Source organism: Pseudoliparis swirei, chromosome 21, assembly GCF_029220125.1.
Source record: "Pseudoliparis swirei isolate HS2019 ecotype Mariana Trench chromosome 21, NWPU_hadal_v1, whole genome shotgun sequence".
NCBI lineage: Eukaryota > Metazoa > Chordata > Actinopteri > Perciformes > Liparidae > Pseudoliparis > Pseudoliparis swirei.
In genome coordinates this window covers 10791365-11079722 of record NC_079408.1, presented here as the reverse complement: position 1 = coordinate 11079722, position 288358 = coordinate 10791365, and the positions used below count along the sequence as shown (strand labels likewise).

General features: G+C 42.2%; 4 protein-coding genes across 16 annotated transcripts; 2 read left to right on the top strand and 2 right to left on the bottom strand.

Annotated features, from left to right (window-relative positions):
• Positions 1-17840: 17840 nt before the first annotated feature.
• LOC130211792 (doublesex- and mab-3-related transcription factor A1-like) lies at positions 17841-20657 on the top strand. 2 transcript variants are annotated; one of them, XM_056442791.1, is made up of 3 exons: positions 17841-17884; positions 18910-19470; positions 19688-20657. In XM_056442791.1, the coding sequence occupies exons 2-3, from the start codon at positions 19005-19007 to the stop codon at positions 20470-20472; spliced, it is 1251 nt and encodes a 416-aa protein (XP_056298766.1). In that variant the 5' UTR covers positions 17841-17884; positions 18910-19004; the 3' UTR covers positions 20473-20657. The 2 variants fall into 2 exon arrangements, with proteins under 2 accessions (XP_056298766.1, XP_056298765.1); XM_056442790.1 differs by lacking the exon at positions 17841-17884 and having other exon boundaries at positions 18660-19470.
• A 1470-nt stretch (positions 20658-22127) lies between these two features.
• LOC130211694 (glucosidase 2 subunit beta-like) lies at positions 22128-119831 on the top strand. Of its 3 annotated transcripts, none has more exons than XR_008835145.1 (15): positions 22128-22298; positions 22696-22812; positions 23588-23683; positions 24957-25014; positions 25865-25982; positions 30010-30139; positions 37422-37491; positions 41371-41449; positions 55349-55435; positions 65701-65764; positions 90495-90564; positions 92176-92265; positions 103690-103761; positions 115696-115868; positions 116906-116974. XR_008835145.1 is itself a non-coding variant. In XM_056442637.1 (15 exons), the coding sequence occupies exons 1-15, from the start codon at positions 22217-22219 to the stop codon at positions 118972-118974; spliced, it is 1371 nt and encodes a 456-aa protein (XP_056298612.1). In that variant the 5' UTR covers positions 22128-22216; the 3' UTR covers positions 118975-119831. The 3 variants fall into 3 exon arrangements, 2 of the variants coding, with proteins under 2 accessions (XP_056298612.1, XP_056298614.1); XM_056442637.1 differs by lacking the exon at positions 115696-115868 and adding an exon at positions 118837-119831 and having other exon boundaries at positions 116906-117005; XM_056442639.1 differs by lacking the exons at positions 90495-90564; positions 92176-92265; positions 103690-103761; positions 115696-115868; positions 116906-116974 and adding an exon at positions 73014-73413.
• A 14898-nt stretch (positions 119832-134729) lies between these two features.
• Positions 134730-271404, bottom strand: elavl2 (ELAV like neuron-specific RNA binding protein 2). 8 transcript variants are annotated; one of them, XM_056442854.1, is made up of 13 exons: positions 214954-214974; positions 194829-194918; positions 179563-179670; positions 167254-167295; positions 166774-166858; positions 164089-165274; positions 151534-151624; positions 150454-150697; positions 145278-145381; positions 143428-143581; positions 140495-140720; positions 138860-138898; positions 134730-137296 (listed from the first exon to the last, which is right to left on the bottom strand). In XM_056442854.1, exons 7-13 carry the CDS (start codon positions 151603-151605, stop codon positions 136966-136968), a joined length of 1170 nt encoding a protein of 389 aa, XP_056298829.1. In that variant the 5' UTR covers positions 151606-151624; positions 164089-165274; positions 166774-166858; positions 167254-167295; positions 179563-179670; positions 194829-194918; positions 214954-214974; the 3' UTR covers positions 134730-136965. The 8 variants fall into 8 exon arrangements, with proteins under 8 accessions (XP_056298829.1, XP_056298828.1, XP_056298832.1 ...); XM_056442853.1 differs by lacking the exon at positions 214954-214974 and adding an exon at positions 206866-206939; XM_056442857.1 differs by lacking the exons at positions 194829-194918; positions 214954-214974 and adding an exon at positions 271376-271404.
• A 4657-nt stretch (positions 271405-276061) lies between these two features.
• Positions 276062-280232, bottom strand: LOC130211683 (caspase activity and apoptosis inhibitor 1). Of its 3 annotated transcripts, XR_008835142.1 has the most exons (7): positions 280042-280232; positions 278949-279143; positions 278032-278116; positions 277855-277912; positions 277675-277742; positions 276739-277547; positions 276062-276257 (listed from the first exon to the last, which is right to left on the bottom strand). XR_008835142.1 is itself a non-coding variant. In XM_056442610.1 (6 exons), exons 1-6 carry the CDS (start codon positions 280144-280146, stop codon positions 277048-277050), a joined length of 1011 nt encoding a protein of 336 aa, XP_056298585.1. In that variant the 5' UTR covers positions 280147-280232; the 3' UTR covers positions 276062-277047. The 3 variants fall into 3 exon arrangements, 2 of the variants coding, with proteins under 2 accessions (XP_056298585.1, XP_056298586.1); XM_056442610.1 differs by having other exon boundaries at positions 276062-277547; XM_056442611.1 differs by having other exon boundaries at positions 276062-277547; positions 278949-279140; positions 280042-280231.
• Between the last annotated feature and the right edge of the window lie 8126 nt (positions 280233-288358).

The window sequence follows — 288358 nt, the reverse complement described above, 5'->3', positions numbered from 1 at the left end:
AATGTAAATCCTCGGGCTATGCGTGACTTGTTGACAATAGCAGCGGGGTAAATATGATTTATTTGATGCGCCGAATGGATGTAGCACGTTGCTGTTTTGCACTACAGGTACCCTTTAATTACTGCGTCTTCGGGGCCGATGTTACACATGGATGTCATACACTGATGTGGCTCCATATAATCTCACTAATGACTCATTAATATAATTAGCTTAATAATCATTTTACACAATGGTGTGCCCAAGTTGTCTAAATTACTCCTATTAACACATCTGGCGCTGTACCAGTTGACAATATAATTACATGTCTACAGTCATACAAGTAAAGCGACCCCATGGAAAACATCAAATACCAGAAGTCTAATCATTCATTGATAATCATCTGAATATTTTGTATTTATCCCTCGCAGATTCTTTATTCTTCTTCTTATAAATGTGATGCATGGATCACTGAATATTGGACAAACCAGTCAACAGCATCACATGGTAAAAGTATTAAAAGTAACTCATATTTCACAACATTGAAAGCTGCAAAGGAGATCCTCCTTCACAGAAGCAACGCCACCGAGAAGGAATCCTCTTTCAATAGAAAGTCCTGGATTCCAAATTAAGTATATTTAATATCTTATTCGTGGATGATAATATTGAATAAACTTTATTTCTGCACAAAGGTCCCCAATTCATTCTCACTCTTTTTATATTGTCCATACATGTTGCTATTCTGTTGTCTTCAATGTCTTTTTTATATTTATCCTGTTATCTGTTATGTGCACACATACACAGCCAATAAAACTGATTCTGATTCTGATTCTGATGACTTTATAATAACCCTTGAACTTAAGTACAATATGATGCAGGGTCATTTTTACAAGTATAGTACTTTATTAAATGCACAGACACTAAAAATAACACCGGTTACAGACACTGGTGTTACTAAACACCACTGTCTGTGGCGAGAAGCCGCATATGCATACTGGCTCACTGATTGATGATTTAGTTCATTTAAGTGTATAAATTGGTAAAATATATTTTTTGTTGGTCAAGAGAAAAATAATTTGAAAATAAATGAACACTAGTGACAACTTCTTTCAGAGTTGAACATTTGGATTCTGTGTTGGTGTGCTGTGTTTAGATTATGACCATCACCAGGGAGAAACATACGGGGATACCCACACACACAGACATCATCTAGGACTCGCTCATTGTAAGGAGATTATCAAGAAACCAATTTAAGTTATTCTTCATGCAAAAACACAACACTTTTGATGGTTTGAGCTTCTTACAATCTTTTAGGTCTTGGACTGTTAAACACGTCATTTATAGAAATCCCCTCAGGCTCTGGAAATTAAGGCATTCCTCTCATTACGCAGACCAAACAATTAAACTTGCTATCGTGTAAATTCAACATATTAACCATATTTCCCCACGATGTTCAGAGTTAACCTGATTTCTGTGAATACAAATTTGCCAAACAGAAATATTAGTCGAATCTCTCTTGATTTCTTTTCTTTTATTCTTTATCTTTATGAATGTTTGACAGTGTTCACACAGAATGGCGTAAGAACAGGCCGCGTGAGAAGAAAAGAATACAGGAATAAAAATACAATGCATCCATACACGCTCTACTTAACAGATCTTCTCTAAATATTGTCCAATTATTACTGTCTGTTTCCGGTCACAGCAGAAACGCTAACTCTCTGAGATGACATTGATCAGAAACATATCTCAGGGATGTAGGACTCCATCTAGTGGAGCCATGACGCAGCTGCCGAGTCCACTTCACTTTCTTCTTGATGACACTAATATTCATAAACTACCAAGTAATATTGAAATCTTAGTTCAATCTTTCCGGGGTCACAGTTTAGGGATTGAAGTTATGTTGCGGAAAGTGTAACACTGACATATTCAGGACATATTTTCTAAGTATAAAGTATGTGCCGATCAGCAAAAAATATTATTTTCTAATAGTTAAGAAATCATCCATTTCATTTTAAATGTTGCTTATGTTCTGGCTGTTATTTGAAGGTGATTTATAAAACTCAGCATTGCCTGCAGCATCTAAATTGAGTCCAGAAAAGCCCCAGATGCATAAATATAAGAAAAACCCCAATCCGGTACCAAATATATCCCTGCTGCCTCTGGAGAGTAAGTGAAAGTCAATATTATTGAGGCTCGGCAATGAGGCAATATTTGAATTTCAAATGAGTCTCAGACAGTAGAGAAAGCGTGCATTCAGCCAGCCTGACACCAGGGTACACCGGCAGCGAAGAGTGGGAGCACATTACACGGCGCTGACAAATAGCCGGAGCATTATGCTGAATGAGGAACACTGTGTCAGAGAGAGGAAATGGGATAATTGATCCAAATTAGGAAAGAGTGACCTGAAGCACTTTTGTGAGCACCAGCGTGAGGCCGAATGTGAGTGGTGGTAATACGTCTCCTCAGACACAGAAGGGACTCTCAATCCTGCGTGTGTAAACGCAATCATTTACACTGTGGAGCGAAGGTGTGTGTGTGTGTGTGTGTAGGCCCATTTCGTGGAAAGCCTCAGCTTTTGGAAGAATACCACGATGGGAGAAGTGAAATTAATTTCATCAGGATAAACTTTATTTAAAGGGTTAACAGTGAGTCCGTTCTGCATCGTCTCATTGAAAGATTCATTTAAAAGACAAGCCTGCGTCTTAATTGTTGGTTCTCTTCTTGGTAATGGCTTCTTCATTCACCCCTTCCATATTTATTTTCCTGCAGCAACGATGCGTTCCAGGGGATTACACGTCTTTCTTCGGTCTACATCCGAGAGGCTGTGCTGGGCCTGGTGCCGCCACCCACCACAGGACCTCCGCTGCTCCGGGGCTACCAGCATGGCTGGCATGTGGGTTTATAAATGATCCGGGACCGGCAGCCATGCAGCGCCATCCCTCAAACAACTCTGGCAGGCCTGTGCACATGAACTCAGCGAATGAAATGATAGTGTCACACCACTGCTGGTCCCTGACTGAGCATCCAGTGAGGCCCCTGAGGACCAGAGCTTCACAGCAACAACATGAGAGATGAAAAAGGGCTATTTTCAGACATGAGCGTTGTAGATTAATACAGCAAATAGCAGCGGTTATTACGTCTTTCACTTGGAGGAGACCAACTGGCCTTATCATATAAGATGCAGGGACGGGTTTTGTAATGATGTCCAGTGATGGAGCCGAGTATGTCGGCACAAGCGTGTCTGTAAATGGCTTCCTCATGATCCAGAACTGCATCTGTTTCTGGACACAATGTCTTTGTTGCAGGTTAGTAACAAGGGCTGTCTACGAGACATTAAAATGAAGGAAGGAATTAATAAGGAAATAAAATAGATAAATAATTGAAATGTATTTCTCACTGGGCCACTACATCTAACTACGTAGATGAAAAAAGTCTCCCAAAGCCTCAGAGTCCTCTAAGTTATTTCATCATTAGAAAATACATATACATCTTTATTTTAAAATACAATTAAAACATTGCAATCATAGTATACTATTGTTGTTGTTTGTATGTTTCTTCTTCATGCAGGGTGGGGAAGTTGTTTCTAAAAAGAAAAAAGAAGAATATTGAAAAAAAGATATGCATGTTTTTTCAACTCCCGAATCTGCAGCTGACTTTAGATCTTTACGCACATTAATAATGTGTTCCTCAGTCTACAAACATAATTTAAATCTCCAAACAAGTTTTTCAGATGTCCTCTTTGTGATGTACATCCACCAAACTTCGTTTATTGCACAACACACCAATTATTGCAACTCTTCTTTAAAAAAGGATTATCATATATTTTCCATGTACAGTATTAATCATTTCAGGACAATTGACGAAATGCGGACATTATTTTTCAAGATACTTGTGAATATTGTATGTAGAATCCGCCCTTATGTTCACATATATTTTCATATTGCATCGTGTGTTTCAGTCTACACAGAAATCCTTTTTGGTAAGAAATAACACCGATGAAAAGATAATCCTGTGTGCCCTCCTTTTGTGATCTGATTAAAAAGTTTACGCAACCGTCATCAAAACTTTGTCCGAAAGGTCCACGCGTGCGTTTGTATTTCTGCGGATAAACGGTCCTGATGGAAGAACTCATATTGTACCACCAAAGAAGGTCCCTGGAGTTCAGCAATGAATGTAAAACATGAATCTATAATCCCAACACTCCAGCTTGATTGAAGAACCGTTAATTACAATAATTTCATCTCCTTCGGCTGATTTAAATTTGCACTCAGTGCATTTGACCCAATTTTGCTTTGATGAAGTTGACATTTTCAGTAAAGTTCAGGGGAGTGAAATGTTTCGGCGGAGAGAACTTTCTGCTCGACGTCACAGGGCCGACTCCTGCAGACGCCGCCTATCAAACGGATTGTTTCCCTGCAGCTGACGGCCATCAGTGTGTGTGTGTGTGTGTGTGTGCTTCTCCTCACAGCTTAACACCTTCTTTTCCTCAGCAGATGTCTAATCGCGGTGACTCAATCCGACATATGGGCAAACAAACAGGGGCTTGTTCTTCATCTGTGTGACCGTGGAGCAAACCTCCAACCCAGGTTGTTAAAGTGCTTAAACGTCATCAATAGCCATTAGTTATCAAATCCTCCACAATTACTCTTCCGCGAGGTGTAAGGTGACTGTCCTCCAGCATCCTGTAAGTAATATTCTGTGACAAACGTCTTCTTTCTCACAAGTTTTTATAATACCCTCGTAGCACTTCCCACCTAATCTTGACGTTTCCTCTCCTCCGCTCGGGTCGCGGAGGGTTTTGTGCCGAGAGGACGAACTCTAAGCTCTTAATTGCAGGTGGTGTGCGTGTACGCTTTTCCCAATCCCGACCCCTTTTGTTCGCGGCGTTGTGGGAGAAACAAAGGTTCCTTTTTTTTGGTACTCCCTGCCTTGACTCTCAGAAGCAGTGTGGGGACGGAGAAAGGATTAAGACCACGTTTCTCATGACCTCTGAGGCCTGCCGTCGAAGGGAAGCCCGCATGGTGCTTTCAATAGGCAACCTGGCAGAGGTGTGTGTGTGTGTGTGTGTGATCACATGCCCAAAGGGGTTGACAATTCAATAATACCTTTGACTACGACACAATACACATTTGGAAATGTCGATGTCTTTTCAAAGACCCGTCGATGTGCCGAATATTCAGACATTCCCTCAAAACAGTAAGCAAGTGCTAATATAATTCTGAACGATACTGCAAAAAAAAAAACCCTCTCCCGCTGAGACTGAATGAGTCATAAAGCGTGGAGCAGGCTGCTACAGTTAACTGTTGTTGTTCATTTGTTTCCCATTACAGAAGCTCCATTTTGGCTAATTAGTCTTGACAGTAACTTTTCCCTGCGGTGTTGATTAGATCTAATTAATGACTGCAGGCAAGACGGAGGACTGGTGCCCTGAAGGAGCAATGTCCATGCCTCCCTGGGTAATTGAGGCTCTCCTTTTTCTTAGCCACAAAGATAAAACTATTCTCCAATATTTGTGGGTTTTTATTCTGGTTATTTTTGTATTTTTCTTTCATGATAGCGATATTCTCTCAGTATAATTTGTTGGCACTTCGAGCATTTTATGATGTCTGCAGCGGTCGATATATGTTTTCATCGGGATACGACAAACGTGATGTTTCTTTGGAATTTTTTCCGACATGCTCCCCTGACCTTTGTTCAACATTGCATCACACAATCATAATCTTTCCGTTATAACTCATCCAAACTGCCCGCCACCTCCCATTAGTCCCATGGAGTGGAGAGCTTAAGGGGATTAGATCTGAGGTGAATGTCTCACAGGAAAACGCCGTGCCCAACTATGCATGATGCAGGGGAGCAGAGCGTCAGGACAATCTGATTAACGGTGTGAAAACGGAGTCAGAGAGAGAGAGAGAGTGAGAGAGAGAGAGAAAGAGAGAGAGAGAGAGAGAGATGATATGATTACGGTGCAAACCAATGTACAACATCTACAAACATGTCCCTGCAACCCATTTGTTTTTGATTGAAAGTTGATGGATTCATTTTGGGAAATACTTCACAGTTTGATGATAGATAGATACCACTGTCATTTCTGTCCGTTAAATATGAAACTACAGTGAACGGATAGCTTAGCTTAGCGTAACGACTGGTGACAGCTATCGCCCTCCATCCGAAGGGAACAATCCATGCAGGATCTCTGAAGCTCCCTAACAAATGCCCATCATCATCGTTGTCATACAAACACTAAAACATGTGGTGTCACTCTCTAACTTCAACATATCTGTGCTCTCAGTCGTGAACCCTGTTAAACATGCTCCGTCTGTCCACTGCAGTTTAAACTTCCCCCCTTTCCTTCCATCAACTCTTGGCGCCATCTGACAGAAACCACCTTATTTAATGTCGGTACACGCTTTAACCCAGAGCAGGGTGCAATATCTCCCCCAGCCCATTAGCCTTTATAGCTATCCACAACATGCAGAGGGTAATGACATGGTTGGGGGGCGATATGGGGGCTCCCGGTGAGCGTTGCAGGGCCTTGTGTCCGTGTGATGTTTATCCGGAGGTATACTGGAGTCTGATCACGGACTCTCCCGCTTCCATCAGCACCTGCTCGTAGAAATCCAAATAATTACCTCGGTGCTAATGTGGGTGGTGGTCCTTATCTGCAGCCAATCGCAATGAAGCACGATGGAATCGCTGCCATCGCTCACGGCATTGCTCATTTCCTCCAAGATGAAGAGGGGAAGGGAGCTCGTTGAGGAGATGCATTCATCTGGATGGTTTGCTCAAACTATCAGACACTGTTTTACATATTATTTATTTGCTGTGTAGATTACATGTTTGGGCCGCCTGTCAGAGCAGCGCGATTCCTTGTTACTTTCCTCCTGGTTCTTATTCCTTGTTTTGGGGATACTTCACTATTAGTTTAAATAAAACACTGGTCATGAGCACCGTATGTTTACTACTTGCCTTGCAAAAGGCATATCCTATCTTAAAGACGACGAGGAACTTACATTTTGAATAGATTTAGCCAGTAACTTGAATTTCATGAGAAATAATACATTTATATATGAGCATTTATTATTTGTGTCATTGTTGTTGCCAACAAGAAAAAGACGGAATAGTGGCTTGACAAGTTGACCAGTAACTCAAAGATGAACTACAATAAAGATTAACTGAGACAAATTGTCTTGTTTTGTTGGAAAAAAGTGATTTATCGTCACTATAAAATAATAAATAGAAGTATAAAGTGGCGGGGAGGAACGCTCTGTACATTTCTCCATCTTTTGCCAACACTCTTTCATGGCGTCGCTGTAGAATCATCTTGTTCCTCCTTCATTCAATGTAAACAACCTTAAGCATAGCACTAAATATCTTATAATTCATCCCTATTTAGATGTGTGTGAATCCTACGTATCCTCGGTAGTGAGACTGACCGCATGACTCAGCTGAGGCAGATCGGGTCCACTCTGCTCCTGAGGTAGCCCTCCTCCACCTGTTGAATTCCTGCTCCTCCCACCACTCTTAATGCCCAGCATGACAGACATACAACCGGGCAGGACTCCCGAGGCTTTCAACAAAGCAGACCCTCCCTCAAACACAGAGGAAACATTTGGGGATTACGACGTAAGTTTTTTCAGAGTCAATCACCTAGAAAATGGAGCCCGGGCCAATATACGCTCACACAGGCACAGAGGGCAGACGAAAGAGCACAGTCAGGTGGAAGGAATACAGGCATGCTGGGAGTTGAGAGTGTGAATTAAAACTTGCCCACAGATAATACAAAATGTGGGACAAACTTACTCACGTTTCCGGATCTGCTCACAATGGCTGTCGTGCTGGCATGAGTCGATTGTTGCCTGGATATGCCCAAAAACAAACGAAAGAAATAAAACAAAGTGGTAGTGAGTGATTTGCCTGTTATTATTCTCATTGTCCAGGGGCATCATTTTGATCCAGAAAACGAACAAGATTTACTCAGCACGCACTCCTAATGCTGATGAGTCTACTCACAATTATTCACACAAAGTTTGATCTGCCATCATTATCCTCGTGGCTGTGAATTATTCATGAGATCGGGATCTCTTGAGAGAAATGGCATTTTCTTACTGTCAAGTCACGACATCGCACATATTGAGATGGATGGCAATTAATGTTCATCGGTGTTCAGCAGAATTTATTCAGAAGATGATTGAGGGCGCCGAGGACGCGAACGCTTAAAGCGCAATGCTTCCAAATTGAATTGAACTATACAGAATATCTAATATGCGGCTGCAGAGCACTCACAGTAACCTCTAATCAGTGCATGTGAAGTAAGGCTCAAGTAGATGTGGATTCTATTCTTGTTGTATTAGATTAAAGATAAGCATTGTTTTATTGTTATCTCCCCACTGACACTCCTTACACTACTTGAACTGGGGAATGTGCTGCATCCTGATTCACACTCCACTGCAGCCCATTTCATAAACATGCATGTGCATGGCAACATCTGATTATGAGGCTGTTTACTCCTGAAGCTTTGGCATTTCACAAGGAGATCGTGAAGATGGCATCTTCACTTTTATATCCAACACATATCTGTGTTTCTGAGCTCAGAATTTAGATCCCAAATTAAAAAGTTGCACCAAAAAACAGTTCACAACACTGTCTCTGTATCGAAAACAGAGATTTATAAACGTGTTGACTTGGCATTAAAAGGGTCATGGATTACTTTATTGTATGCTCTCTACATTTTGTCATCGCAATCTTTTCCCAACCATTCAGAAAAGATGATTTACTTTATTTTTCTGTGCCCCTGTGTGTTGACATCCAGCTAAAATCATGTGGTCAATTTAATCACAACTTTCTTTAATTTAATAAAGTTTAATCCATACTCGCACTCAGGTATTCATAGAAAAAAAGCTCCCTAAAAGGTGACGTAGCGAGGTCCGGCATTAAAAGAAAACACTTGTTAAGAGCACGCTACACACACAAAATAATTTTTAATAGGATGTAATATATTTTTATTCATGCACATATTGCTATTAGTTGGACTATCCTGACATTCAATGACACAATGAGTTGTTTTTAAATTATTTTGGGAGCGCTGTTCACTCAAAGCCCCACATAAAGGTCCTTGTTTCAAGAGCGTCACACCTTATTAACCTGAGCCTGTTTCCCTTGGATCAAAGAGTGATCATATTGCACACAGTCAGGAGAACCCACCTGTGGACGGAGAACAACAACCTGACTGTTCTCCCCTCATTCCTAGCCACAGGCAGGGTCACATTAGCCTGTATTGCAGGTGTCAAAAACAAGCAGAACCTCATCAGATGAATTAAAGACTGAATGTAAATGTGCAGTTCTTCATGCTATTTTGAATACTTCATATTGTAAACACACACACATATATTTTAATTCCGGGCAAACTGAAAGCTGCATTTAAAGTCGCTGTCATTGTATGAGGGGAGAGTTTGTCTATCACTCTAATGAAAGGTGTCACTGGATGGAAAAAGAAACAACAACAACAACAACAAGTGTAACGTTTAACAGCAATGTGCTATTACCTAGAAATTCACCTGCGTTTTGCTCAGTAGGAACCCTCTTAAACTAGTTTTTGACAAAATCACGCTTTGATGTCTTTCCCTGTTGTGTTCGTCTTTTGTGGCGGCTGGACAGCCCATCTTTATTCCATGCTAGCAGGGTAGCGGGACTTCAGAAGCTTTTCAAACCACTATTTTCATGGTTTAAAGCTTTCATCTCATTTGCTGGTCGAGGAAGTATCATGCTGTTGTGGAGTGGTGTGTTGTTTTGTTGTGAGGGGCAGCCTCAGCGTGCCTCCCTCATCGGGGGGTTGAAGCACCCTGCTTGGTATAGGAAACCAGACCGGCCTTAATAAGGCAAAGTCCAGCCATTGATTTGACAAAATAGTATTCGGAATTAGATGTTGCAGCACAAGCAAATCACAGCTGGGGTAAAAACAATTCTCCCATCGGGGGGCGGCCGTCCCCCAGGGGACCATTGTACCCCCCTGCCTATCTGAGAGGATCAAAGCCATGCTGAAAGGAAAGGGACACACATTTGTCAATTTCAGGATGAAAACGTCCTATTCAGAGGGAAAAGAGGAAACATGCATCAGTTTATTAGCTTAACGGGCTAAAGGCTAATTACAATAATTCTACCCGTGGTATTAGCTAAGCTGGTATTTCCAAATTCAAACTACACACATGATGACAAAAGTGTGAGAATATGTAGTAAAACCAAAAAGAAAGAAAATTCCTCCTTACAGTTTTTCTTCAGAGCTTTCAACCATCTTCCTCAGCCAGATTTTTTGTTTTTCTTTCATCTTTCAACTAAAATCAAATCAGAGTAAACTCCATCCACTGATAAAGCTCTGGATTAAGTGAGGCTTGAGTTTAGATTTAATTTTTTTCTTTGTCAAACCATCTTAACGACCTTAAAGGATGGATGTTGACATCCAGCTAGAATCATGTGCTCAATTTAAACACAACTTTCCTCAATTTAATTAAGTTTAATCTACGCTCGCACTCAGGTATTCATAGAAAAAAAGCTCCCTAAAAGGTGACGTAGCGAGGCCCGGCATTAAAAGAAAACACTTGTTAAGAAACAAAAACAAAAAAAGCCACTATGAAGTTAATCAGTTGTCAAAGGGCTCATTATTATAGGAGAGGAACAGGCCCGACAAGAACGAAACAAAAGCAACACAGCAGAGGCACTTTAGTTTCAATGAGCCCCTCTGCTGGTGCTGGGCTGACATCAGAGGTCTTCTAAGCTCTCCTTTGTATCCTCGTCCGCCTCGTCTCTGGGGCCGTCCCCCTTGTTCTCACCAGCAGGTTGTTTTCTCGTCCTCATTAAGCCCTGATCCCAAAATTAGAAGCCCTCCAAACATCACGTCTGACCGTGCTGTGACCCTGTGTCGGTCACGTTGAGGTAGAGGGACGGGCATGTTTTGTGATATGCAACTGGTTCGAAAGCCTACCAGTAAATGTCTCTTCAAATACAGGATATGGAGGAAACATAATTGGTACATAGATTCTAGATTACGTTCTTAAACTGCCGAGTCATGGGTAGGAGGTCGGGGTCAATTGTGGACATGTGACATTGGTTCTGTGGCCTGACTGTTCTTAGATTTAGATTCATCACTTATAACGGGATAAGTTGCACTTTTAGTTAAATATTGAAAAAGTAAACTACATTTTTATATATAAAACCCAGATTACGCTTTTTGCCTAAATTATACTAAGTGCTTTAAATTGCAAACATTAAACCATTAAAACATTAATCATATCAAAAGTGGACCTTTTAGTGAAAACATTTTAAATATATTGTCAGTCAATGTTTTGCAGAAGCGCTCTGTATCAATGTCCTCACCGTGCATGCTGATTGGCAGCGTTACATTTCTCTAAAACCAAATGTGTATTATTTAAAGTGATGGGGGTTGAATAAGTAAAAATAAATACACTAAATTATTATAATAATAACAAGACTCTAAAATGCAGAAGATTTGTGAGCAAACTATTGGCGGAACGGAGCTGATTGTTAACTTGCTACTCGGGAAACAATCAGACTGTAAACAATGAATGGCACAATGGAGGAGGAAGTCGGACCAGAAAACCCCGAAATATTGTCCATTGTCCACAGAGACTAAGCATGACTTAGAAATAAGAGTGTCAATATGGGGAATCGTGTGCCAGCATAAATATAGATATAATGATTATTCTTCATGTTATCATCAAACTAAGCCCTGATACGTAGACTTGTTTGGGTGGAACCACGGGGAAGGATAAATGCCTCGTGTTTCAATCCTCTCTGTTGGACATTGAAGCTTCCCATCACCCTCGTGCCATCAGTGATTTCTCATTTGTGTCCCCGCCGCTCATGATTTCATTTTGTCACGACGAAAACCTTGCAATATTTACACCGATTCTCACGGTTAGTTTAAATGTATTGAGTTTTACGAGGCAATCGAGGATCGACTTTGTACACTTCCCGACAGAAGTTCAAATTATCAAAGCTTTCTAAAGTTTGTAAACAGTTTGCATAGCTTCAAACAAGGCGGACTACTTTCTCACACTCTTTAGAGCTTCACGAAGACGATAAGCGGTGTTTGCGATTCGAGGCGTCGTGATCAGATAACTCCCCTGAAGTCTGTGAACTTAAGGTTGCAGTTCTTAGAATCTAAAGCCCGCATTGATGTTTGGGACTCCACTTGTACAATTATCCAACATCCAAACTGATAAAAGATACCATTTATCTTGGGTTTTGTAGATGTGTGAGCACGATCTTTAAAAAAGTCCCCCAAAGATCCAATGCATCCCCCATTTGTAAATGTTTTTGAAAATGGGGCTTTGTTCACACCTGTGGTCAGCACATTATTTTCTATTTGTCCTTTATCCGAGTAGAATCTGCATGCAGCCAGCATTCTGCAGTCCATAGTTGTGAATAGACTGTAGTGTGTATTGTTATCTGTTCCTCTGTCTCTGTGGTTCCGCAGTGGCTTTGAACCTGAACCAGGTGTCAGTCCATGTAGATGCACGTCGCTGTGCTGTGTTGCCAACACTACTAAATGTGAACGTTAGTAATCTGACTCCAAATCCAGATTTCCAGCTTTACGTGATTCCATGAACAATAATGCAAAATTAAATTCTGTTCTAAAAGAACACAAATAACAATTTATAGTTTCAAGTGTTTTGTTGGATGTAAGTTCGGCCATAATTATCAACATATATCATTAATGAACTTGTTTCATTTCCCCACTGATCGTCTGATTGGTCCCCAACTATCAACTTCAGCAACATCAATTAAAATATCTGCCACTTTCTTTTCTTCCTTTGGACAAAGTCCAGAGATGTGAATATAAAGGAGCACGACTGTCTAAATGCTGCTTCAGAGCCTTCCACACGGACAGGAATACAACTTGGAGAAGCAAATAGTGAATCACTTTTTTAGTTTTGTGTCTTGACTTGTACCTGTTTGATATCTGAGGAGTGAAATGCTATAAATAAAGTGAGTGGCAGGCTGCTTTTAATGCTCTGAATGTTGCTCTTTTAAGATTCTTTCATTTAATTCTCCTTTTTTGACTCATCTTGATTAAATTGGTCACCTCAGAACAATATTCTACATTTTGTCGCTCGCTATTGTGAATAACCCGACCCTGAGTGGCTCCATTGACGGTGTTGTGCGGAATTGGTGATGATACATTTTTAATGACTTTTTTATCCAATGTCATATTTTCCATCTCTTGCTGAAATCATTGGGCTCTCATTTTGCTTTACAGAAATGTTCGACAAACAGCATTTTTAAAGTAGTTTTTTTCTTTACATTTTGGTCTTTGTTGGCATATTATAAATGTAATATCATATTTGTTGAATCAGCCTTTTGGATGCCAGCATATGTGCTTTTCTACGCCTCCATTTGACTGACTGCAGAGTCATCTGTGCTCTGGTAAAAATGGTACGTTAATACACGACAAATAAATAACCTGAAATCTAAATATTAAGGTTATTGTGATCCTTCAATTCAACTGTAACAGATTTATCTCGACTAAGCCGTTTACAATTCTGGGGGGGGGGGGGGGGACGGCCGGGCGGAAAACGTTATTCCACAAATGATTAATGTTGTGTACATGAATATCCCAATCACACATGCACATTATATGTTTGGATTCAAATGAGTACACTTGATTTTTAACAAAACATCATGCACACAAACTTCTGTTAAGCTTCCTCTGACGGTTTCGTGTTCCCTCTCATCTCTGCAGCTACTCGCATCGGATCTGTTTGCCGATGCCAGTTGCTATCGGAGACAATGTTTAACAATTTCTTTCTGTTATTGTCTGTAACTGAAAGACGAGAATATTTTCCCATAACACCCTGGCAGAGATGCACAGCCCTGATGGCTCTTGCTGTGCTCGTGGTTCATCTGATAGCGCTGCTCACCTCCTTCTTAATGCTTCAGCTGCGCTCGTCGCCATCTGGACACGTTAAACATTGTTTTACTGTGACCTGGTTTTGCAAAAGTGAATCACTGTAATAACAACACATTTGTACTTCAAGTTTGCAGTTAACGTTTTTTTTCTTCTAAAAGCTGATATAATCATTATTACATTAACAATGAATCAAAATACTTTAAAAGTGAAAGGGATTGTTCACAGTGAACAATCATCCAATCATGCAGTTCTCGTCAGCGTCGTGGTTTCACGTTTTAGAGTCTTCTCGCTCATTGCTTTTGTTTTGAGGGCCCACATCTTTACCACCTCACTTTCCTGCAGCAGTCGGCCGCTGTTTAGTTGTGTATTTAACTCCCACCGTACCACCGCTCCGCTAGATGGTGGAGCATTTAACGGCTAAAGAACAAAACCGGGGTTCCAGAGTGAATCATGATCTCAGGATACATTCTAACGTCACTCTAACATCAGATTTAGTGAGCACGGGGGATTATTTTTTACAGCCTCTTCATCTGCTCCCTAGGACATTTGAGGAACCTCACCGCTGGAGTAAATCTTTTCGGCAAACAGAAATTGACCAGAATCCTTTGCCAATAAGATGTCGACAGATCCTTTCACTCGAGACCCTTTAAACGACGATTTGGAGGTCCAATTGTTTGCTTATTTGTCTATGAGGAGAGCTTGATGCTCCCCTATTCATTGGGGGTTTCTTGTTTTTCTTGCCCAGTGACAAGCCAAAACCTATTTGTAAACCTACGTCAATATGCAAAATAATCATACACTTAATCATACACGTAGTAAAGTTCATATTCATATTTGGAAAGTACCAACAGAGACTTTTTCCCCACGTTCATCCATTTCCTTGTCAACGTCTGTCAAGTGGCACATTTTCCTGACAAAAAAAGCACACCCTACCCCTTAGAAACCTGATTCTTTAAATCCTTCACACGGGGTTGAGCTCATCTGCCACTCAGTTATGCATTATTAAGCTGCAAAGATCTCCTTGTAAGTGTATCGTTAAATAAAGAAACGTCTTTGACAGGAAACAAATAGAGAGAATTGCCGGAGCAAGCGCAGAACGACAAACTCTCGGGGGTTAAATCTCAACCTGTTTAGACAGTGAAGGTTGCATTCATTGGCACCTGACCAGAACCTTTCAAGGAACTAATGTGCCCTACCGACAAGCACTTAAATGCAGACGCACACACACACACACACACACACACACACACACACACACACACACACACACACACACACACACACACACACACACACACACACACACACACATAAGCACACAGAGTGTGCCAGTATATAAAAGTGAACCTGCATCTCCTTATAGATGCACCGTGTTGATGCAGATGTCATATGCATGATTAGCACAGGTACACATGGGTGCACTCACATCCCACCCACACACACACACACACACACACACACACACACACACACACACACACACACACACACACATCCATGCTCATGAGCGAACTTGGCTGTCTTTGGGCCACCATTGTTCCCGGGCACTGAGGCGTTGCCGGGCTAAGTGAGGGGCCCTGATGGATACCTACCAGACTCGGACCACCAATAAAGGTGGGAGGGGAGGAAAAGAGAGTAAATGCAGGAATACTGAATAGGAGAGAAGGAGATAGATAGGCAAGGAATAGGAGGCACAATCTATTGTACCGTGCATTCAAATACACAGGTGTGTGTATGCAGTATGGATGCGTCCGTTCTTCTCTGCGTCGGTTGTAATAACAATACAATCTTATCCTTACTGATTTTTCTTAGAGAGGAACAGAAAAAGGACAAGACAGTTTAAAAGTAAAGTAAAGTAAGCGAGACCACAATGAGAAGATGGTGCATTCAAAGTTGAATTAAAGCTTCTCTTAGCTCTATTGTTGTATTAACCTCATGTGACCAAGCGAGGATTTGCGACACTAAGGTCACGGACGCACTAAATAATCTCACATGCTGCTTTAGGACTTTAAGACTTGCACTGATATAAAGTTAAATTCAAGTGATTTAATCTTTTGAACACCGCCGAAATCTGACCAACCCGACAGCCATGACTGGTGGCCATTCACCCATCAGCCGTGAAGTGGAGGCTACTGTGTGGCACTTAAATGACAAGGGTGTGAAGTGACAGATGAGAAAGTAAACACACGGGGTCAAGACCTTTTAAATGCCGAAAGAGAGGAGGATTTGTTTGTAACTCGAGTGCTGTGCTTTCAGAAACAATGCCGCCGTCTTGAAACCTAAGGCGCTGAACTGTTTCCATGTCGAAGTCGGTTCACATGAGGATTCTTCTTTTGGTGACTCAGAGTTGGCAACAGTAACATGATCTGATCTTTGACCTGAAGATGCAGGGCAATGATTTCGTTTAGATTCACAATATGACAATATGTGTCTTTAAAGGACACGATAAAAGATAGAAGTCCAGATGTAATAATGTACTGTTTAATGCTGGGCTTCTGCTCCTCTGCCCTCCCTCTCTACCTCTCCACCTCCCTCCCTCCGCCTCTCCATCTCTCTGACAGTGGGAGACATAATCAGGTTTTGTGAGATGTGTGAGTAGATTAGCAGCCACCTTGCGTCAGATAAGAAGCTGTACTGATAAAGCCCTGTCCTCGGAGGCACATTGCTGTGATGAAACACAATATCTGACATGAGCAGATCTGTTAAGAACACAATTAAGACACTGTCTGGACATTTCTAGCCTAACTGCACCAGCCCTGCTAATCCCTCGTTCTGTGTAGGTGAGGTTGGAAGAATTCAGACCAGAATGAAGGACGAACCCTGGAACTGGACGTATAGTGTTTTCTATATCGTAGAGGTAACTGCAGTGTATCGTTGTTTTTTGCAGTAGATTATGATAAACGGTTAGAATGTCAAACTAATTGACTAATTGAGTCTGGAGGTGAGACTGATCTGGTTTGAAGACCCTTCAAACAACCATCCTGGCATCCTGGCTCGGCCTTGTCGTAATCCTATGATCCACATGCCGACGAACAGAAGAGGCAGTGAATGAGTAAATATAACACTACAGCTTTTATCCATAATCCAATTTATAAATGCCTTTCCGAAACAGCTGTGTTTGTCCCCTTTCCCTCCTCAGGGTAATTATAAATAAGACTGAAACAGAGCCGTTTCCAAAGCTCACGATATAGTGACGCACACGTTCACGCTGGCTTGTTAACGGCACGCTGCTTCCAGCCAGCCATCCTGCGAGAAACAGCTGTCACAGGTCCGTATGAACCATGAAGTGTTGTGCATGAAGCCAGGTGAGAGCATCTTAATGTTCCTGGATTAACTCGCAAGCGACAAATCCAAACCTCAAGTTCAACTTCACAGTGGATGAATTGATAAAAAGCTGCATGTGCGTCCACACAGCATCTGCATCACTGGCATTTATTTATGTTTTTAGTCATTCTGTGTTGATGGATGCATTTAAAATCCTCTTCATGTCCTGCACGGCTGTAGTGAGTCGGTATACCAACCCCTATCCACCCTTTAACTGGCAGAACATCTTTCTGCAAATAGCAGAGTCGCTTCTCCAAAACCCTCGTTATTACCGGGACGCTTTTGTGACGACAAATTCCCGGACACACGTACAGATCTTGTGTTTTTGCACAATATTATGTGGTTGCTCTTCGCGTATGCACACAGGCATGAGTGTGAGCAGGTATGCTGCTGATAAGACCCGTCACCTGAAGACAGATGGATCCATGTGAGGTAGAGGAAGAACAAAAAAGTACTATGTGTCACTCTCAAAAGCAGTAAATGTCTTTTTATCAAGTTAAAAAACTCTCACCAGTCTGTATGTGTGGTAAGTAGTTATATCAATGACTAATACTAGCTATGACTGCATTAAATCATGGTGTATTAGACTGTAAGCAATTGTCCTGGCCTCTGCAGGAGCAGACCTTCCTCCGAGATGCCCTTCAGGGAATCATTATCGAGGTAAAACGCCACAAGGGGGTTGAATGCTTCCATCCGCCGCCTCTTTAACCCGCATCCATTATTCAAAGGGAGTTTAGTGGAGTCAGAGCTACAGGGAGACGAAGAGAAGCCCCTGATGTCTCACTCCTACATCTGCAGATGATTAGTAGGTATCTAATAGCGAAGGGATACAACCATTATTAACATTTTAGTGACCATTTTAGTGTGCCATCTCAGTCAAGCTGCTCACATTTGCGGTGAATAAGGAAGACATAATTAAAAAAAGTTGAGGAAGTGCATGTGTGCAAATGCAGGAGTGAGCAGTGTTTGAGGTTTGCGTTTCCCTTGGTGACTGCCACTGTGTTTGTGACAATTATGCTCAAGTTGTTTACCACGTAATAACGGTAAGGCAATCTGCTGCATGTAACTGGATCCTGTCTGAACGGAGAGATATGAATGAAACATGTGACAAGGTGTGATTAGTGATCCACCAATCGTGTTTGTTGACAGATGGGTCTTTTGTCAAGGTAATTTGTTGAAGAGAATAACCAGGTAGATAATTACTTGTTGCCTTTGTGTCCATTAGGGCCATTGTTGTGTTAAAATCATCCTAGTGAATATTCAATGCTCAGCAGCGTGACCAAAGGGGCTCATTGTATCTCGCTGGCCTGAGGCAACATATTTATGTTATTTATTTTATACTGTCTGTTTACACACCGGCATCACGAAATAATCCCATTTTGACTGTCAATTCGTAATAAAACATAATTAACTATTAAAGCAATGACAACTTCAATGTAAATATCAGTATCATTCCTGCAGATCACATTCTCAGAGAGTGCAACCTCAGATGTACAAAGTCTGGTCATGGTTGGCCTGCATATAGGCTCAGCTCCATCAGATTAGTCCACTACATGCAAATACATATACTATTGGGTAGGCTGTTAAGAGGCTTGAGCGGAAAGGGGTGTGACATGAGGGTGTTGTGTTACACCTCAAACCACCTGGGGAGAGGGCACTTAAGGCGTGTTGTTTCTGGGTGCCAGTGGCAGTGGAGAGAGTCACTCAGAGAAGGCCACATCACGAGACTGAGTCCACTTGTAGTGGACTTTAAGACTCCGTGTTTGCAACCTCTCCGGCGATGGACAGCAGGATGACACCGATGGCCGCGCACAATCCTCTCGGCGTCTTGCACGTGCCTCCTTCCCTCCTGCGTCCTCCGTCTCTCTTCCTCCGTGCTTGTAATCCCGCTCTGGAGAGGGGATACCCGCGCACTCCAAAGTGCGCCAGATGCAGAAACCACGGCGTGGTGTCCGCGCTGAAGGGACACAAGCGCTTCTGTCGCTGGAGAGACTGCGTGTGCGCAAAGTGCACCCTGATAGCGGAGAGGCAGCGCGTGATGGCCGCGCAGGTGGCACTGAGGAGGCAGCAGGCGCAGGAGGAGAGCGAGGCCCGCGAGCTTCGGCTCATGTACCCCGGCTCGGTGATGGTTGGGGAAACAGGGATCCCTCAGGCGTCACCCCTGGGCCCCGGGGTGCCAGCGGCTACCGGCAACACACCGACAGCTCTCAGTTTTGATGTTTTTGGAGCAGAGAGCCAACAAGATGGTAAATATTGAATACAAATGTTTAGCTCAAAGAGTAATAATGCTATTAAATTCAGAGTTATATGTTTGTTTGCAGTTTGTGTTTCATTCAATAACCTCAAAGTATGAAAGCCTATATAGGCCTACGGGCACATGTACTTTTAAACACTGTATTGTTTACTCACACAATCGTGCACATCTCGTTTGAAACCATGTGTTTTCTTTTGTCCACATTTCAGATGACAAACTGAGCAAGTACAACTTTTATAACGGATTTATGGGCCGACCCCTCTTTGCACCCCACACCTCACGGCTGCCCTCTCCAATAGACAAGAACGACCTGTCTCCAAACAAGGACAACACCACTTCATTCACTGAGGGCAGCGCAAGTTCATCCCCAGTGTTTGACCAGCGCTCAGACCACATCGAGAGCCCAGAAAGGTCTCTTTCCTCCTCGGATCCGGAGTCCGGCAGCGAGTCGGAGAAACCCAAGGACTACCGGAGCCCGAACCGGGACCCCACTGATATAATGGCCAAGATCTTCCCTCATCAGAAACGGGACACCCTGGAGTCTATGGTCAGAACGTGCAATGGGGACATTGTCAGAACCATTGAACTGGTGCTTAGCTCCAAAGAGAACAACATTTACTCTGATAGCTTGTCTCTGTCTAACCAACCCAACGCGCTCAGGCATTCTGTTGGATTGCCCGGAGCACTTGGTGGTCTGGGCAACAAGTCTGCCTTCTCCCCGCTCCACATGCCACCTCCGGCAAGCAGTCTGTACGGGCTTAACCCCCGTCTCGGTGTCGGCCCCTTACGGCTGGCCTACTCCTCTGCTAACGGTGGTATGGCAGGTTTTATGTCACCATACATGACATCTGGACTGATGCCGGTGTTTCCACTACGTCCACCCTTGGACTCCTATTCCTTCCCGGGCATGATCAGAGACCTCTCTTACCTTCAGAGCAAGGAGTCACTATGCAGTACTGTTGGTCTTTACACAAGACTTAACAGTGAAAAATGACTAATGAGGATTGAGGAAAACAAGTTATTCTTTAGGTAATCTTATTTTTAATTGGTTTTCAGATTTACCTCCAGATTCCCTTTCAAGTGCTTCAAACCTAGTTAACGTGCTGATTGAAATCACACGTTTGTTCTGGTGTCAATGTTGTAAAGATTGTTTATCATTAATAAAACTACCAAACGGTGTTCTTGTTTTATCCCGGATTTTGTGTCTATCTATCTATCTATCTATCTATCTATGTATATATCTATGTATCTATGTATCTATCTATCTATATTATGAGATACAAACATATTAAACTATATTCTGAGATCAATTATTAGATAAAATATATATCAAAGTGATGCTACACATTATAATCACAATTCAAACGACAATGAGTTACACTGTTACCTTGTAGTGAATTAGTTGAGTATTGCATTTAATTTATGAGTTCACCATCAGAATGATAAAGCTTTTAAAAACAAAATTGCATCAGTAACAGTATATGATCTAATGAAGTTAATCAGCCTATACCAGAGGTGAGTTTAATCCTTTTAGCTGCTTTGACTCCAGCTCTATAGAAGAGAACCACCGTTAATGAATGAATACATTACTGTAATAAGACATGATTTTCCTTCTATGACTAGTCAACATGTTTACGATGAGATTGATCACGCGACATGCACTTCTGACAAACTAGAACACGTAAAAGGTGATCATTGCAAATAAATTACAAAGCTCGTAAAGGTCTCTTCTTTCCATTTAATAAAACACGTCAATAGTATAAAACGAATAGAATAAAAACGTGAACTAATGCATTTGTGAGATGGAAAGCCATTCTCACTCATGATTGGTCAACAGAATCCCACGTGGCTACGATAGAAAACCAATAGAAAAGCTCAAAACAGTCACGAGCCCGCCTTTTTCCGGAAGTAGAGACAAGACCAGTTTAAATGGTGAATGTTTATCATGAGTTTGAAACCCATTTGAGCGGGATGCTGTAAGGAAAGAGGGAGACGGTTCATAACTGTGCCTTCTGACATGCGTTTCCACGTTATTATCGCCGCTATTTTTTGTTGTGATTTCGCAGACTCGCGGAAAATAAGAGGAATCTCTCCGCCCTGTGAATTCACTGTCCCCCCCTCGATGCAGGCTTACGCGGCTAAGTAGAGGTGCTTTGTTGACAGCTCTCTGGCTTCAACACACACATGTTGCACGTTTCTATGAGGTTGTCATCGCTGTAGATCACCGGTACACCTAATTAAATTAGTCACGTTGTTTATAACTCTTTCCTGCTTGTCCTTTAATGGCCAGTCCAAATGTTTGCTTTGAGTAAAGGTTGCCTAATCTCCCAACTCTATCCTGTGCTTGTACTGTTTAGGAAAGCATCTTTGGTCACTGTTTATTACGTTAACCGTCAAGCACTTCCTAAAAACTAAAACACGTGAATGGTATTCATAACGACGACATGTAACAAGCCACATGGCTCGTCTTTCCGTTTCAAAAACGGTCTAACAGGCTAAAATATTAACCTGAACTCATATATTATTCAGTGAGAACGCCGTTCTCATCCGTGATTGGTTGACGGAATCACATGGGTCGGGAACATAAACCAATCGGAAGGCTCAGAACCTACACGAGACTGCATGTTTCAGGAAGTAAGGACATGGCCAGTTTAAATGCTGTATGGATGAGTTTGAAACACAGTTAAGCGCGTTATTGTAAGGCGGGAGGGAGCCGGTTCATAACTGTGTCTTCTGACATGCGTTTCCACGTTATTGTCGCCGCTGTCTTTTGGTTTGGTTTCGTAGACTCACGGAAAATAAGAGGAATATCTTCGTCCTGTAAGTCCTCTGCCCCCTTCCAGCGAGCTAAAGGCGAATTAGCCATCGCATTAATTGTACATTACACTGCAGAGGGCAACTTAACAACGACGTCGCTTCAACACATGCAACATGTTGCAAGTTGCAATGGCGTTGTCATCGCTGCAGACAGCTTGTAACGACTGTCGTTCGCGTTTAAAGTTGGTCCTGTGTGGCATCCATAAAACCAGACCTATCGCCTTACTGAATAGTTTCAGTCGCATTTATTTACAGACTCAAGCATCGAGCTTTTGTCTTGAAATAAATGATGTTGATGTTAGGTGCTGTTCGAAGAGTTCTCCTTTGTTTTGTCACGTTTCCTGCTGCAGTACATGGCCATCAACATGTACCTCTCAGTAATGTTTTCATCCCCTAACAGACAAGCGGTTCTACAGGGAGAGGAAGTCCTTTCTGTGCGTTGATGGGTCCAAGATCATTCCCTTTGAGCAGGTGAATGATGACTACTGTGACTGTGAAGATGGCTCTGATGAACCAGGTAACAAGTGAACATTTGGGCCAGTGGGTGTCTGTTTACCAAGTGTTGCATCACTGTGAACCATGCACTGTTAATATTTACTGAAGTGGAAACGGGATTTCTGTTTGTGAATAAATACTATTTTATTTGACTTTTCAGATGTGTAAATATCAATATTTTTGAGAATGCAAGTGTTTCAGTTAAATATTTATCACAGCAGAAATCCAAGTTTGCTTTTGTGTGATTTTTCTCTGTTTGCGACGGCAATATGAACTTTAACTCCCGTATGAGAGCATTGCAGAGCGGCGGCTGTGAGCTAACCAGTGGTGCACACACAGTGACTTAATTCAAGTTTTTTTGCTAAAAAAACCCAAGTCCATCATACACATTCTGCTGTTACGCTGTCCCATACCGCTGGGGTTGTATGAAACATAAATATGAGCCTCCTAATAAACTCATTGCAGACATGGGAAGGAAAAAGCAAGAATTAGGTATATAGGTATTCACTTCAGACTGTATATTAGGCATGGTTCATTCCTAAGGTCAGCTCACTGTCACAACAAGCTGGTACAAATACTTTGAAACTGCACACTGCTGCCACTCAACATGTTCTACTCTTAAGCGAGTGGAAACCAGGCTGTTAATAATCATTAAACAACAAAAACGATGCAAATCATCTGTTGAAAAGAGACCTATGTTTCTCTTCTCAACATGTTTTATGAATAGCTTGAAATAGACATATTTGTTTCTGATTGCTTTTTACAAAGTGCTGACCTGTGCTCCTGTCTCCATGTAGGCACCTCAGCCTGTCCTCATGGCCGATTCTACTGCACCAATCTGGGTTTTCGACCACACTACATCCCGTCATCGCGGGTCAATGATGGCATCTGTGGTATGGCTTTTTATATTGCATTATACTGGATGAAATAATATTCTCCTTAGTGGTGACTCTAATTCACTTTCCAGAACCCGAAGTGAAGCATGGATTAACGCTTTCCGCTTTAGCCTTTTTCAAGGACAACAAGGGCAGTGCTGCTGGTGATAAACCGACAAACAGATTCATGACTCACTAAGTTCGTGTCCCTTTAAAAAAAATATATATATATTTAATGAAAATGTTGATCCGTTGCGTTTTTATACATTTTACGTAATTCACATTTTACATGATGTCAAGAAGTTAACCCCCCCTTGTGCCATCCATTTGTGTTCTTCTGTAGCTCTCCATTTTGGATACAATCAATACGTTGATGACGTCTCCTACGTGTGAACTGTGCTTTCAGCAGCACTAATCGACATGTAACCATCGCTGGTTAAAAATTTAATGACGGCATGAAAGAACCCCCTCCTCCCTTTCCTCCCTTCTTTATTCTCCTCCCACCGGTTTTCTCATAACTTCCCTCGAGTGGAGCCACTTAATAGCTAACGCAACATCGCTTTTCCTCTTCTGCTGGTCGTTGAGAGAGATTTTCATTGGCTTCCCTTTCTGAGCTGTAAAGCCCTTGTTCCGCCAGTCACCAATGGATTTCAGGGTAATTGAGAAATATCACACTCTGCCCACTCTCTGGGGTGAAACATCTGAGCAAAAGACAGATCTGAGCAAAACACCATGCAGCTGATCTTGATAAGTGGTTGATCTCAAGAGACCCTCTTTGAACGAGAGTGATGTATCATCCAGCCACAAAGATCTAATTTTCATTGCGGCTGGAAAATGACTAAAGTCTTAAAGAACAGAGTGCTGCGACTCATGTCTGCTGGTGGCTATGAGGCTGCAGCAATCAGCCCGTTAATTTTTAATTTTTTCTATGAATTGTTAGACAATACTGAAAATGATATATCACTGAAGGGACAATATCGATCTATCAAGACGGTTATTAATCTGTTTTTCGACGATTTTTTTTTCATCAACTAATTGCTTTAGCTCTCTGTTTACACCATATCTTGTCTTTAATAATTTTTCTTCAGTCACTTAATGTTAATTAATATATTTTGTGCTGTGTGTTGTAAAGCAATTGCGTATACTCAAGTTTTCACTTTTCTAGGGTCACAGGTTTGATACTAAGCTCAAAAAGGAGCTGAAAATGTTCCTCTCATCGTTGCTGATTGTTTTTTCTTCCCTTCTCCTTGCTGATATATTGAATGCTCTTCTCTTCTCTTGCATGTGCCAGATTGCTGCGATGCCTCAGATGAATACAACAGCCACGCTCACTGCCAGAACACTTGCTGGTCAGTTGAATCAAAACTGAGATTCAATATTTATGAAATAACACATGCAGAGTTTGACTTAACATATGGCATTTGAGGCCCACGCATTGCTAAAGATGAAAATATTCTATTAGCCTTTGGGCAAACGTATAAAGGTTTCTATCAAAGTGTTATTGATATAGAGAGCGATGCACTGTGCCACCAGGGGGAATGGTGTCACTGGTTTACAATCTTGATGTGGTTCAGACCTACTCTTGTAATGTATATGCATCACAATATTGCTTTGAACAGCTGATCCTTGATACGCTGGTTTCTGACTCCCTACCCTTTTTCACACTGTAAATTGAACTCTCAATAACTCGACCCTGATATGTTTTTCGTGCAGATAATTAATTCTATGTGATATAAATTGCACACTGCATAGATGGTAGGTCTGCAAATAAATAAATGCAGGCCCCTGCCGGGTCATGTTTATCAGCTTATCTGAGATGCACAGATTGACTATACTTTGACGCTCCCCCGCTGTGTGAATGTAACTTGTAATAAGGTAACCCACTTCTTTTGTTGACAGTCCTCTGTGTTTTCAGTGACTGCCTCTCGCCTCTAAACCACATACAAGCAGAGTATATCTCATTATGTTTTCACAAGGTCCGCACTTCTATCGTGTTTGCCAGACTTCAAAAACAATTTAGTTCAGCCACAGAGCATCAGCTCCCGTCTTATTTACTCTTCTATTTTCCCCATTCGGCTTCCCGTTGCATTGTGGGCCCTTAAAAACTCAATTGCGCCATCTCAATGACCATAGAATGGGTGGGTGGCCGCTGTTTTCTCTGTAATGATGAGACATCCTCCCTCTCTCTCTCTCCTCCAGGAATTTGGGACAGAGAGAGAGAGCATACGTGGAGGGTCAGATGAGGACCTTAGACGAGGGTTTGCAACTCAAGCAGCAACTGATTGAGGAGGGAGTGCTGCTCTGGAGAGAAAAACAGGTACACTGAAAGTAACTGCTGAAGTAACTGCTACGCTGTGGCTTGTAGTACTACGAGAGGATACTCATCACGGTTTTCCCGAAAAACCTTTATCCTGTTTCTGTTGTGAGAAAACAAATGACTTTCACTTGACCTGCCCAGAATGTACACACGGTTCATTTAGTGGTCTATATATATATATATATATATAGTGTATGGCGGCCTATATATTTTCACTTAATCCCTAAATCATTAAACAGATGACCCTTTATTGTTGAGAAACATTAGAAAAACTAAGTTTATTACGCAATACTAAAGCAAAAATGTTGTGTGCATGATCAATAATACATAAAAACTAGGGCTGTGAAACGATTAAAAATTTTAATCAGGTTAATCACAGGTTTCTGTGGATTAATCATGATTAATCACATATTACCGATATTCTCGGTATATTTTTGTGAGAACATAAAGGGTACAGGGTACAACAGTTCTTTACCTGTAGCCTATTGCCCCTCCCACTAGGGTGCAAAGTGTGTCGCCTGTAGCCTGCATATTCATCACTGGCCTGTTGCAGTTCGTTTCTGCCATGTCAGCGTGATGAGTTCACTGTTTCTAAAATTCCAACTGCAAGCTAATTCCCTGCATAGTTGATGAATTGAGGCCATTTCTTAACCAGCGTCCTCTCATTTTAGTATCACAAACATATCAGTGTATGATTATATTCTAAATGTCTCACGTCTCCTATCCAAACAATTCTATTTTTTAGTCATTTATAACCCAAACAAATCATGTTCTCCACCCGCCAAACACCTGCTGAAACTATGCTTCATTTGCATCACTCTAAAACAGTAAGGAGTAAATGGTTGGGGGTAAATTGGCACAAGTACCTTGGTGATCAAGCCCTTCTTGAATCAACATGCTCCTTTTTATCGAGCGTCCAGAAACTACTTCACAGTTTCCGTTTGCTCGTTCAACGAGCACTCGGACAAATTAGAAACTGGAGCCCAAATTAAATTGGTACATTTTGCAGCGGAGGATCTCTTTAGATGTTCGTTGGATCTATTTATTGGTGCAGTTCATTACTTAATGCATTCTCTTAATTCGAGAATTACAAATGGTCGTCTCCACGCTGTTTGACGGTCAGCCTCACTCACCTACTGTCTGTTGCACATGTAAAGATATCGTCGTGGCCATTTGTCCAATAATTCCCAAACAAACATAAATCAAGTTGAAACTGACGCACCGTGTGGGGTTTGTGGTTCACGCAGCCAAAAGAAAGCGCTGTCTATTCAGGATTATGTTTTTCTGATAATTTATTGAACTAGAAAAAAACAACAACAAAAAACAAAGGAACTCCTAACGCTGCCGCTCCTGCACTGGTAAAAAAAACATCGGCCTACCCAGGTGCATGCTGGTCCTGTACCTGCCTACTCCTACATATAACCACAGGTGCCCACAGTGTTACCCAATTAGCCAACAAATGAAAAATCAAAAGACTAAATATATCCAAACAACAACAACGAATTAAACTAAACTAAAAACTATCACAAGAAAAAGCTATTCTAACATATCAAAACATCTAACCTAAATAAGCAAACAACCTGAATGATTAAACAATACTACTTTTCGATAAAATAAATACGAACACCAAATTAATAGCTCCACCAGATATCATTCCTTGTTTGTTTTAGTAATGGAAACAGTAAAGTATAAGATCGGCGTACCGACATGTAGTCCATGTCATTTCGACAGTTCTTTGAGGTCTCATGCTGCCCTCAAACCTGCGTTGACCATTGATGTGAGACCTCAGTTCATCTCAAGGTATTCCGAAGCACTTCACAGTCCTGTTGGGGGAAAGAACATTTCAAGACTGTCAGACTTGTTTAAACGTATATTGCTTGTGATGTAAGACACCAGAACAAAGAAAGCACTTGTTCGACTCGGGAGAATTTGACTGAAGGACACTTGTTATCGCACGCACACAATGCCGTCTCACGCATGTCTGATTTGCCAGCTGAAGGTCTCCGAGTGTGTACCCGGCGCTCTCCCCTCGCTTCTTCTTTTTTCTTGTTTTGTTCCACGTCCTCTTCAGCGGCGGCTGATTGGCAGATCGAGGCTGCGGTGTCACCCGGCCCTCGTGGCCCCGCTGCACAATGTGATCCTCTCCTCTCGCCGTGTCTTTGTCGATATGGCAGGGTTACCTCGGGGGCCTTGTCTCGGAAGCCTTACACAATGACTCGAAAGTGAACTCCTCCTGCGGTTCCAGGGTTAAATAAGAATCCGCTGTTGAAGAAACAGGATGCCGGAAAACTTTAAAATAACATTCGAAGCCTTTTTTTTTTTTTTTACAATGGGAGCTGAATGTAGCGTGTCAGCAGCGTACGCTCGAGGACCAACTGCTGCTGCTAATTGAATACTAAACGCTATTCAATAAAATGTGCTTTTAGGAGGTTCGGCATTATCTTTCTGCCCACTCGTTAATTGTACATTTTACATCAGGGAATGATGTGCAGGGTTTGCTGTTCTTGAATCCTTTTTTATAATGTTTTGTCCGAGTGTTGTTGCTTCTTCTGTTCACACTGTAATACAGCAGAGTTGATCTTTTGGAACAAACATGTTTTACACACGCCAATAGAAATATTCAGATGAATATGTCATACATATTCATCTCAATAGAGTTTTAGATTAATTATAAAACCCGAGTTTGTAGAAAGACGAATACTTTGTGCATTAGTTTTTGCTGTTCTATTACCAAAATAGTATTTCAACACTGTAGAGGAGACATTTACATATTTTGGGTGTTTTTCACAAGTGAATATGTTTTCGTTAGCTGAAAATGGAGCCCATAAATCACTGCAGCCGACTGAAGGTGGCTAAGCAAGCAGTGTGGCCTAGAAAGGGAGTCATCCCTATCCCAACCCAGCAGAATCCATCACTGTATTATGAGAGTCTCTGAGGAAAGATCGTAAGGTGGTACACACACACACACACACACACACATGCAAACAAGGAGCTGCTGCTCTTTCATATTAATTGGTCCATTACAGAGAGTAATGATGGGTGATGCTTGTTTGTCAAAAGCTGTCATATTTGCTGTGACGGCAACACCTCCTGACGCAAGTGATTTAAATAGTCCGTTGTGCAGGCCTGACCGCTGTCGTACAGGTTTGAGTGAATACATGGGCTCGTTGTCTGCAGGTACACTACCGTTCAAAAGTTTGGGGTCATCCAGACAATTTTGTGTCTTCCATGAAAACTCACTTTTATTCATCGAATGAATAGAAAATATAGTCAAGACATTGACAAGGTTAGAAATAATGATTAATATTTGAAGTATTAATTTTGTTCTTCAAACTTCAAGCTCAAAGGAAGGCCAGTTGTATAGCTTATATCACCAGCATAACTGTTTTCAGCTGTGCTAACATAATTGCACAAGGGTTTTCGAATCGGATATTAGTCTTCTAAGGTGATTATCAAACACAATGTACCATTAGAACACTGGAGTGATCGTTGCTGTAAATGGGCCTCTATCCACCTACGGAGATATTTCATTTGAAACCAGACACTTCCACCTAGAATAGTCATTTACCACATTAACAATGTATAGTGTGTATTTTTGATTAATGTTATCTTTATTGAAAAAACAGTGCTTTCCTTTGAAAAATAAAGACATTTCTAAGTGACCCCAAACTTTTGAACGGTAGTGTAGATATACTGATACTGAAAGAAAGATGAGCTACGAAAAGAGACTGCTCTTAAAAACGTGTTAAATCGCTTGTATGGTTATATGCGGTGGGTGTGGGAAAGGACACAGGTGGTTTGATTAAAACAGAATGACCGGAATCTTGAGACAATAAAGGCCTTTTAATTATTTTTGGTGGCTTTTGGTCAACTTAATCTTAATCAGAACGTCAACTTGCTTGCGTGTAGTTTATTGCACAATGACTGACTGTAATCTAGAAAACTGACCTTCTGCGCTCGAACTGTAATTGAATAGGATGAAGGTGATGATGATGATGTTGTTTTTGTCTCTATTGTCTCTCTTCAGGCTCAGCTCAGAGAGCTTCAGCAGGTCGCCGAGGACCTCCAGATCAAATTAGAAGAACACCGAAGGAAGAAACATGAGGCCGACCGACTCAAAGAGCAAACATTAAAGGCGCTGGAAGCAGGGGACAGCAGTAAGTGTCTTGCCACCTATAACCCGCCAGGATTTGGTTTGAGTCCATTCAAAGCAATTTGCTCAATCCACAGAATTGCTTCAGTTTGTAGATCATAGGTCATTGTGCGGCTGCCACAGGGCAGCGTCCTTTTTATTTCAACTCGGCCTGACAATGAACAAAAGTAAATTGCCCTTAGCTCCTCTGGCCGGATCGTCAGGATGACGAATGGTAGAACATCAGAAACCGCTGGAAGGGTTAAATACAGATGCCTGTGCCATTGAAATAAATGCACTAGGAAAGTGCTGAACAACAGCATATTGCAGTCCCACAGCTCTCCTTTTCCCTTCCTCAAACCATCAGAGAGTCGTTGCTTATGACTCACAGGAACATTCCCTTATCGCTCCAAGCACTAGTATAGTATAGCTGCCTCAGCATTTTACTGCCGCTCAGACTTGCGTATGTGAATGTACAGAAAGTTGGATAGGAAATTGGCTCAATCATTTTTTTTTTTCACTAAAGTCCATAATGATTTAGTCATCACCTGTGTGTGTGTGTCCAGAAAATTATTAGAATTAATATTGTTTTCCAGTTTTAAGTGTATGTACTTTGTTTGTTTGTGTTGAAGAAAAAAGAACACCGACATTAAACATTGAATCGGTCAAATTGACCCAACGACAGGAGGTTAATGATGAATCGGGTCAAAATGACCCGAAGGCAACACAAGGGTTAAGCAAGAGCTGGAGATCTAATATGTCTTTTCATTTGTATCGAACACACATCCAGTTTTTGAATTTCAATCTACCAAACAAAATGCACCAAACAAGGGTCTTTTGACTGCTTTTTAATGCTTTGTTGTCATGCTTTTCATGCTCTTCTCTGATGCCATGAAATGCTGCCAATTGATTGTCGAGTATCAAACTGGCCCTCAAGTTGAAGTTTGGATCGCAATAAAGGTCATGTGACTTTGCCGGTTCCTCCGAGCAAACGTCCATCATGCTTCCCACTGTGCCAGCTGACCTTTGCCAGACGTCACCGACCCCCCTCATGTTCACGTCTCTCATTCTTTGCTTCCATTACTGCTCATCTTCAGGGCGGAACAACCATCAATCCATTTTCATGTCCGTGTTTGCGAGTCTTGTCCAAGTTGGCTTTCCATCGAGGCTTTTATTGTGCGTGGGTGCGCTGGCTTCTGTGTGCTGAATAGGATATCATGCTTTTTGAGTTTTCCTCAAACAGGCTTTTGGCACGCTTCCGTCCAAGAATGCCCTGTATTGCAGGATATTGCTCCAAATCTCTCCACCATGAGATAAAGAGAATTCCGCGTTTTGACATCAAGGAGACCACAAGATGGTCAGGCAGGCCTGAGAGAATTCTAACATCCAGCTTTTTTTTTGTAGCAGCTGACAGCCCACATCCATTTTTTGCGTTTGTCGACAGTTACGGCGACGACTCTCTGGGAATTGGTAATTAGGGTTAGGGCTGTGGGTCATCTCCTACTCTTTGCACTCTGTTTATATGCTACCTGCCATACAATTTAAGTAACATAGAGTGCAAGAAGAATCACAACGTCGTAGTCTGCTTATATTCAACACAGAAAAAACGTTGGGCAAGTCAAAACTAGGGCTAAACCTTCGTGTCGGGTCAGTCGGAGGCAAGTCTCCAACTCGCACCAGGGAGGAAGCGTTGTTGTTGTGCTAATGCTAGCACTATTAAAGTGATCGCGCTTGTAATCTTTCATCCGCTGTTGTTCCCCCCCTACAAGCAACACTGAGGAGTAAGATTGCACTTTTCTGCACCGCCGCTCAATTTTTTGAAAGTGCACCCAGACCTTTGATCGCTTCCTCTGTCCGCCATGACCCGCGGAGTGATAAGCGCCGCCGCGCCAATCATCAGGGGGTCAAACCGGATGGGGTCACGTATTATACCACCGATAGCACCATATGTCCCCAGAGCTTACGGTAAACCGATACCGTCAAATCTGCTGAATAAAGGAAAGTTCTAGCCACTGAAGGGCTTATTTAGCATTTATCCTGCCTGCAACCTATGGATTTACATGTTGATTGATACTTTAATTTGAGTGAATCAGCACTATTAATCTGCCAACAGGAAAAGCTTTATGGCACCCCGGCTCGCCTAATTGTTATAATTTTAGGGTTGCAAGTTGATACTGCTTTAATGCACATTTTGTTTGAGTCAAGAAAAAAAAAAAGCAGAGTGTGCAAGTGAAGTATTTTCTCAATGTGTAACGTCTTTAGATCTGTATTCTTTGTTTTAATGCGATCTGGCTAATGCATGGCCCAAGCTGTTGTTGATGTGGTTATGTTGTTGAATACCACTGGGAACTCTCACGGCGTTTTTTTTTTTTTAGATGGTTTGTAACATGGTGAAGAAAAAAAAGCGTTATTGGTTGACTCGTCATAAGTCGACACCAGCTCAATTCGTGGCGCCGTCACTCAATGAGAGGTGTCGCACGTCGGTTCATAGCTCCATTGAAATGGATTTGTCGACTGTCGCTTGGAGATCACTCGCGTTAGTTAGAAATGTCGTTTCTTGCCAGTAGCGTTTTTACACGTCTATACAGTAACACCACAGCTTTATTCAAGTCAACTTTGAATCGGCTGGGCTTTCCAAATCTCGAGTTTCTTGGATTACAAAGGTCTTCAAAAAGTCTCAAAATATCACAAAGTAAACGGCCACCGTTTTCTCCGTAATATTTTTATTGCTCTTTAAAATATTTGAATTTTGCCATTACGTCAAATTATTATTAAGCTAGAGGACCAACAATTAATAATCTTTACATCCGATTCCGACTTATTTTCACCACCATTCACTCATAAAATATATCGTCAAAACACGTCGTGCACATTTGAAGTGCTTCCCCACTATTAATTATACCTTTTAAAAAAATTCTTAAATGACAGAAGAACCATGGGGACAAATCTTGAGTTATGTCAAATAAATATCACATGAAAGAGAACGATTGTCTTTTCTTTTCACGAGGGTCTTGTCTTTGTTTTCATGACCTGTCAGAATAGGAAGGAAACGCCAGAAGAACGAGCAGCTGAGGCGGCAAAGTAGAACTTAACGGTCTTTCCTCTTTACGGCTGCCGTCGCTCAAACACGTCTCCTGGGCTTCATGCGCCGTGATTGAGAAGTTTGAGAGGGCCAGGTTATTTGTACCCTCAAAGGAAATGGCGGTGCTTTTTGGTAGATTGAAACAATACATGGACGACTTGGAGATATTGAATGTTACAGTTTGAGTTTCCCCATTTCATGAGAAAATTATATTCCAGAGTTCATTGATTTAGTGTACTGTAACAGGACAATGAGCAGGTGCTATATTAGGATGCAGTGTGATACTGTTACACAGTCCAATTAATAATGCACATACTATTAAAATATTAAAAATAAATACATGTAGCCTCAATAAGCTTTGGGTTCACATGGAGGTCTCTTCCTTCTCTGATGTTTATTTGATATGATCCTCTCATAATAACACATTGGATGCATGTCTGTGACTCTCTTTAATGGTACGTCCCAGGATGCAACGCTCCACCGTCTCAGGGTTCACCCACAGTTTGAGGAGATTTCATCACTAATCCAGCGGTTGACCTGATTTTCTCTGGCATTTCTCTTGCATTCCACCTCCCTGTTCATGTTTCCAAAGGTACACGAGTTAGACGTCAGATGTCCTCATCTTATAACATCAATGAGATGGCAGGATGCCGCAGCAGCCAAACCAGCCAATCACTAAAAATGCTTTAAAAAAAATTAAGATTCATGTTTCTTAATTTCTTAGATAAACTGAACATTATGTATGAACAAAATAGAAAATAATAATGTAACTGCTGTGTCAAATATGGGCACAACTCATTGTTCATCCATTTAGAATCGAGCAATTTCCATTAGCAATTGCATCTACACTGGTTTTCTAAGAACCGTAGCCAAGCATAAAGATTCGATGATGTCATATCCAGTGATGTGAGTTCATTCATTTCCCCAGCAGAGCAGAGAAGTCAGGACATCGTCAGATATCCCACTTTGAGTTATGAAAGTGTGCCATCCCCTTTTGAATTGTTTGATCATTAGCGACTCATAACTCCAGCGCAGCAACTTGTTCTGGTCAGATGGTGTTAAGCAACCGACGGTAACATGTTGATGTATAAGTAAACCACATTGGCATTCATTTGGTATAAGAAGGTTTGGGAGAGAATAACACAAGCTTATCTATTCCCCTACCATATCTTCGCCTAAGGGAGATAATTACTGGTGTTGTCAGGGAAGATTATAACTGATTTTGACATAATCTGACTAATTATTAGCAGAGGCCGAGAGGTATCGAAGTATTTCACAATAAAGTGCCAATATTGAACAAATAAGACGTGATGATCCAAAGACACAATTTACTCCTAATAAAAACGTGCAATAAGTTATCTTGATAATAAAATCTGTTCACAGGCCTCTTCAGTTCACACCTGCTCTGGTTGTCCCAATTATTTTGGCGCCGTATTCGTATCTCAATATGCAAATGTCAGTGGGTGGAGCTTCTGGATTGGTTGAGTGTGGTGAGGGTTTGCCTTATTGGAAGATACCTTTTGAAATGTTCCGTATTGGCACTGGAGAGAGCACCATTCACGCCATCTGTTTGGCAACGTCTTGATGAATTTTAGAAATTTGTAGCATGCCTCCATTTTGCTTGAACAGCGCGTTAAATCAACGCATTTCCTCCAGATGTGTTTGGTGTCTATTCGCGTGGAACCATATTTATATATATATATAACATATGGTTCCACGCGAATATACAAAGACATTTGTCTGAAATTTCCATATATATATATATATATATGTATATATATATCTATGTATATGTGTGGTTACACGCGACTATAAGATACTTTTTTCATTGCTTTCAATTTCCTTTAATACAGTTGATCATACAATCTATTTCAGTGAATATTATATATGCGTTTACATTTTCTATGTTTGACATATATTTGTGTTTTACGGTTTTATGAGATAGAAGATGGTAGAGACAAAGGTTAACAACGTCCCCAGCCAGCAGCAAACTAGGGACTTTGCAGTTCAAGGTCCTTAACCCCCGGGTCATTTAGTAAGCTTTTATTTAATAAAATAGTTGTATTTAGTTTTGTCACTGCTATTGTTATCTTTAGTATTAATAGTGGATTGTTCTGCTCCTGTACAGAATTTGGTTCATATGTACTGTGTGTCCACAAAACAAAAATCAAAAGTTGAATGACAAAATATCTTAATGGCTAACATTGTGATGATAATGTGAATTTGGCACATTAAAGTGTCTCACTTGTGATTTCTGTCTGATATCCGCTCTATAGGCTCAGCACCTAGGCAACGAAGACCGAATAAGGCAATTGGCTCAACAACTTTAATCACAACTCTACGTTTCTGATCAAATTTAAATGAGTAAGCAATTGATTTTGTCCTTCTAGTGCTGCAGTGCTTTCTGAATGTGACGCAGCATGAGTCACTCGGTAAACTGGCTCCATCTGATGCACCGTTTAGCCTAAAACACTTATTGGCACATTCTATCCTTATATTTACAGTATCTGCTGTTCTTAGAAAAATAAAGGTCAGGACAACACCTGCAGTCTTTTGGTACATCTCCATCTCAGAGCTTTTTCCCCCCCTCGGAAAGAGTTCTGCCTCAAAATATTGCTGGTCCTGTATAAAAACAAGCGGATGTGTGTTATGTGAGCCTTGGAGTGCACAGCTTACAACAACAAAGGAAGCTCTTTGTGGAGAACACCGTCTGCAGCCGAGGCGTAGATCTGCCGGCTCCTGCTGATGTGTTCCATTTTCTCTGTTCTTTGTTCCTCTATTATTTTACGAGTATGCTGCGCTATCGCCAGGGCAACATGGGTGGATGAGTGATGGGGTCCATTAGTAAACATAGCCCCTTATATGTGCCATCGGCCTAAAAAGCCAATGTCTTGAACCTCCTTCCCTTCTTCTTCTTTTTTTGTTCCCGCCCTCCTACTCTCGTCACATATTTTCCACATTCTACTCCACTCTTCCTCTTACCTTTTACCACCCCTCCCCCTCCCCACACACTCTTATCTTTTTCTTCCTTTGCCTCCCTCCCCTCCCCTCTCCATCTATCCTGCTTATAGTTGTTCTTCATAGCTGCAGCTCTGCAGTAGAGGGAGGGATGAGACCAATTTCTCTTCCTCTTTTGTGCACTAATTTATTTGCGAGGCAGAGACTAGAGAACGGGTCGAGAACGTCAAGCATTAGGTTGGGAACAGAGCGCCGTTCAAACAAAAGAATAGGCCACTAATGTGACAGATGCTGTGTGTGTTGCAGAAGAATATTAGCAAACCTTGTTTCCCCCCTTGGCTGAGGAGTCAACAACAGGGGTGAGGAATCTGCCTCCGTTCATGTTGTTGTTGCCGAGAAGGGGTGTGCAATCTTTTTAAACTTAAATCCCCCCAAAACAACATGGCTTTATGAATATGAATTAAAGGTTCATTTTTGTCATGCTGCATTTATGAGCTGGGGTTTAGTTTTTTTTAGGTTTTTTTTACAGCACGCACTCAACCCAGGCACTCTACTGTACACTGGGAATGGAAAAAAATGCTAATTTCACAATTAGCTTTTCTGTAATTAGTACGGAAAGGTAATTGTGGCGGATGTGCAATTAGTATTATGTAAAGTGCTTTTCCCCATACTGAGGGGCCAATCAGTTTGCCCATTTACATTCTCCGTTCTGCTGATGATGAGGGAGATGCTTAGTGCCGAGCATAAGAGAACTTCCTCTCCCTCCCACTCGGATGAATACGATGCACAAAATGAATCAGTTGGGGTCACATGCTCGCTGGAAAGGGGGTTGAGGATTTCTTTTTTTTTGTTGGGTCCCCTTTTCATCTGCCTGTGAATATGAATGGAAAATAGGGAAATCACTGTCATACCAGCCGTTACAGCACAAAGCCTCCTGATTGCATTCTGGACTCTTTTTTTTACTTCTAAAGGGAAACCATGGTCTTGCACAGCGTGACTGACTCCTCGTCTGATTGGCCAACACTCCCCAGATTCTTTTTAAACCAACTCCAACTCTTTCCTTTTTTCTATCCCCACCTCTCAGTTTGCAATTAGTTGGATCAGATTTATAGCAGTGATTGTCGATTAAAACGCAACATAGCTTTTTAATGGAAAATATGACTTCTTCATTCATGACTAATTGTGCTTATAAGATGATCAGCTAGAATGTTGTGTCTTAAAACTATCAGGTCATGTCTCATTAACCAGATATAATTTTTCCTTTTAGGTCTTTTTAAATGTCAGAACAGCACAGTAACCAGCACTTTCCAGTTACTGGACAGCAATAAAGATGGAAGGTAATTAACATGCAGATGTTTTCTTCGTTGACTATTGCAAACCTTGTGGCTCCAGTTTTCATGCTCATATTTTACCCAAATCTAACCCATTTAAATGACTCAGGGCACCATGACAGCCCTCCACATTATGTTCATGTTTTATGTGTCGGCCTTCAAATGTTAATACAAATTGAGACATTTTGTTTTCAAAGCTGTGTTGGCAAAGATTTTCAGATGTAAGGATCCACAGATAAAAAATAAAAAAATTGTTTTAAACCAACCACTGATATTTGTATACACTCTTGCCAGGGTGAAAAGGTTTCTGTCACAGTATTGAGAGTGCTATGAAATCCAACACGAAAGAAATTCCTAAAGCATATTTGCTCTCAGTTTAGGCTTTTCTCCTCCTACTGTAAATTTTAAATCTTTTTTTACCAGAGTGCTTGAAGGCTGGGGAGTGAGGGGGAAACAATATCAAGGTTGAAGGTTTCCAATCTGGCTTTATGAATCAGTGGTAGCGCCGTTTCTATCAAAGATCTACTGTCCCTGAACACTGTGCTTCTACTAAACTGTGTAGTTCAACCATTGCATTCTAAAATGAGCAAGCATTATTGATGAATATATTCGACTGAAATCTTGTGAATCTACGTTCGAGTTGATTTTTCAATGACGAATTGTGCCGATTTAATTTATTAGCCTCCAGCTGATTCTATACATGTGCACACCAGATTAAAAGCAGCTCTCTTTTAGGCCAGTTCTATAGCTGTGTGTGTGTGAAAGCTTTTTATGTGAAAGAATAAAACCTGTGGTTTCTGTCGACGTGGATAAGGGGCTATATTTCCATGTCACATGAGGCAACATAACTCATGTTCTTATCGTCCTCAATGGAAATCCTGCCAATGTGAAAAGTGAAGAAACATAAACGAGCGAGATAAAGATCTATAACGCCACTGGCTTAAAATAAAGACACATTTTTAGCTCTCGCGTTTATAGTACCTTTTATTGCTCATGCTTTCAGATGAATGGGTGTTTCCTGAGTTTCACACCAGCATGTGTCTGCACAACACTCATTAGTTCCCCCTTAACTTCTGATGCAGCGAGTCCTCATCAGTCTGAGCTGAGTGCACACATTGCATTCCTTGAAACTTCTACACCTATTTGTTCTCCAGCGAACTTGAAAAAGCATTTCATTGCTTTATTACATCGTTTAATCTTTGAGTCCCAACAGAGCCCCCACTCCCCCCATTCCAATCTCCCAGCTTCCCCCCAGCCACCCAAGCTGACTCACTTGCTGTCGTGAGCGGTGTTTAACCTTTCTCTGCGTTTCAAGAGGCTGGCATCCATTTTGCCTCCAAGCGAGATGCTTCTATTTGCTGGAGGCTTGCAGAAAACCAGAAGCTGTCAACTTCAGGCTTCTCCACCGATATCCCCACCCCAGCGACTCTCACCTTCCCACACCACGCCTGAAGGAAACTTTTAAAAAATCAATACTGCTAAAGCTAACCAGGCATATTCTCGTAGAAAGGCAGCCGGCCTGGGCGTAGTAAACTGAAAGCGCTATAAAATATATGGCTGCCTTGAAGTCGAAGTGCTTGTGCAGCGATTTTCTTTCTTCCAGGGAGGGGCCATGTGCCAACTGATGCATTCCTGTGCCTGTACCGCTCTTTAGCCCCTCTGCCCCCCCAATCCCCTCCATCCATCCACTCCAATCCGCTCCATCCCCAGAGCCGTCTCTCTTCGCGAAATGCGCTTAAACAAACGCATTACTAAAGTTGAAATATCTGCAAGTGACGCCTATTTCTATACAGCCATTCTTTCAGTCCGTCGATGGGATTCGGTGAGCCGGCCATCTCGAGGCCGGGCATGCATTGATGCCCATTTGAATAAAGCGTTATGTTTATGAATGCTACATCACCATTTCTTTGGACGTCTCTGCAGCTCGCTCGCCCAACTGTCGAGCTTGATTTAGTTGCCGTCGTGATGAATGCGAGTCCAAAGTCACCGGTGTACCTGACGCTTGCACATTGCCAGGCAAATTTGCTGACATTGAACTGGATTAGCATGCACATTGCAGACTCTTTATCTTGTTAAAATAAAAGGGAAAAGAAGCTCTTGGCTTTGTCCCTAATGACACTTTGCAAAACACTACCCCGTTCTTAATCCACCCGATTGGAATTGCTAATTATCTTTAATGCAGATTTTCGGATAATTGTTCTCTCATTCATACTGTGAACACATCACATCCCCATGTCTATTTAGCCACCAATAATTGCTTCACGACGACAACAAAAAAGCAACCCTTCTTTTTGAATCCGCTCTGAAAAATACATCAAGGAATATGACGGACGCCAAGTTGCTGTTGATTATCCTCATAATTGGATTTGGAAACAAATATGAACAAAGTAGAAATGTCCTTGTTCCTGGGATTTGTGGGTTAGCAGACTCACACATTGTTTTCCTCCACATGCAGAAAATAAACATGCGTCTGAAACTTTCTATCAGTTTGTACTGTGGGGAAAAATATCTCCCTCACGCGTTGGTCATTAAGGTAGCTTGTGAACTTCCTCACCATCATTTCATCCCTTCCCAAGCGCCACACACACACACAAGCCACTGTGCCAGCTGGCAGGCAGTTGACAGCCCAGTGCAGGATTAACTGGTACCAGTATGCTGGCCTATAAATAGAGTCCACCAACTGCTTCAGGAAATGAACCACGATGGAGCCTCCCAAAGGCCCACAAACAGGTTGGGCTTTGTAGATTATAAGTGTATATGTGTGTAAGAGTGAGTTCCCCCATGTCTATTACTGTCTCTCAGTCAACCCCACTGCATTGCCAAGCACCTCCTTTTTAAGATGCCATTATCTATGTGTATAAATGACGTCTGTGATTGGAGCCAAAGCCATTTTTCTTAACAACGAGCTCTTCAGTCTCTGTGCCGCCTCACAATAGAGGGAGCCATTGTTTTTCTCTAGCACTTACCCCGGGCATTGATCCTCTGTAGTGGAACAAGCTATTTGCTTTGTATGTTATCCCGCACTTCCGCTTTTGATGGACTCCCGGGATTGATCCTGCCGGTCCAGTCATTATCTCGGCTCAGTAATGTTGGTTTAGATGGAACCTCTCGGAGAAAGACCACAGCAGGGAAGTGTGGCTTTAAGAAAAGATCTAAGTTTTTCCGGGATGAAAGGTGGCGTGAACGGTTTTGATTGTGCTTTGTGTCGTGTTTTCTGCCATGTGGAGGTAAATGGGCTAAATGGATGGAGGGAACTGTGTGAATGCAATGTTGACAAAGCCCAAGAATGAGCTCACCCAATCAAGTCGTGTTCTCCTTCCCCTCGTATCAGTGGAAACAACAGGAACGTTTGCTTGCGTCTCAAAGTGAGTTAGCTGGTGCTGCTTTATTCTGTCACAGCCAGAGGAGCCCCGCCTGGTCCTTTGATAACTCCACACAGCTCGTGCACCATACCCCATGTGTTTTGTGAAGCTAAAAGATGCGGCTTTGGGTCCAAAAGTACAACCGTTTATTTTTTTTATTGAGTTTTTCCTTTGTTGCAACCACCTCCGACGAGTCCAAAATGTTTTGCTGGCCCTCGGTTGCTCTGGAATACATCGATTGTTTAAAGGTTGTAGCGTTGAAGGCCTTGACATGTTCATAGCAACCAATTGTTTTTAATAAAAAAAACATTTAAAACTGGGAGTAATGGTAATATATAAAATGCATTGTGTTTATTCAGCTCATCCTAAGACAGGAACTCGCATTTTGAGCTGCATTCTATTAAAAATTGTTTTGTTTTTTTAACTTCTTTTTTTTAATGTGTAAGTGTAGGATGACATTCCTAGTTAATGTACCAAAATACAAAGACTAACGGCTGTTATCTGTCGTTTTTGTACACACCAGTGTAACCGTGGATGAAGTCCAGGCTAAAGTGGCACTTGTCCATGATGAACAGCGGGTTCTCTCCGAGGAGGAAGCAGTGGTAAGTTGTCTGCTATTCATACAGTTCATTCTGCCGATGAGTTCTCAGGGCCACCAACGGTGCAGAGAGATACGGCCTTCATGTGTAATCAGGCATGCCATTGAAGTACTTGGTTTCCCTGACAAAAAAAAAGTGTGTCGCAAGTTATTTGTGATCCACAGTCTATCATCTAACTGTATAGCCGTCCACTTTTCTATTGGAGTAAATACCCTTCAAAGGATAAGGGAGGCTTCTATTCTATATTTTCCTTATGGTCAATAAACACTTGTAATAGGATATATATATTTTTTAGAATGTCTTAGTAATATCCTAAAACAACTGGACAGCTCTCAGCACATATTACAGGGATGAATAGTGCTTTTTTTTTGGAAGGAGCTCAATACACAGTCGGTGTACAAGTGAGTATTTACAGTTGTGTATGTGAGATCAATTTTTTTTAAAAGCTCACCCCACAGCCATCATCCATACATGCAGATGTTTAACGTAAATATGAATCAGATCTGAATCTAATGTAAATGCTTTGAGATATCCAATATTAGCCGTATTGCCGATGCATCTCCATCTGCCCGGCCTCCTCTGTGGTTTCAGTCTCTTGCCTGCGTCGACTGTCTGTCGACTGTGTTCTCCGCTCGTACAACAGGGTCCTTTCCAAATTCATTTGAATTCTGAACGGGATGAGCACAGTTCCCCAACAGTGATTTCCCCTTGAGCTGCAATGTGTGAGAGCGCGGCTGTCGGTTTCACTTTCAACTTGTTGAGTGTCCCTCTTACCAGGCAGCATAATATCAAAAATATCTGTCTGTAAACAAAATGGCTAGAGCTACATTTTTCCTCTTCTTCTCGCTCGTCCTATTTCTAATGTAAATTGCAATTGATATGTGCAATCATACACTTCCGCACCGACAAAAAAAAAAAAAGATCCGTTGGGTTCTTCTACTGCCGGGCAGGACGTAGGTTGTAAATGTGTTTACAGAGGTGTTCAAATGTTTTCACAAATTACGTTTTGCCTTCACGTTGCATCGGCTTGCGAATCGTAATGTCTGGAACATGTGTAACGAGACCAATGTTTGAATGTTTTGGAGTATGTAACGTAAACATGTTCAGCTGCACCAGAGCTGTGAGCAACGTGAACAATCCGTTGTTTTTCTACTGGCGAACAGAAAGACATTCATAATGAATTCAACTGCATCCGAAGGAGATGAATAGGTATAAATATGCATGAATATGAGAATGTATACTTAACTGCAGCCACAACAAATGGCGATGAAGCCTGGCAAATTAAACAGGGGGACATTGACATTAGTTAACATGTAATTTGCATTAGAACTGCCAAGCAGCCCTGTGTTGGCGCCTTAATCGAGGTCCAAGGGCAGCAACAGCTGTACCGCATGAGAAGTTAATTCTGTGTACTGGGCGGGATTAAGAGAACCACTTTTCCTCTGACCAGCTCACGATTTCCCATCGCCACCTGTGCGTTTTCCATTTTAGAAATGCACTTTCTGACGACTTTAATATTGCAATTACGTTGCTGCACATTCGGTGCATAACCTGGATGCGAGCAAATCCTTTCAGGTTGATGAAAAGCAAGGTTGTTGAGAGAAAGCAATAACACTGGGTCTTCATGTTCATTTCTCACGGTATATGTGGACGGATGGGAAAATTAAAGGTATTTCCTCGTCGATGCTCAGTTGTAATTACTCTTCTGTCCCACTCGCATAAGGCTGCGTCTTTATTTTTATTTTTTCCCCCCACCTTTTTATAAGTTCCCTTTTGCTTTTTCCCCTTTCTCTTAAGAAGCGTTGGCCTCCGTGGTAAAATGTGGTTTCCATCACACACTTCAGCGGGCCAGATAATTCAAGAACAGAGAGGATTTTCAAGAGAACAATTTGATGATCAAAGGAGGCTCTCCATTCGGGAGGGAAAAGGGATATTCTGATGCGGCGCCCCCTCGGTATTCTACCATGATGTTACAGTATAGCCCTCTATTCCTGTAGAAACCACTGTTAATGTAGATTCAAGTTTATTTGCTTTTCAGAAGGTAATCATAGGTATTCAAGAAGAATGTCTCGTCAAATAAATTGCACCATTCTTGTTGAGTTGTCTACTTTAAACAAAGCATGGAGACCTGGACAGATATCACTTCAATACTCCAACTGAAGCATTTGCACTAAATTAACTCTGGCAAAGATTGGACTGTCCTCTCTTTGGTCATTAACCGCAGAACAATCCATTCTCGGGAGCACTGACGTGTGACCAAGCTTGGACTATAGTTATGTGCTGGTGAACAGAGCTTGAGGAAATTGCCTTCTCTCAAGAAATGGGCATTTGTGCCGAGGTGAAATTCACTTATCCATCCACTACCCACTCGCCTCCCTTCAAAGCCCCTTAATCAGTCGACTGAATATAGTTTTTATTAACAGAAGAACAAAATAAATCCCCTGAGAGAAACCGTTGGTGTTCAAGCATCTTTTGGTGGCGATGATGGTAGAAAACAAAGTGGAGGAAAGGACCATTATTTTTGGTGCGTGGGTGGTTGGGAATTCCCCATAACCGCATGCTAGTGAGTATGTAAATCTTTCATTATTCGGTAAAGAGGCAGAAAGGAAGACCGTATAGCTGGGATGTAGTGGTGCGTGGACAAAGGGAATAACTAGCTTCTAGAAACCCTGTATGGTAATAGCACTCAATGTTCAAATCCAGTGCTTGATGGAACGAGAAACAGCTTTGAAGTAATATTTTATTCTCATTCAAACTGGTTGGATGTCTACTTAATGTGCTGTAAACTAGTATGATGTAACACTAGTTTTATATTGAGTAGTTGACTAAACACTCACTTTAATTGCATTTTAATTTAGTAGGTTTTGACCGTATCCCATTTGAATGTTCAATTTTCTATTTTTTTAAAACTTCAGATTTAAGAGTACTTCAAACAAATAAATACAGATAAAACTAGAACGGGCACTCGGTAGAGCGCATACCTTCACATATCACAAGATTGGGCATTGAATTATGAACATTTTGGCATTAGTTGCATGCCAATTGGATAAAAATGGACCGTGCTATGGTAAAAAGAAGATTTTGACCTTTTCATGATCTTGACCTTGACCTTGACCTTTGACCCGATTGATCCCAACATCTAATCAAATGGTCCCCGGATAATAACCAATCATTCCACCAAATTTCATGCGATTCAAGAAGATTTTGACCTTTTCATGACTTTGACCCGATCGATCTCAAAATCTAATCAAATGGTCCCCGGATAATAACCAATCATCCCACCAAATTTCATGCGATTCGGTTTAATACTTTTTGTGAAATGTGAGTAACACGCATACAAGTAAATAAATAAATACACGGCGATCAAAACATAACCTTCCGCATTTTCAATGCGAAGGTAATAAAGTATTTAGCGATGAAACAATCGGTTGTCACTGAACACAGAAGTCATTTTCAAGTTACAATCTCAACAAAATCTCCTCTTTGTTGTCTTTGGGGGACCTATGACATTAAGCGGTAAATGCAGATACATTTTGGGCTTTCACTTCCCAGAGAATGTTACAGACAACCAGATCGTAACAATGCCAACACGACCAATGATGGGGATATCTTTTGGATATTCTTCTCATTAGTTGACCAAGTATTTGTGAATATGTCATGTTGGACCCTGGGAAATTCTGAATGTATTTGACCAAAATAGTCCAAAAAGAAAAAAATCCATAATGTCAGAAGAACATTATTACATGTAAAACCTTCCCGATACCACGTATCCTTCTGTCACTGTTCCCGTCATAGTATTTGACAGATTGACAGCATCACGCAGGGACAGAAAACACCTGCAAAGCAAGCGCGCCCGGCGCGACGTCACCGTTCTGTCTTGGCAACAACATTGAGCGCTTAATGTTCACAACATCCTCTGATACGCAGAAAACAAACACCCGGCACCTGTCGTTGCCTTCCCACCCCGAGTCGCTCACTACCAACGGAGATCAGCCTCTCGGCCCGGCTCCTCACACCATCTGTTTGGGCTGTTTGACATTTGGCTTCAGCCAACACTTAAAAATCTCACTTCAGAGGGGGACCAACACATTTGTATTCAGTTAAAACATTTTTTTCATATCTATGTATATCAAGGGGGCAGATTTCGGAGTTGAAAAAACCCCCAATTCTGATCTTAAAGGCAAGAATTAGGATCTTCACTGACTGTGCAATATGTAAATGAGATTTAGTGATGCATATAGAATCTATGTGTCGGTTTTTAACATGTTATATACAGTATAACTCGGGTGCGACTCCTCATACAATGCTGCACGAAATCTGTCCAATACATCTAGAGTCCAGATGTAACCGTGACGGGTCACGGTTGCGCATTTCATCGACGCCAAAAGACCACAACGGTTGTAATTTAATTCAGTGCCACGCGAACAGGAAGGCCGTCACGGCACATCTCGCTCGACGACGTCTCGCCAGCCTCCAGGAGGGGGCAGCAGGCCTCTAAGCTGAGTGCGAGCTAATGGAGGAATGGAAAGTCACATTCACAGGTCATTTAATCTCTTTGTTTTGTCATGGGCTGGGCCTCTGGTGCGGTTTCTCTGCCTCGCTCTCTCAAAAAACGGAGAGAGAGATCCCTCCTGTTCAGAAATAAACAATTCTCATCTGCCTCCAAGAACTTCGTTTCTTGTGCATTTGATGGGAGGTTTTGTGTCATGCTTGCAATTAGTCTCGGATTTAATGTGTGTGTGTGTGTGTGTTCTGAGGAGAGCTATAGGACGACAACATTTTTTCCCACTGTTTAACTCTGCAATGCCTTTATTCGAAGCAATGGAGGCTCTTACGTCAATGAGTAACCTTGAGGTCTGCTTTGTGCAGACCTGAGTCGTACTGACGCGTGATATGGGCCATGGCTCTTTACAGTGTACGCACAGGCTTGCCATACCACGCTGTGTTTGCTTGTAGATTACACGGTCGCAAAGGTAAATCATACACCGCTTACACTTAATGATCTGTCATTTCGATGGTAACATTGTGCTGGTGAGCAGAATCATAGTGGGATGCAAACCCCAGCCGTATGCGGGGTTGGCATCTCTGTTTGTGTATTCAACAAGATGACGGTCTTGTGTTAAAAGCCTGCTGGGTATATGAGGCTGGTGGGCTGAGGGCAATAAGGGGGTTGTCTGCGCCTTTATATCCCCCCCACACACACACACACACACCGCCATCAGTCCCATTCGTCACCTCCCATCACACGTGCCATGTTTTTGCTCCCCAGCTGGAGTGCTTTCAAGCAATATAATATGAAATGACAGGCTGAAACCAGAAGTGGAGTGATATGCTGTTTGTAGAACTGAGGTAGAGAAAGCTGACCTGCTAGACTTCGCTGTTTTGTGTCATGTTCTTTTGAGATGATGGGTGGACAGTGCGGGGAGGCGGAGGAGGGGCCCAGAGAGCGATTTGGGGCGGAAACCGAAATACTTTTTTATTTATTTCAGGCACCTGACACTCCTCATCTTGCCTTATCCTCTTCCTCTCCACTTCTAATCTTCTCCGCACTTGTCTTTTGTTATGTAACTGAAGTGATTGGATGCGCTCGAGGTTGCGCGGCTGGCACAAGTAATGGGACCAGTGGGAGGTCAAAGGCAAGAGAGGCGAGGAGCGAAGTGAAGAGGCATCGTTTGATGCTCTTCCAAGCCCTGAAAAAGGTCTTTTTATATCAAGAGGTGTTTTATTCATCTACCTCTAACTCTCTCTCTGTTTACCCACTCTGCCAGTGTCTTCACTGAATTTCTATTTACAGTTTCTTTCAGTTTGGAAAACACGATAGTAAATAGGGACATGTGTAAAGAAATAAGTAAAACAAAATGCAACACTTGTCAGACTTAAGGAAGTTGAATCACACGGCTGTGTTTCTACCTCTTTGACTCCATCGCTGAAGATTCTGTCTAACAAGCTGTGCTGACAAACCAGCCTTAAAGCAAGCTCAAGGCAATCGTTTGTATTCTTATCAGCATGAACCACTTGACAAATACTATTGATGTTGCTCCTCTGTAACTGCACCTCCCAAGAACAGGCTGCACACTGTGCACTGAGCAACGTCCAGGAAGACAAGACATCAATTTCCTCTGGGACAATCCATGCCAGGGCTGCCCAGGTGAATGCATTGATCAGGGATATTGACCCGTATCATTAGAACGGTAAGGAGGTTTTAGCAGTGGGAGCAGCCTTTAAATACTCCCCTTGCATTTCTGCATTTTAGAGGGATTATTCTTAAATTATGCTGATGCAACAAAGTGGATAATCGTCTTATTTTATGTACAAGCATTTCATTTTTCTGTGGAGTTGGGGTGGGTGATATAGTTAAAAGTCAGTATTGCAACGTCAAAGTAGGCACTCTTAAAATGTATATTCTGGTTGATTTGGTTTAATACTGCAGCAAAACACTCAAGTAGCTACTTAGTCAGGAAGAGAACAGAGGAGCGACTTTGCAGGTCAACTTAAGGAGTTGTGTTTCATGAGGTGCAGGTCAACTTAACTAGTTGTGTTTCATGAGGTTCAGGTCAACTTAACTAGTTGTGTTTCATGAGGTTCAGGTCAACTTAACTAGTTGTGTTTCATGAGGTGCAGGTCAACTTAACGAGTTGTTTTACATGAGGTGCAGGTCAACTTAACGAGTTGTGTTTCATGAGGTTCAGGTCAACTTAACTAGTTGTGTTTCATAAGGTGCAGGTCAACTTAACTAGTTGAGGTGCAGGTCAACTTAACTAGTTGTGTTTCATGAGGTGCAGGTCAACTTAACGAGTTGTTTTACATGAGGTGCAGGTCAACTTAACGAGTTGTGTTACATGAGGTGCAGGTCAACTTAACTAGTTGTGTTTCATAAGGTGCAGGTCAACTTAACTAGTTGTGTTTCATGAGGTGCAGGTCAACTTAACTAGTTGAGGTGCAGGTCAACTTAACGAGTTGTGTTTCATGAGGTGCAGGTCAACTTAACTAGTTGAGGTGCAGGTCAACTTAACTAGTTGTGTTTCATAAGGTGCAGGTCAACTTAACTAGTTGTGTTTTATGAGGTGCAGGTCAACTTAACTAGTTGAGGTGCAGGTCAACTTAACTAGTTGTGTTTCATGAGTTCACTACGCGACTAGTTTTCCTCTCAGAGCAGATATACTGGCAACACAAGTTAGTTTACTTGCTCAGGTCAAAAAGGGGTTGTCTTATTTTCCTATAACTAAAAGACTTGCCTGATAACTGTGAATTTTGTATCTAAAATGTATGTTTTTGTGGGACTGCTTCAAGTAGAAAGCTGCCCGTGTCTTGTGTTGAGCGCTCTTATTGAGAGCAGTGCAGCAGCAGGGCAACGTCACACAGCTCTGATACGGCTGTTGGAGGGTCCACAGTGAGCAGAAAGGCTGATATGTCATTTACAAAAAGTGTATTGAAGGATTACATGCTGCATCGTTTCCTGGGAAGGCAATTTCATTTTAGTGCAGGAATGCCTGACTCCAGACTAAAATAAACAAAATCCTCTGGATAAGCTCGCTGTAGCAAACTGCATATGCATCTCTGACACTTTTAGAATGGCCATAATCATCTAAAGAAAGACTCGGGTATCTCTTTGTAATAAGAATAGTTTTTAGATGTTGATGTATATGACACGTAAAACAAACTGCAACACATCAAGTATGTAAACTAATAGGCGAGCAATAATATTTTGCTCCAAATAATCTATTTCACCAATCCTAACTTTGTAACAACTTCTAACAATTACCCATAATATGACAATAATCACTATACTATTCTTCTGAAATTATAGTATTATTGTTTAGTCATCTGCCAATAGTTTGGTGTTTTAGTCACACTGTTTACAGATGAAGAAACAGAGCTCCGTATTTCATTTTTAAATACTAAGTCACATCTAATATCCTGTGACCCCACACATACCGCTGGCTCCTGGCAGAACATGTTGTTCAGGAACCTCACATCATTTTGTGTTGCACCGGTTGATGCGTTTTGTGTTTCCATGGTGACCCCACCCTGCGGCTCATAAGACATTAATGAAAGCTCTCAAAGGCCGCAGGGGCACCAGAATAGTGCACGTCCTCTACGTTCCAGCTACCGTGGCCCTCGGAGGAGTTACACAACCTGAGGAGCTACACAACCTGACGTTCACCCTGAGAATGTTTCCTTCCCCCATCAACTCGGGGCTTTTGAGACCGGCAACTATTGGGCTTGCTAGCAAAGGGATGACACACAGAATGACAAAACTCCTGTGTCTGTCTGTCAGGCTTGGTCTTTATCCGACTGACATTTGCTGGCTCAGACTCATCCGGGCTCTGGAGAAGCCAGGGATAAGTCAGACACAGATGGCTTTTTCCCTTGCAATTCTGTCGAGTGCAAGATTCAGAAGGGGAAAAAAATTGTTTCCAAATCTTCATCCCTGTTTTTACTCTCTGAAATATAATTGCCTCTTCAAATGTAAAAACATCCAGTGAGTCTCCACATACGGCAACGATGTGTCTTTGTTCTGTTTTCTTGCCCGCCGTTCTTCTTCTTTTTGTCTGTGCTGACCTCAACCTAGCGGTGATTAAGGCTTGAGGGGGCCGTTGCTTCAGCAGAGACATTGCTCGTCCTCTGAGTGAGTCAAAAGAACAATGCAAGAAAAGTCATGTGCCATTTAAAACGGATGAGCCAACGAAGGAGAGGGGCGGTGCAGGTGTTAAATTGATGGACGCGAGAAAAAAAGCATCTGCTTTGCAATAGCTTAACAGTTGCCTTCGAAGCGCGCCTGCTATTGTCTCCAAATAAGGATACCCACCTCCGTGTGCCGAGGAGTGTGGCCTTCAGGAAACATGCGTAAGAGGGATAAAAATGGTTGCATAAGAAACATTTAGAGACATTTTTCTTTCTTTTTTCTTCGCTGCCTCAAGGTCCTTTTCTGTTCTCCAGGCAGTTCAGAGTTAACGCGTGGGCAGAGAACAAAAGATGGCAGATATATAGGGCTGGAGTCCGCAGCTGATCCAATGACACAAATGGCAACGATGCGAGAGGGTCCCAGGTGTTGTCGTGACTCAAGTAGCACTCCAAGTTGTGTTCGGGGGGGGCAAAGAGCGAGAAAGTAGCCTGGAGACTTGTGCCCTGTGTGAAAAGCTGCCTGTTGTGTGCATACTCCTTGACAGCAGGAAAGGCAAGAAGACGAGCACACGTGACCCCTTTGACCTTCGCCAAAGCAAGACAGGACTCAGATTTCTGCCACTGAGCAGCAGTGTGTGCACCTCTCCTGTCTCTGCATTTATTTTCGGTAAACTTGGGTCGAACGGTTCGACGTCACCGGTGCTCAAATACCAGAAATGTTTGTGGACTGTGAAGGCCAAAATGCTATTGAAGATATTTTTTGTAAGCCGACTTTTAAATATCGCTTGATCTCAATCGGCCTCTTAGGCTCATACAGACACAAAAAGCGTGTTCGTCAGCAGATTTCGATGCAATAATGAGTCACTTTGTTCGGCGGGTTCCTCCGAAGCAGAAAGGTGAAGCAGAAATCAACTGAAACATCTTGAATAACACAATATACTAGGATTAGTATTTGCAGAGTGCAGCATTCATTATCTTGATTCCAATTCACAAGGCTTTGTTTCCCCTTTTAGACGAGCCATGAAGATTATGCATCAAAAGTTTCACAGATTATTATTTTTTTCCCTCCCAGATCGTTGTGTGATGCATATCTTGGGAGAATCCGCAGTGTGCTCAAATAAATGAAGACCGTTCTGTGTCAGTTCTTGTTGACTAAACCCACAATGGCGGTGATGCCGGGCTGAAATGTGCGATGCATACGCGCAGGTATCGTCTGCCGTTGTCACTCAGAATCCGTTGCTTCTTACGGGGGAAGATTCAGCCAAATGTCAAACAGCACTTGTAATATTCCATGTACAGCTGACCTGTCCTTTCAAGTCCAAACAGCCAATTAATAGAGCTGTCAATCACACATCAAAGGCAACACCCAGGGAAGAGCGGGATTCCATAATTGGAAATGTTCCTCCCAAGAATGATGCTTCAATGAAACCATTTCAACCGTGTCTCCAAGAAAGTATGTTGATTATAATACAAATGTGCTTCATAGTTTCTCAGTTTTTAATAGGAGCTGGCACAGACATGGCCTAATCATCTAGATTAGCAATATTGACAGTTAGTGCTTCATTTTAATGTGCTGACAGCTGTCTGTTACCTTTTAATGTTTAGGATTGTATATAATGCATTTAAAGATTTTGCCCAGACATACAGACATACATATACACAAGGTTGAACTAAGAACCTAATTATATTCATGTGCATGTTTAATCTCAGTCTCCTGTGTTTGCTATCGAGTGCATTTCTACGTGTGCCGGGTCTGGTTGTGTGGCTGTGCACTTAAGTCAGGATCAGTGTTGTTGTCACTCTGACTCCATCCCTTCCTGCTTCTTTCCCTTTTCTCACGTACTCCCCCGCCCCCCCCACTCACCCTCCCCACTCCCTCTACAGAGTGACATTTATTAATTAAATATGTGTTCTGCCGCAGGATGTGCCTCCCTTTCCACTATCTCCAGACACTAATAATTACATTGGCATTTAGCTCCGTGATAAGCCGACCCTATGGCCTTTATGAAATGTTCCCTGGGCCCGGATACTGAGCAAAATATAGACTGATGTGATGCTATATATTGATCCAATTGCCTGTCTTGTCACTTTTATCTTAAGGAAAGAGGCACTGTTCATTAGCGTGGTTAAACAATCTCAACAACACCTTTATTTTTACATCATTAAAGGCTGAAGTTGAGCGATGCTCGGATGATGCAGTAGGCGTGCCGTTTCATTGACGTTGGAGTTGATGGTGACAATTTATCACGTAAATAAATGCCACAGGGATCATTTTAATCTAGAAAAGATATGTGTAGCCTGAAAGTTTAGTCCCTTTTTTGTTGTTGCGTGGTGTAGATTTTTGGATTCTTAGTCGAAAAACAAAGAATTTTAGTGTTTTAGTGTTCTGAAAGTCACTTTTCAAGTGACTTTCAGAACACTAAGATATGTTTGAATAAGCAAACAAATGATGGATAAGCTGCTGAAAGCTCAACTGGATCAGTGTTTCACTTTGATGATGATGCCCCTGCAGATCTCAGTGAAGTTAGTCTTGAGTTTGATTTGCTTTGCCTCGCGTGGCCTGATGAGGCTGCTGCATTGCACAATTATTATGTGGTTTATCAGCTTCAGGGATGGATCATTAATGCCTACTGTTACACTTACTGTCATCACGCATTTAGTTTGTAAAAAACTCAGTTTAACCAGTCTCCTTCTAATAGATTGTCAGCAATTAGCCTGCTCTGTCTTCCCCTAGTTGTTTCTGTTGCATTGACAACGTGTTCATATTTGCTCAACACGTTGGACATTTCCTTCCTTTATCTTTCACATGACTCCGGTTGTCCTTCTTAGGCTGAAGTATATTTTACCAATGCTTGGGGTTGGAGAACGCCTTCATCACTTCAGGTTGGCCTGAATAATCTCTGATCTCCAAATTAAACTGGAGTTTTTGAGTCTCTCTTGTTCCAGAAAGGCCCAATCTGAAATCACCACGGACGGTTTCAGTGAAAACCACTCGGTCCTCCAACTGGACCTTTAGACTCGGGGGTTGTGTGTACCTTTTTGGTATCGGCTGAGAGCTGTTCTTGCTACCTTGGGAAATCTGCCACTGACTTCTATTATTTCGACTGATGTTTCTGTCCTTGTCTGTCAAGGGGATCACGAGCGAGACCTTTCCTCTCTGAACAACATGCTCACCGGCTGTCTTTGTTTCGCCGGGTACTCGGCCAAAGATAAAAGCCCAAAATGAATCGCAATGGTGCTCGTGTGAGGCAAAATGACAAAAGCAGCTGGCAACGTTACTACGCATGACTTTCTGCTTGTGCATGTGTGTAGATTCAGTAAGCACACAGTGTGTGTGCTTTAATACTGCGTGGAAGTGGTCATATTTGTAGTTTTGTAAGATCATGTTAATAGATACCTCACATTTTTTGTTTGTGCTGTTTCCACATATTTGCAAGGTGCATTTCATAACTAGAAACCCAATATTCTCTTGCCAGGTAGATATTGGTAGAACTGTGCTTCTGGGACTCCCTCAAACTATTAAATAGCATAACACAGTATGTAGCAATGTTATTTGATGTTTCTTCTCTTCTCTCCCTCTCTGGAAGGCAATATCTTCGCATCCTGTTATATCATCCCTCGCACCAGCTCGACTAAATCAACTGTAGAGCTTATTTGTCGGAATTGTTGGTGAATTTTCTCATCACACGAGCCAAATCTTTCAGAAATTGCAGTTTAGATGCAGTTTGAAAGCTAAATGGGCAGCCTGCTACATAAAAGTGATGGATGCTGAATGTGCAATTTGCCCACAACTTCGCTTCGTTAGTTTTTTTACCAGGGGAACATTTTTAAGATTTCTTTTTTCACTTGTCTTAGCATTTTGGTTTGCAAACCACACCTTTTCTCATTGTGGTTCTCCAGTTTGTTTAGTTTTTAGATAAAAAAAATGATGATGGACAAAGACTATGAGGTTCTCTTAAACTTGAATCCACTGAGCAGTGTAACAAACTAAAGTACGGGGAAGATATGCTTACGATCACTAAATCTGTCTTTTGCTTTTTCAATTACATGTCATCGCAATTACTGAAATCCATTGTGACGATGGATTCAAAATTCCAGTTCGAGAAAAAAAGCGAAATATTTGACATTTTAGCTTGTTAAATTACTTAAATGATTAATTAATACTCTCAATGGTTGCAGATGAATCATCTGTCAATTGACAAATGGATTAACCAACAAATTATGTCATGACAGAATCTCTCTCCAACCACACCTTTGCTTGTTGTCGAACAGGTCGAGCTCACGATAAAGACCGAACGCCGCATTACAAATGGCTCTCATTTCCTCTCTGAGCACACGGCATATTATTTTGTGTGTGCGTTTCAAACAAACGCATTTAAATTTGGCTTCGGAAAGACGACCTAAGCACAAAATAACTTTTCCGCCGCACACGTCCAATGTGATTCACAGCACCTGCCTCCCGGTACAAACGTCCAGATCCACAGTCGTGTTTATTAGCTTAGCTTAATTGTGCATAGTATTTAAAGGTCGCTGCCTGCTGTGATGCATTGCTGCCAAAGCTGCTTCCAGGGGACACGGTTTCAGATGAATAAACACTGAAAGCTGCACCACCCTTCACCTCTCCGTCCCCATCCTTTACCTCCCAATGTGCAGCACATTCTGCACAAGGTCCCGTGACTGATGGGCGTCTCCTGGTACGCGCCGCCTCACTGGCTTCCATTTCAGCTGGCAAAAGGCGGCAGATTAATTTGCTTGTCAAATTTCTCTCTCATTTTTTTTTTCCTGCGGGGTTTCGTTCAGATGGGAAGAACAATGTGTTTGTCCTCCAGTGAATTAAAACATGCAGTATATCTGTATAAGTACAACCTACCGGGTGATTAATGGTATCTGACTTCTATAAGCACTTCTGTTTGGCTGTAAAAAACAGATTTAATGAGAGTGACTTGAATAGATAAGCAGATATGGCAGCGGGGATTATTGCGAGTTGAGCTGAATGGGCAGAAGGATGATATGCAGTTTATCCGTAATATAATGCCCTTTTTTATAAGACCATACCTATGGGGCGAGCAGCCACTCTGTCAGAAAGTATACATGCTTTTGAGGAGATGTGTACTCTTTTGGTATCAAGAATTTACAAGAGCCCATAAAGATACAGAGGCTGTGTTTGATTTATATCTTGTGTTTGCACATTGATTTTAATTGTGTGCTATTTGACTTCATCTGCCTAGTTACAGTATTTATTATACTTTAAACGAAGAATGTCCTCTTAACCCCCAGGCCTTGTTGGGAGGGGGCTATCCGATGGATCTCACCAAGTTTCAGCACACACTCTGGGACATCCTGACAAAGGGAGACAGTGTCAAGGTGAGCTCCATCCTTCTCCAAGCTTCATTCACACCTTCATTTCTTTGTTCCATATATAACTTTCCAGTTCCACCAGATGATGAATTGACTCATCCTCATGAAATAGCTGGTGACTTTCGGTCGTGGCTATTTGTGGGTCTCGTGAATGTGTAAACATCATTCCTCATCAATGTCGTTAGAAAACGTTCGAGAAGATAATTATGCCATTATATCATTGCAGAGGCATAATTCCAAAATAGTTTCCTCAATCGATGTAATAAGACATGTTCTGAAATTCATTACCCAGCCTTGTTTTAATTGTCTATGTAAGCGGTGTTTTGCCAAACCCTTCTCCATCATTCTTCCCTTACTCCATCCTTCTACAGCAGACTCAATCCTCTCAATCGTTGCCCTGTCGGTGTCATTTTGCTTTGGTCCATAGTTACCAAAAACCTTTCTGGCTGTTTGAAAACATCGTGCTAACAATGGCTGGGTAGATGTACCCAGCAAGAAAATAAAGCACTGGTATCTTCAATGACTCCAAGAACAATGTAGAGACGAGTGAAAAACCCAGACGATAAGCACAAAATGAGGAAAAATTGTGTTCCTTTAAACCGAAATGTGCAAAAGCTTGATTACTCTGAGTTGTAAAGGTAGCCGCTGGTGATGTTCTTCTAGTTACCGCAACGTGATTCGATTCCTGTAATGGTTCTATGCCACTTTGACAGCCTCAACCCAAATAACCTCATAATACCTTCCTTTCCTCGAGTCCGTGTTGATGTAGACTCCCTTAGGTGTTGGCATATTTTTATACAGGTTTTTATAAACCACATGTTTTCATCTTGACGGCTCGGGCCGAAAAGAAAATGTCCGCGCTTCTCTCCGTCTCCTGAACCGAGGACACGAGAGGACGAGATACCATCCTTTCATTTCCGCTCTTCCAGATAAAAAGATGAGACGGGGAGTATGAAAGTGAGGCCTATCGCCGGGCAGCAGTGATTGAGTCCGTCGCTAAGCCACAGTGAGGATCGGCTCAAATAATGCACTCTGCCGATAAGAAGCCAGTCATTTCCATAGACCAAAAAACATTGGGGTTTAGATTAGATTGCACCATCCGCCTGGCTTATCTTCGTGTTGCTCCATCATAGAATGTGAATTATAAGGCCCCTGTCTCCTGTCTTTTAATGAAAACACCACTGAAATGCATCCACTTGAAATGGAACGGTATTATTACGGCTGGCAGTCGCAGCGAAGGTTTGAGTTGTATTTGATGCCCATTAAATGACGCTTTTTAAGAAATCTCTCTACCATTTCAAACATTTTCTACTACAGGATGCTTTTATTGCTCGCAAGGTTGTTTTCTGTAATACTCTCTTTTTCTGACCTAGCAGAAAACCATCCAAAATTCGGCATCGCCAGCTTTAGTAAATCTCTGGGTTACATAATAGTTAATGGAAAACGATTTAAAAAAATCTGCAAATAATCGTGAAATAAAGCTACATGGAAATGTTTCATTCCTCCTTGAGTTCACTTTTCATTCAACCCGATCTTTACCGATTATCCAGTCACATTTCCAGCGGATAGGCATCGACGGCCTCAATTGACTGAGGTGTCCAAACGTGACCTTTGAGGTGTTTGACATGTGTCTTTACTGCCCTTTAGAGCCAGTAGGGGCTGCAAAGCTTGGCTGTTGGGGGTGAACTGCCATTGTTTTTGTAAATGTGATCATTTGTGGCACCTAGATCATTCTTTTATATGTTTTAGGTGAAGACAGCTGTTGATCCTCAGTTCTTAGAGATACAGTATGAAGGTTTGAAGCAGTACATGCTGTAATCATACCTCTTATTTCATTTCACTGTACCACTGCAATGCGACTGTTATTACTTTAATCGTTTGTTTGTTTTGTGCATCTTTCACTCTGCTGGTGATTTATTCCTCATTATATGCAAAACGACCATGAGCCAGCTTGTGACAAAGGTTGATAACCGATAAACATTTTTCTGAAGCAATCTTAAGCTGTGCCTCTCTTACTCCACGAGACGTGTCCGATGCAGCGTGGCGGCGCGGCGGCGCTTCAGTGTTTATGTTCTCGAGGAGTCGTGAAACACTTCCAGTTGCTGCTACACGCTGCCGGATCGAGCCCTTGCCGCCGCTACGTTTCAGCCATATTTCACTTATACGTGACACCATTTGATTGTCTTTTTAGATCCCTAAATAATAAAAAGGACCACGAAAAAGAGTGAATTATAGAATGTGCCGCATGAATGCGGCTGTAGCCGGAGGCTTTGTTTAAAAAAAACAAAAAACATCTCCGTCCACACGGGCGTCTCGGCATCGTTTGCAAAATCATTCTCCTCGTTTGTTGTGGATGCTCGGTGTCAATGCAGCAAAGAAACATGCCTTTCAAAATGGAGACGTAGTCATGTGGATGTGTCGATACGAGGAACAGGTTTTGAACTTTTCACAAAGATACAAAGGACCGGCTCTAATTACTGACGCCTTTTGCACAGTAGCTGCGACGGCCAATGCCGTTTTTTTCATTCCACAATTTCATACCGCATTTGGGCCCAGCTGTGCAACAGTCGTGACACTGTTATTAAGTCACTTCATCCCTCATGCAGCCTAATTAAGAGATAATTATTGAGTCTTTCTTTAATTTTCTATGACATTCACTTGCCCTCTCTCTTCCTCGTCAAAAGGGATACCAAATGACTGCTGGCCTTAGTTACGGTAACTGATGCCGCCCCAAACCATGGACCTCAAAGTTACTAGAGACTTCCAAATAGATATCATTGGCGACGACAATGGTTATGACTTTACAACAGATGTCTGGGATTCAAATGCCAGAGTGCGTCCTGGCTGAAAACAATCCGTTCACTGTCTGCGGTTTACTCACAGTAACAGCAAGTGTGGTGACCTTGTGCTGTATTCACCTCAAGCATCAACAGTTGGAATAAAGAATTGTCTTCACGCTTCAAAATCTTTTGTAAAAGAAAGAAGCAGCTGTCTCAGCAGTCCTACAAAAGCATGCCCCGGATGGCAGAGTACAGGGGAATCTGTATTTCTGGAGGTTTGCTGTGGAGTCGGATGTGCTGTTCGGGGTAGAGCGTGTTAACATTTAATGGACCCCTGCTGGGTCTCCCGGTTGCTTATGAAGAGGGCTAAACTAATCTGACATCAAGAACAATTTGGGGGACATTTCCTTCACTCCCCTGCACTCCTTGCCTTTTTATTTTATTTTTAGCAATGACAACTTTGGTGAATATTTCATGGGGTACATTGCCTCAGTTTCAATGTGTCGAGCGGGGAGAGCGGCACGCGCCGACGACTGACGGGCCCACATGCCGCCGTCCTCGGGGAGACGGCCTTTTCTTCTCGGGCCCGTCTTCCTGACACGCCTCCTCCTTTTTCCTCTCCGGTCTTCCTTCTGTCTACGCCAACAGCTCTTTTCGGGCAAGAGTCTGGCGGCTGACTATTTAGCTGTTACTTGACATTTTTTAGTCGGACTACAGCACTTCTGCCGATCCATCTGATACCGTTGCAAAATGCCAACATATGGGCACAAATCTGTTTTTGCACAGACTGCAACAATTATAGCACTTAATGATTTGAGTCCATGCTTTTCAGATCACGCAGGAACTTTAGGATGCTCCTTTTGCCAACTTTTATATTCAAATCCGTGTGTGTATTACTGACGTATGAGAGGTTTTTTTTCCTAATTCACAAGAGAGAATGATTCTTTCCACCTTTCCCGTTAAAGCTGACCTAAGCTTTCCTCTTCACTTAGCTGCACATTATAGAAATATGCTGCATCAACCATAAAATAATACCACTAAATAATCACTTTTAGCGGTTTATTTCAGCGCTACTCAAACTCCAGCAGCAACCTCTCAATATCCTGTTTCTCGACTGCGAGCTTCAATGATTGCCTTTACTGTTATTCGAAGGCTCACTTCATTCCCCTCCCCAACATTCAATTTCATGGAGGGATGAGAAAATGCTGCCTTTCCGTGCTGCTTACGAAGGTTTGACAATACTCGAGTCTGCTCACTTTGCCGCTCTCTCTCCTCTCTCCCCCCGCTCTCTCGTTTAATAAACACTGCGCTTGCTTGACTCGACGTCGGTTTCTGCCTCGCCGTGCTCGGTGTGACGAGCAGCCGAACGGTGTCACAGCTAACGGGGGCGGTTGCTCTGTTGTGACGATATCCGTTTGATGTGGGAGTGGTAGTCCTCGGCTGCCACGTTCTCCCCTTCTGCTCTTTTCCTTGCTTGTTCCTGCTCTGTCTGGATCTCACCGCTGTCACGCGCCGGAGAAGCCAACTGGCATGACCTAAAAGTGCGACGGCGACACGCAAGCTGCCGTGTTTCCTCCCCGTTGATGGCCATCCAATGGGCAGGCATGCATACATGCAGAGAAATGCAGTCATTCTTTCGGAGATTAAAGAACTCTAATTGGCCCTCCGTCTAAACTGGATGCAGCAACGGGTGCCAGTGATGTATAAAAGATGCTGTGTGTTTGTGCATGCGTCTCTCATTTCCATAAGATTGTGTTTTCATCAAACGTAGTCGCACAGAAATGTGCCATATGTTCATGAATTTACCGCTGACTGTAGTTTTCAAAGTCCAATATGCTGCTTAAGCAACCGGCATCCTATTATTCCCTCGCGTAGACACACAAACTCCAGGCACATTCATCACGCGCAGCCCTGTGACTGCATCGGACCCGTTTAAAGTCTAAACACGGTTGACGTGTCAATAAAAGGTGCAATTACACTAATGTTTTTCGGTTTCAAACATAATCGCAAATTATCGGTGGAAGTAGAACATGATAGCATGTACTCGCAGACGGGAAGATTCTCTCGTCGAGGGAGACGATTTTGTCAGGAAGTGCCATTAAAATGAATCAAAAGATTCACTTGTTTAAAAATCTCCATGACTCACTCCATGCGCTCCTCTTCCTGGGATCTGGAGATACAGAAGAGGGAAGTGCCAGCAGCCGTGTATGGGATGGGGGGAAAAGGAAACCACTCAGGGCGTCTTTATCCTCTGTTTAAACAGTGGCACGGAGGGAGGGAGGTGGTTGTGTTGAGAGGGGGAACTAGAAGAAGGGAAAAGAGAAAAGAGGTTTCTCACAGCTGCCCAGCCTGAGGCCCAAAATATGTGGCGCTTTTCTCGTCACCAGCCATCGTCCTCGCCTGTCATTATTTTACCTCTTACAGAGCGCGCACACGCACACGCACCACGCGTGCACCACCACACACGGTCTGTGCTGTCTTGATCTACTCTTAAATGCCGCCAGCATCAGATCCTCGAACATGGCCAGCTGAAATGCAATGGAACACAGTGTCAGTTAAACAGGAAGGCAAAGCTGGCACTTCAAAATACAAGAACAAGTAACACCAAGGAAGGAAGTATTAAAACGCCTTCATGTCGTGGCTAAATCCTCAAAGTTGCCCATGTGTTTTGACAGCTGGAGCTTTTCCCACCGTGGTCAGCTGGCCTCTTAAAATGTTGTTATTACTTGTTCTTTTATCTCGGAGTGCCCTTTTTCTTTCTGTTCAGCTGTGTGACCTTCAAGATTGATCTTGAACGTGATGTTTTTATTGGTTTTATGATGTCAGCATTGGGTGGCGTTCAAACTGAATTAGAACGGATAGATCTGAACACCAAGTAAGCTCCTTTTGAAAGGATTTCACATCGCCGTCTCACGTTTAAAGCACCTGGCTCTCTCTCAGATCTGTTAACCTGTCAAAGGGTCGTCCTGTAGTCGTAATGTAAACAATAGCTAAGCTATCAGGCATATATACGGTTGCATTGTTGAAAAAAAGAGAACTTTGGTCCCTTTTTGTCTTGGTCTGCTACGTGTGAGAACTTTCAGAGCATTGTGGGATACCAGGGGATGCACGACTGACCGGAGGCGACGTGAACACAGGGAGGGATCGTAAGTTAAAATTGTTCTTTTGTTATGCAACAACAACAACAACAAAAGAGCACGGCTCGCCTTGAAACTCCGTTTGCCTGACGAGGAAGCTACTCGCCATCTGGCGACACATCCCAAGCGAGAAGCGTCGCATGATTTGTTTCTCTTCAAGCTTCTTCGCCATTTGGGACTAAAAAGCGGTGCTTCTAACCAAAATTGGTTTATTTCAATAAAATTGCTTTGAGCCGTGAATCAATTGTTGAGCTGAAGTCGATCAGTGCGGTGATCTCATGTAGATCTCCACTTTGATGCCGTTTGACAACAGAGATAAGCGGAGCGTCCAGCATTGAGGAAGCTGTCATATTAACTGTTTGACATGACTCCCATGTAGAGAAAGCTCTGCCACTTGTATTACTGGACATTAGAGAGCGGGTCGAGGTGGAAGGTTGGGCTTATAAAGCATCAGACCTGCCCTGGGATTAGTTGTGCATTCCCACTTCCTGTCACTTTCGATGTTTTTGAAGGTGGTCTTTCTCGAACCTTCACCAAGCAACTGAGTCTCCCAGTTCAGTTGCTCGTGAGTCCTCCGTGGACTGGTCCCACAGGATTGCTTTGAAAGGCACAGATCAACAACGACTTGATGTCGGTGTGGAGCTCTACAAAAGGTCCACGCAGGGTCCACATCGACCCTCCGCTGCGCTCCCGTCCCGACGTTCGGCTCTGCAGAGGCTCCCACTAAAGTCCCAGTGGAGTTCAGTCTGCATTAGCAGCTGTGTCACGAGGAAGAGGAGGAGGAGGCTCTCTGCTGTCACAGTCACCATTAAACTCTGTTCCTCTGCAGTGGTACCGGTCGGGCCGCGAACACCGCAGTCACCGCGTCGGCCCTGACTTTGACTTCAGCGCGGCTGAAACCTGAATGCTTAATTGCTGTTTCTGTTTTAAACCAAATAGAGAGAGATATGGCGTCTTGATACAACTTGACGATATCCAGACACCTTCCCATGCCACCCCGGCTAAACATAACCGAGCCTCTAAGATATTGGCTGTTAAAATCAGCCACTGCTAGCAGGAAGAGCAGCAGGAAGGTGGGGGGGAATTCACCGTACTAAAAATACCTGAGGGGAAGTACATCGGCTAAAAATACATAAGGAGAAAAGTACATATGCTAAATCTCAGGGAACCGGTGTATCTGGTACCCTGTTGAGGACAGACACTAACATATGACTGTCTATGTTTGTAAGCTGCCACATTCCACTGAAAGGCTCTCCCCTTTTCCCACAGTAAAAAAAACGCAACAAAAGACACACTGTTTGTTGCATGTAACACCATATATTATTGTCAATTAAATGAATTCATCTGTACAGCGAATGAAAGCCGCGAGGCTACCACCTATACGACACAACAAACACACTCGGCATTCACAAATTACACCCCATTATAGTCCCAACGTTCCTTCATTCAACTTCGATATTTCGATGTAAAATAAATCCCCAGTTAAGGCCAAAAATCAACAGGTGTGTGTATAGATATACACACACACACATAATTGAGCCCACTAATCATCGTGTCTGCATGCTCCATGGTCGCGTCACTTCCACCCTGCTCTATTTTATAAAAGAGAGGGGATTATCAACAATAGTAACAATAATGAAAGACCCTATTATTAACTCAAACATGTTCCCCATTCACAGCTGCCGTACACCAAGATGAACTTTGGCGGTCCTTTCCAAAGCCATGTGCCGCACACAGACGCACACGCAGCTTAAGTGCTTTCAAAGAGACACAAATCATGCAACGCATTAAATATTGAAGATATTCTGTAAAATGCGACGCGCTCACCAACTGAGCATCCTGCTGAGGGAATTCAACATAGCAACACACAGATAGGAGGAGAACGTGTGTCTCTGACTGGCTGTCAGGAATGTAGGTCTGCCAAACTGAGCAACAACCAAAAACACACAAAGTATTACTTTGTTCGGATTCTCTGTGATTTAACCGTAAGTTGGTGCACAGGCGGCTTTTTGAATTGCGTCAGTTCCTCTGATGTAAATGTGTACAGCCTTCAACTCCCTTAGAGCTTTTAGTCATTTATTTTGATTAGGGCTGTATTTAAAAGATAAGACTCTTAAGTAAGTCGCCTGGGAAGACGGGTTGGCGAGGATGGTGTGTGTGTGTGTGTGGGGGAAATATCTGCTCGTCAATTAATTAAGCGCTTCCTGGGTATGTGGGCCCCTCTTTTCATTTCCCGGGCCCGGCTCTCGGTGGACAAATACCCGCGGTGCAGCCATTGTATGTCTAAGTCGTCACACGCATCTCGCGCAGCTGGAGCGGAGAATAAAGATCCTTCAAAGGCAGACGGTTTTCAAGAGATCCCGTTTTCTCTTTTTTTCTTCTTCTTCTTCTCGGAGTGGCACATGTAGCTGCTTGAAGGCTTTCCTCTCCTTCTCCGATACAAACGAGAGCTGGAGAATGGTGTGGACATGAAGAAGAGAGGCAGCACCACAGGACTGCGCTTGAAGTGAGCCCTCCATTATTTCCGCCTCACAGCTCAACGATATGTGCAGGAGAATCGTCTCGTTGAGGCCTCCGTGAGCCAAAGTGTATTCCACTTCAAAAAGTCTTCAATGTTACACATACAGTGTGATGTTGGCTGTGTGTCCTTGTGCAGAAGTGGTGGATATTAATTTATGTAATTCCACATACATACTGTAGAAGTATTTCATATGTAACTAGAACGGGCACTCGGTAGAGCGCATACCTTCGCATATCACAAGATTGGGCATTGAATTATGAACATTTTGGCATTAGTTGCATGCCAATTGGACAAAAATGTATCGTGCTATGGTAAAAAAAAGATGTTGACCTTTCCATGACCTTGACCTTTGACCCGATTGATCCCAAAATCTAATCAAATGGTCCCCGGATAATAACCAATCATCCCACCAAATTTCATGCGATTCGGTTCAATACTTATTGAGTTCTGCGAAAGATTTTGACCTGTTCATGACCTTTGACCTTGACCTTTGACCCGATCGATCCCAAAATCTAATCAACTGGTCCCCGGATAATAAACAATCATCCCACCAAATTTCATGCGATTCGGTTCAATACTTTTTGAGTTTTGCGAATAACACGCATACAAATAAATAAATAAATAAATAAATACACGGCGATCAAAACATAACCTTCCGGCATTTTCAATGCGAAGGTAATTAAACATGCATAAAGGCCCGATTCCACTAGGACTTTCCAGAACATTGCTTAGTGAAACCACAGTCAGAGGATCCGCTTAAGATGCTTTTCCACCCCAATTGTGATAAAACTTTAATTGTTTTTTGAGCTCATTTTCTGTTTTCCATTACACGTAACCGATTTTAGCATCAATATAAATGTCGAACCCGAGCAGACGAGGCTTCACGGGACTAACAGCGGTGGTTTATTATTTCAAAAGGTTTTTTCGAACTCGTTGACATGTTTCCGTTTTTTTCTTGACATGGCAATTTTCACATTTGTATTCAGTCTGTCAAGAAATGTTCTTAACCTCAAACACTTGCATGCGATGTCACAGTGATCTTAAGCGTGTTTTTGTTCTCCTCCAGAGGTGGTGAGTCACGCTGCGCTTGGCGACGCCTCTCACTTGCACATTTGAGTTTAGAGTCTGGTTTCCAGTGGAGGGAACAACGACAGCAAGCGACGAGTCATCAAATCAGACCCATATTTCCTCTCGTCAGTTTGGTCCTCCTCAGCATCATGAACCCTCTGGAAAGATGCTCTGCACACTATTTGTTCTTTTTCTTTTCGATGTATTCATGCCAACAACAGAATATAGCGCAACTGTAAAAGCACACATTTTTTTCTTACCTCAGGGAGAATCCCAGCTCACGTCAATATTTTGATATGTGGTACATCAATATTTTACAGCCACAGCTTAGCAATCAACAATATTTACTCCAGCAATGATTTGGTGATTATTGGTGAGGATCTGCAATATGACTTGGATCTCAAAAAGAAAATTAAATACCTAAAATTGTTTTGCCTCTGCCTGCTCTCCCCCCCCCCCCGTGAACAAAAACAGAACGCTAGCATCCAGGCATGTCGTCTTTCATCATCAAACTGTCTGTCAGCCTCCTAGAGCACAACAAGCAACCTTATATTTTACAACATCACGCGCACAGTGTCTTCAACGTCTGCTGGGGGTTGCGTATTAGAGTCGGGGACTTAAGCTTGTAAATCCCTTTCTCCGTGTCTCTTTCTCACACACACACACATGCTGTCATTGTCGCTTTATACATTAATGCATACCCGAGGTCTTACAAGTGTCGAGAGCGTTGACCTTGTTTTCTCTGCTTCCGTTCCGTGCTTGTAGATCAAAGACGCACATGGGGCACCAGGCGTGGGTGAAGATCCTCACTTAAAGGCAGCTGACAGAGGTAAGTTATTACACCTTCTCACTGGCCACTCGCCCCCCCCCCCCCGCTGTATGTTGTCCTGTTCCTTTACAGAATTTGATGAATTATTTTCATTGCGTCACAGATTTGTATCGTGGGCAAACGTTTCCTTCTGGCCTTAAACACGGGAGCTCAGCGGTCTGTGTGTTGGTGTTCCTGATGCTGATTGCATCAGATTTGATCAACGTAGTGGATCGACGGGAGCTTCTGCGTTTTAAGAATTTGCAGCGCTTTCCGCAAGTGAGGCTGGGAGAGTATAGTCCTGTCGCACATATTAATAGTTTGTGACATACTAGGCTAGGTGCAAATGTAGTGATTTATATTTTTTAAATGTTGATTATTTGATTCTTAACTAGTTGTGTGGATCGTTTGTAATGTAGAAGCACCAAATAAATCTTTGTTTCGTAGTTGGATTTATTGAATACTTTGTATAACTAATGTGTAAAAAAAAACTAAAAAAGTATTTTCATACCACCACTGGGAGATCCCAAAGCCAGAAATGGACAAATCCTTTATAGTGGCTTTAACTGTTAATTGTATATCACTTGATAATTGTAATCACTTGATTATAGTTGATTGTACTAAGATAACATATTTGGGATTTTAGGTTTCTCTAAATATAAAAGAGCCACAGACCTTTTCTGCACTTGTTTCATGGTTGTTATAAATCAATTCTGGGACATTTGATATCGCTAGAACCTTTTTAACATCACAACATTTGTGGTGTTGACATGTGCAGGCGAAAGGGGATTCTACAGCAAACGTAGCCATCAAACATGCTCAAAATATTCCGTTGAATAGAAGTATTCTGGCGTACCTGGAAGCCCGGCTATTGTCTGAGAATAACAAACCGATTACCCATGCATGAGAGAGCTTTCTATTCCTTTGGCCATAGTTGCAAACACATGTAAGTGAGAATGCACTTAGTAGAGCTGTGTGGCTGATGTCGAAGGATGTTTGTGTGGCTCATGTTTTGGTTTCAAGGTGATGCAGCTAGTTTATTCCCCCTTCAACCCACAAGCATATTATCCCGCTCCAGCTGCTGCGAGGAGACAGGCCCAGGTATTTATGGCCAGCATAAAAAGCGTGTGCATCGCCTGTCACCCTCCAGCCCGAGATTTACAGCACATTTGACAAACACACCGAATTAAAAATAATAATAGGAGGGTTTAATTTGTAGAGGAGTTTAGAGCCTGTCTGTTGTGCATGCTCCCAACGGATTCCTCCGTTAGCACGTGTGTGTGTGTGTGTGCGCATGTGTCTCGCTGTCTATGTACGCCTCTTGCTGTGTGAAGATTTGTCGATCTCTCTGCCCGTGTGTGTGTGTGTGTGTGTGTGCGCGCACGGAGCCCGCCTGCTCTGAAACACCAGCAACAGATAACAGATGGTCCCCCTGCATTAGAAGTGTTTTATTTCCCTGCGGAAGCCAGATATGTCAAAAATGAGCATGTGCAACATTAGTCATTTGGAATATTCATGCCCCTGCCGTCCGATGGTTTCCTTTTCACAGCCAAAATACCGCGATCCCAATTCTCCGAAGGAAGGGGAGAATAAGGGGGACAGCGAAGGAAAGAGAAAAAAAGAGCAGTCATCAGCTGAACTGATGGGGGGAGAAGACTCGAGGCCGACTTGCGGCTTTAATGCAGGATTCTCTTCGCGTACCGGGGCTGTAATTAAACAGGGGCTGCAGTCTGTGGGCGTGTTGGTATTCAGAACCATGTCCTCCAGACCCATTAGACACAGTGATGTGAAAGTGCACACATGTCCATATGTGCTCATGGACACACACATTGCACATGTAGAAAAGTAATTTGCACCCACATTAGATCCCCTCATTCACTAGAGGAGACTCCTCCTCCTCCTCTTCTCCTCTCCACCTCCACCACTTATCTCTTGAACTCTCTTGATTCTCTGTAGATTCAGTCTCTTTGATCTCCACCACCTCTCCTCCCCAGGATTTCTACTCCCATTGAGCATAGACGCCATCCTTGTCCTTGGCATGGGAGATAGGCACGCGTCATCATCAGGCCCGGTTAACCGTCCACGCCGGTGGCGTGGTTTACCCTACCACCAAAAAACATGCATTTTGATTCTCCCTCTCGTGGCCCCTCGTGATATGGGTTAATTTGTGGCAGCATGCATGAATGTTGTAGAAGAGAGGAGGATAAAAAACGGGAGGAAAAGCTACCGAACAGTAGAGCACGGCTTATCTCATAAATGCAATATGATTTATTCAAGAATATGCAAATCCAACAATCACTCTGCCTTGTTTACCAAAGGGAGTTGCTGATTCAGAGTCTGAGAGCGAGGGAGAGGGAGGGAGGGAGAAAGACAATCCCAATCAGAGACGTCAACATACAGTGCATGCATTAAGCACCAGCATCTAAATCTCTGGTTTCCCTTTAGAATCCCAAAATTGAAGGGTGTCGGACAATTTCTTGGTTGTTTCACGGCTTCAAAAACCTTTTCATTTATTTTGGTGCAGCTGGATTGCTGATGTAAAGAGTGTCGGGTTATGTGCAGGACGCCATCTCATCGTATGTAAATGCAGTAAAACACTGACAAAGCTGTTATGTGCAGCTTTCTGATTTAATTAAATACCGTTGTACTGCAGCCCGCGATGATTTGAATAAAGTATTCTGGTAGTTGGTATGAAAAGGCCTCGCGACACCGACAATGGAACTTAAAGTGTAACTTCACCCCCAGGTCTGAGCCAAACTCCACTCACTGCAGGATTTTTAGGAAAATGCTAAAACCAAATAATTGGCGTGGGGCTGAGGAGTGCATGGTTGTGTTAGACGGGAGCGTCTCAGTGGGCGTCAACGTTCTATTCTTAGGCTCATCCCATGACGTGGATAAGTCCCGACTGGCTGGCAAAGCTCAGGGCTCATTTCAAACAGTGGATGGCGTGTTTCATCATACTTCAGGCATATCATTTAGGTTACTGCTCCAAAGTGTGCAAGAGCCCTTTTATGATATGATATCATATCATATATTCCTTTATTCGTCCCACAGTGGGGACATTTTAAAAAAATCACAGCAGCGGTGCACATAAGAGCATTAATAAAAATAATTAGAAAACACAAAACTAAATACTAAAAAACTAAAAACTAAATACTAATACTAAATATACAAGGGGAAAACAAAGTAAAGTGCTGAGTAAAGTAAAGTGTTGAGTTTGCCAGGATGTTTTGCCAATAATTAATACATTTTAAAATAAATTTTAATATACTTATTTGGCACCAACCAAAACATGTAACAATCTGAATCATACCGAGGGAGAGTGCTTGTACAGCTTCTCGTGTTTATTTATCATTTGAAAAGTCTGGTGTCTTTTGTTAATTGAAAACAGAGTTTGTAGAGAAACTGGTTTATAGCCCACAAAGAAAGATCTAAAAATATGATAATGGGGTGATTTACCATTGAAGCAACCCACGGTCCAGGTAATGCCTGGGGACTCCTCCTTGTGTGTTACAAATCATGTTGCCTGTACTTTTAAAAACACTAATAGCTAAACTTAGTTCTGCCTTTATCACCCCAAGAAATGGAATGAGTCCATTTACTGCACAGCTAGACTTCAGTGTTCCTACTTATTACGATACCTCGGCTGTAGCTGTGCTCCATTTGCATCCCCATCCACCACTGAACTGTATTTATTAAATATACATCATTATTTAATCTGCTTATCGGGATTCACTCCTGATCATTGCTTCGTGAGACATTGAAGTTGCATCCGCCCTCTGGATACTCATCTGACTTGGCGTGCAGGAAACACCACAAGGTGTTGTCAGCTGATAAGAGCGTTCGCCGTGCTTTAAAGGGCCGCGTTCAGGGAGGAATCCAAAGATTGTTGCCATGTATGAACGAGTCTTTCTAGCAGTTCCCAGCCCGAGGAGTCGGTGTGTTACTGCGCTGCCGAAAGCAAGAGAGTAAAGACTTGATATACAACATGCTGAAGTGTTAGAAGTTTCCAACGTACTTCTATCTACTGTGAATGAAATGCAGTATTCCATGTGCAGCCGGCCATTGTTGAACGTTAGTTGGACAGACTTGACTTCGATCGGAATCCTTTTTCTCCACCGGTAACTAAGAGGGCTTGCACGTCACATTACTTCCTCCTCGTCGGCTTGTAGAAACCGGTCTGAGTTGCAACCGTTTCCTGTCTCTGCTGAGAGCCCAATTAGCGCCGGGGTATTGATTTCTCTGCACGGCGTTGCATGTACTTTTCCAGGTGAGTCCCTACAGCTCGGGCGAGGAAGATACAATTATCCTTTCTAACAGATTCTCCGAGGCCACACAAAAGAGAGCCGAGCCGGGTAAATTGATGTCCTCAGGGCCGCACGGCTTGTGGGCATGAGCAGACCAAGTCGACCTCAGCTTGGCGACGTCTTAAAGATGCAACATCCAACTTTCTGATGTCGCTCCCCTTTAATTGCTATCGACAAACTTTTTCCCCTCTTCATTCTCGCTTTGGGCGATGAGACCTGCGGCCCATGACGAGACAATAATAAACATGCCATATCAATCTGGGTTCCAGTGACCATGTGCATATTAATGGGCAATTTGGTGCTTTTTTTTTAGACCCTTTGCAGTGGCCATTGTCAAGAGCTAGGTCGTTGTTCTCAAGCACAAGAATCCATAGCAACATCAATAATGGCAGAAATAAACAGTTAAACCAGATGGGCGTTGTTGTTTTTATTGTAATTTTCGTTGATTGTTGTTTCGGCTTTATGGATGTTGGTTATGATACGTCACAGTTGTTTTAAAGTATACTTCACGGCCAGATGGGTGGCAGGTTTTTGGACGTAATCTTGATTATTTGATCTTGATTATTTAAGCCAAACAATATAGAGCTTGCTTTATATATATTTTCTAAATGTTATAGTTTAATGATATAGCATTACATTGAGATTACAGATTTACATTACATATTGCTTCACATAATGTACATTTCTACAATATTAGATATCATTGACCTCATCGTTACCCTTTTATCACATTGACTTTCACCGGATTATTGTAATTGTTACACCTGTACAACAAAACCCTTGACAGTCATCACATGTGAACAGAGACCCGTGTCCTGCGCCTCCGAAGCTTTAATCCAAGGAGTTTGTGGAGTTTTATGGTTTGTGAAAGCATTTTTTGAGCAGATATTTAGTTTTAGGGATTTGTTAAATGCTTGGAAACCAGAGATAAACTTAATTTGTTTTTAGCTGGAAATGCTGTCGATCATTATTTTTGAGTTGTAAACAGACAGGATCCTTATAGTTTATGAAACTAAGAACCACATTTACTCATGTTTTCCCTTAGATCATCTACATAAGTAATAATTTCCAGTTCTTGCACCCGTGTGTCCTGTCAATAAACCGGCTTCCTCTCCTTTCCTATCGTCACACTGCAACTCACGTGGCTGGAAGACGTTCTCATTTTTCCTGTGAATGTATGTCATATCAACAATGTGAGTGACGCTAATCTGATAATCTGCACAATGCTATTTTTGCCACACACATGTTGCCTGAGAGGTCAGCAGCGTAGCGGGGTTCTTACTGGGTGGAATTGCTCGGAGGCAGAAGTTAATATCCAACTCGACAGAGACAAACGACTTTGCTTTGACCTTGCGCGCTTGCTGGCACAACAACGACTTTCCTAGGTGACGAGCACCGTAAATATCTGCAATTTAAAAGCAGTTTAAAATCGTGTATACTTGTACATATTTACATGATGTAATATCTAAGATTTGCTCACAATAATTAGCCCATTGTGTCTGTATGTTTCTCTGATGATATTTCTAGATATTTCACTACTTTTCTTCTTCTTGGCACCATTATAGCAGAATCTGATTTTCTAATCTAATCAAAACAATGACAAATGACTTATAACAGATCCACTCAGTATATCCTTTTTTTTGAAGCTATTTTGTAATACCTTGTGATAGTCGCGTCCAGTTTTGGTTATTCCTGTGTCAGATACTAATAGAAGAGAAATCTTTCAACGCCATAGTCAGAAAAAGGAAACGCTAATAATAACAGAAGCCACTTTTTGGGCCTTTCTATCATTTCTCCCAGCTGCAGTTGAATCGATTGTTCTGGAGTCTCTGCACTATCGAAGCAGCGATAGCGTTTCCTAAGCAAGCCCTGCAGGTTGCAAGTGGGAACAGGAGGAAGAGTTTCTGCTGGAGTTGACATCTAAACTGCGAAATGTAAGACGGGAATCCTGCAAGAATGTTCCATTTTCATCCCGTCAGTGGAATCCGCTCTCAGCCATAACGCTCATGGAGCACATTGTGCGAGCCAGTCCTCTGATATGCTGCTCACCTTCAAGTTGTTCCTGACTATATATAACAGGGTAAACATGCTGTAAGTGACTATTATGCCCTCGGTTATCAGAGCATTCCCCCCTCCCATGCCCACCACGCTGCTTTAGCACTTATTAAGGGCATGCTTGAAGCTCACCCACGCAGTTCACCTTCAGCCCATTCTCAGCAGGTAATGAGCTTGAGGGAAGAGACACCGACAGACACATCTTCTGCCACAGATCATTGAGGGGCGACCGTGGTGAATGCCAGGTGGCTTGTATTGATTTGACTGTAGAACGGCAGCAATGGTCAGAAGATCGACGTTTTTCAATTGCTAATTGACCGAACTGTGTTTGGACCCTTGAAGATTTCCCGCTGCTTTTTTGGATAGGTGTCTTTTTTCTTTCTTTCTCTTGGATGTCTTGAACTCAGTTAGCAACAGCACAGCAGCAACCTGATAGCATTAAGGCACCTACAGACGGTGCAATAGCAACAATCCCTCAGTTTTATTGCATTTCACATTGTGTGAGACGGGGCTAATAAAGTCTCGGTCGCAATCTGTGTCAAAGTGTACGAGTTTCTACCGCGGTGAAATTCAGCCTGACATTCCAAGGCTTTCCAGTCCTGTTACAATCTACCCTGGCAGTAGTCGACTGAAACGCAGTTCAAGAAACTGGAATTCCGCTCAAGTCGCATTCTGCTTTGAAGAACTGGGCTATTGGCAGACCGGCTTATCATTAGATGTGCCTGTCAGATTTTATTGGAACAAAAACTCAGACTTAACAGAAGAATTAAAGAATTTAAGCATAGCACATGATTGAGGAAGGAGGTTGCCAGCCTTGTAATGATACATAAATAACATAAGTTGTCTCCCACACTGGATTGGTGTTAATTGCAGGCGACATTTGGAGCTGATGCTTTTTTTCCCGACAGGCTTGGCTGTGGATAAGTTGAGGGGATGCCGACCGTACGGAGACGCCGCTCTCTCCTTTGTGCTGCCGTTGCCCAACCTACGCTCACGTGGAGAAGTGTTCCCAGTTGTTTATGTTGGTTTCTACATGTTGCAAGAGCGGCAGTCTCCGGGTCTCGAGAGACACGGCGGTCGTTCGTACGCAGAAAGACTTTCACGAGGAAGCGTGAGAGCAGCAGAAATGCTCCGCCGTGGGATTTACCTGTCAACTGCATTTTAGCACGTGCACTAACATCCGCGAGATGCTGCGATGGTAAAAACAAAGGCTGACATGCCTTCCTTTCCTGTGGTCTTTGGTCACTGACGACATCATGTATGTCAGCGCCTCCAGAGCTTGTTTAGAATAAACTTGCATTAATAGTGGATGGATTTTCTGCGTTTGAAAGGACTCTGTGTCTCTTTAAAATCCCATTTTGGACACATATTTGATATGTTAGCCAGCAGTTCCTTTAATGCTCAGTTCTTTACTTTAAATTAAAGAAGTCTTGTCAAATTGCAGCAATAGTTGCCATTTTCATCACTGTGTCTCTTCAGAAGTGCCGTGTGAAACATGTGAAGCTGTAACAATCTCAACTTAACGAGGAACACAATGTGGATCATAGCTCATTTTTAGACTGCCGTGTCTCGGCACAGAGCAGAGGTTTGGGGCTTTAACTAAGCACCATAACTCAATTCCAAACCGTCCGTCAACAGCACGGCACTTTTGGAAAATAGACCCGCAGGTAAACTGATTTCTCCCCTGACGATGCAAAAGAAGAAAAGCTGTCTCTGTCATTCCAACCATCTTGAAGTCGGGCGCAGACTTGAGGCTGATGTGTAACTTTTAATTGGAGAGACAGTGGTGGGAGGCGGAAGAGGAGGAAGGAAGGATCCCAGTGGATAGATGGGCGGCGCCCGCTGCCAGATGGCCAACCTGAGTTGACACACCACTTAATTTTTGGGCCGATGTTTTGTGTGTTTTATTTTACAAAGAGACGTTGGAGTCACATCTCAGATGCTGCAAAAATGCTGCTATTTTCACAGGACAGAATACAGACGAGGTGGAATACTCGATATTCTTTTGGAGGGTTTGAATTTAGGATGTCCCAGTTTTGACTGTTAATGTCTGTGTTGACATGTGCAGCAATAACTCTGCACTGCAGCCGTCTAAGCTCGGCGGTCCAGCTTTAAGCTTGTTAAGATCACAATTTCAAAGAAGCTAATGTCGACCTGAGCAGAGATTGAAGTCGCCGCCCTTCTCTCTCTGTTTGCTTCGTCAGCACTTTCTCTGTATTAGCGCTCATGTTGAGAGACTTGATCATCAAAACGCTCCCAACCTCAGATGTTGCCCCTTTTTAAATGATAAAATATAAAAAGATAGCACACCAAAAATCTACTTTTTAAATGGAAACAACACGTATTACTTATCTCACTAGCGGAAAGAAATGACATTCCTAAAAATGTTGTCTCAAAAGTTGCAGTGGTTGCATTAGCTTGTTTATACGAGACGGAGAGAGCTGTACTGTGGGCTTGTTGATACTCTGGGTCGTAAGAAAACAAGCAGTTGTGCAGCAGTGGCTGTCTTTGCCTTTTTATTCATTTGAATTGCAAAATCTGTTCCACGGGCTTCTACACAATGTGGCAGAGATGCATCTTCACAGGAGGTGTGTGTGTGTGTGTGTGTGTGTGTGTGTGTGTGTGTGTGTGTGTGTGTGTGTGTGTGTGTGTGTGTGTGTGTGTGTGTGTGTGTGTGTGTGTGTGTGTGTGTGTGTGTGTGTGTGTGTGTGTGTGTGTGTGTGTGTGTGGTTTCTGTGCGAGCCATCAGATAAGAGGCTGTAAAGGATCCCCTGGGCTTGCTCAACGGTTCGGTCGGCGTTGATTCCGTCTGTGCTCGTCTCACCTTTCTGTTTGCTGCAGTCAAGCCGCACTTTAGGAAAAAACTCATATTTGTGAATCTTCGTACCGACTTTTTTGTTTTGCAGCCTTGAATTTACATTTCTGTGTGCCGTGTTCTTTTATCTCAGTCACTCACTCAGATTTAGTAAATGTGCTGTCATGTCTGAGTGAAGCCATAAGGAACATTAATGTAAAAGTCGCCTATAGGCTTTTGTCTGAATGACAAAAAGCTGTCACTTTCTGAGATGGATGAAGCCAGCAGTGTTATTTATTCCCTTTCTGAAGTGGATTTAATTCATGGGAGATGCAGTTTAAATATATTACCATACGACTCTAGAGACGTGCACATCTTTTAAATGTCCTGCCCTTTTCGGGGTTCCTCGGCTCGGGATTTAGAATTTATTTTAACAAATACAGTTTCACATTTCATCAAATTATGCTCTTTGCAATTATAGATTAATTGTCACATTTGGTGCATAAAGGTATCTGATGGCTGTCCAGCGACGACGGCTCCAGTGTTGGAAGAAAGTGCACGAGCCGTGTAGGGGAGACAAGATATGTTACACTTACGATTAACTGTGGTTTAAGCAGTATCTGCCTTGGAAAAGGAGGTTTTCAGTTTAAATCTGAAATGTGTAAACATCTGTTTCCTGAGGCCCCTCCCTCTCTTTCTCCACCAGCCTCTTCAGGCATGTCTATGTTTTTCTCCATTTCACACCTCTTTCACACTGCATATTCATTCATTACTACTATTGCCTTCGCGGTACCCCCCCGGCCCCCAACCTCAAACCCCTTGATGTCGAAATTCAATTTGTTCTATATATGTTTCATTTCTACTCGGATTTAGATTTATTTCACGTGTGCTGCTTTTAATTAACTCTACGGATACGCGACAAGAGGAGAGAAAGGGAAGGAGAGCGATAGAGACGGAGAGATACAAAAATAAAAAAACTCCTCACATCCGCCAATGAGTTACACCAGCAATCATTTACCACTTAGACAGTAGTGCAGAAGCCCGCCGTTCGTTGCCCTGGCAACCGGTGCCTTGGTGATTGATTCCTTGCCAGTGTGGCATCGCTGCGGGGAATAGAGCGCATGACCTTAGCGTGCCCGCTACATCTTTCTAATTAAAATGGGATTACAGAGTCATCACCGTTGTATGTTCAAACAAATGCAAGGCTGTGAAGGAAATCAATGTGACTATATGTTAGGGCTGTTAAATACAACTATGGATAAACAAATGTTAGCACGCTCAATGTACTGATATGCACACTGACGTTCCATTCTTCACGTCGGGGTTGGAGCGAGTGACGGCAGCAGTGCATCCCTCCATCCAGGACCGGAGCCGGATCGACGGTGCGTGAATCCCGTTATGCAGCACAAATCACCAGACACAACAATTAGTCTGTTTGTTGCCGTCTGCTAATTAGAAAATATTCCTCAAATTGGAGCTTAATGTACATCTTAAATGAACAACTGGTTTCTTAATGTAATTGGATTAGACGAGTCAATCATAGTTGCTGTTGTTTTTCAGACTGGCGTTTATTGAGATGCTAAATATTCTCCCATGCACACAGTTGAGACTTGATTGCTTCCCATTTTACAATGGCTGCTTACACTCGCACCACGGGGATACTGGAGCTCCCCGATGTTATACTTCAAAACATGCGCTGGTATACATCTGAATGAGAAATTAGTGGAGGATGCACAGGGTGCTTTTTGCAGGGATAGGGGAATAACCAGTATTGTGACACAGTGTAGTGGCCTTTCACTTTTATATAATAACGACTATTTTGGTTTCGGCTTGTGCTGCCGTTGCTTTTTCTTGACAACCACCACGATTTAACACATCGCCTTGCTGGTGGCATACTGTTCGAGGCCGACGACACTACAACAACAAAGTGACTTTCTTCAAGAGAATTGTGTACTCGATCCACGTTTCGTAAGAGGCTCTCGAAAGCTGAAGCGTCAACGGCTAGAAGACGGCAGAGCACGCCGGTGAGCGACGCACGGAGCAAAGGAAAACGACGTACAGTCAGTGGCGGCTGGTGACATTTGGGGGGGCGCAGTTGGGCGACGCGGTTTAAATAGCACTCAATAATGAAAAGAAAAGAGGTTTTGAGTAGAATATTGTAAAAAACAAAGCTTTATTTCAAGAACACAGCGTGCTCAACACTGTCCAAGAACAACTATCAACACACTGTAACTTTGGGCATGAGAGGTTCAGAGCAGCTTTAAGGAACATTGGGTTGGGTTTCAGAGGTTTGCAAAATAAAAGCGTTTCACCCTCACATGAAAGAGGTTCAGAGCAGAATAGAGTCAGAAAGAGATCACATGTTACATTGGGTGACAGAGTAGCCCCACTACTGTAAAGACAAGTAGCCTCCTCTCTTTAAAGTTGGCAAACTTCTCCATAACTCTCTGGTTAAAGTCAATCATGTCTGTAACCAGCCTGTTTCCATTATTCTTGAGGGAATGTGTCTGTTTTTCAGAACTTCTTCGTTGTGTTTTCGATGCCAGTTCGGTCTCCTTCTGCTGCTCTGCTCTGCAAACAGGGTTAGCTTCATGCTGTTAGCTAGTTAGCTTCATGCTCTTAGCTAGATAACTGCGGCACGATTCATGCTTTACACTTGTCTGCAGCTCTTTAGATCCCTCACCCCGTTGTAGTCCAGAGAGTTTCAGTCCCAGGATTTTGGAATAACAGACAGGGGAAACTAAACAGCGCATTACTCACTGAGCTCCAGCTGACAGCTCCGTTAGCAACCTGCTCGCGTAGCTCCGTGGAGCTCTCTGGCTGAGGGAACGATACCGGTCTCTGATTGGCCGAATAGTCCAGTCACGTGAAATAAGAAACGATGTCATTGGCCAGGGCGCACATTTTTGCGCCCCAAGATTCACGTTTCATCCGCCAATGAGAAGCCGTCCTTGCCTAAACGACCGTGAAATGTTTACTCGCTGCCGCACACACACGTTGGGCCGGCGCCCCGAAAATGGGGCGGGGCTTCTCTCCGTGATGATGAGTGGCGATATATTATTTATGTCTCATTTAACTTAAGTGGTTGTTGACAGGGGCTTACGGTCTCCCACACACATTTAGCGCGTCAACACGGTATATTTACTATATAAATGATTTGGTATATAATGTTTTTTGACAGGATATATAATATTTTTGTCTTCTTCTTTTTTTTTCTCCATCTCAACATTTTAAGAGGGGCGGCGCCCTAGCGCCCTCTATGGACGCAGCGCCACTGCGTACAGTCCTCCGTTTTCAGATTTCAATCACGACAACGCCGTTAGCAAGGGGCAACATATCGTGCCTTGGACCCGTTCCCAAGTGAAGCTCTTTGGCACCGGCTGTGTGGGATGTCATTACAGCGAAGGTAATAATAGACCAGGGCATTTATAATGTGACGCTTTTTACGCGCCCGTGAAGGAGCACCTGAGAGGGCTGGCAAATGAAAAGGGGAAAATTCCTGTTCGGTTGTAAACAATGGAAAGCCTATTAGTGGCTGATGTGTCATGTGACTGAAACCGATATTCAATTTCTCATTTCACCCCTATAGAAAGACCGGGTGCGGCCCGTACCTCTACTATATCATCGTCTGACGCAGAGGTGTTTACAGGGCTCTCTGGGTAACAAAGTACTCTCTGAAATGAAAGTGCAGTTCCAGCCTTATGAAACGGAGTGCCGAGATTAGGCATAAATCAATTCGCTCTTGTTTCGCCCTCTCGATCTTTACTCGGTATGGGTGCCAGGCTTTTGTGTTCCCAGCAAACGTGTTTTCTTTTCTCTTCGCCGGGAAAGAAATACGACAACATGAAGCCCTGTCCATTTTTCCCATTTCCCTTTTTTTAAATTGTTTAAATTGAAAAACACGTGTGTTTGTGTGAATGCCATTCAGCACATCATGTGCTTCATTCTGTGGAGTTCATGCTTGCACATGGCTCTGATTTACATTCGGTTCAGACCTATTTCAATGCAAATCCACCGGATAATTGAAGGTGTGAGCGTAGCTGCGGGTCGCTGTTGTCACGTCAGGCCGAAGTAGAAGCGTAGTTCTGTCCGTCTGCAGGCGCCAAGGCCCGCTGAGCACAGCAACAGAGGACATCCGGTCCACCTGACAAACGAGACGTATCTAAAAGACAAACGATAACTTTAAATCCCGCTCTGCCGGTTCGGCCTCGTCTCTGGCCGTGTGCTTCTGACCCGTCCACTTTGGCAAACCCGTGCCATCTCATGTGCCATGCGGCGCCGCCCTGTGACGCACCACAGGCTGAAGATTTACTCCAGCAACCATTGAGAGCAATAATGACCCCTGCTGCTACAAAAGGGGGGTGATACAATGACTCAGCATCCTGCTGAGAGATGAAGACGAGGCAAACGGTTCCAGCCGAACCTCAACGAAGAAGATGGAGAGTGCGATCCACAAACTATTGTCATTCAACCGGATGCAGATTTCCACAGGAACAGCAGCTCAACCTCCAATCTGCCCATCAGAGCCGTCAGGTGGAACAACACCAATCCCAGATATAAATGAGTTTGATGTTTCTAGGCCAAATAAATGATACAAAATATTATTATACTTATTTATCAATATCTTAGACATAGTGATCTAAATTTTAAACTAATATCTAACAGTGCTTCTCAAACTGAGCTTTTGAGCATCACAACATGCATAACTAGAACGGGCACTCGGTAGAGCGCATACCTTTGCATATCACAAGATTGGGCATTGAATTATGAACATGTTGGCATTAGTTGCATGCCAATTGGATATAAATTGACCGTGCTATGGTAAAAAGAAGATGTTGACCTTTTCATGACCTTGACCTTTGACCCGATCGATCCCAAAGTCTAATCAAATGGTCCACGGATAATAACCAATCATCCCACCAAATTTCATGCGATTCGGTTTACAACTTTTTTTGTTACGCGAATAACACGCATACAAATAAATAAATAAATACACGGCGATCAAAACATTACCTTCCGCATTTTCAATGCGAAGGTAATAATTAAATAATGTGTGACTGATTGTATTTCAATGTAATCTTTTCCATTTATTCAATTGAATTGTAGAAACCCTGAGATTAAGATTTAAGGGGTTAATATAAAAATTTTAAGTTTTGGTTGGCGTCTAAAATGGAAACTTCTGTTAAATTCTCTTCGTTAAACTAATGTTGGCTTATAATGTCGGCTTAGTGCCATCATTCTTACATACTAATGTATGGGTTTATAAGTCATAATTGAATTATTTATAATCGTTGTATATTGTGATATTCATTCATTATTAAATCTGCTACCAGCAACAACGCTACATATGTGGTTTAAAAGCCAGTAGGATTGCACATTTCTATGAAGGAGGACCACAGTGGGCACTTTATTTCTTTTTCTCCCTTCCTTTTGGGGCGTGTGTTAAAAGTCACACATGCGTGTGCGTGATTGGTGTCGGGTTTGCTCTCCTCTTGAGCGGAGAAGAAAACCATCTGGGATTGTATTTGTGTTAAGCAAAGTGCAACGACTTTCCCTTCTCTCATACACACAGGCGCCTGGCATCATGGAGGGACTAATGTGGAATCTAAATCTGGACCTTGTTGATAGAGAATGGCAGGTCACACTATTTGGCATGTGATTCTCACAAACCCTTGTGCAGGAAATGGTGCTAATAGATAATTGCTATCTTAATAGGAGATGAGATGTTGTGTGATATTGCACTCGGAGCCAGTGAAAATACAACCTCCGTGTCATTTTCTTCCGTTTCAGGTGGAGGCACTGAACAATACGTTAATTAGTCTTTTTCTTCATATATTTTACTTTTATAATCAAATATTCCTCCTATTGCTTCTGTTTTTTTTCCATTTGAAAATGACATGATAATGCAGAGACTGTATAACACCTTTAAAATTAGAGGTGCCACTAAGAACTTGCCTTTGTTTAGATAGATAGATAGATATATACTTTATTAATCCCCAAGGGGAAATTTGTCGTGACAGTAGCAGCAACACACAAGAATAAAAACAAAACACAAAATATAAGAAACAGGGATGAAAGATATAGAAGTATACAAGTAAAATAAAAGTAAACATTTTACTTTTACATTACGCTGCGTAAATACATATCAATTTATGTGAAAAGCCTTCCTCGTGAGCCGTTGTTTGTGGATTGCAACGATGTGCGTGCCATGCTCACACACACACACACACACACACACACACACACACACACACACACACACACACACACACACACGTTTCCTCTCATAGACACAAGCACTCATCATAACTGTTGGCTGTGGACTCACACCCTCCCCATCCCCCTTCGCCTCCTCCTCATCCTACTGATTGGAGTTGTCAGGAGTCGGAGGGTCACAGTAGAGGATGTCAATAGGCCTCATTCGCAGACACGGAGAAGCACACGTATAATCGCACAGAGACACACACACACACACACACACAAAGTAAAGCAATGAAGGAGAGAAGCGGGGAAGGAAATGACAGACAGGCAGTAAAGCAGTCCTATCTTAAGTGTGTTTAAACACCCCCCACAATCCCCCCAGTCCGCCAACAGCTGTGCATCAGCTCGCTCTCCCACTCACTGCAGCCACACACAGCGATGCCAGCAAGGAGCATACCATTTATATTCATTATTCACCAATCAACAGCCTTGATTTCAGTGATTGGATGTACCCTCTCCCACCTCCTGGCTCCTCCCTCGCTTTTCCTCCATCCCACGGGAGGACTCACCGTCCCCTCTCAGCTTCTGGAGCTGATAGTTCTGTTTGTGTGCGTGCGTGTTTCTTTTATGCACGATAAATGGTGCTTGGTGTGGCAATCGCAAGGCGTTTGGGGTGCGAGCGGAGAGCAGATGGATTTGTTTGGCACCCATCCTTAAAAGAAGAGGAAAGGAGGCAGGAAACGGCTGCAGGAATTCTCAAGGACTTTTTACACAACATGAATTAATGTATTTGTTTTGTCTTACTTTTTTACTATTTTGTCCTCCTTTCTACATGTGCAGATTGTGAGTCAGTAGCATATAACCCCTTGTGCTCTGCCGTAGTACCATGATGCATTCTGACTAATACACGCTTTCCAACTAATACAGCCCTGTCAAAAGAAAAAATTGCAAGGATAAAAATGGAAAGCAAAATGTCTTTAATAGTCTTAATATAGTTATTAAATATACTCCCCAGACACATTTGGAGACTCATCACTTTAGAAGGACCCCAGAAAGGTGATTACATCGGATTTTTACAATTAAAATCCTGATGAGACATTTTTGTCCCGCCTTTTCGACCCACTTCCTACCCCACAGGTTTATTACTAACATTACAGGTAACTGGTGAAACGACAAACACGCAGGATCTCAGGAACAACATGCTCATCGGAAACAAAGTGCAGCCGAGCCCAGCTAAGAAGTAAAAGAAATGTTTGTCTGACGAGGCACGGGCTCGGCTATCTTTATCTCCAACTATAAGCCGAGAGAACCACACGCAGAACCTCACAGGCAGTCTGCTCTCAAATTGTTTTGGGCACCTGTCATCCTCTATTATAATTAGCAAGTGGACGTCTAAATAATTGCCATCAGGCTACGGCTGATGTATCAGTGTTGGTAGCCAGAGCCCCAGCCCTTGTCTTTTAGCTCTCGTATTATTTAAAGGGCCGGCGCGCCTTCACAAAGCAGTGCCCTTAGCAAACTTAAGCTGTGTGTTCAGTCAGTGACGGCATCTGGAGCGCCAAAAAAGAATAAGTAATTCACTTGACACAAGAGGCTTTGGTGTTGGCTTCACCGTTTGTTTTGTCCACACTTGTCCCTGACACACACACACACACACACACAGATGCGAGCACATACAGGCAGCATTTGATCATTATTGTGACCCTGCCAGGAGAGAGGGAGGTAACGCTCTTGTCCCAGTAGGGATTGGGCATGGTTATAAAAGTAAATGAGGCAGATGGGTCTGTTTTGAAATGTGGTGTGAAACAAATTAAAAGGCTCCTTTGAGGAATAAAGATAGTGGAAGCGCTTGTTAAGTTGAAGGACTTTGCTGGCACAGCTACAGTAAGAATACTATTGAATAAATGCACAGTAATAATTAAAATCGACATGCTTTTTACCAACCTTCAATTTGATATGGCCAAAGAAAGGACCATAAATCTGTAACGTATACCCCGAAGTCCTGAAGGCTGATGGATACTTGATCTGTAATAGAATGTACAGCAGCATGTGCATCTGTATGGAGACATCAGTCTGATGCTCAAAAGGTTCAGTGCCATCATCGTGTGTGTGTCACTGTCCCTCGACCGAGAATAAGCTATAAGGAGCTGTGCTCCAGGGCCGAGAGAGAGAGCTATCCCGAAGTGTATCGCCAGCTGTAGCGTGACGACTTGACTCACACGCGGCGTTCTTTCTCCCTCTTTTCCCCTGATTGGACTGATGCGGTGTGGAGATGTGTGTCCGGACTTCACACACACACGAAAAGCATATTCACAAAGAGCTGCTGCTCTCGGGAAGACCACAGGTCACCGGGCTCGTCACCACCGACCTCCTCCTCCGGGGGCGCTGAAGCTGGTCGGAGCTGTGCCTAAATTACCAAGTCAATGACGGTCAGTTTAATCCAACAACTGCTGACACTAACACACACACACACACACACTTCCCCCTTACTCTCTGATGTTCTAACTATTTCATGCTCACAGCCTTTGTGGTGTGTGTGTGTGTGTGTGTGTGTGTGTGTCTCTAATCTGTCTCACAAGTCCTGAAAAGCCCCCTTATGGAGAGGCATTATTATAGCATTGCTCAGCGTGAAGAGGTGTCTAATGAAATCATTTCATGTACTAAAACGGACAGGATGGAGTTCTTCTGTTTGACTTTGACTCTCAGTGAGAACTGGACTGCTGTGCTAAACAAGCAACTCTACTTACCACACACACACACACACACACACACACTCGTGTTCAGGCAAGATTTAGTGTCAAAACAGACAAAACTAGAATGGGCACTCGGTAGAGCGCATACCTTCACATATCACAAGATTGGGCATTGCATTATGAACATTTTGGCATTAGTTGCATGCCAATTGGATAAAAATTGACCGTGCTATGGTAAAAAGAAGATTTTGACCCGATTGATCCCAAAATCTAATCAAATGGTCCCCGGATAATAACCAAACATCCCACCAAATTGCATGCGATTCAAGAAGATTTTGACCTTTTCATGACCTTGACCTTTGACCCGATCGATCCCAAAATCTAATCAAATGGTCCCCGGATAATAACCAATCATCCCACCAAATTTCATGCGATTCGGTTTAATACTTTTTGAGTTAGGCGAATAACACGCATACAAATAAATATGCGGCGATCAAAACATAACCTTCCGCATTTTCAATGCGAAGGTAAAAATCTTAAATCTGCATCTCTCCTCTGGCTTCGTTGTGTTGGGGGTCGTTGCGGCTCAGTGACTTCCTGGCCCCGCCTTTTTCTGTGCGGTCAATTTTCCTCGACGCCTGCTCAGCAAGCCCTCTCCGTGGTGCTGACAGACGGGGAGAAAAACTGTCCGGTGCTGTCCGTGGTGCTATCATCACTGGTCCTATTTCAGCTCGTCGGTCCTTGCTGAGCTACAGCTGACTGTTTCCTCATCGGTTTCCAGCGGGGCGCACGCCATCTGCAGTGCTAACGCTGCTGCTTTGAGCCCCGGTGCGGTCTGAGCTGCCCGCTAACCGCCAACTGCAAGCCGATCCAATGTAAGAATATAAGCAGCTAACCGGCACTCTGGATCCGCTTTTTCTCCGGATGCTCAGGAGCAACTTTTTTCCCCATCTCCATCTCATTTCCTGCCAGTTTAAATGTGTATCGGGGAGAAAGTGTGTCATAGCTCTGGTTTGTCTTTGTGCAGGCACACGTGAGTCGCAGTGTGGTGATTCACTTCGCGTTGCATCATGGGACGTGTCACGGGCGATCTCGTGGCGCCCTGCAATTTGCTTTGACCACATTTTTCGCCGTCTGCTCTGAGCAGGTGTGGAGTGCATGCTGCACTCGGACACCACTGCTTTTTCTTGATTGAATTGCAGTTTACGTACTTCTTCAAATCCTGATCTAACTTGCATTATTCATATCTAACCATCTATATTTATTTCAAAGAAAGCCCGTAAGCAGGGGTTAAGCTTGATGTCTTATTACACTACCGTTCAAAACAACATAGCTCTGCAGGTATGGCTCTTGTGAAGTAGGGTTCACTTTGTTCTACTTTAGTGAGGTTGCATATAAAGATACGAGGGCTTGTCTAAGAATAGTCAACTTACAAGGAATAAAAAGATAGTATAAGAGTTATAGATATCTGGAAACCAAAAATGAAGGTGGTATAATCATTTTGATCATAATTAACTCTTTTCTTCTTCAACATTCCTATTCTTCTAATATTCTGCTTTCCATTAACGGGCCTCTGCTGCTGGCATGACGGCTCTCAACACACATTTCATTCCTACACCTCCGTCTCCCGCATGCAAACGCTTCAACGTGTCCCTCGGTTCACATCGCCGCGACGAGGGAGCTTTTCCAAGATGACGCATCTCGGCACTCAACAAATGAATTGGCACGCGGTGCGAGACCCCAGAGCGTCGGCGCGTACGAGAGCACTGGGTTCGGTGCTTCAGCGGGTTGCAGACCTTGGCTGAGGGCCGATGGTATTTAAAGGCTCCGATCAGCACTTTCCAAATTAGACGTGAAATGTTAAGCACGAGGGACTCGACGTTAATATGATGCTTGTGGAGACCCCTGACCTCCGGCCGAGGGCGACGCGTCCTTAAAGCATAATTGTTCTCACCTTGAGTGCTGGTACAACAGAAGGAGCAAAGGAAGTCGAGGGAGGAGCAGACTTGGAACATGTACGAGTTTCCTTTCGCTTTCGTACATTTGTTCTCTTTGGCAAGAGGTTGAAACGATCTGCCTCTCACCTTCGCTCGCCCTCGGAGTGTGTTTTTTTTTCGATAGCCACAGGAGGAATATATTGGATTGCAACCATTCGAGGGATACACCAAATTAGTCAATTTTTCACTTATCAAATGTTGGAAGTCTGATTTGAGCGGCTGCCAGATTTCTGTGTCTCACGTTGTCTGAAATAGATTTTTTCTTTCCCAGCTCCTGAAGCTCACAGTGTTTGGCTCCATCCCAAGATGAACCCAGATAAAGATGTTATGAGACGGTGCAGACGAGTCCTCTCCAGTGTGCAGCCCCAGTTATGTCGAGAGCTCTCTTTGCTATGCGCGTACTTGTCCATCACACATGTTCTCCATTTCCTGGCATTCGTGTCATGTGACTAATCGAGTACACGTTCAATCATTTGTTTATTTTTACAACAAAGTTCCCTCCGAACTCGTGCAAATCAATGTTTTTCATCTGAACGTCAACATTTAGGCAAGTGAAAAATTATAAACTCGTCAAAACTCACGTGGGCATAATTAATAACCTGCCGTTTGCGCGTCTTCTGTTCCTCCAGCTGCACGAGCTCACGCCGAGCGCGCTCCCTCAGCAGATGGTTATCATCACTTGCAAAACCATCAAAGGGGAGAATGTTGATTTGTACATGAGTCACATCCTTCCTGCTATTACAGTATGTTGCAAGATGACAGTTACCCCGGAAGGGGCCCAAGTCATGAGCAGAGGAGACACAGAAGTAGGTCAGCTTCTAGGCGTTTGTTACATCATGCATATTCATAAACAGCACCCAGTTGTTGCAGAGTGAAGTCGCTCAGCGCAGACTGTTCATTCTGTTCATTGGGCCCCTCGTTCTCTGTTCACATGTTCAATAGTAATTACGCTATGGTAATACGAGCGATTGGCTCTGCTGCATTTCCATGCGTTTGTGCCGCTGTGACATGAATTGTATGCCGTTGTAATCACACGTGAACACCTCTTTATTCAGTGAGTCATGCATTACATTGGGTCTAAAACATCAGATTTAGACATTTGAGAGATATGAGAATTAAATGAGAATATCCCAGTCAGCAGTTGGTGATCTTAGCACAAAGACTGGGAGCTGAGGCTCTGCTCAAAGGTAGAGGGGGTGTTACAGGGAGTTATGTGCCAGACGATATCTTGGCCGAGAGCGGCGACTCTGCTGGTTCCCTGGCAACTTAATGATGACGACAAGAATCCAGCAAGTCTCCTCTCCCAGCCAAGGAATTGGTCGGCGTGACACCCTGTAAAACCACAATGTGCCGTTTGTACACCGTGATATTTCACGATTAAATAAATGTAAAACACCAGATGTGCTGTGCGGTTCCTTCCTTTCAGACACAACCAGGCTAGCTGTTTCCCAGTTTGCACTCATCAGCTAGAGTTCACTAACCAGCTGCTGCTAGTCGCTCCATGTTGATGACAGGTGGTATTCATCTCCTCTCTAACTCTTGGCAAGAAAGCACAGATAAGAATATTCAATTAACAATGGTATAAAAGAGAGAAAAGTAGCAAATCTAAACATGTGAAGCTGAGGTGTGGAATGCTTTTTGGTGATTTGATAACATGGTGATTGTGGAGTGAATGGACCTATTCTTAATTTCAGTGCATCTTCGCCGTGGTGCTGCGCTTGTCCTTCAATTACTGTGGATATAAAATGATGTTGCAGGAGAGTGTGGGAGCCGAAACACAAACCGAGTCAGGCTGTGAATTGCACTGATGGTTAACAACATGATGCTAGTTCTGCCAGCTTCTGTTATTCACTCAACACTAATATAATCACACTCCCAACACAAATATGATGCAGGGGGCTAGATTGACCTCTTCCTAACTCCCAGCAGCCACTGCTGCAGTTTCATACGTGGTGGGAGAAAGGGAGGCACATAAGGAAACTGAAGAGTAACTCTGTATTTCAATTGAACGTTGTTGTTTTTGTACCATTCTCTGTTTTTAAACACGTTCTATTTACGATTAAAATGCAAACATTTATCTTTTTCTTCCGGCAAGTAAGGCCAGAATGTTCTCTTATTGCATTTGTTAAATAGCTTCTTTGAAAAACAAATGGGGTAATTAGCACCTCTGGGCCGTCGTGTGTGCTGCTTGCAGGTGGCTATTAATGCAATAGGCAGCCCTGGTGACAGTATCTGGAAGGCCTCTTGTTTGTTGTTACTTACCACCTGCCATAAACATTTAATTACAGGAATCCTGAACCTATATTTATCCCTCTCATCTCTGCAGTCGGAACGTGTTCGCCAATTGAGGAGAGAACGGAGGGAACGGAGAAAATGGAGCCAGAGAGAGAGAGAGAGAGAGGAAGGTGGGGGTGACGGAGAGACTCTGAGGAGCTCATGCTGGAAATATTGGAGATGAGAATGTTCACATCGAAATGAAAAGTAAAACAAGGGGCTGATGTATGGGGGGAGATTTAAAAGAGGTGTTGAAGGAAAGTGGATAGGATCCAACATGGACTCTTGAGCTCACTGCCGGGATTTATTTTAAAGAGCCGGTTTTACAGAACACGAAGCAAACTCCTACATGCGCCAGATAGTCGACGCAATCTCGCTAAAGGTTCTCCGTGAGCGGCCTCGCCGCATCGCCCTCGTTCCGTTAGGCATCGCACGCGCGCCCGCGCTCATTCCACGGACTCGCGGGCTTCTTTTCTTGGAGTTGCAGAAAATGGCCTTGCTTATTGATTTGTTTCGCATGTAAACAGAGCATCTCTGGTCTCCGGCTCAAGGTGTGTTTGCACAGAAGACTTCCGACAGAAGATGGCATACATACCGTACGGCGCATTCCTCGTCTTCTATTTCTGTGCACGGCCTCTTGTGATTTAAAAGCCCTCTTGATGGCGTCTTGTACAGTACATTTTGCGGACTGGTCAATTTAGCTTCACCGTGAATCATCTCCTACATTTTCTATATGAATATCCTCTTCATTATAGAGGTACTTTTTAGTTTAATGAAAGTCACTCATTTTTATGCACCACAATAAATATTTTTTAGGATGCGGTTATTGAAGCGAACCATTATGTTGATTAGGTTTAAAAGACGTAGCATGAGCCCATTAAAAAAACGAGTTTAAGCAGTTAATTTATGCTGGCTGGGATTGTCACGGCACGGCACCCATTGACCGTGTGACCGTATCTCGGCACTCATCAGACCAGAAGAGAGAGCTCTTCTTGCTATACTAGACATGGGCCCCGGGTAATGTCGGCCCGACTGGTGCACGGGCCTTTCCAGAGGCTTCACTCGCCCCGTGCTCCCTGCTTCTGTACGCCCGGCTTCTTTCTCAGTTCTCTCCTTCCTCTGCTCCCTCTTTACCGTCGCCACTCTCTCCATACACGACGAGGTTCCGGCAAGGGGTCCAATGTCACCCACTTGGGATTCTGCATCTCTTTTTGTCATCGCTGAGCCTCACGATTGGTGTGTGTGAGAGAGAGAGAGAGACGGAGAGAAATAGGGCAGGATATGGAAGATGAGTATGCAAGAGAGACCATTTTTTTGTGTATATCTGAGGTTTTCTGCGGGAGTTTAAGGAATCAGGGTTGGGTTAGGGACACAGCTTCCCTTCTTGGTGCTATACAAATAGCCAATGACAGCATGGCAAATCCCATCCTTTGTTCAGGTGTAATCCTCCAATGAAAACCATGAGGTCCACACCCTTCACCTGGGATAGGAATCCGTTTGCTCTCTTGAAGAGGGATCCATAACAGACAAACCGTGACATCATCAGATGTCATTTGAAGAAACCGAGTTGTAGCTTATGATGATGTAAAATAGTAAGGGGGCAAACCCTCAAATTGAAGAGGATGGAAGCAGCACATGTTTTGACTTAAAGCTTCACTATAACATTTCTATTAATCCCATTTGATTGAATGGCAACATTTATATGAGTTAATGGAGTTTCTTGTAGTTACAAACCCACAGAGAATGATCGGCTCTGCAGTTCCTCTCAGCTTAGCAGAGTGTTACGTGTCATTCATCTCATTGTTTTGGTTTTATTGTCTAAAAAACCCTCTTTTCCACCACATTTCCAGCAGCGTCAGGAGGCTCAGTTAAAAAGCCCTGAACAACTGGAACTACACACTCCTTTACCTGGCCAGTGCTAAATGACAGAGACAAAGTTAGCAACGAGTAAAGCCGGTGGAGCATTTAGCTGCTAAAGAGACCAACATTTCCCTCAGGGGTTGTTTAAAACCAAAATGGAGCTAACAGGAAAGTAAATAATGTCAATTCAGCAAGAGAAATATGCAAACAGGAGGTTAGTGCATATTGACTTGCACATAATAACTTTCAGGTCTTATGTTTAATTTTACCTTGTGTGACAAAGAGAGGCAAACATATCATCGCTGTGGCAACCTTTCCTGTTTGCACACACACTCTTATTTTCATTTCTTTCTTGGTAAACACAGTTGTCTGGTGTGAAGAGGCTAATAAGCCTGCGGGACTTTCGGCAGTTTCCACACCTGGAAATAGCATTTTTTTTCTGTGTATATGCAACTCTGCTCCTCGCCCAGTCCGAGCTCTCACGGCCTATTCTTAGTGCCCACTGTTTGGCAGCTGTTGAGATGCAACAACTCCACCGTGTTAATTTGTGCGACCTTTTGTTTTGTCTAGCTGCAGAGTGGGAGGCTACCGATCTGAAGAAAGTAGAAGAAGCCTATGAGACGGTCAACATGGAAATAAGGTAAACGGCAAAGAAAAACGAAGTAGAGATTAGCGCCCATTGCCACATATTTGCGGCTAAATCAACATGTTACACTTTGTGTGGACTATGCATTTACTCCTCACATTTCTGTTTGTAACTGGGCCTTAAAATAGACTCCATCCGGTTGTGCTTCAGCACTCAGGAAAGCTGCACTAATGAATTCATACTGTCATACCTAAGGCTAATTTTAATGAAGAAAAACAAATGCTATTGGTTGCCTACTGTGCTCTGCTGGGTAGGCCTATTTTAACCTATGTTAAACTTAAGAGGAGTGTCTTCCTGGGTCTGAATTGTCCACATTTCTTTGTAGCATTTTAAAGACAGACATGGCACAAATTATTGTGGTAAACGCTGTAATTATGTTTTTTTTATTGTAAAAAAAAAAAGGAACACCTGTCATAACAAATTAGCTACGCTCGTGTATTTCCATGGAGCAAAATTGGGTCAGAATGCCTGTGACATGCTTTTTCTCCTTCAGATGTTTTCTCAGAGCTCTGAGCCAGCCAGCAATAGCTGATAAGTAGCTACTGTGGCCCTTAGGCCTGCACACTGTTCATTACAGTAGGCGGAGAGGAGAGCCAACCACAGAGATGGCTGTTACCGAAAGGTCAAGATCTTTCCCCCCCTAAACAAACGCCTGCATGAAGAGGAAAAAAGGGAAAATAAGTTGGCATGACCTCAGTTTCTCTATTTCTTTGTACACACTGCTCCCGGACATTTTCCTCACATTCTAAATGTGTGTTGGAGAGGATCCCCCGTGTTCTGTTCAGGCCATGCCCTTTAATAGTATGCAGCGCTTCTGCATTTCATACCTTTTGGAATTAGCATGAAATTAAAGTGTCTTCCTTATTAGTCCACTCCTTTTATTCCTAAAAGGGTAATTTCCACAAAAATGGACTCTATGCATGAATGTTATGACCCCTGCCCTGCAGAGAATTGCATGCACACACAGTTACGCAACCTGCATTGCTTTTCTGACCCTGAATCATCCCCCGATGCCACCCTCCCTTATCAACCTCAAGCAAAACAATCACCTGCTCCAAACATTAGTTAACCCCATTAGCGATTCTGGGTTATTAATATGGAAATAAGGGCCTGTGCGCCGTTAGAGATAGGGCTTAGTTTCTACGTTTGCGATTAGTGGAGAAAAGCAGCCCTCACCCGCTCAGATAATTGGAGCCGCTGCATCGAAATGGGCTTCAAAGGGCCACCTCATCAGCACAGCATTCAATAAGTCAGTCACTAAAGCTCGGAAGGAAGACAAAGCTACATTGTGGGCACAGTTAGGGGTCATCTAGAAGTTATTAGAGTAGCTTGTCAGGGACTTGGAACAAATGACCTACATCCAATAATAATTGTTTCTTTCTCATTGAAAGGAGAATCATTATTTGCTATGTTGTCCTTCAGATTTTGTACTTAAACAATGACCTAACTTTTTTTTAGGCATATTTTTAAACCTATATGCTAAAAACTATACCTCGTGTAACTTCAGATGTTTGAGTGTAATTGCTTCATGTTTTTGCATCAGTAAAAACTCATTTCCATAATAAGTGTGCTCGTGGTCTCATATGTTCTTTTTGGTTTTCTTAGTGATCTCTGGAAAAAGCTGTCCATAGACTATGGACCAGATTGGGAGTTTCTGTTTCTGAACAGCCAGTGTTACGAGCTGAAAGTATACGAGTAAGTATTGACAGGATTTGTATTGCTTTTTTATTATTTATATGCTTCTTTTAATCGAGCAATAATATAGAAAATATGTGGTGGCGCACAAAATCCGCTGTCATGAAAATATATTACAAAAACACACTTTTCATAAACAATCAAAGTTTTTGACGGTTATGTTTACTGTCAATAATGGAAATCACGGAAAGCAATTACTTGTGCAATACAAAGCTCTGCAGGTAGACATAAAAACACTGGAAAACAAAGTTTCAAAGAATCAATGCGAACTCAATATTTCAACCATAGGCTGGATCTTATTTTGATTTTAAGTGTACTAAAGTCAATTTAATCTGGACAACCGTCTCAGTAAAAATCTACCATTTCAAGTTTATATATTTGTGAGTTCCAAGTCACCCCGGAGAAAGCGGAGCAGCTAAATCAACGTAATGTAATCAACAGAATGAGCTTCTTTTACTATCTCCCCTGCATCCCGACGGCCCCTGCTGTGGTAGAATCTGTTCTCCTCAGGATTACTCGCCAGCTGGAGCTTGAGAAGCCGGTGGGTGGTTTCAGTTCTGAAAGAAAATTATCTGCAAATACATCTTTCAGACATTCTTGGAATTTGTGGTTTCCCCCTACCCTTATACACCGGTGTGATTAGTTCGCCTACTTCCCCATTATAGAGGCAGCATCTGAAAAGGAAAATTGCAGATCTTCTACATAAGCCTGAAAACATCTATCGGTTAATTTAAACAGTATTTGATGACAATATTGCACATTGGTTGCAATTTGATTTAATTGCATGATGCCGGGATGGAGAGCTGGCTCCTATGGTATTGATCGTCTTTTACTTCTGGAAATATAAAAGATGTTCTTGCCGGTTAGGAGACATAATTGGAGGAAAGCTACGAAAGATGATGCCAGAGCAATCATAACAATAATGGATGAATTGCACTTCAGTGATAGGCTAATCATACAAGGCTCAGTAGGTCTTTTTTGTTCTCCACTAGGATAATAATTTATGTTTATTTCTTTATTTATTTTTTACGATCCTCCTAAAGAAATGGATGGTTATCTACAAATATTAGCAGGTCCGTCTAACTAGCTTGTACGGTTCTAACTGAGCATTACGTCTCAGGCCAAGCAGCTCATTACATGTTGGGGTTACACAGATACATGTGTTTGTATATATGTGTATATATATATTTTTAAATGTACACTCCAGCATCCATGGCCAAAATGACTGTCTGAGATTGTGTTAAAAGTCAAAATGCTTGTTAAAGTAAGCGAGCAAAGCAGCTGATCAGGGTCATGTTTGGAGGAAATGAGTCTGATCTCGTGTTTTTTATTTATATCGTACTTGAAGTACGAAGACTAACTAACTCACTGTGTTACAAGAACAGCGCTGCACTTCTTCTACATGGGTGCGGATTTAGTTTCTTGTTGATTGGGTCGTGCAGCTCGAGCCCCGGTCTTTAAGCATAATGCCATATATGCAGCCATCACGGCCCTCGTACTGCCTATTCAATGTGAAATACTGCGAACACCGCTGACATGAAGTAAGTCAGCTGGCTGCTGTGTGAGACTGGAAGGCGGGACCGGCGATGCAACATTAACTGCAGTATGTGGTCTTGCGAAGCCTTCACCGTACCAAACCACAACGCGAAGATGTAAATAACAGTTTCACAGGTTTTAATAGAACCACAACAAGATACTGGTAAAAGTACTCCAAGTGCTATCAGTTTCTCTCAGCCTTTGGCACCCAGACCCATGCTGTGCCCCGTTCCCTTTCCTTCCCCGGCCTATTGGCGTCATCCAATAGGCAGCCTTCAAATGACTGAAGAGCACTATATCCACGAGCATTAACTCAATTGAAGGTCTTTTGACCTCCCAGCACCCTCTCAGCCGTGTACCAGTCCCCTCCCCGCCCCCCGTTATCCTTGCTGTTCGCCTTTCACCGTGATCCTGAAAAGACCTGACATTGACAGACGCATAAACCAACAGCTTTCTACAACACTCCCTCCGATGCCCTCGAGTAGCGAACGAGCAGGGCTACGGTTCCTCTGCAATAATGAAAGAGAATAACGCGCTGCTTTCTCCAGCTTCTTTATCATTGCTTGAAACCATCTCACAATCGCCCTGATGTTTAGATCCCTCACGTTTGATTAAGTTGCTCCTTCTTTTTTCTCTTTTTTCTTGAGTGGCAGACACTATGGGAGAAAGGAGCCCGCAGCCACGATAGTTTGCCGAGTTAAAATGCTGTCTGTCTTTCATATAAATATTAGCTGAACATGTTTACCTGCTGCAGGGTGTAGCAAACCAAGAGGTTTAAAATGCTGCCGCGTGAGGATCATTTGGTGACGATGACCCGTGTGGAGCAACTTACTGGATTAGACTGCACGAATGGAGCAAGGAAGTGGAAGGAGCGGGTTGCATTTTATTTGATTCACAGAAACTGGATTTGCTCTTTCTTATTCTTATATACTGCAGGCCAAACCTGTTCACGTTTAAAGTGCATTGTTTCAGGTGTCATCCGAGATCCCTGCTTTTGTCTTTGCGAAGGAAGGTCCTTTTCCCTGCACATATTTGTTGAGTTATTCCTGAAGTCTGGCTGTTGCCTTGTCTCATTTTGGTGTGGATCACTTCTCACTAGAGCTTAAAGGAACATTACTTTAATTTCATTGGTTGGGTATGGGTGGGCTGATCTCTCAATTTTTCTATGATGATTAACAGCGAGATTAGAAGCTAAATGCTGTATTTTGTAAATATTTGTGTCAATACTTCACATTTGAGCTGTTGAAGCTCACTTCCAAAAACTCCCCCATTTAAAATAAAAAATTCCATGTCTTCCCCCTGAAACGGTCCATCGGGTGCATGTGGGCCCTTCTCACTCGTGGGGAATTTAAAACGCAAGCTTCTGCCAGTGAATCAGAAATAAGCTTTGGCAATTCAGTCAACACAGCCTGGCACGGCATGAAGGAAGACTCCCCAGAATGAGTTCTCAGAGGCGGAGTCCCTACCTACAGCGGAGTCTCATATTCCTCTTGTGGATTTGTTGACACTCCTCAAAGCAACTTAAATAGCAGGGCCGTGATTTATGCAAGACTGTCAGGTCAGATTGACTCAGCCTCCGCCGGCGTGTCATTAGGAGGTAGAGCACTTCAGTGAGTCATGCCCACCGCCGTGGTTCAGCGTTGACAGAGGAGAGGGACGGATAAGCAGCACAAGTGACACTTCCGACTGTCTGCGGAACATCACATGGCCTAAGCGGTGCATCGGGTTCTTCTCGGGGAGATCGAGACCCGGAGGGCGCCCTTTCATATTCAATGAAAGCCACGTGGAGTCCGAGATGTAACATGCAGAATGAAGAGTCATATGTGGTGCATTTCACAACAGCTTTCATTGTTAATGGGATGCAACACAGACATTCCTGATGCCCAATACGAAGGCCTTCTGTACTGCTTTTAGAAAATTGAAGTCACGCCAGGAAGCCAACCAGACGACAGCTAACGACAGAGAAATGCATGCAGGCACACAAATGAAATGAGAAGCTTGTTTCCTCTGGTTTATCACGGGGCCGAGCGGCAGAGGCTTCTTGTTCATCGTAATTGGAATGTTGTCGAAACGAGTGTCTGTGCTACAATAGATGTTTCTGCAGGTCCGTGCCTCAGAGGATCGGCTCTTTGTCACACTCGATCGCTTTCAAATTATGATCGATGTGCACAGACACTGCTGTTACATTAAAGCATGAAATTCAGCATTACTATTAATGTGTTGCTCATGTAATTAATTACCTTCAAAGGTTCACATTTGGTCATTTGTCAGGAGCGGAGGAGCCAGAAAGATTGTAGCCTATGCACCTGCTTTCCAATTCTGTCATCATATATACAATATTGCCAGCCTCCTCTTCCAAAAATGTTACATTTCTTATTTGGCATTTTCCTACCTGAAGATCATATTTTAGTTTGTACTCCTCTTAAGCCGAAGCGGTCTTAAATCACTACAGGTGCTTTCATGGCTGCTATGTTGCTTGCGTTAATCTGCTTGTGGCATGTAGAAGGGTTCTTTATTTATACTTCTATCACAAAAGAAAGCTAAAGGAGCTCGTAGCGAACTCGCCACTTGCCCATCTTCCAGCTGCAGCCGTGTGCGAGCGGCTCAGGCCAGCCGACACCACTTCCGATTTGCAGTGTGAAGGCAAACCGAAAACAACCTTGACGGTATGTAATTATCAGGTTAGCTCCCCAGTTGGCTGGCCCTCCCATGGAACCCCCAGAATGGTTTGGTCTGAAAGTGCCTATTGTCCACGGATGCCAGTTGTGCTAGTTTCTACTCTCAATACTTTCCAACTTCCCTCCCCTGTGTGTGTTGCACCTGAGTTTGGAGAAGACTTAGTCCTCCTACTTTTTCCTGGATGCCATGACAAAGAGTCGGTTTATCTTCCGTCCTCACGCAACTGCGTTTCAACTAAGACGCGGGCCCGGTCCTGTTGGTACGTGGAGATCCTGCCCAATCCACAGCAGGGGCTGCCATCTGAAGTAGCAGGAGTTTCCCGTTGCTTCAGTAGACCTGTGGGTTGGCAAGGAGAGCGTGTGCGTCTGGTGGGGTCATCAAATCATCACATCTCATCGGTCTCTGTTGCGCTGCCAACTCCAGAGCTCTAGAAATGGGCAAGAGTGGATTATCTGTGGGTTGGTTGTGTTGAAACAGTCTGGTTCAACCTCTCAGAGATTTTGTTTCGTTTATCCAGCTTGTCATTCATTGCACACCAGGAATTCCTGTTTCTAATTTAGTTTTTGAGATGATTTAATCATTTTTTAAATTGTTTTAAGGATTTTTTTTATTTTTATTTTTTTATTTTTTAGAACTGTAGCAGCTCAAGTTCGATTTTCATCTTTTATTGATTGTTGTACAGGCAGACAACTTGAGTCACAGTACATACACCTTCAACACACCAAGCATAGCTCCCATGGAGGAAACCACACAGACAGAAGCCCACCTGGACGTGAGGTTTTCGTATAAAAGTTATTAGTATGTAGTATAGGCGACTGGTCTGATAACCTGCAGTGCAGTGTTTCACGCATGGAGTGACAACATATCCATTGAGTTTCCTCCTGTCAGCATGTGTGGCACTCATGTGGTCAGCTGTCAATGTGCAAATTACGGTCGCTTACAGTGGAAACAAATTCGGAGAACTGTAGCCGACTGGTGTTACACTGGTAGCATTTAAGACGGAACAAATTAGTTTGAGCAAGAGGACATTTTGCTTATAGCATAAGAAATATTATGTGACGCAATTGGAGAGAAATATGTTAATCTGACGTTCATCAGTGTCACCATTAATTCAGAATTTACAGACAAGGTCTTGACGGTTAGCTCAACAGTAATCTCCTTTAAAGTGCAGTTAGTGTAGCTAAAATGGAAAAGGGACATTGTCGTCATGTAAACAAATGACTATCCTTATGTTGTGTTACAATTATATGATATCTAATAAGATAAGATTCAGAAACTGTTATAACTTCAGAGAAAGTGTTGTTTCTATCCTAGAGGTTCAAACTATTACTTTGTAGTGCAGGTTCTGATCTACTATTCATGTATTTTGAAGAGTGGCGATGGTATGGTAGGAATTGAAGCAAATTATTGAAAAGGATAACTCTCCTTAATTCATTGCACCAACACATTGTATTTGAGAATGATATTTAACAGCCAGAAGAAGCACTTCATAACTTCCCACCCTGAGAGACATTTCTGCTGCTTTGCTCAAATGTTCAAACATGCAGAGAAAACAAATTGGATGTCGCAACATGTAATTGTTTCATTTGAAATGTAAAAGGATGACATATAGATGATTATTCTGATCAGTAAAATGAATAATGAGATGAATAATATATAATAATAACAGGGTACCACTACTTAGTCGGTACAGTAGCTCACAAATGCATTAAAATGACCATCAAAAATATTTAGTAATTCTCAAAAATTATATTAATTTACATTAAGTCACCTCAGGGCACCGCCACTGTTAACACAAATACAATGAAAGCCATTTGATGTAGTCTCGTAGAATAGTCTCATTAAGTATATTACACTGTTTTGAACTCAGATTAGCTACGAGAACAGGCAATTTGGTGTGAAGCCACCATGATTCTATAATTCACTTAAGTGCATTTCTTTGACATTTGAAAGTCCCATTGCTGAGCATATCTGCTACAAACCTCAGCCTTAACCTATTTAGAGAACAAAGTAGCAGCAATAATAATGTAATATCTTGAGAGATGGCTGAAATAATGCAACTTTAAAGCATCTGCCGGAGGCTATTTGCCTCATTGCCCTTAGTGATGCCTCTAAAAACTAAATAAGCTTCGGGTTTGGCTTGTTTTGTCTCCTTTCTTTTTTGCATATAAATTGAGCCATCTTTTTGAAAGGCTCCTTCGCTTTGAATGACTATTATTTTTCCCCTGAGTAGTTTATGTGGGAAAAAGGGCTTCTGCATTCATCGTACATTTTCATGTAGTTTCACAGAAGAGATCTTGTACTCTGACTCTTGGCTCTGCATGAAGAATTCCAATGCCAAAATATGATACGCTGTCAAGAAAGTGAACTTCCACACTTTACAGTATTTTATTTAGACTTGCATTTGTTGTCCTCCAGCTGGAAAATGAAGGTAAACTGAGAAATGGCCTCATTTGGAATTGGATTTCATAATTGCACTTGAGGCCTGATGAGTTGACCCTTTGGGGGCTAAAAGTAAAACTCTCAACATGGCGGCACTTTCAGTCTTCTACTCTCGGAGAGAGATCCAAACTATGCAGAACTCCTTCTCCACGGACATTCAGCGTCTCTCACCGTCTTCTCCTGCTGGAGTTGCTTGTATTTAGATGCAAAAATATACACAAGGCAGATGTTTCTAAAATATGTTTTTTTAAATCTGTTTTTATTACTTAACAAAAGTACAGTAACTGCATTTAACATACAGTGAGTTTAAGGTAGTATAACTACAATTAAGCAATAAGGTACATGAGGCAGCATTTTGTCGTCAATAATGTCCGCTTGTCTCATACCTTATTGCTTTTATAATACGGTTGAGTGCGACATTATAAATAGTAAGTAAATAGTAAAGCTTGAACTGACAACTAACGTTAGCGCAAAATCTACCGTGTTTGTTATTTTGGGTGCGGACTGATATGGAACGCTTCAGATAAATGTAAACCGCTGTCGGACATTATGGCTGAATAAAGTACACATCGTGACCCTCATCCAATCAGAATGCTTGATTTCATCGACCCGTATTGTAATTAAATATACTTTGTTATCTCGCTGTTAATAATCATACAATATGTTAATAGCCAGTTGGATTTAAAAAGGCCTCTACTGCATGTAAAGAACATCTGGTTTTATAAAGAATGCCTCCGTAAAAGTGTTAACAAACTATTTCATATTTGCTTTAAAAGCGTAATGGGATTTATGTTGTGCATATATCTTTGTCCAAACTAAACATTCTGTGTATTAGTTGAAGATTTAATGTTATAATTAATCTCCAACAAAGTTTGATTAAAGACGTTTTAAATGCATCACGACTGTCATCCATATATTTAAAAAAAAAACCTATACTGTAAACACCTGCATAAATTCTCCTTCTGATATCATTACTATTCACAGTAAAGTAAACTAATATCAATACAAGCTAACAAACGAGCTGAAAAGGAAGAAAAATCTGAAACGAAATAAGCACAAACAAGCACAATAAAATATGTTTGCGTTCTGGCGAGTAGGACTGAAACAAAGAAAACGCCACCGATTGGCTGCTTATCTGCGTTCAGTCAGAGAGTTCACATTTCCAGGTGAGCATTTCATTCTTATTCAGCATGTTGATGTGATGACGTGAATCTTGAAAACATGAACATGACTGAATACATCGATAAAGCTAGTAAGTTCAAACTGGACTGCATCGTTACTGAAACATGCACGCTACTTTTAAACGTGTTGATGTGTTGGCTCCTTAACCACGTCACTTTATATTCGCGAGCTACCTTTGACGTCTGCCATGCCGGCCGAGTGTAAACAGCGCCACCTGTAAACCAATCCGTGTCGGCGTTGCTGCAGTTTGCAGTGTCAGCGTCGGTGAACTCCACCCACGGTGTAACGGAGCGGTCTGGAGGGGGAGGGGCCTAATGGCTGTCTCTCCTTGAGTGGATCTCAGTGGACTGAGTAATACATCAACTTTTCTTCTCCCCCCTATATAACCTAATGAGTCGCAGTTGGGTGACTGTGTCGGATCTCCAATTAACAATGGACCGTTAAATACATAAGTATATAGAGTTTGGCCTTTCTTGCAATCGGTTATAGTAAAATGTTACGTGGCAAAAGAAATCGCTGAAATCAGTGAGTGAGAGAAATGAAAAACCAGGAGGAGTCAGACCTCGGATTATAGAGTTAAAACAAACGTATACATGTTTCCCTTAAAAGCCCCACAAATCTGAGCTTTCCTCACTTTTCTAAATGGTATATTATAGAGAACAATATAAAACAAAACCTATATGCTGCCTTATTGCCACCATTTGTCTAACGTCAGTAGCTTTCATTGGAAAGCAGCAGACTCAACCTGCTGTCTGATCCGGTGAAGCGTGCAATGCTGCCTGAGGGCCTAAGTGGTTGCGTCTAACAGATTTATTCTGTAACGATGTGCCTTCACCTGCCAAAGATTGACACCGTGCTACCAACTTATTATGACTCGCGTCACAACGAGGAGCCGGATTGTCTTGGCGATGACGGATCACATGGTACGGAAAGACACGACCCAGATGGGAGGATTGCCGTTGTCATTTCAGGATAGCCTTCCAATCATTGTCAAAGATTTGATTAGTGACGCACCAAGTTTCCTCTTTCTCATCTTTCTTCCTCCTTTGTCTCCTCCGCCCAGTGTCGCCCTCGATGCACGTCGCCATCCGTCATATTGGCGACCTGTTGAGTCGGTGATTCATATGTGCGGGGGTCACCGCCAGCTCTCTCTGATTCCCTCCCACTCTCTTTTGCACACTTGTATTCATGTTTTGTCATTTATCATCTTCCTCTTTCGTCTGCCTTTGTTCTCCTGGCTATTTTTTTGTTTTAACTTTATTGTGGGTATTGCTGTCGGTGTCTCCACAAAGCCTTTGGGTATTTCCTCCTCCTCCTCACACTGCTCATTTGCTCAGCATAGCTGGCCACGGTTTGTATAAATGTGCCTGTTTTGACCTTTCTGCCGTGTCCCATCTCGTCTAACTCGGAGACGGACTGCTAATCAACCCGCGCCTCCGTTTGCGTTTTGGGTTCGGCATTTCTAACCTGCCAAACTTTTAGTTTTTTACCCGGCGACACATTTTCTGTGTTGCCGTGCCGGCTTTCGTTTTCTCACAAGCTGCCACGTGTAGGCGAGCGTCCGAGGTCACATGGCAGTGCCCTTGCTCATAAATAGCCTAGTTTCATAATTTTTTTTTCTGTATGTGAAAGCTAGCTTGTCAGCAAAAGTGCTCAGGGATGGATGGGTTTGCCTTGAGGCGAAGAAAGAGGGGGAAGAGAGGTAGAAACATACAGGGGGACTCCCATATGGGATTAATCTGATTGCTTTTCCACTGTGCCACAGTAAGTGTTTCTATATTTATTAATGTTGTACGGGAGGCTGATTGGCAAACATCACCTCAATCTCTTTGGCATTTGATTGCATATCTGAAGGTCGTGGTTGACACATCGTGTTAAAGTTTTAGACCAAAGCACTGCTGAGTTTCAAATTCTGTCAAACTATGTTGACCATGCAGCAGTTATCTAAGGTCTCAGCGAGTCATCTGATGCTGGAGTGAACTAAAGGTGATGAGTGTCTCTGAAGAGCTCAAAGATAGCTGTGAAGAGAGGGACGAGACCTCGAGTCTTTAGCCACACTAGCATTTCTGTGAGGCTCGACTGAACCACAGTGGAGTTGTTACCTAAATAGTGATGTCATCATGCTCATAATGGACTTGCTAACATACTAATGTTTGCCATTCAAAATCTTGTTCACTTTAAGTGGAGTCATCGAGTTTGTAAATAATAGTCTGGAGATAGACAGAACCTCTAACGTTGCTGCTAACATGGTTGTGAGATACAGTATATAGTTTGAGAATAAACTTATAGAATAGTAATAAACAGAAAACATCTCAAGAGGAGCCTTGCTGCACCGTGTCAAATGTGTTGGAGTGCAATGGATTCTCAATAGGCTTAGTCACGCTGAGACCTATTTAATTCTACTCCGAGCCGAACTGCTTACTTTGCAGTCACAAATAGACGCTTTTGTTATTTCCTCCCTCGCCCGTATACGTGGCGGGTGACGGGGAGGGAGACCTACAGCAGACATGAAAGGACATATACCGTAGTCTCTGAAATGAGAAGCATTTAAAAAGAAAAAATCCGCAAACAATTGCAAGAGCAAAAGAAGTCGCCGGCCATTCACTTACCTCTCCCGCTATCCCCCTTTCTCTGATGTTCATCACTGTCTTTTCTTTCATCTGGCTTTCTCTCGCACAGCTTTTGATCTCCCCATCACTTCCCAGCCCACATCGACTTACGCTGCAGCCATTTCTCTCCTCCAATCTGCATTTCCTCCTTCACTCCATCGCTCGTGGTTGTCTGGCCATCCTGTGCTCTTTCATAACAACCTGTGTGATGGTGCCTCGCTGCCTTTCCCACTTTCTGTTCCTCCATCACAGCCTTTGATCAGTTAGTTGCTGAAGGTAGTGGTTGTGCCTCTACTCTCCAGCCCGGTCCCCACTTAGCGGTGGCCTCTACTAATTGCAAACTCCTTTAGTCTCGCTTTTAACTTCGTAGAAGAGCTGTGGGAGGCCGGGTAACTGGTAGCTCCTTGGTCGGTAACCTCTCAGCCGAGACGCGGCCTATAATCGTGCTTATCAAATCACTGCGTTGATACTCGACACGTCTGCACCACAGTCTGCTTGCCTGTTGAGAAAGTTGTGTTTTTCAAAAGCTGTATTAACTGTTTTATTGGTGCCTTTGGACAACTGGGTCAATGGAAACGCAACATTGACAAACTATCAATCACCCTATGAAGTGGTTTTGGCTAATGCATTCACATAGCGGTTGCCTATTTATTCACCCTTTTTTTTGCTTTGTTTCTTTCTGTTCTCCTGGTAAATATGAATGTAATATTCACTTATTCAGCAGTGAAGAGCAATTAGCATAAAGTAGGGTTCCCAAAAAAAAGAAAATAATCAGAGATTTCGAACAAAACATAAACCTGAAAGTTGCTGGCAGTAAAACTACAAACAATTTTAAAAAGAACTTGTCAATGCTGATGATAGTGGTTTAGTGTTTTCTCAATGACAACATAAAAAAAAGCTATTATACCCACGGTGGATGAAACCCTGTGTGCCAGTTCACTCAATGTGGATGTTGGGTTCTCCTCCCCCTCTGCAGGTACACCTACACCCTGTGCCCCTTCAATCAGGTCACACAAAAGAGCACCGCGGGAACAGAGGTCTCATTAGGGTAAGTACCTCCTTCATCTCTTCTTCAGTCTCCGTGGATAAAATCCCCAATGATGACCAGTGTCCGTATCTCAGGGTCATGATATATTAAAAATCGCAATTCCTAATATGAGTTGTGTGTGCATTGTGTTGCGGTGACATTTAGTCCATAGCAGAACACATTCACACGGTTGAGGCCCTTTTAAAAACTGCTTTAACATTTTTTTTTTTTTTTCAATAATTAGATAAATTCCCACGGACACATTTTTTCATTCCATGAATTGTCCTAAAACAAATAAACATTGAACTCCTTTAATCATTCGTGCACTGCGCATACAAAGTTACTCTAAAACCAATATTTGCGCTATTGATTTCTTTTTGAATTGTTATTCAATCTCTGTTTGGCTTCATATGACCTTTAATCAATCGCTTACATATCTCTATTATAGTTGTAATACCTTTTGATCAATGACAAGCAGGGGGCAGGTTTCATACACTGCTGGGGTTTTATTTCCTCAGCCTCGAAGGGTTTCAATTTCATCTGAAGGTTTATACTCTGGCCTTTTACCACCCCCTTGGGATTGCCTGTGCTAAATGCTCGACATTGGTGTGTATCAAAATGCCGACGTGCTGTGAAAGGCGTTACTCTGTCCCCATGGAAACCAACTTTTGGATGACATAAGATTTTAGTTTTTTTTTTCATTCTTCCTTAATACTGACAACCAAGAGTTTCCATATATGGTTTGCAAGTGAAGTTGCTCTAAAGTCTAAACAATCAGCAAACACACTTTCTATATATTCAAACTGTCTTGGTAAAAAATTATCTGAATTATTTTTATTAGATTTTTTACTGAGTTTGAAACAATGTCATTTTTCTGCTGAGTTTTTGCTTAACACATAACAGTTAAAACATCTCTGTCAAACAAATCCAGGAAATAAGTAAATACATCATAATTGACTTAAAACATATGTATTTTGGGTTCGGCTGTAGCTCATGGGAGAGCGTGGTTGTCCCGTAACCCCAAGGTACCCGGTTCAATCCCCGCTCTCCCCTGAGTTTGCATGTCAAAGTGCCCTTGAGCAAGACACTGAACCCTCCCTGCTCCTTAAGAACTAAAGATGGGTCAAATGCAGAGAAGGATTTCCCCACGGGGATCAATAAAAGTGTACATTTCTATTTCTTTTCTCTTCTTTGAATTTTAGATTTGAGGTGATAATTATGGGATGTCACCTCGCTGTCGTTTCCCACTCTCTCGTTAACCTTCAGTGATCCGTCACTTTTATAGGGCGCAATTATAGAAACACATCCTATCAACATTGAAACTTCTCTCGAACAAAAGCTTTTATGAATTGCTGCAGCTCCTCCCCAAAGAGGAGGACTCCACTGCAACGGTGTTTTGTTTAGTCGCGGGCAAACAGACAACTTCACTGCATAAATGACCAAATAAATGTGCGACGTGTCAAAACATTTGTTTTTTGAGATGTGATGCCATAATGTTGTACGTGCCTTGTTTTTTTGCCGGTTGAAGTGAGACCTTAAAGATAATTAATTCGCAATTATCCCCTTTTTCACTTGTAGCTTTGCTTTCAAACGGCACATTAATTGGAATCTAAAACAGGGCTGTATTTTCTTTTTTTTTCTCTTTCTTGCAACCGCCACCTCCCCACACTACCCACTCACTTTTTGGAGCGGGAAGTGCAATGCTTCACCATGTTTTAAGTGCAGGAAAGAAGCAGAACAGAATGCTAGCTGTGAGTCATGTGACCCCGGCTCTTCTGCCGGCCTGTCACTCAGGATGCTATGGAAGGACCGAACACAACCAGTGGTCAAACGCGTCTCCGTCTCGTTTGAATTGGTCACACGGGAATGATTTCAAGTATATAAACTGTATATGTTTAAGTGAAATGTTTTAGAGAAAAAACTGTTGAGATGGGACAGAATGCACCAGAACGAGATGGCCATGTTCCTTCCCTGAGAGAGACGGATGTTCGATTTGTCGCTTACCTCAACGCCATAATGGAGGAATAATGCTAGTTTGTGTGTGATCACGTTGGAACAACAACCCCTCATTGGTATGTTGTGGGTGTAGGCCGCTGGTGCAGGCCGCTGGTGCAGCACGATATGATATACTACACCGCTTCCAGAGTGTGTAGTGAACGTATATGTGGAATAGTTTTAGGGAAGAAGGGGGAGGTACATGAATCACAGCTTGCACGCTGGGAATAAAGTTCATTTTTTTATCCAGACAGACCATCCGTCAGCGCTCGCAGGATATGGCCGGGCCTCCTGATATCAATCTGCATGGAGGCATCCTCCCTCTCCCCAGAGGGGGGCGAGGGGGGCACTTTGATTTAAACGGCAGCATTCATCACACCTGCTCCGGCATGCTAAAGGACAACCACGAGAGAAGGGAGCGGGGGAGAGTGAAGGAGGAACGCCATTAACACGCGCGGCCTGTCAGTGAAAGTCTGGAGACATCGCCGATGCTCGCTTGTACCAGTTTGGGCTAATTTGGTTGAGCTGTGTGATATTTCTGCGGCGTTATTAAATGGGTGGGGTTGCTGCAGAATTTTTACGACCGCTCTTGGCCGGCGTTCGTGAAGTGTCGACGCTCATGAAGTTTCAAGTTGTTCCCGTATCCCTAACCCTCCTTCATGCTCGGTTTTGCAACATAGTTGGCGTGAGACCATTAACTTTACAAATGTTCTTCAGCCACTGTGAGTCACCCTGAGAACACTTCCTTTTGTATTATGGCCAGTCTGGCCACACACATAGCCATAAAGATTTAATAAGGCACAGCAGTCATGCTGTATGCTCCCAATTATCTGTGAATGTAGATATTATACAACTTGTATTCACTACCGGAATTGCAATTGTCTCAGTTTTGCATTTGGCTTTTTCTGCCTTTTGGTCTCAGCAGCTCAACCGCTCCCTGAAATGGCCATTGTAACAATAACATCAGCCCCGATAATGATCATAGAGGAGACGGAAACGCTTGCATTGCGACAAACACCATCCCACTGTGACAGCGTCGTCCATCTTCGTAATGTCCCCTCTCACCCTCTTCCAGAGGCAGACGTGGTGGCTACACGGACAACGCATCAGACAAAGGTTTACTCAAGGCAAATATATGCACTGCTATGTATATTAGCGATATACATCACACGGTGTGTTCTGTTTACCGTCGTGTGTTTATGAGCTGCTATAACATAACTCTTTGTAGGAGGAAGGAACGACAAACCCCACATTGATCTCCCTCTGTCACCGGCAGTCACATTCACTTCCTTCAAGCCTGCGTGGTATCGATGATTCTCTGCAATATCCCACTGGAGTGTGTGTGTGTGTGTGTGTGTGTGCTAATAGTGATGGTAAATAATGACGTGTTGAAGCTCATAATGTTCGCTGTCCGTCACGGGTTTCGATTCAGCTCGGTGGTCATGTCTGAGGCCTCAGTTTGAAGTGTGTTTTCTATAAAGTTGGTGAGGGTCTTCTTGAAACTTTTATGTTCATTTTGCACTAAAGTTGTTAATTAAATGAGGAAACAGACTTTTCAATTGTCGAGTATTTAAAATCCACACAGGAGTAAACTATAAAAGGATTTACACGTTGGTGGTTTTATATGGACTTTTTATTAAATTTCCTAAAAACAAGTGTAAGATTGATATTTGTCATTATCGAGATATTAAACGACCTATGTTGTTATAGAAGACTTTAGTAAATACCGTTATTTACTTTCTTGCATCGAGTAGAATATAAATACCACTCATTTGTCCTTTTTAAGTTTGCAGCTAGAACCGAGCAGTTAGCTCGGCTTACCGTTAGGACGGGAAGCAGGAGGATCAGCCGCGCTGGCTCTTTCAAAATGTAAAAATACACTTACCAGCACCTTAAAAGCTCATTTATAAGTTTGGTCTCATTTCTTTAATGTGTAAAAACATGTTTTGGGGCCGAGGAGCAGTGACTTCCAGTCTGTATTCTAATCTGATCCCAGATAAAAGCCTCCTGTTCCTAGATCTGTGCTAATCTTCCCATCTAACTGCAAGAAATTGAATTGGCATCTCTCCAAAGATGCTTAGCTTTCCTGTGAAAGCACTTATTGTCAAATTATTATCGTATTATAGTTAATACAGTGGTAATATTTTTCCAGGCTTAACTTAGCTTTCACTTATAGTCCTCTTTAACTACATTGTTTTGTCCTTGCTGCATAAATTCTTGGGCAAAATTATGCTTCACATTTGCCAATTGAATCATCGCATGGCCTAAAAGAAAGAAACGTCCACTGCATGCGTTTAATCACAGAGACTCCGGGAGAAATGTAATCTGCATGTTGTGTGTCTGTGATAACATGATAAAATGGAGAAACATGTTATTTATTGTGACGCTTGCAGCTTTTCCTTAATAGTCCAATAATATGTGACGGGTCTATAAGTGCTTTGTCATCCACTCTACAGCTGATTGGTTGTTTTTGGCTATCGAAGGTGCTCATGCGGCAGAAGTCTGTATCGGAAAGAAAATGAATGCTTTAAAATCACAAGAGCAGCATTAAACATCGGGCCAGCAGAAGAAAATGGAGGGGAACAAAGCGACAGAAGGGAAAGTGAAACAATAACACCATCATATAAAGCTCAGGGTCATAATTGGATGCAGTAACAGTATTCCACTGCCGACGACAAAAGATAGAATAAAGTGAAACGTAATTTCAAATTCTCATCGGCAGAAACACGGCGTGAGCAGTCGACTTCAAACGAGAAACCGGTGTTCACCCCAGCCATGCAATCAAATATATCCAACGCACAGCACAAGCAGTCTTTTCCAGTTAACATGAGCACCCAATTTATAACCTCATTTTAATTTCTCTCACATGACTCTAATGGCGTAAATACGAGCAGCACCACAGCTCGCCATCCGTCTGATCCATTTAAGTTTTTAAAACACAATCCGCAGGAAAGTACATTGTCAACATCCAGTAATTGGCTCGGCGTTCGAGTCGTTTCCTGCTAACAACCACAACAACTAGAGAGAAGGACTCCTTTTAAAGTGTGCGCTCGCAGCAGCGCGTGTCCATAATAACCTTTCTCCATAAGCCATAAGTGCATTTGAAATATTTATGTTGCCCTTTTCAAAGTTAGCTGAGGATGAACACATCAGCCACAACGACGTGGAACAGTCTGCAGTCGGGAGAAGATCTCAGAAACCTTAATTCTGCTTATTAAGCCAAATATGTAATAAAGGAAAGAAATGCAGAATCAAACAATGAGAAGGAAAACAGGAGGTAGGATACGGGATGAAACCTAATGAGCATCCTGTAAGTAGAAGAGCTTCTCCACGGCATGATGATACATATTTTCCTCTCCATGATTTAAATATATCTGCGGAGGAGGAAAGGATCAGTTGAAAGGTCGTCCGACGAGTTTTTGTTTTGGGACTCCAGGGAAATCAGGTGGCTGCGATGTCGGGGTCACGGGGTCGGCGTGTGTCGCCCCGCAGAGTTCAAGGAGCTCGGCCTTCTGTTGTGCCGGGGTCAAACGGCTCTGCGCTCGTCGGGGAGAGAGGAAATAGGAATACTTAAAGTGTGCAGGGTCTGGCCAGCACTCACTGTTTGACAGGACAAGCTTGAAATGCCTCCAAAATCTGATAGCAGGGACTATAACGCCGAGACACTGCTCGGAGGGTTGTACACACCGTGAAAGAAGAGTGAAGGACTTGAAACAGAAGAAGATTTATGACTCAGATTGTGAAGTTTTAAACCAGAAAAAGGTATATATCCACGAACGTTGGAACTGTTGAGTCGTAATTGTATGAAGCCGTGGCTGCAGGGGAAGGCACAGCGCTGCTGTGTGACCAAGGCTAGAGAGGAAAGAAAAGGCTGTTCGTGTTGTCTGCAGGTTCACATCGCTCAGTATTCAAACCCACAGGTCTCCCTTGAACTGCTTTATTGAACACTAGAGTTTCAAACGGAAAACAGTGGAGAAGGAAGGTAGCCTAGCAACATTAAAACCACTGCAGAGGAGCCCGGCAGTCGGATCGATGGCACGGAGCGACCTCGGAGAGAGTGGGACACGCCGGCCCCCGGGGAACACACAGACGGGTCTCTGTTTCTGACCACAACACGCACACGGCGTCGAGTCCGAGCTTCAGATGCAGCGCGGCGACGTCTACCGCCAGGCTCACTTCAGAACCAGCGCTGGTGACCTTGTATTGTTTGGCCACAAAAGACTTTTTTAATAAAGTTCCTTTTCTCCAAAGGGGCCGTTTGGGGTACAGTAATAAAAACAGCACTCGCATTTAAAACACAGAACAACAGAGACAAAGACAAATGCACTAACCCTAGAGAACTGGAAGACCGAGGTGCAGCGATGGGGATGCCTCCAGGCAGTGCACGTCCTCCGAGGGGCCGGCTGCAGCTCACGGGGGAGAGAGGTCGTCCCGTCACCACAAGGTGCCCGGTTCCATCCCCGCTCCCCCCAGAGTTGCATGTTGACGTGTCCTTGAGCAAAACACTGAACCCCCCCCTAGTTGTTCCCTGGGTGCTTGATTGGTCAAATTCAGAGAACAATTTCCTCACGGGGAGCAATGAAAGTTTACATTTCTTTTCTTTTTTTTAGCATGAATGACTGACAAGTTTACTGGCAAATGCCCAAGAAAGGAGGCTCTACTCTATGACTATGGAAATATGTATATGTATATGGAGAGCAGCTCCATATACATACACATATATTCTGTCAGAACTTCACTTGCAGTCCATGCAAGTGAAGTTCTGACAGAATAATCCCTGTCTCTTTTCAGAATGATTACCGTTCACTTGCAGCTCTCATGTACAAACAGGAGGAAAGCACTGCGGCTAATTATTTTTGATAGGCTGGCAAAGGAGCACGAAGATTATCACAAGCAGGTTACAAATGAGCACAAAGAAAAAAAGCATGCGCTTGAGCTTGAATCAGATCGAGACACGTCAACACCTGTTGACAAAGTCTCCTCTCGTAGATGTGGCAGCTATCGGCTAAAAATATTGTACAATCTGGCCTTTTAACAAGGTTGATATTTGGATAAAAAAAGTGTTCAGCTTATACTAACTTTGTGTGATATGCGAGTCATATGCTTGATTCCAGATGGCCGTGACATTGTGACCATGTGTGTGTGTTGCAACATGAGAAGAGCATCCTGTGCTTGCCCTCTGGAGTCCCTCCTCACTTCTGTTTCTACTCCCGTGCATCGAGGAGCTCCGCCGCCTTTTCAACACGCTCAGAAGCCCGAGAAGCCGCCAACGGTGAGCGGTGCGGTGGGAAAAGTAGCGCCACAGATGCGGCGAAGCCCGAGTTTCTGGTAAAAAGCAGGATTTCATCGGAGTCCGACCCCCGAGTGCCGATGACGAGGATTAAGTCAAATCTTGAATCTTCTCGCTGATGGTCTCGTATGCCCGTGTATGTCATATAGAGGCATCCGTATTACATTGAAATTAATATGTGCTTGTACATAATTGTGTTTCACAATATGTCGATGCATGATTACATCACGTTGCGATTCAATGGAAACACGATAAATGCTCCTATTGAGTTATTGCCCATAGGTAGCCATCCCTTAAATGACCCGTGGTTTCACCAATTTGTCCTTTTACATTGATGGGAGACGTCCTGCTTTTCACAATCAGCGCACTGCCACGCCCCCTTTTCTCTATGAAAGGAAATATGTTTTCCTTGAGTGTTATCATTGAGAAAGTGGTGAAGTTGTTGTGAATGTGTGAAGCGTAGCCCCTTAATTAAATCAAACCAACTATTGTAGAAATGAAGACAATAGTGTCCGATAGTGTTCCAGGGGAGTGACGAAGACGAAAACAACACAGCAGATTTAATATTAGGAGGAGGACAACCTGTCAGCCCAAATTGAGACTATCCGCAGTCAAATATGGACACGTATCCATAAGAGGGATATTTTCAAGAACAGAGGGTGAAAATGATGACATCCAGAGATAATTATTTCATAATTGCTTTAGGGCTGTATCAAAGGGTTCGAAGCTTCATTACCGTGACATAATTCATTCAAATTCTAAATCAATATTTAATGTTTCTTTTTTTGCACGCCATTCTCTTTATCGTAATTTAAAGATCAGCCTACACTTCACATTATGAATATTACACGTGTAGAATAACATTTCAGTGGTGCCAGAGTTGTTCCAAGTCCTGTGATCCAAACATTTCCCATAACTCGTGTTGTAAAGTCTTGATTGGATGAAGATGGATGTAATCGTTTAAAAATCCTGGAAAAAAATTAGCGAGAAAAATATTCAGCTTTAATCTGTATTTGTCGGCATTTAGCTTTTCAACTCCGGCATACTGGGCGGGGTAGGAGGAATCAAACCTCACTGCACATCCAACGTATATACAGTACACTCAATAATATCAAACATACATTTTTGATGCCGTCATATAGAAGCTTCTAAATACTGTAACTATTTGTATTGTGACAATTATTCATGCGGATGAAAGCGCCTCAATTGCATAGTTGTTTTATCAATTAAACTAGATATTAAACAACTCTCTATTGAGCCCCTTTTAAATAGGTGATGCATGTAGTCGAGCATTGTGCAGACAGCCGGCCGGGCCATGTGTGCGTATGCATGAGGGGCGCTAAATGTGTACAACCGTAACAAATGTTGGTACGTAATGTTTACGCACAGATTGGATTTGGGCTTTTTTTTAAAGGATTCACTCGACTGCATTGTTCCACTGCAAGGCGGCTTTGAATTTAGGGACGCATCCATTCAGGCGGATGGGCTTTCTGAAAAAGATCGAGTAAAAAGAGAATAAAGTCATTTTTTATTGATAAATATTTGACATTTTCATATCTATTCAAGTTTTCACAGTACACTTTATAAATGTTTACATATGAATGTGAAGGCTGCCACTTTAACAGTGTTATAGTGGACTTGAATTATAGACTCATTATCTTGCTGCTCTGATTTCAGTTTTAATCAAATTAAATTTGAGAACAAGCGCATCAAATTTCCATTTATATTGATATTATTTGTTGTTAATTGATTAATTGCTTTGTTTGTAGCTTAACTGTTGGCTGGTTCCCCTTATGTGTACGGGCCTGCTTATGAAAGGCTGCCCCATCTCATCACTCTTTTGACGGGTGTTTGTTATTTAGCTTTTGGTTTTACATACATTTTTTCAAATCTTATCCAAGCCATGATGATGTAACCTATAGAGTAGTGCCTGTTTGACTGGGACAAGTGCATAATTATACATTTAAGTGTTCTACTTAATGAGCTCATTGTCAAGCCGTCAAGGTCATTCGCTGGAATGCCATTAGTGTGGAGAGGGCCCCTCATACCTGCTTACATGGCCGCCACTTCATGCCCCATGCTGAAGAGGAGCATGCCAGCGTAGCCACTGACAGACAGCCAGGTGCTTTAACACAACGCGGAGTGACGCGTATATTTGTGTCCATGCGATGTTTGTGCTTTACGGCCCCCGACTCCAACAGCCCACACTTTATCTGGCATCAAGGCGCAGGGGTAATGAATCATGTGCGTCCGAGGAGACGGTTTAAAGGGGGAGGGAGTGGATGATGGGGGGGGATGACACTGTGAACCCCTGATGGCCTTTCTGCTGGGTAGCCATGGCAACGTCTAGCCCAGTCGTTAATGAGGCACAAGTGAGCTGTTAACAGAATACTGATTTGGGTTTGACATCAGCCCCGACTCCCAACTGTCTGGAGACGTTGATGAAACGCGCACGCCGTTTGTTGACGGCGTCCTCGGCATGTGGCGAATCCACGATGAAATGCGCCGCGGAGGTGACGCCGCGATTTAGAGTCGTCCGCGTTGGTCCACGTGCTGCACACAAGGAAGCCAAAGATCCATCCACGCTGCTGGGCGCCACTTAGATAATTGACCCGGCAAAGAATTATTTATCTCCCACACATAAACTATTTTATATCATAATATATTCTGATCCCGTTCCGTGCCCCGCGATTTCGAAGAAATCACAACAAATGCTCTCTTTGTGTACATCAGTCATGAGGAACCAGCTCTGACTGAGCCTGCACGCGCCCTTCACCGGCTCCGATGCGTGTGTGAATTATTGATGGCGCTGCTGAGCACGATTGGTGGTCGGCTGGCGGGAGGAACTTGTTGACTGGCACGGAAACGACGGCGTTGCTCTATAATAACAATAAAAAAACGCCGCTTTCTGACGAGTGACCTTGCCGAGGCAGAGGTCAGCTCCGCCCGGCGACACGTGGCTGCGAGAGTGCTGCTTTCACGGAGTCCGAATGAAACCAGCGGGCTCCCAAATTGCTCCCCCTGCCTGCCTGTGTGGCGCGTGGCGTGTCATGCTGTAAATAATTAGCACATTAAGAGTAATAGTGAGGGGACTAACTCGCTGCTTCACACCGCTTGTTAAGGCAGTCGAAAGCATCGCTGTGAGGTGTAATTTATTGCAGTGGCGGCTAATGAGCGGATGCTACAGTGGGAAGGTGACGGTAATAAGCTCAGACTTACCATCTTCACACAGGTTAGGACTCGGTACGAAGAGGAGGAGGAGGAAGGTGTTAGAGAAGTATCAACAAGTTATCTGATGTCGACGTTCTCTTCTATCTTAAACTCCCAGGCCGTCACTCTCGAGCGTGGCTTTATTACAAATGTCTCCGTACCTCTGATCCCTTTTTTTCATACCTAACATCGAGTCTTTGGAAAGTCTTCCTCCATTTATGCTAAATGTATGATTCCATTACTCATCGAATGGTGTTAAATCCAGATGAACCGGCCAGTGGCGTCGTCTCCAGCTTCAGATAAAACCTTATTTAGCATTTAAAAGATGCTGATGATGGAACAATTGTCTCCAAAAGAAAAAAATACCCTAAAATGGCAAATTCCAAACAAAAATGAGAAACGTTTTGAACCGAGCAGTCCGTCTGTCTGGTATATGATGACACATATTACAGCATACATATATAGTATTATAATAAGCTTTGCTTTGAGGGCATCGAGGAGGTGAAACTGCTGTTTCTCTATTTCGTGGACACGGGGTGAGATTGAATCACAGCTCCATCTGCTTCTGTGTGTCAATAGGAATCACCACTTAGTGATTCTGAGAGAAAATTAAATGAGATTGACTCCCTCATGTGTGCCATTAGAGGCATGTCTGTTCTCCGAGGCGCACTATCTCACCCACAATGCAAAGCAAGTGTCGGATAATATCATTTAGCTGGCTAGATATGCTGCTTTTACAAGTTAATCTGGGATGTACGGTTCCTTCCAGAGCGTCAGAGGAGGCCAACCACATCAAATTAGAACTCAGATTTCTGTAAATAAGATTCTTCAGGTTTTAAGCCTGAAAAAAAACATGCTCAATATCATCTATCATTAATAATTATTAGGAAGTCTGCATTTGTGGCCCCTCTCTTGTCTCCACGCGGTCGGAAATGGATTTCCTACAAAAGCTAAAACACAATTGTCTCTCAGCTGCCAATGTTGATCTATTCACATACTTTATCTGTTTTTAATGATGTTACCTTATTGGACTTAAAACTGGAATGTGTCTGCTTAAATTTGTTGTTTATCCTGAACATTTTAGTCCGATCTGAATAGTAGTTGGATGGGAGACAAATTTGTGTTGGTGCAGGCAAACAGGAAGTGAGCATCGAGTGGATCGTGGCTGCGGCCCAAATCCTAAATGTCGATGCCATGAAATGAAGCAGTGCGGCCCAATTGGATGGTTTTTTTTTCACAAGTGCAACAATTAAGTGGTGAAATGTGGAATGATCAGCCAATCGGCGCGAGCAGGGAGGTCATCAGAGGACGATCTGGCCACATCTCAGTCATAACGCGCCCCCCCCCGCCCCCCGTATGGCCGAGTCAGGATGGAGAGATCAAAGAAGTAAACAAACACGACGCCAGGAATTCTCTGTGCGTGTGTAAAAGCACAGCTGTAAGGTGTAATTTATTTGCAGGCCGTATGGAATGTGAAGCGTAAGGTGGATCCATCCGTCTCCATCTTGGCGGTGACATCACTGCACACCTCTAAAAATGGAAAAGAGCGAACGGCGAGCTGAGACCGCCGTTCTCTCAAGGCGGCAACGCCATCAGTTATGTCTCACCTCACACCTTTTCACACTTTAAATGGGTAAGTTAGATTAAAAAGAAATTTTCTTTTTTTTGGGAACAGAAGGACTCCTTGTGTTCTCCCATCAAGGTGAAACAACAATAAAATGGCATTTCAAAAACATGTCGGGAGAATTCATATTCGGAGGCCGTAATTTAACACAACCAACTACTGGAGAGGAAGGTGTATCTTTATTCCTGTTACATACATCGTCCCTCTCTCTTGTGCCGGCCATTAAGAATTATAGTTACAATATTGTTGAAAAAACTATTTGTTGTTGAGCTTACAAAAATATTGTATAATATAAGATTACATAATCAATAAAACAGGAAATATATCATATATTGGCTTCTTTAACACCGAAAGCAGAACTCAAGGAACAGAGCAGATGTTTCTCCTTTAGGGCCGTGTGCAAAGGTCAACGGGCTTCTTGACTGACAGGTGGGACTAGTAGGAAAAGCCATCTGGCAGATTGAACCAACAAACCGTTGAATTATCATCTTTCTGTGGCTCTTTCCTTCCAGAATGATCAACAGAACATCGACAAGCCATTTACAAAAAGGCTTTCCAATTATCATCTTTTCATTTCTTAATGAATTTAATTTGTTGTGCTCTGTGTTCTGATTCAGACAGAAACGCCATAAAGGACGAGCGATCAGTCAAACCGTCAATCGGCCGCGCTCACGCCTCTCCGGATTACCTCGCCGTGTTCCTCAGATACACAGATATTTTACTCCGACCAAATCTTAATTCATAACCCCCCCCCCCCCCCTCCGTTGTTGAAGAGGGGACGGCGTGAGCGCTGGTGTCAGGACACAAAGCAGCCACTGCCAGGCCCGCCATCTTGCCAGCTTCTTTGTGGGAGGAACCGATTTCCAATAAGCCGACCTGGCGGCGCTTAACAACGATTATGTTCACGTGCTAAATTTGTCCTTTTTTTTGTCTTTAAAAAAAAATAAGTAGAAAAGGGTGGTGGTGACTTTTGTTTGGCTCGACTACGACAGAAAGTTTACACGTGCACTTTATGAAAATATTCAAAATTACCCATTTTGTTTCAGGAGGTGGGGGATGTGGGCCGCCGCGCCAAAGAACCAGTACAGTCACATGGTGTATGAGAACGGAGAACCCTGCTGGCAAGGAGGCTCACGCAGTACCACCGTAAGTACCACACGCACACACACACACGGGAGCTTATGGGAGCACGTTGAGGCAGAGAGGAATACGTTCGCCGTCCATGGCACGAGACGTGCATAAAATAATAAATGGACTGGCTAATTTTCCCTTTTTGAGAATTATTAGTATTCTTGTAAATTGAACGTTTCATACGAGAGACGATATTTAGAAAATGTCAGAATCTCACAACTAGGTGACGAATGTTCGGGGCCACCAGGCCTTCCAGGTTCGCTCGCCCTCATAGAAGTTCTCAAACTAATAAGTGACACCAGCCATCAGGTTGTTCTCCTGCCGCTCCCTCTGGTCCTCTCTCGAGTGACTCCGCCTCTCCGACACGCGAGAATTAGCTCGATCGAAAATGCATCACGGTTAATGATCTTGTTTTCTGGGTCTGGCCAACTCTTCAAATCAGAGTCCAATAAATGTTGTTTGTAAATGTATGAAGTCATAACATCCTCCCTTTGGTACGGCGGCTTCACCGAGAGCTGTGGGCATCAATGAAGTCCGGTCAGAAGTCGTCGCTCGTTGTATTTGAACTGATGAATCTCGTCTTTTGGTTCACGCTCTCCTTTTCTGTGGTGACACGCCTCTCGCGGGGAACTGGAGCCGTGGGACCAGTGATGTACTGGTTCAGTGGTGGAGTCTGAGGGGAGGAGTGAACTCCACTGGTTGAGCTCCTCGTCAAAGAGCTGGACTGCCACATGTGGGATGGAGGGATGCTTTATTCATCCTCAGGGGAACATTTGTTTGTAGCAGCAAGCAAAGTTGCAGAGTAAACATTCATAATAGGAGAATTCTTAGGCTAGAATTTCTGTTGCTCATGATATATTAATATTCAACAATATGCGAGAAGGGACAATAAAGAAACTGGGAAATCAAAATCTGATTAGAAAACATAAACGTAAAAACACAGATTACAGTGACTTGGACCAACTATATTTTATGTAGTTGTGCGCACACACACACGCATACGTTTTCTTACGCAATTACAGATTATCGGTGACATTTGTATTGCACTCATTTTCACGTCAAAAGAAGTCTAAACTAATCCACAGTGACGTGTTCCCACAAGTACTTTTGGTTAATGGCCAAAACATTAAAAAAAAACATGAAATAAATAAAAGCCAGAGTGTTATTTAGTTTTCCCAACCAGCACAGTACCCACTGTAGGGTCATTGTATTTATTTTAGAAGAAAACAATGTTCATGTTCTAAAGGGACATGGCTCCTTATGAAGCCGACGTCCAGATGTTTCCGTCTCTGTGCAACTCGACGGGTCTAACCTGAAGCTTCAGGACAACAATAATAACAATAATAATAATACCTGCGCGGCTCCTTTTCTCTCCCTCTCTAGGTGCTCGTGCTTGCCAGAGGGATTTCCAGGGCGCAGTATGACGTGAGGGGTTGCTATGGAAACCCCTTAGAAGTAAAATAAGTAGCTTTTACCTTCCCCTCTCTTGCAGAGGGTGTCAACGTCACCCGTTAGTCAGACACTGGTTAGTTCTCACACGTGGGGAACCTGATGAGACTCCTCATGGACCCTGTGGTCATTTCATCTGATTAGGTTTCACCAACTCCACCTGAGCTACATTTGTCTTTCTTTCTTCTTTTTTGTTGTTGCATAAATCTTCTATTTCCAGTGAATCCAATGTCTGGACCAAAGTTTTAAATTGCTTAGGAAATGACAGACAGGAGGTAGGAGACGAGAGGTAGGAGACAGGAGGTAGGCCCGCCTCCTGCGGGAGCTGCCATTGCGTTGGACTAACGCGGCTCCTCTCCCTCCTCCACCTCAACTTCTCCTCCTTGTGCTTTTCTAGGTCACGCTGACATGCGGCACAGAGACGGCCCTGCGGTCGGTGAAGGAGCCGAGCAAATGCCAGTACGTCTTGGACTTCCAGACTCCGGTGGCCTGTCAGCCGGCGCTGAAGCAGCGGGGCGTACACAGTGAACTGTGACCCCTCCCCTTACTGGCCTGGTCTAGATTAATGTAGCCCCCCTCGGCTCGCCCGCGGTGACAGGCCGGGGTCCTGAGGGTCCCCCCTGACATCAGTGTTGTCAGAACATATATCCTTCCAGGAAAGACTTAGTAAGGTCACACTCTGATTGTCTGACCCGCCGCACCCAGACCACTTTGGTTTCATAAACTGTTCCACCGTTGCTTTTACATGGTCACTCGTTAGAATACAGCGCCTAACGAATGACTTTAATGAGACTAGTATTCTTTATATGGTTTACACTTGAAGCGCTACAAGATGACTCTGTAAATAATAGAATGAAGAGAAACTAGATCAATTCCAATGATGACTGCCACTAAATAACTGCTTATTCACGAGACTGTGTCCTTCTATTTCATTATCAACCAACATTATGTAATCCTCTTATAGTATTGCCTAATGACATAACATATCCACACAGACGGGTAGAGACTTTATGGTTATGATAAACATGGTCGATCCACGCCTTCCAGCCTTCTGTGTGTTACTCCTCAGCTGAAAGTAGTCCCCAACAAATGCACTATTTCAATGGGATCGAACTACAGCATCCAGCTGTTTTATAGAATTATTCAGCCTTTTAAATTAAACTATATATTTGTGATCCGTTGTTACTGATTTGTATTTATTTTTTATCAGCAAAAAGAACAAAGAAGGAGGAAGTTACAAAGTATTTAGGGAGGAGACGACACATCGTTTACTTTGATCTTTCCAGGATGTTCATGGTGTTTTGTTGTTGACAAAGTGAGCGTTCTCTCACCGCGTTATTTCAGGATATAAACACTTATGGCTCAACATTAGTTTAAAGTGTAACTACTGTATCAAAAATCATATTCATAAGCACAAATAAAACTTCATACTTTATCAAAAACTCGTCTTGTCTATGCTTTTATTTTTCATGTTGCATCATTTCCTAATCAAACATTTTAAGGTGGTTTAAATATTAAATATAGACTGACAGTTATATTCGCTAACAATATGTATACACTTCCAACTCTTCGTGGTGCATTGTGTTCTGTAACATCTCTGCGTTGGCAGTCGGCTTCTTACTGTGCATGCTATTTAGGATGTTATGTAACACTGTGTGTGTGTGTGTGTGTGTGTGTGTGTGTGTGTGTGTGTGTGTGTGTGTGTGTGTGTGTGTGTGTGTGTGTGTGTGTGTGTGTGTGTGTGTGTGTGTGTGTGTGTGTGTTGCAGCAGGGCTCATTAAGAGGAGCTCACTCAGCTGTCAGCGACGGGCTACCTGCACATCGCACCCTGCTGGGCGGCCGAGTTATTCACCAGCTCCCGTCTGCGTGGAAACTAAACTCTGACGTGACGCGCGGGTTCGTACGGACGTTCACGAAGCTCGCATGTAAGAACCCCGACTGGCTGCCTTCAGCGTGCGGAGAGAACAGAAACACTTCGGCTACACCGCCTCGACGAAAAGAGTTTTTCTAAGGATGCGATACATTTTCATGCCCCCCCCCCCCCCTCAAGGAAACACAAAACCCCCGTGGATTTTAATCTGTCCCTCTTTCACCGTTTCAGATATGCAACAGACCAAAGCTGATGTCAGCGTAACAAATACTTCACACACACACACACACACACACACACACACACACACACGCACACCTCCATTCAGTGCATTTGCACATGAAGGGCCGGGGATGGAAAGTCTTTCCAGCGGAGCGTGGGCGTGTTTGTGTGTGGACTCTAAATTGCTAAAAGGGCCCGAGGCTTTACGCTGCATTAAATCTCACTCAGCTTTGTAGAAACTAGTTCAGGGGACCCGTCACCTGGAGCGGGAGCCGGCGAGGCCTTCGCCCGACTGACGCCCACCACAAGGCATGCGGCCGCCTCGTCCGTCTCCCTCCTCACTCGTTCCCGTCTCTTCAGTCGGCCTCGTGCCCACGTCGTCTCCACGCCACCATTTCAAGGTGTCGTGGAGACGCACACAGTGTGTACATCTTCAGGCCGACACTCGTTCCAACAGAAATGCGGTGGTGTCATTTTAAAACACTTCATATTTACATTCACATGATGAGTAACAGACTACTTAATTGATTTCTATTCACTTTCAACATACTATCTTATTACCATCTTTTTTTGACATAGTATACTATAATTATTTTTTAAATGCCATAACATTAACTTTTTAGACATATTTGATATACAAGTACACACACACAGTATGTAATCAGCGGGAGACTTGAGGGGAATGAGGGCGGTTACAACTCGGTGCAGAGCGCTTGTAGTTGTTTACGTTTGTCTTTGATCTATAATATATAAAAGTGTGTCGGGGATATAACAAAAATACAGAATTAAATTTATAGTATTGTTTGCTAGTTTTATTACAAATGAACAAATCACCTCTATGGATGTATATGCAAATATAAAGACATGTTAAATGTTCTATATTTCATATATTTTCTGTATTTACCTAAATATGACTGTTCCACAATCTAAACATTCATCCACACATGGGCAGACAATAATACCAGAGGCGAGTCATATCCGATACACATAATATCTTTATACGTGATATAATTATATCTTAATAGTACAGAAAGTATTCAGACCCCTTTAAATTTCTCACTTTCAGTTTTTCTTTTTTAATAAATTTGCAAACATTTCTAAATTTCTGTTTTTGTCTGTCAAGATGGGGTGCTGAGTGAACATTAATGAGAAATAAAATGAACTTTTTGGATTATAGCAAATGGCTGCAATGAAACAGAGTGAACATATTACCCCGCGCTGCCCTTTGTAATAACATCGGAGCGTTAACTCGACGCACCGGTAGAGATCCGGCAGCAGCGTCACACGACGACACCGCCACACGCGGAGGAAGAGGAAGAAGAGAATCCAAGCTGCAGATGGAAAAAAAAAAAAAAAAGAGCTGAAGATTGGAAAGCGTGAGGGATGATAAAAAGGAAAGGCGTGCTCTCTGGGAGGAGGAGGAGGAGAGAGACCGACTGTGAAGAAAATAGCAGTATGGGGGAGGAGAGCCATGTGGAAACTGAGAAAAAAAATGGATGGAGGGGAGGCATAAGCAGCAATGCCTATCAATAGGGTAAATGTTTGTGTGTGTGTGTGTGTGTGTCTCACTTCCCCCGTGGAGTGGAAGCGTGTCGCGGTCGGAGGCTGGAGGCCGAGCTGTGAGAGCGTGTGGTTACCGGGGCCTCCTGCAGTCGGCTGCTCCCACTGACAGGAGGAGAGGAGGTGGCGGCTCTGGGAAGCCACGCTTTGTTTACGTAGTTCCCAGAAATAACATAGCATAACATACGGGGCACATTCGATAAAGGGCGATTACCCACAATGCCAAGGGGGTGAGTTATGTTGTATCTCCTGTTTGTGTCTTCACGTGCAGGTGCGTCGCTCAGGAAGGTAACCGCTAAGTGGTTTCAAATGTCATGCGGAGACGTCGGACACGGCGCCCGAGGCCAGACTTCACCCACCGAAATACAAAAAGTGGCCAATCTTCATGCACCATATTCATGCGGCCCACAATTGTCGCCTTCCCCGCTGCAGCTCTCCACCGTTTACTGACCGATGGAGGACGGGTCGAGAGAGGGAGGAGCATCCTGACAGAGTGGAAACAGAAAAGTGCAACAGACGTTTAAACCGACCGACACCAAAGACACGCTGAGAGGTAAGAAGTTCTGATTTCACCAGCTGCTCCTCTTCTCAGAACTTCATGTCCAAATCACGAGATTCATTAATGCCATGGACATGTATATCATCTCTGTCTGATCTTTATGAAACTTTGAAACCATGACCATCTTTTATCCGATTTACCGATGCATTTGCATTTGCTTCCCATGAGCATGCACATATATACATATATAAATATATGAATATATATAAATATATGTATATATATACATATATAAAAATATATATATAAAAATATATATATATATATATACACACATATATATATACATATATATACAAACATACATATACACATATAGATATATATATACACATACATATATACCCTATATCAAGGTGTGCATAATTATTAGGCAGCTTCTTATGACTTGTATGCAGGCCAATGTTCCAGCGCATGCATCCAAGCACTCCACTGCGTGGCTAGCCAGTAAAGGCCTTAAAGATGAAAGAATAATGACACGGCCCGCTTCCTCACCTGGCCTCAACCCGATTGAGAACTTGTGGAGAACTTAAACAGGAGGTTCACAGTGCAGGAAACAGTCCAGCTCTCTGAACAGTGTCTGGGAGGCTGTGGTTGCTGCTGCACTAAACTTTGATCGTCAACAGATCAAGAAACTGACAGAGTCCATGAATGGAAGGCTTATTACTGTTATTGAAAAGAAGGGTAGCTATATTTGTCACTGAGTTGTTTTTTAAATGTCAGAAATGTTTATTTGTACATTTTTAGTTGTTTGTTTATTTTTCTCACGTTAACAGATGGAAAATAACAAGTGAGATGGGAAAGTTGTCATTTTTTATTTAGTTGCATAATAATTCTGCACACTAATAGTTGCCCAATAATTCTGCACACAGATATTCTCCTAAGAAAGCCAAAACCTCACTTTTACTTTCTAAAATATTCAGGTTTGAGGTTTATTGACATTTTGGATTCACCGAGGGCACTGTAGTTGTTCAATAATAAAAGGAATCCTCAAAAATACAACTTGCCTAATAATTGTGCACACGGTGTATACACACATATATACATATATACATATATGTATATATACATACATATATGTATATATACATATATACATGTATATATATTTATATATACATATATACACACATATATATATACATATATATACGTATATATATACACATATATATATATACATATACATACATATATACATACATATATACATACATATGTATATATATATGTATATATACACATATACAGGACTGTCTCAGAAAATTAGAATATTGTGATAAAGTTCTTTATTTTCTGTAATGCAATTAAAAAAACAAAAATGTCATGCATTCTGGATTCATTACAAATCAACTGAAATATTGCAAGCCTTTTATTCTTTTAATATTGCTGATTATGGCTTACAGCTTAAGAAAACTCAAATATCCTATCTCTAAATATTAGAATATCATGAAAAAGTATACTAGTAGGGTATTAAACAAATCACTTGAATCGTCTAATTAACTCGAAACACCTGGAAACACATTTTCAAATGTTTGATTTTGTTTTGCTGTTATAAATCTTTTTTTTTACTTGGTCTGAGGAAATATTCAAATTTTATGTTAGGATTTTAGAGTTTTCTTAAGCTGTAAGCCATAATCAGCAATATTAAAAGAATAAAAGGCTTGCAATATTTCAGTTGATTTGTAATGAATCCAGAATGCATGACATTTTTGTTTTTTTAATTGCATTACAGAAAATAGATTCAAGATTCAAGATTCAAGATGTTTTATTTGAATAAAGAATAAAGAACTTTATCACAATATTCTAATTTTCTGAGACAGTCCTGTATATACATATATATAAATATACATATATATATATACATATATATATATACACATACATAGACATATATATGCAGAGAGGCCGAGAGGAAGGTTCATCTCTCTGGGAGAGTAAGACCTGAGAGGAGCAGCATGCCGAGGACATGAAGGAACAGGAGGATCGGACCGGGAAAAGCCGGGTCAGAATAAAGAGATGAAGAATGACTGGAATGAAAAGCAGGATGAGAAAGACACAAGAGAGAGAGAGAGAGACTGAGATTTAACGAGAGGAAGAGGGAGAGCCGGGATCCTGGAGGGCTGCATTGAGCTCAGTTGCTCCACAGGAGATGCTTAATGAAGACAAAGTTTGTAAGTAATTATTGGTTATCAACCTGATAATAGTGATTGCTCCATTTCGTGGAGCAGTTCCCTCATACTTACACAATTATGGAAATTATTAACGACGCGGCGGTCTCCGCGTTGCTGCTTTGCATTTCAAACATGTCGCGTGGCCCGGCCATTATTTTTGCGTTGCATAACACAGGTTCCCGTTGTCGTTGTAGAAGAGGCATTCGTGTGAATCAAATTACGCTGCACATGTGCAAAGCGTGGAACCAGAGCGGTGAACACGCCCACAGGGAAGCTGGACACGGTTCTTTCTGAACGAAACCCGTCTCTTTAAATAACAGAGTTTGTTTGCCAAGTATTGGATTTGAATTGGAGGCGAGTGCCGAGAGGGAAAAGACTCAATCGCTGCTCGGCTTAGAAAGTGAAGGGAAAAAGAACAAGTCAGCATTTACTTTGATGCGTCATGAGCACCGCCGCAGTCTGGTGGACACACGTCAACATACCGGCGCTCCCCCAGCAGCCACTGCAGCAGCAGATCGACAAGTTCTTCTTCAAAGTCCACACACTTGATCAAAGGTGGTGGGGGGGGGGCTCCTTTGCCGCGACAGATCTGGATCAAAAGTACCTATTGCAGAATCAAAGTCAGCACCATCAATACTTCATCATAGAAGAACCGAGTCGTCCGTCAACGCTTCAGATCATTGCACAGCGGCTTTGGACTCATGGAAAACACGGTTTTTTTATTGGTATTTTTATAGAAAACCACCAACGTCGACCTCTGTCTGTAAGCTCAATTGTAGAGGTTATGAGTTCTGTAACTTTATCATAGCAATTACTATCAACGGGGAGTACAACCTTTACTTTAAGCATTTACAAAAAGAGAACATTGGCCTGAAAATGGCCTAAACGTAATAATAAATAACTATCACACAGACACCATACTGAGTCTCCAGGTCGATGCCGACAGATCCAGGTGTCGGGGTGGGGAACGTCGTCTGTGCGCAGAATCCATTTTGCGTATTTGTCGGCTTGGAGAAGTTAAAATACTTTTTAGTTGGACAGAATGTCATGAACACAACCCAAATGTGTCACAATTCAAACGTGTTCTCCGATCCCAAAAGAGGGAGCGTGCAGCGAGCTCAGCGCCACACCTCCCGGCAGGGAAAGGTTAACTTCATGCTCCGGAGAGGGGGAGAGAGGGGGGAGAGAGAGAGGGGGAGCGTCCCCCCCTCCCACCCCACCCCCACGCAACAGGGAGGAAGGGAAACGAAACTTCGCATTATTTTTAGAATAAAATGATGTCTGTGCATCTGGGTAATTATAAAGCCATTCACGAGACTGATGGGCCTCCGGTGGACCACGCCGCCTTATCTTTCGCCACCACGACTCCACAGACTTCTTACACATGCATTTTAATATGCTAATTATCGAGTGAATTCGAAACACCAACCAAAAGAAAAAAAGCTGGCGGAAGCAGTAAAAATGGGATTCAGCCACCGATTTTCTGCTTCTCCCGCTTCCAGATTAGGAGGATTTATTGGGGTATTTATAGAACCCCGATCTCCTTTGTGTTTCCTGGCAGACGCGCTATTTACAGTATTTTGCTGCTTTCATATGGCTGATTTGCCACTGTGATAAAAGTCAATAAATGAGGACGCTCATTGTAAAAGATGATATAGTTGTTCTGCATGGCAGAGCAGCGGCCTGCAGCCTGAGCTGCTCTCAGGACACGTCTTCATCCTAGAACGTCGTCATCGTCACAAGAGAGACAGCCGAGTGTGACGATGATTTCCTCAACAGTGAACACAAAAACATCCTGTTTGACAACCTTGGACCCACCGTTGTGTTACCAGTTACCATATATAATAATAATAAGATGTGGATACAGACGGAGAGGGGGAGGCTGCGTCTCCAGGCGAGTGTCCTCCTGTTGGAGCTCCAAGGAGAGCACCAGGCCTCTCTGGGAGGCAAAGAGGCTGAAGCGTCTCAGGGGAACGGAAACCAAAGTTACTCCAGAGGTCGTGGAGGTCGATGGATCCGTTTGGTTCTAGTTTCTGTTCCGGAGACACTTCAGTTTTTAAAAAGCTCTCCCTCTCTCTCTCTCTACCTCTCTCTCCCTCCAGTTAATCCAGTAGGACACTGAGATGGTACCAGGTGCATTTTAAATACAGTCTAACGTATTCCAGACAAGCAGCTTGTTGAAGCGAAACACTAAAACGCCCAAAATCAATATCGATTATGATCCATTGGCTTTTCAAATGGTGACTGACGTCTTACACGCGATGACCTTCCCGATGACCCTTGAGCAGGTCGTGAAAGACGGCCGGCTCCGATTGGTCGGAGTCCAACACCTGCCAAAGAATAAATGCGAGTACGATCCCTTCATTTGATGAAGTGATAATCTCCAGATGATGAGTGTGTTCTGATCGTGTTTTACTGACGCACTCGTCACTGCTCTCTACATATCGAGGATTCACACGCATCATGGATTGCTCTTTTCTCCCGTCTGCTCCACCTCCCTCCACCTCCCTCCACCTCCCTCCTGGGTTAGCTCTGCTGCCTTGCCCCTGGGCCCGGGGATGTTGTATTAATTAACTCGCCTCACTGCACTCTCATCAAGCTGCCGGTAAATGGCCCTGCTCCAAGTTCCCCTCCCGGAGCGCGCCAAGATGGCAGCATCCGTAAACAACTTCAGATTTACGACACAGCAGTCACCGCGGCGAGCCCCCCCCCCCCTCCTCCTCCTCGCGGGGCGTGCCATTCAAACAGAGCGCCGCCGCCGCCGCCACATGCTTTAATATGTAAATGCCATGGCGGCCATCTATCTGTCCTCCTCCTTCCTGACGTCTGTGATTTGTAATCGCTGCTCGGAACAAAGTGAAATCTCTTCAATGTGCACCGGCGTAAGGGGGCGGGGCCTATCGCTCAGCAGTGGAGCAGCCGTAAAACAACTTTTGCGTGGCATGATTAAAATGCTGCACATCTTTGTCAATATTAACATGGTTTGACTGGTCACCACGCGGAGGAAAGGCATGCTGGGTAAATACAACCCGCACTCAGAGATTCCCAGGTCCTACTTTGGCTTTTGAAAAGCCACCATGCATCAGAAATCAGAATGGCCAAGAAGAGCTGAGTTATGACGTATTCCCTTTGCTTTGTTTATTTCCCCTCCGAGCCACACACACACCTCAGTATCCATCATGTGTGTCCTGAGGTCAATGAGTGTGAAGGATGGTTTATTAAAGCCTGGGCGGCGACTGTTTGCTCAAAACACAGACATGATTCCTGTTCAAATAAAACATTTAGTTTCAGCTCTTGAATAAATAAATCCATATCAGTAAATCACTCAAAAAGATTTGATGCAGAACTGTTTGTTACCTGCAGTCGTTTCATGGATGGAGTACCGAACAGGCCCAGGGGCCCCAAGAAGTCCAGGGCCCCCTGGGCAGAGTCTCTCTCCTCATACGCCGACGTTAGATCAACAGCTGGAGGGTCTACTTCACCTCAAAGGGAAGTTAAACTTCCACAAACAAACAAAGATAAAGAAGGCCAAAAGCCACAAACAAAATACTGAGAGATGCAAAACAAACACAAAGATTCAAAGAGATGCTGAGAGCACAAAGACGCCAACACAAGGGCAACGACACAACTACACACAGACACACTATGACAACAAGGAGGCTTTGAACTACAACGACCACAGAGAGACAACAGGACTACAAGGACACGTGACCATAGCAACAGAACGACCACGGACAACGGGATGGACACGCCCCCGGACGGCTGCTGTGGGTTTCCTCTCAGCGGGAGGACACGCCCAGAAGAGTCCAATCAGACATCGCTATTCCCGGGGTAAATACTGTGAGGAGATCTCATCTCCACCGGCTGCAGAGGACACGAGGGCCGAGGCTCCGTGCGCGTTGAGGTCCAATCCTCATCGTCTGTGTTAGTGCTCACTTTACCGATATCACAAATGCATATCTTGGATTAAATGCAGAGAAGAATTCATCTTAATCTACAAACTGACCTCGTTTCTCAAACATGAACTGAATAAATACGAGTGCACACGAATCAATGACTAATTCATCTTTGTCAAAGCATAAACTGACTCCATAATTATATGAATTAGGCTCGTTTGTCCAGATCGTACAGCTGACCCGTCATCGATGAGCACTGCAAGTTTCCCGTTGACACTCGAGTTGTACCAAATGTAAATGATGTTTAAAATTAAACATGCGTGTGAACGGCAGGACACAACTGGCTGATGTTCTTTCACCTCGCGACACTTTTTACAGGTTAACTATGTACAGAAACAGCAACGTTGTAAAGCCTATTGCGAGCTAAATACATTCTTTGCTCGGTTCGACGTGAACGGCAGCCCGCCGAAGGCAGCGCTGCCCGAGGAGACCAGCCTGCTGATCATCTCAGAGGCTGACGTGCGCAGAGCCTTCAAGCGGGTGGACATCCGGAAGGCGGCAGGTCCCGACCACATCCCGGGGCGCGCCCTCAGAGCATGTGCAGACCAGTTGGCAGGAGTCTTCGCAGACATCTTCAACCTCTCCCTGTCCCAGGCTGTTGTTCCTGAGAGCTTCAAGATGTCCACCATTGTGCCTGTCCCCAAACACCCCAAGGTAACCTGCCTGAATGACTGGAGACCCGTAGCCCTCACCTCGATTGTCAGTAAATGCTTCGAGAGGTTGGTCAAGGACTTCATTTGTACCATGTTGCCAGCCACGCTGGACCCATGACAATTTGCATATCGTCAAAACAGATCCACCGACGACGCACTGCCATGGCACTTCCACCGCCCTTTCCCACCTGGAGGAGGAACTGTTGTGTGCGAATGCTGGTTGTGGACTACAGCTCAGCGTTCAACACTATTGTTCCCGCCAAGCTCGACACCAAGCTCAGAGGTCTAGGCCTGCACTCTACCATGTGCAGCTGGATACTGGACTTCCTGTCGGGCCGCCGCCAGGTGGTGAGGATGGGCAGTACCACCTCAGAGCCGCTGACCCTCAACACGGGAGCCCCTCAGGGATGCGTGTTGAGCCCTCTCCTCTACTCCTGTACACCCACGACTGCACGGCCATGCACAGCTCCAACGTCATCATCAAGTTTGCTGACGACACAACAGTGTTGGGGCTGATCACCGGCAGACGAGACAGCCTACAGGGAGGAGGTTGGATCACTGGTACAGTGGTGCCAGGAGAACAGCCTCGTCCTCAACGTCAAGAAGACCAAGGAGCTGATCGTGGACTACAGGAAGCGGAGAGGAGAGCACACCCCATCTCCATAGACGGAGTTGCAGTGAGAGGTCAGCAGCTTCAAGTTCCTCGGCGTGCACATCTCCGAGGACCTCACATGGACCACGCACACCACTCACGTGGTGAAAAGGGCCCAACAACGCCTGTATTTCCTTAGGCGACTGAGGAAATTCAACATGGCCCCCGCATCCTCAGAACATTCTACACCAGTACCATCGAGTGTTCTGACAGGTTGCATCACCGTCTGGTACGGGAACTGCACCGCCCTGGGCGTAGGGCACTACAGAGGGTGGTGCGGTCGGCACAGTACATCGTTGGAGGTGAGCTTCCTCCATCCTGGACATATACACCAAGCGGTGCGTGGCCAGGGCCAAACGGATGATGAAAGACAATAACCACTCCGGCCACAAACTGTTCACCCTTCTACCGTCAGGCAGGCGATACCGCAGTATCAAGTGCCGCACAAACAGACTGAGGGACAGCTTCTTCAGTCAGGCCATCAGGCTGCTGAACAAGGACTGAGACCCTCATTAACACTACACACCAGAACATATTCTGTGAATATCTATGGCCATGGTGTATATTTTATTACATTGTTTATATATATATATATTGTATATATATATTGTATGTATATACATATATATATATATATTGTCTCAAAAAAGTGTATATTTTATTACATTGTTTTATATATATATATTGTCATGATGTATATTCTATTACATTGTTTTATATACATATATTGTTAATACTTTCTTCTTTTTTTGTGTGGATATTGTATAGTTTATTCTCATTCTTATTCTTTTTTTAGTCTGCTACTGCTGTCGGGTGTTTTGCACATAAGAATTTCACAAACCGATTATACTTGTATAAAAGGGGATGTGACAATAAAAACTTGAAACTTGAAACTTGAAAAGGAACGTTACACACAATAGACGATTATCAATAATATGCTTTGTCTGCTGCATATTCTTTGGACCAGCCGGGGCCCTGAGTGACAAAGAAGAATGAACACTTAAAATATATATATATATATATTGTCTGGAAAGCCTCGTGAGCCGTCGCTGCAGAGCGAGACTCGTCGACAGCCTCCGTCTCTGAGGTGCGGAAACTCATCTTTGATCTCAGGAGCCGAGAAAAACCAGCGAGATGAGGAAGAAGCTCCGCTCTGCTGATTGCCTCAGCCGCTGTTCTTGGGGGCTTGTTTTGAGTGTGTGTGTGTGTGTGTGTGGGGGGGGGCTCGTCGGCCTGTTATGGATTAGTTAAGGCTGTTATTCTAATCTGCGCCCCTCTTCTTCACAGCCTCATCATGGAGCATTTCATTCGTTTCAAGCCGGTAAAATATACGATGTTAACTCACATTTCACTTTGCGTTTCACTCAAATGACAATTTGTTTCCAACCGCCACTTATTGCGTAACACAGGTGGTGCAACTCGTCCAACTCTCCACAACCACTCGTTAAAAATAATTTGTACTTTACACAAAAGACACTTGTGAATTACCCGTGACTCGGGGCCCGCTAAAGGGATCATTCACTAGTCGCATAAAGAACCACTCGTCATCCACTCCAGCCCAATCAGCTTTAAGGACTTCCCATTTAAAACGTAGAAGAGCGTTTCACCGCCGATGGAAGCCATTGTTCTCCAGAGGACAAACCCTCGCTGAGCAAAGGGAACCCGGCGGCAGAGGACAATGAGATCAGCGGCGGGCGCTGAAGTCTCAGAGCTCGGCGACGTGAAGCGGCTGGCTTGGCGAGAACATGGAAGCGGAAAAGTCTTTACAACAAAATGTAGAAACTATTTGTGTGACTGAAGCGACGCGTTGGAGTGAACTCGACGCCGCCGGCAGGAAGTAGTATTCATATCATACGCGCGTCACGGGTTATGAGGGGAAAGTTCCTTTCATTCAATCTGATGCAACTCAGGCCCAGAAATTAATAAACTGCAGCTACTGTGTTGTGCAATATTGGTGACTAGGGAAATTATGCAACTCAACATGTTTAATTGTTTCAGAATTAATCTCCGGAGCGTTGCACGTTGTTCACACCAAACACACCAACTCTGTATAAAATTATCCCGTGATGCATATCAACTTCAAACGCATTCTCATTCAAAATTAAATGCATCATTTTCTACACGAGGCCAGTTCAGTTACAGTTCAGAAATCTGTATCGGAAATATATCAATAACCCAAATATCGTCTTGGCTTCATTGAATAGCAGTTTCATCGTGGTGACCCCGGAAGGGAATTCATCGGTATGCAAAATGCTGATGTTCCAACGTCTGAACACCATGTGTGAACTAAAGCAGCAGAGAGGGCTGAACAGTCGATTCCAGTTGGCTCGCGACAAGAAAGAGATTAGTTGAAAATTGCTACAGGAAATGGAAACAAAAGAGTGCAATTTAAATAAAAAGAAAAAAAAGATAGAAAACTGCAATCGCTAAATGGAACGGAAACAGTGGAAATGGGAAAAAGCAAAAGTTAAGGGGGGAAGTCGTGAGCTATGAAGAAGTGGAGAGGTGGGAGCTGAGGACAAGAAGTAACAGATTACAGGAGGAGTTAAACAAATAGTTGGCTAAATGTAAAGAATGGCTGCTGCGTATGATTCTGCTACTCAGTACAAACGTGACAAAACTGACTTAAACACTGATTTAAATGAATAACAATATCTACTTTTATATAATTAATTGTGTCAAATAACAATTAGTTTAAAATCAACAGTCAAATGAGCACATTGAGGGCCCGGCAGGTTGTTGGAGTCCCGAGTTGATCCTCGGTGCTGTGGGGAGCGGCGGACCAGATGGCGCCATCTGCTAATTACTTTCTCACTTCATAGACCGGGTGACTTTTAATTCACATTTTTGAAAAGTAATCTTGTGCCCTTTGCTTGGGAAGCAGGGACGCACGCCACTCCGGATTAAATGGCGTCCTCTTCAAATTTAAAGGCCCATTTGTGTCATGTTGTGATCTCAATGACTGTTGGACAACGCATGAAACAAAAAGGAGTCAAACCAACGTCCAGATGACGCTGTGCACTCGTGGTTTCTTCACATCAAATAGATGAAAACGATGAGACTAGTGATGGCCATCAACTGCTGGAGCCTAATCCCATTTTAACCAGCAGCATGTAATCCCAACATGTATCTAGACGGATGCCGAATAAAACATCACGCATCGGCCGTGATGACAGATCCACATATGCCAACGCTTTTCAAATCAATATCAGTTTCCCGAAGTGCCACGTAACCTCGACATTGACAGACGGGATGCTGTTAAACTACATAAATGATGCTGTCATCAAAGATTGTTTCTCAGCCAACACGCAGCTAATGGACGATGAAGATGGAGCCTGTGAAAGCTTTTTAAGTGGCCTCCTATCTTCGGCTAGCCAAGCAGAGCTAGAGCCACGTGCCAGAAATATTGTTGACATGGGCGACTTGCTGAATCCTCTCTTTTTTTCTTCATACCCAAAGTGAATGCTTTGAAAAAGCTTTGTTTTGCAGCAGGGCGTGTGGCTCCTCCAGCAGATCCCATCTGCGTCTTCGCAATGCCCCGAAAACCCCGGCCGGGCAGCGGGAGGCGGCGCCGCTTCAAAGCAGCCGCTCCATCTGCGGCGAGGCCGCCCGCCTCAAGTGGAGCGCGAGATACAAACATAAAAAGAGGGGCGGAAAGAAAAATCAATCCTCTCGGTCAGGCTCCTTCCTTCGAGCCTCGTGCTGCTCTTTGACGGTGCATTCAGGCGACTACCGTTATCCTCAACGCCGTGCAACTTCACACCAGAAAGTAGTCATCGACGCGTGTGGCAAACGGCACCGAGAATACCGACAGCCGGTGGTCACCAGCAGCTCGTGTTGGCAGAGCGGCACGTTGAGGTCAACGCGAGTGACCCGAGTGACCGTGTGCCGGTGAAACGTCAGGACGGCTCAAGCAGGGTCGGCAGATTTTATCGTATAAAAGTTTGCCAAAAGAAATGGTTCTAAACTTTTCATCTATAACTACCTGATGGAAAACCGTTCACCCGTCTTTGAGGTGCGTGTCCATGTTGGGAGAAGGCTTTAAGATGGAAGACGTTAAGAGTTACACAGCTACTTCTTTTCTTCAATGCAGCTTTCGTGGATCAGATTATTTATAGCAAAGATTTTACCAGCAGAAATACTGGCGCGGTTATTCATTTTTGAAAAGAGCCTCAGTCAATGGCGCCATACGTCATTGCTCCTTCACTTGGTGACTTGTCAAGAATTAAAAATAAATAAATAAAGTTGCAAGAATGAATGACAGTCAAGTAAATACACTACAATTAAAAGTTTGAATCATGGTACATTAAAAGAAAACTTTTGCATTTTGTACTTACTCAAAGTATGCCCAAAGTTAGTTTAAAAGTTAACCAGCCGCTCATAAGTTTACTAATGAACGTTTGACAACGCCAAATTGTAAATATTTCACTGTAGACGTTTACAGGGAGGTCAAGTGGACACCAAGACTCCAGTGATCTTTGGAGACGCTTGTAAACCGAGCAATGCAATCAGAAGTTTGACAGGAGGGTATATTGGGTGTGCTTTCTGTTTGAATTAAAACAAAAGTATAGAGTGAGGTAAACATGTTCACTATTAGTTAATTAAATTGGAAAAACAGTGATGGGATCCATTCACAATGCTGCATTGCCCTTCAACTTATTTATTGATGTACTGAACATGGAAAAAATCCAAAAGTATCCAAACACAAAGTAAAGAACATGTACATCCTTTTAAATACTCAACAAAAGATATTCTATTCCAAAAAACGCTGTTAACCAAGTCAGACCATACAACTTCAAATAAATAAACATTCTTATATTAAGAATTGAGATAAGATGAGTGGGAGGGAACAATTTTTCATGCCGGACCATCAGCACAATTTGTCAAGACCAGATCATCGCGAAGAAGTTACAAAAAGCAAAAGGTAGCGTCAACAATGACCGGTCAGGCATGAAAACGTTTCTAACCCACGGCAGCAAGTATCACAACTCATCTAGACTTAAATTTAACTTGTACAAGTAACACAAATAAGGAATAGATAAACAAGAAAAAGCAGTTGCAGAGATTATCCTACAATGCATAGCACACTGCTCTTTGAAGGGGAAGCATGACTAGTAATGGGTTTAATACCAAGCAGGATGCAGGGACGGGCCTCGGTGCATCTCCCTCCTGTGGTCCAGACTCTGTGACGGTCTTCGTGAACTCTTGCAACACGCGTTGCTCTCGTTAGGAACTGCTTCACTGACCTTCCCCCAAAGTGAATTAAGCAATATACACCTTTGTACGATTTTAAAGACAGGTTATATGCATTACGTTTATATATATATGAGTATGAAAAAAAACAAAAAGAGTTCAAAACTGTGGTTTATATCCATTCTTTACCACATAAATATATATCTTTAATGTTTATATATAAAAAACAAAAACATGTCTATAGTTTAATAGCTTTTTTTTCTTTTTCTTTTTAAACGAAGCAAGACTATCTACAGACCAAACAACCAACAAATTTGATGCACTGTAATGCTCGTCCATGGGACAACAAAGCAAGTATTTCAACTGAAGGGAAAACTTAAACTCAAAAATTAATATCCAAAATGAAAATACCTTACATACTCCAAAAAAGAAAACGATATATATCACACTTTCCGATGAAGTCCAAACAAAAGAAGTCTGCCAAATACTGAACATAAAAAGGACTTATTTACAAAGCTCAAAGCTCAGGAGTAATCCGTTCTCTTCTCAGACTAGTTTTTCTTAAGCTGCTGCCATCGTTGGCTTGTCCTCAATCTTTTATACAAAGTATGTAAAAACCTTTATTGGGTGATGTTAAGACACAAATCAGTCTAATGATATATTGTAGGTACACCATGAGCTCCCTCTGAAGGGAATCCTTTCGGAAGAACTGATTTTTATCCTCTATTTACCTTTTAAGATATCTCCATGTTATAATTTTGCATGCACTTTTTGCGAATAAACCTTTGTATTTTTGTCAGTTTCCAATTAAATCGGAAAGCGAGTTGCTAGTTATATAACAACCAGGATGACAGGGGACCCACAGATGATTTTACAAATGAAACCAGCACTGCCATTGATTCTATAATCTAAAGATAATACAAAGATCTCAAAAGGTATCTTTTACATCATAAATCTCCCCAGAAATTTCAACCACTGCAAACTTTCCTGTAAAGTTCAAAAGCTCACAAGGTGTCATATGAAGATATTTTTCAAAGTATCCAAGTCAAAATATTTTGTTCCAGGTCCAGTAAAAAGTTTCTCCAAATTTCTTTTTATAAAAATAGATGCTTTTTAAACCCACATCAAAGAGGTTCTTAGCTCTTTGGCAAGGTACTGCTTTAAGAATTATTTTTTTTGTCTTTTATCCATTAAGTTTACAATAAGCAACATTATGCAGCCAACCAATAACCAACTCATATTACAATGAACGGAATAACTACAAAATCAACAAAACTGCAAATAGTTCAAAATAAGTACTTGTTAACCACTGAAGGCATAATGCTCCGAAGGCAAATCAGGACACAGAGAAATACAAAGAAGATCACTACACATACGATACAAGACGTACTGTTCAAAGCAGATGTGCAACTTAACAAAAAACCAAGAGTAACATTTGAGTTGGTCCCTCTGTAAAGACAGCAAGGGAACCCAACATCACAGGCATTACAACCTGCACTTTTTTTTTCCTGTTTAAAGTATGTTTCAAAGCGTAGCAATGAAAAATAAAATAAAAATTACATTGGACGCTAAATTTTGTTTTTCTTCGTAACAGCTGTTTTTACTAATGTAGAAAGTTACGGTCAATGCGCTTCCATTTTCTGTTTCCATTTTCTGCCGAGTTTTCTAGAAACAATCTCAGTGGGTATTAGGCTTTGTGTGTTTTGTTGGTTTTGAACGAGACTTGCAGCACTCTGTCCCCGAGGCGGTATCCATTCAAGCTGGCGATGGCCACGGCCGCCTCGTCGTAGTTTGTCATGGTGACAAAACCAAATCCTTTGCACTTGTTTGTGTTAAAGTCGCGAATAACCTTGACGTTTGTGACGGCACCAAACGGCCCAAACATCTGCCAAAGGATGCTCTCATCTGCATCTGGAGCCAGGTTGTAGACAAAGATGCACCAGCCAGTGCCTGCATGCCCCGGGATGTTGATGCCGGCCAGGCTGGTCACCCCGTCGATGGCCATGGGCGAGAACCGGCTGGAAAAGACCAAAAGTAACACGGTTCAAGGTACAATAACATAAAAAGTCAGCACCATAAAAAATAAAGGCGAGCTGTCATTTTGACTGAGCAACATGCATTTAGTTAGTCATCTCATATCAGAGTTGGAGAATATAAAGCCTGCTTTTTGAGCTCATCATAAGTCTACATAGAAAGGATAAGTTATTTAGTCAAAAAGACAAAAATAACTGCATTGTTAAAGTTGGAGTTTGTGCAAAGGCTAATTAAAAGCCACGCAAAAGCCCTGGCTTTGGGTAAATGTGGTAATGCAGTTTAAAGAAACAGACTTCAAAGTGCATGGAAAGCCTATGAATTATTGCAGCAGGTGTCACATAAGATTAGCTGCTCCAGTTGGCCTCTCAGGGAACATCCACCATGACAGGTGTGCTCCCAGCATCAAGGGCACGCAGAGAGATTTGGCAACGAAGACGTCAGCCAAAGAGCCGGGCAGAAGAGAAATCACAAGTCTATTGTTGCCGGTGATGGGCCTTTGAGCTTTCAGGGGATTGGACTTCAATCATACTTGAGGAAAGCATTTTTAAAACTGAACTTTGACAAACTGGTATCCTTGCAAATCCTGAAAGACCTCAGACGCAACGAAGTTTAGAACAGGACAAGCCTGTCCATAATAGATCAAGGTAAAAAGTATTGCGCTCAAAGTACAAGTGTGAAATTTTGTGCAATAGCGAGTAAGACATTCTGCCCTTGGTTATATACCATTTAGACGTGTGACATTATGCAGAGAGTAAAGTATTCCCCTGCATCGCTGTCACTGATCTTATCCAATAGAGGCACTAACCTTATTTAAGAGAGTGACACACAATAATTACCAATCAAAATTATGTTAAAGTGCAAATAACTGAATTTGCTTATACTAACAGAACATAAGGAATTAAAGTGTATGTTGTAGAGTCTGGCCTATAAGACAGAAGGCCATCTGCATGGTCACTAAGCAAATAAACAGCATCAGCTTAGAAGGTTTGCTGGAGGTCATTTACAAGGTTTAATGATCAGTCTGTTAACAGTTCACTCCAGACTGCTTTTATACAATGCAGCTAGTCACATTGTAAGTGCTGCCTGAGTTACCCTCTATATAGCGTGGTCCAGTGGACTGATACCTCATCTTCAGAAGGTCCTGAGTTATAATGCCACCGGGGCACTGGAACTTAAGTATTGATTAGCTCAATGTATGAGAAAGGTGCCCATGTGGTAGTCAGATAAGTTATTTCAGTTTGAATATAAATCACGTGCATTTGGTTTTCCATCACCCAAAGCAACGAACATCCTCAGAATTCAAACCCCAATGTATTGTGGCAGAGGGAAAGTCATTGTCCCAGGACCGAAAAGCAGGTAATCTTCACTCTCCTCTTCCTAGTTTAATGTGTAGCTCTGGTCCTCCCGTCCTAATTCATAACACACAAGTTTACCTTTTTTGCATCTTGCACACGTGTTAAATATGTAAACTACCACACAGTAATGCATACACAACAGGGCTCCCTCGGGATCAAGTAAGCAGACTGAAATCGAAAAAATTTAATTACCTTTTCACTCCATAGGCCATGTTCAGCAGATTGTCCAACCTTCAAAAAACAAACAAGCACAGACCCACATTAATTTAAATACAAAAATAAGCTTTTTACCAGGTTAATGGTGCATTTGGCCAGGATGACAGATTATTAATATTTCAGTTTTTCCATTCAAGTCAGAATTCCAATTTTCGGACCTTAATGTCATTCTTACTTACTCAATAGAGCTAGCCGGAGACATTCTGTTTATTTTTTACAAAGTTGATGATATGCTGCAAAAAACTGCAACTCAGAGGATACGACTTAAAAATATTAAAATGTCCATGAATTGTCTTTTTTTGCATACGGTACCACTTCATCAATCAGTGAAGTGAAAAGCTAATCAATTTTGGCCACTAACTGCAAAACCTTCACATCATCTATTGGTTATTTATATCAGTTTTGCTCGTCTCTTTCATATTCATTAGGGATGCACCGATCTGATCGGCGCCGATCCATATCGGCCGATATTCCCATTATCGGTTTTGATCGGCGTTCTCAAAACGGCCGATCAAATGACGTAACATCTGCGAGAACTATCAGACGTTTCAATCGCGGCGCATCGCAATGGAGACGATGCGCCCGGCGAGGGCCGCAGAGTGAGAGGTCCACGAGGGGATCCTCACCACCGAGCGGCGTCCCCGTCCCCCAAGTTGAATCTCTGGGTCAACTCAGCCGACTCTCACATGTCTGCCCCGATAGACTGATGTTGACGGTAAACGCATTCGATCGGGAGCGCGCGAGGGTTTTGATAAAGTTAGCGGAAGGATTTACGTGAAACAACATCCGGTTTTGCAAAGTTAGCGGAAAGAACCACGTGAAACAACATCCGTTTATCAAAATAAGATGTCGACAAATCATACACTAGCATATAAAAGTAAACAATGAACTGATTTTGTATCTTTATAGATCGTTTCTGAGATTTAGCTTAAATTATGCTAACATTAAAACATTTTTACTGCACCAAGGAAGAGTTTATAAAAATAAGTCAGACTTTTGTATGTTAAAAAAGTCCTGTATATAGATTTCCCCAAGAGTTCCAGGAAATGAATGATGCAGATGTGTTCCATACATATCTGAAATCCCCTACAATAGCAATCAAACTATTTTAATGTATCAATTAGGACATTTTTCAAAGTAAAAGTCCTAAATGTTTAAAGAAATCTGTAATTTCTTTAATGTTTGAGGTGCTTTATATATGTATTTCCTCATAGTCCGAGGCAATAATGCGACACAATAAATAGAATGCTTCAATCAACACCGTGATCGGTATTATCGGATCGGCAGGTACTGATTTCAGTGATCGGTGATCGGCACCAAAAACCTGATCGGTGCATCTCTAATATTCATCCAAATCTGCTCAAACCCAATTGTTTCATATGCCTACATCTGCATCAGGGGGAACACAGCAAAGTTGAAAATGTAAATATGGTCAGGAATTATTCTGTCCGGAGTATTGATGAGCGCCACACAGAATATTCTCAAAGTACTGCTGTGAGACAATTTAAATGCTAATTCCAAATAGCCTCAAACTCATAAATCACTAGCAGTATTAACTAGACTTGGCTCAAATCAGATTTCTAATTTAGTTTTTTGGTGTGCCCCTTTTACCTGAAGCGTTGTGCCTGCTGTGCGAGGGGTCCTGGGTACCTTCGATTGGGTGACTGATACAGCTGGGACAGAAGTGCCTGGCTGGTCTTCTGGCTCGGGTTGTTCGCAAACTTGACTGTAATGGGTTCAGTGGCACCGGGCGGCTTCTGACAGTTAAGACCCTTGATGGCCTCCTCGGCCTCAACTCGCCGATCAAAACGAATGAAGCCAACCCCTCTGGAAACGCCTGAGGAAAGAAAATTAACATAAGATCAGTCGCAGAACTCCTCTTCACTGCCATGAACACATTCAGTACCGATATGCAGCTTGAACTTCATTGACACGGCTTAAAGGGTAGTTTATGGGTCAAAAACAAGGTCATTAGAGTAGATTCACACACAACAAATTAAAAATATTATTTCCCCCCAAACAGTAGTGTGATTTAATGTTGCACCGTGTATCGATATTAAAAAGGTACAGAGGTGCCCGTCCGTTGAAAATGATACAATTTAGCATATTTTAGTATCAATACACGCATTGGATGCCTAGCGAGTGAACGTTGGGGAGACAACATGGTTTCAAGTGCAGGAGACATGGTTTCAAGTGCAGGAGACATGGCGTCAAGTGCAGGAGACATGGCGTCAAGTGCAGGAGACATGGTTTCAAGTGCAGGAGACATGGCGTCAAGTGCAGGAGACATGGCGTCAAGTGCAGGAGACATGGCATCAAGTGCAGGAGACATGGCTTCAAGTGCAGGAGACATGGCGTCAAGTGCAGGAGACATGGCGTCAAGTGCAGGAGACATGGCTTCAAGTGCAGGAGACATGGCTTCAAGTGCAGGAGACATGGTTACAAGTGCAGGAGACATGGCTTCAAGTGCAGGAGACATGGCGTCAAGTGCAGGAGACATGGCGTCAAGTGCAGGAGACATGGTTTCAAGTGCAGGAGACATGGCGTCAAGTGCAGGAGACATGGCATCAAGTGCAGGAGACATGGCTTCAAGTGCAGGAGACATGGCATCAAGTGCAGGAGACATGGCGTCAAGTGCAGGAGACATGGCTTCAAGTACAGGAGACATGGCGTCAAGTGCAGGAGACATGGTTACAAGTGCAGGAGACATGGCTTCAAGTGCAGGAGACATGGCATCAAGTGCAGGAGACATGGCGTCAAGTGCAGGAGACATGGCTTCAAGTGCAGGAGACATGGCGTCAAGTGCAGGAGACATGGCGTCAAGTGCAGGAGACATGGTTACAAGTGCAGGAGACATGGCATCAAGTGCAGGAGACATGGCTTCAAGTGCAGGAGACATGGCTTCAAGTGCAGGAGACATGGCTTCAAGTGCAGGAGACATGGCGTCAAGTGCAGGAGACATGGCTTCAAGTGCAGGAGACATGGCGTCAAGTGCAGGAGACATGGCGTCAAGTGCAGGAGACATGGCGTCAAGTGCAGGAGACATGGCGTCAAGTGCAGGAGACATGGCGTCAAGTGCAGGAGACATGGCGTCAAGTGCAGGAGACATGGCTTCAAGTGCAGGAGACATGGCGTCAAGTGCAGGAGACATGGCTTCAAGTGCAGGAGACATGGCTTCAAGTGCAGGAGACATGGCTTCAAGTGCAGGAGACATGGCGTCAAGTGCAGGAGACATGGCGTCAAGTGCAGGAGACATGGCGTCAAGTGCAGGAGACATGGCGTCAAGTGCAGGAGACATGGCGTCAAGTGCAGGAGACATGGCGTCAAGTGCAGGAGACATGGCGTCAAGTGCAGGAGACATGGCGTCAAGTGCAGGAGACATGGCTTCAAGTGCAGGAGACATGGCGTCAAGTGCAGGAGACATGGCGTCAAGTGCAGGAGACATGGCTTCAAGTGCAGGAGACATGGCTTCAAGTGCAGGAGACATGGTTTCAAGTGCAGGAGACATGGTTTCAAGTGCAGGAGACATGGCGTCAAGTGCAGGAGACATGGCTTCAAAATACAGGCCCATTTCACGTGAATGTCTTACAACGATTCTGATATGCATTAACTAAACGTGAAACGCTGCTCATGTCAATGCATAAACAAGAAGCAGAGGCACTCTTATTAGTCGTGGTGTAACTGACCGTGATCAGTACGGATCACCTCTCGCGGTTCAGCACACACACGAACCGTGGATTAATTACAGTCTAACGTTACTACTGCAGTGGGAAATGTATTACTGACTATCGTTATTCCACAATATTCTATAACATGAGCCCCGTAAGTTCGAAGCAGTTTATGATACATAAAACTACTAATGACAAGATTTGTTTGTTGAGATTTGTTTGTTTTATTCCTACTTAAAATACAAGTTCACCTCGACAGGTAATTCTCACGCGCCCGCTCTGCAAAATATAGCGGTAACTAATCATAATGGCGAGTTGTATTTTTCATGAACTTTATATTTGTTTTTATGTCTGTCGTATTATTTTGTTTTGTCATACATTTATCCCCCATACCTTGATGGCCGGTCTGTAAAAGTACACAGAAAGAAACCTTTCCCATAATGCATTGCAGAAAGAATATCATGCATTCCAGCAGCACATGGGGACACAACACCTGGGAAATGTCTCGGTTAGAGATTCTGTTCAGTCTTTCATACGTTTCTGCTTCCACATGACGGTGAAGATGTAGAGAATATAACTTCTCTTAATGCATTTTTTTTGCCATGAAACGGGCATTGAATGGGAAGAGGAAGAAAGAAAGAGCAGGTAAGTGCAGGCAGAAGGGAGACTGGAGGGGGAAAGAAATTATGAAGCATTATGAACACCCATTTCCTATTCTGTCCATCTATGCATATTTATGAACACCTCTAGTGGGAAATTGCATTTTCGGGGACCACATACCACAACTGCCAATGTATTTCTCCAGCCTGGCTGTTTCTTTTTGCTAGGGGGGGGAAGAAAAGCAGCAAGGGAAGGGGTCTGTCATGTCCTACTCACCGGTCACCTGGTCCACCAGAATGCGTGAGGTAATGATGCGTCCGTACTGAGAGAAGAGCTGCTCCAGTTCTTTCTGAGTCATGGTTTTTGGCAAGCCACTGACGTACAAATTTGCATCTCTGATGGAGGCGGAGCTTGGACGCGCAAAGGAAACCTACGGATGGAGACAATTCACATGACCACGAGCACATTCCAGACCGTTTTGAACATGCATACCTCTAATGAATATTTTCTAAGCTCAAGGCAGGACATCAACTTTTATGTTAATTAAATACCAACTGGTCATCAACCAGACTGAGTTTTCTTTAAATAGTCATGCTAGGGAGCCAACATGTCACTGTGTATGACATTTATCATTATTAACATACAAACATATATACTTATATCATCTCAGTATATTAATGAATGCATTGGGATTCTAAGACAGAAATAACAAACACAGCCGCGTAATAGAAAATGGGGAGCGAAATTATCCATCAGGTCCTGTGGATCAAAAACATCATTCATCCCTTAGTAGCCACACATTGTCTTTATTATATTTCTGGAGCAGTGACACCCTCTACAATGACATCTAGAGGGTCCCATATAGCCTAAATGTAGGATCTGATGTGGAAGAATGACTAAAGGCTGGTTCAAAGGGAGGCCTGAATGAAAGATCACAGGGAAGAGAAAATAAAGAAAAAGTGCAGTCATGAATCTGCTGACATGAATCTGGCCTTTTCTTTCGTCTGGGGGCTCCAGGTTCTTGCCACTCGCCAGTCCACAACATAACTAGCAAACATCTGCATTTAATTACAGTGTCCCATAAATGGTTCTATAACAAGTCTATATAATATTTTGCAATAGAACATAAGAAAAGAAAAATGACTCATAATTAAATCCTTACTTTTTGTGCTCTCGGATCAATTAGAACTCCAATTGGTCATCCACTTCCCAAAACTAACCAAGTCCCTGACCTGTGGGGAGGCTGACAAAGTGAACGTGAAATCTAGAGCTCCCAGCCCTCAGCCAGGCAATGCACTAGCTCCATCTCATCCCTGGCTCACCTTCACACTTCATTTGATGCTAATATTTGCAAATTACATTCCTCTATCCCACTAGGGTTTATTCGCACTTCTGACGGAGCAGCTAGAGATTTTGGGACGTCTTAAAGTCTTATGTTATACTTTCAGAGGTATGAACTCCGAAAGAGAGGTGGGTATAAAGACGTGTTCCGTTTGATTCATGGTAATGAAGTGGCATGGCTTATAACATGCCTCATCTTCAACTTTCAAAATAATATCGGATTTAAGTTTTGAAAACAGATTGAACCAAACATGAAGCTTACACATTGTGCCATTCAATGGCACCCAGACATATTTATGGAAAAGAAAAGACTATCTGGCAAGCTCCTTGTAAGACCAGTGGAAACATATCTGGCTCCACCATCCAAAAATCTTGCAGCACTATCTGAAGCAAATTAGCTTTTCCAGTAGCCCATTGAGTGCTACATTGCCTGATAAATGCTAATGGCAGCCACCTCCCTGTAAAGGCATACAGCAGTGCTACAGCACATGCAACCATAGAAACAGTTCTGCTCTACTTGAGGCAAAAGCAAAGCTGCATGTGCCCAGATTAACAATAGACTCTCCCCCTTCCAACCCACATTTCTCCAGCCTCATTATGCCTCAGACTCCATCCCAGAGAGCTGGACATGAACGGCATATCTTGGATTTTTGCAACCAGTCATGAATGGTAACTGATTTGAGTGAGTTTAATATGACCGTCTGATTAGGAAGCTTATTGGAGATAAGACTGAACAGGGTAACGCCCATTATAGATTAGGAAAAAAAGCATGCGTGACATCCTACCTTGATAGTTTTAGTCTGCAGTCTCAAGCCATTTAAGGTATTGATGGCTTTTTCCGCATCCTTTGGGTCCACGTAATTCACAAATCCATAGCCTAGGCTCTGCCCTGCAATCACAAGACCAGAAAATACATAAAAACTCACACTTACAGAAACTAAAATATGACGGCTCAACAAAGACACAGGAACATATGTGACAATTAAACATGGAGAAAAACTGCCTGAATGACATGAATGCAGTTCTCAAGAAATAAATCACAATCAGTACCACCAAGATATAAAAAGTCGTTTTTTATTTCTCATTTGGTCGAGCATTAGGGACAGAGGAGGTCACAGCCTACCGTATATCTGCAAACCGACTCTTTTGAAAAACATGTCTTAATTAAAAATGAGGCAGCTCTGCCTTTACACCAAACTCATCTCTGACAGCGCAGTAGCCGAGGCTCAATGTGTTCCCCTCCCTCCACAGTTTATCTCTAAAATGTACAATAGATTGACACCCACTCTTTATGTGCACAGAGGCAATTCAATTTCCTCCACCCACACAGCTGGGTCTCTCTGCAATTCCACTGCCGGTCAAGTTCACCAGCTCAAGCAGTCTCAGCTTATTAACGCAGGACATAAGCAACTTGATGATCAATCTGGGTAATATTTTCCACACAAGTCAGTATCACATGTATGGCCAAGATATGTTGAGAGAGATGAGTGAGAGCATATCGGCACCATATTCATCCTTTTTCTTATTTCAAACCAAGACTTTAAATTAAAAAGGGGCGTTTTTCTTAAATGATCATATTGGCCACATCAGCTCTTACATGTCGAATAGTCAAGACTATGAAACTGACAAAAATGTATGTGACATAGACATTAGAGAATTTAAAACTCAATGTAAAAACAAGAACATATGTGTATTAATTAAGGGAACGAGACAGACATCCAACTGTCAAATATGACTTACAGCATTGCAATCAACTTAGCTTGACTGTACATCTGACCAGCCTATATGCATCCATGCTGGCTTTATCATGTCTTACCACTATGAGTCACTGCTCTCATGTGTCGTCGTGCAGTGGTTAAGTGAAGTTCATAAACTTAATTTCACCTTGAATCTCAGGGACTGTTCTAGCCAGGAGAAACATGCTGAGCCTTTGAAATGAGCTGGTGAAATGACACTTACTGAGTGTGTTCTACTACACATGGTGCATGTGGGCATGCTATGTCCTTATAGTGATTTCTTCCTATGGAACGTCTAGATAGCCACTTCATCTGCTCTTATGACTGGGGGCCCTTAGCCATGTTCCCATCACAAACAACCTTCTCACTTTCAGCTGTCGTGAAGGAGTAGAGGAGACATGCTGGGTTGAACTTTCAAACAGATAACTGCAGCTTCCAGTAAAAGACGTGTGCTGCCCACAGTGGGAGGGAAATGACACAAAGACTAAAGCTGCAGCTGCTGCAGCAGCAGCCAAGGCAAGAACATTTAAAGCAAAGAGGAAGCATGCATCTCTCTGGCAATTACTTAACATCTGATGTAGCACCAGTACACAGATGTAGGTTGGCTTAAATCCATTGCCACAGGGCCAAGGGAGAGACAAAAGCAACAGTCTGGAGGGGAAAGGGTTTTATATAGAGCTGCAATTAAAATCAAGGCAAAATTCCTAATAAATGATGAGGCTTTGAAGAACACATTTTTCTCCAACTGATTTTGTAGACAGTATTTACTCAGCCCAATTTAAGCTTTTGTCGGTTAAAAACAACTTTAACAATTCAAGCTTAGAATATATAATAGCCTGCTGGTTACTGAGTATTGATGGGGGAAAAGGTGATTTATACATTATCGATCCACTTCGACAATCACATGGGTCCTTTAGAAATACCTGCATCGACAAAAACATCTGCTCAACAGCAGGGCTCAATCCCCCTTTCTGACAGTGCTGGGATTTTAAAAAATAAATTTAAAAAAGCAGTTTCTACGAATGGGAACAAACGACTGAAACTGTGACACAAAATCCATTTGACATTAGCACATTAATCAATAATAAGCACACTGAAACGTAAGCAACGCAGTCAGCGCAAGCATTGTTACAGGATGCACATTATGTTTGAGACAAACAAGTTTTAATTTGTTAATGTCAGTGGCGTTTATACAGTTACATCAAAATTAAATTAGCCTCCCTTAAGTGTTCTGTTTGGAAAGTATCTATAGCCAATGCCAGGGCTGAGAACTCACTCTTTCCAGCTGGCTACATTAGTACTCCTTTAATAAAAAAGGCAATTTGTTTTTTAAATGGCTAATTACTCTAATAAGATCACTGCTGATGCTAAGAGGCTCTGGATTTGTGCCGTAAACAAACCCCAGCTACACACTTAGTTTCTCTCAAGATGCCGGTGCAACTGTCATCCCTAATCCACTCTAACAGAGGCTCACATTCTGAAAACAAAGTGAAGCTGTAATTTCAATGTACTACATTCCTGGGGGGTTTCTTTGTAAAAAAAAAAGAAGGTAGAAGCTAGAAAAAACCATGACACAAGTTTTCACAGATGTGTGCAACGATAACTAACCAACAGTCGAAGAACAGATGAACGTGACTGCCACACTACACTGACAAACACAGATCTAGCAGCCAGTTTTATACAATGGTTGGTATTTCCTACAACAAGATCGCCCATAAGGCGGAGGACAAGCATAAAAACCAACTGACATACAATCACTATACTAGCCAAGGTAGCATTGGAACATCACCTAGGTTAAAAGATGTTAATTAAAAGCAATGATTACAAAGATTACTTTTAGAATATCGAAAATGTGTTTCGATTAGATTGGTGTGGAATAGCAAGAGACACTATGTGAGGCCTTTCTATGATTTTATATTTACTACCATCTTCTTTTTTCTGCTTTTAATAAAAACTATAAGTGCACATGTTTAAATCAGGGGTGTCTATGAAGTAACAAGATGGCATATAGCACCATAGAGGGACCCTCGCTTAGGTTAAGCATGTGTTTATCCAATAATGTTGTTATGTATTTAGTCAACAGGGCACCTTACAGGTCATCTAAAAGACGAAACTTGATTTAGTCATCGGGGCGCTTCAAAAAAACTGTTTCCTTGGTCAAACCACAAAAAGGTTAAAAGTATGTTACTTGTGTAATCTGAATCTAATTTCACCCACTATATGGGGCCATGTAGTATAACCTCAAGTCCTTTTCACTAAAAAGCAGGCTGATTTCAAACAACTTGTTTCATTTATTTCCTTCTCTAAATAAATTATACATCGTCTGTAACGTACTCGTGGTCTTAAAATTACTTTGAGTGTTATGTTCACGCTTGCTCCACTAAACATGCAACCTATCAAGCATGTTTATGTTCAATCACCCAAGCAGACTCAACACCGGTTTTAAAACGAGACTCACTTGTCTATTCAGCTCAGACCATTTCACACATCAACAATCAAATGCATTTCTTGTATGCATGACTACATCAGTGCATTTATTTCATGGAAGACAACACACTTGACAAGTTTCATCATTCCTTCATTCCAAAACTCTAAATTCAGTAAATACATAATGATAGCCCCCCTATGCCTTCCATCTCCACAAATACACCAATCTTGGTGTGTGTTCTACCTCATGCTACCATTTCCTTCCAATGAAATTAAACATGGAAGCTTTGATAATGTAGAAAGAACAGTTATACTGTGTCAAGGAACATGAGCTTCCACTTTATATGGTTGGAGAAGCAAAAAGTTAGTAAACATACTTTGAGCACTTGGCATGTTTAGCAGCTGTAGGAAACATTAGTGGGGAAGCAAAGGATCACAAAGGTTTGAGTTGCATCACAGCGATCAGTCAGAGATCCGATCAGCTTCTGGATCAACACAGATTGATGATTGTCAATGAGCCACATTGGCCGATATACATTTATTTTGTTTTGTTTGAGCAGCTTGTTTTCAAAGTTCAAAACTATATATATATATATATTTTTTTAAATGCGTCCTTTTACTTTTTTTATAGACATCTATAATGACGCAATTCAAAAGATTAGAAAATAAAAGATTGTATTTTTATATATTCGAGACATCTTGGCGTTGGTAGATTTAATAACATGCTTAGCATTTGTTTTAGGAAGTAAAGAGCTAATATTTCCATCTCTTGGTTATATTTCTGTGAAAACTTCTCCTTCAAAACTGTATGAGCGTGTGTGTGTATATTCTTTTCAAGGTCATCGCAAAAACGACCTTTCACAAGACGACATTAGAACACATCGTGATAACGATATAATTTACTGAGTAGAGAATGAACGCATCAGAAGTTATAGGCTCTTCTGCTGACCTCAACACAGATGTGTTCTCTATGTAGCATTATTAGGGATCGGCGACGACAAGGGGGAGGAGCATTGAATTAATAATGTTAAATGTCAGATGCGGCTGCACGCATCTTCAAAGTTGATTTTAATAAGAGCCCCCCCTCAACCCTCCAGCCTCATTTCAAGGGAATGATTTGTTCAATGATGCTGTAGATGTTTCAAGACCAAATGCAAATTTAACAGAAGTGTGTATAGACAGCCTTTAAAGGCCAAACGCTGTATGTGCCGGACCAGTCGACTGCGCTATAAGCAGCAGATGGAAGTTCGAGCTAACCTTGACCAAAGCAGCGAGCAGAAGAATCCAGCAGCTTCAGCCATTATCTACATTCTCCTGTCACAGTGGCAATATCTGTGTTCTGCCAGCTGTATTTCTCTGATTTAAAAAAATGAATCTGCAAGTTGTCTAGCTGCCCAAATAAAAGGAATGTAAAATGCATTTAATTTGAGTGTCTTGAAATTCCTGTCGTAAAGAACCGAGGAGACATCCTTTGAGGAAAGCATTGGTGCATCTCTAAAATATAGCAATAACAATAAATCAGTCAATACAGACGGTGCCTGGTATTCTTCATCATCGCGATGCTAAATGTCTAATATACAAAAGAGATACTAAGACTGCAGGCATAAAAAGAAAAGTGTCAAACTTTAACAATCCTGCTTTTAGGGCCTCACTAATTGGGTTTAACGTTACATTTTACATCCATTTTATACAAAAGTAAAACATTGTAATTGTGTGCTAACTTAAAGGCAAAATAAATGAGCATAGCAACTGTCTGGTCAGAGCAAATAAACAGTCATAGCAATAAAGTTTGCGTTACCTGTTATTTTGTCTCGAACAAGTTTACAGGACTCAATTTCTCCGATGCTCCCAAACAAACTCTTCAACTCCTCCTGGGTCATATTCTGAGGCAGATAGTTGACTATCAAGTTAGTTTTACTGTCCTCTATGCTCCCTGACTCTACAGGTGAGGAGCAGTTGTTTGAGATTGTCGAAGGCCCGTTGCTTGTGTTGTTGCAAGTTGGCCCATTGGACAGCTGTGTTTCCATGGCAGCAATAACCTGCTACAGAGACAGAAAAAGAATGAAGTCAAAATCACATGCAAATCAGACAACATCTGTCAATAGTACAGACTCATGCCGCTTTTATTTTTTTTGTGCATCAACATAATTTAGTGTAGCATAATACAAATAACATTACAGGGCAATGCATTTTTAGAAAGATACGTTGTCCTCAGAAGAGCTCAAGGCTGGCTTTTCAATTATGTAAATGTGTGACTTTAGCATAGTTGTCTGATCAAGTGTGAAATGTTAGATCTTAAGAGCGCGACCACCATAAGAAGTTGAAAAAAGGCATAATGAATTCCCTCTCTGCTTCTGCTTCTGGGAAACCAGAGGACACTTTCTACTGAAAAAGTAATGTGATCGTCTATTAATCTGTCAGAAGCTCAACGCTTGATAAAGTAATATTCAAGATGGAAAGCAGCATGTTTAAACATGTCTTTCAATGATAAATGTGGTGACTAAAGACATTTTATCAGACAAAATAATCTAGATGCAGTATGCAAAGCCTATAGCTGCAGTCACCAGTGCAGTAGCATAGGTAAACAGGTCTTAGATTATATGGTAATGAGTTACAGCAACCAACAAAACGTTAACATATGAAGAGTCATCCTTTGTTAACAGACTCACCACATGCACAAAGTAAATATGTGTATATTATTCGAAGGACACAGACTAATTCAGACCATACCAATACCTAAAATACAAATTGAACATGTGATAAATTTGACCTCAGGGTCAAATCATGACCGAGAGCTAACGTCATTGGTATGGCCTGAGCAATTAGACAGAAATCAGGCCTTTGGGCCGAAGAATGTGAAGAGAGAAGCGCCACAGACCCCAGTCCAAGGCTCAGGCGCCCACGAACCACTTCTAAGCAGAGAAGCCACATCGCACAGTCTGACAGCCATGTTATGTTGGAGTTGCCGTCTGAAAATGTGGACACAAAAAGTACTTCATGTTAGTTCAGACAAGAACAAAAGCAACAGTCAGAAGTGATCACTTGTTGACTCGCGGTCCATGCAGCTCGACTTAAACCAGGGAGAAGCAACAGGTAACGTTTCACTTGGTCACAAAAGAGAGAAACCTGGCCACAACGCCGACTACAAGCATAAACAATGGCAAGTTAGTCTCATGGATAAGTGCTGCACAAAGATGATCACTGAAATTGGAAAATACAACTCAATTGGTCAGCAGAGACGATATTTAAGTCACGCCGACATATCCTGACATTTTTATATCCAGTCTTTAGCACACAGGCACACACAATAAGAGCATTACAACGTGAACTATGCGCCAAGTCTCCCATGAAACAACAGACAACTAAACTAAGGTTTACCACTAATGAAAATGAACCTACACGGTAAAGAACTCTCAAGTGAATTTAAGCGATTTCCATCACTGACCACCATCAAAATGATTAGTGCACCATATTCACATTGCCATTCAAATAATTTAAGAATACATCTTAAATTTGCTTAAAATATAATCAATTTAAGAATGCACAAACTGTATCATGACAATGTTACATTATTTGGGTCACATGCTGCCATTTCCACAAAGGATGTACACGAAGCCACACACTGCAGTGCCTCCATGTTCAAGAGGAAACTCAACAGAAGCGTAGCTTTGATTTGCCTCTGTGGCCTGGAGACCATGTCACTATACACTGTAGACAGGTTTTGTTTTGACTGTTTTATTTGCATTATGTGTTTGTAAATGAAAGTTACATTAAAGACCTACAACAACTATCGTATAGTTTTAAACTGCATGCTTTTTTTCACAAATACAGCACACATGAATGAGCATTTAGTATTCCATTTATGAATTTGTTTCACCTTGTTGGTTGCATCTTCTGAAAATGTCAACCTGCCAAAACTCAAATACAATTGATTTTCTCTACTCGAGTGATAAAAACAGCATTGCAAATTGTGCACTGTACAGATTTAAACCTGATCAATATTTCTTAGTGGAGAGCTTCTCAAACCAGTGTATCAATATACTCAGCCATAGAAAAGGATAATGGAAGAATAAAAAATAAAAAAATGTAAATCCTTATTTCGCAAGGTCACATGAGATTCAATTATTTATGCTATCTTAATTGCATTTTGTCAAAACTAATTTAAATATATAGAAATAACACATACTGCGCTGTAGCATTCACACTGTGGTTCAATTGCACAATACGTCAATAAATTAGTTGTATATATATTCTGCTTTCAGACACATTTCATTTGATATTTTTCCTTTTACACATTCAGTATTCATTTTGTCCCAAGAGTGTTTTTTTTACCAATCCTAATTTAAGTATTTAAATAGACAGAATTAAGTCAGTACAGCTGCCATGATAAAAAAGAATGGCCTTGATTTCAGTTGCTTTTCTCTGCCAACTGTGTTTCAACACTGCCACATCTCAGCTGTCGCCATTAATGCTGTCACAATGTACATAAAATGCACGTGAAATGACAAACTGCAGCAAATAGCTCACTGCAAGTCAGAGCAAACAGCTGTAGATCTGCTCTGGACCCTCATTCGATTAAATAATCACGCCCCCAGCTTAACCAAGTGTGAAAACTGAAGGTGTACTATGAGTGTGTTAGATCAGGGTTGACACTGTGATAGCTTGATTAAAAATGACAATGTATTTAACAGTGTTATTTATCTGGATATATGTATGCTCTGCACAGCAGAACACGTGGCAGCAGCGCGTAGGTGTTGAGCTCATAGCACACGAATCAGGATTCTGAAGAACAGAACTATTTGCATCGAACAGTATCACATGCTGCTGTAAGCTTGAGTATCTTACATTTGCACAACAACTAAACAATACAATTTAAAGGTTATATACTGGAAAATATTAATATTTTCGTTATGGAACTTTAATCCAGATCATTTCAAGATTGTAAAGTTGATGCAAAACATGCATTTGGCAGATAATTTAGCCACAGAAAATTGCAAACGTCACATTTAAGTTGACCGATGTTTTAGTTCCTTCTTCCAGGCAGATCCCTCAGTCCAATCTGAAAACGTAGCACACACTCATTTGGGGACTACTCTGCCAGCACCATACTCCAAATAAAGCCAGTCAAGAGTGGTCTCAGTGCCATTTATTTTTCAAGGCAAAAGTAAAGTAGTCACTTTTTGTGTGATACATAATTTGTTGTCGTACCCATTGTCGTGACAGGAACACAGTGAACTCAGGCCAATTAGCCTGCTTGTGTTGAAGAAGCTGCGTTTGAGTGGAGACGTCTGTGAATCGGCCTCCTCACAGCAGTGCGCTCACATCCGAGCAACAACATCCCGTCCCTGACAATATGTTCATTTCAGTGTTTGTTGATATTTTACAGATTCCTCAGTAAATGTATGTAAATACACTAACTGCATCACTTGCTGCTCCATAGTAATTGTGCTTAATGACTCCCAAATTCAGTTATATCACGACCCTTAACACAAAACTAGTCAATCATAAGATCTGCAATTCTTAAGTTTCATATTGTTAATTTAATATCTTTGATATTCTTCCTTAAAACTGCTTGTCAAAGCAAAACCTCAATTTATTTTTATTTTTGCTTCTGCAATTCTGCCTGTGAAGCATTTGTATTCATTTATTTTTATTGAGAATAAAAGTGGCCCAATGCAATTCTACAGTAACCGTTCTTTTCTGATAAAATAGTTTAGTTTTGGTTGAACTTTGAAAATGACAGAAAAAGTCCCAATATGTTTTTACTGTAATAGTTTCAGGTTTCTGATTATACGACAGAAAACCGAATTGCCAATGTCCAGTGCACAAGTGCCAACACATTCCTCATTTGACTCACTGGCTTGTCCCTAAACCAAGGTCAAACCACAGCGACTACATAACCGAGTAAAGAAGGAAACCCAGTCATGCAACAAAAGAGCTTTGACCCACATGACCCATTACCACAGAAATGTAATTCACTCGAAGAAACAATAACCCCAGATGAGTAGCTCATCTTCAATGTGACAATCAGAGTATCTTATTGAAAGTCTGAACAAAGACAGTCCATTTTCGTGTTACAGCCAGTAAGTAGGGATGGGTATCGTTTAGGGGTTTCCCTCAGCTAGCTCGAGCTACGAGCCACATTAAACATGCTTATAATGCCTCATTTATTATTTGTTGGCCTACTTTAATAAATGCAAGACTTGCAATCAACGTCACGGTGCTAATCGGAGTCACGGCTGCTCTTTTCATCATCGGTGTCCACGTTTTCAGGGCTCACGTAGACAGGCAAACACCGTGCATGCCTCCGCTGTCAAAGTTAAATGATGGGCTGCTGACAGGGCGGAGTCACCAGAGAAGTTTAAAAGAATTTCAGGCACCGAAAGCAAGCACCGACGTGTGCGTTGCGTTTCCGGTCGGCACCAGTCGTATAGGAACCGGTGCCGGATTAGCACCGGTTTCCGGTCCCCAACCAGTAAGGACTTGATCTAGCAACATCCATCCCCTCATCGGTTTGATGGAAAATGCGCTTTGCTTAGGAGTGATGTCGACAGGGACATATTTAAAGTTTTGCAGCAAATGCAAAGCAATGGTAAACGGAGCTGAAGCAGTAATCTGGTTATATTAGATGGACAAGTGCAACGTGCTAATTGATCTCTGCTAGCTGCTGCTTCTCTAATGCAGACGGGACAATAATAAGGTTCATCGACCGGCTCCGAGCACGGTCCAACAACGAGCCAACTCATGCAATCGCTTGAGCTGCTTCATGTTCATGCTTGTTTTGTGGATTTCGCACTAATCGTGGTTAAAGGAAGAAAGTCTCAACTGCATCAACACATCTTCAAACTAAATAAAAATACACCAATATAAACAAAAGGTTTTATATACCACCACGGATAAACATTGTGATAAAAACATTACACAACAGCCACCCACACAACTTAGTAAAAAAGCAGTATACTGAATATTTAATGTTCATCTCCAAAGGATGGATATATATATATATATACATACACACACATGTTGTAAAATACCAACATGTTAGTATGATCAATAAATTGTGTTGCTGCACAAACATGCTGAACAAAAGCTGCCATCATCTGATCCTTAAGGATTCTGAATTATTGGCAGTCCCAAAAACTGAATGGTAAATACAAATATTATTTGACTTGGACAAATTAATATTAATAATATCCATCATCCTTTATATCAAATCAAAGTTTGCGCATCAGTTTTCAACTGAAAAAACATTACTGATGAGGAAACTAGTCAACAACCAAGCACCCTGCAAGCATCCCCGTCACACCAGCATGGGGGCTTGACCTTTGCAGGTCAACTTAACCCTCCCGCTGCTTTTCCATCTGTTACATCTTAAAATATAAGTAGCCGACTGATTTTACGCGTCAACTTTTTTGCAGTTTAGTTAAGATGGCAAAGAGGGGCACAAAGACAAAGCATTAAAAAAAACCTCAGTGATATTCGGACAGTTTTTCATATGCTAAAAGAAAATACAAATTCAAAACGTCAAGCTACAGAAAGCCTCTCCACATGTATAGTAAACGTGAGAAAAGCCGAACATATTGCGCTGAAGGAAATGACTTACTTCAATCTCCATCTCATATGTTTCACCTTTTATTCCAAGCACAAAGCACAAACATTGGCTATTGTCCCACTTGAGATAGTGCCACAAGGCAGAAATATTTCATAAGATAAACACTTGGAAGAGAAAGCTTGGCAAGATGCCTCTCCCCAAAAATGTCATACAAGGCTTTCAGCGTGTGCAGCCAGCCAGCAGCCTCCTCTCTTTCCCAGAGGCCTTGCTTGCCTCACAGTTCGTCAGAAACCAGCTCCAGATAAAGACCACAAGGTTCTTTTTTTGTTTTCCCATCATTGCTTGGATAAACCCACCCATCTCCACCGTTTTACTCCACTGTGCTGGCTGCCTTGTAGGACTCATTAAAGTGTAGCATGTTTAGTTATTGGTGCTCTCAGATCCCACAGCTTCTCACAAGAGGGGAAAAGCCTTCGCACGCATCGCTACTAGGAAGATAATACAGATTCTAAATAAAAATAAAGTCAACGGTTTCGACTTCACATACACAAGCTTGAGTTATCTAAATTGACCCTTTGACAAAATGCTCAAACTGTCACTTCTCAAACTAAAGACAAAGCTTGCTTCTTACTTTACATGCAATTTGTTTATTTAAACACTTAAGGTACTAAAATTTGTTTTTATGCCTCTTAAGCTGGCGGTGCTGGCTCTGTTTTGGCAGCTCACTGATTGTACTAATAGATTACACGGAAAAGTGACTTTCAGTGGGTGATAGGAAGCAAAATGGCATCACTTGAAATCAACCTAATACCATTTCAATTAAATTTATTTAGTATAGTCCAAAATCACCAATTTTCCTCAAAGGGCTTTTTATACATATATACATTACATGCTTTACTGTTGTTTAGCGACTGTTAGTTGGACAAATCATGCAAGCAATGCGATTAGTTTCAACTGACCACAGTTTCAGTGGAAGGCCATCAAGCAATATTTAAGAAAAATGTGACAAATAACGAATTTTTGTTTTACATTTGTATTTCCTTTGAAAGATTTGAGCGATAAGGGGATGCACTAAATAGTAAAATGTGATTACACATTAGTTGAAAAGGACTTTGGCATCCTTTTTCTTTAGCCACTTCATAAAATACAATGTCAATTTCTTTAACACCTTTTATGGGATCAAGACAAGATAACATTCAGTATTTCTGCCAAAATAGATCAATTAGGGAAAATGCAGTTGGAAAAGGTTTTATAATGTTGACATTAAAACAATTAGGCAATTGTGCCCATATACAGATCTGACAAAGTAGAACTTCTCGAACATGAACCTGAAGCCAACAGCAAGATCAGCGCGTGCTGATGAGTAAGGATGCACGCAGCTCTGCTCCGAGCTCCTCAGAGGATTACATTGACCAAGTACGCGTGACAAGCTGCAGAGTGAAAAACGGCAAAGTGCACACACTGACATGCACGGACTGTCCTTGAAAAACAAAAGCCCACAAGTAACAGTTTAAAATATCCCAGTTGACAACTCAGATGTGACCAGTTCGCTACTCAAACACTGAAGTGTGCAAAGGCAAAAACATATGAGAGCAATAAGGTGTGCTGTCATATTATTGATCATGTGAGGTAATACGTTTGGATGTCAGCATCAAGCATGTACATCTTCACCAATGTCGTTTGCATCAAATGGACTTATTACCTTAAAATGACTCATACTTTGATTTTAATTTCACCTGGTCCTATGGATTCTGGAGGCCATCTTTCCTGCTCACAAGGACATATTGACCAACGTGTAATTTATCACCTGCTGGCAGGACAACTCCGGTCTGACACACACAACCTCTTCCCCGTCTACGGTCAGTTCTGTGCGTTTTACAGTAGTTACACAAAACATCAACGCCCAACAGTTTGCAGAGATCCACGCCCGAAAGAGAAATCCACATTTCTCTTTGGAAGGAGATAGTACAGACCTGAAATTATGAAACACTTTGATAACAGGTTTTTGGATTTGCACATATATCGCAACGTCAACCTTTTTAAGAGCGGTTGAAGGAATGAAAGAGGGAGTCTGTATTTGCACAGTGGAACGGTCCTCCGCACGGCTGCATGTAAACAACATATTAATGGAATATTCATTTTAGCCATGTTAACGGATTAGTAGTATTATTGCCCCTTTTTCAGAATATGGGCAAAAAAGTGAATATTTTCTTCAATCAAAATACTCGTGGGTAGGGGCGAGAGCGAGTTAGTTATGCTGCAGCTCATACCTGAACCAGTCAGAATATTACTGAAAGGTGATGCAATACTGAATTATAAAACAGCAGTCTGCCTGAAAACTAGAAGTGTGATTCCTCACCAACAAAAGAAACCTTTAATAACAACCTGTCTACCAGAGAGTCGGCCTGAAATACAATTCAGTTGGGTAGTTTGTATTGCTCAAGAGACTGCAGCACTTATTTTGACCAGAGGCAAGTTGTAATCTTCTGGCTTAATGCTGAAACGATGTAAAAACAACAAGTTGTCATTGCTTGTACATAAGAACATTGTTCAAATCTTTGACTCAGTTTGCTTATATTTCATAAGAAAAGAGTCAGAGTATGTTATGATCAATTGAGTTGCAGCTTCTTACAGCTGTTAAATTTAAACAGCATGAGTTAAGAAAAATTAAACTCAAAAGTACTTTGATTACGATTAACTACCAGGTAATCATTGCGTGTACTTATTCTGAAAATGCCAGATTGTGTAGAGTGAAACTCTAAAAGTAACACCACCAAATGGGTTGTTAGTGAAACCTACTGCAACACAGTAAATCATATACTGGCCACTCTGCTAGAATGCAAAAGGTGTGCAGGCCGCATATCATACAAAAGGCTGACAATGTAATGCTGAAGCTGGACTTCATATTAGATGCTGATGCCAGTGCGCCACAATGACCAACAGAAAACAGCCATTAGTTCACAATAGCAACTTTCGGCGCCGATGTTGCCTCGCATGAAATAAGGATCCCAGTCACTTACATGCAGTGGAGCATACAACTTATTAATTAAACAGCGGTATCAACGTGGTATTCTCTGTTGCCTAATACCCAAAGCCCAGATATCACCACCAGGAGAAAAACATATCACTGGTGTACCAAGCAGCGAAGCCACAAACACTAAACCTAGGAATATACCGACACCAGTATTGGGTCTGATACTGTCCACATGTACTGACTCATAAAACTACTCCGATAACATGACATCGTTTACCTCTCAACAGTTGAGCCTAAAGGGACGCCCAGCTGCAACAATCACCAATGCAGAAACAGTTTATATCTATCATTTAGTCCCCAGTAAGCAGCTGGGGTAAGCAGCCACGCTGTTGCCAACATGGTCATGGACATGTGCAGCCACTTGAGCTGCCACCACGTCAATTAGTCGAGCTTTGAAGTGTTCAGTTGTGAGCCTTCCTGGTCAGCGTTTCCACCAGTGTATTGCAAGTCTGACGTACTGTTTGCCAGTGTCCGGTCACGGGAAAGAGTGTGTGCGATAATGAGAAAAACTAACATTATAGCTGTACAGGTAGTAGTCCAGTGTGTGTACAGTATACGTGTCAATATAGAACTAGAAAAACTCAGGAGACCCAAGCCAAACTTCTGGGCCTCGCTTGCCAGCCACCTGCTGATCAAAGTGGGGCCTGGAAGTCAGCAACAGCTCCGGAGCGCCGGAGGTGGCCGGACCTTCACAAGCCACTCCTTCACGAAAAGGAACACATTCATTTTAACTGACCAATTGATAGTACTATTAAACCGTTAATTATTAACATCCCTCGAGCAACAATGCTCTGTAACAGGGGACTACAATGTTGAATATTTAAAAAAAACATCTTTATAGTGTATATTTAATTTGTTACAGTGAGAATGTCAGGAACATGTGATCAAAATAAAACATGTTTTAAGAGAGTTAGAACTGTAAGGTGTGATTAAGTACTCAAATGTATGCAATTGTAGTTGGTTTATAAAAAGTGGTATTGGGGTATTACAATACCATCGCTATGAGCTCCAATACAACAACATTAAAGATGAATGTCTGGAACGTTTAGACACCACTAGGTTTATTTATGCTACATTGCTTCTCACCATCATAGGCCTACACACTAAATCAGCCAAACATTCAACACACACACACACACCACATAACACCTATACAGAGCGTGAGATGAGATCTATAAAAGCTGCCGTGATGCAGTGACAGGGTCAAGAACACTGCATTGCTGGCCTCCAGTAATGACACACACACTGTACACACACACACACACACACACACACACAGAGGGAGGGCCCCCCTGTGGCCAACAGAAATTGAGGACCAAATGAAAACGGTCCTGTGCAGCATCCACATACTAGATCATCTTCAGGGGGGGGGCATAAAGAGAAGAAAGGGGGATGGGCATTTAAGAAGGACAAAGAGGGCAAAACAGCCTTTTTTTGCTTAATCCAACCACTGAATATTAACCCAGTTCAGACAGCAGCACCCATTGCTGTGCAGCGCACAGTGATGTGGCCTTTGGAAGTTCATTCGCTGTCCTGCATGTTAGTCTCTCTGTCAGCAGCCTTTATTTAGAAAGGCACATGTGGGGGGCTCAATAATACATAAAGACAGCCGCTCTATCTCTTGTCGCTCTCACTGAAGAGGAAACATGCCTCAAAGCAACTTATATAAATAGGAACATGAAGGACACTCCCATCTGGGAGGCTGGACTGAGGATGAGATAACTCAATAACACTCAATTTTAATTAAGATATTATCTTGTGCTGTCGACATAACCGATATTAACTGACCGTGCCCTTTGAGTACCTTTTGAAGCATTATACAGATACAATGTACTGTGAATGGCTAAAAAAACATCACTAAAAGTGAAATAGAACCCGATTCATTTTTTACAAATGTATACAAATATATTTTTCATAATAAATTGCAGTACTTTATTTAATCAGGTGACTGGCCAAGAGGCAGAGAAGCCAACCACTTCATGAAGGACAACATTTGTATTTATTGTCTTATAATCACATCCATTTCAGCCATCTTACTAATGCCTCACTTTTCACATAATGTCAAATAAATTAGATTAAGAAACCACAAGTAATATTCAGCATACTTCAGCACACAAACGTCCTAAACAGATCCCTGTAACTATATTAAAACTTAAAAATAGCAAGAATCTCCACCCATAGCCGAGAAGAGTATTTCACACATGTAGACCACCGATGTCCTGTGTGTTGGCAACCTCCAGGTGAATTAACTTGTCAAGCTAAATGATATGTAATATCGATGATATGTAATCTTTTCATGAATTACCAACTGAAAATTAATGAAGGCAGACTGACTACTAAAACAGGCTACCAGAAATCATAAGCACACAAAAGAAAATACTAAAAATTAAGAATAAGCCTTTGTTTATATCATAGATAAGAGTTCAACAACTGGTGCCAAAGCCCTTGACCACTAAAACTACAATACACCATAATCTGTTCCTGAACCTCCAGTTGTATAAACCCCAACAACTACCTTTTAGGTAAATGCTCATTTGTATGCATAACCACATTACTCCTCATGACATGTTAGAAAATTATGACTACCGTCATTAATGTCAAACATGACTTAATTCATATACTGGGAAAATAAAAATATGATGCACTGTTAAAATAATCACCATTATGAAAACAGTTGGACAGCAAACCAAGTATTTTGTTGATGTTGTAATTCTGAATGTTTCTTAAAAGTATAAAGAAAATGATAAGCAACACAAATTGGTATACAATACCACTACAACAAGTACAACTTCTCCACAAAGCAATTCATTCATAAATGTTAACAAAGGCCAGTGACATAAAAGGTGACATGAGCGAACTACGGCTCAAGGGGGATAGTTGAGCGCTGCATTGCAAATTGATTAATCTGTGACACCTGTGCTACTGCGGGCAATCTGCGTAGCAGGACCAGCTGCGACGGAATTCGGTTCATGCGAAGTGCAAATTACCGGGTGAATTCTCCGGGGCCGCGGTTGCCGAAAGCGAATGCTAAATGGACTAAATGGACAAAAAATAGGTTACAATTAATTTAATCTCACTTTTACTTTTTTTTTTACTGCACTTCCACGCTATTCTTATAGTGTGGTTACACCAGCAAGTGGCGTGCTGGTTTAGTGGACCGCGGTTTGCTCGTAACCTTAACGCACAGTTGTGCGTCAACAAGCGCGTTTAAGGATTTCTGGAACTAAAATCGCGGTGCTCGTTTCTTATTACACCGGGGCAAGTCTTGAAAGTTAGCCAAGCACCGATATTTAGATATGTGCTTTGTACGACACCAATGCGACATGTTGGCTAGCTTTATTTCAGAGGCTCCTGGCTATTGCAGTGTTACGTTGAAACACTATTTCTAAAGAAGGGCGCACTATGTCCGACATGGTGGCTTGCAGGCCAGCCTTTGTTTAACCTTGCTAGCTACCGCCACTTGTTATAAATACACATTTTCGGCACAGTTGAATTAGCCAGTTCATATTTGTTGCACTATTCATTCGTCGTGTCTTACCTTAAGGTGTTCAATCGGTGACACGGGTATTTATTGAGGTAAAGTCTGCAGACATCAAACTTTTGGTCGCAGTCTGCGCAGTAGAAAAGGGGGCGGTGGCGGGAACGCGGCCACCCCAAGTAAACTAATCAGACCCTCTGCCAATCAGCTGAGACCTCGTCTCAAACCCGGAAATACACTACTAAGTAATTGATTTGCTGCAGGTGTAACGTTATTTTTACTTCACGTTGCCTAGCCTGAGAGTCATGTGGGCTAAACAAGTCGATGCAAAGGAAAAAACACACAACAATGGAGTTCCTGGAGCAGTGTCAGGGTGGCCTCGGAGTCCGTGGGGTATTCAGGGGAAAACAGCTACATTACAACTCGTTTAATTTGAGCCACTACGACAGATATGTAAAAGCATTGCCGAGATTTAATGGTGTCCACTGTTACTTTTAAAGGAGAGGCATGTATTTATTAATCCATCGGTATAAAAAGCAAAACCGAATGAAATGGGAATAATCCAAAATCAGAGTGATTTTTTATTTTTTATGTGAATTATAGGCTGGTCTGCACTTGACAAATAAGACTTGCGTGTGAATTCAGAAAATACCATACAAATGTCTTTATGACAGCAGAACTTGGAACACGTCATCCAGCTCCTCCACGTATAGGCAACACAGGCTGAGCTTCACCTATATAGCATTACTCATTGTGGACTTAAACTGAAGTTACACCTCGGCCCTATGCTATATTAACTTTATATCCAAGAAGCCATCCTTGCAATGGATGTTTGTTTTTTTGACATTAAATATCCGTATTAAAATGCAAGTGCTCAGATAAAGAAAACAAAAGAATCCCCTGCATTGTTTCAATAACTAATGTGGAATTATCCATGAAAAACAGTCTAGAGTAGTCCAATATGTCCAACACAATAAGGTTTTTACTAGATGCAGTAACATAACCGACAACTATGCGGATCCCACGTTTCAGCACCCAAGGCCTATCGATATATCTACACACAAGAGCAAGAAATACGTCCGTGTCTGGAAACCCTGGAAGATTTTAAAATGAGCCCATGTGCAGAAACCGCCTACTTATCCCATCGTAAGATATACCAAGGCACCGCAATTCAGAGTTGACAACCAGCCGTCATTGGAGACATGGACATAACGGTTACTTTCCCATCGCGTTTGCATGCAATAAGACAGCCAGCGACTGCAGCGGATGCATGATCTGCTCCACACACTGTCCCCAAAAGAAGTGACAGGATGAAATAGCGATTAAAATGCTTCAGTCGGACGAGCAAAATGTGTAAAAAAGATCTTACCGTTTCTATAAATGAAAGTTATGGACGTCCTTTGGCAAAACAATCTCTGAATGAAACACCTGGCCAATAGCGTGTTAAAAGGATGAATTCCGCTCTCTTAGTTAAAACTTGGAAACATAAAAGCCAACACAAACAAGATAAAATGAGGAAATGAAATATTTATTAAATCAAAAAAACACAGAAATGAGTTCCCTTCGGCAAATGTGTGAAACAAAAAAAGGAAAAAAGAACAGAAGAAATAAAAGGAATCAAATCATTAAAAAAGCCGGCTTCTGCCTGTCTCGCTCTTTACAGGTGCGCCACACAAATACGCGACATCACTGAGTGGAAACCGACGCGAGGAGGAGGTGGTCTTTAAAAGGAAGATAGTCCTGCCGGCAAATATATAGGGCCGTATCACAGCATGCCTATACCTCTCCGCTCTCTCCGTTTCATCCATTCAACCTACACATGAACACGCATTGGACGCGGAAGTATACCCAGAGAAGCTCCAGCCACCGCTTGTGCACACCGGAGCTCTCCAATACGATTGGCTGCGGCGCGGTCCTCCTCGAGCTCAGCCGTCTTTGCAAATATCAAGACCCCATTCGTCCTCGCGCCAGTCACTCACAGAATGTTTTCCTGAAATATGGCATTTAAAGTCAAACGTCGCCTTGCCGAGACAAGCACAGTGCAGCAGGCGGGAGTAATGTGGCTGGAGAGTAGTCCGCGTCCTCTGCTTCTCTTTGTCGCCACATCGCCATAATGTCACCATCATCCGAGAAAAGGCAGAAGAAGAAGAAGACCTCTATATTTATGTGTTCATATGTGTGCAGATTTCAAGCATTCGTTTTTAACTGGATGTTTTATTCCACTTCAGCTCTCAGATAAGACAAAACAACAGCTCCGTGCAACCCTCGCTCGTCATGAACCGTACAAGTATTCGTGTTTACTCCATCATGCTCCCTTCACTGTCTGTGCCATTCGGCCACTCTCACATCATCATTGGGCAGGGACAAGGAATCTGAAAACCAGTGGCTGATTTTTTTTGTTTTTGTGCCACGTCGTTCGTTCCGGTGCTGGAGGCAACTCCTCTGTGGAGCAGCTTCAGCACCACGGACAACGCCGGTCTCAGGGACCGTGGAGCAGCAGCCATGCTTCCACTTGCCTGCCTCACTCAGTCAACGGTCAGCCCTCGATACCCCACCTATAGCCGAGACACAGAGGTGGGCGTTTATTTGGCTTCCCTGGCACACCTACAAACAATAGAAGACGCTGGCCTTACGCCTCACTTGTAGCACGCGATGCACACTTTACCTGTTACAGTACAGTGTTAGCAGGCGTATCCCACGAGCATCTTTTGTCGACTTTCAGAGGGCGGATCAACAGTTTTCACTTGTATACAAGTGAAAAGGAAGATCGATGCTTTCAAACAAATAAGCCTGCAGTGGCAAAAGGCTATAAGCTCACTGTAAAAAAACCTTAGGACCTGTATCAGCGTAAATCCAACCATGCAGTAACAAATATATATATATACACACATATATATACATACACACATATATATTAACATACACACACATATATATATATATACATATATATATACACACATACATATATATATACATATATAAATATACATGTATATATATATACACATATATATATATATGTGTGTGTATATATATGCATATATATATACATATAGAAACACATATATATATATACATATAGACATAGAAATATATATATATACACATAGAAACATATAAATATATATATTGGTTCACGCACACATGCATGCACATTTAGTGTCAGTGTAGAAACACAAAAAAAGTTCAAATGCAGAATAAAAATGATTCGACGTTGAGACGTTTTGGCCTATAAACCGGTGAGCATTGTGAAGTCGCAGCATGGATGATGTCCCCTCAAGCTTTAGAGAGTTAAAGGAATGAAAACAAAGTATAGTGCTTGATTAACATGCGTGGTCTAAGCGGATATAAAGCATGAGCGGCTGACCGTACTGGCTTGCTCCAATCCGAGAGGTTATATTTGAAGTACAGCTGTAGGTGGCATTTTCTGGCTGAGACTACTTGAAATTTGCATCACACAAATACATTTATTTTTATTTTTAAATTGACATCTTGATGACAGCATATGTTTAATTCCTGCTGCTCTAGTTTCTGGTTTTGGGAAAGTTATTCATGCCCACAACTATAAATGAGATGATTAGCATTTAGATAGCATATAATAATAACGAAGGAGAACATGGACCTTTTGCACCCGTCCTCAATGGTGATTTCTGAAAGTGTGTCTTAAAAGAATGTCAGGAAGACATAGTGGGTAGGAAGATTATATTGTAAAGATCAGACACATGGAGGGCTCAATATATCCAGATAAATCAGTATTTATGTGCAACTTGTTTCCAGGAATAGAATTGTAGGCAGTAAATGAACAACTAATAAAAGCTAAATTGAACAAACTGACAAATTAACTCTTTCACTTCAGGTACTGCTGTGCTTCATTTAAAGTCTTACTTGCATTAAAACTAAATCCCCAGAGACAAAGTCGAGCAGTCAATAATGTCTCAGGGTTGAATGCATATATACAAAAAAAACTCTGAACGCTGGCGTATTAAATATGATGCGACTCGGGGGTTTTCCCTGGGTGGCAGCCAAGCCAACAACCATGAGAGCATCTCACAAGACTTCTGTAGCGTTGGTCCGGCACCATCTTGCTGTCAGGCCCTCGCAGCTTGCTCCTGGCCAGCGACGCCACACCCAAGGAGCTGTAAGAAAACAACCATCTTAATCCCACCGAGGAGACAAAGAACCCCGGTGCATCCTGGGAGACTGTCCTTGTTTGTCTGCGCTAGTTCCACGTCGAAGCGCCATCAGAGCGGCGCAATGAAATATGAATTAGTGCAGAACAAGTATGCGTCACACATGGAAAGTGATCATTGTTGCCGTCTTCTTCTGCCTCGCCTTGTGGAACTGACAATTACTTGTTCGCACATTGCTCGTCCCACTCCAGAGAAAAGATTAAACCTGCAGTTTGTTTTTAGCTAGTATTGTTTCATTACATATTCAAAGATAATACGAGTGTTTAACAGGCAAACTGGAAGTATAGGGACAAATGCATTTCTTGGATGTGTTGATATCAACGTCCTGTTCTCTTACTCACAACCGTTTCCTGACCCATGATGGACTGGTCCAGGGGCGTGGCCTGAAAGGAATTACATTAACACACCATCACATAATAAAAAAGGCAAACCTAAAGTATAATAGTACTTACAGCAGTATAAATAAATAACAAACATAAGCAAGAATGAAGTTAATGCAGAATGATCTTTAGACATATGTAATCAGGAAAGATGGTTACAAGAAGCTACCATCATCTGGCAGGAAGGATTATGTCATGGCCACGAGCTAAAAGGTGTCAAACTGGTTCATCATGGGACTCTTTACTGTAAGGCAATATAGCTCTAATGGAGAGAACGCCTCAGCATCTGAAGCCGACTGCGGATCATGTAGCCATCTATATTTCAGGGGCACGAATATGAACTAATGCGTAATGTGTACAGCCCCTTGGAGGGAGTGTAGATCAATGCCAGGGGTGTACACATACTCCATCTCTCAAATTTGGAGCGCCGAGGTCTCAAACCATTCGGCCGTTAGGGATCGGGAGCGTTCATCGGACAATAATTAGGCGCTGAATCCTCAAAGTAGGGGGCGCCCTTTTCTGCCCGATTGACACACGCCGTAAATCACAAAATATCCAGAAATACGCGTGCGGTCTGTCGCTAATCTGGTACCAAAGAAGAACAGAAAGGCACTTTCAGTTTCCAAATACTGTTCTTTAGTACATTTTGAGGTACTTGTACTTTGTACATCTTTACATGCTAATGTATAATTATAGTTCAGAAGAAAATAAATAAATATGGTTACTGTTTTACTCATTTAAATATTTATCCACCACTGAACACCGAAAAGAAAAATGCATGTAATCAATAAAAATGGCAGCCTACAGCAAAGTGAATGAACATTACAAACCCCCCACTCATGTCCTACTGTATGGTTTGGTGATGAAACATGCATTCTACTATTACAAATGTACACTTTAATTTGCAAAGGACCACTTCAATGAAACATAACTCAAATAAAAACGAACGGCCTCCAGACCCGAGGAATGGACCTGGTAAAGCTCATAAAATATTCCCACCTCCATCGTCTCATCTCCTCATTGTTAAGCCGTATAACTGATCCAGTAGGTCCCGCCTCCTGCTATTCAAAGTCAAGGGTTAGAGTCTTTCCCCGCACACTCACTGGCAACACGAGGTTGACGGGCCGGCATCGTCTCAGACATGGCTCTCCAAAAGAGTCCAGCAAAGGGACTAAGACGTGCCAACAATGCTCTTAGTGTTGCATGGAGGTGATTATTAATGCTCCCTGCTGGGACTGGACAACATATGTCAAGATGAGCTTCCTGAAAGGCTGTAAAAGAGTGGAAGAAGCAACACTTCAGTAAAATATCTCTTTGAATGCCTTTTCATCTTTTCATCCCAAGCAGGCAGGGGCTCTCTGGGGGGGGGAACACGACAGTTTAGCTCAACTATTTCCTCGCAAAACTGTTTGAAACTCCATTTCATTGACATTTAAATGAAAAGGGCCATGCAACCCTTTTAAAGAACTCCCATGTTGCACTCCCGGCTTTAGTACATTTTGTTCAAGACAATGTGAACCTACTTAATCTTATTTGTCAAGTCTTTGGAATTAAAAATCTCAGTTTATTTACCCGAGTGAGTTTTAAATTCTGCTAAAAATATCTGTTCGCAATTCTGAAGCACACGCTATTTTTGTGTGGGAACTTAATTTGTTTCGTCGGTTACATCGAAAAGGTTATATGAATTAGTGAACTACTGAGATGGAAGCGATGCTACATACACAAGTAACACCATCGCAAATACTAACCGATATTCAAGAGGTTCTTGGAGCTTTGGAGAACACCGTATAATTACTAATACATTGAAGCAGTACATTCATTATTTAAAAAAGCCTGCCTTAAGGGGCAGTATTATGATATCAAACTATATAATACAACATTATACATATGAAACAGGAGGATTGACATTATCCCAAAAACAAAACCCTTCAGTATTTAAAAAAGTGTTACATTTCATTCAGAATAATTTCTAAATCATTCTGTGGAACAAAACTAAACACCAACCAGGGATCACCTTCACATTAGTGTTAGCATGGCAGGAACACACGACTTTAAGGCCCTTCAGGTGAAGAACGAAGTACTAGTAACACCATAAACCACCTCGGCCCAGTCTCAGACAAGCTGGACCATCAGCACATATTCTGACCTTTGATAGAAGCACGCACATCATAAACACACATGTATTTGAATACATTCTGGAAGCGTTGAGCTGCAGGTTTGAGTTCATGTTTTTGCATCATCTCTTCTTTGATACAATATTACAGTATTGCATATCAATCGTAGGCCCTTCTTGGATACAACAATGTTGTATTCAAAGTAGCTCAGTGCACTTTAAACATTTTAGATAAAGCACTTTTCATGTAAGCAGTGAAGATGCAAAGCATGAAAAAAAGAACAAACAGAGAGAACATCAAAAGTCAAACCGAGAAGAACAAGATCTCTTAATGTCTTTGCTCTTGTGATGCTAATGTCTTGCTGTCATTTCTCCTGCTTTTAAACCAGAAGAAGCCTTAGGGGGGCTGAGATCACTACCCCTTTTGGTTTATTTCCCAATGGAATTAGAAGTTGATGCTTGTGCATGATGTCATTGATTGTAGACCATCCAATAGGGCTCCTGCTGGGAAGCCAGAGCTCCCACTGTGACTGTTAAGGCTATGTAATGCAAGACTGGGTGATGTCATTGCAGGAGCACAGGGACCATAAAGACACACATGTAACGCGTTATAGCATAAGATAATACATTAATACAATACATATTAATATGGGATACCAGACACCAGATGCATGGGCTTCATTAAATATATAAATATATATATACATAAACATATATACATATATAAATATATATACACATATATATATAAATATATATACACATATATATATATATATACACATATATATATATATATAGTATAGTACAATATCATTTAATTGTTTTACATGGCACTATGCCAAAATGTATGGTAGACTGAGTGTTTTAAAAACAATGTATTTTTTGGGGGTTAGTTTTGTGATATTTAACGAATAGAAGTTTCTTCGCAGGCCACAGATACATCATCAAGTCCTTTAGAAAACATTGGAAAGAGCAGCTGTGACTTCTTTTAACGTTTTGTTTTTATGCAGAAACCATGACAAATATATGCATGATTTTGACAAAATAAACAAAACATTTATTTAAATATATGTTCCCCTCCCTCCCAGACAAACCACATCACCAGCAGTCACTTTGTCTACTGAGCAAAAATGGGACTTTTATTGAAACGCTGCTTGCTTCAATGTGATTAAAAAAGAAGAAGCCCTTAAAGCAACAGAAACCAAATAAAAGCTGAAAACATTTTCCTTCATCTCGTTCCTTGGGGAAATACTGCTCGCGGTAGAACAGAGCGAGCTTTCGGATCTCTGAGAAAATAGGGCATGAAATCTCAATTAGATGTGTCAAGATCCTGGGAAATTTCAATGTCTTTTCTGTTTTCTCTTTTTCTCCAAACACTCGTCTCTGGGAGACACTGAGGAGCCCTTGACCACCCAGTTCTCCATTCTCCTCCTGAAATAGCCTATTTCTAAATGGTGTGATTGGAGAGCAGGATGGACAGCGTGGGCCTATCTCTTTGGGGGTGCATGGGAGGGTAGAGGGGAGCAGGTGCAGGAGGAGACGATGATCGATTTGGTTGTCCGCAGATAAAATAAGAAATCAAGAGGTTTTATGTGGCACCACTCCCCGTCAGGCCTTCGCAGAGTCCAGGAGATTAGAAAGAGAAGTTCCCAGAAAACAGACAAAGGGCATCATTAAACAGCAGCTCGAGACCGCTCACACTTTGTTTCTTAAGTGGAATTTGATCTTTGGCTCCCTTTTAAATCCAAATGTCCGAGAAGAAGGGGGAGTTGCTGGCCTCTCGTTTGATTGAAAGCCAATTGTCTCTGCCTTCAGCCTCTGGCACAAGTCTTTACACAAGCAATGCACTGACTTTTGAGAAAATAAGCTCTTTGATCAGCAGCGGCTCCCTCGCCCAGTCTCCAGTGTCTCTTCAGCTTTCTGTAGCATATGCTCATTAGAACTGTAACACTTTAGCATCGTGTGTCTTAATTGATGACACAGGCTTGTGTCGCTTCATCAGTGTGTACCCTGAAGACTCAGGGTGTTATACTGTGAACTGTCGCAAGCTAATTTATATTCAATTAATGAGTTTATTCAAGCTCACAAAGCCACGCAAGTATTTGCCCGTTAAGCGCGACCCTTCAAACGGGTTGCGTGTTCGCAGCTGCCCACCTGCCCGACAAAAGACATGTGTATGTACAATCTGCGCCTTTAAAACTCGTGTTCACCTGCAACGCGCTGCACAGGCCGTCATCAAGTCACCTTCCCAGCTAATCAATTGCTGTGTGAAAATCAATCCGGGAAAATCAGTGACACATCAGAGCTCAGAGGGTGTTTGTCTTTCATTGTGTGGGGGCTTACACATATGGAAGCCCTGTTGGCACATGCATGATTACATTTGGTTATTGTCAGCCAAGACCTATTGCCACCTTCGCATGCTATTGTTATGCTGTTTGGTCGTTGTCATGTGAAAGCCTTCTACCTTAGCTCCAAAATGTCAGCTTTCCAAAAAAAACAAATAGCCTTTTGTGTTTCTGACATAAAAGCCACACATGTCCCGACAACGTTCTGAAAGGACCCCGCAGTGCAACAAGGGCCGTAGCTAAGGACACATTTAAGACACTTTTTATACCGCGCTGTATTTTAAAGAGAGCTTTTTACCTTCGCATTGAAAATGCGGAAGGTTATGTTTTGATCGCCGTGTTTTTATTTATTTATTTATTTGTATGCGTGTTATTCGCATAACAAAAAAAGTTTTAAACCGAATCGCATGAAATTTGGTGGGATGATTGGTTATTATCCGGGGACCATTTGATTAGATTTTGGGATCAATCGGGTCAAAGGTCAAGGTCAAGGATAGGTCAAAATCTTCTTTTTACCATAGCACGGTCAATTTATATCCAATTGGCATGCAACTAATGCCAAAATGTTCATAATTTAATGTTCAATGTTGTGATATGCGAAGGTATGCGCTCTACCGAGTGCCCATTCTAGTTTACTTGTGTGTTGATTTTACATACGACACACTTGAGCTTGAAAAATGTCATGCAGTGTATACAAATAAAGAGGATTTGTGATTTAATCCATGTATTGACTGAAAATATTGGAACTCACAACAATAACTGATCAATCAAATGAGCCATTTCCAAGCAAATGTACCAGGCGTTTCACCTTTTTTTCCCAGGCTACCTTGAATTTAATCCAATAAACAAGCTATCCACACGTAGACAGACCCTGGACCGTAAACGTGAAGCTTCCCCTTCGGAGAACAAGAGGAATGACACGGCAGGACGGGCCGTGGGGAGTTAGCTCATTTCAGTAGATATCTAGATACGCCATATATAGAGGTCTTTGACGAATTGTCAACACTGTGATCTCTTCACATTATATCATCATCATCATGTTTGTGTCCACCTGAACCCACGTCCAATATTCACTCTTCTTTTTGCCAACTGTGTCTACTGGAAAGTATTTTACTTCTCAGAGTAAACAGAGGGAACCAATCCAGTGAAGTTGTGGACCGGCAGCTCCGTAAAGCTGCAGATTTCGGTCATTATTTTCTGGAGGTTCATCAACCCATTCTCAATTTTCACATTGTTTTCTTATTCACATTGTGGCTGTCGGGTGAAGAGACTGACCCCACTGCAGTGGCATGAAGAGACATGCAAAGACTCACAATGACAGAGAACGATGAGGCTGTGAAAGACCTCGTTACTTCTCAAGGTGTCGCTGACCTTGTATTCCAAAAGTGCCACACAATTGTAATTTATTATTCATTAGCCAAATCAAAAGTCAGCCAGGACTTCGCTGGACTAAACACGAGGAGCCAACTATTTCCTCAAATAAATAAAAATAAAAAAGATTTAGGGGATAAATGTTATACAGTCAAACAAACAGGTGATGGGATGATTAATTATTCAGCCTTGGCAGTTTGCTGAGATAATGGCTTTTCCGCCCTGATGAATTTAACTAAAGAGAAACCCGTTGGATCCTATTAGGGTTCACCATCTGAGGTATGATTTAGCTCTGTGGTGTCACATTAGTGCATCCCTACAGTTAATTGCTTTCACCCAAAGAAATATTTGTACAAATTAGACCGCCCAGCTTTACTGAGAAGATGAATTTAGCATGTAGCTCGTTGATTAAGGCAAAGTGATGTCGTGATGTGATTTGAAATGCCTCCATAGAGGGCAAAGAGGATTTGCTCACTCGTTTAGAACTCCTTCGGTCCACGGCCTCGAGCAAAACAGCCTTTATGTTTACACCCCTTAATTCACAGTATTCAAGTAACGAGATCAATTGCAAGAGATGTTGTGCTCCACTTAAGGTGTGCTAAAAAACAAACAAGTGAACTTTTCCCAAACATCTCTACAGGGTGTCCATGTTGAACACATTTAAGGATTCTCTCTATAGATGTACACCTTTTCCTTCAAGTTACTGCTTTGATGAAGACATGCTCAGACTAAAAACAGTAAGATTGCATGTGAAGTCAATGTCAACAGACTCAGTTAAGGGAAGGACAGATTCACGTCGCTAGTTGTATCGTGCTAACATTGACGAATCACCACGAAGCACACCATGCAGAGTTGAGGCCCGTACGTTGGTTGCGAACCACATTTCCGACTCACACCAGTATTAAAATGTTTCCTCTGGGGACCATGAACGCCTGAACCAAACGCATCGTATCCATTTGACAGTATATCGGCAGAGACGGCTCAGTCGAGACTTCCCGACACACAATGCCATCCCCATTGCCACGCGGCGGCTAGCCTGCATGAAACCAGCTCGACTGAAAACATACCAAAAAGTTTTCAGGGATCAGTGATACAGAACATGTTCACAAAGAGCTCAGGGAGTCAGGGATCTTTAGACGTCTGTCACAATGTGAAAGAATAAGACAATAATCCATTTCGATTACAGTCTCAAAATGGAACATCCAAGCCGGGGATAATCTCAAGCACCTCTTCCAGGGCGGCAGCCTGATCACATGGGCCTGCGTGTGATTACAGGAAGCTCAATTAACGTAGACCCAGAGGACAGTTCAATCACAGAGACAAACATTCCCCCAGCATAGAATACGTGACCTGCAACCAATGGTCCATCTTAGCTCCGCTGATTGAGTTCAACCGGTTTGGGATGGTGGGACCTGACTGACATCCTCTTGAAATTTAGAGATGAGTCAGAACCTGGAGAGAAAGAGGGATCTATTGTCTTTGTGGAGGAGTTGTGCCAGTGGAGAATTACATCCAAGCACTGAAATAAGGAAAAGGAGGGAATGAAAGAAGATATTTATGAAAGTCTTCAGCACCCAGCCGGTCCTGTTGAGCCCAGTGCCAAGGCCTCCAAACACAAGCGTATGCTGCGATTTTACACTTGGAGCAACAGAGTATTCTTAATTTTCCATCGACACAGTCTCATGTATGTTCTTACGTCGAGCCTTCATCCGCATGCAAAGTGAAATATACCCGCGCTTGTAGTGCAAAAAGGATGAATAGTCTCCAGAGTCTGGCGTCACAAATCCTTTTGATGCACGTCCTCTTGGCAGATCACACACCGGTCTCGTGCATTACTCCCTTTACATTCCACAGCGCGACAATCGGGGATTTTTACAGTGAAGACTTCTCATTTAAAATGGTACCGTAATTGAATCTGAGATCCGTCGCCCGTTCCCTTGACACAAGGCATATCAGAAGCATCCGACGTTTCAAAGTGGCTTTCATGCAATTTCACGAAAATATGGTTAATACGGTGTGCTTAGGCAGATCACAATGGGCATAATCCCGTGTTTGGAGGACGACCTCCCAGTGGCGCGCGAAAAATAAAAGAACCCTCTGTCTCCGGCAGATGAAATGCTTCAGTCGCTCTGATTTGTTGTGACGGAAACGGCGATTGAACGGTAAAAAAAAAAAAAAAAGTGACAACCACAAAAAGACAATTGTCTTCGTCTTTGCCTCTGCATGCGCATCGTGGGCAGCAGGAGACGACGTACAGGGGAGACGTCGCAGACAGCGTCGAATCAAGAGTCGTCCTTATATGGAAACATGTCAAGGTGGCTCCATGGAATCTTTCTGTGGCTAATGCCTGATTTGAATAAAGATTGTGTTTATGTAATACAGTATCTGATCCGTTGTTGCCACTGGTAACCCGTTTTCTACAGCCACTTGCTTCCCAATGGAGCAACTTTTAAATCACAACGCTCATATTTTAAGCCATGTTTTACAAAATGTAATTTAGAGTGGGCTGGCAGACTGCTCAAGCTTTTCACAGCCTCTGCCCTCCTGGGAAGAAAAGACAGGCTTTTCTTTCTTTTTTTTGGAGCGAATCAAAATCAATAGCTATCTAAAGGGGGCGAATCTCATAACATCAATCTTCTGGATCCGCCAGTGAGTCTCACTGTAATTAATCAATGCTTTAAAACCAGGAAAGAAATGTGCCAATTAATCTTTAATTCTCTAATGGAACATACACACAGTGAGGCTAAGTTACACCGGCTCAGCGCTTATTCAATACAAGTCTAATGAGCTCCATTATGAGTCTTTTTGGAGCAGCCGCCTTGCAGGAAGAGGGGCCGTGGAGTGGAGGGCACGAGTCATTATGCTCAACATTTTTTTGTGAAAAATGTACAATAGTGAGGGAAGATGATTTCAATAAGAATGGGTCAGCTGGTCCCCATGGAGACGATGTGTTCCTAAAAGAAGCAGTCAAGCTGAAAGATCACCATATGTCCTTCCCGTGGCATGCGACGAACTTCAGATGAACTTCATCACGTAGTTTAAAGTTCTTGATGATCTATCGCGATTATTTCCATAGCGGCAGAGGTCTTTCCACCCGACGCACGCAGTTCACTCTGCATTCGCGTGGGCGCTATCAAACAGGTGGATCCACCATGACACCTACTCAGCGAGAGGCTGAGCAAAAACACAACAGAGGAGAAATCAGTGAGGCCTGTCGCGCTGACCTACTTGACGGTGACGTGTGCGCTGAACAGAGAGAGCACGAGAAGTCAGTGTCTGTGTTCTTCTTCCTCACCGTCTCACCTCTTTTCTCCGTTTCGCTGCTATTTTTCAACCACAACATGCACCGACGCAGCAGAGGAGTGTGGAATAAATAAACCATTACCATAAAGGACAAAGTGGGAATGCACTTTTAATACAAATCAATTTCACGAGTCTAAATAACTATCTTGGTTAGCATATTTTGGAATCAAATCAGAAGCTTTCAGGTTGAAGGAAAACTCGCCATCGGACAAGAAGGTTGCCGGGGCTGCCACTAAAAGCAAGTTTTGCTCTCGTATTTTGAATTCTCACAGTAAATAGATGACTTGTGTCAATTTCGCTGCGTATTGAAGGCAATTAAAGCGTCGCTGGTAAAGTGTCACGGTTCAAATGAGGAAGATAAACTGATTTGAGGTAGATCGACGTTAACACTGCAAATATCAAGACAGAAATAATTGGCTCAGAGGCTTTTTGCTGTCACTTATTATATGGTTGCCATCGTAACTGTTGGTGAGTCAAAAACCCTTATTAAACAACATTTCAGCTGAAGATGTGAAACAAAATGTTTCCTCTTTTTTCATGGCTACACCTGAATAGCTTAAAACGGTGTGTGTGCGTGTGTGTGTGTGTGTGTGTGTGTGTGTGTGACACAGCTAGCAGAGAGGTTTCATGTGTGAGTGAATAAGAGTTGAGGCAGAGAAGGTGGGATGTGGATCCTACGTCTCGTTTGCATTTCTTTTCACTGGAGCAAGGACATTTCTGAATTTCACACAACACAGATAACACAACAGACAACATTTACGCAACATCAACATTTTGTTTCGCGAAATGTGCTAAATAGTTTTCTTTCATTCTGTTATCAACAATGTGACCAGAAAGCACTTGAGTGGTCGGACACTTAAATTGACGGATGAACAGTTTTGGGGAAGTGAGATGAGATGATGGATATCACTGGTATGAATCCTCTGGTCTCACTCGAGGAACACACAAGAAGATGTTGGTTCCATGAAGTGTATTGGCGGGCATTCTAGAATGGATGAAGACAAATACTATTCTGGCCTTGCTCACACCACGTAGAGAAGAAGCCAATCCTCACATTGTTCACTACAAACTCAACATTTCACTCCTCTTATTCTCTGTCATGGCAGCTACTCCCGACACGGGGGAACAGTTTAGAATCAAACTGCAAGGAGTCGACAGCTCTGGTGTTTGGAGAGAGAGAGAGAGAGAGAGAGAGATAAAGAGAGATAGTGGTAGAGAGAGAGTGAGAGCCATGGAGGAAGAAATGTGGAGGCACAACAGGTAGCTCCTTCAAACTCCAGGGGTCTGCCTGGCTGATCCCTCCCTCTCATTAGAACAGAGGGATGACACACAGGCAGTGGAGGAAGAGGGGTGGATTCTGTGAATGAGGCAGAGGAGGATGCAAGAAACAAGAGAGGAAGAGGAAGGGCAAAGTGGGCTCCTAAAAGCCCTTCACTGACAGGTTTGGTGTAGCTGAGATGTGTTTCAGGGATCGTGCTGGTAAAACTAAGCTTCATGAGAGGAAGGTTGGGTGGGTGAAAGACAAGTAATTGGAAGCTGTGGCTTGACAGGCTGCTGGGCGAATCCCCCCCTGACCCACTGACTCACTGGCAGGGCTGTTTCTGGATGGAACTGGAACTGCAGGGTGAGCTCTGGGAGACGCCGCCCCCACAGTTTGAAAACAAAAAAAGTCTCTGTGGGTGTAAAGAGACCGAATCCACCGGAATCCTCCTCCTCCTCCTCCAAATATGTATAGAGCCGTCGCGAACATACACAATCGTGTTGATGGTGGGAGTGTGCAAGTCTCACCTTACAAAACTCCACTTTTGACAGTTTCTGACAAGGGGGGGGGGGGGAGGGGGGAGAGAAGAGGGGCACGCATGCCCAATCTGTATGCGTGGTGAAATACCCACAGCAACAAAAAACAGCGACTGGCACGGAAGCACTGTCATCCAATGCAGAGCCGGCGTGGGAGGCTGTCAGACACCAGGTACCGGACCAGTGCTGCCGGCTGGAACCACACGCAGGAAAACATGCAGCACCGCGCAGGAAAGTGCAAATAGCAGAAGGTCTCGACACGCAAAATGTCGTCCCGTCAAGAGGGGTCAGAGGGACGAGGGCGGCCTCGCGACTCGTCCCTCTGAGGACGCGTGGAGCCGACATGAGTGTGTGTGTGAGGCCGTGTGTGTTTAACAGCACGGTTGTTTTCACACAGCTCCCCAACACAACAAAACATAAAGATAACACACGGGCGGAAAAGACTTTCGCCGCTGCTTGTTTGCCAAGAAGGGGCACATGGAAAACACAGCTCTGCATTATTGAACGTGCGACACACCAAACCCCCGAAAGAAATCCTAAATGCCTCGTCGAGACACAACATTGTATTACCAACGCTTGACTTGTTGATGCGCCAGCACTCAAGTATTTGCATATTTGTTCAGCCAGATGGACACTTTGATTACAGTGTCTGGCTCCATGTCCTGTATGTTTAAGTGAGCATTTTGACTTTACTTAATTACTGTCAAAAACACTTTGAAAACTGACTCATTTGGGGTGTTTTTGATTGCAAACTGCGTCCCTTTGCTCATATGATACATTAATACAAAGGCTCATGTGAAACATTTCATTTTCTAAATTTTAAACGGGCATATTTTTGAATTAATTATCCTAAGAGCCTCGCAATGAATTTGGAATTAAAGTCAATTTTCAAGTAAATAACATTGTTGAACTGCCTGACAGCTTTAAAAGGTACTGGGCTCCACGAACGTTTTCAGACATATGTAAATTCTCTTTTTAGTAATAATGTGTCTGACATGTTTGTATTTTTGACATGAAGTTCAATAAACCCTCTTAATTCACAGGAGGCCTCCACATTACACCTGTCAGCTGACGAGTGGGCTATTTAATGCCACAACGTTAACATTGTGTTCACCATAAAACTAATAAATAAACATCAAACGAAAAACACAGAGAAAAAAAAAGAAATGCTGTTGACTTTGAGACGAGGTAAAAGCATGAAATGGAAAAATGCAACCTCATTTCTGTGTTTTGGGAGAAGTTCCTGCAGCGCTCTAAAGGTTAATGCATCGTTGAGTACATATTGATGACAAATCAAACTCTGCCAAGAAAAATAATTGCTATTGTTGTCGTTTGTACCTTCTCAGTGACGGTGCTGCCAGCTCCTGTGCAGCGGAGGAGCTGGACTGGAGCGAAGAGGGAATACTGGGCTCCTGAGAGACGTCTCCATATCACGGCCACTTCCTGCTGCAGAGGAAGAAAGACACCGCAGAAAGGGGGGGGGGGGGATAATGACAAGCCATAACATTTTTAATGTCCCCCCTCTCTTCACACACACCCCACCCTTTTTGGAAATACACTCAATTATTGATACGTTCACGGTCTGTCCAAGGAGCGGCAGAGTTAGGTCAGCACGACGTCGTGGGGTTACTGGCTTAAAAACAATAACAACCCCCCCCCCCCGACGATGACAACGTCTCTCTTTTTCTCTCCGTCATTCTTGTCAAGTATTCAAAAATGAACAAGGGAGCAGCCACACGCACATCGTGGTGGAAGCAATAACATTTGAATGTCAGAAAATAATTCTGGCAGTAATACTTTGTAATATTAGAGTCACTGCCAAAAGGCCACGCGTGGCCGCGGGGGGAAATGAAAAGACGCACTGCTTTTCACTCGTGACAGTTCATAACTCCATTTCCAATATCTTTAAAAGTTGAAGGTCGCTCTTCATGTGCTCGGCGGATCTCATATACATCTTTTGAAACCTCGTTCGTCTTCGTTTTGCGTTGCCCCTCGTCTTTCAGCCCGACGACATGAAGTGAAATCTCCTTCATTATTTGCCTGCCATCTCGTGCCCCCGCATAATCACCCCGAATGAGCTGTAATTACACGTCCTCTGAAAAGGGTATCGGACGCACGGCTTCATTGAGAATGATGAACCAATGAACACCGACTTAAACGCCATTCCTCGGCCGCCGCCTCCTTGTGCGGCGGGGGGAAAACCTATTCCACAATTTCCACGGATGGTGTCCCACCTCGTCAGGCTGCAAGTTTCAGGTCCTTATCGTACCAAGTAAAAAAACTTGCACTCATCCAGAGTGTCAACAGTGTCCCAAAGGAGCCATGCTGCTGAATTACTGGGCAGGATTTCCATTTCAAAATAAAACATCTCCAGGTGGATGCATGACTTTCCGATCCAAGTAATAATTATCCGGCGTTTTAAGAGGAGAAAAAGAAAAAAAAGTCCAGTTTCGCCTAACATAGTTCACAGTAATTACTGGGTATGTGCTTCCTGTTGGATTAGAATTGGAAACAGAGTGCTCTATTCTGGTAGCCTCATGTCGGTGGATATGCCATTTGTAATATATGGCATCTCACCCTCTCACTTTGAGATCACACCATGGCTCATTGTTGAGCCAGTGCTCCTCATAGTTTGGGCACAGCAGTTTGAACAACTGCCCGTCCCCTTCTTTCCGTGTATTAAATGAATTGATGTTTGTTTTGCATTTTTCAATTTAAAGATGGAGCGGGAGATGGACAGGCGCTGCACAGGACCGTCTTGGTGAAGAGGAGGAGCTGAGACGAAAGGCAAAGCTTTCACTTTACTGGTCGGTCTACGTTACGACCCTCACCTAAGGTCACGAACTCTAGGTCGTGACCGAAAGAACGAGATCGCGGATACAAGTGGACGAAATGGGTTTTCTCCGTTGGGTGCCGGGCTCAGCCTGAGAGAGAGGGTAACGTTGTGGGTGAGAGGAGAGTCTGGGTCAGCCTGCTGCCCCCGTGACCCGACCCCGGACCAAGCGGATGACAATGGGCGGATGGATGGAATTTAAACATCCTTTTTCATGCTTACGTTAAAAAAAAGTAAAGTGTGTTTTTTTTATTTTGAATTTTTCTCCCTCCATCATTGCAAAAGTCCTGGATTCAAACAAGCGGAATAAGAACAGTGGAGATGCTCAGCGGCGTGGAGAGGAACACATGAATGGGAGACTCTGACACACGTGCCCTCAAGACGAATGATCTTTCACCGACGGCTGACACTTTCCAATTACAAACCCACCCACAGCCCACTTGTTTTTAAGAGTAATTAGTCAGGCCCAGTGTGTATTCCAGGAGGGTCTTGGGAGATGAGAGAAATCTGCCACAGGTCAGACGGCTCATCGGAGGGTTCCGCGTTGAGAGGGGCGCTGTCCATTCAACTCTGTGCTCCAGAATGTGTGGGCTGCATTGAAGTGGAGTAATGGAGTGAAGGTTAGGCACGCTTAACAGCCGCGCTCATCATCAGCCGAGAACCATAAAGGGAAAACAACACCGGGAGGCCTTTCCTTTCCTTCTACGATGATGATGATGATGACGGATTAAATAGGACGAAGAGGGCTGGAGGAGAAGATCTCGGAGGTCCACAAGATAACTTTATTCTGCGTAATAGATGTGAAATATTTCTGACACATTTTAATCGGTGGGAAGATTCCGCTGCGGACCGTCTGGTTTTCTGCTGATGAGAGCAGCCTGTCCACACATTGTGTATACATTGAGGACGTCCATGGCTCTGAGAAAAGGAGTTTAACTAGGGGACCTTTTTCTTTTTCAACAAGGTGGATTTTATTTTGAAAAACCCTTTTCATGTGATCGGCCGATGAAGATCTAACCTCGAGTGTCCATGGAGCTACTACTTTCCCCATTTAGCATGAGTTTATCAATCTAAAACAAATACCAACATCATTTGTAATAATCATGCACTGCCAATTAAAATGAACAGTGTGTAACATTTTGGGGGCTTTATTAATTACTACGTTGTATTTTGGGGTTGGGTGCATTGTCAAGACAGGGCCCTAGATGTGCTGACCCTTAGCATTGTGGGTAAACAGGTTCAATAATAAAAATAGAAGAGATTTCATGAAATAAGAAAAGTGCAATTTATTTGTAAAATATATCCATGTGGACATTTTTTTTTTAATAACATAAATGGAAACCAAATGGAAAAAGATGAATCCAGTCATCAGACATTATAAGGATATGAGTCATCTAGTCTAAGAGGGTCAAACAGGAGAGCTAGGCTATTTTTGTAAATATTATTTTCTGACATAAGATAACCATTGGTAAAATGAATCATGTGTTCATAATAACTGCAGATTGTATAAGAACAATTTAAATATGTTTTTGAACTGGGAAATGGAGATTCAACCTTTTTGCCCACTGATGGACTAAAATATATATTTTTATTTGAGCAGCTGTTATTTTGTAGTTATGCTTACATGACACACATATTAAACTTTATGCAAGGATATTGAAGACACCGCCATGATGAAGGCGAGCAAGAAGAAAACCAATAACCTTCATTCCACTCTGTGTTAGTTTTAGGGGGGTTACTTATTTAAAAAAACTAAAAAAAACTGTTTAGAAGCTGCGATGGCCTGAGTATGAAAAGTGGAACAGCAAATACAGAGGACAACAGTGACCTGCCTCTGCTGTCACGGCATGATAAATACCTGGCGCTGACTACATGGTGGACTGGGGCAGCACTGGGGGATTGTGGGACACTGATGGGAGCTTTGTTTCAGCGTGGCAGGAGGCGCTTACTCCCCCGATTTGTCTCTCTTGACCCCCTCTGACTCAACATATTTACAGCATTTAAACACAGCAGATGGTCGGGGTTGCTCTCGTACGACGCAGGTCACACAAATAAAATCACACGGAGCCAGAAAACCATTTGAAATCATCAGGGTGCTGTTTAGTTCTCAGTGCTCACTCCCTATTACATCGCTGCTTCTTCTTTATTTTAATGAAGTTCAAGCTCGCTGCTTGTCTGCTTTCAAGGTTCTGCTAAAAGAAACCGGAGTGGCCTGTGTGTGGGAGAAGGAGAGAGACGTATTCGCAATGTTGTGAACAATTCTTAGTCACCCATCAAAATGCGCCTTGCCCAGTAATTGTTGTTTAATTGGTAGTGAAATGTTGTTTTCTGGTTTGACAACTTGTGAAGGATTCTGGGAGGGACGTGACTCCACTGATCCCACTATAACCACTTATAATGCTTATGAAACACACAGGTAACTAATCGCTATTTACCATCTTTCCAGGTTTAATGTGCGACTAACAGTGGAAGGAGAGGACACGAAGACCACGTGATCTTGAAAGCACGCTGGATCGATGGCTTCACCATAGTCCCCCTCAGCAAGGCCGGCAAGCTGATGAGCTGGGACCCCCACCCCCCTGTGCTTGATCCTGGACTTCCTGACCGCCCCCCAGGTGGGTCAGGGTGGGGCACACACCTCCAAACCCCTCACCCTGCAGCCCCTGTGTGTGCACACACACATCACAACACCATCATCCAGTTTCACCATGAAGACAGTGTGGTGGGCCTGGATGACTGGTGGGCCGGGCCTGGCCTACCTGGAGGAAGGAGAACCTGGATCTCTTGCTCTTGCCAGGACAGCAATGTGCCAGGACATCAACAAAACTCAAAACAATTTAGGAGGTTGGGACAAACACAACAACAGGGCGTCACCACTGGGGATTAACGGGACTACTTGGGAGAGGGTGAGAGAATGGTGGGGGAGTCAAGTCCCACATCCGAGAGGATCTGAGGATCTGACATAACACAGACAACACAGACAGAGCAGCAGAAACACCCTCTCCCTCAGGCAGCAGAGCAAAAAAAAAATTCAGAGGATCCTTCTTCAGTCCTTCTACTTCTAGCTGTAGAGGCGTCCTGACAGGAAGCATCACAGCCTGGTTTTGCAACTGCTCCGCTCCAGGACAGGAAGGCTCTGCAGAGAGGTGCGTTGATGAACTATTGCTTGGACACTCCCCCCCCCCCCTGCAGACTGTACACAGGAGGGTGCAGAACCAGAGCCGGCAGGATCAGACTGTTTAGCTGCTGCGTCAGGGGCAGGCGCCCGTAGTCACGCTGCAAGAACAGAGAGACTGAGAGAGTTTTTTTTTCTCAGCCATCAGGACTGTGAAAACTCCGACCTCACAGGACCCCACATAGACCCACACACACACACACACACACTACTGTAAATATTGTGTTGTTTTGTTTTTTATTGTGTGTACTTGTTGTGTTGCACATTCCTGCTGAGCATTGCCACTTTCATTTCACTGCACACCCTGTGTGTGTATGTGACAAATAAAAACATCTTGAATCTTGAGAGCCGTAATAGACGGCGTAGCGACATATCACTTTCTGTTAGAAAGAGTGCGAATTGTGTTTTCTGACGGAACAAAAAGCGGCTCCTCAGATGTCCATCACGGGCTGTCGCCCTCGCATGCTTCTCTCGGCTCAAGGCCACTGGAACAAAGCGAGCAGGCATCCAAATCAAAAAAATGGTCATCACACTGCGAGGATCTCTCTCCCGCTCTCTTCTTTCAGCTAGTGCACTCCACCCTCTTTATCTCTCCATCGCTCCCTCCCTCCCTTATCAAGGCAGTGAGACCCCCCTGGGAGGCTCTGATCTCCAGTGCACATCCTGAAGAATTAATGACTTCTAATGTACCAGTTAATGCAGAAAAGGCGGAACATCCATCATAACTGACAATTTAATGGCGCTTTCATAGATGGGACACTCGCATCTCGCCCATTCTCCGTCACCATTTTTCCCTTCCCCTGTCTCGATAACAGACACACACACATGCTCGTAGGAATATAGCACATGTTCTGTATCACTAAGACACACACACACACACACTCCTATTGACTGATTTCGTGGACCGTGTTCCTTGAATATTTTTACAATCGTTTGATAAGAAGCATAAGAACCCTTTATAACAAGGTACACAGCACCTAGAGTAGAGTTACCCGTGCATGAAGAGGAACAAATCAGGAACTGACTGAAATGAAAAATGATGAGAAGTTACTTGAGTACATACTGCTAGATGCTGCGTGCATTAACTATGTAGTTCCTACATATGTAAATCATATTCAACACTTTCTTGATTCATTTTCTTGAATTAATTCCAAATCATCTGCTTAACAGCCCATAACCACTAATGAATCAGTACTTTCCTACTATTAGTTACTATTTTAATGTACATTTTTCCAAAGCACTGCTTGGTGACTTCATGATGACCTCACTATTTCTTACAAGTAAAATGATCCCTGCTGAGATTTTAAAGGGAAAAGCATCCCGAGTTCATGAATAACATGCTAAATAAAGTGAAGGTAGACATTAAATGCATTCAAGCACTCAGTCATTCCTCTAAAAGGTTTACAGCGGTGGTGACTGGAATTATAATATGTGACCGAAATGTTTTGATGTCACGTGTTCCCGGAGTTCTCTTACAAAAGAGTCTTGATGACAGTTCCTGAAGAAATAAAGCTAAATTAACTGCCCAATGCAAATATCTATTAATGTCCTCCCTCAATGTCAGTTGATTATATTTAACAATATTTGGTGGATTCATCAAGGATTAAACAAATGGTCAATTGTAGCCCTAATCTACTTGATAAATGGGATCTTTGGGGAGCATTTATTTTCTTTGTTGTTTTGGTTTTCATTGCATATTATCTTCCGTTTACCTTTTAAATATTCTTGTGCTCGTTTTCTGTGTAATGTTACAGCGATTTTCTTGTGATGGAAAACCGAAATAAAGATAAAATAAAAAACATCCATTCGTCAGAAGTTAATCGTTGGTATGTGACATGAGCCAGGGCTCTGTCGACCTTATTGTACAGACATGGCACATATGTATCAGATGATGAATAGAACTCAAACTGTCAAGATTTACTTATACAATAGGTCAATCATATCCAAGTGCTCTTATTACAAATAGACATATGCCATACAATAGAGTGCATCATGTATAACGTTGGGACGGAGCTGTTGCTATGAAGCAAACCATGCTCTAAGTCCATTAAATCTTCTGCAGCCCAGCTCAAATGAAGAAATCAATAGGATGATATACCATGGATACGGTTACATGTCAAGATCTCTAACTGATGTAGTAAAGTCAAAATCTGTTTGGAATTCAAGCCAGAAATCTATTTTCAAAGCGCAAAAGCTTTGAAATAACCTTTTTATAATGAAAAATTCATGCCGGAAAACCTAAAAAATAACTGCGAAGATAACATTTCACCCAAAACCGTTCCAATTTATTGTAAATTGCCTAATTGCTCCACTAATCATACATTGACATGACATGTGTGGGCATGCAGTAAACACAACGACCGCCGTCGTATAAGTTGCTGTAACGCGGCTCACTGAGCAGACACAGGATTTCTTGGCGTCCCACTTTGACTTGATGAAGAGGACCAATATTCCCTGGAACAGCTTGCACGGGCAGCTAATGTCCCTTTCAACACGTCCGAAATTATGTTCAGAGGATTGTCCAAACAATGGGAGCGTCCGGCGATGGGAGACCGAGCCACCTTGCAGCCAAATGAATCAGTGTTTCATATCGGTGAGCGAAATTTATTGCAGCAACCGAATTGGACTTTGCAGGATTTGGTCTGGCAGGAGGAAGAGGAAGATAGTTTCCCCTCCACTATTTCCAGATAACACAAAGATAATCGCAGTGTCGGAGACAAGAAAACTGACCACGGCCTCAGTGTATTAGCCTGATAATGAAGACAGAAGACAGTTAAGGAAATTACTAGAATGTTTGCAAAGAGTCAAATGTAGAAGTTTCGATGAGTGCCGTCACACGACGGGCCACGACACTTTCCATTTCTCTACAATCTCTGCAAATGTTTACAGAGAGGAAGGTCTATTAGTTTTAATATTCAGTAACAGATCATCAGACATATATTGGAATGGACAATATATAAAGATACATTTTGGATTTAAAAAAAACTTTTTAACCATCAACATTCAAAAAGACTCGATGGTGAACATTCTTCTTTCCAATGATAATTGCATATAACATTTAATTTGTCACAGTGGGAGGGTCCAAAACCTGGAAGCTGCATGACGGGAAGAAACGACAACATTGAGCTGAAAAAGGACAACGTTCTCAGGAGAGAAGAAAGGAACGTCAAAGTTTGTTGATAATTCTCTGAGGGTTTGGCACAACAGACGACGTCTTCCACACGATAGTCATTTGATCCATTGTTAATATGAAACTATTAATAGAGGCAACTTGAACGATTTTGCTTCTCTTCATCTCCATCACAATAACTACTTTAATTTAAATCAGGGCATCCACTACGTCTACTAATTGGGTTTCTTACATATAAACTAGTACCACTCCAAAATAAATAAAAGCCCGTTGTAGCAATTCAAAAGGGAAGACTCTCTGCCACGACAAGTATGCCGAGTGACGGGCGCCGACAGGTCCCGGCACAAGTGGATGCGGCTGGCAGCGAAGCACAAATACTGCAAGGCGGCAAACTCATGAAGGTATAACCGAACAAACTTCCCACAGTCACACACATTCTTATCAAAAACCACAAGTTTGATAAGAATGTATTTCTGTCTGTTTGTATTCCAGACAAAAGATGTTGACACAGTCGCATTTGTAGTTGTCGGTTTCTATACTTCTTGCTTTGAGCTGAAATTAGATTCAATAAAAAAAAGTGTGCACAGCTGAGCCTGTCGAGAATATTGTGTCCACGGACGATTCAATCCGGACAGATGTGTGTGTGTGTGTGTGTGTGTGTTTCTGGGGAGATCGCTGCTTACAAGGCCGGGCAGGTCAAAAGAACAAGATGAGCGTGTTAGTATCGAGCCGGCAGATGGTAAGAAAATCATTGTCATTGAGCTGCAACAAACTTCCAGAGCGCCGCACACAGCAGCCCGGTGATCAGATTACGTGCCGCTGGACGACCAATAATACGACCTGCAAGTCGGCCATGCGTTAAATAGGGAACATTATCACCGGGTCAATTATAGATCTTTATCTTAGCACGAGGTCTTGAGGGCCTTCAGTTTGTGGTCTGGAGGGTAAAAGACCCCCCCCCCCCTCCCTACTCTAACAAAAACAAACACACCGTCTCTTCATATACAAATCCGCTCCTCCACATTCTTTCAAATGCGGCCGAACAGATGCGGGAGCCCCTTGTACATTGTGCTCTCGAGTTAATAAGGAGTCACGTCGAAAAAAGTGAAAGCAAAGTCTGTCTTTTTTCAATTCCACCGGCAAAGTAGCAATCTGAAGTCAAATAGCCGGCGGTAACCGGTGGATTATGTTAGCTCATTTAATTCCTTTATTATTTCTCAGCAAGCTCTCTGCTTCAGAAATCACAGGAAATTGATTCCATTATCTGTATCACTTCTCCTCTGTGCATAGCACCTGCATATGAAATGCAACGCACACCCCTCCATCTTCACATCTCTGCCATTGAAGCAACATTACTATTGTCATGGCAACAAAGCCCCTTCTCCATAGAGAAACTGTAGAGCGCTAGCATCCTGTTTTTGGAGTCGGGTATCGCAGTTTCATATTTGTGCACACTACAAATGATGAGTTCCCACAAAAGACATCCTCTGGTTCCCTTAAGGTCGAGAATCTGTCTAAACGGTCGTCGACGTCAGCATGTTTGCATGTTTCATTGTTCACGGCATCCGGTGACAACAGAAAATGCCTTTCAGATTAAATGGCAGACGTGCAATTTGCTTGCACCGTCCATGCGAGCTCAACTGACGGAGACTATACTATATTTATATACAGTGGGTCCGGAAAGTATTCAGACCCCTTTAAATACTGAATACTTATGACCATGTGATATTTCAGTTTTACTTTTTTAATAAATTTGCAAAAAATTATACATTTCTGTTTTTGTCTGTCAAGATGGGGTACTGAGTGAACATTAATGAGAAATAAAGTGAACTTTTTTGATTTTAGGAAATGGCTGCAATGAAACAAAGAGTGAACAATTTAAAGGGGTCTGAATACTTTCCGTACCCACTGTATATAAACATTTATCTCTACTTATTCTACATATTCTGTACATATGTAACCTCCTATGGACATTTCTGACATTTACTATATTATAGCTAGACATATATTTCCTCTATCTGAAGCAGGGCTCTTAAGTTTTGAAGACAGGCAAGAGTGACATTTCCATCAGCCCCCCCCCCCCGCCCCAGAACGAAATGTTCGGATATCAGTCAGTCGCGCGCAATTCCAGGATGCTTTATTTTCATTGGTTGCTGGATTAAATCTTACCCAGATACACCAGATACGTTTTTTTCTGATTGGCTATTGTGTAGCCCATTTCTTTCTTTTGATTGGCTGATAAGTGGCTCCTCACAGCAGAACTCCAGGGGAGCGCTTGATTCCTCCACGGTGAGGGCAGCGCGGCCAGCTCATGTTTGCGTGCTGCGGCACATTAAAACATTAAATAGCCGAGAGTTTTTTTCAGCGTGAGATATTCGATGTGTGGCGGGAGTGCGTGATTTAAGACCGAAATGCGTGAGTGTTACGCTCAATGCGTGACACTTGAGAGCCCTGCTGTAGTTTTGAGAAAATAATACTGAACAGTGATTGGATCACAAAATGTCAAAGTCATGCTTAAAAAAAAGAATGACATTGGATTATTAATGCTGCATCTTTAAATGGCAACGCATACATGAAGAGGTGTCTGAAAGGAAGCATTACATGAACACATGTGGCAGTTGGGTCCTCACGATGACTCTTCGCTGTTCAGTGCAGATTTCTGTCTGTATATGTCCGAGTAAGAGCCGCGTGAGAGTGGACGAAAGGGACTTTTAATGTGCTTATGCTCAAGGACATCGGCTCAGCACCTTGCAAAATGTAATTTATATAGTGTGAAATTTCCTCATTCTCTCCCATGACTTCATTTCATAGTGAAAGCTAATTATGTGCGCTATAATTTCTTTCTGCAGTCAAGTCATCAGCTGGTCAAATACAGAGCGGCTCGCCAAATGAAACGCTATAATTGCTGTGGCAAAAACAAATGCTCTTAAAGACATTGTTAATCAGATTTATGACCGTTTAATAAAAGAGAAATGGGAAGAATACTTGTTTATAGTGTGTGCGTGTGTATGTGTGTGTGAGAGACATCTGTGGTTACTGAAAACCTGTTTTACTTTCTTTGTTTTTCCTCACACATCATACTCTTTCATAATGAAGCAGCCATCTTTTCTTTTTCTTTTTTTACAAACATTGTCTTGTTAAAAAAAGGCCAGATTTAAGGTTCACTGGGGTTGTAATCTGCATGCTAAGGCCCATCAATTTTTCATGGCTCTCACACTATGAGCACTCACAGCCAGAAGGGGGTAATGCAACATTGATTTGTGTATTAAAACTGCTGAGCCAAGCAGGCATCACTGGGACATTTTGTGATTACCCCCCTGGGACTAGAGGAGGCCGTGTAAGGCCAACGAGATTGTAAGAGGGACTCTCCTGGCCAAATATGAAGAGCTAAACGGATAAAAACTTAGATAAACTTGGATCATTTTCAGGAACCATATTGAGATCGTCACTAGTAAATATTAATTAGTACTGTTTTCTTTCTTTAAATAGGATAGCAGTGGGAAGGACGGCACGCGCATGCATTTGAACAAGTCCTACAACATCAGTGACGTCACAAGCAATCCAGCCCACCAGTGTGATTGTCACAACCTCCATGACACCAGTAGAGTCACAGCACATCGACCACTCCTGATCGTGGAGTGCATGTCCAGACCCACCGTCGAGGTCACTGAAGTCCAGGCATCGCTATTATCGGACTACGAATAACTCGACTTTAGAGCGGCAGAGATATTGTTCAACGGCAATCACCGACTTGCTCATCTGGTCACTGTCATTGCTTGTGTGCATTTTGTGTCCATATGTGTGTGTGTGTGTGCATGTTTGTGTGTGACTATAAAGCCGTTGCCCAACACTTGGCTCTTTGATTATGTCAACTTGTGGAATCTGGAGCTGCAGCCGAATCCATGCGGCGCTTGATTCATGTAACTAGATACTTTTACTGGTGGAATATTATTCATCCACAGATGTTATCTGACCAATAGTTCCGGTGCGGTCACATTACACAGTGGCCAGTGAGGCCTGCGAGCTAGTTTCACTTTCACACCTACTTTCTTCAGACACGGAAACCCCCGAGTGAACTCGGTTTTTGGACCCTTAATATTTATAAAATGTGCATTTGGCCGTTGTTTAAATAAACTGATGTTTGGCAAAGTACAGGCGACTTGCAGAGAGCATGCCAAGGAGACAATAGCCATCATTCAGTGAGGTCTTTCAACATATCGTCAACAGATTACGGCTTAATAACCGCAGCTATGTTTTTCATTATAATTGGAAAAAAAGGTATGGCCAGCAGCTGACTGCTTGGTACAAGAAAAGAGCAACGAGAGAAACAAGATTATAAAAGATGTGTTCGCCTTACAGGGAGGAGCGCCTGGCTGTTTTGCCCATCTGAATGCACAATGGAGTTATAATAATAAATGGTAAATGTGCTGCCTCGGTTGTGACAAAAGCATTTCGCCCTCTCAAAGGTCTCATTATTCCGTCTAATCCACGCATACAACAACAAGACAACAGTGTCGGTACAGGGTTCACAAATGCTCACCTTTTTACATCTAACATTGCCCGGCTGCACCAAACCTTATGAACACATACATATTTATCAGCACACGTTGGTCGGGGTTATCAAACGAGTCGTGTGGACTCTCGCCCAGCTCCCTGGCCGCCTGCTTATACTAAATATGTCCTTGAGTGTCAAAGGAGGTGAATACCTCCACTTTCTTGATTTGGCAGTTCCAACTATTATCAAAGGGATCCTTATTATGGTGAAATGAGCTGCAGTCACAAGCCCTGTAGACGGGAATTGACATTCATCCTGAATTGTTCAAAAGAATGATTAAAAATTAAACAGTTTTTGCTTACCAATGGGCTATGTGAATATTCTTTTGTATAATAGCTTTTCACGAATTTAGAGACCTTTCGGGCACACCACCAACGTGAAAACAAAATCATAGCATCCCCAGAAATGACATACCCATCAACTCACCCTCCCACATTATGCTTTGACAACTCTGAAAAGCACTCAACGGTCATTTCTATTTAATTGTAATTTAAACACCTTTTGCAAAAGCGTTGGCACGCGTCACTGTGCGGTGGTTCATCGCCAGTTAATGGTCAGCTCAACTAGCAGAGCTAAATAGAAATGTGATGCCATTTCTTGATTATTGCTCGTGTCATAAAAGTTTAATCTAGTGCTGACCTGTGTATCAAAACATGTCCTTCATGGAAGGGAAGAGAGGCTGAGCTGCGATTGAGTCCATTAGGTGGGATACTGTATGCCGGTGTAACAGGTAGACATGAGCAGCTTAGAGAGTAGTGATAACATGAGTGTTCATAAATGACATGTGGATAAGTGTTTAGAAGAATAAGATGTTGACTATGTTGTTCTTACATTATTTATTTTGTTTGTTTGTTCTTTGTTGTGCAGGTTAATATATAATAGAGTAAGGATGTAACTGAGCTACATAGCAGTCTTGATCTTGAGTCTGAGATCGATTGCTTTAGTCCCCTTTGGTGGAAAATAGTGATCTTTTCATTATTTATACATTACACATCATCATTCGCTTTTTATCTTGACGCTTTTAATACTGTACTTACATATTCATTCTGTAGACACGCAGCAGGAGAGCAAGCAACTCAGTTGCCGCCTTGCTCACAGACACACATCGACTAGGGCGGGGATTGAACCTCCAACCCCCTGATTGAAAGACGGACCTGCTGACCACTCACCCATAGTCAGCCTTTGCAAAAGAAAATATATCAAATCAATCACCTGATTATGTATCCCCCCTTTTCAGGTATGTTGTTGATTATGAATGAAGTTAACATGTCGGTATGAAAGTTGTCGGTCAGTAACCGCCTGTTGACTGAAATTGTAGCTAGCTGTGTCAAGTGTATTCACAGAGATCAAGCTATTTTGTGTTTATGAAATAATAAATAATGTTGTTGTACAAATAACAACAGTACCGCCTCTGCTGAGGACAAGACACCAAATCACTCTGGTGATTATGCATCCCCCCCTTGTTAGGGGTGTAACAGCTGCAAGGAAAAGATGTGGCCGAGTATGACCATAGTGATACACAACATAACGATGTTGGATGCATGCATGCACACACACACACACACACACACATGTTCAAATAGTCTGGGCCAAAACAAATCTCGCCAATTAGCATGAAATTACTGGCGAGTAAAAGCAGATCGACACGATGCTGGGACGCCTGAGTGATGAACACTCCTCTGGCCTTCTCGCGTTATCTCGTCTTTGCTATGGAGGAAAAAAAAAAAAAGCATCATCCCTGTCAAGAAACGACGGCAACCTGTAGTTGAAGCGCAATTTCAAATGGCAGCGTGGCTTTTTATCCGTGTTTGAGGAGGCAGCTAGTGACCTTTACGACTAAGAGCTAGAACATGTTGTCTGTTACATCTGGGCTCTGCGCCTGGCAGTCACTGGGCCATTTGGTGATTATGGAAATATTTGTAGATGTCTCCACTGGGAGAAAGCCCAGGGGAGCATTTATCAGGGCTACCAACAAGATCCCCCCCCCCTGTCTGAGTTGGATTGCTCCTTGCGGGTTTGTGGTCGTTTTTCAGCCTGTAATCTTCTCCCCAACACACTATCTGGAGTAAAACAGAAGTATCATGGGGATGCTCGTGTTTTAAAAGAAACACAATTCGCTCTCATCAAATATGAAAAGCAGGAAACTTCTCACACAGTAATCCTATATCCACACTCGTGGAGCGCCGGCTGATGGAGTACATATTATCTACAAGTAAACGACCCCTGATGAAAATGAAATCTAATTGAATAAGAGACTGAGGAATAAATCACAGCATACATCATATAATTACAATTTTTACAATGTAGATTTTGTTCTCCATATTAGTGAAAACAAAACCTAATATCGTGATCAAGCACCTTCTATTGCTTGAACGATGGTATTACGCATGCAATCACATTGTCAGTTTGATTTTTTTGGGCTTGTATTTATTTTCTTACCTCTTCTTTTCAAAAATACAATAATCCCAATAATCAGAGTAATTTATTCTTTGATTTGCCATGTAACCAATTTAAATAATGGAAATATGAAGTATCAGAGGACCTTTTGATTTCCGTTTGTTTGAGCTTTATGTTTACACTTTGCAGACAACATTAACTGTGATTTAATATGCCCAGCAATATTTACAATGTAATATTTACAATGTAATGCTCGTCATATCCGCAACTGGAATAAGAACAAACAGTCAGGCTGCCTGAACAATACAAATCAAGCAATCATGGCAAACTTGTTTTGCATGTGCCACTTCAAGACCTGTTGTGACACTTCCAGAAACATTTCATTTCTGAATCTTCTTTCAGGAAAGAGGTCACATTCAAAATCGGAGCCGTTCTCACTCTCTCTCTCTTTTTTTTTACCATTTCGCAGACAGATCTGTAAGTGCACTATCACGAATATATGGGAGGATCTTACCTAACCTTTCCTGCCTCATGAAAAATTCAGCATCCTGGCCACCAATCTCCGCCGTCTCAGGATGTTACGTCCAATACGGAGGCGGAGGTGCTGGGGAGAGAGGAGGAAATTGCTTTGGACTCCAGCACTGTATGATCAGTAATATCACCACAAAGGACCTCATTCACCCACATATTCCATACAGCGGCCTCTACGGCGAGCGTTCACAGCAGTCATATCACATTCTGGGCGTGGTGCTCTGGATGCGTGTGTGTGTTCTGGAAGTGTGTGTTTAGGTCTGTGATGGGTCTTTATGATGAAGGTGGCAGGTTACGTAACAAAATGTGCAGCGGTGGGGCGCAGAAGAGTAGAGCGGCAAACTGTGGCATGACAGCTCCCCGCACGTAGAGGGAAGGTCTAACGCGAGTGAGTGACAGAGATGTCGAGATAACGCTTCCTGTCAGTCTCTAGCAAGCGTTGCCCACCCCCCCCCACCCCATCTCTACCAACCCCCACCAATGAGCCTCTCCGAGGGACCTGGCAGACCGGAGAGAGGAGATCCTAAGTACCACATAGCTCATCAACATTACACAAGCCAAACAGCTGTTTAGTAAAGAGGCATCTCTGCCCTCAGCTGCTTCTTCAATCTCCTTAAAAAAAGAAAACAGGATTTTTAGGAATCATTTTACCATTCAGGTTTTGACAGATGGTTCACGGAGCAGAAAAAGCTCCAGAACAGATTTGGAGTTTTCATTCAGAAATAAATCGACTTCAGTTTTTACAAGTGTTTACGATTGTTTTCTTTTGTAATTAAAAAAAGAAGAATTTATTTCCATCCAAGAGTTAGATGAGTAAATTGAGACCACTTCCACGTCTCTGCATTACGTCGGGCAGCCACTTTACATGTGGAACAATTAGGGGAACCTCTAATGCTAACTTATGATGTTTATATCTCAGTTTGTCTGAAGATAAAATAAATGCAATATTGTGTGATTTAGCTTCAGGTCTTTTGGGCATATTTTTATATTTTGGAGAAATAGAATATCGATGTCTTCAAGCTATGCTAGGCTAAGCGGCGCAGGGCCCCAGCTCCATATTAAGGGAATGACTTGGCACATAATTAATACACTTCTTTGTTTTCCTGCTCGGTTAGATGAGAGGAATTATATCACTCTGATTTATGTCTATTAATTAGAAGGCTGAAGCAAGGTTATAGTTAGCTTAGTCCTTACCGTACATCACTGTAGCCCACTGCTCCTTAATAACTAAGGATGGGTTAATGCAGAGAATACATTTTGTTGCCTGTGTACCTGAACTCTGTGCAATGACAATAGATTGAATCCAATCCAATAAAGACTGAAATCAGATGGAAACAGCTAGCTTAGCTTTGTCTGAAGGGTACAACCCATCTGTATGTCCACATTGTGCTAACCTTCCTCCTCGTGCTCCTTCTGTTGCTGCTGCATTCTTTTCATGAATTTTTTTTTTTAAATAAAATGTCGTCGTCTGATTTGCTTCTAACATCCAACAGAAACGTAATTAGTTGCACGATAAAGGAGGGCGGCCACAATGGCTACTACTGTACAGTGTGTTTAAATTTAAGCCGGAGGTGTGAACAAACCCACGCAACCCTGCCAACCACCAACTGTATGTTTGCTTGGCTTTGCACAAAAGTGTGAACAACACCATCAGTTGCACAATCTCACTGTAATTCCTCAGCACATTAGATAACTCGCACTTCTTTTTTCTTTCTTTTTTTTCTTCACCCTTGCCTCTGCTTGGCTTGGGGTGGGGGTGAAACCCCGGTTCGTGAGCACCACCCGCAGAGCCAGAGGACATGGAGCCGCCGAGGCATGCAGCCAGCAGCCTGCCAGCGGGAAGCCTCTCCGGCTGGACGTCTACCTGGGGCAGTAACATGGGTGTTGGTGGGGATTTATTTTTGACTGAACAGTTTTTTAACTGGGTGTCCAAGTTGTACGGGGACATGTGGTGATGGTGCAAAGTCACCTTGGGGCAGTGTTTCACTTTGGATAGCGTTGGGTGGAGCTGCAACCCTCTGTGCATTGCTTTAGTTAAATGCATCAATCGTGTTGCACTTTGAGAGTAAAATAAAAGCCAGATCAAGAACTTCATGCTCTTTTAATCAAGGATGTGCTCTTGTTCTGGCATTTACTTAAGTACAATATTGAGGTATTTGTACTTGAGTATTTTAATTAGAATATAGCTAAATTAAAGTAGCTAAAATTAGCTATTTTATTTATTTTTATTCTATTTTATGTACTTTGTATTTTTATACTGCTATCATTGTTTTACTTTTTTTATTATTTTTTATTTCCATTCATATATGAATGGAAATAAAAATTCAAATGACCCGTTGTGCCCAACACTTTTCAGATGGAACTATTGCTTGTGAAGTTAAAAACTTACTTTGTATTAGTGGTAAAAATAAACGGGCTATGACGGAACAAATAATTCACTTTTGATTGAAATCTATCCGTAGAGGGAGCTCTGCCACACTCGGCATAATCACCACAGACCCCCGCCACGGAGTCCTCAGCAGGTCGTGGATACTCAGCGGTTGCTTCTCTCGCATACGCTGTTAAAGAATTGTCAAGCCGAAAATAAGGAGAAAATATGTGTCAAATAAGGTGACTTTGAACGTCCCCTAAAAATGACCTTGTGCAGGTATTTGATGGCACTTATGGGTGAATTTGACCTGCTTTACAGTTCACATCTCCCTCCCTCGCTAAACCTGTAGAATGATAAAAAGCAAACACCGTCAATCAATTTGCATTACATATATATATATATATATATATGTAATGCACACTGGAAGCAGCCAATTTGTTTTGCAGTGTTTCCATCCAAATAAACTTTGAAGTTCTCCTGAATTATTTGAATCAGTGACCTTTCATTCACATCAGTGTGTGACATTTAAAGTGTGAGCGGCGAAATACCAGTTGGCCGAAGCTGCATTTATTATGTAAATGTGAAAATCTGTGATTACAACATTATTTGAAAACCCATTTTCAAATTACAGCCTCTCTTTTGGTCTGACGAACTTCCCCGGTGCAGTCAGTAAATGTGGCAATCAATGTACGCATGTATGTATGCCGGTTGCCATGGTTTCTCGTCCCGATGTGTGCCGCGAGTCGAGCTCTACGTTTGAGAGTGGGCTTTGTAGTGATGTGGGGGCATTGCAATAGAAGAACAGTGATTGTGATTCATGTTCACAAGAATAAAAAGGAATAGATTCAGACTGTCTGGAGTTTTGTTGAGACTGTAGAGATGTATTAATGTATTGATTTGATGGCGTTTGGCTAATCTGTTTTCATTGCCAAAAAGGCACCTTGACCTTGCAGCTAAATATAAATAAACTAAATATAAAGCCGCTACAACAATAGACTGTAATCAATACCTGCTGAGGTAAAGTGGCCCACACCACCAAGTGTCATCTGCATGAAACACAGGCAGATAAATTATCTGAATGAAATCAAGGTAATGACTTCCATGTACTCAATAAGCGGGTATTAATTATCTGTCGGGCAGATTAGGGGGCCAGACTTATTGAGAGCCTCGAGATAAATGACTTTCTGATCAAGATATAATGAAAACCTTTTGAGGTCCTCGAACCAAGCGCCCCACGAATTGACATAATCACTCCTGCCCTTGTTTCGGCCGTTGATTTTATTTTCAACGCCACACCCCAACGGCACCACCGGGTTCCTGTTTTCTTCCAGGAGTTTGATGTTATTACAAACATGATGTCTCCAGCGGCCCACTCCCCATCGCCACCCTCTGTGGAAAAGTAATGAAATGATGAATTTGTCAAACCACCGCAGGGTGACTATGATGAATTCTGTGGTATCTCTCAGACTAATAGCTCTGTCAACAGAAACAACGCTCTATAGATGAGCGCAAATAGGCAAAGCAATCACGGTATTTGTGGTTTAATGCACACAACAGGAGCGCCGGTAGCTTGAATTGAGGCTGCAAATATCTCTTTGATGAGAGGTTAATCCAGCATTGATTACTGAGGCCACCATGTTTTTCTTTCTCTCCCACCAACACACAAAATACAGCCTGTGTCCCACACTGTTTATCCTCAGAATTGTATTTGCAAGAGGGGTGAGCTGATTTGTGGTGTGCCAATGCATTTGGCTGGTATCCAACCATTTAGCCTCCCAAAAGCAGCAAGGTCTTGGAGATGCTCATGAGAGCAAATATTGCCCTGCAGCCTCACTGAGCCGGCGGCAGGGAAGCTGTCTGCTTCGGCGAGCACAAGGCGAAGGAAACCTTTCCGAAGAACTGCCAAGGCATTCCTCAAGTTGGCAAAGTGTCGGCGGGCATTATGTTCGCAAGCACTTCTTCTGGCTGTTAGGGAAGGCTCACTGGGGGATTCGCCTGAAGCTCCAAAAACTCAGGTCGCTTACGTTGTAATTAATATTTAAACTTGGGTGGTGGGTGAGGCTTCTCTCCTCTCCAGTACAGACAGTGTGTGGGCGGGAGCAACCTTTGTTAATGTTTGACAGCAGCTGCCAGTTACAGGTCATCATGCTATGATATTCCTTGACGAGTACACCGATAGAAAAATACTACGACCAATATCACATTGAAGACATGTTATATTGGCACTGCCATTACCTGCATTGTATTTTCGTTGGAAATGTGTTGGAAGGAAGGTTGAAGTAAAAATATAGTACATTCACTTCTCTGGTAACTCAATGTAATGTAACTGCTGCTGAATATTTCATCTGTCATTCAAAAAGTACAAGTTTAACATTGCACAGAGCAAAGCCAATATATATAAATAAATAAATAAATAAATATATATATATATACATATATACAGACACGCATTTCTAAATACACTACCATGCATTTTTCTGCATTAATTAAAAGTGTCATATGGAACTGATGATTTAATGAAGGGTGCATATGTCCCTATCATTGTAAATAGGCATATTAACCCTGGCTGGATCAACACATTTACACACGCACAATTTGGGCTTAGAAATAACAAAACAAAGAAACCCTACTTAAGATGCTTCAAAAAGCTAATTAACAGAGGCATCATAATGCATTACCCACGCACTGTTTCTTACGTGTGTGTGTGTGTGTGTGCAGTGGTGGGGACCATGTTTGTACACATGTAAGAGAAGGACCAGCTGCTGGATTGATGTTTTTTCTTTTCCTTTTGTTTTTCTTGCGTGCGAGCTGTTGCCTGCACGGTAACCACAGCACCGCCTCGGCACGGTGTGCGTCTGACCACATACCAATCAGTTGCCTGGATAATGAGTATAATTGATTGGAGCCTCATTCAGATTCTGTGGAATAGAGCATGCAAATTGTCCTTGCCAAGTCGTAATGAGGTCCCTCCTTAATGGCACAATCAAAAATTTCACTTCTAATTTTGCAAACTGACGCGAGTGCTCTGTGTTGATTGCATGGTCGGTTGCCAGCGTCAACAATACCTAAATAGAGAGGTTGCTAGTTTATCTCCATTTACAGAGAAAATGTGACAATGCTTAGAGATTCCATGGATACAAGCTGAAGCCAGAGTGCACAAAATCCATATTTTATTCCTGAGAGTTTGATTATTTTTATTATTATTGCACCATTGATTGATCCCGACACTGGCTGAAAGAGGAGTTATTGTCTGTGCTCCATTGAGGACGACTGACCACTGAGACCCTCCATCACTCTTACAATGTCAATATCAGGAGCGCTTGATCCTCCATTATCCTCAAGGAAATATTCATCGTAGGACCTGGCAACGGAGCACACATAACTTTAATGGCCAGCCCTTTATTCAGCCACAGGCTATAAACACGTACATTTTTTTGTGTTTGCGTTTCAAAATGAAACCCATCCAATATTAATAGCGCCCTATTGGGGAAATGTGGTAAACAACGGCCTGTCAGTTATTAAAATCATTTTGTCTTTGACAAACTTTAGCAAACTAAGTGTCACAGTGTGCTTAGTGGCCCTGCCATTCTTGGACTAATGAATGATTAACAAAAGGAAGAGGATTTACTTGTCTTGGGCTCTCCTTTTGGGAAGGTTAATTTCCATTCAATATGCTAAACTGCTTAAAACTCAGGACTTTAATCCGAGCACTAGCTTCCTCGCAGGAACCACATTGGTCTGCCCTGCGACCCCTTGGCCCATCCTTGATCCTGCAGGATCCTGTGGTCAATACTTTAAGATTGATTCACCTCTCCAGTCAAATAAACTATTAAATCCATTAGCGAGACAGCTCAGGCTTACTTTATATTTTGATTACAATCAATTACTATCTCCCGTCTCAGATCTGATTTTGTGGTTTCGTCCAAATGTTAAAATGCCCGACTGTTGAGGCTCGAGCAGCGGGTTAATATAGTGCAAATTGAGTCACTACCTATTAGAGAGCCTGGAAATTCTGTGCGTTCAGCGACCCTATAGGCGCCGATCATTATCTTCTTGGCGATAGAAGTACAAAATGAAATCCAGAGAGCTCTAATGACAACGATTCATAGGAGGGTGTCGTACCATATTTATCACAGATTATATAGCGAGAGATTCTCTGTGATAAGTGTGGATGATGTGTGTGGAGTGGAGACGAGGCACATGAATCAGTCGGAGCTGGATAGAGTCGGACTCGAGCAACAAGGACAAAAGAGCGAGCCGACAAACACAACGGACATAGAACTACCCAAATCCAAGCCATGGATTTAAAGATTCTCTCGTGCATATGTTTATGCCAACACGTGTTCACATATGTTTAAGAGGAAAGGGGTCGCTTGTATTGAAAAAAGCCGACACACAATTTACACCGAACTCAGTTCAATGAAGAGTTTCAGCGTTTTTCATGTCGTGTTTTGGTTTTATAGACTGTCTTTCAATCAGAGGATCGGCGGTTCAATCCCCGCCTCCGCTCGCCCTAGTCTATGTGTCTTTGAGCAAGACACTTAACCCTCAATTGCTCCCCGTGGCTGTGTCTACGGTGTCGCTTTGGATAAAAGAAATGAAATGTAATGAATATTTGTTATGAAAAATTTTTTGAGTCAAATACAGGGCACAGAATAAATATATTACATTAATTGCACTTTTCTGTCATAATCTGCATCCAAACAAAGTCTAAAATGGATTTTAAATGACTGTTATAATAACTGTATGCAGGGATGTTTTGATTCCTCCCTTAAATGTGATACTTAAACACATATATTTGCATGTGTTATTATGACAAACTTCACTCTTAACAGTGCGAGCCATAATTCATGCTCACGTCATATTATGGTGGGAAAGGCTGTGAATCATGACAGAACTAAGAAGGTGCTTTATAATAGCTTTTAGGGATTCTGTGGTGTATCCGAGCTAATGGTCCAATGAATCAATAGGAAACACTTAAAGGACCTTGTATGCAGAAAACATTGGCATTAAGAGCAGAGGTCCGATTGATGTAACTTTGAGTGAGTAACAGGCTAAATCATGCAAGCCTGAAGAGGCAATGGAGTAAAAGACTTATGGTTGACAAGTGGTTGTAAACATTGATTAGCATTGCACTTTTAATTAGGGATTGACAAACTGTTCCAATATATTTTGCCCTAAATTGCACAAGACCATCGGTCTGTGTTTAAAGTCCCTCCAAAGTTCTGAGTAGCTACTAACCTGTATTAGCTAGTTATTTATTAAATGGGAGTTGTTCTATTGACCATCCTCTGGCCCTTCTCCGTCAAACTGTCAATAACAGGGAGTCCACACTGTCACTAAATGCGATCACATTTTTGGAAAAACAATCAAAAAGCATTAGCAGAGAGAAGCAGACAGACGAGTCGAAGCTGAAGGATATATCCGGGGTGTCAAACTGATTCAGCAGCAGAAGTGATAAAGGTAGGAGCTAAAGCCTGAAGATTACAGTGTAAAAGTGATGAATGATGTGCTAACAGACACTCCGTTCCACATGTTTTCATGAAGTATAACAAACAGTATCTACGAGTATGACTATAACAGGTGCACCAGGCAGAGCGTCTAACTTTGCCGAGCGCATACTCCACCAAACCGGACTGAAAAGGAAGAACATCTTAAACTATTGCACAAGACGTGATGGAGCGGAGACGTGTGTTTGTCCGATGCTACGCTGTGATTTGTCAGTCTGCGTTTGAGGAGTGGGACTTAATAAAGGGTACATTTAAACATAAGAAATATCTTATTTTAATTCTCAGCTCCTCCTAAGGAGTTGGAATATCGTAGATATCCAAGAGGAAACATGATGTCTGTCAGAGATACCTCACTTAGTATGAGTGATATACTTGAACCATAATAATGTGTGAATAATAAGCAAGGAAACATATCTAGTGGTATCTAACTATTAAGCAAGGAATCTCCAGAACAGTTATTTCGATCTACTTCAAATGAATCATCCAATCCATTCGTACAAACAGGCCAGTAGGACACTTGTTCAGGCTTTCTAGCTATGTTACTGCATCTTAATCTTTACATTTTTGCTGAAAACAGCATCATCAGCCGTCTCCAGTCCCACACTTTGGGTCTGTCTCCTGGATATCCTGGATGATAGAACATTCAGGTAATCCTTTTGGATTAAAAAGACTTCCTCTAATACCTGGGGATGCAAATCCACCACACTTAGTAGGTAGTGTGTTGCTGCGTGGAGAGGAGCGAAACCTAGTGTTCGTGATGAAGAGACAGAGAGGGAGGAAGATAGAGAGGGAGAGAAAGAGCTGTAATGCTGGTGTCCCTTTCAGACATGCTTTTAATTCCTTTGCAGGAATATCAGCAATATTTAACCGGAAATGTCACAGAATGTCAACTTGGAAAATGTCACTGGGGAAGGACTGGAGGGTGACCTCGAACCTCCCCTTTAAGATGAAATAAATATGCCTCTGTGGTATTGTAAGGACAGGGTTGTTGTTTTTCTCCAGCGCATGACGTCTCCATTTTACAGAGGCTATTCATTTTCATAGCAACGCAGGGGCGAAGAGGCAGAAGACAGGCCAGGGAGAGATAAATGAACTCATCAATTCTGGCGAGTGCGGACACGGGAACAGCTGACGTCCACCCTGTCATTTCCACCGTTCGTTGGGTAATTGTTGACTCGCGGCATCGCCTCATTGTCCGCACTCGCCTCCTATATGTGATTAGTCCTGCGAATACTAAAAAGCGTGGGTACCGCTTCGTAAATGATGTACAAGTCAAACATTTACATTTGAAAGCATACGTGAAGAGGAGCGTCACTCTCCCGGTGAAGCATTCGCTCTCGCCTCACGGTAAAGCAGCTCCACGAGGAGAATACGTTGGCTAGTGTTCTGTACTTCAACCTTCGCAGCACAGCTACGAATCTATAAATAAATAGGAAATAGGGATTTGTTTATCACGACCTTGTGGAGTTTAAAAGAGGCATATTATTACAGTGCAACTGGAGACGTCTGCACCACTGCTGGCAAGCAGGGTAACCGAACACTCCGAAAAGCTCCACCTAGCAAGATGCACTTCCCTTATAGCCATGACAAAGCAACTATGTGATGGATGTTTGGGCTCTACTTCCTGCATCAACTTGGAACAGCATTTCATAAAAGAAGATACGCCGCTTAACAATGCAGCGGCAAGGAATTTGTATCGGCACGTGGACCAATGCAACAGAGGACTGCAATGAGCCCGTGGGCTTGATGAGGTGGAAACCTACACAAGGCCGAAGGTGTTTTTTACTCTACAGAATACTGGGAAACATAAAGCGACTGAAATACAAAATCAATAAAGTCGGAGACAGAGAAAATATTAAAAGGAACGGTAAGAAAACAGGGCGCACAGTTCAGCTAATAAAAGGCACAGGGATTTTCTAGTGTCTTTCTTTCAAGCTGCACTAGAGACTTTGTTTTATCGAGGGGCAGAAATGATCCACTTATGCCCGACCGAGACATTAGCCAGGAGTGCGAGGTGTCAGATTAGATACGCTTTGGCTTTGCTGCAGTGCATCTCTTTCCTCTTCCCTTTTCGCTACATCTCCCATTAGCTATCTACCGCGGTGCTTTCCATGTTAAGGAAATTGATATTAACACGATTGATTTCATTCTCTGCCGGGTTTTATAGTTTTCAATAATAGAGTCTGATGCAGATCATCACCGACGGAGCCAATCAGGTTATAATCTGGCCAGGAAAACACATGCAGTTGACCCCAACAAGAAAAGCAATAGCTTTGACACGTAACTCATTGTTTCCTGTGAAATATAGCAAGCTACTGTTTCCCAGGACATTGACGTTGTACGGACTGTTTTTACTGGCTGGTCCCATCGAAGGAGAAGAAAGGCAAAAAAAAGCACTGAGCTAAAGAATGAACGTTTTATTCCACTCCAGAAATACCTGCATGAATCGTTAATATTTGGCGTCAAAATTACAATTCAGTGCGGAAAAAGGCGATCTCTGCCATAAATGATGCCAACTACTATAAATAGAGGCAACTACACAATGGAGTTTAATGAGACACATACATTTTACAAAAATAGGATTGGACATAATGAAAACCCTATGGATTATAACTTAATAGAGCAACTTTAAACATTGTTACTGGTGACGTTGCTGCAGTGATGCAGTGTGGGGGATATGTCAGTACTCTGCAGCATCACTATGGGGCGGAGCTACTTATTACCAATCAGTGACACCGGTGTTGGAGTCAGAGGTGAAACTGATTTGAATATTTCAACCAGAGTGGGGAAGTAAAATATTGCCTTTAGTTGTTTTGTACATTATATAATCATGTAACTTTATTCGTAAAATACAAGTTTTCTTTAAACATTTTCACTCATACTAAGTGAGGTATCTCTGACAAACATGTTTCCTCTTTGATATCTACGACATTCCAACTCCTTAGGAGGAGCTGAGAATTACAATAAGCTACATATTCACATCTCTACACTTTCCGTAATAAATATATACTTTCTGAACACATTCTACATGCTTTATCATAAAAATACAGATCAGAAAAAAGTTTAATTAATCACTTGGGTCTCAGATTATAAATCGTCGCTTCACCTCAGATTCCCAATTCAAACGAAAATCAAATTTACGCAGACAAAAGATTTTACGCCAGCAGAAATTCTAAGTGGCTCACCGAGAGGAGGTGACACTGAAAAGATATGTGTTTTTTCCCTTCATGCACTATTGGCAGGTAATTATAAAGGTGCATTATTTCAAGGTCCCAGTCCTTTAAATGTGATAAAGTGTAATCTGCGCCTGTCTGTGTGTCCTCTCCCGAGGTCAGCCTGATCGCCGCCTTTGTCTGCCGTCTTTCCCTCTATCCAAAAAAGCTCATGAAATCAAAGTCTGAAATATGGCAAGTTGATGGCTTGAGATGGGAGATTATAATTCCCTTCACCATTAAAATGCCTCATCTAAATTAAAAAAATTAAAAAGTACTGCTCCCCAAAGCACGCGTTAACAAGTCGGTGGCAGCCATTGCGTGGGATGCGATGCGTTATATAATCAGCAAACAAATATGTTATGCAAAGCTCTTTTGATGAATGTATTGTCGACGCAAAGGCGTACAGCGACCGGGACCTTGAACCGAAGAAACCGTTAACGTCGATACCCGATGAGTATAGCAGCGCAGCGACGCCTCCTGAAAGCCACCACATCAAGTGGCCGTAACCCACTTTATACCCGATGATACTCATTCAGATAATATTTCATATTACTTCAACCTCTCAAACCATGCGACTAACGATACGGCAACGCTTTCAGGTCAAGGGCAAGAAAAGATTTATATTATGTGAACCACCAGGAATTTTCCATCATCTCAGTGCACTGCTTTTAGTGCCGAATAATGCCATGAAGATAGAAAGTGGTTTATAAATTAATCTGTTGGCCGCAGATTGAATCAGGAATGCGGCGCGATCCCCGATGACCTCATCGGAGATACAACATTGAAATTCTGTTTCACTATGTTTTCGATGCGTTGTCAATCAGTAATTACTGCGTTTATAAAATCCATTTGACATCCTCATTATGCTGGTTTACATGACCTCAAAACCCAGAGGATGCATTGTGGCTCGAGCTCCGTCTGCACCTGATTTATGGTCTGAGTGAAGTCCGGGCAGCGCCGCATCACTTCCAGTTGAGGATGAAATGCCAGAGATGTTCCTGATCATGTGCACCTCCATCCCAGGACTACTGCCATCAGACGTCGGGTCCCCGGGCTACAGTGCACATGGGCAGAGAGAACGGGGATTAACCTTTTAAGCTCAGGATGTTGTTTTTCTATATATCTGTTCTAAAAACAAAGACATTTGCTAATATTGATCTTTCCTGCGTCTGCTCTGAGTCAGTGGCCAAGTTTTGAGAGTTTCATACATACCGTCTGCCTCACACAACCGCTCCACGGATCTGTTTTTGAATGTCACAGGGTGTTATTAAGTGTTTTACTTTTGAGAAATCACAATATGGACTTTAGGTTGGTCTTTTGTCTTCATTGTCCTTCTTTTCTTGCTATCTGAAAACAGCAATTTTCCCATTTTGTCAGTTCAGCTTGAAGGTTTTGTTCTGCATTTATCATTGCTGTAAAAGCCACAATGCTCTTATTATGCACAGCATTCATTTGAGTGACACAGCAGTAATTTTGTATTTAATGATTGCATTGTTCTCCCCTCTCTTCATGCACATTAACTTTGATTGTATAATAGCTTGGCTTTGACGCTACACTAAGTTTGCCTTTATGGGTGTTCATAAACATCGACCACAGCTGCACATTATGGTCGACATTTTTAAAGTGTTAAGTCAAACAAAGTCCTTGAAATTAACTGTTTGGATCACACGCATCTCAGAATTGTGATAAATCCTGCATGAGTTTTTAGCCATTAAATAAAATAAATTGCATCTACAGTACATGCACTGATAAACAAATCAGCAGATTAAAAAAAGATTTTGCTGGAAATGTTTAAGTATCTGTAAAAACAGACACATTTTAAGAAACAAGGCTTTTAAACCCACGGCATGGGACACCGTGTCATCACATAAAGTCCCATCAGCTGGTCATGGGATCATAATTGTTCAAAACACAAATCATTCTTTGTCAAAATAAACTCATCTCACTGTTTCTTAAATCATCTAACAACTTTACCGAGATATATTTTAAGAATTCATATGGTTTCTTGTCTGAGTTAGATGATAAGATTGATGCCACTCTCCTACCTGTGAGCTGAATTAGGAACAAGTAAGATGACCGACTCGCCTGACATGTATCCAAAATGTAAAAAAAATGTCTACAAACGCCAAAGTTCAGAAACTAAGTTGTAATGTCTAAAACATTTAAGATTTCACATGAAATAACTTCGTAGGGAGCTTTCAACGAGGTTGGAGGTGAGTCAGGCTAGCTGCTTCCCCCTGCTTACAGTCTTTATGCTAAGCTAGGCTAATTACCTTCTGGATCTACTATACCACTGTAGTAAATACATATCATTTAGGAAGAAACAGGAAATTCTTAGAATGAATACAGGTAACCCGTCCTTGTCGTCTGACTGTGATTTTGATTGGTTTAAAAAGCTTCGGAGAGGAGTTGGTCGAACACATCTAATCTCTAGTCTGTCCAGTTGCTAATCAGAGTGTAAACAACAGGGCTCTCAAGTGTCACGCATTGAGCGTGAGACTCACGCATTTCGGTCTTAAGTCACGCACTCCCGCCACACATCGTATTTCTCACGCTGAAAAAAAACTCTCGGCTATGACGGAAATGTCACTCTTGCCTGTCTTCAAAACTTGAGAGCCCTGAAACAATGAGCGGTGCACGGAAAAGGAAGAATTAGCCTGGATATCCCCCGACTACACCAGAACCTCGGAAAAATAACCTTCCCCCCCACAATCTCATCCGTCATCAGACTGCTAGCCAATCGGTTCTTAGTTTGCTTTTCAGTTAGTTCTTCCCACTGGGTACTAGAAGAACAACATGTAAACACATGAAGTTCAAAAAGAGCACCAAACGTCACACGTTCTCATGTTGGTTGTGGTTGGGGCTGGACCTGACTATTTGACTAATATATACATTTTTGGCATTTGGATATTTGTTTGTTTATGGACTCTTGATGAAGTGACTGACAGGAAACGTTCTGCTTTAATGACACAACTCTGTGCTGCCTACTCCCAAGAGGTGAACGCTCGAGAAATGCTCGCCGCAGCTTTAGTCACCCCTTCCTCCGGACCAAAGGACCTAGCTCCAGACCAAATAATTATTGTTTACGTGTACCGAAGCTCCGGAGCTCATACAATGGTATTCTTTAGTCATAGTTCTGTCAAACTATTGGCTTCAAACTATTTGTTGTTGTTCCTTCTACCTGCAATCTGCAATTTAAATGGAGAGAATATGCAGAATGGGCCAGATGGCGTATTCCAGCCTGCTATTCCCCAGCCCATCAGCAAACCCTTTGTGCTTTTTCTTCTGAAGCCCTCAACCCCAAAGTGTCTGGTGTGACACCATTTAAACATTTATTGAATTAATTAATAACCGGTTGGTTATTGGTTTTTATACCACAGTTTCAGTGCCGTTTGACATTAACACGAGCGTCAACAGACTGTGTTGACCAACATTTGCGCTTGATGTTAATACGCCAATAAAAACAACAGGATTCAGATTCTCGCCAGACCAACATTTCAAAACTGTTGACTTTGCCCGTCTATTTGTTTGCATGTACCCCGCCAGTTGAGTCGTGAATATCTGTCAATCACAAGTCCATCAACCCGCCCAAAGATGGGCCCTACACCCAATCGTACAGACCTGAATGCTTAAGTAACTCTCGCCTAACAACCTTTGGTTTTCATGGAAAACGGAGCAGGAAATGATCATTTGCATCTCCGGCAACCTGTCAGGCCGAACCCTCACCGGAAAAATGAATACTGTCAAGCCCTGATTTGACGGACAATTTTGCGCGTGCCAACAGTGTGTCAGGAACTCATCTCCGCATCTGTCCTTCAACATCGCCACGGGGTGCCATCCTGCTTTTACTCGCGCTCGCTGATGAGAGAAGGACACGCCCCCTCCCGATTCCCCCCCAAAATAGACCCCGTGTCTCATGTCCTCTTTGGAAGCAGTGAGTCTTCCTTGTCATGACACATTGTCAGAAAGCTACGCAAAGTTGCAATTTGCCCAGGTAGCCGCAATCCAAATTTTAAATACAAGCGAGACATGATCCCTCTAAATTTAGATCAAATCCCATTAAGCTTGCAAACATCAGTGACACACTGTTGGAGGGTGTGGACTCTAATATAACATGCTCATGCACTGCGCTCTTATTATTTTGTGCATTATCTCTCCGCCAGTTGTTGTCTATTGTGGTATGCTCCTCACAGACCGTGTGAACTAAAAGTGAATGTTGAATGTACAATTAATGTAATTTAACAAGAATATTTGCAGAGATTACAACAATAGGCTACTGCTTTCCACAAAAGTAATCACGTTGCACTTTTTTTGGGTGAATGGAATGCAAGCAATGTACTGTATGCATTGCTGGTTGTGTTGCTTTTCGGTAACAATACATTTATTGGCTGCAAAGTTGGTTTATTGCGAACATTTCCGAATTAAAAGACTCCGTAGAGGCGATCACGTCAGCCTGACACAGGGTTTATCTGACCTATAGGAAGCTTTTCACACCTGCTTTGGATTTTTCACAGTGCACCTTAACAACTCTTGATAAAGGATGTCACTGTTATGCCGCTGGGGCATAGAAACAAGCCGTTAAAAAGCAAAAAAACAAACACCATAATATCTTTGGCATTCGCCAGAAACAAAAAGAAACGCATCCATTACCGCAGTGTTAAAAAGGTGATTTGTATTCTCTGGGTGTTGTGGTGTCCTGTTTTCACCCAGATATCAGACTACATGCTAATGTAAAGCCCATAAACCAGAAGCCATAAAGCAAGCATGCCTGGATTCCTGATTAAAAAGAGTAGATTAAGAGCCAGCATGGCTGCACAGAAGACATAAGTCATACTCACTGCCGCTGTGTGTGAGCACTATGAGAGAATTTGCAGTCTGCTCCCCCCCCCCCCCCTTTCCACCCAAACATGGCACTCGGGGGGCCTTCCTTGTGTATATCATTGCTGCCCTCTGCAGTTCTACACTCATTTGCTTCCTTATGAAGACGAGTGAAATGAGTTGATACGGCTGTAATGGGCTGCTGTATGACAATGTCACATTTCTAAATTGGACGGGCTTCGACTGCCCCATGATGGCGTTTTAGGAAAAAAAAAAGCTGAATAAAATGAAATGAATTCTTAAAAATACGAAAACAGCCATGTACAATGATGCAGAATATGAATTCCTTTAAAGTCTGCCCACAAAGACACAGCAATCAGACGCACAGCCAGACCTCAGTCACATTAAACTGTTTCTAGGGCAAGCCCCCCCGTCCTATTTTTCATTCACTAAAGCACAAATCCACAGTGACATGAATGTTCAATTCACACCTGTGGTGTGATGTGCCTTGCGACGCTCGGCTCTTCCCCTTGGTCCCTCCCGCTCGCCGGCCGGCCTGTCGCATAACAAGAGAATGCAATTAATGACAGATGGCCAGGCGATGACCACGTCCTTGAGCCGCGAGCCTTATTGGCACCTACCGCTAATTATATCACATATAACACAACTAAAAGCATCATAAATCTGGGAGGGAGTGGAAGCTTTTATGCAAGCCCTCGCCTCTTTTTTCCAAGTGGTAAATTGCTCTGCTCTTGAAATATCTACAACCTTATGACACCCACACTGCATTAGCTTAATTGCCTTTTTTCTCTGCCCAGGTTGCTGGGCCTTGAGAAAACAGAAGAAGAGGGGGAAACAAAGAGGCAGTTGTGCTCAAGAAAATGATGGGATCGTTCCACTGATTAACAACAATTGCGGCCGATTAGGTGTCATTGCCTGCTCGAAGTGATTAGAGGCAAGAGTGCATGAAATTATGATGTGCCGTGGCAAAATTGTCAACCACTGTCAAAGGTTTGTTAATTGCACTTGTATTCTCTCACTGTCAATGAGATCATTCGTATATTACCATGGTTTTGCATATGACAAGATAGGTGTATAGACAGATGGACAGGTAGAGATCAGACCTAGATCCTGTAAAAGTTTAATGCAACTCCAATAATGAGGACACCTCATCGCCTCACCTGAGGAGTCCCAGAGAGTCTGGCGCTCACACGCGTCCGCGTCGACAGCTGGTGTCACCGCAGGGTTTTCCCCTCAACACAGAGTGACACTGCCCACCCTTACAGCCCAACCTTCCCATCTCACCGTGGGCTCGTTACGAGGAGAGTGATGACGATGTCTTGGAGCAGCTGCTGCAGGGACAGCTCCGCCAAGAGATGGGGAGCCCCACCAACGCACTAAAAGCATCCCAGACACGGAGCCGCGTACAGTACAGGGCTCTCAGGTCATTTAGCTAGAATATCCTGCGTCACAAATAAACCGGTCTCAAATAATCAAAATTCCAGAAAGCAGAAGCTTGCATATATTTTTTTCACACTCACCTTAACCAAAACCACTTAACCTAAAGCACTTAATATTTTCATTGCCCAGCTCAAACAAAGGTTCATGCACTTCATGTACAATCAATGGCTGATATCGACTCCAACACGGACAACAGGGCCTCGGCACCCGTACCGCAAACATCCAAGTGATGGGTAGATTGATTAATTCACCTGCAGCTTCATTCAGAACGGTCGTTAATTATGAGTTCCTTTATATTTTATTTATTTTTTACTGTATATGCAAGACCAACTGCACTCTCTTGGATGGTTAGCTATCTTTCTGAGAGATCGCAAAGAGTCTTTTATAATGGTAGTTTATCAGACTGTAGACATGTCAGCTGTGGGGTTCCACAGGGGAGCTGCTTGGGCCCTTTACTCTTTTCCATTTTCACAAATGATCTCCCTTTGTCAATTAAAAACTCCAACATGGTAATGTATGCTGACGACACAACACTGTACAGTAATTCTTCAAACAAACTGGAACTTGCTACCATTCTGAATCAGGATCTGGAGAGAGTGTCTGATTGGGTGAAAGTGAATAAGCTAGCCCTGAACATTTCTAAAACTAAATGCATTGTGTTTGGCTCTAGGAATAAACTTAACGGTGACACAAAGCTTCATCTGTCAATGTCAGGTTCAGCGATAGAACAGGTCCAGAAGGTCAGACTACTGGGTGTAGTGTTGGATGAACAGTTGTCGTGGTCTGAGCACATCGACAGCATTGTGACTAAGATGAGAAGGGGTATAGCTATGACCAGAAAGTGCTTTGCTTATTTAACTCTCCCTATTGTTTGTCAGGTGTTACACTCCCTGGTCTTTTGTCATCTGATGTACTGTCCATTCATATGGGCAGCGGCTGCTAAGAAGGACATACATAAACTACAAATGGTTCAAAACAGAGCTGCCAGATTAGCACTCCAGTGTTCAATTATAACTAATTCTGCATATATGCACTCTCGCCTGTCATGGTTCTCAGTTGAAACTCAACTTCACTTTTGTCTTCTCATGTTTTTCAGGAAAGTAGTATTTAATCAGACACCGGTATATTTCTTCAATCAGTTACAATACATATTTAACAGACATAACCATAACACAAGGAATGCTAGTTTAGGTCAATTGATACCGCCAACCCCAAGAACTAACCTCCTCAAACATACCGTTATCTATCGTGCAATTACCTCTTGGAACTTACTACCTCCTTGTTTACCTCACATGAGTAATAGTTTGTCATTCAAAAAACAATTAAAGGCGCACCTAAGAACATTCACCACTTGACGTATTCTATTGCTTTTTAGTCATCTGATTTTCTTTTTCTTTGTATGAATTAAGCTGAATTGCATAACATATATCTTATCCTTCGACTGTACTATGCATCTGACTGCACTATTTTTTACTTTGTTGTACTATTTTTAACTGTTGGTTTCACGATATGTTTTGTATGTTTTTGTATGTATTGTATTTTGTCCTTTCTGTGGACCCCAGGAAGATTAGCGGTCGCTAAGGCGTCAGCTAATGGGGATCCAATAAATAAACAACAATAAACAACCACAACCCTAATCATGAGATATGTCCAAATGCCTACTTTATCCCAATGACGCTATATCATATGTATTTTCCACTGGCTTTCTTGCAATAGACTTGTACCGTGTGATAGATTTACCCTTAACGTAACAACCTAGCAAATTATTCTTAGCCTTCCATCCGATTGTAAATTATGTTGCAACACAGGCACGGTATTAAAGCCGTCTGACAAGGTAAATGACCACCATGTAGAGCTCCAATCTTATTTGGATGGCGGCAAAGTCCACACAGAAAGCTGAGTGTGCAGCAGGACTGCTTACTCTAGTGGAAAAGAGAGATTTATTAACATATTTCATTAAATATATTGGACAGCCATGGACCAGGTGTTGAAATAGTAAAAAGGAGCTCTCTTCAGGAAAGTTTGTCTGTTTCATTTTATGTTTGTAATTTGGTAAAATATTATATAGGTGGAGGCTTCAAATAAGCCGAGTGGACTTTTTGTCTCTTCCTGCACTGTTATATTCATTTATCTCTGTTTTTTGTTTTTTTGTTTAATTGTTTGAATTGTGCAAAATAAAATAAATATAAAAAGTTAACGGGGAATTTGATCAAAACGCAAGAGTGAGTCCAAATGTTCTTTAGAGAATGTAAACCATCCCTTAACACCCATTGAATAAAAGATGGGAAAGTATGAAAAAAGGGTATGCCAGAATGTGAATGTGAATTACCTAATGAAATGCGGGTGACCAATCACATTCATTTGCATTATTATTTTCCCAGTCCTAAATAATGCACTATATATATATAACTGTAATAATCACTATTGTCCAATACAGGGACTGTAAGTCCCGTTTGAGAACTGTTTAACAAACACAAACAATATGCAACAACTGCATATTTCCTTATCCAACCAAAGGGATGGGAAAGTGTTGATTAGGAAAATAAATGGCAAATGGATTGTAGCGAAGGCTGCTCAGCTGAGAAAGCACAGCAGGATGGATTTCCCTTCACCGCAGAGGGGACGTGAACTTGCAAAACTAACCTTTAAAATCACAGAGGCAAAGAAAAGGGGTGGAACCGGTCCCAAACCCCCCGTGCCTACACTCACAACCACACGTGCACTTAAACTCACAGTTCCACATGTGCTGTAAAGAGGATTTCCACTGAACGCCAGAATAAAGTGGAGACCACGGCGGCACGTTGGAGCACAGAGAGAGCAGGCAGAAAAAAAACACACGGATGGTGAGATCAATAAGGGTGTGTGAGAAGCGGCTTGCATTTCCTCACTGGTCATCAAAAGGTTATTTTACACCCAAAAGCACGTATTGATTGCATGCACTCGCCGCTCTCTCAGATAAAGCGGAGAAATATCTGCTGGGGGAATTTACACGGTATTTATTTTTTGCATTTGGATTAGGGTGGGCGTTGGGGACGATCAATGTTTGTTTAATGTAGCTGCAGGGATAAAGTCATGAATCACAGGCTCTGGGGCTATATTACATTTTATTTGGCATTATCATTGGTGGGCTGTACAGGCCCAGATATCCTTCAATTTAGTCAACATATGGAATTAAAGTTCTATTTCAACTTTTGCAATGGTGCCAAACATATCTGGCATCAACATGGACGCCCGCTACAGAACTGCTAAACATATGACAACCAAGCGAGATTAACAGATCTCTAAAGACGCATAATCGGCACCACGTTCTAATAAGGCACCTTCTAGATAAATTATTTGATTTACACATTATACAGCAGGAACTTGTGAGTTTTTAGCATTTTTGAATGAAAAATTAAGTCTTATCGTATCGGCTCTAGAAAATCCATCTGTTCTTTTTAGCTGAATCCTATCAAGTCCTAATTTTTTACTCCATTCAGGAACAACCTGCACTGCAGACGCGATGGTCGTCTTTATTAATGACTTGGTAACATTAATAACAGCTGATTTGATGGCCAATTAAAAGTCAGTCATGCCATGACTACTGATAACATTACATTACATGTCATTTAGCTGACGCTTTTAACCAAAGTGACTTACAATAAGTGCATTCAGCCATGAGTACAAACAGAATCAAGGAAGTAGCGTTTCTTCAAGAAAGCCAAACTACATAACTACCAGAATTAAGTTCCATTTAAGTGCCACTGAAGTGCTAATCGGTTTATATTCAAGGTATAGTCTGAAAAAAAATATGTTTTTAGTTTCTGGCGGAAAATGTAGAGACTGTCTGCTGTCTTGATGTCAGTGGGGAGCTCGGGAGGAGCCAGGAGAGCAAACAGCGGGGGAGCGGAGTGTTGTGGGTGAATTTCAGGAGGCTGAAGACCAGTCGAACTGCTGCATTCTGGATGAGCTGCAGAGGTCGGATGGTGTTATCAGGTAGACCTGAAAGGAGGGAGTTACAGTAGTCTAGATGTGAAATAACCTGAGCCTGGACCAGAGCATGTGCCGCCTTCTGAGTAAGAAGAGGACGTATTCTCCTGGTGTTGTGCAGCATGTACCTACAGGAACGTGTTGTCGCAGTGATGTTGGCACTCAGGGAGAGTTGACTGTCGAGTGTCACGCCGAGCTTCCTGGCAGTCGGGGTCGGAGCTAACACGGAGTTGTAGAAAGTGGTAGTCAGGTCGTGGGTGGGAAAGCCACCTGGAATGAAAATAAGTTCAGTTTTGTCAGGGTTGATAACACACCAGCCAGAGATTCCTCACAAATATCGGTCATATGTATGGCTTTTAGCTCTTCTATAAAGCATGTTTAATGATTTAAACAATAGTACAAAAACGGGAGTTCCTTCGAAACCTTTTAAGCAAGATGCCTCTTTAGGAGGTGATACCAAATAATTTGATGAAGTAACAAACAAAAGTTGCTGTGACAAAAAAGACAATTTTGCCTTTCTATCCCGAGACTCCTGATTAGCTGTCAAAAGGGGAAATGTATGAAACGAAAACCAGCACAATCAAAGTTTCATCGGTGACAGTTTCACTGTGTCAGGAACTGTTCCTGCACAAAGAAGACCTTTAGATACATGCCACTGTCAAACAGTTGGCATAAATTGCCTTAGCCAAAACACGCATCACCATGACATCGTACTCGGTCGCTGCAGCGGTTGAGATCAATTCATCAGCAGACACCGGAGCATGTACATATTTCATTGTTTCTGGATAAAACAATTAAAAAAGCAATGCTGGATCAAGTCCAATATCCATTGCTGTTAAAAAACAAACAAGTCTAGCATTTCTGCTGATGAAGAAGCGTTAGCGAAGAGAGCATGGATCTTTTTCCCTCTACCGCCACTGTACCGTCCCCGGCACGTCAGCCCCGGGACACTCATTGACGTGGACCACATAGCCAAGCAGCAATCCTGAGGTTCAAATGAATTATTCAACCATAACCAATAAGCCAATGTTACAGCACTCAGACTGACACAAAAACGATGGCATCCCCACTTATGTCTGTTGAAATTACAGAGATTAATAAGAGCACTCAAACGTCGGCACAGTGACAAACAACAATGTTTGATCTGCCGGGATTTGGGGGAGGAATCTATTTACGAGCCGCTTTGATGTAGCATGCAAGGGGCAAGGAGACATCTGACACACAGTCCCCTTAAAAAGTTGGTTTGGTTGATTCGATTGATCTAATTGAGGACGCTATATAGTTTCAAACAGCCACGCATCAATAACTGTAAGGAAACATTATAGCCAAGGGGAAATGTCTGCCAGGGCCCGAAGCTGAAGGGAAAGGGAGGCAGTTAGCTCGGACAAGTTGTGATATCTACAGTTGACGAAATGAGATCATCTCTACGGCCATGCCGGTAGCTTTTGAGCTAAATGTCAGCAAGTGGACGGGCTCAGAGTGACAATGCTCACATGCTGATGTTAAGCAGATAAGATATGTTCCCCTTTTTTGCGTTAGCATGTCTGGATTGGCTAACTAGCACTCGAGCTACATTGCTATCTACGCCAGAAGAGATTCCATCTTACTATTTCTGCAAACAGAAAGTCAGTTTTACATCACTAAAAATTGAGCATTGGGTTTTTCACTTCGTCAGATGAATGAAGTCATTTGAGGACATCGCCTCCAGCTCTGAGAAATTGTAGATTTTTTCATTCCTAAATAATAAAAAAAAACGGACGCCTTAACAGTATCTTTTAAAACCTATAACTCCCCATGAGTCACTAATGGAGAAAAAAAAGAAAATACATATCCATGTCGTCTCTCACTTAATGTCTCACTATCTTTCACACACACGTGTGCAAACAGATTACTCGTGAAAATGCTGAATGTCAACTGTGATGACACCATAACCGCCAACGGGAGGCTGTTGCATCCTCATCATCCTCATTTCTATGTGTGTATGACAGGCAGCAGAGTGGCTTCAAGTGCTTTCTTTGCTCTCTCAGGACATGCATGTTGCAGTAGGTCTTGGCCCTTGATCAAGTCGCTGGCCTCAGAAATGACGTTGCTCCCCTGACGCTGTAGCTGCTCCTGCATAGTTAGGAAGGGTCAAATGCTCGACAACATTTCCCCACTGAGGCTAATAGCAGTATCATTTAAAACCTATAACTCCCCATGAGCATTAACTGAATTTGCTGGTAGAGCAATGCAAAGAAGGAAAAAAAAGCCAGCCAATACCAAAATAACAGCAAATCAGAACAAGAAAAATAACCTGAGATACAATCTAATGTTGAAAAGGTTTTAAAGGGAGACTTTAAGGTTTATGTAATTGTGTCCATCTAAGAAATTAAGTCTTTTAAAGTTCAGGCTAAAGAGCGCGACAGAGACAAGATGAAGGCCTTAACGGTAATGGTAGCTGGCAGTGTGATTAGCCAGAGACAGCACCATTAGCTAGAAGAGTCACTCACTCTCAGGGCCGTCTTCCCTCGCTCTCTTTTTCTTGCTTGTGGCGCATCTGAAGATCGGCGTTACCCCAAATCACAACAGTGACCGGGGGAAAGCGTGTTTAAAAGGTAGCAACACTGAAATGTACTTTTTGTTCCCGAAGCGCGAACAATTTCAGATATTGTTGCCGTTATTGAAGAAAAAAAGGGAGACCACATGCAAACGCTGAACAACTGAAGGACCGTTTGGCTGCGGCGCCACCAAAACACTCAGAACAGCCAAACGCTACAGATATGGATCAATATTGCTTTCTCTTGACAGGGAGTGATTGATCACAGGCCAACATGAGATTCCAAGATGAAAACAGCAGGTGTCTTCCCTGGAGGAGGATGTCGAGTAACAGAGCGGTGCGCCCGCTGATGAAACCGACAGGCCGGCGAAGACATAGAAACCAGAGCCTTCTCTCGCCCACGCACCTTACGTGACGAGACTCGATTGAAGAGACTGTGGATGCAGCAGCTCTCGCCACTGCTGCTGCCTTGGAAGTCTGTTACATCAGTCTCCCACTGTTTCGAAATTATTTTCAATTGGGGTTTTGGGGGTGTTTTATGTCAATTGCAGAGCAACATGCCCTGACCAGTGTTAAGGAGGTGCCTTTACAGGGACTACGTGGCGACAACATGGTTTGTGCAGGATCTTTGTACTTTTAAAAACTGGAACATGATGGACACGCTTTGACATTTCTGATTAAAATAATCCACGTTTATTCGTTAACAGGAGGCGACTGCTTTCCGATTTCAGTTGCTCTTTTCCACATGGCTTCTACATCCAACTCATAATGGCTTCTACCTCCAACTCATACTGGCTTCTACCTTTAAATCAAGCATTTCTCACAACAGTAATAGAAAAGCTGCCACAAAAGGTCCCTTTAGAGTTTTACCAAAAGACTGATTTCACATCGTAGCTCATTATCACAACAGCCATCTCTGATAAGACACACTTTTATCACAAAGCAGATGTTTTAAAGCAGGGATTTATAATGTAACATTTCATATGCTGCACATTCAGCTCCCCTGTCCCGACCGTCTGTGTCACCCTTATTATACATCTATAAAAATTACAATGCAAAGAGTGTTCGGAGCATGAGGCATCCAATCGGAATTGATTACGTGGATATCACATCCCATCAAGGACATCAGAGGGGTCCTGGCAGGCTGAAGTAATTCAGTCGCATGTTCAGACATGTTTAGGCAGGCTTTTGATACTTCAAAAAGGTTGAAATGTTTGTGATAACATCTCTTGCCATCTATTCATGTGCTGGACTGAGCCGGTGAATGCTACGTGTGGCAGGCTTTCTAAAGGGCAGCGGTGACCATGAAGACGGGCCGATGTTTGAATCATGACATTTACTAACAATTCATGAGAAAAGGGGGAAACGTCCATAGATGCGTGTGCTTGGATTTGTACTCGTGACGTCACTTACCAACCTTTTGAAAGTTGAAAAAAAAAAATCACTTCCATCCATATTCCATTTGGATTCAATAAATGTAACTCAAGCTGTGCACATGTCATTAACGCCACATTCATAATTATACTTTCAAGTAGCTTGTATCCAATAAACCCAAAATGAAATTAGGCTTAATTGCATCTCGGGGAAAGGTACCTTCAATATCATTTCTGAGAATGGGCTAAATCAAATGCTACAAAGGAATGCAGTCCAGGAGACTCGAGGCAGCAGTCACATGCTTGAGTATATAAAACACAGCGATATCGACATAGACCCGCCATCGCATGCTGCCTTCTGCACGGAATTGCGTTTCTTTCTTTGAATGTGTCGTTTTAATCATTTTAAAAGGCTTGAAGTGAAACTATATCCGGAAAAGGAAATGAGAGGAACAACATTGGTCTTATTCTGGTAATCATATCATGACCTCTAAGAAGTATCCAATGATCCAGTCGGGGTCATTGCTTTATAACATTATTTGCATCTTACTTAAAAAGACCCCCAAAAAACGTTGCAGAGCTTCAGAACATGTATACAAGCTTAAAGCATCAATATATGCATAATATTTAAAATAAAACCAGGTTGTAAATAGTGACTAGTATCAATATCTAATCCTCTCATGGTTAATTAGGTAGCTGCTGTATCATAATTCTTCCATGTCCCCTCATTTGGAGTTTTTTTCACATCCATTAGCTCAATTTCGCCTGATAAGAGGGCAACATAAACAACCCGTAGAGTGTCCATAGGATCTAATACATTCCTGAAGCATGGAGTCAGGCTGAAGCAGGTGAGTGGGAGGTGAGTTCCCACATTGCGATGGGCACCTCCTCCTCAGACAGACGGGGGGTCAAGGCTGGGCAATAATCCAATAAAGCTGATTCACTGCGTTGCTGTGATATGGGGGTCACAGTGTTCTCAGACAACGGGAGAGGGAGAGGAAACTGGTAATTGTCCTTGAGAAACACCACCGGTCCAGGAGTAAAGCCAGTCATGAGTTACACTGACAACGCTATTACGGACGGGCAATTAAAGCTCACAACTTTGCAGACTGCAATTTTTTCAGACGTTTAAGTCTCTGGCTTGTTGACGATTTGACTTTCCAGAAGGAGTAGATGGAGAACAACGCTAAGATGCATGGCAGCGCCTTGCCCAACGTTGTGGACCGGCCTTGAGGATGCTAATCGCTCCGTTATGGAAATTGCATTGGCTACTTGTCGATGGTGATGCCGTGGGAGGCAGGGCCACCTAATTGGTTTAAAACGTATTGTGCCATCGGCAGGAGCTTATCAATACTTGATATTCAGACCTAAACGGAGGATTTAAAGAACACGGCGCCCATGAAAACACAGAACTGGCATGAAGCAGGGCGAGAGGCCTATGTAGTCCAAAACTGCATCTTCAACTAACTTAATGGGAGATAATGCATTGGCATAAGGAGAAAAAACTGTGCTGGCTGTGAAATAATGTTGGTAATAATTACGTATAAGTGCACATTTCTGAAAGAAGCCCCAACATTTTTTTTCTCAAACTTAAAAAGGTCATGTCTCTCATTTTCTCATCTCCCTCCTCAATTTGCAGAAAATCTCTGTAATTGTGTTGTGTTCTGTCCCACTGCCTCTCCTCGCAGACGATACAGTAATATCTAAACTAAAGAGAAATTGATTCCACTGCCCTTTCTCCAGATAATGTACGTGTTGGACTCAGCTAATCTCCAGTAAATTGTGGTCCAAACTTGTAAAGGTCACGGATCTCGGTACCGTGCGTGGAAACGCCATGCGAGAGTCGCTGCCTGTCCATGCTCATCAGTGCTCGGGGGGGTGGGGTGGGCCCACGGGAGGTGACAGATAGCTTGGGGGTTGATCAATGTGCCCACAGCTATTAGGTAAGTATGGCTGAAAGGGCAAGTGTGTTTAAGCGAGCCGCCAGGGAAAGCATGCTTTCCATCACTAAAATTGGATGTCAGCATTGAGATTAGCTGATGGTGTGTGCACAGCCACAGCGTATACAGGGTGACACTGACCAACATGGCAGGTTTGAACTGAAATGAAAATGAATGTTTGCTAAGAAATCAGTACTTAACAGCATGATGGGGCACCCCAAATGTCGTAAAGGGACTCATAAATAACACCACGTGGGATTGTTGAAAGAGGATAGCAAACGTGTATCAATGTTCTCCAGTCAGCCGCATCCCACGGAGGTTTGTGGTCCAGCAAAGCCCAAATGCATTTAAATGACCACTGCTGCCATAGGACACGCTCACACAGAAGCCCACAGCTGGACCACGGGTACACATAAGGTAGAAATGGAAAAATTTGCTCAATATATGCAGTATCGTGACAAGTGGAGAGAACAGAGATTTTAGTTTCTCTCTAAAAGGGGATTTAGTGTTTTCACAGTGTGGTTTCTTCTCCGAGCCGTTCCCTCGCGTCCTCGGCCAAAGGAAGCACCGAGGCCTTTCTTTTAAGAGCTGTATACTTCTTGGAGAAGAGCTCATTTCTCAGCGCCATGGGACAATATTTGTCACCTGAAAGCACGGAGCACTATTTCCAAACTTTAAAGGGTTAGGGTTAGGGTTTAAAAGTCACAACGACGTAGAGGAAAGGGCAGTCGTGCCTCCCTGTCGCTGATGTGTGTCCACGGGCATCGGCAGAGGACACAGGGGCCTCAAGCGCCGTCTAATGGTCATGACCCTCATAAGAGATCCGTGTACGTTAACTAATGCATTCAATAGAAAATCCAAGACAAATGGCAAATTAATCAGCCAACTAAGGGATCCCTTTTTTACTTGAACACATGAGAATTATTTAATAGGTGGCAATAATTGTTTAGTGACTCAGGACAATTGATTTCATTATGGATGTGTGAGCGAGAACATGGGGCTTGAGAAGGCATATGCACAGCTAAATGAAAACAGATGAGATACATGCAGGAATTGTAATTGGGAATTGAGTGTGTGTGTGTTTCTGTGTTGGTGTGTTTCGGTGTGTGTGTGTCAGTGTGTGTGGATGGGTGACAATAAAAATAATTTTTCAAGGTCTGAAGAGTACGCAATAAACGTAGATTCATTCCGAAGGTCGCAATGTTTTCCAGAGATGGTTTGTTTGCGCTTTAAAAAGCACTAGGGTGGGAAAAGAAAAGAAAATGATGAACAGGAACCGGGTACATTCTGAACCAAGCTTCCATTTATCAGTCAAAACAAACGTCCACCTGCCTTCTCAAAATGTAAAAAAATAAATAAATACAAGTTTTGTGTATGAATTTGAAAACTGTGCCTCGAGCATCGTCAATATGCTAATAGAACACACTGGAATCAGTGTTTGTTAATGATGAATATGATCATTTTGCTCATCATAACCACTCAACCAATCTCTAGACCAGGATTATGAAAAAGTGTTTGATTGTAAATATTAGTCTATAGGTACGACGTAGGGCAACAGTAATGTGAGCTTTAATAGCAGATCCATCCCATAGATCTGGAATCAAGATTTTGCTCATTTAATTCAACTCTTAAAGGTCTGCATAACATTTACAATGATAAATTAGTATATCTTTGTTCTCTGAAGCTCTTTACACATTTCTGGCAAAGATGAACGCATCACCAACCCTGTTCAGTGAGGAGGTAAAGAGGAATAAACTATTGAAATCATACCATCATAATATGTTTCCCTGAAATGTCCTGACAACTCCAAATGCATCCCTCCTTGCAACCAGCTTTATTTATGGTAAATATGATCTGATCTGACTGATTTGCAGCCGTTGCAATCCAGCAGGTAGTCGTGTCGGCCGTTCCCAAAACACAAAGGCCTGCCAGCTCTCACTGCAATCTGATAATTGGCCTGCCCCAAAGATCTGCAATTACTGCACATCATAATTAATAGCCTGCTTTCCGGAGATTATTCAACTTTTGTCCTTTCGCATATTTGTTTCTTCGTCTACAATTAAAGCTGCCACTTGAGGAAATCCGAATGCACAATTACAACAGAGGTGAAGGATTGGTAATCATGGGTCAGCGTAATTGTATTAGTCGTCACAGATGGAGGATGATATTGTAAAAGCTGTGCTTTGGACTTATGCTGGCTGCCAGAACACTGGACCTCTTTTCCCGTCATGTCGAACGTTAATGTATAGATCAGCGCCAAGGAAAAATCACGCAAACCCAAAAAATATTCAACAGAAGAGATTTCTGAGGTTTTTGTTTGATGACTCGGGATTAGTTAGCGTGTATACAGGAGTAAACACTACTTTCAGTCCAGCTTAAAACATTATCTACCAGAGTTTATGACAACCATTTGAGAAAAAAAAACATGATGAAAAGAGTGTGAAACAAGAGGATTTGGAGTTGAGTTGAAGATGATCAGATTCAGCGCATCAACTGGTGGAACACACGGGAACACGAGCATGAATCACGTTGCCGAAGCTGTTTATGCGAGGCAGAGAAGATGGAACACATAAACAAAGTGTAAAATTGGCCCTGGACATAAGCAACCATCCTCTGCTGTACGCTGGTATTGTGAGTGCGGTGGACTTGAACAACAATTCTGTCCACGAACATCAACACAAGCCGCTGTGCCGCAAACTATTTAGACAGAACCCAAACAAAAGTGAAGGCACATCATTCTGAACAGGCACACTTATTGATTCCTCCTCAAAGCATCAATCACTCATGCATTAGCATGAGTCAAGGGCAGAATCACACCCTCTCTCCTTCCCCAGCGAGACAAGAGGCTGCAGCCGCCCGAGTGGCCGAATCGCACAGGGGCCGACACAAAGGGGGCGGCGTCAACCTTTAGTCACTGTGGGCAACGCTGGACATTAATGCTTTGTCATGCTGAGGTAACAAGTAATTCAACATCGGCGATAAAGACGAGGATGAGCAATGATCTTTAAAATTAGGTGAGTTTGATAAATGTGTGTGTGTGTGTGTGTGTGTGTGTTCAGCACATAATTTATTCAGTGACTCACTTGCTCTGCGTAGATTCGGCACGATTACACGAGCCTCCGTTCTCAGCGTCAAGACAGCGAGTTTTCTAAGCCTCGCTCTGTAAAAACTTGTGATTATAAAGCTAGTTTCCGAAAAGGAGGCCGACTAAAAAGCACACGTCTTCCCTTTGTGGGTCGAGAGCGTTTTTCCACAAAAAGGTGCAACATCTCCCTTGACCTCAGCGTTTTGACGACGAGATCTGCCACTGTGGACGAAGGCCCCTCGACACATGGCCGGCAGAGTGAGCCGTGCTCACGGCGCGGTGGAGATGGTTGGGGTGCGATAGACTTTCTCCCTTCCGTCACAGTTTGCTGCTCGGTTACGTTGCAGACGGCCGGCTGCGCTTTCACCAAAATAGCGGTGAGACTTTGAATGCCCAGGGTAGCATGGCTAAGTTTAGCATCTTTTCACTCCACAGGAACACACTTTTATGCCAGCAGAAAACCTTTCTGGCTCATATTGTATGTCAGGCCGGGTATCGTTTGAAAATTGTTCGATACCAAATTAATTCTATACATTCCTATACATTTACCACAATGGTTCTTTTAGTGAACAGACTAATTGGTAGTCTTTGTTTATATAAGTGACTCCACGTGATGTAAAACAGTTCATTATGCAATTAATTAATTGTCATAAAAACATCTTGACAACATCTTAAGACAATAATCCAATTACACAATATTCCACCTGTTACCAGTCCACCAAATGCAACACTTTATTTTCCCCATCACTTCACGAACTCCACGAGCAGAAATAAATTATATATATATAAATATGTCACTTTTCACGATGGATTGTTGCCCAGCAGTGTAGCATTTGAAAGTACATTTTTTGAAATGCTACACTGTGACAGCAATGAAACATTTCTACGTGCAGTGCTCACTCGACATAAAACACATTGAGGTAACATTACGACACTTCCAGCAACGTCACGGAGGACAATGAGGGCGAAGCAGCGTCCTCGATCTGTTTTGATGAAATATTCAGTTCTAAACCCAAAAACACAAAGTGTGTTGGAGCGTCGTTTAGTACGCAGCACGTTTGTACACAGTACCGACAACGTTATCTCCCCTTCATCTGTCCTCTGCTTCGCTCTGTGTGTGTGTGTGTGTGTGACTCCACTGATCTCAGTGAAACACGAGCAAAATATATTTATTATTCGAGAAAGTGTATTGAAAGCAACTTAGGCACCTGGCGATTAAAGAAGGGAGGTTTAGACCAGGTTCACTTAAAGTGGACTAACCTGGACCAGATATTCTCATTTCAGGATTTCTGAAAGAAAGGTGGCCCGGCTCGTCATCCACCAGGTGTCGTCGTACCTGCACTGTTGCATACGCGAGAGCACAGCCACCACTAGTTGGCAGTGCAAGCGAGATCCGTTGCCTGTCTGCAGACAGCACCGTGGTTTGAGCTGCCAGGTGTCGTTTACGCGTATTCCACAGAACACAGTAACATATCTTGGCCAATGATTAACGTGAATTAGTTTTTTATTTTATTTGTAGTCACACAACTTAATATAATGTTACGACAACTCTGGTTGAGGGATTGCATACATAGCTTTAAGGTTGAGCCTTCCCAGGTGATGTCCAGAGCCCGATGGGTGTCGGTCTAGATGTCACACGAGGCTGGAGATGTGCTCCTGTGCCACGGTGAATAAGAGGAAATAACTTTCCTCTCCAGACTGAAAGGGCACAAGCTACTGTGTTCTCTTAAGCACAGATAAATCGCAACATCACTTTATTTAAAGACGTAAGGTCTAATTAAAAGGACTATAAACACGCTGAATCCAATCAATGTCCCATCGCTTCACTGCTTTATTTTTTAAATACAAAAAAAAAGAAGAAAAAAGCCATGTCCGGCATAAAATCTGTGTAAACAATCAATTCCTTCTGCTTGCTTTATCAGGCTGGACGGTTTCTGAGCACAATACAAGCTGCACGCAGACTCTCTGGCTCGTCTCTTCTACGCTGGCCTCGGTCCATCGGGCCCAGATCAACCATTCCATCGGATTATCATTGACGGGAAGTCTGGACCTGCTGAGAGAGGCACTTTCCCTCCTGATTCTCGACCTGACATTGGGACGGACAACAAACAACTTCCACGGGGAGCGCAGAGCTCCATAATCCATACTGACCTTCCCTGGCTGCAATTCAGCTTTATTTGTAGTCAGATTGAAGAGGAGAAACCGGGCTGTGTGTTGTTGATATGGACAAGATTGCAACAATTTCCCCCAGCAACACTCCACCAAGCCGTGCTTGTATCGTATATGTTCTTTTATAAACTACTCTTTGAAGCTCTTTTCATGACTCAATGTTACTCCCCATCTCCCAATCAGAGGACAAGGACATCTGTAGATACATACGCATTTTAATGACACATAGTAGTCGTTCCTGCTTTTGGTTACCATGGTGAATAAAGACCACGTCTATGTTCTTAAACAAAAGGATGAAAAAGATCTATATATTTTTATATGGTCATACAGCAATGATTTTCAACACTGCCCATGAGACATTCGTGAAAGAGCTTAGCAGTATTGAACTACATCAACATAATGCCCAACCATGGGCATTATGTTAATGTATGGTGACATCACATAGCACAAGCAACGACTCTTCTATCGTTCATTTTATTAAAACATTCAACCCTCAGTTTGGCTTCATCTCTCTTTGCGACACGTTTCTTCCCCCTGAAAGAACATCTTTCAAATAAGTTGACACGCAGCTCAATCTCCTCCATTGTGGAACCGTTAATCTTGAAACTGATTATTATCCGTTAAAACAAAGTCGATATCTAGCAGCACAAATCCCTTCGTTTGTCTTTGATTATGTCGATCTCCTCAGTTTGCTTGAGATGACATTATGTTTAATCGTTATGTTCTCTAATTCTTTAATTATTACTGAGACTCCTCCGCCATTTGCATACTTTGATCATTAGGAATAGTTCAGAAACCAGAATACCGAGAGATAATTAATTGAAACTTTGAGTAAAGATAATTTGGTGAACTTATTTTGGGATGTTCATATCACAAGAAGTAGGTGAGAAGAAAAAAAGGCGACTTCACCGGAAAGGAACGATAATTTTTCCAGTGTGCATTTGTATGTACAGCGTGTATGTGTGTGTGTGTGTGTGTGTGTGTGCCTGCGTGCTTTCAAGCAGCTGCAGTGCTTTCAAGTCTGAGTATAAAGTACAGAACCAAGAAATGGAGAACAGGGGGAGTAAATGTTAAAATTAACATATTGATGGATGTTAGAAAATAGGCGCTTCATCTTTTTCATCTAAATTTCAATGATGCATAATCATAATGGTCATTTGCTTTGCCTATTTGCATAGTTCCTGGAATTATTCAATTTGTAGGTCATTTTACACACAAAGAGAAATAAAGTCATGAACTCTGTTTTTAAGTGGGTCGTGATTACATGTTGCAAACTACCACATGATGCAGTAGACCTGCAGCACTAAACACACACACTCACTGTGTATTGGCAGACACTTGGTAGTTTGGCGACTACTAACTATTGTAATTTAATAGGAAAAATAATTGGCCATGTTGGCAGTTTGGAAGTTGCTGAGAGTTCTCATCATTGCTCGTCTTCATCACCAACATGGACGTACCAATACTTCCAAATACCAATACTTCCCAACCAACTAGCAGAAGCTGAGTGAACCAAAAGCAGTCAGCATTCACTGAACAGACGCCTTGGGCCAAGTGGATAGCAACGGACTGCAGGCCCATTCCTGTCGTGGAAGATGTCGGTCTGAGTCCCTCAAGACGCACCGGCGTAGAAACAGAGCCGACTGCTGCAGACGACTGGACATCTCTGGGTAACACGGTTATCTCAGAGTTAAAAAGTCCCCTGCACGGTAAAATCAGGCTGTGTACTTTTATTTATGCTAGACCACTTAACCTCACTCTAACAGAGACCCTGACTACTGAACCGAGACATTTTATGTTGGTCCCTGGTAAAAGACAAATGTTTCTTCTGGTACCTGTACGCACAAGACACTAGTTTTTAATTCGTTTTTTGAATTTTGGGCATAATGTGATAAATCGCTGTTAATCACAGAAAAATCATGCGGTTAATCCATTAAATGTGTTCATCTTTGCCCAACACAACCTTTTTCACATATAGAATAACCTCCGCTTTGTAATGTCACAATATGTCATCTCTTTAATTCTCTTTGTCATCTCTTTAATTCTGAGAACAGTCTTCATTGGAACAACAAATAGTTTGTCTTTTCTGAAATAACAAGATGATTAGTCCTGAGCAAAGTTTTGGTGGAATTTAATGTCTTCTCCTTTCTAAATATATTTAAATGAAAGAGATTCGTCAAAATCCCAAGAAAAGATCTCATTTAGTTGAGAGCTTTTAAACATATCCCGCTTGTTTAGTTCATCCGTTTTATTTTGGTTTGGGTCAGAGACGTGCGGTATTTTTTGTTCGTCACCTGTCCGCAGGAACCTCTGGACTTGTTTTTTCTGGAATTTGTTCAAATGTGAAGCCGACTGATCTGCTATAAGTTACTGCATTACGCTTCCATACAAATGAGACCTTTTGAATACAAAGTCTAACAGTATTCACCCTGTGATATGGTATGTATTCACCTTTGAAATGGTATTCAGTATTGTCTGTATATGTCATCAACAATATTTTGTCACATTTCTCCTTTGTTTTCAATGAAATACCAAATGTTGCGCAGACTTTGACCTCACTGCTTTTGATGTTTTCCAAACAGTGCTATAGATACACTCATCTTTGTGTTTGCATAAATTGTCCACGGACAGGCTGCTGCAGGTTCCTCGCTAAGGTCTCCATAGCAACACCTTGTCATCTGTGGTTAAGTCAGTCTGTGCACCGCTGGTGTCACAGGGAAATACAGCCTCAGTACCCATCACAAAGTGACAGTGCAATTTATTTTACTCCCTGAACCCGTCTCCCCGCCCAACCTTGCCCGAAAGAAGCATCAACACCTGCATTACTTAAAGGAAATGAAGATAGTGTTCTCAGTCACTTCTAAACGCTTTCGCGCTAAAATGGATATTTAGCTTCCTGACTGAATAGTAAAATAAAAGTCAAATATTCATATAGACCAGATACAGTGTCTTGATCATACGTTTTGATTTCTCTAAAATCACAATGAATTTAAAAGTCATGTAAATGGATGTGATTGTTGTCACCGTCTGATGTCACAGGCAGCTCATCCAAACACGGCAGAGCAAATCTACATAATCTATCAATAGGCTGTAAAGCTTTGCACCTTCAAGAAGACCGAGGAGATCAATTATTTCCCGCAAGTATTGACAGGATTTTAAATGGTGGCTTAACACACTCGGGAAACATTTTTCACAGTTTCTCCATTAACCTGTTGAACATTTGTTTCAAAGACTAATCAGATTAATGTCAGAGTCTGGGCATAAATGAAGTGAGTTTGATTAAAATCTGTTCTTCATGTCGTGTTGAGATATAAACTCCTTCTCTGAGTGGCTGTAATCATTCATTCACCATCCATAAATTGCATAATCACCCTAATGGACCATGACATGTCTGTCTGAAGGATAAACGTATAAGGGAAATAAAGTTTATGTATTTCAAGATCTAGCTTGTTGGACAATGGCTGTTATATTCTTATCTTGTGACAATAATAACAATGTTGCTAGCATAGTGGGGCTTTAAACAAAGGTTTTTCTTTTTCTTTCTATTGATTTATTTGCTAGGGACAATTCACATTAAGAAAGCATCACAGAGATAGCCAGGAGGCTTTTAAAAAATCTGTAATCCTTGGACAGAGAAATGCCACAATCCCACGACGCCCAGTCTTTTTCTAATTTCCTTCCTAAGTGTTAGAGCAGACCATATCTGAAGGTTTCGAGAGATTACTCATCAAAGCTGCACAGTCCACGGTTTAATGGTGAACCCTAAATGATAGGCTGAACAGTGGAGCAGGGATAGAACTTAATGCGTCAGGAGATGATGCTCATGTTGACTTTACTCGGCTTGTTAATAAAAGACTCACATTTCCGTACCTTATTAGCATAGCACAAACGCAATTCATCACCCCTCTGAAACAGAACTCTTCACTGCCCATTTTCATTTACAAAATGATAATGAAGGAATGGGACCAATGTGACATCACACTGACTTTCAACTCCAAAATATAATCGAATCATGCCCGAGTCCAGGAGGACGTTGGGCCAAATTTGATGAAATCCCGTTTCATCATTAGAGATATGACGATCACAAGAATGGACTCGCCCGACGGGCAACCCGAAACATGATGCCTCCCGCTATGGCTGTCGCCGGCACCATGCACATGTTGACGCCTTAAATCAATCAAACTTTTATAACAGACTCACGGTCCAGATAGTACAAACCATTAAAATATAATAAAATACATTCAAAATCACAAGTAAAAAACAACAAAGAACTACCAGCTGGGAATGGTATAGTGCTGCATTTTATATTTGATAAAGAAGAATATAGAATATACACTTTTATTAATCCCCAAGGGGAAATTAGTTCTCTGCATTTAACCCATCCTTAGTTATTAAGGAGCAGTGGGGGCGGGTGAAGCGCCGGGAAGCAACTGGGGGTTCAGTGCCTTGCTCAAGGACACTTCGACTTGCAACTAATGGGGAGAGCGGGGATCGAACCCACAACCCTGCGGTTGCAGGACGGCCCTCTTACCCCACTGAGCTAAAGCCGCCCCAAACATGATGTTCTCATTTTCGGAGTCATCAACCTGGCAGATAAATTAGTACATTAGATTTCTTAAAACTGCTTTGAATGTATTGACTCCTGCAGCCACAAACATCTCATTGCACTAATCCACCTCGGACCTTAAAATGCTAGAAGTAACCGCTGTCGTTTGCATACTTTAAACAACCATATGACTAAAGAGCTTTGTCCAATGGACATAAATTCTCAGGTGGTGGAGGTCCTTCTGGACAACACACATATCCAGCACGCATAGCGATTATCGGGACTTAATTAGTATTCATCTACTACTATATGAATAATAATAGACAGAGCCAATTGCTCCTAAACAGCGGCGTGCTGTTTGTTTTGCCCAAAAGGTCTAATTATCTACAGAGGCTCCCGCAGCCCCACAACCTAGAACAATTTAACCGACCTTTTTCTATTTATTTCTGCTATATTTTGCGTTGTGCGTCCCAGCGTGATGCAGACCCAGTGGAGAATGATGGGCATATGTGAAAAGAAAAAACATCTTGGACCAATATGAAAGGCGAGAAGTGAGGAGGAATGTCTGGAAACGCCTTCTCAAACCGCGAGAGCCTCAAGGTATTCTGCTCTGCACTTGAAAAGACTGAAAACTGACGACTTCTCCCCCTTTCGCTGCCTCTGATGTGCATCTTGCAAGCTTCTAAGTGCCGGCGGTTTAGGAGAAGTCAACGAGAAGCCCAATGGATCGCTGTTGAACTAGTAACAGCAAAGGGAGTGCTGAAGAGCTGGGGGAATACGGGCTAAGTGGGCTGTGAAGAGTTGGAACACTTGGAAGTGGGATTTGACAAGTTGACACTTCTATTTACATATCTGGATGGTTATAAACGTGTGAAAGTCATTCAGAGTAGAACAGTCAGTTATATTAATCTGGTCGTTGATCAAAGTTTATGAAACTAAGTCTTGTCTCTGTGAGTAAGGGCTCAATTTCTAGTCGCAAACTCGCACATAATCCTTAGGCAAGACATTTAAGTGGCTAATATATCCTGGAGAACATAAAGGCGTGAAGGACTAAAAGTCTTATTTCCATTATAATTCAACTCAATTTTCAATTCAGTTTATTTTGTATAGCCCAATGTCACAAATTACAAATTGGCCTCGGAGTGCTTAACAATCTGTACACATGCAACATCCCTGTCCCAGGACCTCACATCGGATCAATTATAACGTTGACAAGATATCTTCAACTCAGCAATCTGTTTCTTATCTATTCATCCGTTAATAATATATATTTACGATCCATTTAGTTATTAATATGGTAGATATTCCTTCACAAAATCCAAACATTATCCAATTCTACTTGATACATGTGTTTGAGAGCGTTAAGAGTCTTTTAGCTCATTGTTTTGGTTTTATCACACCAACCTCATTAACATTGTTTGCACGCTACACGCTCAACAGCAAACAAATAAAGTTTTCCTCCATAGCGGATAATGTATTACCGACTGAAGAGAAACATCCAGTAGCTGGAGGAGATCCAAAGAGAGGTGAAAGGAGAGGGGATGTTTGACTTGCATTCAGCAGGTGGCCAAGCAAAACTCTGAATGACTGCTAATGTAGTTCCTTGCTGTTCAGCATATTAACAAGCAACTGTTTGAGTACGAGTTTTCCCTATCGAGATTATAAGGTGATAGTATGTCAGTGTTTATCGCTTGTTTCACAGGCTTCATGTGGCCCAAACATTATTTCTATAAATTCTGGACGTAACATTTGTTGGCAGATCACTGTTAACTATTCCCACGATGGAAAACAATGCTGTGTCCACCATGATTCTTACATTTGTTGAAGTGTAACAATGCAATGCTTCACCTTTGATAGATATGCAAGTACTCAAACACACTTTATGTATCCCTATCACTTGAATTATGGCACAAAATAATGCTAATTCAGAATAGTCTGACATCACCCATCCCAAACTACTGTTGGAAATGCATCAACGACACATTTCATCAAGAATAAAAAAAACTGTCTGAAGGGTTAAAAGCAGATTATTTTTTGGAACTTAAATGTCATTATTTTAGCATTTGAATTAAAAAAAAACCCACTTTGCAATGGGAATCATTTAGTGATGAAAACAGGCTACTGTGTGTAAGTTTGGTGACCAACAGTGCCCTCTTGCTTCAATCTGCCCCTGCAGCCACTGCTGTGATTATGGGCCTACATGGAGGTAACAGTGGGGCTCTCGACTCCCCCTCAAAAGGTCTGGCCTTATTCTGCCATATCCATCTCCCACTTACTGGAACCCTCTTAATTGATGGATGAGGATTTTATGGGGAATGGCAGCGGTCGTTATACCGGTGATTTTCCTTCAAATGTATCTACCACTTGGCTGGAGGAGGAGAGGCTGAACAACAAACTCTCTTGGACCCTGAAGAGACAGAAAGAAATGTGGGCTGGTAATGCCATGTCGGCAGGGGGTAAAAAGCGAAGGGTGGATGATTGATAGAGACTTAAAATGGAAGGGGGACACCCACCTTCGCTCTCATCACGCCTATATAGCCACAGCATCCGTAATTTCCACTGGCTGGAATCAGGAGGGGTCTAATGAAGAATAACTGCTCTTTTCCTCATCTTTACCCGCTTTCTGCATCTCTGTGTGTGTCTGTCCTTCCTCGTTACTTGCACCCAACTGCTCTCTCTGCAGACAATTTCTCTATTGACAAAGTGCACTAATGAAATGTCACCTCCGACACCTGGCCGAGAGGATTGATGGGCCGCCACTTTTTTTCAGTTTATTTGAATTTTCCTTCCCTACACTCTCTCACACTTCCATCAGACATTTTTTTTCACAACTGTGGAAATTAAATTGTATATTTTCTCATGCCCTGTAACTAGAGGTGGGAACCAAAATCTGCTATCAAGCCGGCCCTGGGGATACATTATTAAAGACCAGTAGAATTGATAAGCATCAACATTATCATTTCTGATATAAGGGGAACAATGGACATTTCTTAAAATATACATTATTCTGGAACCTATACGACATGATGGAACAAATACTGTTACCTGCTCAGAAAAGTAGTATGCAGTGTTCCCGTCTTGTTTCTTTTAGTAGTTATATTTTAAGCAAGTACTTCTATTTTAAATCCTTAATTAGAAATCAGTTTGCCTTCTATTTCCATGACTCCCCACATCTTTGTTCTCCTAATGCCTGCTCACTAGTGATGCCACAGATCATGAAACTCATGGATCGGATCACGGATTAAAGTCACGGATCGGATCATAAATGGGATCAACATAGAAGACCAAAAAGGATCAAATATCACTTTTAGAGATCATGTTTTTATTGCCGGTGATAGTGCCGATCACTGATGATCCATATTTGCAGAACAGATCCCTTTATTCTCTTATCATAGCAGCTGGTCGACAAGGCTCCACACTCCGGGCTTTTTTTTGGGCCACCATCCCAAACATAATTTCAACTGAATAAAAAGGTACACAAATTGAAAGTGTTGGTTGTCATTTATTGTCATGAGCAGTGTATAAGCTGCATAGATCTAGTGTAAAAAGGTCATAGTTCTCTCTCTAATATGTATTAATGTTGTGAAAACATCTCCTTCAAACAACTGGATTTATTCAGATTTCTAACTAAAACAACATTTAACGAGATTACATGTCATTTTTACTGAACAGAGCCTGAACGCACCATAGTGTAACTGTTGGAAACTGTGATGCTCGTCCATTAGCTCTCCTCGGGTCAGAACGGATTGGTTGTTACAAGGTTGTTATAGTGCGACATTATGGGATGGGCAAACAGAAAGCATGAGTGGCAAAGTCCTGATCGCATTTTTTACATAACAAGTGTCAGGAAAACACACTATTGCTCACGTTAGTTTGGCTCTGCACTTCACAAGAGTAGTTCATGTTATGATTATTGAATGTAGTGATCACACTCATGTGATCACATGTTTAGTCACATAACTTTAAGTGTATTGTTGGCAGTTAGCTTAAAAGGTCCAATTATTAAAGCTCCATCAGACTGAGCCACGCCGCCACCTCATGCAATCGGACCTTCCATTTGTGATCTTGAGTAACCACAATTGGACGACATGAAATACAAAACGATCTCTCGGCCCTACTAAGGCTTTTAGCACCGAAAAACTTTGGTGGCCTTCTGGCTTTACTTTGTCCATCGGGGCTACTGTCCGCATGTCAAAGAGTCTTTGGGCAAGATACGAAACCCCCAATTGCTCCAAACTCTTGTGTGTGACTAGAACAGTGGTTCTCAAACTTTTTCTGTCGCGCCCCACTTCGGAGGAAGAAAGATGATCGTGCCCCACCGCCCCTTCAAAATTGTAACAAAATGGTCCATGATGAATTTGTATTGAAATAACAATGTTTTGTGACTCCTCCATCTGTGCTTTTACAAATAATAGTATTACTTTGCAATCATTTTCAATTAAACCAGATTTCTCAATCAGACAAAAAACTAATAAAAGTTTTCAATCACTTTATTAGAATACAAATACAGATCTGTGCAGTAGGAATAATATTTTGTGGATGCAATTAACTTGTTTTGCACTGAATATATTTTCAAGATAATAAGTGCAATCTATAAAAAAAGACAAAACCAGCTCAATTATTTGGCAATAAAGAGTTTTACTGAGTTTTACACTGCATATCTTTATAAAAATAATAATAATGTGCAACCTTTGAAAATAAAAATAAATAGAGTGCAGATATGTGATTCATCATGTGTTCTCATTATTATATGCTGCAATGAGCTTTTTACTACACCTCTTTTTAAAACCGGGTTGCTTGATACGGCCACTCTCAATAATGCTCCATGTTGAGCTCTTGTTTTGAAGGGCAACAGCAGGAAAGCCTATCTCACGGAGGTAGGACGTAGCAAGTCGCCAAGAATCTCGGCTCAGCGTAACCTGTTGGCGCCGTAACGTAAACATTTAAACGAAAGTACAGGTATGTTGCTCTTTATTTATTAATTACTTAGTTTTATGTCCGTGTACTTTGGAATATGTTAAGTTCTCAATAAAGGTCTTGAAATAAAAGAATCTGCATTTCCCCTTGCGCCCCACCTGTAATGCCTTGGCAGCCCACTAGAGGGGCGCGCCCCACAGTTTGAGAACCACTGGACATGGGGAAGGTTGACATGTAGTGCAAAGCGCTTTAAGTGGTTGGAAGAATAAAAAGACATTAAATAAATAAGTCAATTTTGTAGTTAGCATTTGCTTCAAGGCCAACATAACAAATAGGATATAGAGCAGTGGAAACACAGTTGGAATGATGCATTGACATCATTTAAGCCTCATTGTTGATTTGCTAATCATACTTGCTCTGCAGGGCTGGTTATAACGGGTGAAACGTGTTCATTCCCCAGGGGAGCTGGCCAACCCAGCTGCAAAACACCTACTCGCGTCTAAAAATGTAATGCAAACTTTCTTCTAGCACTCTGCCTCTAGATTGTCTAAAATCAGAAAACTGACACGCATAGTGGGGTAATTGGAGTTAGTAATTACAACATTCATATTAAAACATATCAAAATGAAATAACTCAATACAATAGAGGTCAAGCTTTTGTCACTGAGGTTTTGAATGATTGTTAGCTCATATTTATCTCAAGATTTTGAAATAGCGTGTGCAGCTCATCGAGTCAAAATTTGAATTGCAAATAGAGCCGGTTTTAAGATAAAAATGTGTGGGAATTTAAAGGAAATCAGCTGGGAGGTAAATTGCATCGCTCTGTTAATTATCTTCTATTGTGGTCCAGCATTCAGAGTGAATCACTAACAGGGTTACAGCCTACATTTTCAATTCTCAACACCCAGAGTCTTTTAATTAGAAATAACTGCTCATATTACCATAAAAAACACATATGCTCTGACCCTCTTTAGAGAATGTACTTTAATCCACAAATTATATTCACGCTGCAAACTTGGCCGGCACCTATTGCTCGCCACCAAATGGCTATAATTGGCAAATCAACAGTGAATCACGGGAGACTGCTGCCGCCCTGCTTTGGATGCGTCGAAACTTTGGAGCATGTAGCGTCTCTCACCAAACCTCCATCATATGCCAAAGCAGGTGTTGTGCGTCTGTCAGCTGATGTAGAACACCTGCTTCCAATCAGCGGTGATTTACTCTTAAAATCCCTCAACAGGAGGCGCCTGAGGTTTACCCGCCGCCACTCCGGATGCTTTAAATCTGCCCGGTGCCGAAACATGTGCCGACTGTATTCTGCCACTTGTATTTAACACCGTGAGGAGAAGAAAAGAACTGCCTAACACTGTGAAATCTGTGACTTACCTTTAATTTGCATTCCATTTCCAGCTGTCATACCATTAAAAAAAAGAAATAGTTAAAACTGTCATTTATTTTTACAAGAAGGATTTTACTTGACATGGCTCCATCTTTATATTTAGCTGCTGTTACTCCTACGACGTAGCCCTGGGTTTACTAGATTTCAATTATGTTTGACTTTGCTGATGTAATCCAACGTTTCATAATAATTTGTGTGTTTGGTTCTCATGCTCGCTGCATCAGATGTACAAAGACTACGTAATCTAGATTTACACGGACAGGTGACTTCATTAAGTGGCGGTGTGAAGCACACGGAGCCGGCAGTCATCTTCATGTCAGACCAAAATGATGTTGTCAGAAAGGATTGAGGTATTTACAGAGCAGCTGACTGCTTCTGTGACCTTTCAGACATGAGCAAGTTTACAAAATGGATATAGTTATGAGCAAATTAACAATATGTGAAGTCAAAATACATAGTCTGTTTCTAATATCGTTTCTATGGCTCTATTTAAAATAACCCACTCCTCGGTGCCTTAACTCAGACATTGATACAACCAACAGTCACCAAATTACAAAACAAAATGTGATGTATATAAAGTAATGTGTTGTAAATTAAACTGGCACACACACATATGTAATGTAGTTCATGAGAATGGGAGCTCTGTGAAACGTCAAAGGAACTCAAAAGCAGAAGCCTGCGCTCATCATTGAATCTACAAAGTGAAAAACAAAAGTGGGCTACGAGTCTTCCTGTTTCCATCCTCCCGTCGGTTCAGAGGCGGAGGACATGCAAATCCACCCGCGTCACTATTCAGAAAACAGAAGAGGAAACACTTGTTCGCTTTCATCTTCGCCTCTCTTATTGGTTTTACAATAACAGTTCCCTCTCCCTTCATCTGTGTTATTTGCATTTATTTGCAGGTACTACTTGATAATAATGAAATTTTTATTGCTAAGTCTCTTTGTCTCCCTCAAAGCGTTGAAATCTGAGGCACATCCTTGGGCCAAAGAAGCATGACTCTGTAGAGCGACGGCGGCACATCGCATACATCACATTAAAACACAGACACCTCTTCGGATGGCATTCGCTTGATTTGTTTTCTTAGATGGAAACATACAAAAGGAATGGAGCAATAAAAAAAAAGTGAAATACAATAAAAGATTCCTCTTTGCTTGAATCTGATTTCCGGTGGGGGGGTTGTCGGGGTGTGTGTGTGTGTGTATGTGGTGCCCCCGAGTGACTTTTTTGACAGCCATTTGTTTTTGAAGAAGCGCCGGGGTAATTTATTTATTTCTCTGACAGCCTGTGGATATGCAAAGCGCCTTTTCACTCTTTGCTCTCCGTATGGAATTATTCCTTGAGCCCTCTTTGTTATTCATGGTTTGAACAACACCGAGACGTGTTGTGTGCAATGTACACAAACAGTTCCCCTCTTACGCGCCAAGACTCCGAAGGAATAAATCTGCTGCGGGTAATATTAAACACAAAAAGCACATCCACTTAAAATACAATACAATCAAGCACAATGACACGAGGACATGCGTGTTGATTAGAATTGACGACACAATTCAGCGTCTTTACGCTTATTGCGCAATGAAACGATGGTTTGAGAGGGAACGTTTCTGTTCCTTTAAAGTTCATTCCATGTAACATAGTAGACACCGCCCTGAACATCTCATGGGAATTGTGGGCAACTAAATTAGCATAACTTAAATTGAAAATGCTCCCACACCCACTTCTCCCTGTTATCTGCTAAGCTACGATGACATTAAGCAGTACTGCAACTCCCGCTGCTCTGTAATCACCCCGATATTTATTATGTTCCCCAAGTACCGCCCTCAGTCTATGGAGTCATGTTGCTCTACAAACATGTTTGGACTGTATCATTTTAGATACTGCGATGCTCTTCTTTACAGCCTGTCTTTGCCAAAGGCTTCATCAATACACCAATGACTTTTATTAATGCCGGTGCTCCACTGGGGTATTGATCAGAGCTTCTAACATTCCGCTGATCACATTTCAGGCTGTAATGTGAAACTAAAGGGTCAATAAAGATGTCTTATTTTATTCCCGTATATGGCCGGTTCAGTGGTTGGAAGAACTGAAGATGTTTATCGTGGAGATAAACATCTTCAGTTTCATTGAAGAGTGGCGGCGGTCTCGTCACAGGCTGTCGCAGTGATGCGTCTGCGTGGTTTCAAATGACTAGTCCCTTCAGATTGCACTCGTTCTTGCCTTGTGTTATAATCGTCTCCATGTTCTTGGCATATTAAATGTCTTTATTGGGTTCATGCATCATGGACAGACTTTGTATTTCTAAAAAGTTTTTCTTTAACAGTAAAACACTGCAAAACACTATGCAATATGAATTCATATTCGTGAGTGATAGTGACTTCGGGAGTATTGTTTGGCATGAAAGTCGTTATCAAAAGGTCTCGTCATAACAATAGGCCTCATTCGCAAACATGGTGTATTGTTTTATGGACTAATCTGGGAGTTCTCACCTGAATGTATTTTTCATGCACAGGCACACAATGAATGCCCAGAAAGCTGCTTGGATGCAAACACACACCTTGAAATAAAGTAATCTCATAAGATGCATTGGCCAAATGCAGTGTGGTTATATTTTATGACGCCATCCATCACACACAAAGAAAAACAATGTATTTGATGCTATTTTGGTTATGAATATAACTTAATGTGCCGTCAGATTGCTGTTAAACGGCAGAGTTATACAGGAGAAAAGCTAAATGCCAACAAATATAGATTAAGCAGAATATATCGCAAGATAAAAAAATATGTTGTGCATTTTGGAAATCTTGATTTTAAGACTTTACAGCTCTGCAGTTTTTCTAAATGTTTTAAATCACACGAGTCAGAAACAACGTCGCCCAACTGAAATGCTATTCAAATAGAACAATACTAAAATAATAATGAAACATTATCGGTCATAAAACTTGAATTTCACCCTTCTTTCTTGAACATAATCTATGTATTGATGTCTGTCCAATAATTTAGGCTTTAATGATTCTGATTCACGAACATACACAAGGTAATAATGTCTGGGGCACATTTCGTGAATCCAAAAGCAAATGTGTGTGCACATATTTTGATAAGATTACACTTTGTCTATATACTTTTATCTCCAACATCATTTATCAAAGCAGCTAAAGTATTTTTGTTTGTTTGTTTTCTCTGAAGGAAATTAATTAACTAATCCTGGCACCGCCACACACGGCTATAAACTTTAATTTCCTGCCTAAGTACATTTTATACGCTTTTCCGTGACACCCCGCAATTCTTTTTCTTTTCTCTAAAGACAAAGATTAAAGAAAAGGAGAAAATGCACAAAGGAAAATTGCAGATAGAAGCGATATGCTTCATATTAACTGTAGGGAGAAACATTGATATCACCACATCCTGTGCCCGCTCTATGTTATCAACACAACACGGTATCATCGGAAAACAAACCTCGGAGAGAACCGTCGAGAAACACCGTCATGTGCGATAGCGCTGTGGTGAGGTGCCCTTTACTTGCAGATAGGGCTTATAATGAGCTAAAAAAGGGGGAAAACATTGGATTAATAATACATGGGTCATTTGTAAATCAATGGAGGGGCATCAGGCCAGTGAATAGGCTTGAGGATTTATTCTGATTACAGAATGGCAATAAAGGACCATTTACAACCTGAATGGGACAGCTAGTAATTAAGAAGCCCGCCTTAAAACAAAGGGAGAAGGAGTTCTGTGGGAGTATGCCGTTAACTCCAGGGGAGGACCACTGCATGTTAATGGCCATGCTGTATTTCACCTGCAGTTGGTGGACAAGACCAAGAAAGCCAGTCCTCCAGGAAAATGAGCAGTAGCCATCCATCTTATTATAATATTTGGACCGCACTGCAGTATAATAACATTGGCCTGCAATGGATTTGCTGCATTGTGAGGTGGAATAAATTGTAAATTAAATGTTTGGAGTAAATGGGGCACAACAAAGTTCAGGGATCAACCAACAGGGTTGAAATAGTGCACCTCAGGCTTTAAAATAACCCAAGTTAGTTGTCAAAGGAGCGACCACTTTCATACCAATGACTACCAATGATTTCCTTGGGTTATTCTAATTAGCTTCCACTTTATTGTACCAGATTGCAAATATACAAACATATCGACTAAATTAGTGTCAATCCGATTCCATCCCCTTGACAACATGAGGGATTAACTGCCGGTGGCAGCAGTCGGCCACCTCTTTAATTGGTTTGTCGAAATGTTTTATGAAATCAAGATAAAATTCAATCAATCCCCCAAAACTGCCGATTCATCCTAAAATGGCGAGGCGACATTTTGATTGATCTCGGCCGTCGAGGGGGCTGCAAAGGTGATGTGTGCCCGCGCTGCAGCGGCTCAAGGTTAAACGCCGCTTGCAGTTTGTTCTTTATGACAGGAGGGGGGGGGGAACGCCAACGCCCACAGATGGAGGAGAAGCCGTTGGATTTTACTGCAGGGCCCGCCACTGCTGCTACGAATGCTCAGCACAAGGAGCGTTGCAGATGAGGTGACGGCTGAGACGTTCAGAAGACAGAATGTACAGTGTGATCAATCTCATACCCCGTGCCGAATTGACCGCGCTCACCACACGAAGCGTTTCACAATTTGTTCATTCATTTAACCATCAGGCTTTCAATGGAAATCAATGATCATTACTTTTTTTTTTATCAGCTCAGAATTGTTTTCTCCATTCCTCTGCTCGGTTCGGCAACGATTTATGCAATGTTGTCCCTAGACTTGGCCGTGTTGTAAATCATTCTTACGTGCCAAACTTCTGACAATCAGCTGTAAAGAAATGAATATGCGTTGTGTAGGGCTGCAACTGAAGCATCATTTCAGTTGCATTCATCATGTGGTTGACAAAATGTCACAACAAGTCAAACTAAAGGCTCATCACAAGTTCACGAAGCCCAAGTTGACATCTTTTTCACAATGCTTGTTTTTTTTCCACCCATCACACCAAAACCCAAAAAGATTTAGTTCAACAACAAAGATAGAGCATTAAAACCACCAAGTATTGACATGTGAGAGACTGAAATCACTACATTTCTGACTTTCCCCTAAAAACAAGACTTAAGACTCTACAGCCGTGCGTGCGGCTCTTTGAGGCTGTACTTCGGCACTGTTGCTTAAAAAAAAAAGTCTGCAGACTAACATGCAAATGATGACACTGCTAAATAGTTGATGTTCAGAAGCTCTTAGTTGAGTGTTAGCATGCTAACACATGCTACTGTAACTAGCACCAAACCAAAAGCAATGCCGATTGCATGGCAATCCAGCCAATAGTTGTCGAGATAAAAATGTCAACGTACTGGATCGGCCTCAGGAAAAGTCACATGATCACGGTAACCAATCGGATCCATCTCTGGGCACCACACACACAGTTGTTGATGTATTTCAATGGGGACCTGTGGTGGCCCGACTTGAGCTCACCAAGTTTGGCCCGCAACCGTGAGCTGCAGAACACGGTCATCTGAATCACATATGCATGCATAAATTATTGATATCTAGAAAACAATATTTGCTTCGCTCAAGTGTGGTCGTTATGGTTCATTTTTCCATTAGGGCGAAAGTGGCTGAGGGCGCAATCGATATTTCCATCCCTAAAAATAACCTAGAGAATAGATCTCTTACATTGTTGCCGATTAATATTCTTTCAATCAACGAATCAATTAATTGCCTAATCACGCCAGCTCTAATGAAGTCTCAACAGTGCGCCGCCTTCACTGGAGAAAGTGACAGACTCCTCTGCATTGACGATACCCTGAGAAATGATCCGTTGTATCACTGAGAAAGTCTAATTATGCTTTAATGGATTTTGTAATTGCAAATAAATTGCTTTTTTTGAATGAGAATTGATGTTTTCATCCAAAATAAATTGATTTAGAATTAAAAGCTAACTGAGCAGGAAATCATTTTGCATCGGGAGCTCGCAAAAACAAACAGAGTTGTTCTCACATTTATAGGTTGAGCTGTAGCAGGAGTTCGCCGGCTGCCTGCAGCTCTGATTCACCATATCCCTTGCATAGATATTTTCTCTACAGCGTGTCGTATACTATTTGGTATGTCAGCTGAAATGAGGACGGTTGAAATGCAAAGCCGTTTCCTGCTCGTTCCATTTTGGAGCTCAGCCATGTTGCTCGCCGATTGTATGGCTGCCTCCAAGTTATCTGTCAGGCCTGGCGAGCACCCTATTATGTTCTGCCATTTGACTGTCCCCTCTGCTCCAGTGCAACACTTCTGCCGCGCCACGTGATCAATCAGATTCTTTTGACGTCTCGCGAACAGTATCTAGTGATCTGTAATGGCGGTAATGTTTCCTGTCAGAAAACGGCGCCGAGAAATATGATGTGGGAGAGGGAGAGAAAGCTAAAGTGTGAATAAGAGACCGAGTGAGGAGAAGAGGAGATAACGGAGAAAAGCAGACAACCGTTATGGGAAATATCACAGTCCAGTGTCAGAACCACAGCAAGTTTATTGTTGTTGCTTCCCCTGCCTTCCCCTCATATCGGCAGTCTCATCCCATTTTTCCTGCGCCTGTGTGTAAGACAGAAAGCCAATCACGGCGCCTCGGTGTGTATGTGCACAGCGGAGCAAAGCAACATTCAAAACAGTTTATTCCCATCGATTCTATGACAAACTTGGCGGTCAGGGACAGAATAAGCAAACAGAAGGGCATCATAATTCTGCTGCTACCACTTGCATGTTGCCTTTTATGGAGACACCGTGGCGGCATGGCTTTGATTCTATACTCGGCATCCCCGTCACTCATGAAGCCGTAAAGTGCCTTGTTAGCCCGTTGCTATTTTCAATGTCACAGAAAAAGATTGGCTTTAGATTTCTATAAACTGGAAACGACTGAGGCGTCACTCAATGCCAAGTTAGACTGTGAAGACAAATGTTCAGAAAGTGTCAACGAATTTCACCAACTACACTGAAGCCGAATTTGAAAAGGATATACAGGACTGTCTCAGAAAATTAGAATATTGTGATAAAGTTCTTTATTTTCTGTAATGCAATTAAAAAAACAAAAATGTCATGCATTCTGGATTCATTACAAATCAACTAAAATATTGCAAGCCTTTTATTCTTTTAATATTGCTGATTATGGCTTACAGCTTAAGAAAACTCTAAAATCCTATCTCATAAAATTTGAATATTTCCTCAGACCAAGTAAAAAAAAAGATTTATAACAGCAAAACAAAATCAAACATTTGAAAATGTGTTTCGAGTTAATTAGACGATTCAAGTGATTTGTTTAATACCCTACTAGTATACTTTTTCATGATATTCTAATATTTAGAGATAGGATATGAGTTTTCTTAAGCTGTAAGCCATAATCAGCAATATTAAAAGAATAAAAGGCTTGCAATATTTCAGTTGATTTGTAATGAATCCAGAATGCATGACATTTTTGTTTTTTAATTGCATTACAGAAAATAAAGAACTTTATCACAATATTCTAATTTTCTGAGACAGTCCTGTATATATATATTTATTTTTTCTAAACTGTTTGGACAATAATATACTGTTAATATACAGTTATCTAATCTACTGTTATCTTGTGAATTAGTCTTACCACTGGGAGCATATACTTACTTTGAAGTGTTACATAATTGGTTGTGTGCCTGTCAAACATTTCTGTCTGTGGTGCATTCACTCAGCTACAGGAAGTGAGTTTTGCTTGCATAGGAAATTCTGCATTCAGTCCATTCAACACTTCTTAAAGGCAACAACTGGAAGATAAATGAATATACAGCAAGCAAGCAAATGTGAAAAAAGCAGTAACAACTACCTTTACAAAGAAAACAAACTCCTGTGTGTGCTTGCAAGCCGCTCACGAGCTGCAACAACGATGTTTTGTGTTGCACTATAGTGACACTCTGCAAGAATACGTGACAATAAACCACCTAGTGGAATTTCTCATGTATCTTATAATAACTTCTGCAAACATAATATCCTCTGGAGAAATAATCAAAAGACAGAGCAGAGCAAACAACTTCTAAGATACGAGTTCACATCCTTTAAGCTGCAATAAACAATATTTGTAAATTACCAATGGTGCAAAACAGATATGCCAAAGATGTCACTTGAGAACTGTCAGTTGACTTGCAGCTCTGCTTAACCCACTGCACACACACCGGAGACAGAGAAAGTTAGAGAACGTCACTAGCTAGCGACCAAAGTAGAACATATCTGGATATTTTCCCCAGAAGTTGGATATATTTTAAATATATTTTCTTTTTTTCAGAAGGTCAAGAAGTTTAATGCTCAATACTATCCCAAAAACAGCAGGATGCTGTAGGTTTTTGCTGAGGACTATTTTAATAAAGCTTTCATTAAACGTGGTTAGCGCCCTGGGCATGATGTACTCCATGAAGGCATAGAAACAGCATGATGTTCTAATTCTGTTTACTATAGTGCAGCAAAAGATAGCCATATCTCCCATCAGTCTTAAATAATATACAATCTGTAGAAAGTCTGCAATCTAGAAATGGAGAGATGAACATTGCAGCAGAAGAACAGCAGTCATTTGGACTACATTCAATTTTCCGGAGACAAATAATGAAGCTGTAAGTAATCAGAACAGACTCGGCTTCTTTGTTTTTCATGAGCATGTCAAATCCTCTATCAGTCATTCCCCTATAGGTGCCTATTTGTATCCAGAGTATGGGTAATGAATTGACAGTACATATTCATAAAACTACAGCAATCAAACTAGTGCAGAATAACTTTAAAGAAAAAAATCCAGAAATGGTACATGTTTTCCACACTGAATTTCATGTCAAAACACCATTTCTCTCCCTCTCTTTCTCTCTCTTTCCATTCCACAAAAACATTATATCCAAATTGGATCTGGGAGATGCGAGCGGAGTCTGCATCTGCTCTGAGAGACGTATACACTGAGGCGGCTGATTGTTCGAGGAGGCACTGAAAATTGCGCTGTCATGGTAGAAAATGCCGAGAGATTAACACGGGTGCATTTCGCTGCCATCATCTGGCTCGCATTATCAAGTAACAAGCGCCGGAGAAAGAAGAACAAAAATAAGACTACACCGCTCCACCTGAGATGTGCGAGTGTGACATTATGTTGACAATTGTGTGTGTGGGGACTGTTCAGACAGACTCTGGCATATCAATGTGAGCCATTACACTCCAGAGTAGATTGGTGTAGCTTTGTGCTGAGGTGTAATTGCGCAGCTGTCTGTCATTAGTCCTCCTAAACACATCGGCTTGGGCAAGACTGCTTTCCAAATCTACCAGTGAGGGATAGTCTATGATACACACAATATATCCTTTTGGTTGATTACCAGCTTTAGACCATGATTATCAGTGCCACAATTTGCAATTACATCTATATTTTGTTATCTCACTGCTCAAAAAGGTCAGAAGGAGTCGACTGCATGCCGTTCTCGTTGGCTGGGCAAGACGAATGGGCGACATCGCCCGGAGTCTATGAATGTGCGAAATGTTGTCCGTCTTTACATTCGTCTCCACCGGGATGCGTGGGGGTGCTCATGAGTGTTAATCTATTCCTGATCATGCCTCCGTCATGGGATCTGCTTGAGATCTCACGCTTCGTGGTTTGATACATGCTCACAAAATGTCCTTTCAGTCGTGGTGAGCGAGCTCCCAGTAAGTGATAATGCAGCGCTGGTTGTTCAGAAACACATGACTGTTACACAATGAAACCACAGCAGGTATTGTTTGCTCGTGACATGTTCAGTCCTAGCAGCTGGGTTTATGGGATACATCTGAAAAAGATATTTAGGTCCTTATGAATCAATTATATTTAGTTTAGAAATCTAAGGCTGCAGAGGATGATACATAATCTTGGTGACTTTTCATTAAACGGAAAATAATTCCATTATTCGAAAAATTCATGATTTTTGGTCAAAATGTTCAGCCACTTCATAATGTTGATCAGTTTTACTGCAGGTCCCGTTTTAACTGTGTACCAAAGATATCAAAAATATATGTCAGGCTATCCATGGCATCATTCAAGCTTCTATAGTGCCACCATTAGGCCACACATTATGTGTTGCCACTACTGGGTAGACTGTAAATAGAAATCACTGTTTTTTTAATATACAATATTTAAAAATCATGGGGTTTAATGAACATGGCAATCTATAAATGTACTGCAGTATTTGTAGTACTTTTGTCTTCTAGTCCTTTTTTGCCTGTATAGTTTCATCTTGACTAAAAGTAAAAAATGAAGGGAATACATCACTATGCGGTTGAATACGTCTACAGAAAAGATAAAATGGGTTTATGTGACAACTTCAAGTCAGCAGTCTTTTAACAAATCACAACATGATTAATCTCTCCCATAAAGTATGTGGAATGGAGCCTCCTTTTTACGAATGGACCTTCAAACTCCTCAAGAGAAGATTAATCAATGTCTGCTGAATACAGAACAAAACATTCATTTTCTCAGGGAAATGCATGACTCGTCAGCTTTGAGTTTCCCTGTAGAATTGCAGATTACAATTAAGTTATTTGTTTCCCACCTGGCTTTGTATACTCCATCCTGACTTGATGCACTATTCTCAATAGCCACTGAAAATAAATACAGAAGGAACCGTTGATGCTGCCTGAATGAAAAGTGTCATTCCATTAATTAACGAAAAATAATGGAAATCACATTAGAGGTGATTAAAGTCACATGCAGGATTCAGAGGACACATCTAATCTGCAGGAGACCGTCTTTCAATGATGTTTGAGCAAATATATTTCCGGTTGATCTAGTTTCTCGTGTGTAACTTCAGTGTCGATAAAATAAAAACATGTGAAATATTTCATCAGGAAAATAAAATCTTTCAGCACCAAGCTTCTCTCCAACGGACTGGATAGTTTCAGTTGGTGGATCGGCGTGAAATGCAAATTTTTTTATTTTACTTTCAAAGCAGCTTGGAGCATTGAGGGATAGCAAACGGCTCCTCTAAAAGTTTTATTCCAACCTGCTGGTGGTAAGCCGCTCCTCGACACTCCTTTGAACGCTCTCAGTGCAGTTAAAAGAGGAACAATCGATGTGGCTATATTAGAGCCCCATCTGGGATATGAATGCTCTTCGCCCCATAAATCCATAACATCACGGGTGAAACAGTGACTGGGCTAATGAGAGAATATGCACTCAGTGCACAGAGCTTCTTCTTCTTCTTTTCTTTCATTTTTATACAAACTAAAGACAATGGAGCACTCTCCACCGTTCATGAATCCTTTGGTATCCATCCACTGAGCCCACCATTATCCCTCCATCAATGTCATTCAGAGGAGTCATCTCAATGTGGAAACGTCTCAGGATGGTGATGGAAATCTGTTCTTTTTAAATTCACCTCATCTTGCTTCAATTCATATGTTACCATGCAAATTGACTACATATCATAACATTAAATGCATCTTTTATCTTCATATGTGTTCCTCTATTGCTTTTCCCATTGTTGTCATGTGTGACCTCTTCCCTCACTTTTTTTTTCTCCACAGGATTATATTTCGACCCAAGTTAATTGAGTAATTAAATATTTTTATATCCCTGCTTGCGAGGATGGGGACAGCCATATAAATACTGTAATAACAGAATAATTTCTGGTGCGAAGGTCAAGCATGTCGCTCAGACCGCTCTCTGCTCCTTAAATATTTCATTGCCTCAAAATGAAAAATAGTACATCCAATTTAAACATACCTGCAAGTCATTCAGAAGGGCTTTCAGATGTATCTACAATATAAGCAGGGTTGAGTTTTTCTTCTTTATTTTGTCATATTTTATTGCGTTTATTTGTTCTCCATCATCCTTGCAATAGAGAAGTGATTGAGCATGAGTAATATCTCAAATGGAAGTTATCGCATCAAGGTAAGTTTTACAAGTGGACAGGTTATGTTTCATTTGTGAAACAGGGGAGGAGGCCACATTCTATTGTATTAGAGATTGATCTGCAAAATAGCTTTTGGATTATTACTTATTTGGTCGCAGGGAAATGGCATACAAATTTCCCCTAGCCCAAATGTTTGCTTAACAGTCCGAAACATTTTAGCACTTTGCTTAATTGAACAGTTAGTGAATGCAATATAATGCATTAGATGTGGATGGATGAAAACCCAACAGGCGTAAGAGTCCACAGACACCAAGGTAGCTCTGAGGCTCTAATGCCTCTAGAGAAAACCAAACTATTGAATAAACAAAAGGTACTGAGAAAAGTTGTGATTTTGGACGATGGTTGCTAGATAAAAAAATCAGGGGAACACGGAAGTAGAGTATTTGGCATGGTAAAGACAAACACTCGTGGCCCCTCCCACCTTCCTGCTGCAAGAAGAGCCCCCCTGTGATCCAACAAGTAATAAACAAATGAATTAAGAAACAATTAAATGCTAATGTCCAATGTGAGACACCAATCCCTCCCTCAGCCTCACCACGCAGGTGTAGCCGGGCTGACATCGATCAGCCTCCCCCTCCTCGCCGGGTGCTGGGCCCCTGCTGTCAGATCTCCACCGCGGTGCCATTCGATCATCCGCAGAGTAAAGGCCCCAATGTTAAACATTAATTATTCCGCAGGCCGGGACTCATTTGACTAATCAGCAGTTACGGGACTCGGGGGCACAGCCTCCTGAGTGGCAAATGCCAATATCCACTCTGTTGGCGGGGGCAAAGGGAGGGGAGACTATGGATCAACAAGCCAATATGGAAGAACTCATCCATCATTTTATCCAGAGGCTGAACCATGTGTTTAGCCAATGAGAAGCAGCAGCAGAGAGGTGGTGGGGAGGGTCAACAAGCTACTCCTCCCTGAGAAATGCGCGACCAGTCTAGAAACGGCCATTTACAGCTTTTCATGACATTAGTGTTTTGTATATGCACCTCACTAAATACGAAACACGCTAATGGTGCTCTACCCGAAGTGTGAATTTGAATAATTCGCTTGAAAAGACAAAATGAACAGAGGCCACACGTTGCCATCATCGTATCATAATACTCTTTAAACCCCGCTCTCAAAACAGTCCGTACTCCTCTGAATGACTGTTATTAAAGACATTGGACCAAAGGGTCTCTGAACTGCTCTTCAAACCGATTGTGTTAATGGTTGCATCAAAGTGGCAGAAAAACTAAAAGTACAGCGTGGTCATATTTCAATGGTGCATGAATGATAACCCTCTCTCCTAAAAATGCACTCAATTCCATTGCAGCTTCCCACACCATCCAAGCAGAGTCTTCACGAAGAGCTTTTAACCGATTGCATTATTTAAAAAGCCACCCCAACGCACAAAAGCAATTTGGTAGAATAGCAGTCGTAAAACATAGCTTTCAGTATTCGATCGTGGGCACAAATGGTTCGTCTTTCATCACCGCTTTTTCTGGGACTGCCTCCGTCCTCTTGTCAGACATGGCACCCGCCACCCTCGCCCCGCTGCTAAGAGCATAGTAAGTGTTACGGTCACACTTCAATACAATTGATCTCACATCAGGTCCTCTTGAACCCTCCCACTCGCCCAATTTACAGAGCATCCACTGGGACTCTATTTGAGTCCTCTCATTGGATTCCGTGCAATACCTCGACGGTGAGCGGAAGACGCACAAAGACACCAAAGTCACAAAAGGTAAATGGCGAGAAATGAATTTTTTTGGGAGGGTGATCTGAAATTCAAAGACGTTTGAAAAGTAGACTATGAACTCCACGGACAGGAAAAGGAGGAACGTCAGCAGGCTCAAACTCATCTGGTTGAAGGAAATGGAATAGCAGGGCGACTGTGGAACTAATTAAAATGCTGAAATGGTTTAACCTTCAGAGTTTAATGTTTAAGGCGGTTCTTGCTCCAGCAGAAAGTGGCAAATTAAATCAGGTCTGAGAAGTGACACGCCGTGAGAGACAGAGACACGTTCAATATGTATGATTTATCTACTTAGACAAATTAAATCACTGTCAGATTATTCTTGCGAAAAAAGGCTTCAATGTCTCCTCCTTGGGAGCAAATGCAATTTGTATTCAATTTGATTTTGTCAACTTTCTCCCTCCCAGGGGAATGGCTTTAAAGGGCGAATGAATACAGGACAACAGAAAGTGGGCATCCACCATCATTATCACAGTACAGTAAGAGAGCAGTATGCTGCTCTGTATGGTTGCTCTTATCCAGTCCGGGGAAGACGACACATTATTATCATGAATATTAAATTGTGAGGAGATCACAAATGTTCACATTATTTACCTTGCTCATCAAAAGATAAAAAAAATAATCTTTCACCATGTCAGGAAATATAATACATGAATGATGCATCTAATTTTTTCAGACAGTTAACCCAAAAACAACACCTTTGTTATGATGTTAAAGAAAAACAACTTTTGCAGAGGGAGGCGGTCCGGGTGGATGAACGAGGTGATACAAAGTTGGACTTTTAAACAAGAGACCATCGCTTCTCGTTTCCGATACAGTCAACACGTTTTATTTATCCATGACACAATTGTAATTTGTAAAGGTACCGGGAAGCAGGGACAAATGAGGTCACCCGTTCTTCAAGGTTGTTAGATGAGAAAAACCCCGGTTTGGATCTTATCTTGAATAAGAAACTGCGCATGCGATTAGAAAATTGTATCAAAGGTAAAAAAGATGTAAGCTAAAATGGATGACTTGGTTAGAAAAAGAAAGAAAAAAGATGAGCTGATCTCCAATCACATTACAGCAGCGTAAACCGCTGATATAGACGCAGTGTGATGGAGCGCATGGACCTGAAGGTGCGATTGCTTTGCTCACGAATGAGGAACCGATGAGAATGATGAGCATCGTCAACAGTTGCTAATGGCGTGTTCAAAAATTCGCCCATTCATGCAGAAAATCAAACTGCGTCCTCTCTTTTTATTTATTTTTATTTTTTAATGGAGCCGTATCAATTCGATACCACAAATTAGAGCGCTTGGTAAACTTTGCATTATCATTTATCGCCACAGGCGAGTGTTTAAAACGCGCTGACGGAGGATGCGTTTCAAGCAGGCGACCCATTCTCGGTTTGAAATGATGAAACTATCAACACGCGTGTCCGTTCACAAAGAAAACATGATGGCTTCTCGGTTGAAATCGACAATCTGAAGGGTGATCCAGCTCCGACTGAAGCCACGGTTCTTTGAAACGTGTTATCTCAAGATGGCTTGTTGATATGTGCTGCCGTAACCTATGCATACAGACCGCTTACAATTATTTTTGCCCTGATAGCCACATTGAAAACACCTCAAAAGAAGAGCTAGCAGAGGTAAGGGCCGGATTTAAGTGCATTTCCCATTTATCTTCAGCTCAACCAGCCTATTCAGGTCCCCCGTGTCATCATTTCCTGAATAGCATTCTCAGCGGCCAGCCCCAGTCTGAATGATAACATTGACAAATGTGCTTACTTTCATACTGCAATCACCATCACCTTCAAATCCATAGTCATTTTCTCCAAAAAGGATATCCACATTAGCTAAGTGAGTGATTTATGAACTTGTCCACACAGCTTTAAATACAGAAACCACAAAGGAGGAGTTGGATAGTCTCCATTTTATCTCTTTGTGGAACTCTGTGATGTATGCATGGTCTTTTTAGAGTATGAAACACTGGATAATGAGCATTAGGTAAAGTAGTAATTAACTCAACTAAATATATCAACAGGATCATTAATGTTATACGCAACCAGTGAGTTGTCAAATGCATACGCATCAGATTAACTATAAAATTGAAATACAAAGACACACAAGTATTCAGATGGGGTTTGATTACGTTTCTTAGCCTTTAAAAAAAAAAAAAGTGGGCTCATGAGGAGAAATCAGCAAAAAGGTTAGTTTTCACATCCTATAAATAATCTAAAAAAAGTGTTTAAAACATAATCAAGAGGGAAGGCCCGTCTTATTGGAGCAGGTGGCGAACACTTTAGTCCAGCAGTGACTGTTGTAACAATGAAAAGTGTGTTCTTGTCTCCCTGTCACGATGTTAAGCTTTTACCAAGGACAAAGCAAAATGTTCAGCAGCAACAGTTTTGATGACAACAAAGGCAATTCTTCTGGTTGGCAGATTACCTTGCATCAAACTGTCTTCTAACATAAAGGAGAGCAAGACGGAAGGTAATTATTGATGATGCACGAGAGAAATATTGAGAATAAGAAGTGTGAGGAGACAGATGCAGAGAACAGATATTACCGGCTGTGAAAACTATCAGCGCCAGCAAAATACCAGACAAAGAAATGTCATATATATATATATATACACACACACACGAGTGGAACACAAATACAACAGAGTAACATCTGAGGCTCAGCGGCGAGGCTGAAAACACAGGGACGGCCTCGTGGAAGCCGGTGCCAAGAAAATGCTCCATCTACATCCACCACCTGTTCATACAGCGAGTCACAGACGTCCTCGCAGCCAGGCTTAAGTTTAGTCACAAAAGGTAAATTCTAAAGCAGCTGAGAGGAGCAACCAGTATAGTTGAAAAGGGAAGAGACTGGTGAGTAGCCGAAAGTATGAATTCATCTCATGACTAAGACAGGGATGTATAAATAGCCGTATGAGCTGAGAAGTTATACGCCACCTTTCCCTTCTCGTATACTGGAGCCGCTTCCAGTGTTTCACATCCAAGCCAGGATTCAGTTCTCTAAGTACAAGTATATTGTAACACTGTTGATATAGCGCCCTCAAAGCTCAGGGTTAAGATGGCAGCCATGTTTGAACCACAACGTACCGAGTGATAATTCTACCAGGGATCGTTACTGCATTGCTCTTTTCCTCAGTTCCTGTCATTTCTCTAATTTGAATAACTGAAATCACTAAAACGTGTGATCTTTACAACTAGACTGATACAAGAGCTAGATTAATATATTAGCATAAAGTGGCTTATTATGATATATCAGCATATCATAGTATTCATCTGATAAATAACAAGAATGGGTAGTAATAGATGTGCACACAATATGTTGCGTTAGTTATAATGCCCTGCTTAGTACCAGTATAATAGTATAAATAATGCCTGTGTATTTCTATATAAATAAGAAAATATCAGCCAACAATTTATTATCTTATTATTGTAACTCTCAAATCTTAATGTTGGTACAAGCCTCACATCTGTTAATGTTTGGGGTTTAGTAATTGTTTTTACATTTAACGACCAATCTTTTACTTCCATCCACAACACTGGTGGAAACCAGAAGGCATGACCTCACTGTTACATAAACGATTTCATCATCCACCTCTTGTTCAAGGTTCCATCCTTGCAGTTGGTTTTCTGGTGGCACTCCCAATGTGTTCATTTGCATTAACGGCTTGCAAAATCAATGTTATGCGTTATTGTGCATTGTAAAAAACAACAACGCTGTTTTAATGATCCACCGCATACAGAGCTGGGGAATAATGAAGAACACTTTAATATTTCTTTAATGAAGCCCATTTAAATGTACATTTAAGCCCACATGCTTTCCCATATACTGAAACAGCAAGAATTGATCACGGCGCCTTCGAACAACACCGAGGTAAAAGGAAACACTAAAGTTCATTTTGTTCACTGAGAATACCGATTCAAGTCCTGCAACCATTTGTAATTTCACAATGTTGCACATCCATACTTGAGAAGGCAATAATTATCATTTTTGGCTTTGTCGGAACGATAACGTTGAGTTTCTTTAGTATGTCCAGTTTTCTGCTTTCTACTCTATTATGAGAAGGTCCAGGAGCAGAGGTGTGGAGTAGCAGGGGACTGCCAATCTAGCCGTCAGAAGCAGTCGAGGTCCAGATCTCATCTGGAAGTACCAGCTGGCTGAAGGGAGCGGGACTGCACTACAGATAAGGAATAGTGTGACCTTAATCCCCCAAATGGAGCTTCCTGTGGCCTCAGGAAGTCAGAAGAAACGGTACCACCAGCCAGGCGGCCAATACCCACGACCATCCCTACAGTATCACTCTGCTGTAGCCTTATTGCTTGTGATGCATGCTGCCAGTGAATGTTTTAAAGAAAAAGTAAATGTAAACAAAACGCTCTTCGAAAGCTCCAGCTCTAATCACAATTATGGATATAATTGCTTCCTGGTGACTATTTGCAAAACTACAGACTTGTGATGATTTCCAATGCGTCTTAAATCGTTGCTTTAAAAGGCAACAGAAGCTGAGCATCAGTGTTTATGGGATCCTTTAAAAACCAAAGAGACCAAAGAGACTGAAGCTGATTTTGTCATTTAGTTCAGCTCAAACCGGCACACAGTTGTACTTAGAATGTATATAACAGGATGCGATATGTACATCCTGCCCGATCCAATGGGCAACGTTCAACAGAGACGAGAACGAAGAGGGCTGGCTAACCCGTTCACTACCTTCATCATCAGCTCCAGAATAAAACATGTTGCGTCCAAATATCGATGATGGAAATATCTCGCGCATTCGCGCTTTTATTTCGACTTTTACGAGTTGCACAAACGCAGTCCCAAACCGGGAGGTGCAAGAAGAGAGTGCAACATTAAACTGATCGAGTAAAATAGCAATATTTCTTACGCTGAACAATTTGTCAACATAGATAAAAAAAGAAAGTTCTCTGTATGCATTTGTTCATGTTATTACAAACCGTTAAAAAAATGGATTTACCAGCAGCAGGTCATAAAATAATAAAATCAATCACATCCATACAGGGTTAGTAGTATTCAGCTGTTAAACCAAAATAATGTGCTGGTATCTGATCAGTTATTGGTATGAGACAAAACGCTAGTTCAGGTATCAGAGTGGGGAGAGAAAGGAAATGATCAGAACATCTATACTGGGGTTTCAGCTTATTAGGTGCAATGGATTATTTGTAGATAATTTGTTACTTGACAACAATTAAATATGTAATTGGCAGTTACTGGCTTATCTACCTGCTGTGCCACCCTGAAAACTTGACTAACTACTCAGTCCATAATTACAATTATGTTACATTAATAATTTCAGTGAGCTTCCAGTACATGCAAGGCTGAATGCATTGCCAGACGCAAAAGGTAATACATCATCATATATTCATTACTCATCATTAAGCATTATAGCATGGCTCTGAATGTACCGTTTGCGACTGTGAGGCAGTATTATGAACAAATATTGCACTAGTGTATCACTTCTCTTGAGTTTTGCTCTTTGGATTCAGCAAACGGTGAAACACTAGGGGATTTGCAAACAGGTATGACATTTTCACCCTGAGGGACTGCTTATATTAAATATTAGCACTGACAGGTGTAGATTTCTCATGTCAACAAATCATCTCGTGAACCGCTCGCCTACATCCTTGGGAGCCCGGGCTGCAGCCAAAACGTCTACCTTAGTTATGTGCAAGTCACTCGACCAGGTCCAATCGATTCTGGATCAAGACCAGGTCCAAAGGGCATCATGATCAGTCAAGTACAGAGAGACCACATAACTATGTTTGAACAGGAAAACAATAAAAAGAAAATATTTGGATTAACAATGATATATGAAAATTAGAAGTAATTGTATACTATGATTTTAAACATTTAACACAAAAAAAATCAGGCGATGTGTTGACACCATGGCCTATTAATACTGTAGTAGGCCTACATGAGTAGGGCATTGGGTTGTTGATTACTACCAACAAGTACTTCAAAATGACAAAGTAGTGTTGTTATGTTCACTCGATGCTTCGCTTGGATCTCTGCTCGAATCAGCTAGCTTCTTTGTTCCATTGTTAAACTGTCACTTTTATATTACGGCCCATCTTTAACCAACATAAAGCTGCGCCCGAGGCATGTCAATATTATTGCCAATTCCTTGGTTGCCAAAAGAGGTTGATGAAAGTTATAAATTACTAAATGCACTCTGTAAATTGTTTATATTTTCGGAATGAAAATAAACAAGAGGAGCGGGTCGAAAAAAAATGGATCCGTAAAGCTGTTATTCACAGTATAGTCTTGCGGTTAAGACGAGCCACAAGGAGAAAAAAATGGATCTGTAAAGCTTTTATTCACAGTATAGTCTTGCGGTTAAGACAACGAGCCATAATAGCAGATACAAAAGTAAAGATAAGTGATTACAGCAACACATGAATAATGTTTCACTCCAAAATGTCCAATGGCCATTTTAGTTTTGTTAAATTTAGTTCGAGGACATGATCCGTCACCAAAAAATACAATAACGCAAGCAATGCCTCAACACAAGAGTGTCATAGATGATGGATGTTTCATTTCGGAGCCAACATTTAAAAGTATAGAATCTAAACACGCAAGATGGACGAGGAACGTTTCGTCAGCAAGCCTCAACTCTGCGACAGGTTTCCTGCCAGAAAACTACAAAGATGGAATCTTCACAGCCCACTGTCCAAAGGGTCTATTGTTTGAGTCCATGGATGGGATTCAAGAAGCCTTTTCCAATGTCATTCGTTAATACAGCACATTTAGATTGTGTAAATACTAGTGGATGAAAGCATTAGTTGTTATTGCAGCATTCAAGCCAACCTTGGGTCAATGTATGGCGTATTTGAGTGTGCATTAGTCTGCACTCATTAAAACCAGACGTATATCTTATATTTCTTGCTCTTTTTATGAAGATGGTAAAGAAAATAAAGCGCAAAAAAGATAAAGGCAGTAAGAGAAAGCGAGGGCATGAATGCCTGAAAAGTAATTTAAAGCCACCGCTGATGCATGTAAATCGATGCCTCTTCACTCCTTTGTGTGTCAGACAAGCTGTGGCCGTCTCTAGAAAGACAGAGGGGGCATTGTTATGAACTCCTACACTGCCCCCTGTTGGAGATACACAGACGTGCACAGTGAGGCATGGATACTATTCTCATCTGGTTAAGAACGTATAGAAAATGGATGGCTATATAGATGAGGATTATGGCATTTAATAAAAGTAATGCATATATTCAGACCACACGTGCCACTGTGAATGATGTACCTCTCCAAGGCAAGTAATATTCAGGCCCGTTACATGGCTGTGCACATCAAATACAGGAGGACAGGCTGCTCTGCTCTCTAACTTAATAGCGACGCGATGTGTGTGCCATCTAGAGAATAACACAAACATTCACGGGCTTATTGAAAATATATGACTCTTTAAATGCCATTGTGTAATACCGCCGAATCTTACACTCCAGGCATCTCGAGAGGTTGGGGAATTTTCATTTTATGTGGTCCATTGTTGCTTACTGCCTGAGCAGAGTGGATAAATCAAACCAATGGCCCGGGAAAACTCCTGGTCAGCCGCACTGGGAGCGAGAGAAGGGGATGGCAGGAGTGAAAGCCCACACGTTGGAAAATTAACTGCTGTCTTTCAAACCAAAATCTCACATGATGGGAAAGCAGTGAAGTGGCACTACACCGTGACAGCGTCTTGTTAGCGACTTTAGCTTAAGAACACGACAGCATTTGGCTCCTTCGCTGAGAGAAAAAGGGCTGGGAATGTGAAATTTTAAAAAAACAGTGTGTGGGAGCAGAAAGAGTAGTTATAGCCGAGGTGAGAAACAGGAGAGCGAGGAAGAACGACGCGGCCATGGATCAGCGGTCCACTCCAGTTCAAGGAAAGTTCATTGGAACTCTTGCTCGGAGTCATGTCATCTGTTTAGCTGCTCATTGGTCCCCGGGGCGCATCGCTCTGCCTTTACAGTCTGCTCAACTTGACAAAAGGGCAGGAGGCTTATCAAATCTCCAGCAGCCAGGACCAGCTTCTCAGCCAAGTTTCGTATTTCAAATGAAATTCACAATATCAATTATGGATCTCTCCCAGTATGGACAAAGCGGTTTCAGTTGGCAAATACAGGCATATGGTGGTTTGAAGCTTCTGAAGGAAAAACAAGCAATAATTTGGCAGGCAGCAATAGTAGTCTAATAACAAACAGTGCCTCTGTCAGTGAGTCAGTGGGCATGCAGAACGCGATGAAGAATGGCTCCTTCTGTCTTTGTCCAGATGACTGAAAGGCAACGGGAATGAAAAAGCAGAGTCGTATCTAATTGCTACAACAAATGCCAAAGTGGCAAATGGCTGTTGTCAAACGGAGACGGTTTTATTCATGTCAACAGGGAAATTAGGCAGAGGACATTTCATCGACTCATTTCTCTTGTGAACACTGTATGCATGGTTAAATAAGTTGAAACCATATTACAATCATTTTTACAAATTAATGTACGAGACATTATACACAACTGAGCGTTTAGCATCTTTCAGCTCTTTGTTTTAGGTGTAGGCGTCTGCATGTGAACAAGTTTGCGATATCAACTATAAGCCGCTTCAGGTTTCAAGGAGCGTCAATAAGTATTATTTACTTGCAGTAAATCATCCCTCGCTATCTTAAATGCATCCGTGTTGATAAACTAGCCAGACTATTGTCATGTACAGCTTAAGTTATGTTGCTTTGTGTGCCATGCTCGACTTTATCGGAGGCCTTTCACGTTGCCTGTGTTTGAAAGAAGCTAGAAGCACTAATGTGCCTTGCTTTGCTTTCTTATCCCCTCCGCTGACTAACTCTTCTCTGTTCTGACCATCCTTCTCTAAATCGTAAACTCTCTGCATGGAGCTCCTTAACAGCATGCCAAGCATTCATTAAAAATAGCATAGACCTAAACTCAAAGGTCATACAGACTTTAAAATACCAACTTAAGACCATAAATGCACGAAACTGACATCACCAACAGTCACGCATGCCATGTCATAGAATACTGCCTTCTCCGTTAACGCATCGTTATCCATGATGCCTTGGTACTTCACAAGGCCCGCCCTGCTTGGTCTTCGCCCTCTAAGAGATGATGCTATTGGGTCTATCCCTGTACTGGCCTATTTTACGTCTTTGTAATAGCCGCGCGATCATAGTTCTTCTGTTTTTCTTCAGCGTCAAGCAGACAACAAGTGAAGAAGCAAAAGACATGAAGGTGTCCACAAGTGTTCGCCAGTGTACCGGCTTCTACCTCCCGAGCTGCCTCTTTGCTTTTCACGCTGGGTTAGCAGCTACCCTGTGGGCCGACTGTCAGTCAGTGCCCGCTTGCCTTCAGGCGAACTGGGTCGTCGAGCTGAAGACTTCACGATGCCTCGAGTTGAAAGCGGTGGCACAGCAGCCGACATCTCCGCCGTGACCACTAAGCCCGGGGCTCTCTCCCCAGACCTAGACATCTGGAAGGCTGCGACAGCTGTCCTGAGCCTCACCCCGGCTCTGTCGATGGAGGTGTCCAGAGTAACGGCATTGGCAAACTATGATGCACCATTACAGCTGGCCCCACAAGTCGCAGCTTCACCAGACGGGAGCTGTTGGATGGTCCCTTATCCCCTGGTGGGCTGTTTGGACCACTCCTCTAGTACCCCACAGCTAACCCATGGCATTAAGAAGCCCATGGTTTGCCCCTGCCTGGTCCCACCCATCGGGGCGAGTTACTGGTGGCATTCTAGCACGACCGGTGTCTCTCAGGTTTTGAACACGCAGCTCACAACGCTGACGAGGTCAAGCATCTTCTCAGAGGTGCACGCCCACTTATGGAGCGCGGCACAGCCTCCTATCCATAACTACATGTTTTTTCAGGCTAATTTCAAGGGGCTACACATTATTGTTTGCTTGCCCCCAAGGCACACAGCGAGAGGACTGTGTCCTCATCAAAGGCCATCCTCAGAGGGATGACAGAGACAGACATCCGTGCAGCGGCATCCTGGGCATCATCCGTTTCCCCTAGACGTAAAGCCTTCCCGACTCCTTCAGTGGCAAATGTGCCATGCAACGCTGCCCGATGTGGCGCTTTTTTAGCTCATGTGCGCGACGATGCGCCTCTAATGTGATCATCTAGGATTAGTGAGCTACACGGGGACTCTCCTGCAGTGCAGGGTGTAGAGACTAGTGAAACGTATTCACTCCGACACACACGGCTGACACGGTGTACAGCGTGGCACAGCCTATCTGCATGCCCGCCTTATTGCACATAGCTTTTGGTGCATGTTGTCTGCTAACGGACCTCGGTTTCACAGCGGGGCATAGACTATAGCAGCTTTGCCCGAATCCGAATAGCGACAGTCCTTAGAATGCAAAATAGAAGGTTAGTAATATACTGTAACGCCGGTCTCCGTGAGTATAGGCATAGCCCTCTAAGCCGGGGTCCCCTCTGGCTCCACAAGACATGCTCGATCAAAGTGGGAGCAGAACAAGGATTCACGGCTATCACATATCTCAAGTGCAGATGTAAGGGAGTTCCAAAACTAAAATCCTCATGTCCGTACACTTACAGAACCTGGAGTTACAATACATAACTAACACTATATGGGCTTCACTCCAGTGTGTTGTGTAATAGGGAGTATGATGCATGTGTAAAGTAGGATAAAGAAACAGAAGGTTTCGTGTTATTGTGCATCTCTGTAGTCGCCAAGTCACTCCAACTCTGTGATAGTCTTAAAAGAAAGTTCCATCATCTGTGTATATCAACATACATCTTTTAAATATATGCACAGGTTGAAGAGCACAGTGACAGCCAAGTTGTAAATATTATACCCAGTTTCTCAAACTCTGATTTTCATGCTTTTAACTCCAAAATGAAGCAACACAACACCTTCAAGCACACAGTCAGACCCAGAGCTGTGGTTCTCACATTGGCCGGGAAAATAATCTAAACTGATTCAACACAATTAGCATTAACTGGTTATCATTTCCCACTGGGAATAAATAGTCTCAGACTATGTCACTTTAAAATAAAATGAGGCCACTAAACTAATACAACAACACGACACAAGTTGGAACAAGACACATGTGATGCAATGTGATGTAAAACAGGAAATTCAGGCAGGAAATAAGCCGGCACTGCAATCACACCGGAGTAAACCTTTATAGGAGTTTATGGAGGGCTGAAAGATTTCTGCTCCACAGAGTTCAACACGCTGTGCAGCGGAACAAAGACTGAAGCTTCTTTAAAGGCAACGGTAAATAAAACTCAACCAGTATATTGCCTCGTGTTTCCATTACTTGTTTCCCACCTGCTATGTCTCAATATCCTAATATGATATTCCCATGCATATAACCTGGGGCCGTGTAAAAATACAAAGACGCAAAGCAGATATGCCATTCCTGTATTGAAAAACTTAGTGTGACATTTGAAGATAGATAGTATTTCATTTATATCATGTCTATAGGACGAGGCTGCTGAGCCTCAAGTGTCTAAAGATATTAAAAAGCACAATATTCAGCATTCATAGGAATAACAAAAAGCCCTTAAATATTCCTCCTGGTCACAATTAGCCTCCAACCTCCTTCTATTATTCTGCTTTAAACATGTTTCAAGGTGATTATGATGACAGACACTGCAGAAAAGGCTGATAAACCAAGAGACTGTGTGTGTGTGTGTGTGTGTCATAATGCTTCATTTAGGCTCCAATTCAAATTTAATTAAACAATATAGACTCAGATGGGTGACATGATTTGCACATGCGTGTTTTTAGCGATTGTTTTGCTTTGGGCTGAAAAACATTAATTTGAGGAGCTGGGGCACTCCACATATGTCAAACCAAAACAATGATATTGTTGTATAACCGATATATTAATTGTATTGTTCACAAACCCTACGTACAGAACGAGCAAACTGATATGCTTTCTTTTCCCCAGATAACACGTTATGAAATGCTTTTTTTGCTTATAATGATGCATTTCTGAGGAAAGCAAGAGAAAATAGAGTTTACGATGCCCATCAGTTCGGTTGTCATATTTAAAAGGAAATCCTTTCTTCACACTCGAGTTCACGCACAGTTTATGTTGAGGTGCTTAATCCAACATTTAATAGTTAATTTAGCTTTGGAGCGTGTTCAACTTGACAGATTTCTCCAAATGCCAGTGTTTAATAGCAATGCACGCCATGGAAGGAATTTTGAGGATGGTGTCTTTTTTTCTAACCTTGATTGAACAATGTATTTTTCTTGAATAGGATGAGCTGCAATCTTTAGCGTGTCTGGCTAACCAGCTCACTTCCTAGAAGTAGCAGCGCATTACTCCAAGGCCAAAGTGCACATGAAGCTCTGCCACATTATTAGTAGTTTAAGTTGACACTCCGGGACCCACAAGGATACCCGATATAACTTCAGTGTGCCAACCACATCGAATAGTAACAGCGGTTGCTTTCATGTTCTTTATTTTGAGGAGTTGAAAATCAAAATTGTGATTTTTGGTGGTATCTGTATTTTTATATTCTGGACTATTGAATGGTCCATATTCTAAAAACACTTTCTCTTGAAAACGTGTACATGTAGGTAACGTTAGAACAAAACAGCCTGAGCCAGCTTAAATGTTTGTTTTTATAATACTAGGACTAACTAGCTCTACACTGAAATAAAAGAGCTAGATTGGGTAAATGGATCTTCAGCTGAGATTTAATCAAGTTAATAGTCATGGCACCTTTAACAGAATTGTTATAGATTTATTTGCATTTTAAGTTCTCATTCTCGTAACTTGGGGAAGTACTAGGCACCGTCGGTGCAACCTTCCGACCGCCGGGCCGGCCGCCCGAGCAAACCTCCCAGCCTGCTTACTATTCGGGTTGTGTTGCACGCATCCGTCTTCTGATTGCAGAATTCATGGCAGCGCATGAAGGCCATTACAGAGCAGTTTAAAATGACAAAGCATGTGTTACGTGAACAAGAAGCAGGGAGGCCATCATCATCGTCTAGGGCCAAGCTGTGGTGGCCGAGTCCAGCTGGTACTCCCGGCCCCCCGGCAGCGCCCCCAGAGACACACGCGAGTGTCACGACTGTCCTGGAACATCTCGGAATGTCATCAGGATTTAATGAGGTGACAGTGCATTGTATCAGAAGCTAGTGGGGGGCACCACTCTGCCCTCATTAAAACCTTTTTAATAGGCTCTGAAGAGGGGAAACCTCTTCTAACTGGCTTCACGCTTGTTCAGGTTGTCAAGGAAAATCATTTTTGTTTAAGGACAAAATTGCCATTCAGCACTGAAATATTGATTCAAGTAAACGTCAAGGGGTATAATGGCAGTGTCGATGGAGCGAATGGCTTTCTGGAGACTCAAAGAATACAGACTAGACTGTATGTTTAGGTAGGTGAAAAGTAACACTGGAAAGAAGGCATTGAAACTTGCCTATTGACACTCCATCACAGTTATGTCCAAGTGAAGCAAGTAGTCAAGTTTAAACAAAAAGGAAAAGGTTAAAGCGAACAACGACAACCATTTTGGAGAGAGCGTGACATTTGCAGGTCGGGCTTTGTTGGAAGACCGGATGGCATTTCCTCAGCGTGGCCTGGACGGTTTCCAGATCAGATCAACCCAAAGATACGACGTGTTCAAAGAACATCCCCAAACGGCAGCGCTCGGCTCTGGTGTTTACTTTGTGCTTTGCACTTTTCAAGTTCACGCCATAAAAGCATGCCCCGAGCCAATCAAGATGAATATATTCTCCATTCAATGTGACAGCTTATGGAAATCACACCGGGAAAGACATTAGAGATGCGTAGTGGCTATTTCTTTTCTTCCAAGAAGAACTAATTGCATAATTAGCCACATTAAAAGAACTTTGCATTTAAGGAAAGGGCAAATGACTTCTATAGCGTAAAATGCAATGGGTTTGCTGGCGTGTGTGTCATTGTGTCCTGGTGATAGGAGAAAGTAGCCGTGTGCAGATTAAAGACGGGGCCAAACGACACGTTAATTAGTATGACACTAATTGTCTATTTACTCAGTTAATGAGTGCAGATGCTTAAAAGTAGATAATGGCCAATATGTCCTCAAGGTACTGTGAATAACATTAAATGAGCTTTCTGTTTTCCACTCAGGCACGGTCACGCTCCACATCAAGGTTTATGATCTAATATGTGGGCTATGTTGAGTGATCCTGAGGAATGGAAACCTGTAGCCGAGCCTCGGTATTTATTAAAAATGTAAGACTATGAAATGTATGGTACAATACATCATACTTTTCCAGTAGTGTGTGGAACTGTAGACCCCAGGCAGCACTGTGGTGCAGTGTTTTTATGAGCGGGTCCCTGTTTGGTGCACAAGGGAAACACAATAAACACTCCTGATTGACAGTCGGTGGTAGCAACATGCAAATAATTATAGAAAATATCCAACAAAGGCAAGAAAGAAGACAACTAAATATGGACGTAAACCATTGGAAAGATCCTAAAAGTGTTGGCTTTGCAATGAGGGAAATGCATTCAATCTTTTTATCATCCAAATCCATTTGATGGACGTCGTGGTCACACAAAGCCTTTTGTTAGAGATACTTAACAATTAATACTTTATTTTCTTTATTTTCCTGGACACTTTAACCTGCTGGAAATTCACTTTGGTCACTGCCTTGTGTATATATATTTTTTCCTCTGTATATTTAGTATTAGTATTTAGTATTGTTATTGTGTTTTATTTTTATTTTCTATTTCTGCTCTGATGTGCACCCGCTGCTGTGATCCTGAAATGTTCCCACTCTGGGACTAATAATGGAATATCTAATCCATCTAATCTAAACGTAAACATGACCTTGTTTGTAAACAATACAACAAAAAGGGGCAGCTTTAAGTTTCACATGCAAGTTTCATATTATTTTGATATTTATTATTCTGTAAAATTGTCTTTCCTACTATACATTATATTTTTGACCGTATCTAATTCAATGTATAAAGGGAAACAAGTCAAATAATGTGGTTACCTTATTGTGTATATTTCACAGGTGGATGAGCTCAATGCTCTACTCTCAGCTGACCTCAGCACAGTTCTTACAGGTAATGCTGAGAATGCAAAGATTCATGCCATCATTACAATTTATGTCACTCTAAAATAAAAAAGTTCAAGAGGATGACCTCCCTATATGTGGAGACAGTGAAGGACACTGAGATCACTGTTAATCTTTAAAAAAAAAAAGGTGCATCGTATTTTCCACTGACGCCCAGACTTCATGGTGAGGCCTGACATTCAAACAGCCTTGTCAAAAAGTCTGGAAACAAAGTTAAGGGATGTCTTTTTTTGTATTAAACAAATGTACATTCATCATGTGTTGTGCTCAGTAAAAACCGAGAGACAAACCTGGAATGATTTCCACACCGAGGCAGTTTCTGTGATGTGAGGGGAAGCTATAACTCTTCAAAACAGCAGTTATCCCCAGCAATCTATAAACATAAATCATTCGGTAACAACACATTCATCATAGAATGGCAAGAAAAGAGCCGAGGAAAGAGAGGGGGAGGGGGGGGGGCGGCGTAATACCTCCGATTAAATCTCGGGGAAGCGGCACAAAAGTTACATTCAAGCAAAATCATTTGTTCTTGGCAAATTAGTGTGGGCAGGTGCTATTATTCTCGTATGAACTCTTTGGCTTTTGAAAAGAAATTCATCTTTTCAGAAACCCGGATGGGAGCAAATCACTGTGACGTTATTCAATCACTGCCTTGTGATTCAAGTAAAATTACCTTTTTTGCTTTGCATGCAACTACCGAGCTTCAGCGTCGATGGCATTTAGAACAATGCTAGCGACTGGCGCAAAGAAGTCCCCCTGGTTCACAGCACCCCGGGACTGAAGCAACACTAAACTTACTGGACTCCGGTGTGACTGCATGATTTCACTTTGAAGTGTACCCTTTAGATGATAACCTATTGCTCCCCGCGCGAGGCTAAAAGACTCGTCCTTTAAACTTGTCAAATTTCGACCGACAACACCTCGACGTGTTTAACTGACCCGCTCTTGCAAAGAAAAAACTCCCAACGAATGCCGCCGCAATATGAATAAATAAGCAAACATACCCTCATTTTATGCCCCCCCCCCTCACACAGCGTACAGTTGTGAACTCAATTTCACACTCCACTTCCTTCTCAGACAATTTAGACAGGCTGATGCCAACAGCAGAAAGTGAAGAGACAATGCATTTATTTATCGACTTTTTGGCATATGGGGGGCGGATTTGTTAGTCTCTGCATGTGTGTGTGTGTGTGTGTGTGTGTGTGTACGCGCCCATGCACACATATATATATATATATATGACAGAAACATATCGGAGGGAAGCAAGAGAAATGTGATTCAACCCCGAAGAGACACAGAAGGCGCGTGAGAGTGGAAGAGCGAGATAACGGGCATATCCAGGGGAATTGTTTTCTTAGTCACTCATCCGATGTTTGTCCCCAGCACTCCCACGACGTGTCGGAGGAGGACATGAAACACTCCCCGTCCACAGAGAGACACGACTCCACCGCGAGAATGCTGACAAATAAGAATGACTCTGGGTGTCGTTTTAAACAAGTAGGCCAGTTGTCACAAGAACTCAACGCAAATATTGGACTAGAATGCATGTTGGGTATAGGCTACGCGTTAGTCTCTTCTGTACGGGGGAAACGTAGGAGAGTAATTTGGGCATCCTTTGAAACATAAAGATGTGCAGAACTTTATCAATTTATTTCACATGTAAATGTGTCTTTAGGAGTACCTGTTAAAACAGTTCAGGGGACCTCGGGTTGCATTGTGGGAAATGTAGGACCAAGTGTTTGTTGAGATACGGTGGCCTCTACTGCAATTTAAAACCTTCTTCTTCTTTTTTCCTAAATCTGTTGCATCCTGCAATTTAAAGAAAGCTAAACTGAAAGATTATCCCTTTAAACCGTGAAGAATAATCCCGCAATGTGGCCTCATGAAATAACATGTGTGTTCCCACAGAAAAGGAAGCTTTTAAGAAAGGTTTTTGTAGCATTTAAAAGACATGAAACTATCACTCCATTGATTCTCTTTTTTTCCCCTCGCCGCGTCATTCTTTTTATATGCAGGGTCTCGAAAAATAAACAGCATCGGCTCCCCTTAATACACACATTTAAATCTATATGTTGCATCAGTTGCTCAGTTTGCAAAGTGACGTCAAGGACAAAACCTCCGAGCTGGCCGGGGCAGAACGGAGCGCCTTGCCAAAGACGCGCTTCCGCCTGGAAATTATTCAAAGCACAGCCGTGTATGAAATATCCAAGTGCTCCGAGTAGAACCGGGGGGGGGGGGGGGGGGGTTCAGGTTCACCGAGCAGCACTTCCTTATAACAAAGACTTTGGATAACTGACTCCGACATGTCAAATAAACTTTCTACAAAAATCACAAGTAAGCAGGTATGATATTCTAATGGGGCTTCTTCATTAAGTTGTTCAGCAGGGGGTAATGTTTGAAATTAATGTGACATTTTCAACTCCAAAGAGTTTCAGTCTTCAGCCGTCTCTCAGCGCCTAATACTCGCTGCGCATGTAATTTATGCACAGTTGTGATCTAATACAAAGCCGTGTTTTCTAAGCCGCTGGAATCCGACATCTAACACCGAACAACACGCACATGTGCGCGCGTATCAGCGTCGGTGAAAGAGCAACCGCGTGGCGTCGGGGGATGAACGGGGATCTGATTGCCGGGTCAAAGAGTTTCACAGACTGTGACTTTGAGTCGATGTTTTTAACGCATACGAGTAAGAACTATTTCCCACAAAACGTGCAACGACTGCATTAAAGACACGATCTCCTTCTGTTCAAAATCATTTAAAAAAGAAATATATACGTCAGAGGCATTCGCAATGACATAAATTCACAAAAATGGAAAGAAAAGTATAAATCTGTGTCTCTGTGCTCTTGACTTCCACTTCTGTCAAAGTGCGAATCCTGAAATTACAACGGTGAGAGCGACGGATACAGAACAATCCATCGGATGGTAACGAGGGAGACATGGTTCTAAAACGCCAGCGAGAGACCGGGCAAAAGAAGATGAACGCCGTCTTCTTTCCCTGCAATATGAAGGGGTTAGTCTTCCCCAGTTGAGTTTTATCCAAGACTCTTTATCCAACACTCTGCACTATTATCATCATTTCCCACTAAGCAGAAGCTCCCCAGATACTCCCCAGAGAGCGGCATTGAGATGTACTAGCGCCTTCGCCATGTTACCATGGAAACATTCCCATGGCATAGCCCATTACAGAAACAGACACTTGCACATCACTTCGGAAAAAGCTTTCGGGGAAGATTTCAATGCCCAGTGTAAAAAAATACTGCGATTGTCTTTAGCTCAGATGTGGAAGCTGAACCTTGAATTACGTGTGCAGCGATATGTGGGACACTTTAGTGGAAAGTTGAGGGTTTTCTGTTCAACATTAAGATAGTTTCTCATCAAAAGAAACACAAACAACCGCACTTTTCTTCACACAGAATATCGTATTAATAAAATACATTACTGTAATTAACTCTACACCGCCGATTAATTTCATCAAGCATAAAATAGAAAATAAAGAACCCTCTAGCAGCCTCTCGTCTCCATGCCCTCCATCACCTAAATGGTCCTTGATGAGGTTAAGTACAGCGGTAGCCCGACTGTTGCACATATTCTGCTGCGGAGAGACATTATCCTGGAGGCCCGCTCGCTTTTCATTAAGTCGCGTTTTTTTATTATGCCGTCTCTGCGCCCGCGTAATGAGCCTGACGGAAGGAAGATAAAGCCTCGATGAAACATCCAAAATAGCCGGTACGACTTCTCAGGCATTGAAAATTAATACAATAAAAAAAGGCTTTGGTGAACGCGGAGTCTAACTCCCAGTGGCAGGGTGTTGTTTGTTTACCTTTTGGGAGCAGAGAAAACAGAGATAGACGGTGGGCATCTTTCTGGTCCCTACTGCAAATACCAACCCTACTCTGGAGAGACGTGTGCTACTTCCCCGCCTGCGTGTCTGAAGCCACCGCCATCGCTCACCTCCCTGAACACTGATTGCTCCATTATGACATATCATTACCTCTGTGACTAATGAGTCACCTCGGAATAGGTGAGTTCATCAATACTGAGCGGCGCCATCACAGGTGGACCTTTGCTGTGAATACAGAATGACTCGTGATGGATCTTTTGGTTTTAAGATGTTGATTTTTCAAGTGACTCATCACTTTCCTTATGACCTTTAATTGAGCAAAGTGATAGTCAATTCATCTTTGGAGGAAAAATGGCATCGGAGCTCAATTGTGAAGTCCTGAGAGGGCTGCATGGCCTGCTACTGATTAGTTTGGGTTGGGCCCGATTAAAGTGAATAGCGAGAGAACGCTGATTAATGTTAGAGTCACTTCAAGCTTCACCTTGATGAATTCAAAGGAAGTCGCCGTTTGTGTGCCAAACCGTTTCAGCCTCCGACAAACAAATTGTTGATTTCTGAAGCTCATGAGCAGCATAAAATCATTTGACAATGACATCTTGGCATGTATTTGCGCGTGAGTGCATATGCAAAGATTGTTTTGAATAACAAAGTGCAGCCACACTTGGTGCAAACGTACCGCTTCAGGCAGGCCGTGCAGGTCCCGAGGAGCTGGAGCCCGTCTAGAAGCTTCGGGCACTTGAACTGGGAGATGAGCGGCCCCTCCTCTTCTCCTCCCAGCATGCGGACTGCGTTCACCAGCAGGCCCAGTAACACCTGTTTCTGCTGCGGTATCAGGAACGACATTTTAACAGCTGCTCCTCCAACCCCTCAGTGAATCTGTGCACGCTTTCACATTACAGACGTGTTGACCTCACCTTCCAAGACCAAACTTGAGAAACTCATTAAGTGCCACTTATACATTAAAGTATAAAAACTCTCAATGAAGGGTTCACCGAGCGCATCCTCACACTCAATGTTGAAACTGGATAAGAGGTTAGCATTTCTTATAGTCTTGTTCATCACACAGTTTCCCTATATAGCTATATTCAGACAGACAAGTATATAGATGTAGAGATAGATGTGAGACTTCCATGAAACATCTAGGTTAGCCAGCTCTCGTCTGTGGAGAAAGTCTGGAAGGTGAGCAGAAATGACATTTATGAGGATAAACTTGAGGCTTTTTAGCATTTATTTTATTTTCTTTCTTGCAGCAATATGTCTTTTGGGAAAGACTAAAACAGACACTGGCTGCTTAATTGGCTGTTAAAAAGTGGAACTGAAATAGCACTGCCTTCATTTGACGCGATGAGGAGAGTATGGATGTTTGGGCTTGAAGTGGCATCAGGGTGAGCTTTTGTGTGCCTGGGTTTATTGGCTGTGTGACTCATGCCTATTGTCTAATAATTTGGGCAACTAAAACAACACATTTCACATGGCTTTCTTGGCTTGTAAACTTTTAGACGCTATAGGAGATTTTAAGAAGCTGAAGGTTGTTTAGTTCTACGAAGAAAAAAATATATAAAAGTTATCAGCCATCATTTGTCACCGTGGGCCACAACGAGACAGAGAAATGCAAAAGATGTGTTCATTGCGGTTGATGTACGACTTATAAAGAAAGAAAAAGAGTCGACTTTACCCCGATGTCTTCAAACACACGACAAGGCCATTAAAGTGAGGGAAGGAAGGTAAAAAAAACAACTCATGGAAAGAGCCAGAAACTCATCCAGCGATGTACTCCTCTCCTGACATTCCTTTTGACAATTACTTATGTCATACAGTTACTCGCCAGCTGGAGGTGGGGAGAAATCTGACAGTTTTATCACAACTTTGACAAAAGTAATTTACTCGGCCGAGTTCTGTTGTGCTTCTGCGGGAAATAAATCAGAAGAATAAAACATAAATAAATGGCACCCCACCAGGATTTGACAGTTCAATGTCTTCCAACCGTAGCGCAAATGGTGTCGTCTGAACCCAGCGTCATAAAAGTGGGAGCTAGCAGGGCTGTGTGCAGCTATCCATCATCTGTCTGGGGGACACTTCGCTGGTCCATTGCTGCTCATAGGACGGCCGGGACTGTATCCAGAGAGCGGTTTGAAGCCGAGCTTCACAGAAACCGGGAGAGAAATTGGATTTAGATTGTATTCCTTACATTTCTCGGTGCTTAAACATTGTTCGTTCTCCGCCACATAAAGTTAGGATCAGTGTGTATCCCCGCTACACACTGACATTTCATCGTCGTTCATACGTTGCCGTAGTGAAGTACCAAAAAGATGTGATGATGTAGAACAGTTTGAAGGTTGATGTTTCGATATTTCCGGGAGTGAAATCGGCAGAATGGAAAGCACATTAGTGAAATTCAACTATTTAACAGGAAATGATTGGGAGGATAGATGTTTTTTTCCACCAATGGCTGAGGGAGCTTGGAAAGGTAGTTAATGTGGAAGGCCTCCGATATAAACTAGCCAATAGGGACACGTCTTCCTAAAAATCCGGCAACAACCTCAATAATGGTTCAACAACCAAGCAGAACTCAACTGACCCGCAGACCTCACGCTCTCCACTGGATGCTTTGTCTTCTTGTTTTCTAAATAGTTCTTCCATTACCTGGCCACTACTCTGTCTTGCCTCTATAATGAACAATGCTGCAATTGGTATTGGAGACACTGTTAGTTAAGAATTCAACATATTTGAAATAGTAATAATCGTTCCCAATTAATGCACATCCACATCGTAAAATATACTCGTAATTTGGTTTAATCAAATTTACATGGCTGCACAAATGATGCATTTCCACTGACAGAATGTTTAAAGAAAATGAACGTTGATTTATAGGTTTAACCAAATGAGCGTCAGTGTTTTTTTAGTGTTATTGATGTCAGAGCAAACTTAATTTGCTGCGCAAATTCATTATCTTGAGCGCTATAACCCTTAATTCTCAAAAGGAGTGCTAAATCTTTGCATACGATCATATATCAGGATTGCAGTCTGCATACTTTTTTCACTGAAGATTATAGAGCATACACATTTAAAAGCAACACGGCATTACAGATGTACTCTGAGCTTACTCCATTAGCGGTAAAATATATTCACTTGAGGCCATGGAGGAGCATGCGTTGGTGAGGAGGAGCCCCAATTGGCTCGCTGGTCGAGCCGACAGAATTCCAATAGTTGTTTGATGGTATTAATGCACCATTCAATTGCAGACCCTGAGGGTAGGGAGGGAGGAAACCCAATGCGATGAGACTATGCATGGAATCTGAAAGTCAGATGTCAGAGGAGTCAGTGGAGGGTACGCATTTTCTCAAAACGCAGAAACCACAGGAGTGGAATATCAAATGTTCAAATCTTTTTTCTCTGGATTTTAGAGTGTGACTGAAAATAAAGAGCTCTTCTCTTTCAATAGCAACAGTGTATCGCCTACTTCATATATATATATATTTTTTAAAGGCCCCTCCAAGCAGATGACTGAGAAACAATTAAAAGTCGCGCATTTATGCCACGCAAATTAAACAAATAGCGAACAGATGCGCTGCACACCTGAGACGAAACGACCACAATGGTCACTTTTCCACTCAATGACAGAAGACAACAGGGAACAGATGGATCTTGTTTTTCAGGGACATAATTCAAATTACTTACCACATGTAGTCAACAAAAATCTAAAAACAGAAAGACCAGAAATCAACAGAGACATGTACAAGTCACCGAACGATAATTTATAGAATAAGAGCCTCGTTACAAAAGGAAATCGTAAATATTGCCGATGCAACAGCATTTATACAGAATAGCAAATGTAATCAGAACAATCTACTTTGAACATTAAACATATTTTCTACTTTGAGGAAAACATTGTCTGAAACTTGGAAGGAAATGAAATGTGTCTGATGAGTCATTGCATGGGGAAATCAATTCATTTAGTCATACAGTTATGTATTGCCTGTCAGCATGAGGTGCTGGTTCATAATGTGCTGCTGCAGAAAGAACAGAGACGGGAGAGGAAATTTGAAGAAAATCATTTTATTTATGCAAACACAGGATACATTCTTAAAAAAGAAAAAAAGGGGGGGGGGGGAAGAATGATTTCAAAAAATTCTGTCTTCTCTAATTTTTCAAAAATATGCCTGTGCTTCCAGCGACTTGTACCTGCGACTACGAAGAACCAAGCACAGATATGAAGAGAAATTCAACCCAAATCCCAAAACACTGAATGAAAGAAAGAAGGAAAGCACAAAAAAATCAAATGCGCCTCAAATAAATCAAAAACAAAATACTGTAAATATCACAATAGCAGCAATGTGCACCAAAACAAACATTACAGGGAGGGAAGCGGGAGGCCCATTCCACCGAAACAACCGCAAAGACAGTGAATCTCTTTTCACCGCTCACAATAAAAAAAAAATTGTTGACTTAGTATTAAAAAATAAAAAATAAATCAGAAAGACAGCTTTTGTCATTGAATCTTACCACCACTGAGAAAAGAATTAGAGCGTGTTGTAGTTCAACGGTGGTTATCCCAAAACATTGCACAGCTTGTCCGATCATGTCGAGCTGAGCCCGACAAGCCGAGGAGCAACATCCAGCAGCCTCAGCTGTCATTTGTCGGCATCCAGATGTACTCCATTTACACGGACAGCTGCGCTCGGCGCAGACATCAACGTGCCGCCACGCTGCAGCTGTGCGCGTTTAGAAACGTTAACGTGTACGCGTCGAGCCTGCACATTGCTGGGGGGGAAATCCAGGATACCAGTTACTATGTCATCTAGATGTTAATAGTTGCATGTACAAGTGGTCATGCATTATAATCATTGAAGTGACCCGGACGTTCGTTTGTCACGTTACATGTTCGTGACATGAGGGGAGATTTTACACGTTATTGGCAGAGCTAGATGAGAAGTAAAATATTCATATTCTGACGACTATGGATGACTTTACACATTTCAGTGGCAATCAATTCAATTACTATTGAGCCATTTCAATCTGTACCAAAGTGTTGGTCCAACTGACCAAAAGGTTGAACACTTTCATATAAAAGTGAACGTAGAGCACGATCAATGCACAATCACCGCCGCCTAGAAAACGTGGCTTTGGAGAAACCAAAGATTCTCTTTAGGGTTTGAGAGATTTTCACACAGAAAAAAATTCAACATGGCTTGTTTTTTTACTTTCATCACAGCAGCTCCATTCATGAAAGAATCACACGTCAATATTTGAACATGGATCACGATGTTCATTTGAAATCAAAAGGGTACTCCCCTTATGTCTACTTAAAAAGCCATGCGTCTGCTCATATCAAATTGTAATTGGCATTCCAGTAGCAGTAAAATAACATGGATACATTTTTTTTTATTTTATAGAATAAAGTCAACAATTATAGACACTACGAGCAATAATGAGTACAAAGACTGCTGTGCATAGAAGAATCGTGACTAATTTAACCCCTGCACCCTCAGTCCTCCAATTGGCTTCTTATCAGACGTGCGATTGTCTCCTGTGGGGCACCGAGCCATTTTGCTCCGCATCTGCATGTAATTGCATACAGAGGAGCATTACAGTGTATACTAGAACAAAGCAGCGGCAGAATAAATGCTGCTGCTACATACTAATACATCAAAGTAACTCTGGCAGCTGCTGTATGTGGATGTATAGGAAGGGATTTAGCTTGGATTTATTAAATTTTTTGAGGTTTATGGGAACTAGTTCCTGTTGTCTTTGCCTTATTATCTGGAACCACCCTCGAAATTTAGAAAATGCAAATATGAAAGAGAGCTGCAGTGCATGCGCTGACTATGCACACTTCAACCCGACGAGTCAAACAAGTGTTCAGTGAAGAAACCCTGCAGGTGTGTCTTCCTACTATCAATGACAGCACAACACCTTTGTTTTGCTGGCAAGGCCAAGCCAACGCACAAATAGCATTTCTCATATTCTCACATCCTTAACATTGATCAAATGTTACTGTAACTGTATAACTAATTGACATCGCAACTAAGAAAACTCAACTTGTAGGCCGTCTTTCCATTTTGACTGGAATGCGAGCAGATAAATCATCTCCTGCTCTCCTCTGCTCGTCGGACATGACCGTGCCACGGCAGGTTACCACTGCCACCTAGTGACCAGAGACAAAAACACACCTGCAGACACCAATGCCTTAATCATGCCAGAAGACATTGACTCAGTCGATGTTGGACAATCTATTCTAATATGGCGCAAACATGTTTGAAAAGGTACGCTCGATAAAGCAGGGGTTTAAAAGAGAAGATCAGTCAGATGCTAAACAACTATTTCTCAGCCAGCAACAAATAAGGCACGCTACACATTCTTTGCGACGCAAGGCTTTTTCCCATCACTTGCTTTCATCAGGGCCTTGATGGCCCTCGCCCTCATTTCTAACTCCAGAAGCTCCAGCTGCTGTATCGACGGCTGACTTGCTGCAGGTGCACGACTGGAAACCGGGCCGCCTTGAACCGGTGCACTAACCTCGGTGGACTGTGGCGGGACACTCGGCACACTCTGTTCGTGAGCTTCCGCTTTGCCTGAAGAGGAAATAGCTAAAATCTCACTGACACTTTTGTCGATGTCGCTTTGGGTGTCTTTCTTTGCTTCCGTTGGTTGAGAGCCTGTGGGAGGCTCAGGATTTGCCGGGCCTGGGTTTACAACTGGGTCGGCGCCTTCCCTGCTGCTGTCGGCTACCTTCACTGCCCCGTCCACAGATTTAACAGTCGGTTCGTCTTTGGGTCCCTCTATGTCGCTATCGTAAGTGTCTGCGTTTATGCTTAGGACGTCACTCTCTTCGCCGGAACCAACACCCTCTGCAAAGAACATCACACCAAGATTTTTACATCTAAAATTGTCTTTTTTTTAAAGATTTATTCCGTCTTTAAAGTTTTAAGTTAAATGCCTGGTGTATTCTCTTTCAACGCTTTACATTTAAATTACCTTGCTTCGGGTCCTCAGCCTTTACAGTTTCTTTGAGGCAAGATGTAGAGTCCACATTATTGTCTTGCCTTGGTGGGGCGAAAAAAAAAGGGGAAACACACACATATTAGAAGGAAAGCATAAAAACACAAAGTACGCCAATTCAAAAGTGGTGCACAGAAAAAGTTTGCAAACACTCACTGGCTTTCCGAGGTCTGTTCTATTATTTCGTCGTTATTCCCAGATGTCAGTTCTTCCCCTATAAATAAGATATTTAAGTGAATGATTGGTTTGCAATACGAGGACTGCGCATAATGATTTTTCTTTCCAAAAAGAATGTAGCTGTGAAACATTTTCGAAACTGGCCTTCAGTCTTACCTGCTAAGATCTGCGCAAGATTCTTCTCCGAGATCAGCTCCAGTTGCTCCCAGCACAGCTTTTGGATTTCCTCTAAACTACAGTCCTGTAAATGATAATGTGTTTAATCGTACCTTTTATGATGGGTTGCTTTGACAGCCTCCCAAGAAAAGAGCAGAAGCATTTGGCATTACTTCTCTATCTGTATCAAATATATATGATCACTTTTTAAAACAAGACATTAATATGCTTTCTAGAGCTGGGACAAACGTAGGTAGGTTTTTAACTTAACTTTTCTATTTTACTATACAGCTTTATAGCTAATTCATAGCTATAAATGAAATCTTACGTATTATAAATAATTAACTGTGGCAACTAATCTAACTACCGATATTTTTAACTTATCTGGAAAACTGAAATGTGGATACGGTGACTTTCAATTTGTTGCAATGAAATTAAATAAAACTGATATGCAACACAATGCGGTATTAGCCTACGAAAAGATGGAACAAACCTTTTCATGAAATGATCACTACTGCTCAAGGTGTTGTTGCTTTTTCAGCCAAAGCTGTTGGAATGTAGCCAACAGTCCAAAATATGGCCATTTTTGTTGAAAGTCAACACTTGCCAAAGCCCAAAATGAAGTCCATAAAGCCCCAAGCTGTCAGTTAAAAATACAGCGGGGCGACGCAAGATATTTTTTAGGTTTCTGGTGAACAGACATCTTGAAGACAACATTTAAGGAAGTCAAAAGCTGTTGTATTTAGCTAATGTATAAGGCTGGTTATGCTCCTTAATCAATAGTCATTCGACAATGTATTTAGAAATGGAAATACACATGAGTTTCAAACACTGCACAAAGTACATTGCCATAAGAAAGTGTGTCTTATTTAAATAAGACATGCAGAGATCATGAGTTTACACGTTAACACACTCACCTTGAGTTCGTCGGGCAGCATTTTCCGGAGCTTCTTCTCCCCCAGCACACGGAGGCACTGCTCCAGCATCTCCCGCTTGTTAATGACATAAGCAGTGATCGGCTTGAAGGGCATGCTGAGGTCAAGTCCTCCTTCCTCAATGTCACTGCCAACCCTGTCCAGCTCTGCGTCAGCGAGTTCATCTTTGGAGTCCTGCTATAGCAAAAAAAACAATGCGTTACTGACAAGGGTCTACCATCTTTACTTATTTGTGCCAGATATATTGGGAAAGAGGTTTTCCCGTGTAACCTACAACCACATCGCCTGTCTGACATCTAGCTCAATTGAATGCAGTAACAGACGCATAGATAACACGAGAACACCGTTTTCTTTGTGGACGTCGTTGTGGAGTGATGCGAAGGAGGTAGTTTGTGATTCTGGATGCAACATTTTATCCTCCTTGTATGAATGGTATGACAGTTTTACCTACGTTCCCATAATAACACTTTAACGTGATGCGATATGTTCAAATCCCCATTTCCCCCCCATTTGATATAAGACTCATATTGTTTCCATTATGGGCTCAGCGGACTACTATCAAAACAAGCCCTCGTGTTTAAAAGACAGCTGTACCAAAGACTGATTTATTCCTGCTCCGTGTTTCAGATAACCAACTCTCTTTGAATATAGTTTGGAAAACCAAAAAGTATAACACGGGTATGTATGAATGTCAACATTTAGCTAAACAAACCCAGAGGCTAACAAAACAGCAAGCTGGCTCACAATGTGTTCTGCCCTGACAGCATTGGAACCAAGTGCGTGGTTTAGGGAACTCCATGTTTGTGTTGGGGTTAAAGTTAGTCACAAACCAAAGAAACAGCACCGCTATTACATTACGATTTAAATTTAAACCCGAAAGAAAAACAATGCTACAATAGTGCAGGAACAAACCGTTGGGACGTCTGACTAATGCCTCAAAATTATAACTTAATTAATTTGGGGAAATGTATCCATAAAGTATGAGTCAACAGAAACTAAGTCGACGTTACTCTCTGGATGTCTAAAATAAAAACATTGCACCAGCATGAAACCAGCGTTCGCTTCCATCTCTTACCTCTAAATTGGATGATGCACTTCTGCGTTTATTTCCGTCGTGTCGCTCTTCAGGCTGCGAGTGTTTCCGTTTCTTCTCACTGGCACTTGATTTCTTTTTGAGCATTGTTCAGGTTGATTCTCTGTCCCTTCTGCAGAGAGATGTTTACTCGTGAGTTCACTGGCCTAAGTTGAATGGTTAAATGTCGCGGGGGGAAATGTGTCATTAACAAGCGACGACATCTTGTTTTGCTGTCGGCGATAAAGGAGCCATTGTTTTCAGTTACCGCCACCTACTGGACGGGGGCGGCGCTGCATTCGTGTATTTGATCGATTTACCAAGAAAGAGGCAAAATCCTTCTATTTATGTCGCAGCAACCTGTCGGGTTAAGTTATGCAACTAATTAACATAGTTTCTTAATGATCGCATAGGTTGAGTAGGGCTGTTGTATCTTATTCCTTTTCAATTATACTGTAGATAAATTCAGAATTGTTTTAACACGTGGATGAATATTGCTCGCATGAATTTTGCAGCTCTAGACTATAACCATATGTCCATGAGCCTAATTAGTGACTGAAGATTTCAGTTCCAAGTGTCTTTCTGGCAGCCACAACAACAACGAGTGGCAGTTTGATGCTATAATAAACTCTATATGTCTGTATCTGTGAGTGAGCCGTGATGTGCCGTTCCTCTGACCTCTCAAGGTGTTGGTGGAAGTGCAAATACATTCAAATTGTATCCCCATCTACATTTTACACTTCAAAGCTTGCTCGGATTACTCGTTAAGGTAAATCACAAGTCCTCTTCCTGTTATTCTCCTGGTCGTGCCATCTCCCAGTTTCCATCTGCTTCACCATTTCATCAGATTCATTACCGCAAAAGCCTTCATACCCACTGCCGCTGCTCATTTACATCGCTCAGTTTTTTCATGTTTCAAATCAGACAGCACTATCCTCATTGGTAATGCATGTTTCTGTCAAAGTAATGCACAAAGGTGTGGTCAAATACTAATGACACATAACACTCAGGCAACTTCAATTATTATGCCAATAAAAAGATGTAAATTAGAATGTACTGTCTATGGCTATAATGCATTGTGCATTACTCATAGAAACTATACAACTGTGATTTCAAACACGAACAGTGAAATTAGAATTGTACATAGGTAGAAATGTGGCACACAGATGTTTTTCTGTGGACATTTTTCATCAAAAGATAAGTTCACAGATATGATAACACTCTCTGACATGATCACAAAATACTGCAGATAAGATTGGATTTGAAGTATCGATATCCTGAGACAGGTTTATGTTTTAATATCATTATAGAACAAACATTATATCAACAACCCCACAGAGAGCAATACAATCCAACAACTGAAGCAGAATTACATTTCATTTTCCTTATATAACACTCTCGTCAGTATGTCATCCTTATTGCCACCGAGGTGGCCACGGGTTCTTCTTTAGCTGGACCGAGACACCGGTTTCAAGGTGGTGACGACACAAGTAAGTTGTAAATCACTCTAATTGGCTTACCCGCCTCTGCCTATAAGGAGGCAGGAGCCAATGCAATGGCTGCCCGGGTGCCATGGCGACAGCTGTCTCCACATCATGCAGGTTGTTATCCTGATGCCATCCACCGAATTATGCTGTGGATATGGTCGGGGGTGAGCATCGATCACAATCACGTCAGAATGTGTTTTCTTTGCAACATCTGCTCCCGTGTGTCTGGATATCACCTCGTTAAAAGGGCAATGACGGAGCAGGCGCTGGTGAAGGGGACATTGCATTTTCGAGAGCCATGAAAAGGACCCGAAAAACAACCACATGCTGGATATGAGACTGTAAATTCAGAGACGTGTCGCAAAACCAATTTAAAAATAACGGGGCAGAGTTTTATGATAAGACACACTTCTATTCACAATAGTACATTTTTGCATTCGTAAATTAGAGAATGCTCATATAAATGTCATTTCATGATTCTCACGTTGTCTTGAATAGATTGTCTGTTGAATAAACATCAAGGCTCTCTCGTCTCATGAGGAAATGTGGCTAATCAAGAGATGTGCAGCAGCGAGTTTAATGATTTTGATTTAGTCTCGGTGCAAAATGCAAGAAAAATGATTTATCGCGGAAAGAATCCACAATAGGAATAACTTCAAGTGAGATTACAAGGCTGGAGGAGCTCATACCAAAGAAAACAAACAAAGAAGAAAAAACAAGGACAGAAGTGGATGAGAGACGAAAGGAAAACGAATTCAACGTACGAGAAAATTGCACACAAAAGAACATTGATTTTTTGTTAAAAAAACATTGAACTAAAAAAGCCAACCCATTACAAAATACATTCAGTTCAATCTGGAGCAGGAACAAGCAATAAAGTGATGTGTGTTGCACGTGTCTCTGTATGCAGTTTAATGGGGGATCTGTATTGTTTTCAGGCCTTGATTCTTTTTATCATTTTATAGCTGAAAAAGAGCAAGCACATCATTTTCCACATTTGGACTTTGCCCTTTATATCTAAAAAATAAACATCTAAATATACATTTAGCATTGTGTGCATAGTCATTACAAACTGCTTCAGCAATAAGACATCCTCAAGACCATTTTCACAGAAAGCCTGTATTAATTTAACTTGTGCTCCTGTACATCCACACTTGTGACAATGACTCATTTCAGCACTCATGAACACCTTTCTTGCAGCCCTATAGTTGTTATGTGTGAACAGGCAACTCGCACATCGACACCTGCCCTAGACAAATCAACAGATGGATTGTTTGGTGCCGAAAAACAACTTCTGTGCCAGCTGAGAGGAGAGCTGAACTGTAGATCACTTGACATAAACTAAGCCTCGGATAATGCTTTGCTTTAAAGATTTTTTTTAATCCTTTTCGCCAATTATGCCCCTAAATATAAAAAAAAAAATTCCGCCAATGTTGAGGTGTGAAAGATTTGCATGCGCAAATGCATTGTTTTATTCAATATATTATATATATATATATTTGGAGGGCTTTTCTCCCATCAACCGTGACCAATTATCTTCAACGGTTTCTACTTCGAACACGTCTACCTGTCTCTTGGACCCCATCCCGACGAGGCTGCTTAAAGACGTTTTGCCTTTAATTGGCGGCTCTCTATTAGATATTATCAATGTGTCTCTGCTAACAGGCCACGTACCACACTCCTTCAAGGTGGCTGTTATTAAACCTCTCCTGAAGAAGCCCACTCTGGATCCAGAGGTGTTGGCTAACTACAGACCGATCTCTAACCTCCCTTCCTCTCCAAGATCCTTGAGAAAGTGGTCGCAAATCAGTTGTGCGACTTTCTACATCATAATAGTTTATTTGAGAAATTTCAATCAGGATTTAGAAAACACCACAGCACCGAGACAGCACTGGTGAAAATTACAAATGACCTCTTAATGGCAGCAGATAAAGGACTCCTCTCTGTCCTGGTCTTGTTAGACCTTAGTGCTGCATTCGACACCATTGACCATGACATCCTGTTACAGAGACTGGAGCAGTCGATTGGCATTTCAGGCACGGCACTAATTTGGTTTAAATCCTATTTATCAGATCGATCTCAATTTGTATTTGTAAACGATGACGCCGATAACCACCAACGTTAATCACGGAGTTCCACAAGGTTCTGTGCTTGGACCAATTTTATTTACCTTATACATGCTTCCTTTGGGCAATATTATCAGGAAACACTCCATAAACTTTCATTGTTATGCAGATGATACTCAACTATATTTATCGATAAAACCAGAGGAGAGCAACCAACTCGGTAAAATTCAAGCATGTCTTAAAGACATAAAAACATGGATGACCTGCAACTTCTTGATGTTAAACTCAGACAAAACCAAGTAATTTTAATCGGCCCTGAGCACCTCAGAGATCAATTATCTGGTGATGTGGTTTCTGTAGACGGCATTGCCCTGGCATCCAACACCACTGTAAAGAATCTTGGCGTTATCTTTGATCGGGACTTGTCCTTTAACTCCCACGTAAAGCAAATCTCAAGGACTGCATTCTTTCATCTACGTAATATTTCAAAAATCAGGCACATCTTGTCTCAAAAAGATGCAGAAAAATTGGTTCACGCGTTCGTTACTTCGAGACTGGATTACTGCAACTCCTTATTATCAAGCTGCTCTAATAAATCTCCTAGGTCCCTCCAGTTGATCCAGAATGCTGCAGCTCGTGTTCTCACTAAAACTAAGAAAAGAGATCACATCACTCCTGCAGTAGCTGCTCTGCACTGGCTCCCAGTAAAATCAAGAATCACTTTTAAAATTCTTCTCTTAACCTACAAAGCCTTGATTGGTGATGCACCATCATATCTTAAGGAGCTTGTAGTACCATATTGCCCCACTAGAGAGCTACGCTCACTAAATGCGGGACTACTTGTAGTTCCTAGAGTCTTAAAAAGTAGAATGGGAGCCAGAGCCTTTAGTTATCAAGCTCCTCTTTTATGGAACCAGCTTCCACCTTCAGTCCGGGAGGCAGACACAGTCACCTCGTTTAAGAGTAGACTTAAGACCTTCCTCTTTGACAGAGCTTATAGTTAGGGCTGAATCAGGTTTGCCCTGGTCCAGCCCCTTGATATGCTGCTATAGGCTTATAGCTGCCGGGGGACGTTTAGGATGCACTGAGTACCTATCTCCTCTTTTTTCTCTCCTTAGGGATGAATTTTCATCTCTCAATCACACGTTACTAACTCTGCTTTCTCCCCGGAGTCCTTTTGACTTCACGTCTCATAGGGTCATCGGACCCTATGAGACGGCATAGATCCTATCTGCCTGATGGATCATCGAGGTCTGGGTCGTGGAATTCCTGTTCCTGACTACGCCACTGTCCTGTTGAGACTCCGCCCACTGTTGAGACTCCGCCCACTCCTCCTCCCCACCGCCATCTGCCTGATGGATCGTGGAGGTCTCCATCGTGGAATATGCCTACTATGAACTATTCATACACTCTGTCATATTCATTGAATGTATTTTAACTCTAAATCTGTCCTTCTGTACACATGACATCTATTGCATCTGTCCATCCTGGAGAGGGATCCTCCTCTGTTGCTCTCCTGAAGGTTTCTTCCCTTTTTTTCCCCCTGAAGGGTTATTTGGGAGTTTTTCCTGGTCCGATGTGAGGTTTTGGGGCAGGGATGTCTATGTGTACAGATTGTAAAGCACTCCGAGACAAATTAGTAATTTGTGAAATTGGGCTATACAAATAAACTGAATTGAATTGAATTGAATATATGAAGATAGGCAAACTAGAAATTTACAATTGAAATCAAAGAAATCGCCTGGGATTGTGAGTACACTATTTGTTGATACAAAACAAATCCATCCCATGATGCAATAAAAACTCTTCCCACGCAGGCTTCCCGCTTCTTCCATTGGCACCCGATGGCTGAGTCAACATGGGAATTTCTCATGTTGTCTGTTTCGCTGTTTCTTTGAAAGAAAGCTACTTATAGTGATCCAGTAGCACAGCTGGAGGTCGGTTGACCAACATAACACACACTCTTTCTACTCGAAGTGGCATTAAAAATTGTAACCAAAGCTGAACAAAATCCCATGTCTAGTCTTTTGAGAAGGACTTGTTTTTCCCACGGACATTGCGATGCCTTAGTATCAAGTATTTTGGGCGGCTGTAGCTCAGTGGGGTAAGAGGGCCGTCCTGCAACCCCAAGGTTGTGGGTTTGATCCCCGCTCTCCCCATTAGTTGCAAGTCGAAGTGTCCTTGAGCAAGGCACTGAACCCCCAGTTGCTTCCCGGGCGCATCACTGCAGCCCACTGCTCCTTAATAACTAAGGATGGGTTAAATGCAGAGAACTAATTTCCACTTGGGGTTTAATAAAAGTGTATATTTTAATTTTTTTAATTTTTATTTATCATGACACTGGATCAACGTTGTGTAGCTATACAGATAATTGCCCTTCACTGAAGGGTTTGGAGATGAGTCTTCCAGAAGTCTCCTCCTGTGGGTAGAGTCTAGGCAGCGAGAGTGAAAAATGCAGCAGGTTTTTGCACCAATTAAATTTAACTAAGGTATGAGTTGTTAGCAGGTGTGACATTTTAATCAGTGGACAACGGTTCGTCTTAAGAACTACTCTTCTCCACTTTCTTTTGGAAGTGCTTCTTTTGATACAAGCAAAATAGCTACCACCAACTTCTCTTGTTTAAAGTTCATTTGATGGCTATTGCTGAGATAAAGTGTTTTCATGAAACTTTACAAATAGAAGTTAATAAAACCATGTTCATGGAACATGACATGTTCCTCACCTTTTATGGATGATTTAGAAAATGTAGATATTGTAGTTTTATCAACTGAAATCCAAATCATCATATTTTCCTTCGTTTATAATATTCTTTGTGACGTCGGTGGAGGGCAAAATCAAAAGGTTCTTGAATTACATCAGATGTGTACTCATTTACTTTACCTGCAATCCTGGCAACCTCTCCTTGATGCTGCCGAGGCAGTCATGTCTCAAAGTTTGCATAACGACGATCTCTCGAGGCTCGACTCTATTCCAACGAGGCTGTACACTAGGTGCACTTTAAAGGTTCAAATTCAAATCTCAGCAGGCTCATGAATATTTGAAAGACACCTCCGCCAAAGTTTACACTGGCTGTAAAGAGAGTTTCTCTTCCCCTCTTTTACCTTTGAATCCCACCTGATTGAAACAACCTTCACTCAACAAGGACCGCTTGTTCCCGACAAGCCGGTTCTCCTACAAATCAGTGCGAGGTAGTTACCAGATATTTAATACACATCTCTGCCTTTCATTACTCAAGGCAACAACTGTGTACACACTGCCTTGTTGTTGCAGTCCTCTAACAATCTGACTTGCAGCGCCGCGGAGGAAAGCTGCTGCTTAAGTGAGAGCAATTGATGTTTAAGTTAACAACATGCCGAATGAGGGAAGCAGGAGAGCTGTTGTATCGTGACCCTGAGCCAGAGAGATTGGGTCTAGAGTGCCATTATTCAGTGTTTCTATGTGGTGCTATCAGTTGTTTTCGAAGGAGAAGACTAAAAGCTGTTTAATGTGAATGTTTAACCAGTATGTGTTGCCTTGCTTTATAATTGTTTAGGATCACGTAGCGGGGTTCACTTCCCGACCATTTCATCTTTTTAATGCAACACAGTAAGAATACAGTTTTGTCATCCCTGTAAATGCATACTGCATAAACAGAGGCATCACAGCTGCGTTCTTGTTTTGTTGTCATTGCTATATAGTGAAAATGAAGTGATAATATGAACATGAATATCTCCCATTTAAATCTAAGAAATATTGGCAATGTCAATACATTTTGCCTCAACGCCCGACAATGTTACAATGCTAGAATTTCATATATTCTCTTTGTATTTTGTGGCCATTCCTGCACTTACTTTAAATGGTGTTCCTCTGCAGGACAGACTCACAATCAATGAGATATAATGTAATCCAGTGATGCTTATTTTATATTGGTTTGCAGTTGCAACTGGTATTGACTGATAACTAACAGCATGTGAGTTTGTTTGTCGAACTGACTGAATTGTAACTTAAATGAAGTGTCAAGCTCAACTTTAAGTTAATATGGATTAGAGGTGCTCGGGATCGCGAGAGGTTTCCACATCTAAATATCGATGGCAACTGAGTGAAGACAATGTGATGTGGTTGAAAGTCAGTGGACATTGAGTTGAGGTTGTCTTCTGAGATAAAAAATGACCTGTCATGTTAAATACTGAATCACATTTTTGAAAATATCACTAGATTTCAGAAAACTCCACAGGAAACAGGAGCTGACTCGAGTAAGGTCGCTCGGCTTTGCATGTAAATGGATTTCTGTACTTCCTCTACTCTCACATTTCAAATTTGGTTTGTCAAACACCATAATGCATTACTTTGACTGAGACTGACTTTTATCATATCTCAGGAGAGTTGGAGCAAATCCACGCTTCATTCCTCCATCCCAAGAAAAAATCTTCTCCAGAACATCCATCTTAAATCTCTGGTGTACCCAAGGAAAATAAAAAAAGAGGCTTTTTTTCACAGTTGGTGTGCATTTCACATAAACCAGTCAAGTGATGTCAGTCATACTCATATTGCAGCTGTCACCACAGTCGTTTTTTCTCTGCTGGGATAAGCTGCTCCCTACTCAGGCTATAAGCCTTGAAATTGTTTACTAAATAATAAGATAAAACAGAGCATTTCTTCATAGGACAGGCAGCGAGATAACGGAGTGGAAGTGGGATGAAAATGACACTGGCGTGTCTCATCTGCACATGTTCATGTGGGAGCAGTTTAGGAATAAGCAACATGTAAAGGAGTGTGTGGGAAAAGGA

Coding starts and splice junctions, on each gene's coding strand:
- elavl2 (XM_056442857.1), bottom strand. CDS start 151,605: ATGGCTGTCAGACTGTGCGATGTGGCTTCTCTGCTTAGAAGTGGTTCG. Junction 143,582..145,277: donor TGCAGACTAAAACTATCAAG/GTAGGATGTCAC, acceptor CTCCATCCGTAG/GTTTCCTTTGCGCGTCCAAG. Junction 140,721..143,427: donor TCTGGTGGACCAGGTGACCG/GTGAGTAGGACA, acceptor TTCTTTCCTCAG/GCGTTTCCAGAGGGGTTGGC.
- LOC130211792 (XM_056442791.1), top strand. CDS start 19,005: ATGGACAGCAGGATGACACCGATGGCCGCGCACAATCCTCTCGGCGTC. Junction 19,471..19,687: donor AGCAGAGAGCCAACAAGATG/GTAAATATTGAA, acceptor TCCACATTTCAG/ATGACAAACTGAGCAAGTAC.
- LOC130211683 (XM_056442610.1), bottom strand. CDS start 280,146: ATGCTCAAAAAGAAATCAAGTGCCAGTGAGAAGAAACGGAAACACTCG. Junction 278,117..278,948: donor TGCTGCCCGACGAACTCAAG/GTGAGTGTGTTA, acceptor TATCATTTACAG/GACTGTAGTTTAGAGGAAAT. Junction 277,548..277,674: donor GGCTGAGGACCCGAAGCAAG/GTAATTTAAATG, acceptor TGTTCTTTGCAG/AGGGTGTTGGTTCCGGCGAA.
- LOC130211694 (XM_056442637.1), top strand. CDS start 22,217: ATGCGTTTCCACGTTATTGTCGCCGCTGTCTTTTGGTTTGGTTTCGTA. Junction 25,983..30,009: donor TGCTCTGGAGAGAAAAACAG/GTACACTGAAAG, acceptor GTCTCTCTTCAG/GCTCAGCTCAGAGAGCTTCA. Junction 103,762..116,905: donor GGAACAGAGGTCTCATTAGG/GTAAGTACCTCC, acceptor ATTTTGTTTCAG/GAGGTGGGGGATGTGGGCCG.